We start from the raw sequence: 239,596 nt of genomic DNA, 5'->3' as shown, positions 1-239,596 counted from the left end.
GTACTGTTTCCATTCAAATGTAACACCTGCAGACCTGCTTTCATCCTGCTTTTTGAATTTGTATTATACTTCAGCTCATCCCATTGATTGCGTTTGCTCTGTCGTCTGCCGGTCCTTCATAGTCTCACTACACACTGCATCTATTTGTATACCAGTTATCCCATCCTTTGCCCTGCCATTCCAGTTACCATCCCTTTGCTAGATCAGAATAAACCCTGCTCAACAGCTCTGAAAACCGACACGCAAGAATATCCGTTCCCCTCAGGGTCAGGTGTAACCCATCCAGCAGAGACCAGAGAGATCAGATCTGAAACCCTACCCCTGCACCAACTTCTCAGCCACACATTCACCTGCCAAATCATCCTATTCTCACCCTCAGGGGCACATGGCACAGCGAGCAATCCAGCGATTACTACCCTGGAGGTCCTGCTTTTCAGCTTCCTACCTAACTCCCAACATCTACCACATCTTCTGGCTGCTGACGCTCCCCATTTAGAACAGTGAGGACCCAGTCCGAGACATCCCTGACCCTGGCACCTATGAGGCAAAATACCATTCGGGTTTCTTTTTATCATCAACAGAATCTCCTATCTGTTCCTCTGACTATAGAATCCATTACTAATGCATTACTCCCTTCCCTTCTGAGCCTCAGAGCGGATGCTGTGCCAGAGTCCTGGTCACTGTGGCTTCTCCCCAGTAGGTCACTCCCCCCCAGCAGTATCCAAAGTGGTATACTTGTCATTCGGGGTACTTCGCACTGGCTGCCTATTCCCTTCCCCTTTCCTGACAGTCACACAGGTACCTGCTTCCTGCAACTTAGGGGTGACTACTTCCCTGCAGATCCTATCTGTCAATGGTGCACTTTTTTAAAAAATGTGTTTTCTATGATCGTAAGACTATACTGGACTCCAGGAACAACAGATACATCAGCTGTACCACGTCAGTGATCTGTTGGTTGTTCAGAGCCGCTGGCCACGGTGTCGAAGGAGCCGGTGGATGAGTTGGAGAAGGAGAAGCCAGCACTTGGTCAGAGGAGAGACAGTGCTCGGCTGGGAGAAGGAGAAGCCGGCGCACGGCCAGGAGAAGCAGAATTGGTGGACAGGCTGGAGAAGGAGAAGCTGGCATTCAGCCAGAAGAAGGAGAAGCTGCTAGTCGGCTGAGAGAAGGTTTGGATGAACTGACTTGGGTGCAGACCATGCTGCTGCCGGCTACTCGAAGACTTCAGAGTTGGTGCACAAAAGCAGCATGGGTTGTTACTATGAGTGACTGTCTTGGGCATTTCACTTGTGATCACAGGACTCTGTTGGACATTGATAATGTGAGATGCCGCAGGCTTGTTTCCCCTTTTTCTCTCTCACTATTTGAACGTATGTTGTGCACCTTGGCCCCAGAGGAGAACTGCCTTATTCGACTGTATCCATGCATAGTCTGAATGATAATTAAACTTGATTTGATTTAACTGTTCCAAGAGTCTCTCCACATCCCTCTCAGTGAAACTTGGAGCATGCTTCAGAGGCCATTACTTCAGTGAAAGTCCTCCTATCAGGAAAATAGAGTAGACACTTCTGGATATTATTTAGCTTAATACAGCGGACATTTATCCAATGTATTTCAGACCTGTGATGGCATCATCAAGGTATACAATGCTCATTTCTTCTTTGCTGACAAAAATTGGAGAAATCATTGCAACCGAGCTTATAAATCCCAGTAAAATAAGGAGTAAACTCCTGCAGCAAATTGGCTAGGTGACGTGAATTATCAGGCCCCAAATATCATCTCATGTGATTGCCTCGGTTGTTAGTACAGTGCATATTTGTCACCTCATTGCTGGCTTATTGAAGACTTTCAGTACCTGAATAATGATGCACTTGTAGCACAAGATTCAGTCTATGAGGATGATTGCAGTAGTGGTGGGAAGCACATATCCCCTTTTCTCCTGCATTTTCTCACCTCCATGACAACCTTTTGAACTGCCAGACTGCCACATCCCATGATTCCCAGCTGCATTGCTGCAACGTCTGCTGTATCTGCAAGGCAGCTACCATTAGGAATTGACCTGTCACATTTTAACAGAGCAATCAATTGAACCAATTGTTGAAGGAACATTTTCCCAATCTTCCAAATTTGGGAGACTGTGATTAATGTTCATCACAACATTCGTTCAGAGAGCTAGATAGGGAGAAATCCAATTCCTAGGCAATAATAGAAACATAAGAACATAGAAAATAGGTGCAGGAGTAGGTCATTCGGCCCTTCGAGCCTGCACCGCCATTTATTATGATCATGGTTGATCATCCAACTCAGAACCCTGTACCAGCCTTCCCTCCATACCCCCTGATCCCTTTACCCACAAGGGCCATATCTAACTCCCTGTTAATTATAGCCAATGAACCGGCCTCAACTGTTTCCTGTGGCAGAGAATTCCACAGATTCACCACTCTCTGTGTAAAGAAGTTTTTCCTAATCTCAGTCCTAAAAGGCTTCCCCTTTATCCTCAAACTGTGACCCTTCGTTCTGGACTTCCCCAACATTGGGAACAACCTTCCTGCATCTAGCCTGTCCAATCCCTTTAGAATTTTATACGTTTCAATAAGATCCCCCCTCAATCTTCTAAATTCCAACAAGTACAAGCCTAGTTCATCCAGTCTTTCTTTATATGAAAGTCCTGCCATCCCAGGAATCAATCTGGTGAACCTTCTTTGTACTCCCTCTATGGCAAGGATGTCTTTCCTCAGATTAGGGGACCAAAACTGCACACAATACTCCAGGTGTGGTCTCACCAAGGCCTTGTACAACTGCAGTAGTACCTCCCTGCTCCTGTACTCGAATCCTCTCGCTATAAATGCCAGCATACCATTCGCCTTTTTCACCGCCTGCTGTACCTGCATGCCCACTTTCAATGACTGGTGTATAATGACACCCAGGTCTCGTTGCACCTCCCCTTTTCCTAATCGGCCACCATTCAGATAATAATCTGTTTTCCTATTTTTGCCACCAAAGTGGATAACTTCACACTTATCCACATTAAATTGCATCTGCCATGAATTTGCCCACTCACCCAACCTATCCAAGTCACCCTGCATCCTCTTAGCATCCTCCTCACAGCTAACACTGCCGCCCAGCTTCGTGTCATCCGCAAACTTGGAGATGCTGCATTTAATTCCCTCATCCAAGTCATTAATATATATTGTAAACAACTGGGGTCCCAGCACTGAGCCTTGCGGTACCCCACTAGTCACTGCCTGCCATTCTGAAAAGGTCCCGTTTATTCCCACTCTTTGCTTCCTGTCTGCCAACCAATTCTCTATCCACATCAATACCTTACCCCCAATACCGTGTGCTTTGGTTGCAGCTCATATTTTGCTGTGCCTCATTTCTGAATTTTCTGAACGTACTGGAATTTCAGCCCTTTACCTCATTCCTATATCCATTGTACTCTCAGTTTGAGAGAATTTTAATGTTCTGTGCAGCTGTGGATCAAGTTGTCCTTCACCTCAGCACAATGTCCACTTTCAAACCCAGTTGCCGTATAACACCTCAACTGGATGCAAAGAAGGGCTGCTGGTGCCACGTGATTCATTGAGACTTAAAATGCATTTGTGTAATGACTGTAGCATTGGTTCCACAGATTAGAACTCTTTCCCTTCAAAATACACTCAGCATTGTAGTCGATAAAAAACTGCTTCACTCAAAGTTTTAATGCTGCATATACTGTACTATGCAAAAGTTTTTGGCATATATATAGCAAGGGTGCTTAAGACTTCTGCACTGTACTGTAGTAATTTTATGTATTGCACTGTACTCTGCCACAAGAAAAAACAAATTTCATGTCATATGTGAGTGATGATAAACCTGATTCTGATATGGGTCTCTATTGTGGACTGAGAGTGGGAAGGAGGCAGGGAGAGGGAAATCATGGTTGGGAAAAGGGGAAGGGGAAATGGAGGGAGTGGGAAGCTTCTGAGAGACATTCTGTAATGATCAATAAACTAATTGTTTGGAATCAAATGACCTTGTCTGGTGATTCAGGGGTGGGTGTGCCTGCACCCACCCCAACCCCCCAACCCTGGCACTCTTCTCTACCACCTGTCCCTCACCCGTTCCGCGGCGCTCCACCCTCACCATTCCCAACATCCTTTGCTCCCGCCAGAGTTACAAGCTCGCTCTCCGCTCCCACACCTTATTGACAAATGCAGTATTGTGCAGAAGTCTCAGGCACCCTAGCTATAATTATGTGCCTAAGACTTTTGCACAATACTGTATCTACAGTAACTTTAAAGACTCGCCTGTAGCAAATCAAAGTTTAGGAAGTAATGATTGATGGATTTTAAAAAATGTCATTGTTGATTCCAAAAATGGACAAATGCAATGGATCGCATTTACCCTTTAAACCTTTTAACTCAATGTCCATTTATTGCAGGAGAGGGTGTCGTGGCAGCCAATGCATTTTTGGTTCATATTCTTTATAGTCAAGTAAACTCAAGTGCTAAGCTCTGCAGTACTGTCAGCATCTTCAGAATCAGAATCACGTTTATTATCACCGGCATGTGACGTGTAATTTGTTAACTTAGCAGCAGCAGTTCATAATCCATCAGATTATGAATAGATTATTAATAAATATGCAAAAACAGAAATATTGTATATTAAAAAGGTGATGTAGTGTCCAAAGCTTCAAAGTCCATTCAGGAATCAGATGGCAAATGGGAAGAAGCTGTTCCTGAATCACTGTGTGTGCCTTCAGCCTTCTGTATTTCCTACCTGATGGTGACAGTGAGAAAAGGACATGCCCTGGGTGCTGGAGGTCTTTAATAATGGACGCTGCCATTCTGAGACACCGCTCCCTAAAGATGTCCTGGGTATTTTGTAGGCTAGTGCCCAAGATGGAGCTGACTAGATTTACAACCTTCTGCAGCTTCTTTTGGTCCTGTGTAGTAGCCCCTCCATATCAGACAGTGATGCAGCCTGTCAGAATGCTCTCCACGATACAACTATAGAAGTTTTTGAGTGTATTTCTTGACATGCCAAATCTCTTCAAACTCCTAATAAAGTATAGCCATTGTCTTGCCTTCTTTATGACTATATCAATATGTTGGGACCAGGTTAGATCCTCAGAGATCTTGACACCCAGGAACTTGAAGCTGCTCACTCTCTTCACTTCTGATCCCTCTATGAGGATTGGTTATAATGTTAACGCAGACAAAGGTCCAGTATGATTGGTTGGTCCTTTTAAGTCTCTCTACTTTTTGGTGCATTGATACAAAAAAAGGTAAATTCTAAGATAAGGAAGAGGTTAAAAAGCAGGACGTCAAAATGGCAATTTCAAGCCTGCTGGTGAGTACAGGAGGACCGTACCAATGAAAATGTGGCTGGGGTGATGGTGCAGGAAACCAGGCTTTAGATTTCCAAGGCCTTGTGAACAGTTCTGCTCAAGGTAGGGCCTGTACAGTTCTGACATCAACAGAGCTGGGATCACGCTCTTGCAGAAACATTCGTGCTGCTGTTCAGGAACTTCTGATGGTGTATGCGTGTAGTTTATGAGGAGTGGTAAGGGTAAGTTCAGAAGGTGCAGAAAAAATAGGAATGCTAGGCTAAGCGTTATTTATTTATTGAGATACAGTGCAGAATAGGTCCTTCAGGCCCCTCGAACTGCGCCACCCAGCAATCCCCCGATTTAATCCGAGCCTGATCACAGAACAATTAACAATTAACAGAACAAAGACCAATTAACCTGCCATCTAGTAGATTTTTGGACTGTGGGAGGAATCCAGAGTACCCAGAGGAAACCCATGTGGTCACAGGGACAGCGTACAAACTCCTTACAGACAGCGGCTGGAATTGAACCCGGGTTGCTGGTGCTGTAAAGTGTTGTGCTAACCATTACACTACTTTATGTACAGGATGAACTTTATAAGATAGCAGTTTGCCCGTCACTGGACATATGAACATAGAAATTAGGAGAAAGAGTAAGCACTTAATTTCTTGAACCTGATTCACCCTGTAATAGGATCATTGCCATTTGGAAAGGAACCTTGACTCTGCACACCCATATTTGTAATGCTATCTTCTGCCTATCTACCTCCACCTCAAATATATTTATAACTCAGCTTTCATTGTAAATTGGGCTTTGAACATAATCCGCTGACTCCTGGGAATACCTAGATACGATTGCTCAAAGTGGGAGAAGGAATATTTGCAATGGCATTTTGAAACTTGCACCCACAGATTGGGAAGCAGTGTATCACTTCATAAGCTACCCACCTGTCCAGAGCCTGATGTTCACGTGTATACCTCACCAATCATCTCAGTACCTGCTAAACTGGGGTGGAACAGGTCCTCCCAGGTCATGAGGGACGGTGCAAGAGGAAGATACAGCTTACCTAGCAAACTTGTCTTCCACTTGTTCCATCATCACTGCACTTTTCATAATGGCTTCATAGGATTAGCCATCTGCTCTCAACTGTAATAGGCATAACTTAATCTAGGGTTTATTTACACAGTAAGAGCTATTGAATGCTCTTTTGCAATGAATGTGTCATGTTTTTTATTAGATGTGTGTTCAGAATAAAGAGAGTAAACCTTGAACTTTAGCTTTGTCTGTCTGCGGGTAAAGAAAGAACTTGCTGCACTGTGCAAGTTTCAGAAAGCTTTAGAAAATATGCCAGCAAGTGGGATTTAAGTTAAGACACTGAAGTCAATCAGTAGATATTCTATTGGGAAATGATACAGATTTATATTCAGGAAGGATGAGTTTGAGAGAGAACAAAATGAACTTCATTTCAATCATGCATTTAATCTTTCCTAGCAGTCTTATAATGAAGAAATTTGTATCAGATCATATTCAGTCATGGTATAATGGATAGTGGTTAGTAGACTTCCAAAGCTTGGTTAAGTATTCCCCTCCCTATCTCTTTTCTTTATATACCTCCCATCTTTATTTGCCTTGCTGCATCTTTTGTGTCATTTTACTTGGTGAAGTAAGTTATTAAGCTAGTTAAGAATTGCGCCCTGCATCACGTCAATAGACTGTGATATTGTCGGGTAATGTAATGGGTGGAAACATATGCATAATTCACAACCGCAGAATTATGTTGGAGTTCACTTTAAGAAGCTGGTTTGACGTGATGATGTGAAGTTTTTACTGCGCTTTATATTCTGTGCTCGGTTGACAATAAAGGAGTTGTTACAATTTCCCTTAAATATAAAATGCCCCTGCCATTTTACTTACAAAAACCTACAAAATTGGACAAATTGAAATCCAGCATTCACCCCGTTCCTATGGGGTTTCCAACCTGCAAACTAAGCTACAAGTTGTTTCAAGTGACAAGCTAAGGAGAGCTTTACTCTCAAACATACTGTACAGCAGGGTACCAATTGTGCAGGATTTGTAACACCCTGTGTTTTCAATGGATTCCTGTCAAGTGTCTGTTCTTATGACCATAGGTCAAGATTAACAACAGCAACAGCTTCCTCAAGAGTTCTCCAGTACTGAAGAGGAACTTCCATCGATCCTCTGCCAGTTATAGAGCCTAACTGAGAGAAAAATAAATTCCCGATGCATGGTTCTCACCTGGAGCTGAGTAAGCATTAGCTGCAGGATCTGCTGTGCAGGAGGAAAGGAGGAGATGATTTGAACCTTACTGTATTGAGGATGACTGAAGCATGGATACTGTCGTTATTCATCATCACCATTATGTGCTGTGTCATATGACGTAGGTGATCATGGTCTCATGACCATGATTGTTCTTGGCAAATTTTTCTACAGCAGTGGTTTGCCATTGCCTTCTCCTGGGAAGTGTCTTTACAAGACGGGTGACCCCGGCCATTATCAATACTCTTCAGAGACTGTCTGCCTGGTTGTCACATAACCAGGACTTGTGATGTGCACCAGCTGCTCACACAACCGTTCGCCACCTGCTCTCATTGTGACGAGAGGCCGAGGCGAGGATGGTAAAGACCCATTGCTGGAGTATCCGAGACCAGACGTGAGACACCTTTTCAAGACTGAGATGAGAACGGGGTTCTAAATGCTGGACAAGACTTCAAATCAGACAAAAATTTTAAACACAATTGCAGGCTGAACTAAAGTTGAGCTGCAGATTGAGCACCAAACCCATATTCAGGTGCTCTTTAAATATTAAAGTCCTGGTGCCAAGAAATAGCCGGCAATTAGCGGAGTGGGCCTGAATCTTTAAAGGAGCTGTGCCAGCTATCTGGAGAATGGAAGTGTCTAAACCTCAGAATCTGTCGCAGTCAGGTATGTACCGTAACACCCATGACTTCACATAACCCTGATCGGGGGGCTAAGCAGGTGCTACACCTAGCCCAAGGGTGATCTGCAGGCCAGCGAAGGGAAGGAGTGGATTACACCTCCTTTGGTAGAGACGTATCTCCACCCTGCCATCCATGTTGTCAATATTACCTTGTGAATATTTAACAAACCCATATCAGATTGCTTCTTTCCTTCTTGCAGCAATTTTAATTCATTTAAAGTAAACTGGTTATTTCCCCTTTAAAAGACAGAGAGAAATTTGATATGAGCCCACTAGGCACTGCTAATCACTTAGGGTCAGGGTCATAGGCAAGCGGGAGGATAAATACCCATCTCCCCCTCCCCCATTTTTCTGCATATCAAAGATATGTACCTGAATTATCTGCATTGCATATTTGGGATTAATGTTTGCCTTCAATGGCAGTCAGATTTGAATTTCTGCACACTCGCATAAAGTAATCTCAAGCCCTTACTGATGTAAATCTAGCTTTCCCACTGCACTGTTTCCCTATTCCTGCTATTCCATCTGTTTCACTAACCCTGTCCAAACAGCTTACTGCATTATTGTCTCTGCTGAAATGAGTCCTGCTCCTTCACCGTATCAAGGCGAGTAACTCTTCCTAGTTGCTACACGTCGTTACTGATCGTATCTCTATTGATGTTACTAGAGCTCTCTCTCACTATCGGTTTCAGTAATTCATCTCAGAGAACATCCAGCATTAGTAGCTATCACCCCGCTGTTGTTACTAATCCGCCTCCCTCACCCCGTCAGGGCTCGACACTAGAGTCTGGGTCAGTGATTCTTGCTCAGTTGTCATTCACTCAGTTCTTTGTACCATTAGAATTAACTCAAATACAACAAAGAAACTCATAAAATTATATAGTGCTTGCAGTGTGTACTGTGCAGTCATTTAATTGAGGGGTTCAGCTGGTATCATAAACCATAAGTGGAAAGTATGAGTGGTTTATCAGTGTGATCTGCAACCTGAGATGACATTTCTATCAATTTTATCATGTATACTGATAAAATAATACCACGGACTCTATAATACCACGGACAGCTAATAGCAACTAATATTACTCAAAACACACTGTTGAATTAACTAAGTGTCTTATGATTGACAGAATGGACTATTAAAATGATACTTACAACCAAAGGCAACATTTACCAAATACAATTATTGCCTACCTAAACAGCCTCGGTAATTTAGGGATCTGAGAGCAAGAGTCTCATCAGGACTGGATGAAGGGTCTTGGCCCGAAACGTCGACTGTTTACTGATTTCCATCCATGCTGCCTGACCTGCTGAGTCCTCCCTGTATATTGTGTGTGTTGCTCCGGATTCCCAGCATCTGAAGAATATCTTGTGTTTATCTCTCTGTAAAATGGAGACCACTGTGTTCAGCAGATTTTGAAATGCTCTCTGAGGATCAGCCAAGAGCACAGGGATTCATACAGTAAGTGGATGGAGAAGCACCCTTTGAAAAAGAACCTTGAGAATAAAATCTTTAGCTATTTAAGACATCCTGTCAGTAAGGGTTCACTTTAACATGAACCTCCTGGCAAACTTTTGTTACAGAGATCTTCCATTTGCTTACTTTAGGTTAGGGGATTAGTTTATGGTTTAACATAGAACAATATAACACAGTACAGGCCCTTCCCACAATGCTTTGGCAACCCTTTAATCTACTCTAAGATCAATCTAACCCTTCCCTTCTTTTGCTGGTTTTAATTGTAGAAATGATCTGACAAAACTGACCTCCATAGCAGAGTGAGAACACACTACTCTGTTCCATGCACCAATGTTAAGCCATTTTCTGTCAATGTCACTTTTTGAGGGAATGCCCTCCCCCCACCACCTAAACACCCAACACCACATGGCATGACAGGGTTTGTCACTCTCCACAAGGGTGGGTTGGGGAAAATGTTTTGTGCTTTGGATGCCTAATTTATTTTGTTCTATCTTTTCTATTGTCTCTGAAGAAAGTAACAGTTGGACCAAGTTACTGTGCTAAGCCCCACGTAATTCATGTAGATCTGTGCTGTTGTCAGGTGTGGTCACAGTATTTCCCCTTAAATTCCTCCTCAGCATAACCATAAAAATGGTTATATAATGCTTTGAGGAAAGAAAAGGACATTGCAAGGGGGAAAACTTAATAGTAATTAGAATTGGGTTGGATGTGTGCCCAACAATGGGTTGAGAACCTACTGGCTTTGGACCAGTTCAGTAGCATATTTCCAAAAGCAGTTAGGGAAGGGCAATAAAGGGAATGAAACCACGTGCGATTAAGATGGGTCATTATTGAAGCCCTTAGCTGAAAACTATGCTTTCTCTGCCACTGAGATTTTGACCACATCTACAGGATTCCATGGGACAATCACTTGATAGCATATGTAAAGGAGAGAAATTGTGCAGTCCATCTGAACCATCAGACTCCCCTTCCCCCCAATCAAGAGCTCTACCCTCTCTGCCTCACACCAGGCAAATCCAACAAATCGAATGGTCTTTAATCCCCAGTCATCTTCCACAACTGATATTGATCCTGTTCCTCTACAAGAGTATGAATAGATCCAGAATTAAAGAAGCTTTCTGGTAACCTGCTCTATATGCCAAGGCCAGTGAATTAGTAACCACATTCACTCTGCAGGACAAGGATACTGTCAGACAATTGCTGATCTCCTTGCTGCACTCTCAGCATTAGCAACATTCTCCCATGCTCCTTCCGTGATAACTTGTGTCCCATTGAATGTCTGTTTTGTTTTCCAGTCTTATCCATAGTTTTAACTTGTTTTTTAACCTTGTCCATAGTCATGATCATCTAAGTTTAAAGTACATTTATTTTAAAAATATTTATACTTTATACAACCTTGAGATTCGTCACCTTACAGGTAGCCGTGAAACAAAGAACCCCAATAGAACCCATTAAAAACAAAAGGAGTTTGTCGAACACCCAATGTGCAGAGAGAGGGAAAAAACAAATCGTATGTGGTAAACCATATATATGTTGTAACTGGGTTAACTGTCTGGACACGCCCCTCTGCTGACTGCCCCTGTGGCTCCTCCCACAGATTCCTGTATAAAGGTGTTCGCCTTGCCCCTCCCCCTCAGTCCGGGGGCAGACACTCACCATGGAGGTCGTATTGCACAGCCAATAAAAACCTTTCAGTATTTTATCAAACCTCAGTCTTTTGGAGTTATTGAAGGTGCTTCAATTTTATTCGCTGTACATTTTAAAGCATGGAACACGCACTGACACCCGACAAATTAGACCTCAATCCGCAAACGCCAGAAGCTGGAAACGCTTTCGAACTCTGGCTGGCCTGCTTCGAAGCGTATCTAGAGGGGATTAAAGCGATCGACCCCGTAGCGAAGCGCAGAGTTCTACTCTCCAGGGTCAGTCCACGGGTCTATTCGCTGATCAGAGACCAGCCGAGCTATGACGGCATGATGAGCGCCCTCAAAAGACAATACCTGCGGCCGATAAACAGCGTCTATGCTCGGCACTCTTTAGCGACATGGCAACAACGCCCTGGGGAATCAAATGCTGAGTTTGTCCAGGCCCTACGGACACTCATGTGAGCCTGCAATTGCCAGGAGCTGACGGCGGCACAGCATGCAGAACTCCTAGTGAGAGACGCCTTCATCACGGGGACCAGGTCAGTGTATGTGCTCCAGCGGCTGTTGGAAAAAGCTGCTTACCTTAAGTTCGGCGATCGAGCTGGCCGACATGCTGGAGGCCGCTCTGCATAACTCCGAGGCTCTTCAGGCACGCGATCCCCCGATTTCCTCGTGGGCGCTGCAGACCCCGCAACCCGCCAGCGAATTGACCTCGGCTGCCGCCAGTCGCAAGTCTCCGCAACCTGCCGGCGAATCGACCTCAGCTGCCGCCAGTCGCAAGTCCGTGAAGTGCTACTTCTGTGGACTGGAGAAGAACCCCCGGAAACGCTGCCCGGCCCAAGAAGCTACCTGCTCCAGCTGCGGAAAGAAGGGCCACTTCGCGAAGCTTCTGTAAGTCCAAATCGTGAGCGGAATCGAGGAGCGCTGCATGCGAAACATGAGGGTCGCCATCTTGCCTGCCGCCATCTTCCCTGCACGCCGCCACAACGTACGAGACATGGGGGCGGCCATCTTGGTCGGCGCCACCTCCCACCACCTACGACCAACAGGTGCTCACGGGGCACCCTACCACTCCGGACCAAGACAGCGACCCCACCCTGGCTTCCGTGACCCTCGACCAAAGCGCTCCCCACCAGCTCGCAAGGTCAATGATGGACATCCTGGTGGAGGGGCGCAGGACAAGCTGCCTGTTTGACACAGGCAGCACGGTGAGTTTTATCCACCCGGACACGGTGCGGCATTGCGGACCCATGATACAGCTGGTAAGTCAGAGGGTCACCATGGCTTCCGGGTCGCATACAACAGACATCCGGGGGGGGATTGTGTAGCGACACTAGTGGTGCAGGGCACAGAATATCAAGACTTTACGTTACTGGTTATGCCTCATTTGTGTGCCCCTGTGCTATTGGGGCTCAACTTCCAGAGCCACCTGAAAAGCGTGACAATGAAGTATGATGGGCCCCTCCCGCCAATTACTGTCGTAAATCCCCAGTTTTGTAGGGATACGTCACGTACCCCGCTACTGAGCACACACACACACTGACCCGCACATCCCACCCAACATCATGCCAACTGTCACACTACCGACGCCACTTGTGGCCTCTCCACCCTCAAGATCCCTCCCCCACCGCTGTTCGCCAACCTGACCCCCGACTGTAAACCTGTGGCAACTAAAAGCAGGAGGTACAGCGCGGGGGACAGAGCCTTCATTAAGTCGGAGGTGCAGCGGCTGCTCAGGGAGGGGGTCATTGAGGCAAGTACAAGTCCTTGGAGGGCGCAGGTGGTCGTTGTTCAGAACGGGGAGAAGAATAAGATGGTCGTGGACTATAGCCAGACCATCAATAGGTTCAGGCAGCTCGACACGTACCCTCTACCCCGCATCGCGGATATGGTCAATCAGGTAGCACAGTACAAGGTGTACTCGACCATAGACCTAAAATCTGCTTACCATCAGCTCCCCATCCGCCGGGAGGACCGCCCTTACACTGCCTTCGAGGCGGACGGCAGGCTTTATCACTTCCTGCACATCCCCTTCGGAGTCACGAATGGCGTATCTGTATTCCAGAGGGAAATGGACCGGATGGTGGACCAGTGCCAACTGAAGGCCATGTTCCCATATCTGGATAACATCACCATCTGCGGTCACGACCGGCAGGATCACGACAACAACCTCCAAGAATTTCTCCAAGCGGCCAAAGCTTTCAATCTCACTTATAACAAGGACAAGTGTGTATTTGGGACCACCCAACTTGCTATCCTTGGGTGTGTCATGGAGAATGGAGTCATTGGCCCTGACCCTGACCGTATGCGCCCCCTGTTGGAACTCCCTCTTCCCAACACCCTCAGAGCCCTCAAAAGGTGCCTGGGCTTCTTTTCATATTACCCCCAATGGGTCTCCAACTACGCAGGCAAGGCCCGCCCCCTGGTCAAGTCCACCACATTCCCCCTCTCAGCCGAGGCCCGCGCGGCCTTCAGCCGCATAAAAGAGGACATTGCCAAAGCAGCAATGCACGTGGTGGATGTGTCCTTTCCCTTCCAGGTACAGAGTGATGCCTCTGAATTTGCGCTGACTGCTACCCTCAACCAGGCGGGAAGACTGGTGGCGTTCTTCTCCCGTACCCTTCAAGGCCCTGAATTTCGGGACTCCGCAGTGGAGAAAGAGACCCAGGCCATGGTGGAAGCTATTAGGCACTGGAGGCACTGTCTCGCCGGCAAAATGTTCACCCTGCTCAGGAAGGGGTCAATAACTCTACTGGGTGTTTTTTATAGACCACCCAATAGTAACAGGGACATCGAGGAGCAGATAGGGAGACAGATTCTGTAAAGAAGTAATAATGACAGGGTTGTTGTGGTGGGAGATTTTAATTTCCTAAATATTGATTGGCACCTCCCTAGACTGAGGAAAACCCCAAGGCATTCTGCAAGTATGTGAAGAGCAAGAGGATAAGACGTAAGAGAATAGGACCAATCAAGTATGACAGTGGAAAAGTGTGTATGGAACCAGAGGAAATAGTGGAGGTACTTAATGAATGCTTTGCTTCAGTATTCACTACAGAAAAAGATCTTGGCGATTGTAGGGATGACTTACAGTGGACTGAAAAGCTTGAGAATGTAGATATTAAGAAAGAGGATGTGCTGGAGCTTTTGGAAAGCATCAAGTTGGATAAGTCACCGTTAGCGGATGGGATGTACCCCAGGCTACTGTGGGAAGCGAGGGAGGAGATTGCTGATCCTCCAGCAATGATCTTTGCATCATCAATGAGGAGGGGAAAGGTTCTGGAGGATTGGACGGTTGCGGATGTTGTAGGGATAGCTCAGGAAGTTATAGGCCAGTTAGTCTTACTTCAGTGGTTGGTAAGTTGATGGAGAAGATCCTGAGAGGCAGGATTTATGAACATTTGGAAAGGCATAATATGATTAGGAATAGTCAGCCAGGCTTTGTGAAAGGCAGGTTGTGCCTTACAAGTCTGATTGAATTTTCTGCGGATGTGACTAAACAGATTGGTGAAGGTAGAGTTGTAGATGTAGTGTATACGGATTTTAGCAAGGCATTTGATAAGGTACCCCATGCAAGGCTTGAGAAAGTAAGGAGGTATAGGATCCAAGGGGACATTGCTTCATGGATCCAAAACTGGCTTGCCCACAGAAGGCAAAGAGTGGTTGTAGATGAGTCATATTCTGCATGGAGGCCAGTGACCAGTGGTGTACCTCAGGGATCTGTTCTGGGACCCCTACTCTTTGTGATGAGGAAGTGGAGGGATGGGTTAGTAAATTTGCTGATGACACGAAGGTTGGGGGTGTTGTGGATAGTGTGGAGGGCTGTCAGAGGTTACAACGGGACATTGATAGGATGCAAAACTGGGCTGAGAAGTGGCAGATGGAGTTCAACCCAGATAAGTGTAAGGTGGTTCATTTTGGTAGGTCAAATATGATGGCAGAATATAGCATTAATAGTTAAGTCTCTTGGCAGTGTAGAGGATCAGAGGGATCTTGGGGTCCGAGTCCATAGAACACTCAAAACTTCTGCGCAGGTTGACAGTGTGGTTAAGAAGGCATACGGTGCATTGGCCTTCACGAATCGTGGGATTGAGTTTAAGAGCCGCGAGAAAATGTTGCAGATATATAGGACCCTGGTCAGACCTCACTTGGAGTACTGTGTTCAATTCTGGTCGTCTCACTACAGGAAGGATGTGGAAGCCATAGAAAGGGTGCAGAGGAGATTTACAAAGATGTTGCCTGGATTGGAGAGCATGCCTTATGAGAATAGGTTGAGTGAACTCGACCTTTTCTCCTTGGAGCAATGGAGGATGAGAGGTGACTTGACAGAGATGTACAAGATAGTGAGAAGCATTGATCGTGGTGATAGTCAGAGGCTTTTTCCCAGGGCTGAAATGGCTATCATGAGAGGGCATAGTTTTAAGAAGCTTGGAAGTAGGTACAGAGGAGATGTCAGGGGTAAGTTTTTTACGCAGAGAGTGGTGAGTGTGTGGAATGGGCTGCCGGTGGCGGTGGTGGAGGCAGAAACGATAGGGTCTTTTAAGAGTCTCCTGGATGGCTACATGGAGCTTAGAAAAATAGAGTGCTATGGGAAAAGCCTAGGTAGTTCTAAGGTAGGGACATGTTCGGCACAGCTTTGAGGGCCAAAGGGCCTGTATTGTACTGTATGTTTTCTATGTTTCTATGTTTGTAATTTACCAACCACTGAAGTAAGACTCACTGCTCTATATTTTCCTTGGTTATCTCTACTCCCTTTCTTACATAAGGGAACAACATCTGCAATCCTCCAATTCTCCAGAACCCCTCCCATCCCTACTGATGATGCAAAGATCATTACCAGAGTATAGATGTCCTTGGTCTCTTCATAGGAATGTTAACAAGTAGTTCTTCATCAAGTTATGTAAGGGGAGTCAAAAGGTAGACAGCAAGTTAGTGTTAAGAGACAAATGTTATGTTGGTTAGAGAGCCAGAGGGGTTTGAGGGTTTGGAAGGTTAGTGGAGGGAGGAGTTATTCCAGAACTTACAGCATAGGCAGATAGTAGTTGGGCTGCCAGCAATGTAGTAATGAAAACCTGGATGTGTAAAGTCCAGAATTGAAGGAATGCAAAGATCTCATAGGATAGTGGAGCTTGAGGAAGTTGTGGACATCGAGAGAGGCAAAAGCATGGAACTTTTATTTGATGTGACGCCACTACTCTCCACAGATGTCCCTTGATCAGCTGAGTATTTCCATGTTTCGTGCTTTTAGTTCAAACCTCCATTGCAATCATCAATGATTTCAGTTCTAAATGTGCTTACATTACTATCACAATATCAGCTGGATTGGTTGAAGCAGTTAAATTTCTAATCAAACTGTATGCCTTCAACCCCAATGCATTCAGCAAAACTGCTTTTTGTTTTTCATTGGCTATTCCATTTGCTTCTAACTATCTGATCAATTAGCTCTGTACATGAAAGCCAGTTATCTGTTGAGTAATCAAATGCATCTATCTTTTGATGTAGTAAGCAATTTCTGCTTTTTTAATATTAATGATCATTATCACTCCAGTAGTCATTGTTTATGAACCCATGAATTCTTCCGTATTCTGCCTTTTTTAAAACTCAGTGGTCTTTCTCTTCCCCCTCCAAAGAGACAAGTGTTACACTGCTCTTTTTTACTCAAATATCTTGTAGTGCTTTTTTAAAAACTCTGGCATCTTGCTGCACTTCAACAAGTAGGTAGTTCATTGCTACTGTTACGTTTTGTAACTTAAAAACATAAAACCAATTGAAAGGGAAACAGGGGAGCCAAGAGATGCATGTAAAGTTCAGTTTTACTTTAAGAGAGGCATGCATATATGACTTGGTGTGATGATGTATGCCATTTATGTACTTTTACATATAACCCATAATGAAGTATTTAAATGAACAAGAATTCTGAAATCAAACAATATATTTACAATACTACTGAAGTATTAAATCCACAACACACTCCTCCACCTACACACCATCGACCACATCTCCTTCTCCACATATTTGGTGGGAGTTTATGGAAAAAAATCTTTGTGATTATACCATCCACACATAATGCCTTGATCATAGTGTATGGCATGATGATATTTAGTGTAACCTATTCTAAAGTCCTAAATGTAAGCTAAGACCTTAAGTCTAATAATTATCGGTGTCTACGAGTACCTTCTGTTTAGGCAGATTACACTGTATCAGCCTATAGTTCAAAGATTGATTTACTTAATTACTTTAGTCTCTTTTCTGAAAGAGTTTGCTGTCAATAATTACCATTTCAAGCGATGAGACCCCTTCCTAAACAAGGAGCAGATTTTTACAGCTAACAAAACATTTGTTATTTTATTTTGTTTTATTTTAAATGAACACATTTATTTTAAGGAATAATTCTAACAGAGATTATAATCCTAGGAAGGATTTCCAACCACAAGTACAGTTCATACAGATGAGAAAACCATACAAGTGAGTTGCAGATGAACAGCTTGTCTGTTGCAAAAAGAAGGCTCTGGGAAGAAATCCTTCTTAGATCAAAGCTAAGGAGTGGACTCTCTGTCACTCATCCCCACCCTTACTGCCTTCTAATATTTGCACTCAGGGGCCACTTTCTTACAGGCTCATTTATGCAAATATCTGATCAGCCAATCATGTGGCAGCAACTCGATGCACAATAGCATGCAGACATGGTCAATAGGTTCACTTGTTCAGACCAAACATCAGAATGGGGAAGAGATCTGATCGAAGTGACTTTGACCGTGGAATGATTGTCGATGCCAGATGGAGTGGGTTTGAGTATCTCAGAAACTGCTGATCTCCTGGGATTTTCAAGCACAACTGTCTTTAGAATTAACAGAGAGTGGTGCAAAAAACAAAAAAAAAGCATTCAGTGAGCAACGGTTCAGTGGGCGAAAATGCTTCAGTGACAGAGATCGGAGGAGAATGGCCAGACTGGTTCAAGGTGACAGGAAAGCAACAGTATCTCAACCCCTTGAAGTGGATAGACTACAGCAGTAGAAGGCCATTAACATACACTATACACTCACTGGCCACTTGTTCAGGTATGAGGTACCTAATAAAGTGGTGATTGAGTGTATATATTATCTTTTGTCCCTCATCTGAATGTGATGTTTCCACAACTGCATTAATCAGTCAGGTGGTAGGAGCCTTAGTTTAACAGGCGTTTCTTCTGAGCATAATGCAATCACATTTAAATTAACCATAGGCTTCCTGAGCCTGGACAGTTTTGTACCTCAGTAATACTAGTTAAAAAATAACATTAAACATCTTGTTATGGCCATAACCACATAACCCAAGATGTGGTCAGGTTATATCTTCTCCACATCGTGGGATCTACCAGGAAGCAAAGGAGCATCAGACTGGAAAGTGGTCCCAATGAAGGCCTTTCACATCCAGGTATTCTGTTTCTCCACGTTTCTCCACGCAGTCCAGAAGTTGTCAGACATGCTTTACAAAGAACCATTGTTTACCTCAAGACGTGCAGAATCACTGGAGAAATTTGAAATATAGTCACTCGTTTCGTTTAGGGGAATGTAGCGCAATTTAGTGTTCAGCAAATTTGCAATAGACATAAGCAGCAAGGTAATATCTGTGTGCAGCTGACTTTAAAAGAAGGTTAAATGTTGACAGGAGGGTTATGAAAGGGGAAGAGAAATGGGCTGAGGTGGAGGAGTGTAGAGCTCTAAGAAGTTTAGAGTACTGAAGTAAACTATTAATATAGGACTGAGTGAGAGTATTCAAGGATCTTAAAACAAAAATAAAAAAAATTAATTTGAAGCATAGTGCATGAGAGGCAATATGCACTAGTGGACACAAATCTACAAAGCATGAGCATTAAGAGTAGGAGTAGGCCATCTGGTCCTTCAGTATTGCTCCACCATCCAGTAAAATCTTGGCTGATATTCCGCCTCAGCACAATTTCCCTTGACTATCTTCATATGCTGTGATTGCTTTAATATCCAAAAATTGAACGGAATCAGAATCAGGTTTATTATCACCGGCACGTGCCCTGAAATTTGTTAGCTTTGCAGCAGCAGTACAATGCAATACATAATAACAGAGAAAAAAAATCCTGTGAGTTACTGTAAGTGTATACATATTAAATAGTTAAACTAAATAATTTTTTTTACCAAAATATACTTTATTCAAAAATTAAATTATGTACAATAAACCATTCAATGTCTGTCAATCCTTTACATACATTTCCATTATGGTCTCTAGATATTCACACTTTTGGCCATCCATGTGGCACTCTGTTGGTTCACCTTACCATATCATTATTGAGGGGTATACTCCCCGCCACCCAACCCCTCCCACTCCCGCGAGAGAAGAACCCTAAACTGTGGTCCTTCCCCACCGGGCCCTTGCAGTGGCTGCACCAAGTTTCAGTGCGTCCATCAGCACGTACTCCTGCAGCCGAGAATGTGCCAGTTGGCAGCATTCACCCACGGACATCTCCATGTGCTGGTAGATCATCATGTTTTGGGCCGACCAAAGAGCGGTAAACTAAATAAGTAGTCTAACAATAGAAATAAACACAGTGAGTGAGGATTCACAGCCCTCTGGGATAGGCAACGCCAAAGATTCATTGCCCTAAGTGTTGAGATTTCTCCTCAGTGCTCTGTATTCTGAACCTGACTGCTGGTTCTATACTCCTCGGCTGCAGGGAAAGTATCCTTCCCACATCCAGAATGCCAAGGACTGTAAGAATTTTAGGCAAGGAATGCAAATATAAATAATACACCAGGTGCAGCCTCATCAAGGCCCTATATAACTGCAGCAGGACATCCTTTCTCCCAGTGGATGAAAGGGATTTGATAGAATTTTCAAGCTGGACAATAGAACTGTGAGGAAATGAATAAAAAGCATCAATATTGATTGCATTCCATGTAAGAAAACCGTTACCCCATTCCTTGTTCATCTCCAATGTCACAACTGAGTTTGGGAATACATAAAATACAAATCATTTGATCTCTTTTGCTCTAAGTTTCAATGTCTACCTCAATGTGTCATTATGCTAAACTTGCACAATCACTTCAAAACCTCAGTTATAATGCAGAGTGAAGACCATCAGTTAAGACACTTAGATGTTTACAGAGATCACAAAACTAATGCTCACTAGCTCTTATTCCCAGATTTCAAGAATTTGTTGACAAAATGTTCTCTGGTCTAAATGTGAACTCTGTAGTTGTAGCTCCTTAATGATCGGGCTGTTTAAGGACTATTTATTACACTGAGCTCTGCAGTTTAATGTGCTGCATCAAGGCTACAATTGGTGCATTTGTAGTCTGTAATAAGTCTTGGCTCCCAATTCCCGTATGTTCTGAAGGTTAAAATACTCACCTCCCAGTGCTCAGTGTTTTAACATTGGCTACTGTTTGGAATGTGGTCATGCAAGCTGATGAGCTCAAGACAAGCTCTGCACCGTAGCCATGTACTTCATCGCTCAATCTGGAAACTATGTATGACCGAAACAGGACATTTACAGAGTCATAGAGAACTACAGCACAGAGACTGGCCCTTCGGCCCATCTAGTCCATGCCAAAACCATTTAAGCTGCCCACTGCCATCGACCACAGCCCTCCATATCCCATTTTGTCAGTGTACTTGGTTTCTAAACATGAACTAACTCGCTGTCTCCTATTGGAATGGACAGTGACGCCAGACGTAGCTGTGTTTAAAGCTCCAGTGTAAACCTCAAATATATTTACAACCGTAGCAAAAGGCAAAAGCAAAGTACGGGAGAATATTTCTGTCTGCTCCAACATACAGCAGGAGAGCCTAGATTCTAATGTCATTCCTCATCCTCATTTCTATATTACTCAGCAAGGAGCCACACTGCTGTGCTTAACCACAATCCCTTCCCAATGACATTGATTAAAAAGGCTAGGGATCTATTGGACCCTAACCATAGTTAGTATGATGGATAATGGCCCTTGCTTAAACAAAAAGTTGCAGACTGAGGGACAGCACCTTAATTATGGTCTAACTTAATACAATTGTGGATTGGTTTGGGTCACCTAAAGGCATCACAGTGGAGTGCTCCTGATTCTAGCGCCAAGTGAAGCCTGGCTTTATCTATATTTAACAGGTTGTGTAGAGGTGGTGTGCCCCTTGTGATTTCCCAGTCTTCCCACCTCCTATCAAATTATCTGTCTGATAAGGAAACACTGAATGCTGATGGCAGTATTAAGCATATTTGCAGAGAATGTATGTCGTGTGTGCGTGTGTGTGTGTGTGTGTGTGTGTGTGTGTGTGTGTGTGTGTGTGGATGTGTGTGTGTGGTGTGTGGGTGTGTGTGGGGTGGGTGTGTATATGTGTCTGTGTGTGTGTGTGGGAGTGTGTGTGCGGTGGATGTGTGTGTGTGTTTGTGTGTGTGTGGTGGGTGGGGGTGTGTGTATATGTGTGTGTGTGTGTGTGTGTGTATGGTGTGTGTGTGGGGGGGGTGTATATGTGTCTGTGTGTGTGTGGATGTGTGTGTGTGTGTGTGTGTGTGTGTGTGTGGGGTGGGTGTGTATATGTGTCTGTGTGTGTGTGTGGGAGTGTGTGTGCGGTGGATGTGTGTGTGTGTGTGTGTGTGTGTGTGTGTGGTGGATGTGTATGTGTGTGTGTGGGGGGTGTGGGGGAGGTTGCGTGTGGGGTGTGTGTGTGGTGTGTGTGTGTGTGGTGGGTGTGTATATGTGTGTGTGTGGGGGGGGTTGTGTGTGTGGTGTGTGTGTGTGTGTGTGTGTGTGTGTGTGGGTGTGTTTGTGTGGTGTGTGTGTGTTTGGGTGTGTGTGTTTGTGTGGTGTATGTGTGTGTGTGTGTTTGGGGGTGTGTGTGTGTGTGTGGGTGTGTTTGTGTGGTGTGTTTGTGTGTGTGTGTGTGGGTGTGTTTGCGTAGTGTGTGTGTGTGTGTGTGTGTTTGTGTGGTGTGTGTGTGTGTGTTTGGGTGTGTGTGTTTGTGTGTGTGGGTGTGTTTGTGTGGTGTGTGTGTGTGTGTGTGTGTGTGTGTGTGTGTTTGGGGGTGTGTGTGTGCGTGTGTGTGTGTGTGGGTGTGTGTGTGGTGGGTGGGGGTGTGTGTATGTGTGTGTGTGTGTGTGTGGGTGTGTTTGTGTGGTGTGTGTGTGTGTGTGTGTGTGTGTGTTTGGGTGTGTGTGTTTGTGTGGTGTGTGTGTGTGTGTTTGGGTGTGTGTGTGTGTGTGTGTGTGTGTGTGTGTTTGGGGGTGTGTGTGTGTGTGTGGGTGTGTTTGTGTGGTGTGTTTGTGTGTATGTGTGTGTGTGTTTGGGTGTGTGTGTGTGTGTGGGTGTGTGTGTGGTGGGTGTGTGTGTGGTGGGTGTGTGTGTGTGTGTGTGTGTGTGTGTGTGTGTGTGTGTGGGGGGGGGGGGGCGGTGATGGTGGTGGTGGATAAAACCAGCAATAGCAAGCTGGAAGCTCCATTTTAAACCTCTTGATTTCCCTTTCTGATGACCTCTAGCACTTTTCAGTACGGGTTCTGTTGTGTGTTTTCTTTTACAAATCTGACTAACTGTATATGGCAAGTTGGGCAAAAGAATCTTCTCCACACAATCTTAGATGGGGAGCAACAAAGTTAGAACTACAGTATAGTGTGCAGGTTGGTTTTCCCTAACTCCTATGTTGTCTGAAAATCATACGTGTAAGGGGTAAGAGTTTTTATTTAAAAAGGGATGGAAATGGTCGGAGGCGAGAGACAGACTGGTTTGGCTCAGTGCTCCATGGGGTTTGCTGAACTCTGTGCTGGACTGAGGCCTTCTGAATCGGCTTCTGTTGACTTCTAAATCAGCTGCAGTGATGCCTGGCATTGTGAACTTCAGTTCTGAATGCTGTTTGCTTGATTTATTGTTTGTACGATGAAGCATCTTCAACGACTCCAAAAGACTGAGATTGGGTAAAATACTGAAAGGCTTTTATTTGCTGTACAATACGACCTCCACGGTGAGTGTCTGCCCCCAGACTGAGGGGGAGGGGCAAGGCGAAACACCTTTATTCAGGGGTCTGTGGGAGGAGCCACAGGGGCAGTCAGCAGAGGGGTGTGTCCAGACAGGTAACCCAGTTACAACATATATATGGTTTATCACATTCACCCCTCCGTTTTTTAAAAAGAGTCCCGCGGGGTGAAGTGACTGACAATATTTACAAGAAGTATATTTACAGGTCAAGTCTATCAGGTGGTCGAGTCCGTCACTGTGATCTACGTAGCACCGGTAGTGATTGCACCGGCGATGGCGGTTGTGCTGGCTCCGGCCTGACTTGAGGTGTCAGCACGTTAGGCGTTGTTAATCCCTCGTGCGTGTGCGTCGCGCCCAGTATAGGAGTGTCGTGTGGTGTCTGTGTACGGCTGGGAGTGCGCGGTGTCTCGTAGGTACATACATTGGTGGGTACGGGGTTAATAGTCACCACGGAGTGTTCAGGGTAGGGGCCCAGTGCTCCTGTGGGCGCCAGGTCGCGGATGGAGACCGTGTCCTCTCACCCATCAGGTAAAACCACGTAGGAATACTGAGGGTTCGCATGAAGTAAGTGAAACCTCTCGACCATCGGGGCGTGTTTATTGCTCCTTGCATGTTTCCGGAGCAGCACTGGCCCCGGGGACATCAGCCAAGTTGGTAGGGTGGTTCCAGTGGTCGATTTTCTGGGAAAAGAAAAGAGCCGCTCATGAGGGGTGGCATTGGTGGCTGTGCATAACAGGGAGCGGATGGAGTGGAGTGCCTCAGGAAGGACCTCCTGCCAGCGGGAGACCGGCAGTCCCTTTGACCTGAGGGCTAAGAGTGTGGCTTTCCACACTGTGGCATTCTCCTTCTCTACCTGTCCATTCCCCCGGGGATTATAGCTCGTGGCCTTACTGGTTGCAATTCCCCTAGCCAGTAGATATTGGCGCAGCTCGTCACTCATAAACGAGGACCCCCTGTCACTGTGGATATAGCATGGGTATCTGAACAGAGTGAAGAGCTTGCGCAGGGCTTTTATAACTGACGTGGTAGTGGTGTCGGGGCAGGGGATGGCGAAGGGGAACTGCGAGTACTCGTCGATAACGTTAAGAAATTACACATTGCGGTCGGTGGAGGGAAGGGGGCCCTTAAAGTCGACACTCAGTCGCTCAAAGGGGCGGGTGGCCTTGATGAGTTGTGCCTTTTCGGGTCGGTAGAAGTGCGGTTTGCACTCTGCACAGATCTGGCAGTCCCTGGTCATCGTCCTGATCTCAAGGGAGTAAGGCAGGTTCCGGGCTTTCACGAAGTGGAAAAGCCGGGTGACCCCCAGGTGGCAAAGGTCTACATGTAGGGCGTATAGCCGGTCGATCTGCATGCTGGCACATGTTCCCCGGGATAGGGCATCGGAGGGCTCGTTGAGCTTCCCAGGCCTGTACATGATGTCATAGTTGTAGGTGGAGAGTTCGATTCTCCACCTCAGAATTTTATCATTTTTGATTTTTCCCCTGCTGTTGGTTATTAAACATGAATGCGACTGAGCGCTGGTCAGTCTTCCACCCACAGAGACTCCGTAGACAACTCTTCCATGACTTCCTCCTTTTCTGCAGCCACGTCACTATCTCTGATCAACAGCGCCATGCCCCCACCTCTTTTGCCTCCCTCTCTGGCCTTTCTGAAACATCTAAAGCCTGGTACTTGAAGTAGCCATTCCTGCCCCTGCACCATCCAAGTCTCTGTAATGGCCACAACATCATAGCTCTAAGTGCTGATCCATGCTCTAAGCTCATCCACTTTATTCACAATACTCCTCGCATTAAAATAGACACATCTCAAACCATCGGTCTGAGCGCGTCCCTTCTCTATCATCTACCTATCCTCCCTCTCGCACTGTCTCCAAGCTTTCTCTATTTGTGAGCCAACCTCCCTTTCCTCCATCACTTCGCAGTTCAGTTCCCGCCCCCAGCAATTCCAGTTTAAACTCTCCCCAATAGCCATAGCAAAGTTTTGTGCCAGGATATTGGTCCCCCTCTAATTCAAGTACAGGTCACACCTGCCCCAGAAGAGGTCCCAATGTTCCAGAAATCTGAATCCCTGCCCCCTGCTTCAATCCCTCAGCCACACATTTATCCTCCACCTCACTCTATTCCTATACTCACTGTCAAGTGACACAGGCAGTAATCCCGAGATTACTACCTTTGAGGTCCTGCTTCTCAACTTCTTTCCTAACTCCCTGTAGTCTGTTTTCAGGACCTCCTCCCTTTTCCTACCTATGTCATTGGTACCAACATGTACCACGACCTCTGGCTGTTCTCCTTCCCACTTCAAGACATCGTGGACGTGATCAGAAACATCCCGGACCCTGGCACCTGGGAGACAAACTACCATCCGCATTTCTTTCCTGCATCTACAGAATCACCTATCTGACCCCCTAACTATAGTCCCTTATCACTGCTGCCATCCTCTTCCTTTCCCTACCCTTCTGAGCCACAGGGCCAGACTCTGTGCCAGAGGCCACTGTTGCTTCCCTCAGGTAGGCCATCTCCCCCAACAGTGTCTCCTATGGTCCTGTGCCTATAGCTCCTCTCTATCACCTCCTCAAGAGGCCTATAAGAGGAGGAGAAGATGGCAGCGTAACGCAGCGCGCGCGGCCTCTCCGGTGATGAGTATCTGTAATCTGTCAAGTAGGAGGCCGTGCACAATTCTGATTTGATGGAGACAGACATGAGAGCACGGAGGAACATCAGGTGAAACTTCTGAAATGCCTGTTTTGCTGCCGCTGCTACTGTGTGATCCAGAATCTCCGGAAGAGAAGGCCCCGAGTCCTCGGCTTTGCTTGTTGCTTAGCGGTCAGGGCGGGGTCGAAGCGCTCGGCAGAGATGGTGCTCGGTGCTTGGTGTTGGAGAGCTGGTTGGAGGCTCGAAGTTTTCGGACGGACTCAGAGTCGGACTGTGGTCGGGTGCTTCCAGGATGCTGCATCAGCAAGTTTGCGGAGCTGGAAGCTCATGGAAGGGAGAGTTTCTCCTTTCTACTGTCTGCGTGAGATGTTGGGGCGAGCGGGACTCTGAGACTTTTTTTTACCATGCCCATGGTCTGCTCTTATCAAATTACGGTATTGCTTTGCACTGTTGTAACTATATGTTATAATTATGTAGTTTTTGTCAGTTTTAGTCTTGGTCTGTCTTGTGTTTCTGTGATATCATACCGGAGGAACATTGTATCATTTTTTAATGCATGCATTTCTAAATGACAATAAACGAGGACTGAGTGTCCTCATAATCTAATCTAATCTAATCTTCTTGATCAGACAAAGGTCATTGAGCTGCATCTCCAGTTCCCTAACGCAGTCTCTAAGGAGCTGCAGCTCGAATCACCTGGTGCTGGTGTGGTCATCCGGGAGGCTGGGAGTCTCCATGTCCTCCCACATCTGACACTGAGCACAGAAAAACCGCTCTGTTGATGGAGATGATCCTGAGAGGCAGAATTTATGAATATTTGGAGAGGCATAATTGTCATGGTCCGGTCCATGAAGTCCGTATTCCGGTTCACAGTCCGGTCCATCGACCCTTGCTCCAGGTTTTCCTATCTACCCTGTTTCTGTCCTTGTTGAGCTAATTGAGGCAGCTGATGCTCGTTGGGGCTGGCTGCATAAATACTTCCAGAGACCAGGGCTTGGATGCTGGATTGTTCTTGTCCTTACTCCTTGTATCCCTTCCCCTGCATTCTGTTTCCTGGCCTGAAGCCTCGCTTTGCCTCGATTTTCCTGAAGCCCTGCCATGTCTTACCGGTAATGCTCGCCCCGCCTGAAGTTCTGTCTCGCCTTGCTTTGCCTGAAGCCCTGCCATGTCTTGCCGGTAACTCTCACCGCACCTGAAGTTCTTGTCTTGCCTTGCTTTGCCAGTAGCCTTACCTTGTCTTGCTGTCTGGTCCTGGAGCCACCCCGTATCTAGCTCCTTTCCTGTCCCTTGCCTCCGCCCAGGTAAGCCAGGCCATCTTGCCATTACTTGGGGTTGGTTCTGTCCCTTCCTGTCCCTTGCTTCTGTTGGGTGGTGAACCACACCCTGCCCAGGTGAACTGCGCCCTTCCTAGGAGGAGCCGAGCCTCGCTTCAAGTCTCAAGTCTCCTGCCTCCGGCCTCGGCCTCGCCTCAAGTCTCCTGCCTCCGGCCTCGGCCTCGCCTCAAGTCTCCTGCCTCCGGCCTCGGCCTCGCCTCGAGCCTGTAGGCTCTAGCCTCGTGCTTGCTTAGTTCTGGGGTCTGAGCCAGAGGCAAGACCCAGGTACTAGGTCCTTGTCCAGTCTCTGGCTCGGAGTCCAAGCCCGGGCTCCAGCTCTCTTGTTCAGTCCCATTCCAGGTTCCTGGTTTTCCTGTCCATGTCCTTGCCATCGCCCTGTATCTTAGTCCTGTCCCTAGTACTTCAGTGTCTGTGTCTTGCACTTGGGTCCATTCCCAGCCACCCACCTTATGACAATAATATGATTAGGAATAGTCATCATGGCTTTGTCAAAGGCAGGTCTTGCCTTATGAGCCTGATTGAATTTTTAAAGGATGTGACTAAACACATTGATGAAGGTAGAGCCATAGACGTAGTGTATATGGATTTCAGCAAGGCATTTGATAAGGTACCTCATGCATGGCTTATTGAGAAAGTAAGGAGGCATGGGATCCAAGGGAACATTGCTTTGTGGATCCAGAACTGGCTTGCCCACAGAAGGCAAAGAGTGGTTGTAGATGGGTCATATACTGCATGGAGATTGGTGACCAGTGGTATGCCTCAGGGATCTGTTCTGGGACCCTTTCTCTTTGTGATTTTTATAAATGACCTAAATAAGGAAGGGGAGGGATGGGTTAGTAAATTTGCTGATGATATGAAGGTTGGGGGTGTTGCCGATAGTGTGGAGGGCTGTTGGAGGTTACAATGGGACATTGATAGGATGCAAAACTGGGCTGAGAAGTGGCAGATGGAGTTCAACCCAGATAAGTGTAAGGTGGTTCATTTTGGTAGGTCAAATATGATGGCAGAATATAGCATTAATGGTAAGTCTCTTGGCAGTGTAGCGATCAGAGGGATCTTGGGGACCAAGTCCATAGGACACTCAAAGCTTCTGCGCAGGTTGACAGTGTGGTTAAGAAGGCCTTCAATGACCATGGGATTGAGTTTAAGAGCCAAGAGGTAATTTTACAGCTGTAAAGGACCCTGGTCAGACCCCACTTGGAGTACTGTGCTCAGTTCTGGTCACCTCACTACAGGAAGGATATGGAAACTATAGAGGGTGCAGAGGAGATTTACAAGGATGTTGCCTGGATTGGGGAGCATGCCTTTCAAGAATAGGTTGAGTGAACTTGGCCTTTTCTCCTTGGAGGGACAGAGGATGAGAGGTGACCTGATAGAGGTGTATAAGATGATGAGAGGCATTGATCGTGTGGATAGTCAGAGGCTTTTTCCCAGGGCTGAAATGGCTAACAAGCAAGGGCAGTTTTGAAGTACTTGGAAGTAGGTACAGAGGAGATGTCAGGGGTAAGTTTTTTACACAGAGTGGTGAGTGCGTGGACTGGGCTGCCAGCAACGGTGGTGAAGGCAGATACAATAGGGTCTTTTTAGAGACTCCTGGACAGGTACATGGAGCTTAGGAAAATAGAGGGCTATGGGTAACCCTTGGTAATTTATTAAGTAGGTACATGTTCAGCACAGCATTGTGGGCCAAAAGGCCTGTATTGTGCTGTAGGTTTTCTATGTTTCTACGTTTCTAAATTAAAATTGTAGTAGTAGGTCCACTCAGCATAAAGTTGTGATTTATTTGGATAACTAAAATAAAATGATACTCTGTAAAGTTTCAGAGAATAATCTAAAAATTATAAGAATAAATATTAATTGTGGTGTGCAAAAGTTTGGGTTAGGATTAGAGGAGAGAGATCTCCAGACTACAGGGTATCCAACATCCTATTCCGCAGAACAATTTTCATTTCAATGTAGTTCCTTCAAATAGCAATGTGAAAGTGATCAGATAATCTGTTCCTTAATGATGTGTGAGAAATAGACTAGCCAAGACACAAGGGAGAACATCTCATAACATATTTCAAAATAATGATCGGGGAGTTCATTTTATACCTGGGAGAATATAAGGACTTTGTGTTAGCATCTCAATTGGAAGAGGACACTTAAATTTGCAACAGTGTTACACTAGTGTTAGGCTGGATGTTCAATTCTCGGAGTAATGGCTGAGATGAGTTATTCTTGGCAATTTACATGCAAACATTGTCTCACCATATGAGAAGACATCATCAATATGCTGTTGATTATGATGTGTCCTCTGAATGCTTGGCCTTTATTCAGCTGATTGGACACCATTTCAGAAACTCAGTTGTGACGTGGGGAAGAAATCTCATCGCTAATTAGCAGTGTGGCAAATTTCATGCCCTGTGATCAGGAATTTTGCCCATATTGACTCAAAAGTAGGATTGAGGTCTACGTGTTTGTTTGCAGAACTGTTTGTGGAAAACCACGCTCCCAGAAACACTCTTGCATGCTGAGTGTTTGCTTGCACCCTGACTTTCATTGGTGCCCAGTCGAGTTTGTGCCCCTCTCGATCTTCATGGGTAGAGACGAGGGAGAGTTGGTCATGCTGCTTCACAGCTAGTTGATGTTTGTGAATCCTTGTGGATAGTTTTCTCCTAGTTTAGCTGATGTAATATTTGCTGCAGTCCCTGCATTGGTTTTTATAGACCACATTGGTCTTGTCTAATAGCTCTTAGCTAATTACTCGGAGTAATGTTTGAACTTCAAAATGACAGTCAAGAATTGCAGACTTTAAGTTATAATGGAAGCCTGCAGGAGTATAAAGGATGAGAAGAAAACTAATTAGGGCAGTATCTTAAACTTTCCAAACCCAGTGTCTTCTGTTTGAAGGAACCTATCTTGGAATAATGATTTTTTGTGGAGATGAATTTGGAGGAAAGAAGATTTGGAGAGCAAAGTAAATACCAGAGATACTTGTCTGATTTAAGCATTATTCGGGTAATAGTTTGAACTGATAGGAGATTGTTATCCATGAAAACATGGGCAGATTGTGCAAAACATGTTGAAACATGTTGAAAACATGGTGGAGATGCTGTTAAATGCTGTTGCTGTTTGCTTATTTTTGAAGGACCAAGAAAAAATTATGAAGCATTTGGTTTTAAGATTTAATAGCAAGTGCTCTTTGAGTATGGTGTGTGAAGAGAAAGATGCCAGTGAGTAGATTGTCCATTTCCAATCTGTGTTCACTTTAAAATCTGCTGAACAGAATTTTTTTTACATCATCAGAGTGAGATAGTCTCTTTAGGAGAATTTTTTGGCAAACACCAGGGGCTGGATTGAAACTGCACTGCTCATTAAATAGTGAACCTTTGTAGCTCACAGAGACATTTCTATTCTCAGTTTATCATGACCGAGGTCTGCAATAAAAAAAAAGGTACGTAGCATATTGAACCATTTGGCTCTTATCCAAAGTTTTTAAATTATCCACCATTCTGAACTGTTTCATCCAGAATTGCTGCTACTTTTCAAATATTTTGATTGCCTTGGTGTTTCTCAGCATTTCCCATGGCATCTCCTCAATCCATTGAGGACTGAGGTATTCCACTGCGGCTCTCCATGCTCCCTGTCCATATGCCTTGTTTGCTAAGAGGCCATCAGGAAACTTCTCCAATTATCCTGTGATGACACATGGATGTTGACAGATAACTACACTGGCTTGTTCAAATGCACTAAAAAAAGATCCGGGGTTGTAATTTGTATGTTATGGAATTTGATTCAAAATAAGGAACGTCATAAGTTGGTCAAAATTCCTAACGCATGGCCTGAATAGTAAATGCAGTGTATATGTGCACAAAGGTGAATTTCTAGGCTTCTTGTAAGGAGGATAGCCCCAGGTTAGAAAGTCCCTGCTGTCTTGTCACCAGCAAGATTTTGATTCAAATTAAACCAAACTCTCACTGTGTTAAGTGGCATTGTATTGAAAACTGGTAAAATATACAATCTTGAGCTGTCAGAGAGGAGCTTGGTCTGAAGGCAGCCCAGTGTGCTGAAGTATTAAAGGCCTATTTCTGAAACACATTAACCTCACATGTTGACTTTTGACTAACTTTGCTGAATTTATTCATGTTGATTGAGTTTAGACAGTCAAACAAACACTGAGAGGATGGACAGAGCACTACCCCACCCCTTCTTTATTTCCCACCAAGTAACAGGGTGGCACTGTAGTGTAGTGGTTAGCACAATGCTTTACAATAACAGCAACACGGGTTCAATTCTCGCCACTGCCTATATGTTCTCCCCTTGACCATGTGGGTTTCCTCCGGGTGCTCCTGTTTCCTCCCACAGTTCAAAGATGTACCAGTTGGTAGGTTAATTGGTCATTGTAAATTTCCCAGTGATTAGGCTAGGGTTAAATCAGAGGATTACTGGGCAGCACGGCTTGAAGGGTGAAAGGGGCTATTCAGTGCTGTATTAAATAAAATAAGTAAATACGTCATAAATAATCCCTAATTTACACTAATTTGTGGTCCAAATATAAATTGGCAATGTCCTGAGAAAGAGCAACAGGGTGATCGCCAGAAAGGGATGTTGTCTGAGATGGGACAGGAGGCACATTGCAAGCTGTTCGTTAACAGCAAAACCAGCATTCATATCCCAGTCTCCTGATTGTCCTTGAGAAAGTGATAGTGAACTGCCTACTTGAACTGCTGCAGTCTAGGAGTGAAATGTATGTAGTCTGGTGATGTATTTCATTACACGAGCCCATCACCTTTAGGCAAGCTTTCTGCGTGCTTTGCTAGAGTTTTGCTCAGGCTTGATGGTAATAGAATGAGAGTTAAGTTGTACTGCGGTGCAGTGAGGGTTATGCTCTCTGTCTATTGCTGATGGCCCAGACTGCCTTATGAACGGTCAGTTGTGAGCGGGTTCACCTATTGTTGATCAAGCTCATTTTGTGGGCCTCTAGTTCCACAATGTCAGCGTGAAAGTAAGACTTGAGCGAACACCACAGGGGTGAGACAGAGGGTATAGCGGTCCCAATACTGCCACAGGCTGATTAAGTGCAGAGTACAGTAAGATTTCCCTTGTACAGATACTCATATTTGGCACAAGCTCCTCCTAGAAGCTAATGTAATGTTTTGTAACTTCAAAACATTCAACTAATTCAAAGAATACATGGGAGACAGAAGAATGCTGGTGTAATTCTGTCTTTAAGCGAGATGCACACTTATCATTTGGTAGTGTGATGATGTATGCAATTAATGTAATTAAATGACCAAAAATGCTTAATCTATATATGTACATACACACACATATACAAACACACACATACATACACACAAATACACATAGTCATAGTCACTAGTCATACTTTATTGATCCCAGGGGAAATTGGTTTTCGTGACGTTGCACCATAAATAATGAATAGTAATAAAACCATAAATAGTTAAATAGTAATATGTAAATTATGCCAGGAAATAAGTCCAGGACCAGCCTATTGGCTCAGGGTGTCTGACCCTCCAAGGGAGGAGTTGTAAAGTTTGATGGCCACAGGCAGGAATGACTTCCTATGACCCTCTGGGTTGCATCTCGGTGGAATGAGTCTCTGGCTGAATGCACTCCTGTGCCCACCCAGTACATTATGTAGTGGATGGGAGACATTGACCAAGATGGCATACAACTTAGACAGGATCCTCTTTTCAGACACCACCGTGAGAGTCCAGTTCCATCCCCACAACATCACTGGCCTTACGAATGAGTTTGTTGATTCTGTTGGTGTCGCTACCCTCAGCCTGCTGCCCCAGAACAGCAAACATGATCGCACTGGCCACCACAGACTCGTAGAACATCCTCAGCATCGTCTGGCAGATGTTAAAGGACCTCAGTCTCCTCAGGAAATAGGGACGGCTCTGACCCTTCTTGTAGACTGCCTCAGTGTTCTTTGACCAGTCCAGTTTATTGTCAATTCGTATCCCCAGGTATTTGTAATCCTCCACCATGTCCACACTGACCCCCTGGATGGAAACAGGGGTCACCGGTACCTTAGCTCTCCTCAGGTCTACCACCAGCTCCTTAGTCTTTTTCACATTAAGCTGCAGATAATTCTGCTCACACCATGTGACAAATTTTCCTACTGTAGCCCTGTACTCAGCCTCATCTCCCTTGCTGATGAATCCAACTATGGCAGAGCCATCAGAAAACTTCTGAAGATGACAAGACTCTGTGCAGTAGTTGAAGTCCGAGGTGTAAATGGTGAAGAGAAAGAGAGACAAGACAGTCCCCTGTGGAGCCCCAGTGCTGCTGATCACTCTGTCGGACACACAGTGTTGCAAGCACACGTACTGTGGTCTGCCAGTCAGGTAATCAAGAATCCATGACACCAGGAAAGCATCCACCTGCATCTCTGTCAGCTTCTCCCCCAGCAGAGCAGGGCGGATGGTGTTGAACGCACTGGAGAAGTTAAAAAACATGACCCTCACAGTGCTCGCTGGCTTGTCCAGGTGGGCGTAGACACGGTTCAGCAGGTAGATGATGACATGCACATGTACACATATACACATACTGTATACACATACTGTACACACACACGCACAAAAATACGCATTTACACATATACACATACACACACATACAAAAAAATTACTCGAACGAGGAGGAGGAGAAGATGGCGACGCGACGGCAGCACGCACGGCCACTTTGGTGGTGACGTCAGTAATCTGTCAAGTAGGGGACCGTGCACAATTCTGATTTGATGGAGACGGACGTGAGAGTATAGAGGAACATCTGGAAAACTTCTGAAATGCCCGCTTTGCTGCTGCTGCTGCTACTGTGTGATAACCGGAATCTCCAGAGCTGAAGGCCCCGAAATCCTCGGCTTTGCGTGTTTCAGGTGCCGGGGAGATGTCAAAGGCACTCGGCAGAGGATGGCATTTGGGAGGCTGTATTGGAGAGACTGGTCAGAAGCTCGAAGTTTTTGGATGGACGGACTCAGTGTCGGCTGTGCTCGGCTGCTTCCAAGGCATCGACAAGTTGACAGTGCCTGGAGGTTTATAGCAGGGAGTTTCTCCCTTTTGCCGCCTGTTATCGGGGGCTCAGGAGTCGATTGACTCGGGGACTTTTGAGACTTTATTTAGCGTGTCCATGGTTTGTTTTTCATCAAATTATGGTATTACTTTGCACTGCTGTAACTATATGTTATAATAACGTGGTTCTGTCAGTGTTGGTCTTTGGTCTGTCCTGTTTTCTGTGATATCACTGCCGAGAAACATTGTATCATTTCTTAATGCATGTATGCATTTCTAAATGACAATAAAAGAGGACTGAGTGTTTTCATAATCTAAATATTAAATACACACAGCTACAACGTTCTGGATTCCAGCAGCATAGTCAGTAGTGCCTCCAGCAGGCACTCTTAGGGATGGTTGCTGAAGTCCCATGTTTCTCCTGAGTGGTCAGTGTGGAAAGATACTGGTTTATCTGCCAGAGGGATGAGTTGAGGACTAGCTGAAATGAATAATTCTATGAGAATGACTACGCTCAGATGTGGCTAACTCCGACCCCTGCTAACTTTTTGAGAGGATATGAAATATTAGCGGGATTTACACATTCTCCCCGCAACCATGTTGGGACTTGCCTGGGTTCTCCAGTTTTTCCCATGTCTCAAAAAGGTGCTAGTTGGTACCTGTTTTAGTTCTTGTAAATTGCCCCAGGTGTGTAAATGGGTGGCAAAAATCTCATCTGGGAGTTAATGGGCATATCCAAGGCACGAGGCTAAGTTTAAAGTAAGTTCGTTATCAAAGTACACATATGTCACCATATACAACCCTGCAGGCATTCCTTTGGGGTGATGTGTAGCATGGATGAGGATTGGTTAATCAATAGAAAGCAGAGAGTTGGGATACATGAGCACTTCTCTGGCTGGCAATCAGTAGTGAGCGGTGTGCCACAGGGGTCGGTGTTGGGCCCGCAACTGTTCACGATATACATTAGCAAAGAGGGGACCAAGTGTAGTGTGTCTAAGCTTGCTGATGATACTAAATTGAGTGAGAAGCAAATTGTGCAGAGGATACAGAGTCTGTAGAGAGATATAGATAGGTTAAGTGAGTGGGCAAGGGTCTGGCAAGTGGTACAATATTGGAAAATGCAAGGTCATCCACTTTGGAAGGCAAAATGGAAGATCACATTATTATTTAAATGGTAAAAGGTTGCAGCATGTGCAAAGGGACTTGAGGGTGCTTGTGCATGAATCACAAAAGATTGGATTCCAGGTGTAGCAGGTTATCAAGAAGGTACATGGAATGTTGGCCTTCATTGCTAGAGGGATTGAATTTGGTTGTGGTTCTGTGGAATGCTCTGCCTCAGAAGGCAGTGAAAGTCAATTCTCTGGACTCTTTCAAGAAAGAGTTAGATAGAGCTCTTAAAGATAGCAGAGTAAAGGGATATGGGGAGAAGGCAGGAAAAAGGTACTGATTGTGGATGATCAGCCATGATCATAGTGAATGGCCATGCTGGCTCGAAGGGCTGAATGGCCTAATCCTGCACCTATTGTCTATTAACTACCTAGGCTTTACCTATAGCCCTCTATTTTGCTAAACTCTATGTAGCCATCCAGGAATCTCTTAAAATAACCTATTGTAATCTCCTTGAAAAACCCTCATGTCACCAGCCCTGACTTCGTCCCTAATAAGAGATCTAGTATTGCACTTTCTCTAGCTGGGACCTCTATACATTGGAAAGTTTCTTGAATACATTTGACAAACTTTATTCCATATGGTCCTTTTATGGTATGGGAATCCTAGTCACTATGTGGCAAGTTAAATTCCCTAATATCACAACTTATTTTTCTTGCAACTGTCTGCTATCTCTCTACAAATCTGTTCCTCTAAATCTTGCTGACTATTGGGAGGTCTGTAATATAATCCCATTAACATCCCTTCCTTATTCCACAGTTCCACCCAAATATGTAGCTTCAGTAGATGAACCCTCCAGTCTGACTGTGATAGGCACATGGAGGAGGGAAGAGTGGAAATAGCAACAAAGGCTGGGAGGTGAGAGGTGGAGGTAACATAGGCTTGCAGATGATGGAATGAATTTGCTTACTTAAATGAAGTTCGTTAGGATCACGTATCAGGTATTTGAGTCATAGCACTGACAATCTCCTAACCACGCGATAAAATTTAATGAATGCACAACAACTATATCTCTGCAGCACTCTGACGCAAACAGCAAGCTCACTGGATCTCTGAAGCAGTTATTTAATTGCCATATTAATCTGATTTAATTGAAGTGATCTTTAGTAGGCAATTGGGCAATTGGAACCCCCCCCCCTTTGGCGCTGGTATGTTTTCCAATTATAACAAATCACTCGGTAAGTCATGATAGATGCAACAACTTGCCTTTAATTGAAGCGTCAAAACACAGAAGGTGAGAAAATAAATGGGTGACCTCCTATGGCAGCTGGGAAGTCTGGCTTTGATCACAAGGTAAATTGTTTCCCTTCTGGTGGACTGCACTGGCTGTGGTGACTGGTTGGATTAGAACTTTCAATGTAGAACAGTACAGCTCAGGAAAAGGCCATTCAGCCCACAATGGCATGCCAAACCATCTAAAGAGCAAATCGAAAACACCCACACACAAACCCCTCCTACCTACACCATGTCCATAATCCCTCCATTTTCCTTGCATCCATGTGCCTATCCAAATATCTCTTAAGACCCTCCAATGTATTTGCCTCTACCACCATAGCAGGCAGCACGTTCCAGGCATCCACCACTCTCTGAGTAAAATGCCTACTCCTCACATCCCCTCTCACCTTCCATGCATGTCCTATGGCATTAGACATTCAACCCTGGGAAACAGATACTCTCTGTCCACTTTTTCTATGCTCCTCATAATCTTGTAAATCTCAGTCAGATACACTTTTGGCCTCCGGTGCTCCGGAGAAAACAAACAGTTTATCCAGCCTCTCATGATTACACATGCTCTCTAAACCAGGCAGCATCCTGGTAAACCTCTCCTGCACCCTCTCCAAAGTCTCAATGTTCTTCCAATAGTGGGGCAACCAGAACTGTATGCAATACTCCAGATGTGTTCTAAGCAGAGTTTTATAAAGTTGTGACATAACCTCTTGACTTTTGAACTCAATGCTTCAACTACTAATAGCAAGTATTCCATAAGCCTTCTTAACCACCTTATTGACTGTGTAGTCACTTTCAAGGACTATGAACTTGGACCCCAAGATCTCTCTATTCAGCAACACTGTTACACTGTCTTGCCCTGAACAGTGTACTGTCTTCTTGCATTTGCCCTGTCAAGGTGCAAAACTTCACATTTATCTGGGTTAAACTCCATCTGCCATTTCTCAGCCCATACCTGCAACAGAGCTGTACGTGCTGTATTCTTTGCCGGTCTTCTACACTATCCACAATTCCACTAATCTTGGTATCATCTGCAGACTTACTAACCCACCCATCTACATTTTCATCCAGGTCATTTATATAGAAACAGCAAAGGCCCAAGAGCAGATCCCTGTGGAACACCACGAATTACAGACCTCTATATTGAAAAGTCACTTCAACTACTACTCTCTATCTTCCAAACAGCCAATTCGCTGCGGACTCCATGCACCTCAATCTTCTGGATTAGTCTCCCATGAGGGACTTTGTCAAATGCCTTAATAAAATCCATGTAGGCAACATCCTTACTCTGTGCAATTGATCTTTAAACACCCTCCACATGTCTGAAGCAAACTTGCCAGAGAAAAGGTGTTCGCAATTAACGTTTCTCAGTTGCTGGCTAATGCGCTCATAATTTGCCCTGCAACAATTTAAATCTCTCCCACAAGGACTATACCTATCTTTATCCATAGTCATCCTGAAATTCCTTGGGAGAGTTCAGATAGGTACTATTAACAAGGTAAAATCTGCAGGACTATTGTCCTTGAGAATCTAGCCAGTAATAAAAATCTTTCTCGGCTATTAAACACACTAACGTACAATATCCTTACAAAGGCCCCTAAGTTTGCCAAAAGCTCAAGAAAGCAAGCGTCCTAATGTTCTGCCATTTTGTGTAAAACATTGTGCTAACCTAACTTTGTATGGTGCCATGGTAAAGGTTTCCAAACCATGGCCCAGGCTATCCTCCGCCTGCCAATCCTGCAGTTCCTAAGAAATCGATAACACTGTGCCCCTCAATGGAAGGATCCATGACTTTGGTAAATGGCCATGAGGAAAGCCATTGTTGACACAGTTAATAGAACCGTTGTCTCACACCTGACCTTGGATTTTGCTTGTACTCCCTGGGACCATGAGACATACGGATTTCATCTCGGTGCTGCATTTTCCTCCCACATCCCAAAGACGTGCAAACAGTAGATTAACTGGTCACTGTAAAATTCCCCTCCTGCATAAAGGAGTAGTTGAATTTGGCAGGGGTTAATGAGAATGTGGAGGATAGAAAATAGGATTAATGTAAAATTGGTGTGAATAGGTGATTGTGAATGTGATAGGCCATGTCTCCATGTTAATATCTTGCACGTAACTAACACCTTTTAACAAATATAAACGTGTACTTCTGTCCTGTTTCCCCAAGATAGAACCACTTACACTTAAATTGATGTTTAACTTTCTGTCAGAATAAATTAATTTCCCATCTTTTCTCATTCGTGTTGAGGAATTATTGGGCCATATTTTAACTTTTTCAATTTTTATAATTGCTTATAATTTATAAAACAAAAAAGAGTAGTGGAAATAGGTAGTCTCGCTATAGCTAAAACCATCTAGACCAGCACTTGAATTGTTAAGGTATAATTGGGATAAATAGTATAGATAAGTGCAAGGGTTAGCATGCATATAATGGGCTGATGGGTCTGCATCTGTTTTGTATGACTCTATAACTCTAAAAAAAGTAGAGGTATAATTGGGATAAATAATACAGATAAGTGCAAGGATTAGCATGCATATGATGGGCTGATGGGTCTGCTTCTGTTTTGTATGACTCCATAAAAAGCAACAATTTGGAATAAAGTATTGATGTGGATACAAAGTATCTGCTGCTGACATATGGATGATCCCTGCCTGAAAATGTTTGACAAGCATTTTAATAATAATTTACTCTGAACCTTGGCAGTTTAGGTAGTGTTTCAGATTAATTAGACAGACGAACTTTGGCTTCGTGGAAGATGTAGGATTTAAGGATAGCCATCTTGGAGAAGGCAGAGAGAATTCCAAAGGTTATCTCCTTGGTAGCTGGAGGACTGTTAATTAAACTCACTGTTGAATTGATGCCAAGGCCTTCGCCTTGTCATTTACATTTCTCCATAGCACTGTCTTTCCAGACCTTCTATATCTGCTTATGTCTCATTTCTGTGCGCTGTCATAGTTCAGTTGTCTCTGAGGTAGAAAGCTGGATGGTTGTCCTTGTTCCACTTCTCGTGTGCAAATAGCTAGAGTTATGGCATATGCTTATCCTCTAATTGGCATCATTAAAGCAGAGAACCTTGCCATTAATACATTGCAGTTCATGGGAGATTGCTGTACTTGTATTGGCTGACGCATTTCCTATATTACAACATGACCACACTTCAAACATAATCCATTAGTTGCATATAAATGAACTCTTTCATTCCCAGTGTCCTATGTTCCATTATCAACATCCAACATATTCCAACCTATTGAACTGACCCTCCTTTCACAAACTACCTTACCTTTGGAAATGCAAGAGCTCGCAAAAGCTGGAATCCAGAGCAAAATTAAACCACTCAAGGAACTCAGCCGGTCAAGGAGTTAATGTTTAACGGCAACACACACAAATTGCTGGAAGAACTCAGCAAGTCTGGCAGCATCTATGGAAGTGAATAGATTGTAGACATTTTGGGCCTAAACCCTTCTTCAGGACTGGAAAGGAAGGGGGAAGATGCCAGAATAAACGGGTGTGGGGTGGGAGGGAGGCTAGCTAGAAGGTGATTGGTGAAGCCAGGTGGGTGGGGAAGGTAAAGGGCTGGAGGAGAAGGAATCTGATAGTCCCCTGACCTTTTGTGAATATTTCTTCAAAATATGATAGAAGAGAAGAGTGGAGCATAGGAGAGAGGGAAAGAGGAGGGGACCCAGGGGGAAGTGATAGGCAGGTGAGAAGAGATAAAAGCTCAGAGTGGGGAATTGAGGAAGGAGAGGATTGTTTTATCTGAAGGAGAAATCGATATTCATGCCATCAGGTTGGAGGCTACCCGGATGGAATATAAGGTGCTGCTCCTCCACCCTGAGGGTGGCCTCATCTTGGCACATTGTCTCCAGACCAATGAAGTCACGATCTGAAACATTAACCATTCCTCTGCACCTGCAGGTGCTGACTAACCCACGGAGTCCCTCCAGCAGTTTGCTTTTTGTTATGTCTTCGGAAACCGGGAGGAGAAGAGAAGCAGTGCGCCACGCGTGCGCAGCCCTCCGTCGAAAAATAATATCGTATCCATTAAGTAGGGGCCGTGGACAATTCTGATTTGATGTAGATGGACATGAAAGCACAGAGAAACATCTGGAAGAATTTCTGAAATGCTCGTTTGCTACTGTTGTTACTGCGCGGTCGGGAATCTTTCGGAGGGAAGGCCTCAAAATCCCTGGCTTTGCCTGCTGTTGGCAACCGAGAAGGAGGTCGAATCATTCGGATAGTGATGGTGCTCAGTACTCGGTGTCGGAGAGCTGATCAGCTCAAAGTTTTCGGATGACTCAAAGTCGGACCGTTGTCGGGTATGGCAGGGAGAGTTTTTCTTCCTTCTCCCGTCTGCGTGAGATGTGGGACATTTGAGAGACTTTGGACTTTTATTGTGCTCCTGGACTTCTTCATCAAGTTATGGTATTGTTGCACTGTTGTAACTATATGTTATAATTATGTGGTTTTGTTAGTTTTTTTTCAGTCTTGGTCTGTCCTGTGTTTTGTGATATCACACCGAAGGATATTGTATCATTTCTTAATGCATGCATTACTAAATGACAATAAAAGAGGACTGCGTGTCTTCTTCATAATCTAACCTTGTGACTGAAGTTTACTCATCAGCCGTTGCCTCTGCAAAATACCTGCGACCATATACTGTAAGCTGTTCAGAGAGATGTGAAATACTGGTGTTGCAGATTCAGTGTCGTGGGCCTGTTCTGTGGGAGCAGCACTCTGCATTTACATGGATTATAAATGTTCATTAGACCACAGTCTGCATTACAAAAATATATCAAAGTACCAGCTGGCTGATGCCAAGCAGCTACCATCCCTTCATTGCTGAGGAAAGAGATTCTGGTAGCTTTGCACTGTATAAAAACACTATCATTAATCAGTATTACTATAGAAATATCTAATGCATACTGAGCTTGTTTATTAGGCAGAAATCTGTCTCATTCCTTGTCCCCTGACCTTCTGTGAATATCGCTTCAAAATATGATGTCATCAACCTAATGAAATCTCAGTGACCTACCTCTTGTGGTGAGAAAAAAACATGGGTACATTTTTAAACATCTCCTCAAACTAATAAATAATACTCCCATTGGGAGAAATTTTGCTGCTGAGCTAGAGTGGGGGGGCACTACATGAAGAGTGTTTATTCGTTTTTCAGATTAATCAAGCCCTCATAAATAACCCAGTGGGTCTCACATCAAGAGATTGTGCTATTTCAGAGAGCTTTATAATGAGGGCCTGCTGTACTTAAATAATAAGATGACCTACGTCAGCGTTCCACGGTCAGACTGGGACTACATAATCACTGAAATCAAAGACTGCGCAAGCTACAGGGGCCCTGAGAAGATGTTCTGTATTTACACTTTAATATAATAAGTCCAGAGAGGGGGAGACAGAGACAGAAAGAAAGATGTTAATTATCTGTGTGGATGGAGGTTTAGAAAAAACTGTTTTCCTCAGGTTGTAGATTTCAGCTCATGAAAACCCATGCATGTACTTTTATCTTTAACAAGTCACCGAGACTTCATTGGGTTAAGACAAACCAAGCTTTGCATTTCAGTTAAAAAAAGATTCATTCATGGGATGTGAATCTTGCTGGCAACACCAGTGTTTGTTGTCTAGCTCTTATTGCTCTTGAGCAGAGGTAGGACTGGACAATGTCGAGCTCAACTAGCTAAGTGGGGAGACAATGAACTAATTAGGTTTTTATCATAATTGAGCAGTTTTGGGGTACCTGTTTCTATTCTGCTTTGTTCCACCCCCCCCCCCGTCCCCATGCTAGCACTGGGCAAGCTCTGCAGGAGCTCTGGGGTGCCATCTGCAATCTTGACGCCACTTGACCAGATGGCATCTTCATTGTTGCTGGTGATTGCAATCATGACAACTTAAAAACAGTTCTGTCAAAGTCCCACCAGCATGTTAAGCTCACAACCAGAGGAGAGAGTATTTTAGACCTGGTATTTGTGGAGCCTACAAGGCTATCCCCCACCCTCACCATGGATACTCAGTCCACATACATATCCATTGTGCTAATCCCTGCATACAGACCACTGCCTAAATGAGTCAAACCAGTTCACAGGGAGATCAGGACCTGGCCAGAAGGTGCCACCTCAATGCTGTAGGACTGTGTCGAAAGCAGACTGCAGCATATATAGGGAGGTGACTGCCTACGATGGTCACATCAACATTGATGAATATGCGGGATCGGTGACTCGTTGTGTGGGAAAGTGCACTGAGAACATTATTGTGATTAAACGCTACACAATGATGGCAAATCAGAAACCATGGCTGACTGCAGAGATTCGTGCACTGCTTCGGGATCAGGGCGCTGCCTTGGAGCTGGGGGCTTGTCGCACATGTATAACAACCTGAAAGGTCGCAGGCAAGCGGCAATAGTTTTCGGTTTTGATTTTGGATTACTTTTGCCACTACAGGACTGTTTACTACTTACTTGTGCTGCTCTTTATGACATCCATTTTGAATTATATTTTACTAACTCCTATGTAATATTTTGGTTTATATGCTGTGTGTGATATTTGTTGTGTGCCTACTCCAGAGGAACATTGCTTTGTTTGGTTGTATGTACAGTGCCCATAAAGGTATTCGCCTCTCTTGGAAGTTTTCATGTTCCATTTTTTTACAACATTGATTTCCATGTAATTTGGCTTTTTTGACACTGATCAACAGAAAAAGACTCTTTTGTGTCAAAGTGAAAACTGATCTCTACAAAGTGATCTAAATTAATTACAAATGTAAAACACAAAATAATTGATTGCATAAGTATTCACTACATTCAAGTCAGTGTTTAGTAGATCCACCTTTGGCAGCACCTGTGTGGATAGGTTTCTATCAGCTTTGCACATCTGGACACGACAACTTTTCCCAATTCTTCTTTATAAAACTGCTCAAGCTCTGTCAGATTGCATGGGGATTGAGTGAACAGCCCTTTTCAAGTCTAGCCACAAATTTGCAATTGGATTGAGATCTGGACTCTGACTTGGTCACTCCAGGTTTTTAAGCCAATCCTGTGTAGTTTTGGCTTTATGCTTGGGGTCATTGTCTTGCTGGAAAGCAAATCTTCTCGCAAACCTGATGCAGTTCTATTACAGATGGCACTAGGTTTTCATCCAGGATTTCCCTGTATTTTGCTGCATTCATTTTACCCTGTACCTTCACAAACCTTCCAGGGCTTGCTGCAGTGAAGCATCCCCACAGCATGATGCAGTCGCCACCATGCTTCACAGTAAGGATAGTGTGTTTTTGATGATATGCGGTGTTTGGTTTACGCTAAACAGAGCATTTCGTCTGATGGCCAAAGAGTTCACTTTTGGTTTCATCCGACCATAGCGCTTCTTCCAGCTGACTTTAGAGTCTCTCGCATGTGTTCTTGCAAGCTCTAGCCAAGATTTCATGTGAATTGTTTTCAACAGTGGCTTTCTCTTTGCCTGTCTCTCATAAAGCTACAACTGGTGAAGCACCCGGGCAATAGTTGTTGTCTGTGCAGTCTCTCTCATCTCAGCCACTGAAGCTTGTAACTCCTCCAGAGTTGTCATAGGTCTCTTGGTGGCCTCCCTCACTAGTCCCCTTCTTGCATGGTCATTCAGTTTTTGAGGATGGGCTGCTCTAAGCTGTGCCATATTCTTTCCACTTATTGATGATTGACTTATCTGTACTCCAAGAGATATTCAGTGACTTAGAAATTTTCTTGTATCCATCTCCTGACTTGATCTTTTCAATAACCTTTCCGTGGAGTTGCTTGTAGTGTTCTTTTGTCTTCACTGTGTAGTTTTTTTAAAAACCAGGATACTGAGTCACTGGCTGTTGGACCTTCCAGATACAGGTCTATTTTTACTGCAATCAATTGAAACACCTTGACTGCACATAAGTCTCCAAAAACAGACATCCATTTAACTAATTATGTGACTTCAAAAACCAATTGGTTGTACCAGTGATGATTTGGTGCCATATTAAAGGCGGAGGGGGGGGGGAGTGAATACTTATGCAATCAATTATTTTGTGTTTTATATTTGTAATTAATTTAGATCACTTTGTAAGGATCTGTTTTCACTTTAACACGAAAGAGTCTTTTTCTGTTGATCAGTGTCAAAAAAGCCAAATTAGATCCACTGTGATTCAATGCTGTAAGACAATAAAACATGAAAACTTCCAAGAGAGGTGAATATTTTATATAGGCACTGTATATATAGTCAGATGACATTGAATTTGAACTATCTAAGAGACTCTTAAATGCTCCAATGTATCTGCCTGTACCATCACCCTTAGCAATGCATTCAATGCACTTACTACTCCGTGCAAAATACCTATCTCTGACACCCCCGCCCGTTATACTTTCCTCCAATCATCTGACACATGCTCCTTCATATTCACTATATCCACCCTGGGAAAAAGTCTCTGGCTGTCCACTCTATCTTGTACACCTCTATCAAGTCACCTCTAATCCTCCTTTGCTCCAAAGAGAAAAGCACAGCTCATTTAACATATCCCCATAAGGCACGCACTCAAATCTAGGAAGTATCCTAGTAAATCTCCTCAGCGCCATCTCTAAAGCTTCCTCATCCTTCCTATGATGAGGTGACCGGAACGGAACACAATATTCCAAGTGTAGTCTAACCAGAATTATATGGAGCTTCGTGGCACTTGAACTCAATCGACGAATAATGAAGGGCAATGCACTATATGCATTTTGAAGGATCTATGGACTGTTCCTCCACACATCTAAGAATCCTGCCATTAACCCTGTACTCTGCTTTCAAGTTTGACCTTCCAAAGCGTATCACTTCACACTGCTCTACCCTCATCAATTCATTTTGTTACTTTCTCGAAGAATTCAGTTAGCCTCATGAGGCGTTACTTGCTCCTCACAAAGCCATGCTGATCAGATAATGCTCCTGAATATGTATTTGTAAATCATCTCTTAATCCTCTCCAATATTTTTCCCACCACTGGCATAAGATTCTAGTTCTCAGAGTTATCCCTATTACATTTCGTGAACAAATTAATAACATTTGCCAGCCTTCAGTCTTCTGGTGCCATTCCTGAGGCCAGTAAGGATGCAAAGATTATTGCCAGAGACACAATCTCTTCCATTGCTTCCCGTTGCCACCTGTGATGTATCCCATCCGACCCCACGGACTTATCTATCCCAATGTTTTTCAAAAGTTCCAGCACATCCACTTTCTTAACACTGACATGTTCCAACATATTAGTCTGTACTACACCGTGCTCACATTTGTCAATATCCTTTTCACTGGTGAATACTGAAGCAAAGTATTCATTGAGAACATCTCCTACCTTTTCCAACTCGAGGCATGTTTTCTCTTTTATCCTTGATCATTCCTACCCTCACTCTAGTCATCTTCCTATTTTTTCACATACATATAGAATGCCTTGGAGTTTTCCTTAATTCTACTGGCCAAGGCCTTTACATGTCCCCCCCCCCCCACCACCCAACTCTCCTAAATCCCTTCTTCAGATGCTTTTTCCTTCCTCTTGACTAGTTATTCCACAACACTTGGTTTCCTCGCCTTACCATCCTTTCCCAGCCTCAATGAGACAAATCTATCCAGATCTCATGCTCCCTAGACAACCTCCACAATTCCATTTTTAATTTCCTGAGTACATCGGTTCTCAGTTTACACCCTCAAGTTCCTGTCTATTGAAATCAAGATCTTTTCTCCCACAACTAAATACTCACCCACACTGACTGTTCGTCTCCCTGTCCAAGGCTGTGCAAAATGTCAAGATGTTGTATTCACAGTCTGAGAAACATTTACCCACCAAGAGATCTGTCATTGGCCAGACTTACTGCCTAGTATCAAGTCCAGTATGGCCGCTCCTCCACTCGACTTGTCTACATATTTTGTCAAGGATCCTTTCAGGGCGTACCTATTCTGTTCCCCTAAACACTAACTCTATGGAGGTGACCATCTGTGTAGCTGAGGAGGTGACCACTAGTTTAGGGAAGTTAAAGTTAACCATGTTAGTTTTGCATCTTTCCAAAATCTGCCACCTGATCTGCTCCTCTGTTGTTATTGGAGAGTCTAAAGAATACCCACATAGAGCGATTGCTTCCTTCCTGTTTCTGACTACAACCCACGCTGACTTAGTGGACAATCCCTCCACAGCATCCTCCCTGTCTGTGGCTGTGATACTATTCCTGATTTTCAATGCCACTCCACCACCTTCTTACCCTTTAACCTGTCCTTTTTGAAACATCTCAATATTTCTGGATTTCAGTGCTTTAAAAGGGATGGGGGGAGGGGGAGGGGAAGAGGGGTGGCATTACTGGTCAGGGATACTATTACAGATACAGAAAGGGTGGGTAATGTAGCAGGATCCTCTTTTGAGTCATTATGGGTGGAAGTCAGGAACAGGAAGGGAGCAGTTACTCTATTGGGGATATTCTATAGGCCCCCTGGTAGCAGCAGAGATACAGAGGAGCAGATTGGGAGGCAGATTTTGGAAATGTGCAAAAATAACAGAGTTGTTATCATGGGTGACTTTAACTTCCCTAATATTGATTGGCACCTGATTAGTTCCAAGGGTTCAGATGGGGCAGAGTTTGTTAAGTGTGTCCAGGACGGATTCCTGTCACAGTATGTGGACAGGCCGACTAGGGGGAATGACATACTAGATCTAGTACTAGGTAATGAACAGATCTCTCAGTGGGTGAGCATCTGGGGGACAGTGACCACTGCTCCCTGGCCTTTAGCATTATCATGGAAAAGGATAGAATCAGAGAGGACAGGAAAATTTTTAATTGGGGAAGGGCAAATTATGAGGCTACAAGGCAAGAACTTGCGGGAGTGAATTGGGATGATGTTTTTGCAGGGAAATGTACTATGGACATGTGGTCGATGTTTAGAGATCTCTTGCAAGATGTTAGGGATAAATTTGTCCCAGTGAGGAAGATAAAGAATGGTAGAGTGAAGGAACCATGGGAGACAAGTGAAGTGGAAAATCTAGTCAGGTGGAAGAAGGCAGCATACATGAGGTTTAGGAAGCAAGGATCAGATGGGTCTATTGAGGAATATAGGGAAGCAAGAAAGATGCTTAAGAAGGGGCTGAGAAGGGGGCATGAGAAGGCCTTGGCAAGTAGGGTAAAGGAAAACCCCAAGGCATTCTTCAATTATGGGAAGAAAAAAAGGATGACAGGAGTGAAGGTAGGGCCAATTAGAGATAAAGGTGGGAAAATGTGCCTGGAGGCTGTGGAAGTGAGCGAGGTCCTCAATGAATACTTCTCTTTGGTATTCACCAATGAGAGGGAACTTGATGATGGTGAGGACAATATGAGTGAGGTTGATGTTCTGGAGCGTGTTGATATTAAGGGAGAGGAAGTGTTGGAGTTGTTAAAATACATTAGGATGGATAAGTCCCCGGGGCCTGACGGAATATTCCCCATGCTACTCCACGAGGCGAGGGAAGAGATTGCTGAGCCTCTGGCTAGGATCTTTATGTCCTCGTTGTCCATGGGAATGGTACCGGAGGATTGGAGGGAGGTAAATGTTGTCCCCTTGTTCAAAAAAGGTAGTTGGGATAGTCCGGGTAATTATAGACCAGTGAGCCTTACGCCTGTGGTGGGAAAGCTGTTGGAAAAGATTCTTAGAGATAGAATCGATGGGCATTTAGAGAATCATGGTCTGATCAGGGACATTCAGCATGGCTTCGTGAAGGGCAGATCATGTCTAACAAGCCTGATAGAGTTCTTTGAGGAGGTGACCAGGCATATAGATGACGATAGTGCAGTGGATGTGATCTATATGGATTTTAGTAAGGCATTTGACAAGGTTCCACATGGTAGGCCTATTCAGAAAGTCAGAAGGCATGGGATCCAGGGAAGTTTGGCCAGGTGGATTCAGAATTGGCTTGCTGCAGAAGGCAGAGGGTCGTGGTGGAGGGAGTACATTCAGATTGGAGGATTGTGACTAGTGGTGTCCCACAAGGATCTGCTCTGGGACCTCTACTTTTCATGATTTTTATTAATGACCTGGATGTGGGGGTAGAAGGGTGGGTTGGCAAGTTTGCAGACGACACAAATGTTGGTGGTGTTGTAGATAGTGTAGAGGATTGTCGAAGATTGCAGAGGGACATTGACAGGATGCAGAAGTGGGGTGAGAAGTGGCAGATGGAGTTCAACCTGGAGAAGTGTGAGGTGGTACACTTTGTAAGAACAAACTCCAAGGCAGAGTACAAAGTAAATGTCAGGATACTTGGTAGTGTGGAAGAGCAGAGGGATCTCGGGGTACATGTCCACGGATCCCTGAAAGTTGCCTCACAGGTACATAGGGTAGTTCAGAAAGCTTATGGGGTGTTAGCTCTCATAAGTCGAGGGATAGAGTTTAAGAGTCGCGATGTAATGATGCAGCTCTATAAAACTCTGGTTAGGCCACACTTGGAATACTGTGTCCAGTTCTGGTCACCTCACTATAGGAAGGATGTGGAAGCATTGGAAAGGGTACAGAGGAGATTTACCAGGATGCTGCCTGGTTTAGAGAGTATGCATTATGATCAGAGATTAAGGGAACTAGGGCTTTACTCTTTGGAGAGAAGGAGGATGAGAGGAGACATGATAGAGGTGTACAAGATAATAAGAGGAATAGATAGAGTGGATAACCAGCACCTCTTCCCCAGGGCACCACTGCTCAATACAAGAGGACATGGCTTTAAGGTAGGGGGTGGGAAGTTCAAGGGGGATATTAGAGGAAGGTTTTTTACTCAGAGAGTGGTTGGTGCGTGGAATGCACTGCCTGAGTCAGTGGTGGAGGCAGATACACTAGTGAAGTTTAAGAGACTACTAGACAGGTATATGGAGGAATTTAAGGTGGGGGCTTATATGGGAGGCAGGGTTTGAGGGTCGGCACAACATTATGGGCCAAACGGCCTGTCCTGTGCTGTACTATTCTATGTTCTATGTTCTGTCTACACCCCAGAACATCCAATCCAGCAGCCATTCCTGCCCTTTGACAACCAAGTCTCTGCAATATCGTTGTTCCGTGTGCAGCTTCTTTTTTTTCCCCCCTTTGATCTTGATTGTGTTATTGATCAGCTTTTAGTGAGTTTGATGAAAGGAGGAATATTCACCTGGGAGCTAGGAGAGAAATGTTCACATGGCGACAGGTGAAGCAGAGCCAACTGTGCAACATTGCATCAATAGTTCACTGCACAGCCAGCCTAACTGATGAGTTCCCATACTACAGCTCACCCAGTGAACATCAATAGAGTTAATTAGTAATGGCGAGCCGGCTGGAAGCAGCGAGCTCGCTTGATGGTGAAGTAAAACTGAAATAACACACAGTTGATGGTTATTGACTGCGTCATTGCTTATTGCTGGGGTTGGGTAATGTCACTAAGTAACTTTCCACTCATAATGCCAAGAGAGTTTAAACATTTTCAAAGATCAACGTAGATGGAAAAGGGCAACTAAAGTACGTTAATGATACTCTGTTTCGAATTTTTTCTCTTGAAATAGAATATTGCAGCTACAAATAGAACTGGCCGTATATATAAAAAAAGGAAATTGAGCAAAACTTGATTATTTGAAGGATACTGGAGTTTTAAATTATGTTATCCAGTCAGTTATTGAAATGGACAGGGAACAGAGACAATGACTTGCTTTCAGAGAAAGAAAAGGTATGAGCTGTGACTGGGCAGTTTGATGAAAGTTGAGGAAAATTCAAGAACATGGTCTATGAAAATACATAAGCTTACTGACATGAACTACGCCTAACAATTCTCGTGAAGTTAAGAGAATCCTTGGCAAGAAATCAGGAATGTTTTGAAGAATTTGAGTGGATACTACCAATGATTGTTTTTGATTAATTAAAAGTTTACATTAGAAAGCTTCGACAGTATGACCTTGTATTTCATAATGTGGTTCTGATCAGTGAGGCTTTCTGCTAAATATGAAACAATCAGATAATAATGACGGGGGTTGGAATTACAATTTATGTCAATATTGGGCCAAGACCCTGTGAGTACGTTGGCCCCATTACTGAATTTTGGGGAAGTCTATCAGGAGATGATGCAACAGAGTTGAAACGCTGCCATTATTCCACCACCAGATATGTAGATCACAGCTTTCTAAATTAGACTTGGCTGAAAGATCAGGTACAAAATGTTCAATTTCTGTGTTATGTATTTGGAGATTTATTTTTAGGGTCACTCAGAACATTCACTGGACACTTCCTATTATGATATGTATTTGCAACTCCAATATGACTTCTGCGTAGGGCCATACATACTAATATTACTTCGCAGGAATTGTGGAGGGCCTGTTTCACTGGTTTGGCCTTCATCTGAATGACGTGCCTCCAGACCTCATCATTGCCTTCGTCTAAACATGGACAAAGAGCTGAATTCCAGTAGAAATAACTGCCCTTGATATTGAGGCACCATTTGATTGAGTGCGGTATCAAGCAGCTTGTAAAACTGATGTCAATGAACACAAAGGGGGAAATAGTTGGAGCCATTTTTCATGAAAGGGAAGGTATTTGTGACTGCTAGAGGTCAATCATTCTAATCCCACAACGTTACTATAGGAGCTCCGTAGGACTGTGTCCTAGGCCTACCATCCTCAAGTATTTCATCAATAACTTCCCTGCAATCATATGTCAGAAGTGGAGATATGCACTGATGGTTAACAATCTTCAGTTCCACCCTCAATTCCAAAACAAATGAGGAAGCCAATTACTACATGAAGCAATATTTGCAGACCATTTAGGCATTGGCTGATAAGTGCCAAGTAACATTCTTAACACAGAAGTATTGGAACTGTTGGGCAAAGACTACCTAAGAGAGAGTCTATTCAACTACAAAGACATTCAGTAATACTATTTCAAACAAGAGAAAATCTGTAGATGTTGGAAATCAAAACAACACACAAAAATGATGGAGGAACTCAGCAGGCCAGGGAGTATCTATGGAAAAGAGTATTGGCCATCTTGTTGCTTGCTTCTCCAGGTTGAACCTTTAAGGCTTCAGCATTTTTTTTTGCCCCCAGTTTCTGGCTATCCAAAGTCAAATGGTGCAATAAAGGCTGGGGAGACAGTACACCTTAGTGTCCCAATATATCCCAGTTCTTCTGCCTCCTGTAAGTCATTGCTTTCAATGACGATTTACTTCACTTTACTCTACTTTATACTTTATTGTCGCCAAACAATTGATACTAGAACGTACAATCATCACAGCGATATTTGATTCTGCGCTTCCTGCTCCCTGGATTACAAATCAATAGTAAATATTAAAAATTTAAATTATAAATCATAAATAGAAAATAGAAAATGGAAAGTAAGGTAGTGCAAAAAAACTGAGAGGGAGGTCCGGATATTTGGAGGGTACGGCCCAGATCCAGGTCAGGATCCGTTCAGCAGCCTTATCACAGTTGGAAAGAAGCTGTTCCCAAATCTGGCCGTACGAGTCTTCAAGCTCCTGAACCTTCTCCCTGAGGGAAGAGGGACGAAAAGCGTGTTGACTGGGTGGGTCGTGTCCTTGATTATCCTGGCAGCACTGCTCCGACAGCATGCGGTGTAAAGTCAGTCCAAGGACGGAAGATTAGTTTGTGTGATGTGCTGCGCCGTGTTCATGATCTTTTGCAGCTTCTTCTGGTCTTGGACAGGACAACTTCCATACCAGGTTGTGATGCACCCTAGAAGAATGCATTTTACTGTGCATCTATAAAAATTAGTGAGGGTTTTAGGGGACAGGCCAAATTTCTTTAGTTTTCTCAAGAAGTAAAGGGGCTGGTGGGCCTTCTTGGCAGTGGACTCTGCTTGGTTGGACCAAGTCAAGTCATTTGTGATATTAACCCCGAGGAACTTAAAGCTTTTGACCTGTTCCACTTGCGCACCACCGATGTAAGTTGGGTCGTGTGGTCCACTACTCCTTGTGAAGTCAATAACCAATTCCTTCGTCTTTCTGGTGTTGAGGGATAGGTTATTGTCTTCGCACCATACGACCAGGTTCTTAATTTCCTCTCTGTACTCAAACTCATCATTACCTGAGATACGGCCTACAATTGATGTGTCATCAGCAAACTTGTATATTGAGTTCGATGGAAACTTGGCTACACAATCATGGGTGTACAGTGAGTACAGCTGGGGGCTGAGTACACAGCCTTGTGGGGCACTGGTGCTCAGAGTGATTGTAGAGGAGAGCTTGTCCCCTATTTTTACAGCCTGGGTCCTGTCTGTGAGGAAGTTGAAGATCCAGCTGCAGATCTGAGTGCTAAGGCCCAGGTTCCAGAGCTTAGGAATTAGTTTATTTGGAATGAAGGTATTAAAGGCAGAGCTGTAGTCAATGAAAAGGAGCCTTACGTATGTGTCTTTATTCTCCAGGTGTTCTAAGGAGGAATGTAGGGCCAGAGAGATGGCATCTGCCGTTGACCTGTTGCTCCGGTAGGCTAATTGCAAAGTGTCGTGGTTGATCGGTAGGCTGTGGTTGATGTGTGCCATAACCAATCACTCGAAGCACCTCATAGCAATTGATGTCAGATTTCCAGCTGCATCTAAACTTAAGGGACCAACATCTTGTGACAGATCACTCCTTCTGAACAGTGAATCATTCTTTTTGGTTTGTGGCCCATTTGGAGTGCTTCATCATGGTTTTGTGGAAATATCACCATTGTCTCATCCACTCCACTAATTTCATGAAGTTGCTGCATTTGTTATTAATTCTTCATTAAACATATCACAGTCAGTAGTTTAGTAGTTACCAGAACTAATGATTATTGATTTCTAATCAATCTTTCTCGACAAAAGTTCAAAGTTCAAAGTTAAATTTATTATCAGAGTATATACTGTACATGTCACCGTATACAACCCTGAGGTTCTTTTTTCTTCAGGCATACTTAGCAAATCTATGGAACAGTAACTGTAAACAAGGTCGATGAACAACAAACTGTACAAATGTAAATGTTAATAAGTAGTAATAAATAATGAGAATGAAGTAACAAGATAAAGAGTCCTTAAAGTGAGCCCATCAGTTGTGGGAACACCAGAAATAGAATGAGTGTAGTTATCCCCTTTTGTTCAACAGCCTGATGGTTGAGGGGTTCTAACCGTTCTTGAACCTGGTGGGGCAAATCCTGAGGCACTAGTACTTTCTACCTGATGGCAGCAGCGAGAAAAGAACATGGCCTGAGTGGTGAGGATTTTTGATGATGGATATTGGGTTTCCATGACAATGTTTCATGTAGATGTGCTCAACGGTTGGGAGGGCTTTACCCATGATGTACTAGGCTGAATCCACTACTTTTTGTAGGATTTTCTGCTCAAAAGCACTAGTGTTCCCATACCAGGCTGTAATGCAGCCTGTCAGTACACTTTCCACCACACAGCTATAGGCGTTTGCCAAAGTTTTTGATGACATGCCAAATCTTCACAGACTCCTGAGGAAATAGAGGCACTGTTATGCTTTCTTTGCTGTTATATTTATATGATGGGTCCAGGACAGGTATAGTGCTCTGATATTGTGACACCCAGGAATTTAAAGTTACTGACTCTCTCCACCTCTGATCCTCTGATGAGTACTGGCTTATGGACATCTGGTTTCCCTCTCCTGAGGTTCCTTGGTCTTATTGACATTGAGTGAGAGTTTGTTGTTATTACACCATTTAGCCAAGTTTTTAATCTCCTTCCTCTATGCTAATTCATCACCACCTTTGATATGGCTTGCAACTGTGGTGTCATCAGCAATCTTGTATACGGTGTTGGAGCCACATAGTCATAGGTATAAAGTGAGTAGAGCAGGGGACTGTACACATCCCTGTGGTGCCCCTGTGCTGATGGAGATTGTGGAGGAGATGTATTTGCCAATCTGATCTGACTGGGGTCTGCAAGAGAAGAAATCCAGGATCCAATTGCACAATGGGGTATTGAGACCCAGGTCTTGGAGTTTACTGATTAGTTTTGAAGAATGATGGTATTGAATGCCGAGCTGTAATTGATAAAGAGCTTCCTGATGTATGCATCTTTGCTGTCCAGATGTTCCAGGGTTGACTGAGGAGCCAATGAGATGGCATCTGCTGTGGACCTGTTGCTTCGGTAGGCAAACTGGAGCGGATCCAAGTCGTCACTCAGACAGGAGCTGATATGCTTCAACACCAGCCTTTCAAAACATGTCATCATTGTGGAAATAAATGCCTCTGGGGGATAGTCGTTGAGACTAGGTTATCATGCTCTTCTTGGGCACCGGTATGATTGAAGCCTGCTTGAAGCAGGTGGGTACCTCATACTGCCAGAGGCAGAGGTTGAAGATATACGTGAGTACAGAAGCCAGTTAGTTAGCACAGTGCTCAGCCAAGTACTCTGCGTTTACCAGATCCTTGCTTTGGATTCATTCTCTTGCACATCATCTTCAGAAACTGAGACTGAAGAGTCATCAGGAGAAATGAGCTGCACAATAGTTCTTTCCTGGTGGTCAGAGCAAGCATAGAAGGCATTGAGTTCATCTGGAAGCGAAGCTCTGCTGCCGCCTATGTTGCAAGATTTAACTTTGTAGGAGGTTATGGTATTCAAACACTGACACAGCTGATTCCAGTCTAGTCCAGAATTTCCACTTTGCCCATGAGATGACTTTCCAGAGATCGTACCTGCACCTCTTATAGCATTCTTGATCTCCAGACTTGAATGCCTCTGATCTGGCTCTCAGTAAATTCCAGGTTTCATGGTTCATTCAGTGCTTCCGACTGGGATAGAACGATTCCATGGGGACACACTCACCGACAGCTGTTTTAACAAAGTCTGTAACGACCCTGGTGTAGTCATATGGGTCCTCAGATGAGTTCTTGAACACGGCCCAGTCCACTGACTCAAGGTAATCCTGTAACTGTCCCTCTGCCTCCCGTGACCACCTCTTGGTTGTCTTGATCTCTGGAGCTTTACTCTATAGGCTCTGTCTGTACGCAGGTAGCAGGAGTACAGCCAAATGATCCAACCTGCCAAAGTGCAGTCTCGGGAAGGAACGATAGGCATTCCTTATCGTAGTGTAGCAGTGGTCTCGTGTATTGGGGCCCCTGGTGAAACAGGTTACAGCAATTTTAAACAACTTTAAGCAAGAAATCTAATACTTATGATTGTAAATGTTTTAGAATTCTATGCTGTGCCAATCTGTGAATCCAGTTCCCTCAGCTCTCCACTCCAATTTGTCCCATTGTCTACAAGGTCTGGATGTCTGCTTCTTTCCCCGTACTTTTAGCAGCTTGCACTGCCATCATCTTCTAAGACCAAAAGACCATAAGACATGCGCTCAGAATTAGGCCATTTGGCCCATTGAGTCTGTTCCACCATTTCATCGCATCTGATCCAGTTTCCTCTCAGTCCCAATCTCCTGCCTTTTCCCCGTGTCACTTCATGCACTGACCAGTCAAGAACCTTAAATATGCATACAGACATGGCCTCCACAGCTGCCCATGGCAAAGAATTCCACAGATTGACCTATCTGGCTAAAGACGTGCCTCATCTCTGTTCTAAAAGGATGCCCCTCTGGGCTTAGACTCTCCCACCATCAGACACATCCGCTCCACATCCACTCTATCAAGGCCTTTCACCATTTGATAGGTTTCAACGTTGTCACCCCTCATTATTCAGAATTCTAGTGAATACAGGCCCAGAGCCATCAAACGCTCTTCATATGACGAGCCATTCAAACCTGGAATCATTTTTGTAAACCTCCTTTGAACCCTCTCCAGTTTCAGCACAAACTTTCTAAGATAAAGGACCCAGAGCTGCTCACAATACTCCAAGTGAGGCCTCACCAGTGCTTTATAAAGTCTCAACATTACATCCTTGTTTTTATATTCTAGTCCTCTTGAAATGAATGCTAGCATCTCAATTGGCTTCCTCACCACAGACTCAACCTGTAAGTTTACCTTTAGGGAATCCTGCATAAGGACTCCCAAGTCCCTTTGCACCTCAGTTTTTTTGTATTTTCTCCCCATTTAGAAAATAATCAACCCTTTCATTTCTTCTACCAAAGTGCATGACCATACACTTCCTGACACTGTATTCCATCTGCCATTTCTTTGCCCTTTCTTCTAATCTGTCTAAGTTCTTCTGCAGCCTTCCTACCTCTTCAAAACTCCCTGCCTATTAACCTATCCTCATATCATCCGCAAACTTTGCAACAAAGCCTTCAATTCCTTCATCCAATTCATGAATATATAACATAACAAAACTTCATATAATCTGAAACCCAAATTCCAAGATTATATAACAGCCTAGAAACATCCCTGGATTATCAAAACCTGGCCTTTCCTGATTTCTGCATATAGGGAAGGAGCGGAACAAGGAAGCTCTGTGAGCTGGTGGGCGATGAACGGGCTTGTGTTCTACAGACTCTGCTTAATAAAGCAGCATAGACAGACAGTGAGGCTGCCTACGGGGCAAGTGGTGTATGTCTGGCAGGAGGATGGAAAAGGCTAAAGGACTAAAATTCCCAAGTCTGAAGTAGTAACTGTAATTAAGAATAAAAATCAATATTTTATATCAACTATTGAGGGTGGATTGCCTGATAGAATGGGAGTCAACTGCTACTAGTAACCAGAAATAACGAATTTATTTCCAGGAACTGGGGCATAAAGTAGGATTTTTTTTCTCTCATTATTTTGTGAAAAGTTATCAGAGCTTCAAATGACAACAGTGCATTTTCTCTCTTTAAATGGAATACTCGGTCTAGGCAGCAGAGCGAAATATTGAGATGTCGGGGCTGATCCATTAGTGTAATGACCTGTTGTCATTCCACAGCATTCTCGTGCAACTCACTGTTTCAGATTACCTTACATTGTCTCCTCCCCCTCACCCCCCGAGAAGGGAGGACTTAGTTACAGTTATCACCCCACTGATCTCAAGGGACTAACCATCTGCTTCCTGTCAAGGCAAGGGGGCTGCCTTTGCCCGGCTCTGACACAAACTGCATGTATTGTCTCAGGTTCCCTCTTCTCCCAGTACTCTCTCGCTCTCTCACACACAGTGATATTCTACCCTGATTCAGAAAGAGCAGTAGGGATAAGCCAAGAACCACAGGCCGGTGGACCTTCCAACTGAAGCAGAGAAATAAATGAAATAAAAAGACTTTCTAAGAGACTGGATTTATGTTCAATTGGAAATACAGGAACTGATTAGGAAGAGTCAGCATGGTTTTGAGCAGATTAGTTTTTTTTTTAAAATTGGTGAAGGCGGCTGTGGTTGGATTTTAGCAAAGCTATTGATTGGTCAGTCTACATAGAAGATCAAGGTGTGTTGAAAACAGTGACAGATGTGAATAGGGCAGTGAAGGAGGCTGTATTCCCGTTACAGATGCACCGTGGAGAGCATTCTGACAGGCTGCTTCAGCACCTGGTATGGAGGAAGGGGCTACTGCACAGGATTGAAAGAAGCTACAGAGAGTTGTAAACTTAGTCATCTCCATCATGGGCACTAACCTCTGTCGCATCCAGGAACCTTCAAGGAACGATGCCTCAAAGAGGTGGCATCCATCAATAAGGACCCCCACCACACAGGACGTGCCTTCTTCTCAATGCTACCATCAGTAAGAGGTACAAACTCAATGTTTCACGCACAGCTTCTGCTCTTCTGCGATCCAATTTCTGAATGGCATTGAACCCATGATCACAACCTCACTTCTTTAATTTGATTATTTAATTAAATTACTTATTTAATTTCACTATTTAATATATATGGAAAGGTACGTCACATCCGGAGTTTCTCCGGTTAGCGGACGATTTCCCTCCACGCCTCTCTGACGTAGTGGGGAATCGCGTACGAGGCAAGTTACAGCAGTGGTTTGCCATTGCCTTCTGCCGGATTAGTTTTCAAAGAGATCACCAGCTCTTAACCCAGCACGGATGGAAAGCATGCAGGGGCGCTAGCTGGCTGGATTCGAACCCAGGACCTTTCGTCCGAAGTCCAACGCTGATGTCACTACACCACCAGCCGGGTCTTAATATATATACGTACTTACTGTAATTCACAGCTTTTTCTATTATTACGTATTACATTGTACTGCTGCTGCAAAGACAACAAATTCCACGACATATGTCGGTGATATTAAGCCTGATTCTGGTTCGGAAGGCATTTAACATGCTTGCCCTCCTCGGCCAAGGCATTAAGTCTAGGAGCTGGGAAGTCATGTTGCAGATATACAAATAATTAGGCAACACATACTTGGAGTATTGTGCACTGTTCTGGTTGACACACTACCAGAAGGATGAGTTAGCATTAGAAACAATACAGAAAAGGTTTACCAGGACGATACCTTGTCATGAGGCCTATGGGCCTCGGCAGCTTGCAGCTTGAATGTTGATCTTCTGTTTCACGAGCATCTATATTTGTTAACTGTTATCTTAACTAGAGCCGTTAAGCCCTTGTGCTTTTGGTTTAACCTCCTCAAGTTAATTATGATGGCACGGGTTTCGTGCATTCTATGATTATTTAAAGAGGACTCTTGTTTGGCGCCTTAGCGGAGTCACTGTGTTGGAGAAAATGATTTGTCTCACAGTGTCGCTTAGTCGTTCCTCTGCGGCTCTGTTGGTATCTCTATCGCTAACCTCTCGTTTCCTTCTCTTCGTTGGGAATCTTCCGCCCTCTGCTCCTGGTGTTGGGTCGCTGTCAGTGTTTCCTGTGACTGAGGCCGCCTTCTGCCGCACCTGGATCGAGTCGGTGCTGTGACAGAGAGAGCCTGCACAGCTCCAGTCCTGCGAGCATGCGCCATGGCATACCCAAAATGGAAGGCTGTACTTCTAAGGAGAATTTGGATACGCAGGGATCACTCTCACATGAATGGAAGAGGCTGAGGGGTAAAATCACGTCAGGGCATAGAGTGTGTAGAAAGTCAAATTCCTTTTCCTAAGGCGGTGTATCTGAAACTAGAGGGCTGAGGTTTAAGGTGAGCAGGAAGAAACGGGAAGATCTGAGGGGAAGTTTTTCCACACAGAGTGGTGGGTATGTGGAGCAAGCTGCCAGAGGAAGTGGTAGATCTGGTAGAGTTACAATATATAAAAGGCATTTGTATAACAGGCCCTTTGGCCCACTAAGCCCCTGCCACCCAATTACACCCATGAGACCAGTGAACTTCCAGCCTGTACGTCTTTGGACCGGAGAAGGAAAATGGAGCAAGCCGGTGGAAACCCGCGCGGTCATGGAGAGAGCACACAAACTGTGTACAGATTTTGGCGGGAATTGAAAGCAGGTCACTGACACTGTAAATGCATCACGGCAACTGCCATGTTACCATGCCACCCCTACATAGATGGGAACTTCAGTAGGAAAGGAGTGGAATGATGTGGGCATAATGAGATTAGGATAGAAAGGCATCAGAGTATGGACTAGTTGGGCCGAAGGCCAGTTTCTGTGCTCTCACACATTCTCTAGCTCACACTCGTACACACACATAACAACAGGAGATATAAAACCTCCAAAGCATCTTCTCCTTTACAATGAATAACAGATTTTCACCCATTTACTCATAGGGATAAATTTACTTCCCTGATATGTCTCCTAGCTAAACATTTACAATAAGGACACCCTGACCGTTCTTGGGCTTCCCAAGATTGAACAAGGGTGAATGAAAAACACAGACGCGAGCATTAATTGTTTTTCTTTTCACAGATGCCTAGTTTTTCCCAGCACTTATTGTTTCAATCTTTGGGCAAAGTTGGTGCAAATCAATACGGCCCACCACCAGAATCCAGGAGAAAAGGAAGTGGAAGAATTGAAGATACAAAGGACGCTAAATTAATGTAATGCTTTTCATAAATGGTCATCGGCTAATAGTAAAAAACTACTGAAAATGATCTACTTCTATCTTAGGTGTTACAGTCTGTCAAAATTGAAAACATCTAGCATATTTTTCAACAGATTGTTTTTTCTCATGAAACTGATGTAAATGTTTTAGTCTCATACTCGTCAGCATTTTAGTGAATCGTTGCTGCCATCAGCCATGAGAAGAGAGGCCTGAAGACACACACCTTTCCCTGCTTCCTGAGCAGAGCTGAGAAACCTTCGCACTACCCAGGATTATATTTTTCACTCTCTCAATCCTGTTCTCCTGTCAGTATGCTTATTTTTTGCACAACTGTAAGTTACAAAGAAGTTAATTTAAACCTGTCAACTTAAGTTTGTCATGCTCGTAATGAGCCGTTCTTCTGCTGCTGCAAAAAGCTAATTTTCATTGTATTTATACCTGGTATATGCATGCCAATGATGGTAATAAACTTTTGACATTTGGAACTTGAAACATTATCTCTTGTCTCCTACTCATTTTAGGCCATCTGTAATTCCAAGCAAAGGAAATGTCACGCTTCCATGAAAGGAATTCCATGCTGTCGGAGCAGTGCTGCCAGGATAATCAAGGACACGACCCACCCAGCCAACACACTTTTTGTCCCTCTTTCCTCTGGGAGAAGGCTCAGGAGCTTAAAGACTCATACAGCCAGATTTGGGAACAGTTTCTTTCCAACTGTGATAAGACTGCTGAACGGATCCTGACCCGGATCTGGGCCGAACCCTCCAAATATCCGGACCTGCCTCTCAGTTTTTTTTGCACTACCTTACTTTCCTTTTTCTATTTTCTATTTATGATTTATACTTTAAATTTTTACTATTTACTATCGATTTGTACTCCAGGGAGCACGAAGCGCAGAATCAAATATCGCTGTGATGATTGTACGCTCTAGTATCAATTGTTTGGTGACAATAAAGTAAAGTAAAGTAAATGGGGAAAAAACCCACAGATACTGGAAACCTGAAATGAAAACAGTAACTGCCTGGGATACTCTGGCAGCATCTGTGGGTGGCGATCATCATCATCATCATCATCAGGTGCCATGCCCAGTTTGAGCTTTGACTGCCATGGCCCACACACTCCTGTTTCGGGTCAAGTGGATCAATTCATTGGTATTCATTTCCAGTTCTCTGGCTGCTGTCTCCATCATCATTTGTCTTTGTCTTCCTCTTGATTTCTTCCCTTCAATCTTTCCCATAATTGTAACTCCTCTTTCCTAATCACATGTCCAATAAAGTTACGATGCCTTTTCATGATCTCATACATTAACGTTAATTCTGTTGTTCTGTCCACAAACACTGCTTGATCTGCTGACATGGTGTTGATCTTGAAATGAGGAAACAGTTGGAGCATTACAGTGCTGTGACACTGTAGTTAATGCAGCTGGCTGGGTCTCATTCCAATCTCTGCCACCGTCTGTGTAAAGCTCTCGTGTTCTCCCTGTCACAGAGTAGATTTCACCTGGGTACTCCAGCTTCATTTTACATTCCAGAGATGTTCTGGTTGCTAAGTTAATGGGAGTACTATGAACTACTCATATTGATGGCTGGTAGGAGAATCAGGGGTTATTAATATGTGAGAGCACAGGTTACAGGAGATAAATGCAATTAATGAGATTGCTGAGAACTGACATAGACTTGATGGGCTGAGTGACTTCTTCGTGTATTCTAAGGAAAAAATACACGAGGCTTTTTCCCAGGGCTGAAATGGCTAGCATGAGAGGGCACAGGTTTAAGGTGCTTGGAAGTAGGTACAGAGGAGATGTCAGGGGTAAGTTTTTTTACGCAGAGAGTGGCGAGTGTGTGGAATGGGCTGCCAGCGGCAGTGGAGGCGGAAACGATAGGGTCATTTAAGAGACTCCTGGATAGGTACATGGAGCTTAGAAAAATAGAGGGCTAGGGGTAACCCTAGATAATTTCTAAGGTAAGGACATATCCGGCACAGCTTTGTGGGATGAAGGGCCTGTATTGTGCTGTAGGTTTTCTATGTTTCTATGAAAAATAATTACAAAAAAAGAAACAAGTGTGTAATGTATTCAAGTATAAGACTATGGAGGATGTAATGACCTAGTAAGTAATGGGGTTATACTGGAGCTAAACAGAGATGGACCTGTTACATAGGTGTGATTTATATTGCCCTGAATTTAAGAGATTAAACAGTGATGTGATTTGCGATTGATTAAGGAATCTGATAGCACTGACAGAGAAAACAATTTCTTTTCTTGGAAGAGTTTAAAGTGAAGGAATACATATTGAAAATTATGTTGAGACCTTCAGAGATAATTTCACGTATTTCTTCACACCGCGAAGTAAAAATGTGAAATCCTTTCCTCTAAATCCGATTGGATTAGTTGGAGAGAATGTTGTCTGATGATCCGAGAGCAAGGCAGGTGGATAGAATTAAGATGCAGATCAGCAATAAATAGTGAAATAGACTGAAGGACCTCACTTAGTATAGTAGGAGGAGTAGAAACAGACCTCAGAGTTGGTAGATTAAAGGAACATGAATGGGAAAATGATGACGTGGTGCTATACGTTGTCAGAGATAATGAGGGCTTCCCATATTAGTAAGGGCCATCTCATCTCTCTTCTGCAAGTTAAGCTTATGCATAAATTTAGGACAAGAATATAAAAGCAAAGATGTAATGCTGAGGCTTTATAAAACACTTGTGAGCCCTCACATGGAGTATTGTGAGCAGTTTTGGGCCCCTTAGCTAAGAAGGGGTGATATGCTGACATTGGTTTAAAGGAAGTTCACAAAAATGATTTTGGGATTAAAAGGCTTGTCATTTGAAGAGTGTTTGATGGCTCTGGACTTGTACTCACTGGAATTCAAAAGAATGAAGGGTGACCCCATTGAAATCTATCAAATGATGAAAGGCCTGAATGGAGTGGATGGGGAGAGGATGTTTCCTTTGGTGGGGGAGTCAGCCTCAGAATAGAGGGACATCCTTTTAGAATGGAGATGAGGAGGAATTTCTTTAGCCAGAGAGTGGTGATTCTGTGGAATTCGTTGCCACAGGCAGCTGTGGAGGCCAGGTCATTGGGTATACTTAAGGCAGAGGTTGATAGCTTCTTGATTACTCAGGGCATGAAGAGATGCAGTGAGAAGGCAGGGAATTCTGAATCAGGTTTATTGTCACGTACATACTGTATGATGTGATATTTATTGTTTTGCAGTAGCAGTGTAGTGCTAATGAATAAAAATCTTATCAATTACAGAAATAACTAATGCAAAAAAAGAGACAGTGGACATAGGTTTGGACTGTTCATAAATCTGATGGCAGAGGGGAGAAAGCTGATTCTGACTTGTGAGTGTGGGTTCCTTGGGCTCCTGTACCTTCTCCCCAGTAGTGGTGACTAGAAGAGGGGATGTCCTGGATGGTGAGAGTCTCTAATGATGGATATCACCTTCTTGAGGCCCTGCCCCTTAAGGATACCCTCTGGCGGAGAGTGTTGTGTCTGTGACAGAGATGATGCGCCTACAACCCTCGGCAGTCACTTGTCGTCCTATGCACTGTCGACTCCATACCAGACTGCGATGCGACCCGTCAGAATACGAGTCATGTTTTTTCTTAAATATGAAGAGTGCTTTAGTTGGCTAGGTAATGTGAATCTTTCCTCTAACGTTGCTGGCCTACATTGCATTAGTATGACCCATCCTGAAAAATGTGTGGCCATTTTTCCAAAATATGGGCTTGTAACCACACGTTGTGTAATTTCACTTTCATTATTCAGAGAAGATTTATTAGAATAATCCGCAGCAGATTCAGGGGTAAGAGATCTGTATTCTAAAAAATATTCTCTTCCACCTCAACATCAGAATCTAAGAATAATGTGATTATGATGAAGAGTGAACTATTTTCAGAGGAAAAAATGAAGGTAAAGGAATCAATGCAATTGTTGAGGTTATAGAAACATAGAAACATAGAAAACCTACAACAAAATACAGGCCCTTCAGCCCACAAAGCTGTGCCGAACACGTCCTTACTTGAAAAATTACCGAGGGTTATCCATAGCCCTCTATTTTTCTGAGCTCTATGTACCTGTCCAGGAGTTTCTTAGGCTATGTCCACACTAGACCCGATAATTTTGAAAACGCCAGTTTCGCATAAATACGATAGGCGTCCACACCAGGCGTTTTTGAGAATACCTCCATCCACATTAAAACGGGTATTTGGGCGAATCTCCTCCTACTGGGCATGCGCAGGACACATCTACAGAAAACAAGCGAAGAGGAAATGGTGTACTTGGTGCGCGTTTGTCCAGTTACGACTAGAAAAACTTAAAAGGAAATTGCCAAATGACGGACAGCTGTTGGCTCTCGCGCAGGAGAATTTAAAACTAAAAAAAACAAATACTGAAGCGTATGGAGGCAACTGACGGGAAGTTCATGAACAGTATGACCCGACTGACGACGAGCATTGAAAAACTGACTAACTGTCTTGCAGAGGGATTTGCAATGATGAGGAACATGATGGCACCCCCCAGTACTTTCTACCGCCACGATACCAGCCTCATAGCCACTGCAATAGCTACACATATGGACACATAGACCCCCAGGAGGCCCCACCAACATCTTCCCCACTCCCACAGAGGAGTCACCCTGGAAATATTTCCTACAGCCATAGTCTCTTCACCGATGAAAGGGACGACAGGTTTTTTAAAACCTCCAGTTACCCCGTACACACTACAATACCCAACTGGCGTTTTCAGATTTAAACATTCTGGAGAGTGTTTTAGAAAAGCTCTGTTTTCAGGGAAGGAAAACGTCATTTCAGTGTGGACGGAGGGTCAAAACAAAGAGAAAAAGCTTCGGTTACGGATTTATCTGGTCTAGTTTGGACGTAGCCTTAAAAGATCCTACCGTATCCACCTCCACCACTGTTGCTGGCAGCCCATTCCATGCACTCACCACTCTCTGCATAAAAAACTTACCCCTGACATCTCCTCTGTACTTACTTACAAGCACCTTAAAACTGTGCCCTCTCGTGTTAGCCATTTCAGCCCTTGGAAAAAGCCTCTGACTATCATATCAATAAATTGGGTTACGAAGCAACCTTGAATGACTTGAGCCTCTAAGCAAATAGGATCAGATTGGAAAAGTTTGAAATCTTACATCTTTGTTCAAGAAGAATATGTTTGTTTCAAGTGTATAAGATTGTGAAAGGGATGGATAATATAGAGGCAAGAAAGTTGTTTCCACTGGAAAATGAGACTAGAACCAGGGGGCATAGCCTCAAGATTCAGGGGAATGGATTTAGGTCGAAGATGAGGAGAAACTGTTTTCCCCAGAGGGTAGCGAATCTGTGGAATTCTCTGCCCAGAGAAGCAACAGACGCTACCTCATTAAGTATATTTAAGACACATTTAGACAGATTTTGTATAGCAGGGGAAATTGTGGGAAAAACCAGGTAGGTGGAGAGAAGTCCATGGCCAGATCAGCCACTGTTAGAGTGATTTTTGGGTTTAGCATATTTAGCACATTTAATTTAACTGACTTCAGCCACTAGCTTTCAGATTCGGATATGCATTGGAGATTAAATTTAAAATGCAGACCAGACAGACCAGGAAACAGGCACTTAACTGCTTGTCTACATATGCGTGAATCCAATCAACATCCCATTGCATGGATACGGCAGTAATTAACAATTATTTTGGGTGTGATGGTGGGAAGATTCATTCATTTTAAACTGTTACATGTGTAGTTCAAGAGGGCATTGTAAATATGGATTTGTTTGAAGGCTGCTGAATTTTCTTTGATCTTTAGCATATAAAATGTGTGTACTGTTGGATACAGGCAGATCTTTCCACCAAAAGCATCTCAATATGTTGGCTGCTGTATCTTCTTTTGTGGAATAAATCATATCTACCTGTACTTTGCTCCGGTGACTTCATTCACGCAAGCCATGACTGTATTGAGTGGCAGAGCAGCTCCATGTGTCCGATGGTCTGCCCCGGCTCCCATTTCTTATCTTCTTATGCTCTAAGTACTGTACTAGGTAGGGTGAATATTAGAATGCTTTCTCATGTATGTTTGAAATAATGCATTCTGAACTGCTTTGGGCTTTTTTTCTATTTATAAGGCAATATATCATTGTGGTGCTTTTTATGTTTTATTTGTTACTTGATTTGGACTGAATATTGACTCATTTATGGGGATTATTGATCTCAAAATTCCAACAATCGGTGAAATGAAAACAAAAAATGTTGCACCTTATCTCAAGAGAGTGGCGCGTGGCCAAGTGGTTAGGGCATTGGGCTCACGATCTGAAGGTCGTGGGTTTGAGTCTTGGCCAAGGCAGTGTGTTGTGTCTTTGGGCAAGGCACTTAACCACACACTGCTCCAGTCCACCCAGCTGAAAATGGGTACTGGCCAATGCTGGGGGTTAACCTCGCAATAGACTGGCATCCGATCTGGTGGGGGGAGTCTCGTACTCTCAGTCACTTCACACCACAGAAACCGGCATAAACACCGGCCTGATGCCACAAGGCTTGGGACAGACTTTAACTTTAACTTATCTCAAGAGAAGGAGTAAAATTCTAAAATCCGAAGCAAAATACACAAAAAATACATTAGGATCTCAGCAGGTCAGGCAGCATCTACGGAAGAGAATAAACAGTTGTCTGTTTCGGACTAAGATCCCTCATTAGGACTGGAAACAAAGCGGGAAGATGCCAAAACATTAAGTCAGAGGGAGGGGAAGATTAGATTAGATTCAACTTTATTGTCATTGTGCTGAGTACAGATACAAAGCCAATGAAATGCAGTTAGCATCTGACCAGAAGTGCAAAAGAATAGTATTATTTACAAAATAAACTAGAGGGTGAAACAGTAGATGAAATCAAGTGGATGGGGAAGGGGGATGAAGTAAGAAGCTGGAAGCTGGTTGGTGGGAAAGGCTATTGTTCTTTATTGCTATTGTAAAGAATGACCTGGGAATTTTGTATACTTTTAACTTTCTTGTGTATTATCTGAACATATATAGAGAAGTTAGGAAACTTTTTCCTGTGGCAGAAGTATCTAAGACTGGAGGACATAGATGAGAGATTTAGAAGGAATCTGAGAATTTATGGACCCAGAGGGTGGTTTAACTCTGGAATGTCCTGCCTGAGAATGTTATTGAGGTAGTTACTCCAACATTTCAAAAGCATTTCAGATAGTACTTGAATAGCTAGGGGTTAAGTACTGATACATGGTAATAGTTCTAGGTAGCTGTCATGGATATTATGGCCAAAAGGCCTGTTTGTGTGCTGAAGGAGTCTGAATCTATAGTAGTTCTGGACTATGCAACATAGAATGGTTTAAAGAATATAACTCTGGCCATTCAGTTAACTCAGTGTATCGACACCTTTATTCAGTATCCGGCTATGCTGTAATTTACCTGAGGCTGATAAATGGAATATCACAGGGAAACTTTAATCTGATTTTAACCCACGCTGTACCTGATCTACATCTACCACCGTGGCCTGATTGATGCGCAAAACTCAAAATGTTATAGGCAAAGATTTTAACAGCATGTCTGGGTATTGAGCCAATGTTCCAGAGCACAATTCATTAGGAAATCTTTGATAGAGGTTAAAATACAAAGCAATGATACTGAGAGAGTCCAGCTGGCATGGTGTAGTTGGAATTAAATTCAAATCAGAACGTCAGAGAGATTGTGTCATGGAACTACCGTCACAGTGTTCCAGTAAAATAACCTTCTGATATATAGTTCGAATTTGGAGTCGTAATTATTTTTATCCTATGGTGGATGTTACAAATACAACCTAATTATACCTTTGCAAATTAAATTAACCTTTGATATAACGTAGGAAAGAATATCAACAGATATGGATGCTCAAAAAAAAGTCCCCTGAAGTAAAGGACATTGAGGTGAATCCCAGTGACTAAAACCTTCCATTTTCACTCTGTTTTTTTAAAAAATTTGTCTCTGTTTTTATGAGTTACAGTATGTCACTCAGCTTGATTTGAAAACCATTATACTGGGAAAATCCATTGATGCTGAAAACAATTTTAAAGCATTTGATATCTAATGGTAAAATGTAATTAAGGTACTCAAATGTGGCTTTCCACAAAAAAAAGGAAGAGACTTTTTCAGATTTTTGTCTGATGAAGGATGACTGTGCTAAGGAGTAGTGCAGTTTTCCGTGTGAATCCAGCCAGGTGAGTCACAGAGTTCATTTCAAGACCAATGGTTTCTCTAGGCTTTTCTTTCAGCCACTAAAACCATCATCGTCACTCCCTTTTTAGCCACTCTTCTCTTTTTCTCATTGGAAATATTTACAAGTAGGACTAGAGTAGGCTGTTCAAACCTTCAAATCTTTTTTGCCATTGGAGAGCTCACAGAAGGTCATCTATCTCAATAGCATGTACCTGGTCTCTCACTTATCCCTGATCTTGCTTCTTCTTTATGTTCTCTCCTGGCACTTATTTTCTGCTCCTTTTCCCTGTTTATTTCTGCATTTCTCTACTTTTTCCTTGGAATTCTCACCATGCAGTGAAGCCACTGAGCAGCATGAATGAGTGGCAGAAATAAGAACACAAAGGATTCTGCAGGAAATCTTGAACAACACACATAAACTACTCAGCAGGTCAGGCAGCATCTATGAAGGGTAATAAGCAGTTAACATTTTGGGCTGAGACCCTTCATCAGGACTGGAAGCAGAGGGGAAGAAGCAGAATAGGAAGCTGGGGGAGAGGAAAGGGTACAAACTGTTAGGAGGTAGGTGAAACCAGATGGGGGCAAAACTGAGTGGGTGGGGGTGAGGAGGATGAATTAAGAAGCTGGAAGATTCTCTAATTTCTGGAAGTTTTGCCCCCTTCCCCCTCTTCCTTTTCCATTTCCCACTCTGGATCCCCTCTCACCTCATCCCATGCCCATCTTCTCCCTCTGGTGCCCCTTCCTTCCCTATCAGTTTCCTTCTTCTTCAGCCTTTTACATCTTCCACTTATCACCGCCCAGCTTCTTACATTAGAAGTACAACTAAAGTCCTTCGACTTTAACAAAACGATATTGATTCATTATGTCAATGGGAATCAAGTTAAACCAATCAACACAACATATGACATGAATGGACAGATTCTTGAAACAGTCACCCACCACCCATATCTTGGTGTTGAGATTAGCAAGGATCTTAACCAGGCATGCCACATCAATCAGATTACAGCCAAAGCGAATAAAATGCTGGGTATCCAGAGAAGAAACCTCCACTCATGTGGTAAATCCGTCAAGGACATGGTATATAAGACACTCGTCCGTCCAAAGCTTGAGTATTGCGCAGCCATATGGGATCCCCATCAAGCTAACAATAAGAAGTCCATCGAAAAAATCCAATGCCGTGCTGCTCGTTTTGTGTTAAACGATTACAGCAGGAAATCCAGTGTCACCAACATGCTCTCTAACCTTCACTGGGAACCACTTGAAAACCAACGTATTAAACTACGGTTAATTTTCATTTTCAAAGAAGTTCACAACATCACTCCATCAAACATCCAAGTTCGTCACAGGGTCAGTTCAACTCGACAGCAAACTGGACCTCACATATTGGAAACTCCTTCATTCGATACCAGTACTCCCTCTACCCAAGATCAACAAGAGAGTGGAATCTTCTGCTGCCAGACCTGCGCAGTATTTCTGACATTAATATTTTTAAAGATAGACACAATCAAATCGATTTAGGGGATCTAGTCAAAAAAGTTTACTTTACAATTGAACTCCCACGCCGTTCACACCGACTGTGCGTTATAACAGCCGTCTGGCAGTGCTTGCGCAGTACCAAGCAGAAACAGAAACAAAGACTATACAAACTGATACACAAGACCCAAGGACTCCAACAAAAGTTTATGGGTTATTCAAGAGCTTTTCATAAACCACCTCTGCAAATTTTGGTAAATACTGTTTGTTAGGACATATTCTAGACTTAGGTTATATAGCAAAACTTCAGCAACTAACCAGCAACCAATCTTTAGCACTGGAAGTGGACTGCATATTACATTTAAATGCAGCCCTGAACAACAGATTCCTAGAGCTGTGAACAGCTGTTAATTGAAAAACCAGACAATGCTGATTAATATTTATTTTGGGTGTCTGGACAGTGGATATGTAAAAGGAGGCGTGAAAGTTGGATGTTATTCAAAGGAAACATTGTAGATACACTGTAAATTTAGAATTATCCTCTGATCTTTGTCATATAAAATGTCATGTAATATTGGGTTGAAAGGGGCTATTCCTCCGAAAGGGTGTCAATATGATGCCGGCTGCTCGTTTTTGCTGAATAGACTACTTCTGTATCCAATAACTTCATTCTCTCTCTCCGTTGACTGTTCACATTACTGGAAAGGAAGGGGGGAGATGCCAGAACGAAAAGGTGGGGAGAGGGGAGGGAAGATAGCTGGAAGGTGATAAGTGAAGTGAAGTGAATGCAGAGGATAGAGGGCTGAATAAGAAGGCGTCTGATAGGAGAGAATGGATCATAGGAGAAAGGGAACAACACTGTTAAAGCCAGGGAGTGGTTGGTCATATTAAAAATCCATCAATTCATATAATGGGCGCTATCTCTCTGTCCTTGTTAGTGAGGGACAGACTCCATGACATGTTGAACTGTCAGGTAAACAATAGTGTTTTTCGTTGTCTGCAGATGGGAGGAAGAGGTCCGATGCGAGAATTGGCAGCAAACTCTCCCCCTATCAAGAGAAAGACAGAGAAAATGCATCCGCTCAACGACCGAGATCTCCACCCATACGTCCGCTGCAGCGAAATTTTGATGTTCCTTTTCCCATGATGCCTCGGTTTGGCAACACCAGCCTGGAATCGGTTGTCCACAGGGCCGCACCCTGGAGGCACCATCTTCCAGGCCACACCTGGAGAACGTCGGCCGATGAGTTTCAAGAACGGGAGCTCATCTACCATTAAAAGAAAACACAGTTTGAGTGCCAATTGCAGGTCAGAACCTCAATAGAGCCACCTAGAAAAGGCACAAAAAGAGACATTAAAGAGAGGAATTTAAACTGCTTTCACAGATGAACTCGAAGATGAGGCTAGAGTTCAACAGGTGGTTTGATGGGTACGCTCATTGGGCTGGAAGGGCCTGATTGGTGCTATATCTATAAATAAAAAAGAATATAAAAGGAACAACATAAACCAATTTAATGTTTACAAATTTGGCGGAGTTGCTTCTTTCTCAGCATTGTGGGTACAATTTGTTATGAAGTTGCAGGTTCAATACTGATTGTTCTCCATAGACTGGGTTGCACTGTCAAATGGCTGGCAGCTCCTCAAAGAATCACTCACTAGTCAACATGGCTTAGTGCATGGTAGGTCATGTCTGACCAGTCTTAAAAAGTTTTCTGAATAGGTTATGAGAAAGTTGATGAAGCAAAGGTGGTGGACGTTGTCTAAATGGACTTTAGCAAGGATTTTGACAAAGGTTAAGTTACTCGGTTTTCCAGGTGAAGTAGTGAATTGGATTCAGCATTGGCTTAGATGGAGAAGACAGAGAGTAGTAGTAGATAGTTGTTTCTCTAACAGGAGGCCTGTGATTCAGTGTTGCATCGCAGACATCAGTGCTGGGTCCATTGTTGCTTGCTGTCTGCATTAATGATTTAGATGGTGATGTAGTAAACTGGATCACCAAATTTGCAGATGACACCATGATTGTGTACGTAGTGGAGAGTGAGGAAGGCTGTCAAACTTGCAGTGTGATCTGGACCGGCCTGGAAAATGGCAGATAGAATGTAATGCTGGCAAGTGTGAGGTGTTGCACTTGGGTAGGAGAAACCGGGGTAGGACTTACACAGTGAATGGTAGGACACTGAGATGTGTGGGAGAACAAAGGGGTTCAGGTATATAGATCCATAATTCCTTGAAAGTGTTGTCACACGTAGATAGGGTCATAAAGAGAGCTTTTGGCACATAGGTTTTCATAAATCATAGCACTGAGTACGAGAGATGGGATGTTATGTTAAACAAGATGTTGGAATATTGTGTTCAGTTCTGGTCATCTATCTACAGGAAAAATATCAATACTCTTGAAAGAGTGCAAAAAGAGATAAAATTTACAGGGATTTTGCCAGGAGTTGAGGATCTGAATTATAGGGAAAGGTTAAATAGGTTAGGACTTAATTTCCAGGAGTGAAGGAGAGTGAGGGGAGATTTGATAGTGGTATACAAAACCATGGGGGGTAAAGAAAGGGTAAATACATGCAGGCAGTTTCCTCTGAGATTAGGTGAGACCAGAACTGGAGGTCATAGGTTCAGGGTGAAAGGTTAAATATTTAAGGGGCACCCAAGACGGAAATTTTTCACTCAGTGAGTGGTGTAATTGTGTTCGGGGGTGCTATTGGTTCAAGAAATTAATGGTTGAAGGGAAGGAGCTGCTCTTGAACCTAGTGGTGTGAGACATCAGACTTGTGCGCCTCCTGCCTGATGGATTTCCCGGATGGTGGGGATCTTTGGGAATGAACGTTGCCTTCTAGATGGTGGTGGGAAGGGGGGATATGCCGCTGATGTATTGAGTTAAATCCACTACTCTCTGCAGTAAGATTGCTATACAAGACCATGATGCAGTTAGTCAGGATACTTTTGGCAGTACACTTTAGAAGTTTATCTGAGTGTCTGAAGACAAAGCTAACCTCCTAAGAAATTAAATATGCTTTCACACCTTCCTTGTGATTGTATCTAATGCCTGGGCCCAAAACAGGTCACCTTGGAATTTAAAAGCTGCCGACTCACTCTACCGCCGATTTCTCTCAGTGTAGACTGGCACTGGTTTGGCCTCCTTCACTGATCTTCACAAGGCAGTTCTTGTTCCTGTCTTTCTTTCCATTACTTCTTCACTTCCATCTCTGATCTGGTGGAATATCTCACTTCATGGACTGAAGCCCTTCTTGCACCCTGCGCTTTGATAATTACCCTTTGTCCATTCTTTACCTGTGATGGATAGTTTACAGAGCATCGCATCCTCATTGCCACTGTAGACCTCAGTGGGCTCTTCGCCTCTAACTAAGAGCACGTGGACTGTAATGCAAGAGTCACAAGAAGCTCAAACACAATATGCAGAATTTAAACCTGAGCTCTTCACAGGCTGCCCCTGAAACTTTCCATAAACATGGTTGCTGTCCAGAGAGCAGTCAGCTACGTGACAATGTGCTTACACTGATGACAGCGACACAGAAGCCACTATTGTTCATCATAAATGGCGTAAGGATTACTTCAATAAAACAAGAACCCAAAAAAAACTGTCAAGGAAGAAGCTCAGAATCTGATTAAATATCACTGGCACATGTTGTTTTGGTAGCGGGACCTTGTAATAAATATCAATAAACACTACAAATGACAGTAGGTATTTATAAACAGTAGGTAGGCAGTGCAAAACGAGAAGGAAAAGTATCGAGGAAGTGTTCATGTGTTCAGCGTCCATTCAGAAATCTGATAGAGGAGGGGGAAAAGTAGCTCCTGAAACATTGTCTGTGTCTTCAGGCTCCTGTACCTCCTCCAATGAGAAGAGGGCATGTTCTGGGTGATGGGATGGCGGCTTAATGATGGAAACCGCCTATTTGAGGCATCGACTTTCGAAGGAGTCCTGGATGCTGGGGAGGCTGGTGCCTATGATGGAGCTGGCTGAGTTTACAACTCTTTGCAGCTGGGGATCGATGAGAGAGAAAACAAAATTAGATCATAATTACGGTTGTTCAGATGATGCACAATGACACATTGTAATATGAATATCAGTATAATATAGACAGTAAGAGTGAAGTGTTTTGCTAATATGTGGTGCTGACAGTACTAAGGTGAGAAGCAAGATGCAGATCCATTTGAAGGGCCTCCTATACAACCTGAAAGGTATAGAAAATGACTGGTGAAGGAGTGGAAATGCCAGTGAAGTAATTAGTGCTGGCTTCATATGAAGTGTAACAGGTTTACTTCACATCTTAGTATTGCAATTCCTCCAAGTGGACCACAACCTTGTCACAGGGTTTGGAGGCATGCATGCTTCAATGACCCGGAGAGCTGCGTTGGCTGGGGTCAGGGCTTTATGCTTTGGCTCTTGGGAGGGTCACCCACGCCAAACAGGTCAAAGGGCAGAGGCCAGACTAAGACTGGTCCAGCATGCCTCCAGGTTCATGGGGTTCAGCTCAGGACTATCAACCCTAACTGGTAAAACACAATTGTTACGCAAACAACAATGAAGAATGTTTCTACATCTTGGTATGATGGTATTCCTCAGTCTCCAGTTGGGACTTGCAGGACTGACAATAGTGAAAACCAAAAGCAAGCTACTGACATGATGAAGGAAGCCCTGAACACTGCCAGAGATGGAGGGTATTCACTTTTGCCCTACATGCCAGCGGTGTAATGGGCAGTGAGTAAGTTAGTACCTCAGGTAAGAAAAAATCTGCAGATGCTGGAAATCCGAGCGACACACACAAAATGCTGGAGAAGTTCAACAGGCCAGGCAGCATCTATGCAAAAAAGTAGTCGATGTTTTGGGCGGAGACCCTTCGGCAGAACTGGAGAGAGGAAGCTGAGTAGTGGATTTAAAAGGTGAGGGAGGGGAGAGAGAAATACAAGGTGATAGGTGAAACCGGGAGGGGGGAAGGATGAAGTAAAGAGCTGGGAAATTGATTAGTGAAGGTGATTCAGGACTGGAGAAGGGAGAGTCTGATAGAAGGGAACAGAAGGCCATGGAAGAAAGAAAAGAGGGGGAAGGAGCACCAGAGGGAGGTGATGGGGAGGCAAGGAGATAAGGTGAGAGAGGGAAAAGGAGATGGGGAATGGTGAAGGAGAGAGTGGGAGGGGGCATTACCGGAAGTTCCAGAAATCAATATTCATGCCATCAGGTTGAAGGCTACCCATTTGGAATATAAGGTGTTCTTTCTCCAACCTGAGTGTGGTCTCGTCACAACAGTAGAGGAGGCCATTGATTGACATATCAGAATGGGAATGGGAAGTGGAATTAAAATGGGTGACCACTGGGAGATCCCACTTCTTCTGGTAGACAGAGCATAGGTGCTTGGTGAAGCAGTCTCCCAATCTACGTCAGGTCTCACCGATATACAGGAGGCCACATTGGGAGCACCGGACACAGTATATGACCACAACAGACTCACAGGTGAAGTATCATCTCACCTAGAAGGACTTTTTGGGATCCTGAATGGTAGTGAGGGTGGGGGTGAAGGGGCAAGTGTAGCACTTGTTCCATTTGCAAGGATAAGTGCCAGGAGGGAAATCAGTGGGGAGGGACGAGTGGACAAGAGAGTCGTGTAGGGAGCGACCTCTGCGGAAAGCAGAAAGTGGGGGGGGGGGGCGTGAGGATAAGATGTGCTTGGTGGTGGGATCCCGTTGGAGATGGTGGAAGTTGCAGAGAATTATGTGCTGGACACGGAAGCTGGTGGGGTGGTAGGTGAGGACAAGAGGAACCCTCTGCCTGGTAGGGTGGCGGGAGGATGGGGTAAGCATTTTGTGTGTTGCTAAGTTATTTTGGCTTTGGTTTCTCCTTTCCTACTTTTGAATCAGGAGGATACAGTACATCATTCACCAAGTGAGATATAAGGCACCTACTAATTATGGAGAGATGCTGTTACCCATTCAAGGACTAAACAGATGCCCCATCCCTTACCTTGCTCCTCTTCAGCGCTAAATGTTTGCAACAGGGAAGGGGATTGCACGTAACAGGACTGCAGGCTGTGAAAAAGGTGGTGGCCATCTGAGAAAGCAGGGTGTCTAGGGACAGAGGACAAGTGTGCAGTGATAGACAATGGTAGCAGTCTTCAAAATTTCAAAATTGTTCACTGTTTATTGATGATGTATTTATTTAATGTAATCCCATCTCTGCAGAATTGTAAGAAGGAAATTGTTTTTCACATTTAAGCAGTCAAAGTGAGTTTTTATCAGGCTGAAGAGCTCTTGACAGAATGGATCAGTTTATCAAAACAAAGCATTACTCATCCCCACTGTCTGCTTAAGCAAGTCCCTGAAGATTGAGACCTCAAACCGATTATTTTTATCTGTGTCCTTGGAGAAATGATAGATGAATTTCTGTCACGCCTTCTACCTTCTCCTCCCAACCTCCCCCAGTCCCACTCTAAGCATTTACTCCTACTTTGATGTACAGAGCCATTTATGTGGGTGATATTAAATCTAGGGCATTTACAAAGCTGAAACTGTTCCCACTATTGATTCTGAACGTTTTCCAAGTCTTTTGGAACTTGAATCTCTTTGCAAGAAGGTTCACGACTGAGAACCATCTGATTTCAATTATGGAAAGAGATCTAAATATCATAGAATTCTTGGTTCATCATGTCACTTATAATACACATGTACTCTGTGCAGAGGACGACTTCAAAAGCTGCCAAACCCTACTAAAAGCACCTGAGATTGTCCCATGCTTTGAAGCAAACTCACTGAAGTCTTGTGAAATTTTTTGCTCTTTGTCACCTTCAATTTATATTTTATATGGTTATAAGTGAGAAATCCAAGAGTTACACCAAACAAGTCAGGTGGCACAATGTTTTATTTTGATCTTTGTTTTATATTGATCTATGCAGTTGTATTATATGCATAATTGATAGTATTTTCCAAGGCTTTACAAAACAGCTACAAATGAAAATAAATGAAGAATATAAAGAATTGCAGCCTTACACTGAAAAAGGTGCCACAAAATTGGATCATGGAGCATTCTTTCCCCCAGGGTGCACGACAGAGGTTAACCTTAACTTACACAACTACTTCTAACTCAGAGGTGAGGAGCTGGCGAGCTGCGCTCTACTTCAGAATACCCTACGGTCACCTTCGGGTCCAAACTCTGCTTTGTGGAGCAGGATAAGACTTGCTTGTGCCTCATTCCAAAAAAATTCACGGGGAGGGCTCTGTGATCCACAGAAGAGAGGGTGGCCCAGTAACATCCTCACAGACCGACATGCTGAGGATCTGCAGATCCTTCCCTGCCAGTCTGCGTGGCAGAAAGAACACAGACAGCACAGCCCTGCCCTCAGCAGGAATAAATGATGGCTTGCTGTGGAGTTGTACTTGGCTCCGTGGGATTGGATGGGTCCAGTCCTACTACAAGTGTATAATGCTATGCTTCTGACTGTAGCGTGGGGAAAGGCATCAATAGCCTCATCAACCAGGAGAAGGGGGAGGTACTTGGTGTAGGTGTAGCTCACTCCCTGCTCCTCTGCCTTGGTAGTCACTGAAAAGTCTTCCAGTTTATCTGGGGTCCAAGATGGAGCGAGTCTGGCAGGTCATGAAGCCTAAGTTCCCTGATAATGGAGGCAAATGTAGGCAACGTGCCCTCGTCCTGGGGACTACCTTTGTGTGTAGCTGTATCAGGCGGTGTGTGCAACCGAAGTATGTAGGTAGCGAGTGTCACCACCTGCTGAAGTTCTACTTGCCCCTGGTGTTACAGAAGATAGGCCCGGTCCTGTTACTGTGTACTTCCCACTCAGATGGAAGTTGGCCCAATACCTGTCCATGCTGGAAGAGATCTTCCAAGTAAACACCTTTGACCACAAGTCCACCAGGCAGTGGTCAGTGCGGAATGTTCTGAAAGTACTGGGGGTGGGGGCAGGGACACTACACATGCAGTGTGGTGGTTCCCTGAGCAGACCGACCAAACAGTTTGGCAGAACGCCCTTCATGGGAACTCACCAACGAGCACCAGGTCCTCACTTGACTGGCAGCGAGGGGGTCCGTCCATGTCAGCGCCTTCCTGTACAAATGACATATTGGCCCCCAATGTATGCTGCTTTCTGGGTGACTGCAGGCTGCGTATTTGCAAAGAGGGTGTGAAGAAGGATGCAAGGATCTACGTCCTGGTCACCCCCCTGGCTCTGCGTCGGAGGACTCTCTGATCTTCAGCTCGTTCCCATGGACACAAACCGAGGTTGCTGCACTGTGTTTAGCTCAGTGAGAGACATCCTTTGGCCTTCCAGCATGGTGGGATACCTATAAGGGAATGCTGCTGAATATCACACTCCTCAGTCCCTGAAATCAATCTCTCACTCATATACTCATACCCTTAGTCCACGCTACTGCCTTAGGGAAGAGTACCTTTAAGAGCTGATGGCCTTCCGCAGTTAGCCCACAGGAGAGTGTGGGCAGCTGAGCCCATGTCCCATCAGGAACCACGCAGGTCCTGTTTTAGCATGTTTCTGGGTGTGAACCGGCCAACCGCAGTCCCAAATGTCTTTGTAGTAGAGATCACAGTTTTTATATGAGGGAAACAATGGGATGTTGGTCCTCGCACACATAGTTGGAAATACACACTTAAAACAGAACATGATCCAATTCCTAGGCTCGGGTGCCTTATCGGAGAACAGAAAGGATCTAAACAGCCACACAGGTGAGCATAATTGACTGGGAGACAAAAAGAAAATGTATAATTGTTGATATATTTCAATGCAGCGTGTTTAGAGATCATTTTCTCTTTCCTTGCTACATCAATGTGACATTTGCACATACTTTATGACTCTTGTAAATTAAACCAGAATCATCAGATGTTTTATTCAATATCACCTTTCTGCTGCTGATCTATGCCCACTCGAAAAGCCAATTAATTTAGTGCGCTTAATGAGCATCAGAGAGATGAAACTGGCCTGCTTTGCATCGGCGCGGTGTCTGATCCAGGATTCAGACTTGCTGGGTCAAGGTATTACGAACTCCTCATAGCCAGGAACACAATTGTGAGCCGGTTAAAGCTTTACTGCAACTTCGACTGAAGTGTACTGTTATGTTTGTGGTACTGGGAAGCGGAGAGGCCGTGAATAACACGCACGAGAGATGGAGAGGTGAGGGACAAACGTACTGCTGTTTACTTTACTTGTAAGTCATCTACCCAGAAAGCACTCTCACCTTGTGTTCAGAACGTAAAACGCAGTGAAGCTTGACAACTAGACAGAAGGGTCAAAATATACACGAATACATAACATATCCCTCCCTACTTATTTTAGACCATAATTATAGGAGCAGAATTTAGCCATTTGGCCCATTTTGATAAGTTTCTCCTCCTTCCCACACACAGACCAACTGCTGAACTATTAACATCCGAAGAAGTAATCATTAAATTCCAGATCTCTATGCTATGACCCAATCTAGGATATAATTATCAGAGGGATTGTAACAACTAGTCCTATGAACTTGAACTATAAATCTGATTCTGTCATGGTCCGGTCTGTGAAATCCGTATTCCGGTTCACGGTCTGGTCCTTCGACCCTTGCTCCAGGTTTTCCTGTCTACCCTGAATATGTTCTTGTTGAGCTCTAATTGAGGCAGCTGATGCTCGTTGGGGCTGGCTGCATAAATAACTTCAGAGACCAGGGCATGGCTGCTGGATTGTTCTTGTCCTTACTCCTTGTATCCATTCCCCTGTCTTCTGTGTCCTGGCCTGAAGCCCTGCCTTATCTTGCCGGTAACTCCCACCTCGCCTGAAGTTCTGTCTTGCCTTGCATTGCCTGAAGCCATGCCTTGTCTTGCTGTCTTGTCCTGGAGGCACCCCGTACCAAGCTCTCTTCCTGTCCCTTGCCTCCGCCGGGTAAGTCAGGCTGTCTTGCTATTACCCTGCGGTTGGTTCTGTCCCTTCCTCTCGCTAGCCTCCGTCGGGTAAGTCAGGCCGTATTGCTGTTACCTACGGTTGGTCCTGTCCCTTCCTGTCCCTTGCTTACGTTGGGTAAGCAAGGCCATATTGCCGATACCTACGGTTGGTTCTGTCCCTTCCTGTCCCTTGCCTCCGTCGGGTGGAGTAAAGAACCCTGCCCAGGAGAACCGCGCCCTGCCCAGGGGAACACCGCCCTGCCCAGGAGGAGCCTCCAGCCTCCAGCAGCAAGCCTCGCCTCAAGACTCCATCCTCCTGCCTAGCCACACCTCCAGTCTCCAGCCTCCTGCCTAGCGTCAATCCTGAAGACCCCAACCTCCTGCCTCCTGCCAAGCCTCGCCTCTAGTCTCTAGACTCAAGACTGAAGACTCCAGCCTCCTGCCTCCTGCCAAGCCTCGCCTCTAGTCTCTAGCCTCAAGTCTGAAGACTCCAGCCTCCTTCCTCCTGCCAAGCCTCGCCTCAAGTCTCTAGCCTCTAGCCACCTGCCAAGCCTCGCCTCAAGTCTCTAGCCTCTAGCCTCAAACCTGTAGACTCCATCCTTCTGCCAAGCCTCGCCTCCAGTCTTTATCTCAAGCCTGAAGACTCCAGCCTCCTGTCTCCCGCCAAGCCTCATCTCAGATATTTAGCCTCAAATCTGAAGACTCCAGCCTCCTGCTTCCTGCCAAGCCTCACCTTGGGTCTCTACCCTCAAGCCTGAAGACTCCAGCCTCCTGCCTCCAACCAAGCCTCGCCTTTAGTCTCTGGCCTCAAGTCTAAAGACTCCAGCCTCTAGCCTCCTGTCAAGCCTCGCCTCAAGTCTCTAGCCTCTAGCCTCAAGCCTGAAGACTCCAGCCTCCAGCCTCCTGCCAAGATTCACCTCAGGTCACTAGCCTCAACCCTGAAGACTCCAGCCTCCTGCATCCTGCCAAACCTCGCCTCTAGTCTCTAGCTTCTAGCCTCAAGCCTGTAGACTCCAGCCTCCGGCCTCCTGCCAAGCCTCACCTCAAGTCTCTAGCCTGAAGCCTGAAGACTCCAGCCTCCTGCCTCCTGCCAAGCCTCGCCTCTAGATTCAAGCCTGAAGACTCCAGCCTCCTGCCACCTACCAAGCCTCACCTCAGGTCACTAGCCTCAACCCTGAAGACTCCAGCCTCCCGCCTCCTGCGTAGCTTCGCCTCTAGTCTCTAGCCTCAAGCCAGTAGACTGCAGCCTCCTGCCAAGCCTCGCCTCTAGTCTCTAGCCGCTAGTCTCAAGCCTGAAGACTCCATCCTCCTGGCTCCTGCCAAGATTCACCTCAGGTCTCTAGCCTCAACCCTGAAGACTCCAGCCTCCTGCCTCCTGCCAAGCCTCGCCTCTAGTCTCTAGCCTCTAGTCTCAAACCTGAAGACTCCAACCTCCGGCCTCCTGCCAAGCCTCGCCTCAAGTCTCTAGCCTCTAGACTCAAGCCTGTAGACTCCAGCCTCCTGCCAAGCCTCGCCTGAAGTCTCTAGCCACCTGCCAATTCTCGCCTCAAGTCTCTAGCCTAAAGCCTGTAGACTCCAGCCTCCTGCAAAGCCTCACCTCTAGTCTATAGCCTCTAGTCTCAAGCCTGAAGACTCCAGCCTCCTGCCTCCTGCAAAGCCTCGCTTCAAGTCTCTAGCCTCAAGCCTGAAGAATCCAGCCTCCTGCCTCCTGCCAAGCCTCATCTCAGATTTCTAGCCTCAAATCTGAAGACTCCAGCCTCCTGCCTCCTGCCAATCCTTGCCTTGGGTCTCTAGCCTCAAGCCTGAAGACTCCAGCCTCCTGCCTCCAACCAAGCCTCGCCTCTAGTCTCTAGCCAAAGTCTGAAGACTCCAGCCTCATGCCTCCTGCCAAGCCTCACCTCAAGTCTCTAGCCTCTAGCCTCAATCCTGTAGACTCCTGCCTCCTGCCAAGCCTCGCCTCAATTCTCTAGCCACCTGACAAGCCTCGCCTCAAGTCTCTAGCCTCAAGCCTGAAGACTCCAGCCTCCTGCCTCCTGCCAAGCCTCGCCTCAAGTCTCTAGCCTCAAGCCTGAAGACTCCAGCCTCTAGCCTCCTGTCAAGCCTCGCCTCATGTCTCTAGCTTCTAGTCTCAAGCCTGTAGACTCCAGCCTCCTGCAAAGCCTCGCCTCTAGTCACTAGCCTATACTCTCAGGCCTGAACACTCCAGCCTCCTGCCTCCTGCCAAGCCTCGCCTCAATTCTCTAGCCACCTGCCAAGCCTCGCCTCAAGTCTTTAGCCTCAAGCCTGAAGACTCCAACCTCCTGCCTACTACCAAGGCACGCCTCAAGACTCTAGCCTCAAGCCTGAAGATTCCAGCCTCCTGCCTCCTGCCAAACCACGCCTCAAGTCTCTAGCCTCAAGCCTGAAGATTCCAACCTCCTCCCTCCATCCAAGTCTCGCCTCTAGTCTCTAGCCTCGTCTGAAGACTCCAGCCTCTAGCCTCCTGTCAAGCCTCGCCTCATGTCTCTAGCTTCTAGCCTCAAGCCTGTAGACTCCAGCCTCCTGCAAAGCCTCGCCTCTAGTCACTAGCCTATACTCTCAGGCCTGAAGACTCCAGCCTCCTGCCTCCCGCCAAGCCTCGCCTCAATTCTCTAGCCACCTGCCAAGCCTCGCCTCAAGTCTCGAGCCTCAAGCCTGAAGACTCCAACCTCCTGCCTACTACCAAGGCACGCCTCAAGACTCAAGCCTCAAGCCTGAAGATTCCAGCCTCCTGCCTCCAGCCAAGCCTCGCCTCTAGTCTCTAGCCTCTAGCCTCAAGCCTGTAGACTCCAGCCTCCTGCAAAGCCTCACCTCCAGTCTCTAGCCTCCAGTCTCAAGCTTGAAGACTCCAACCTCCTGCCTCCTGCCAAGCCTCATCTCAGATCTCTAGCCTCAAATCTGAAGACTCCAGCCTCCTGCCTCCTGCCAATCCTCGCCTTGGGTCTCTAGCCTCAAGCCTGCAGACTCCAGCCTCCTGCCTCCAACCAAGCCTCGCCTCTAGTCTCCAGCCTCAAGTCTGAAGACTCCAGCCTCTTGCCTCCTGCCAAGTCTCACCTCAAGTCTCTAGCCTCTAGCCTCAATCCTGTAGTCTCCAGCCTCCTGCAAAGCCTCGCCTCTAGTCTCTAGCCTCTAGTCTCAAGCCTGAAGACTCCAGCCTCCTGCCTCCTGCCAAGACTCGCCGCAAGTCTCTAGCCTCAACCCTGAAGACTCCAGCCTCCTGCCTACTGCCAAGCCTTGCCGCAATTCTCTAGCCACCTGACAAGCCTCACCTCAAGTCTCTAGCCTCAAGCCTGAAGACTCCAGCCTCCTGCCTCCTGCCAAGCCTCGCCTCTAGTCTCTAGCCTCAAGTCGGAAGACTCCAGTCTCTAGCCTTCTGCCAAGCCTTGCCTCATGTCTCTAGCCTCAAGCCTGTAGACTCCAGCCTCCTGCCAAGCCTCGCCTCTAGACTCAAGCCTGAAGACTCCAGCCTCCTGTCTCCTACCAAGCCTCACCTTGTCTCTAGCCTCAAGCCTGAAGACTCCAGCCTCCTGCCTCCTGCCAAGCCTCGCCTCAAGTCTCTAGCCTCATGTCTGAAGACTCCAGCCTCTAGCCTCCTGCCAAGCCTCGCCTCATGTCTCTAGCCCCTAGCCTCAAGCCTGTAGAGTCCAGCCTCCTGCAAAGCCTCGCCTCTAGTCTCAAGCCTGAAGACTCCAGCCTCCTGCCTCCTGCCAAGCATCGCCTTGGGTCTCTAGCCTCAACCCTGAAGACTCCAGCCTCCTGCCTCCTGCCAAGCCTTGCCTCCAGCCTGAAGACTCCAGCCTCCTGCCTCCTGCCAAGCATCACCTTGGGTCTCTAGCCTCAAGCCTGAAGACTCCAGCCTCCTGCCTCCTGCCAAGCCTCGCCTCTAGTCTCTAGCTTCTAGTCTCAAGCCTGAAGACTCCAGCCTCCAGCCTCCTGCCAAGATTCACCTCAGGTCACTAGCCTCAACCCTGAAGACTCCAGCCTCCTGCAACCTGCCAAGCCTCACCTCTAGTCTCTAGCTTCTAGCCTCAAGCCTGTAGACTCCAGCCTCCGGCCTCCTGCCAAGCCTCACCTCAAGTCTCTAGCCTGAAGCCTGAAGACTCCAGCCTCCTGCCTCCTGCAAAGACTCGCCTCAAGCCTCAGGACTCCAGCCTCCTGCCTCCTGCCAAGCCACGCCTTGGGTCTCTAGCCTCTAGCCTCAATCCTGTAGACTCCAGCCTCCTGCAAAGCCTCGCCTCTAGTCTCAAGCCTGAAGACTCCAGCCTCCTGCCTCCTGCCAAGACTCGCCTCAAGTCTCTAGCCTCAACCCTGAAGACTCCAACATCCTGCCTCCTGCCAAGCCACGCCTCAAGTCTCTAGCCTCAAGCCTGAAGACTCCAGCCTCCTGCCCCCTGCCAAGTCTCGCTTCTAGACTCAAGCCTGAAGACTCCAGCCTCCTGCCTCCTACCAAGCCTCACCTCAAGTCTCTAGACTCAAACCTGAAGATTCCAACCTCCTCCCTCCATCCAAGTCTCGCCTCTAGTGTCTAGCCTCGTCTGAAGACTCCAGCCTCTAGCCTCCTGTCAAGCCTCGCCTCATGTCTCTAGCTTCTAGCCTCAAGCCTGTAGACTCCAGCCTCCTGCAAAGCCTCGCCTCTAGTCACTAGCCTATACTCTCAGGCATGAAGACTCCAGCCTCCTGCCTCCTGCCAAGCCTCGCCTCAATTCTCTAGCCACCTGCCAAGCCTCGCCTCATGTCTCTAGCCTCAAGCCTGAAGACTCCAACCTCTTGCCTACTACCAAGGCACGCCTCAAGACTCTAGCCTCAAGCCTGAAGATTCCAGCCTCCTGCCTCCAGCCAAGCCTCGCCTCTAGTCTCTAGCCTCTAGCCTCAAGCCTGTAGACTCCAGCCTCCTGCAAAGCCTCACCTCCAGTCTCTAGCCTCCAGTCTCAAGCTTGAAGACTCCAACCTCCTGCCTCCTGCCAAGCCTCATCTCAGATCTCTAGCCTCAAATCTGAAGACTCCAGCCTCCTGCCTCCTGCCAATCCTCGCCTTGGGTCTCTAGCCTCAAGCCTGAAGACTCCAGCCTCCTGCCTCCAACCAAGTCTCGCCTCTAGTCTCCAGCCTCAAGTCTGAAGACTCCAGCCTCTTGCCTCCTGCCAAGTCTCACCTCAAGTCTCTAGCCTCTAGCCTCAATCCTGTAGTCACCAGCTTCCTGCAAAGCCTCGCCTCTAGTCACTAGCCTCTAGTCTCAACCCTGAAGACTCCAGCCTCCTGCCTCCTGCCAAGACTCGCCGCAAGTCTCTAGCCTCAACCCTGAAGACTCCAGCCTCCTGCCTCCTGCCAAGCCTTGCCGCAATTCTCTAGCCACCTGACAAGCCTCACCTCAAGTCTCTAGCCTCAAGCCTGAAGACTCCTGCCTCCTGCCAAGCCTCGCCTCTAGTCTCTAGCCTCAAGTCGGAAGACTCCAGTCTCTAGCCTCCTGCCAAGCCTTGCCTCGTGTCTCTAGCCTCAAGCCTGTAGACTCCAGCCTCCTGCCAAGCCTCGCCTCTAGACTCAAGCCTGAAGACTCCAGCCTCCTGCCTCCTACCAAGCCTCACCTCGTCTCTAGCCTCAAGCCTGAAGACTCCAGCCTCCTGCCTCCTGCCAAGCCTCGCCTCTAGTCTCTAGCCTCATGTCTGAAGACTCAAGCCTCTAGCCTCCTGCCAAGCCACGCCTCATGTCTCTAGCCCCTAGCCTCAAGCCTGTAGAGTCCAGCCTCCTGCAAAGCCTCGCCTCTAGTCTCAAGCCTGAAGACTCCAGCCTCCTGCCTCCTGCCAAGCATCGCCTTGGGTCTCTAGCCTCAACCCTGAAGACTCCAGCCTCCTGCCTCCTGCCAAGCCTTGCCTCCAGCCTGAAGTCTCCAGCCTCCTGTCTCCTGCCAAGCATCACCTTGGGTCTCTAGCCTCAAGCCTGAAGACTCCAGCCTCCTGCCTCCTGCCAAGCCTCGCCTCTAGTCTCTAGCCTCTAGCCTCAAGCCTGTAGACTCCAGCCTCCTGCAAAGCCTCACCTCCAGTCTCTAGCCTCCAGTCTCAAGCTTGAAGACTCCAACCTCCTGCCTCCTGCCAAGCCTCATCTCAGATCTCTAGCCTCAAATCTGAAGACTCCAGCCTCCTGCCTCCTGCCAATCCTCGCCTTGGGTCTCTAGCCTCAAGCCTGAAGACTCCAGCCTCCTGCCTCCAACCAAGTCTCGCCTCTAGTCTCCAGCCTCAAGTCTGAAGACTCCAGCCTCTTGCCTCCTGCCAAGTCTCACCTCAAGTCTCTAGCCTCTAGCCTCAATCCTGTAGTCACCAGCTTCCTGCAAAGCCTCGCCTCTAGTCACTAGCCTCTAGTCTCAACCCTGAAGACTCCAGCCTCCTGCCTCCTGCCAAGACTCGCCGCAAGTCTCTAGCCTCAACCCTGAAGACTCCAGCCTCCTGCCTCCTGCCAAGCCTTGCCGCAATTCTCTAGCCACCTGACAAGCCTCACCTCAAGTCTCTAGCCTCAAGCCTGAAGACTCCTGCCTCCTGCCAAGCCTCGCCTCTAGTCTCTAGCCTCAAGTCGGAAGACTCCAGTCTCTAGCCTCCTGCCAAGCCTTGCCTCGTGTCTCTAGCCTCAAGCCTGTAGACTCCAGCCTCCTGCCAAGCCTCGCCTCTAGACTCAAGCCTGAAGACTCCAGCCTCCTGCCTCCTACCAAGCCTCACCTCGTCTCTAGCCTCAAGCCTGAAGACTCCAGCCTCCTGCCTCCTGCCAAGCCTCGCCTCAAGTCTCTAGCCTCATGTCTGAAGACTCAAGCCTCTAGCCTCCTGCCAAGCCACGCCTCATGTCTCTAGCCCCTAGCCTCAAGCCTGTAGAGTCCAGCCTCCTGCAAAGCCTCGCCTCTAGTCTCAAGCCTGAAGACTCCAGCCTCCTGCCTCCTGCCAAGCATCGCCTTGGGTCTCTAGCCTCAACCCTGAAGACTCCAGCCTCCTGCCTCCTGCCAAGCCTTGCCTCCAGCCTGAAGTCTCCAGCCTCCTGTCTCCTGCCAAGCATCACCTTGGGTCTCTAGCCTCAAGCCTGAAGACTCCAGCCTCCTGCCTCCTGCCAAGCCTCGCCTCTAGTCTCTAGCTTCTAGTCTCAAGCCTGAAGACTCCAGCCTCCAGCCTCCTGCCAAGATTCACCTCAGGTCACTAGCCTCAACCCTGAAGACTCCAGCCTCCTGCAACCTGCCAAGCCTCACCTCTAGTCTCTAGCTTCTAGCCTCAAGCCTGTAGACTCCAGCCTCCGGCCTCCTGCCAAGCCTCACCTCAAGTCTCTAGCCTGAAGCCTGAAGACACCAGCCTCCTGCCTCCTGCAAAGACTCGCCTCAAGCCTCAGGACTCCAGCCTCCTGCCTCCTGCCAAGCCACGCCTTGGGTCTCTAGCCTCTAGCCTCAATCCTGTAGACTCCAGCCTCCTGCAAAGCCTCGCCTCTAGTCTCAAGCCTGAAGAATCCAGCCTCCTGCCTCCTGCCAAGACTCGCCTCAAGTCTCTAGCCTCAACCCTGAAGACTCCAACCTCCTGCCTCCTGCCAAGCCACGCCTCAAGTCTCTAGCCTCAAGCCTGAAGACTCCAGCCTCCTGCCCCCTGCCAAGCCTCGCCTCTAGACTCAAGCCTGAAGACTCCAGCCTCCTGCCTCCTACCAAGCCTCACCTCAAGTCTCTAGCCTCAAACCTGAAGACTCCAGCTTCCTGCCCCCGCCAAGCCTCGCCTCAAGTCTCTAGCCTCATGTCTGAAGACTCCAGCCTCTAGCCTCCTGCAAAGCCTCGCCTCATGTCTCTCGCCTCTAGCCTCAAGCCTGTAGAGTCCAGCCTCCTGCAAAGCCTCGCCTCTAGTCTCTAGCCTCTAGTCTCAAGCCTGAAGACTCCATCCTCCTGCCTCCTGCCAAGCATCGTCTTGGGTCTCTAGCCTCAACCCTGAAGACTCCATCCTCCCGCCTCCTGCCAAGATTCACCTCAGGTCTCTAGCCTCAACCCTGAAGACTCCAGCCTCCTGCCTCCTGCCTCCTGCCAAGCATTGCCTTGGGTCTCTAGCCTCAACCCTAAAGACTCCAGCCTCCTGCCTCCTGCCAAGATTCACCTCAGGTCACTAGCCTCAACCCTGAAGACTCCAGACTCCTGCATCCTGCGTAGCTTCGCCTGTAGTCTCTAGCCTCAAGCCTGTAGACTCCAGCCTCCTGCCAAGCCTCGCCTCTAGTCTCTAGCCGCTAGTCTCAAGCCTGAAGACTCCATCCTCCTGCCTCCTGCCAAGCATCGCCTTGGGTCTCTAGCCTCAACCCTGAAGACTCCAGCCTCCTGCCTCCTGCCAAGATTCACCTCAGGTCTCTAGCCTCAACCCTGAAGACTCCAGCCTCCTGCCTCCTGCCAAGCCGCGCCTCAAGCCTGAAGACTCCAGCCTCCTGCCTACTGCCTCCTGCCAAGCATCACCTTGGGTCCCTAGCCTCAAGCCTGAAGACTCCAGCCTCCTGCCTCCTGCCAAGATTCACCTCAGGTCACTAGCCTCAAACCTGAAGACTCCAGCCTCCTGCCTCCTGCCAAGCCTCGCCTCTAGTCTCTAGCCTCTAGCCTCAAGCCTGTAGACTCCAGCCTCCTGCCAAGCCTCGCCTCTAGTCTCTAGCCTCTAGTCTCAAACATGAAGACTCCAACCTCCGGCCTCCTGCCAAGCCTCACCTCAAGTCTCTAGCCTCAAAGCTGAAGACTCCAGCCTCCTGCCTCCTGCCAAGATTCACCTCAGGTCACTAGCCTCAAACCTGAAGACTCCAGCCTCCTGCCTCCTGCCAAGCCTCGCCTCTAGTCTCTAGCCTCTAGCCTCAAGCCTGTAGACTCCAGCCTCCTGCCAAGCCTCGCCTCTAGTCTCTAGCCTCTAGTCTCAAACCTGAAGACTCCAACCTCCGGCCTCCTGCCAAGCCTCACCTCAAGTCCCTAGCCTCAAGCCTGAAGACTCCAGCCTCCTGCCTCCTGCCAAGATTCACCTCAGGTCACTAGCCTCAAACCTGAAGACTCCAGCCTCCTACCTCCTGCCAAGCCTCGCCTCTAATCTCTAGCCTCTAGCCTCAAGCCTGTAGACTCCAGCCTCCTGCCAAGCCTCACCTCAAATCTCTAGCCTCAAGCCTGTAGACTCCAGCCACCTGCCAAATCTCGCCTCAAGTCTCTAGCCTCAAGCCTGAAGACTCCAGCATCCTGCCTCCTGCCAAGCCACGCCTCAAGTCTCTAGACTCATGTCTGAAGACTCCAGCCTCTAGCCTCCTGCCAAGCCTCGCCTCATGTCTCTAGCCCCTAGCCTCAATCCTGTAGAGTCCAGCCTCCTGCAAAGCCTCGCCTCTAGTCTCAAGCCTGAAGACTCCAGCCTCCTGCCTCCTGCCAAGCATCGCCTTGGGTCTCTAGCCTCAACCCTGAAGACTCCAGCCTCCTGCCTCCTGCCAAGCCTTGCCTCCAGCCTGAAGTCTCCAGCCTCCTGTCTCCTGCCAAGCATCACCTTGGGTCTCTAGCCTCAAGCCTGAAGACTCCAGCCTCCTGCCTCCTGCCAAGCCTCGCCTCTAGTCTCTAGCTTCCAGCCTCAAGCCTGTAGACTCCAGCCTCCGGCCTCCTGCCAAGCCTCACCTCAAGTCTCTAGCCTGAAGCCTGAAGACTCCAGCCTCCTGCCTCCTGCAAAGACTCGCCTCAAGCCTGAGGACTCCAGCCTCCTGCCTCCTGCCAAGCCACGCCTTGGGTCTCTAGCCTCTAGCCTCAATCCTGTAGACTCCAGCCTCCTGCAAAGCCTCGCCTCTAGTCTCAAGCCTGAAGACTCCAGCCTCCTGCCTCCTGCCAAGACTCGCCTCAAGTCTCTAGCCTCAACCCTGAAGACTCCAACCTCCTGCCTCCTGCCAAGCCACGCCTCAAGTCTCTAGCCTCAAGCCTGAAGACTCCAGCCTCCTGCCCCCGCCAAGCCTCGCCTCTAGACTCAAGCCTGAAGACTCCAGCCTCCTGCCTCCTACCAAGCCTCACCTCAAGTCTCTAGCCTCAAACCTGAAGACTCCAGCTTCCTGCCCCCGCCAAGCCTCGCCTCAAGTCTCTAGCCTCATGTCTGAAGACTCCAGCCTCTAGCCTCCTGCAAAGCCTCGCCTCATGTCTCTCGCCTCTAGCCTCAAGCCTGTAGAGTCCAGCCTCCTGCAAAGCCTCGCCTCTAGTCTCTAGCCGCTAGTCTCAAGCCTGAAGACTCCATCCTCCTGCCTCCTGCCAAGCATCGTCTTGGGTCTCTAGCCTCAACCCTGAAGACTCCATCCTCCCGCCTCCTGCCAAGATTCACCTCAGATCTCTAGCCTCAACCCTGAAGACTCCAGCCTCCTGCCTCCTGCCTCCTGCCAAGCATTGCCTTGGGTCTCTAGCCTCAACCCTAAAGACTCCAGCCTCCTGCCTCCTGCCAAGATTCACCTCAGGTCACTAGCCTCAACCCTGAAGACTCCAGCCTCCTGCCTCCTGCGTAGCTTCGCCTGTAGTCTCTAGCCTCAAGCCTGTAGACTCCAGCCTCCTGCCAAGCCTCGCCTCTAGTCTCTAGCCGCTAGTCTCAAGCCTGAAGACTCCATCCTCCAGCCTCCTGCCAAGCATCGCCTTGGGTCTCTAGCCTCAACCCTGAAGACTCCAGCCTCCTGCCTCCTGCCAAGCCTCGCCTCAAGTCTCTAGCCTCATGTCTGAAGACTCAAGCCTCTAGCCTCCTGCCAAGTCACGCCTCATGTCTCTAGCCCCTAGCCTCAAGCCTGTAGAGTCCAGCCTCCTGCAAAGCCTCGCCTCTAGTCTCAAGCCTGAAGACTCCAGCCTCCTGCCTCCTGCCAAGCATCGCCTTGGGTCTCTAGCCTCAACCCTGAAGACTCCAGCCTCCTGCCTCCTGCCAAGCCTTGCCTCCAGCCTGAAGTCTCCAGCCTCCTGTCTCCTGCCAAGCATCACCTTGGGTCTCTAGCCTCAAGCCTGAAGACTCCAGCCTCCTGCCTCCTGCCAAGCCTCGCCTCTAGTCTCTAGCTTCTAGTCTCAAGCCTGAAGACTCCAGCCTCCAGCCTCCTGCCAAGATTCACCTCAGGTCACTAGCCTCAACCCTGAAGACTCCAGCCTCCTGCAACCTGCCAAGCCTCACCTCTAGTCTCTAGCTTCTAGCCTCAAGCCTGTAGACTCCAGCCTCCGGCCTCCTGCCAAGCCTCACCTCAAGTCTCTAGCCTGAAGCCTGAAGACACCAGCCTCCTGCCTCCTGCAAAGACTCGCCTCAAGCCTCAGGACTCCAGCCTCCTGCCTCCTGCCAAGCCACGCCTTGGGTCTCTAGCCTCTAGCCTCAATCCTGTAGACTCCAGCCTCCTGCAAAGCCTCGCCTCTAGTCTCAAGCCTGAAGAATCCAGCCTCCTGCCTCCTGCCAAGACTCGCCTCAAGTCTCTAGCCTCAACCCTGAAGACTCCAACCTCCTGCCTCCTGCCAAGCCACGCCTCAAGTCTCTAGCCTCAAGCCTGAAGACTCCAGCCTCCTGCCCCCTGCCAAGCCTCGCCTCTAGCCTCAACCCTGAAGACTCCAGCCTCCTGCCTCCTGCCAAGCCTTGCCTCCAGCCTGAAGTCTCCAGCCTCCTGTCTCCTGCCAAGCATCACCTTGGGTCTCTAGCCTCAAGCCTGAAGACTCCAGCCTCCTGCCTCCTGCCAAGCCTCGCCTCTAGTCTCTAGCTTCTAGTCTCAAGCCTGAAGACTCCAGCCTCCAGCCTCCTGCCAAGCATCGTCTTGGGTCTCTAGCCTCAACCCTGAAGACTCCATCCTCCCGCCTCCTGCCAAGATTCACCTCAGGTCTCTAGCCTCAACCCTGAAGACTCCAGCCTCCTGCCTCCTGCCTCCTGCCAAGCATTGCCTTGGGTCTCTAGCCTCAACCCGAAAGACTCCAGCCTCCTGCCTCCTGCCAAGATTCACCTCAGGTCACTAGCCTCAACCCTGAAGACTCCAGACTCCTGCCTCCTGCGTAGCTTCGCCTGTAGTCTCTAGCCTCAAGCCAGTAGACTCCAGCCTCCTGCCAAGCCTCGCCTCTAGTCTCTAGCAGCTAGTCTCAAGCCTGAAGACTCCATCCTCCAGCCTCCTGCCAAGCATCGCCTTGGGTCTCTAGCCTCAACCCTGAAGACTCCAGCCTCCTGCCTCCTGCCAAGATTCACCTCAGGTCTCCAGCCTCAACCCTGAAGACTCCAGCCTCCTGCCTCCTGCCAAGCCACGCCTTGGGTCTCTAGCCTCTAGCCTCAATCCTGTAGACTCCAGCCTCCTGCAAAGCCTCGCCTCTAGTCTCAAGCCTGAAGACTCCAGCCTCCTGCCTCCTGCCAAGACTCGCCTCAAGTCTCTAGCCTCAACCCTGAAGACTCCAACCTCCTGCCTCCTGCCAAGCCACGCCTCAAGTCTCTAGCCTCAAGCCTGAAGACTCCAGCCTCCTGCCCCCTGCCAAGCCTCGCCTCTAGACTCAAGCCTGAAGACTCCAGCCTCCTGCCTCCTACCAAGCCTCACCTCAAGTCTCTAGCCTCAAACCTGAAGACTCCAGCTTCCTGCCCCCGCTAAGCCTCGCCTCAAGTCTCTAGCCTCATGTCTGAAGACTCCAGCCTCTAGCCTCCTGCAAAGCCTCGCCTCATGTCTCTCGCCTCTAGCCTCAAGCCTGTAGAGTCCAGCCTCCTGCAAAGCCTCGCCTCTAGTCTCTAGCCGCTAGTCTCAAGCCTGAAGACTCCATCCTCCTGCCTCCTGCCAAGCATCACCTTGGGTCTCTAGCCTCAACCCTGAAGACTCCAGCCTCCTGCCTCCTGCCAAGATTCACCTCAGGTCTCTAGCCTCAACCCTGAAGACTCCAGCCTCCTGCCTCCTGCCTCCTGCCAAGCATTGCCTTGGGTCTCTAGCCTCAACCCTGAAGACTCCAGCCTCCTGCCTCCTGCCAAGATGCACCTCAGGTCACTAGCATCAACCCTGAAGACTCCAGCCTCCTGCCTCCTGCGTAGCTTCGCCTGTAGTCTCTAGCCTCAAGCCTGTAGACTCCAGCCTCCTGCCAAGCCTCGCCTCTAGTCTCTAGCCGCTAGTCTCAAGCCTGAAGACTCCATCCTCCTGCCTCCTGCCAAGCATCGCCTTGGGTCTCTAGCCTCAACCCTGAAGACTCCAGCCTCCTGCCTCCTGCCAAGATTCACCTCAGGTCTCTAGCCTCAACCCTGAAGACTCCAGCCTCCTGCCTCCTGCCAAGCCGCGCCTCAAGCCTGAAGACTCCAGCCTCCTGCCTACTGCCTCCTGCCAAGCATCACCTTGGGTCCCTAGCCTCAAGCCTGAAGACTCCAGCCTCCTGCCTCCTGCCAAGATTCACCTCAGGTCACTAGCCTCAAACCTGAAGACTCCAGCCTCCTGCCTCCTGCCAAGCCTCGCCTCTAGTCTCTAGCCTCTAGCCTCAAGCCTGTAGACTCCAGCCTCCTGCCAAGCCTCGCCTCTAGTCTCTAGCCTCTAGTCTCAAACATGAAGACTCCAACCTCCGGCCTCCTGCCAAGCCTCACCTCAAGTCTCTAGCCTCAAAGCTGAAGACTCCAGCCTCCTGCCTCCTGCCAAGATTCACCTCAGGTCACTAGCCTCAAACCTGAAGACTCCAGCCTCCTGCCTCCTGCCAAGCCTCGCCTCTAGTCTCTAGCCTCTAGCCTCAAGCCTGTAGACTCCAGCCTCCTGCCAAGCCTCGCCTCTAGTCTCTAGCCTCTAGTCTCAAACCTGAAGACTCCAACCTCCGGCCTCCTGCCAAGCCTCACCTCAAGTCCCTAGCCTCAAGCCTGAAGACTCCAGCCTCCTGCCTCCTGCCAAGATTCACCTCAGGTCACTAGCCTCAAACCTGAAGACTCCAGCCTCCTACCTCCTGCCAAGCCTCGCCTCTAATCTCTAGCCTCTAGCCTCAAGCCTGTAGACTCCAGCCTCCTGCCAAGCCTCGCCTCTAGTCTCTAGCCTCTAGTCTCAAACCTGAAGACTCCAACCTCCGGCCTCCTGCCAAGCCTCACCTCAAGTCCCTAGCCTCAAGCCTGAAGACTCCAGCCTCCTGCCTCCTGCCAAGATTCACCTCAGGTCACTAGCCTCAAACCTGAAGACTCCAGCCTCCTACCTCCTGCCAAGCCTCGCCTCTAATCTCTAGCCTCTAGCCTCAAGCCTGTAGACTCCAGCCTCCTGCCAAGCCTCACCTCAAATCTCTAGCCTCAAGCCTGTAGACTCCAGCCACCTGCCAAATCTCGCCTCAAGTCTCTAGCCTCAAGCCTGAAGACTCCAGCATCCTGCCTCCTGCCAAGCCACGCCTCAAGTCTCTAGACTCATGTCTGAAGACTCCAGCCTCTAGCCTCCTGCCAAGCCTCGCCTCATGTCTCTAGCCCCTAGCCTCAATCCTGTAGAGTCCAGCCTCCTGCAAAGCCTCGCCTCTAGTCTCAAGCCTGAAGACTCCAGCCTCCTGCCTCCTGCCAAGCATCGCCTTGGGTCTCTAGCCTCAACCCTGAAGACTCCAGCCTCCTGCCTCCTGCCAAGCCTTGCCTCCAGCCTGAAGTCTCCAGCCTCCTGTCTCCTGCCAAGCATCACCTTGGGTCTCTAGCCTCAAGCCTGAAGACTCCAGCCTCCTGCCTCCTGCCAAGCCTCGCCTCTAGTCTCTAGCTTCTAGTCTCAAGCCTGAAGACTCCAGCCTCCAGCCTCCTGCCAAGATTCACCTCAGGTCACTAGCCTCAACCCTGAAGACTCCAGCCTCCTGCAACCTGCCAAGCCTCACCTCTAGTCTCTAGCTTCCAGCCTCAAGCCTGTAGACTCCAGCCTCCGGCCTCCTGCCAAGCCTCACCTCAAGTCTCTAGCCTGAAGCCTGAAGACTCCAGCCTCCTGCCTCCTGCCAACACTCGCCTCAAGCCTGAGGACTCCAGCCTCCTGCCTCCTGCCAAGCCACGCCTTGGGTCTCTAGCCTCTAGCCTCAATCCTGTAGACTCCAGCCTCCTGCAAAGCCTCGCCTCTAGTCTCAAGCCTGAAGACTCCAGCCTCCTGCCTCCTGCCAAGACTCGCCTCAAGTCTCTAGCCTCAACCCTGAAGACTCCAACCTCCTGCCTCCTGCCAAGCCACGCCTCAAGTCTCTAGCCTCAAGCCTGAAGACTCCAGCCTCCTGCCCCCGCCAAGCCTCGCCTCTAGACTCAAGCCTGAAGACTCCAGCCTCCTGCCTCCTACCAAGCCTCACCTCAAGTCTCTAGCCTCAAACCTGAAGACTCCAGCCTCCTGCCCCCTGCCAAGCCTCGCCTCTAGCCTCAACCCTGAAGACTCCAGCCTCCTGCCTCCTGCCAAGCCTTGCCTCCAGCCTGAAGTCTCCAGCCTCCTGTCTCCTGCCAAGCATCACCTTGGGTCTCTAGCCTCAAGCCTGAAGACTCCAGCCTCCTGCCTCCTGCCAAGCCTCGCCTCTAGTCTCTAGCTTCTAGTCTCAAGCCTGAAGACTCCAGCCTCCAGCCTCCTGCCAAGCATCGTCTTGGGTCTCTAGCCTCAACCCTGAAGACTCCATCCTCCCGCCTCCTGCCAAGATTCACCTCAGGTCTCTAGCCTCAACCCTGAAGACTCCAGCCTCCTGCCTCCTGCCTCCTGCCAAGCATTGCCTTGGGTCTCTAGCCTCAACCCGAAAGACTCCAGCCTCCTGCCTCCTGCCAAGATTCACCTCAGGTCACTAGCCTCAACCCTGAAGACTCCAGACTCCTGCCTCCTGCGTAGCTTCGCCTGTAGTCTCTAGCCTCAAGCCAGTAGACTCCAGCCTCCTGCCAAGCCTCGCCTCTAGTCTCTAGCCGCTAGTCTCAAGCCTGAAGACTCCATCCTCCAGCCTCCTGCCAAGCATCGCCTTGGGTCTCTAGCCTCAACCCTGAAGACTCCAGCCTCCTGCCTCCTGCCAAGATTCACCTCAGGTCTCTAGCCTCAACCCTGAAGACTCCAGCCTCCTGCCTCCTGCCAAGCCACGCCTTGGGTCTCTAGCCTCTAGCCTCAATCCTGTAGACTCCAGCCTCCTGCAAAGCCTCGCCTCTAGTCTCAAGCCTGAAGACTCCAGCCTCCTGCCTCCTGCCAAGACTCGCCTCAAGTCTCTAGCCTCAACCCTGAAGACTCCAACCTCCTGCCTCCTGCCAAGCCACGCCTCAAGTCTCTAGCCTCAAGCCTGAAGACTCCAGCCTCCTGCCCCCTGCCAAGCCTCGCCTCTAGACTCAAGCCTGAAGACTCCAGCCTCCTGCCTCCTACCAAGCCTCACCTCAAGTCTCTAGCCTCAAACCTGAAGACTCCAGCTTCCTGCCCCCGCTAAGCCTCGCCTCAAGTCTCTAGCCTCATGTCTGAAGACTCCAGCCTCTAGCCTCCTGCAAAGCCTCGCCTCATGTCTCTCGCCTCTAGCCTCAAGCCTGTAGAGTCCAGCCTCCTGCAAAGCCTCGCCTCTAGTCTCTAGCCGCTAGTCTCAAGCCTGAAGACTCCATCCTCCTGCCTCCTGCCAAGCATCACCTTGGGTCTCTAGCCTCAACCCTGAAGACTCCAGCCTCCTGCCTCCTGCCAAGATTCACCTCAGGTCTCTAGCCTCAACCCTGAAGACTCCAGCCTCCTGCCTCCTGCCTCCTGCCAAGCATTGCCTTGGGTCTCTAGCCTCAACCCTGAAGACTCCAGCCTCCTGCCTCCTGCCAAGATGCACCTCAGGTCACTAGCATCAACCCTGAAGACTCCAGCCTCCTGCCTCCTGCGTAGCTTCGCCTGTAGTCTCTAGCCTCAAGCCTGTAGACTCCAGCCTCCTGCCAAGCCTCGCCTCTAGTCTCTAGCCGCTAGTCTCAAGCCTGAAGACTCCATCCTCCTGCCTCCTGCCAAGCATCGCCTTGGGTCTCTAGCCTCAACCCTGAAGACTCCAGCCTCCTGCCTCCTGCCAAGATTCACCTCAGGTCTCTAGCCTCAACCCTGAAGACTCCAGCCTCCTGCCTCCTGCCAAGCCGCGCCTCAAGCCTGAAGACTCCAGCCTCCTGCCTACTGCCTCCTGCCAAGCATCACCTTGGGTCCCTAGCCTCAAGCCTGAAGACTCCAGCCTCCTGCCTCCTGCCAAGATTCACCTCAGGTCACTAGCCTCAAACCTGAAGACTCCAGCCTCCTGCCTCCTGCCAAGCCTCGCCTCTAGTCTCTAGCCTCTAGCCTCAAGCCTGTAGACTCCAGCCTCCTGCCAAGCCTCGCCTCTAGTCTCTAGCCTCTAGTCTCAAACATGAAGACTCCAACCTCCGGCCTCCTGCCAAGCCTCACCTCAAGTCTCTAGCCTCAAAGCTGAAGACTCCAGCCTCCTGCCTCCTGCCAAGATTCACCTCAGGTCACTAGCCTCAAACCTGAAGACTCCAGCCTCCTGCCTCCTGCCAAGCCTCGCCTCTAGTCTCTAGCCTCTAGCCTCAAGCCTGTAGACTCCAGCCTCCTGCCAAGCCTCGCCTCTAGTCTCTAGCCTCTAGTCTCAAACCTGAAGACTCCAACCTCCGGCCTCCTGCCAAGCCTCACCTCAAGTCCCTAGCCTCAAGCCTGAAGACTCCAGCCTCCTGCCTCCTGCCAAGATTCACCTCAGGTCACTAGCCTCAAACCTGAAGACTCCAGCCTCCTACCTCCTGCCAAGCCTCGCCTCTAATCTCTAGCCTCTAGCCTCAAGCCTGTAGACTCCAGCCTCCTGCCAAGCCTCGCCTCTAGTCTCTAGCCTCTAGTCTCAAACCTGAAGACTCCAACCTCCGGCCTCCTGCCAAGCCTCACCTCAAGTCCCTAGCCTCAAGCCTGAAGACTCCAGCCTCCTGCCTCCTGCCAAGATTCACCTCAGGTCACTAGCCTCAAACCTGAAGACTCCAGCCTCCTACCTCCTGCCAAGCCTCGCCTCTAATCTCTAGCCTCTAGCCTCAAGCCTGTAGACTCCAGCCTCCTGCCAAGCCTCACCTCAAATCTCTAGCCTCAAGCCTGTAGACTCCAGCCACCTGCCAAATCTCGCCTCAAGTCTCTAGCCTCAAGCCTGAAGACTCCAGCATCCTGCCTCCTGCCAAGCCACGCCTCAAGTCTCTAGCCTCATGTCTGAAGACTCCAGCCTCTAGCCTCCTGCCAAGCCTCGCCTCATGTCTCTAGCCCCTAGCCTCAATCCTGTAGAGTCCAGCCTCCTGCAAAGCCTCGCCTCTAGTCTCAAGCCTGAAGACTCCAGCCTCCTGCCTCCTGCCAAGCATCGCCTTGGGTCTCTAGCCTCAACCCTGAAGACTCCAGCCTCCTGCCTCCTGCCAAGCCTTGCCTCCAGCCTGAAGTCTCCAGCCTCCTGTCTCCTGCCAAGCATCACCTTGGGTCTCTAGCCTCAAGCCTGAAGACTCCAGCCTCCTGCCTCCTGCCAAGCCTCGCCTCTAGTCTCTAGCTTCTAGTCTCAAGCCTGAAGACTCCAGCCTCCAGCCTCCTGCCAAGATTCACCTCAGGTCACTAGCCTCAACCCTGAAGACTCCAGCCTCCTGCAACCTGCCAAGCCTCACCTCTAGTCTCTAGCTTCCAGCCTCAAGCCTGTAGACTCCAGCCTCCGGCCTCCTGCCAAGCCTCACCTCAAGTCTCTAGCCTGAAGCCTGAAGACTCCAGCCTCCTGCCTCCTGCAAAGACTCGCCTCAAGCCTGAGGACTCCAGCCTCCTGCCTCCTGCCAAGCCACGCCTTGGGTCTCTAGCCTCTAGCCTCAATCCTGTAGACTCCAGCCTCCTGCAAAGCCTCGCCTCTAGTCTCAAGCCTGAAGACTCCAGCCTCCTGCCTCCTGCCAAGACTCGCCTCAAGTCTCTAGCCTCAACCCTGAAGACTCCAACCTCCTGCCTCCTGCCAAGCCACGCCTCAAGTCTCTAGCCTCAAGCCTGAAGACTCCAGCCTCCTGCCCCCGCCAAGCCTCGCCTCTAGACTCAAGCCTGAAGACTCCAGCCTCCTGCCTCCTACCAAGCCTCACCTCAAGTCTCTAGCCTCAAACCTGAAGACTCCAGCTTCCTGCCCCCGCCAAGCCTCGCCTCAAGTCTCTAGCCTCATGTCTGAAGACTCCAGCCTCTAGCCTCCTGCAAAGCCTCGCCTCATGTCTCTCGCCTCTAGCCTCAAGCCTGTAGAGTCCAGCCTCCTGCAAAGCCTCGCCTCTAGTCTCTAGCCGCTAGTCTCAAGCCTGAAGACTCCATCCTCCTGCCTCCTGCCAAGCATCGTCTTGGGTCTCTAGCCTCAACCCTGAAGACTCCAGCCTCCTGCCTCCTGCCTCCTGCCAAGCATTGCCTTGGGTCTCTAGCCTCAACCCTAAAGACTCCAGCCTCCTGCCTCCTGCCAAGATTCACCTCAGGTCACTAGCCTCAACCCTGAAGACTCCAGCCTCCTGCCTCCTGCGTAGCTTCGCCTGTAGTCTCTAGCCTCAAGCCTGTAGACTCCAGCCTCCTGCCAAGCCTCGCCTCTAGTCTCTAGCCGCTAGTCTCAAGCCTGAAGACTCCATCCTCCAGCCTCCTGCCAAGCATCGCCTTGGGTCTCTAGCCTCAACCCTGAAGACTCCAGCCTCCTGCCTCCTGCCAAGCCTCGCCTCAAGTCTCTAGCCTCATGTCTGAAGACTCAAGCCTCTAGCCTCCTGCCAAGTCACGCCTCATGTCTCTAGCCCCTAGCCTCAAGCCTGTAGAGTCCAGCCTCCTGCAAAGCCTCGCCTCTAGTCTCAAGCCTGAAGACTCCAGCCTCCTGCCTCCTGCCAAGCATCGCCTTGGGTCTCTAGCCTCAACCCTGAAGACTCCAGCCTCCTGCCTCCTGCCAAGCCTTGCCTCCAGCCTGAAGTCTCCAGCCTCCTGTCTCCTGCCAAGCATCACCTTGGGTCTCTAGCCTCAAGCCTGAAGACTCCATCCTCCTGCCTCCTGCCAAGCCTCGCCTCTAGTCTCTAGCTTCTAGTCTCAAGCCTGAAGACTCCAGCCTCCAGCCTCCTGCCAAGATTCACCTCAGGTCACTAGCCTCAACCCTGAAGACTCCAGCCTCCTGCAACCTGCCAAGCCTCACCTCTAGTCTCTAGCTTCTAGCCTCAAGCCTGTAGACTCCAGCCTCCGGCCTCCTGCCAAGCCTCACCTCAAGTCTCTAGCCTGAAGCCTGAAGACACCAGCCTCCTGCCTCCTGCAAAGACTCGCCTCAAGCCTCAGGACTCCAGCCTCCTGCCTCCTGCCAAGCCACGCCTTGGGTCTCTAGCCTCTAGCCTCAATCCTGTAGACTCCAGCCTCCTGCAAAGCCTCGCCTCTAGTCTCAAGCCTGAAGAATCCAGCCTCCTGCCTCCTGCCAAGACTCGCCTCAAGTCTCTAGCCTCAACCCTGAAGACTCCAACCTCCTGCCTCCTGCCAAGCCACGCCTCAAGTCTCTAGCCTCAAGCCTGAAGACTCCAGCCTCCTGCCCCCTGCCAAGCCTCGCCTCTAGCCTCAACCCTGAAGACTCCAGCCTCCTGCCTCCTGCCAAGCCTTGCCTCCAGCCTGAAGTCTCCAGCCTCCTGTCTCCTGCCAAGCATCACCTTGGGTCTCTAGCCTCAAGCCTGAAGACTCCAGCCTCCTGCCTCCTGCCAAGCCTCGCCTCTAGTCTCTAGCTTCTAGTCTCAAGCCTGAAGACTCCAGCCTCCAGCCTCCTGCCAAGATTCACCTCAGGTCACTAGCCTCAACCCTGAAGACTCCAGCCTCCTGCAACCTGCCAAGCCTCACCTCTAGTCTCTAGCTTCCAGCCTCAAGCCTGTAGACTCCAGCCTCCGGCCTCCTGCCAAGCCTCACCTCAAGTCTCTAGCCTGAAGCCTGAAGACTCCAGCCTCCTGCCTCCTGCAAAGACTCGCCTCAAGCCTGAGGATTCCAGCCTCCTGCCTCCTGCCAAGCCACGCCTTGGGTCTCTAGCCTCTAGCCTCAATCCTGTAGACTCCAGCCTCCTGCAAAGCCTCGCCTCTAGTCTCAAGCCTGAAGACTCCAGCCTCCTGCCTCCTGCCAAGACTCGCCTCAAGTCTCTAGCCTCAACCCTGAAGACTCCAACCTCCTGCCTCCTGCCAAGCCACGCCTCAAGTCTCTAGCCTCAAGCCTGAAGACTCCAGCCTCCTGCCCCCGCCAAGCCTCGCCTCTAGACTCAAGCCTGAAGAGTCCAGCCTCCTGCCTCCTACCAAGCCTCACCTCAAGTCTCTAGCCTCAAACCTGAAGACTCCAGCTTCCTGCCCCCGCCAAGCCTCGCCTCAAGTCTCTAGCCTCATGTCTGAAGACTCCAGCCTCTAGCCTCCTGCAAAGCCTCGCCTCATGTCTCTCGCCTCTAGCCTCAAGCCTGTAGAGTCCAGCCTCCTGCAAAGCCTCGCCTCTAGTCTCTAGCCGCTAGTCTCAAGCCTGAAGACTCCATCCTCCTGCCTCCTGCCAAGCATCGTCTTGGGTCTCTAGCCTCAACCCTGAAGACTCCATCCTCCCGCCTCCTGCCAAGATTCACCTCAGGTCTCTAGCCTCAACCCTGAAGACTCCAGCCTCCTGCCTCCTGCCTCCTGCCAAGCATTGCCTTGGGTCTCTAGCCTCAACCCTAAAGACTCCAGCCTCCTGCGTCCTGCCAAGATTCACCTCAGGTCACTAGCCTCAACCCTGAAGACTCCAGACTCCTGCCTCCTGCGTAGCTTCGCCTGTAGTCTCTAGCCTCAAGCCTGTAGACTCCAGCCTCCTGCCAAGCCTCGCCTCTAGTCTCTAGCCGCTAGTCTCAAGCCTGAAGACTCCATCCTCCAGCCTCCTGCCAAGCATTGCCTTGGGTCTCTAGCCTCAACCCTGAAGACTCCAGCCTCCTGCCTCCTGCCAAGATTCACCTCAGGTCTCTAGCCTCAACCCTGAAGACTCCAGCCTCCTGCCTCCTGCCAAGCCACGCCTTGGGTCTCTAGCCTCTAGCCTCAATCCTGTAGACTCCAGCCTCCTGCAAAGCCTCGCCTCTAGTCTCAAGCCTGAAGACTCCAGCCTCCTGCCTCCTGCCAAGACTCGCCTCAAGTCTCTAGCCTCAAGCCTGAAGACTCCAGCCTCCTGCCCCCTGCGAAGCCTCGCCTCTAGACTCAAGCCTGAAGACTCCAGCCTCCTGCCTCCTACCAAGCCTCACCTCAAGTCTCTAGCCTCAAACCTGAAGACTCCAGCTTCCTGCCCCCGCTAAGCCTCACCTCAAGTCTCTAGCCTCATGTCTGAAGACTCCAGCCTCTAGCCTCCTGCAAAGCCTCGCCTCATGTCTCTCGCCTCTAGCCTCAAGCCTGTAGAGTCCAGCCTCCTGCAAAGCCTCGCCTCTAGTCTCTAGCCGCTAGTCTCAAGCCTGAAGACTCCATCCTCCTGCCTCCTGCCAAGCATCACCTTGGGTCTCTAGCCTCAACCCTGAAGACTCCAGCCTCCTGCCTCCTGCCAAGATTCACCGCAGGTCTCTAGCCTCAACCCTGAAGACTCCAGCCTCCTGCCTCCTGCCAAGCCACGCCTTGGGTCTCTAGCCTCTAGCCTCAAGCCTGTAGACTCCAGCCTCCTGCCAAGCCTCGCCTCTAGTCTCTAGCCTCTAGTCTCAAACCTGAAGACTCCAACCTCCGGCCTCCTGCCAAGCCTCACCTCAATTCTCTAGCCTCAAGCCTGTAGACTCCAGCCTCCTGCCAAGCCTCGCCTGAAGTCTCTAGCCACCTGCCAAATCTCGCTTCAAGTCTCTAGCCTCAAGCCTGAAGACTCCAGCATCCTGCCTCCTGCCAATCCACGCCTCAAGTCTCTAGCCTCAAGTCTGAAGACTCCAACCTCTAGCCTCCTGTCAAGCCTCGCCTCAAGTCTCTAGCCTCTAGCCTCAAGCCTGTAGACTCCAGCCTCCTGTCAAGCCTTGCCTCTAGTCTCTAATCTCTAGTCTCAAGCCTGAAGACTCCAGCCACCTGCCCCCTGCCAAGACTCGCCTAAAGTCTCTAGCCTCAAGTCTGAAGACTCCTGCGTCCTGCCAAGCCCCGCCTCTAGTCTCTAGCCTCAAGCCCGAAAACTCCAGCCTCCTGTCTCCTGCCAAGCCAAACCTTATGTCTCTAGCCTCAAGCCTGAAGACTCTAGCCTCCTGCCTCTTGCCAAGCCTCACCTCAATTCTCTAGCCTCAAAACTGAAGACTCCAGCCTCCTGCCTCCTGCCAAGCCTCACCTCAAGTCTCTAGCCTCAAGCCTGAAGACTCCAGCCTCCTGCCCCCTGCCAAGCCTCGCCTCAAGTCTCTAGCCTCTAGCCTCAAGCCTGTCGAGTCCAGCCTCCTGCAAAGCCTCGCCTCTAGTCTCTAGCCGCTGGTCTCAAGCCTGAAGAATCCATCCTCCTGCCTCCTGCCAAGCATAGCCTTGGGTCTCTAGCCTCAACCCTGAAGACTCCAGCCTCCTGTCTCCTGCCAAGATTCACCTTAGGTCTCTAGCCTCAACCCTGAAGACTCCAGCCTCCTGCAAAGCATCACCTTGGGTCTCTAGCCTCAACTCTGAAGACTCCAGCCTCCTGCCTCCTGCGAAGCTTCGCCTCTAGTCTCTAGCCTCAAGCCTGTAGACTCCAGCCTCCTGCCAAGCCTCGCCTCTAGTCTCTAGCCGCTAGTCTCAAGCCTGAAGACTCCATCCTCCTGCCTCCTGCCAAGCATCGCCTCAAGTCTCTAGCCTCAAACCTGAAGACTCCAGCCTCCTGCCTCCTGCCAAGATTCACCTCAGGTCTCTAGCCTCAACCCTGAAGACTCCAGCCTCCTGCCTCCTGCCAAGCCTCGCCTCAAGCCTGAAGACTCCAGCCTCCTGCCAAGCATCACCTTGGGGCCCGATCCTCAACCCTGAAGACTCCAGCCTCCTGCCTCCTGCCAAGCCTCGCCTCTAGTCTCTAGCCTCTAGCCTCAAGCCTGTAGACTCCAGCCTCCTGCCAAGCCTCGCCTCTAGTCTCTAGCCTCTAGTCTCAAACCTGAAGACTCCAACCTCCGGCCTCCTGCCAAGCCTCACCTCAAGTCTCTAGCCTCAAGCCTGAAGACTCCAGCCTCCTGCCTCCTGCCAAGCCTCGCCTCAAGTCTCTAGCCTCTAGCCTCAAGCCTGTAGACTCCAGCCTCCTGCCAAGCCTCGCCTGAAGTCTCTAACCTCAAGTCTGAAGACTCCTGCATCCTGCCAAGCCCCGCCTCTAGTCTCTAGCCTCAAGTCCGAAGACTCCAGCCTCCTGTCTCCTGCCAAGCCAAGCCTTGTTTCTCTAGCCTCAAGCCTGAAGACTCTAGCCTCCTGCCAAGCCTCGCCTGAAGTCTCTAGCCACCTGCCAAGTCTCTAGCCTCAAGCCTGAAGACTCCAGCATCCTGCCTCCTGCCAAGCCACGCCTCAAGTCTCTAGCCTCAAGTCTGAAGACTCCAGCCTCTAGCCTCCTGTCAAGCCTCGCCTCGTCTCTAGCCTCTAGCCTCAAGCCTGTAGACTCCAGCCTCCTGTCAAGCCTCGCCTCTAGTCTCTAATCTCTAGTCTCAAGCCTGAAGACTCCAGCCACCTGCCCCCTGCCAAGCCTCGCCTAAAGTCTCTAACCTCAAGTCTGAAGACTCCTGCGTCCTGCCAAGCCCCGCCTCTAGTCTCTAGCCTCAAGTCCGAAGACTCCAGCCTCCTGTCTCCTGCCAAGCCAAGCCTTGTGTCTCTAGCCTCAAGCCTGAAGACTCTAGCCTCCTACCAAACCTCGCTTGAAGTCTCTAGCCACCTGCTGAATCACGCCTCAAGTCTCTAGCCTCTTGCCTCAAGCCTGAAGACTCCGGCCTCATGCCACCTGCCAAACCTCACCTCAGGTCTCTAGCCTCAAGACTGAAGACTCCAGCCTCCTGCCTCCTACCAAGACTCGCCTGAAGTCTCCTGCCTCCTACCAAGACTCGCCTGAAGTCTCCAGCCTCAAGACTGAAGACTCCAGCGTCCTGCCTCCTGCCAAGCCTCGCCTCAAGTCTCTAGCCTCTAGCCACCTGCCAAGCCTCGCCTCAAGTCTCTAGCCTCTAGCCTCAAGCCTGTAGACTCCAGCATCCTGCCAAGCCTCGCCTCTAGTCTTTAGTCTCAAGCCTGAAGACTCCAGCCTCCTGTCTCCTGCAAGGACTCGCCTCAAGTCTCTAGCCTCAAGCCTGAAGACTCCAGCCTCCTGCCCCCTGCCAAGATTCACCTCAGGTCACTAGCCTCAACCCTGAAGACTCCAGCCTCCTGCAACCTGCCAAGCCTCACCTCTAGTCTCTAGCTTCCAGCCTCAAGCCTGTAGACTCCAGCCTCCGGCCTCCTGCCAAGCCTCACCTCAAGTCTCTAGCCTGAAGCCTGAAGACTCCAGCCTCCTGCCTCCTGCAAAGACTCGCCTCAAGCCTGAGGATTCCAGCCTCCTGCCTCCTGCCAAGCCACGCCTTGGGTCTCTAGCCTCTAGCCTCAATCCTGTAGACTCCAGCCTCCTGCAAAGCCTCGCCTCTAGTCTCAAGCCTGAAGACTCCAGCCTCCTGCCTCCTGCCAAGACTCGCCTCAAGTCTCTAGCCTCAACCCTGAAGACTCCAACCTCCTGCCTCCTGCCAAGCCACGCCTCAAGTCTCTAGCCTCAAGCCTGAAGACTCCAGCCTCCTGCCCCCGCCAGGCCTCGCCTCTAGACTCAAGCCTGAAGACTCCAGCCTCCTGCCTCCTACCAAGCCTCACCTCAAGTCTCTAGCCTCAAACCTGAAGACTCCAGCTTCCTGCCCCCGCCAAGCCTCGCCTCAAGTCTCTAGCCTCATGTCTGAAGACTCCAGCCTCTAGCCTCCTGCAAAGCCTCGCCTCATGTCTCTCGCCTCTAGCCTCAAGCCTGTAGAGTCCAGCCTCCTGCAAAGCCTCGCCTCTAGTCTCTAGCCGCTAGTCTCAAGCCTGAAGTCTCCATCCTCCTGCCTCCTGCCAAGCATCGTCTTGGGTCTCTAGCCTCAACCCTGAAGACTCCATCCTCCCGCCTCCTGCCAAGATTCACCTCAGGTCTCTAGCCTCAACCCTGAAGACTCCAGCCTCCTGCCTCCTGCCTCCTGCCAAGCATTGCCTTGGGTCTCTAGCCTCAACCCTAAAGACTCCAGCCTCCTGCGTCCTGCCAAGATTCACCTCAGGTCACTAGCCTCAACCCTGAAGACTCCAGACTCCTGCCTCCTGCGTAGCTTCGCCTGTAGTCTCTAGCCTCAAGCCTGTAGACTCCAGCCTCCTGCCAAGCCTCGCCTCTAGTCTCTAGCCGCTAGTCTCAAGCCTGAAGACTCCATCCTCCAGCCTCCTGCCAAGCATCGCCTTGGGTCTCTAGCCTCAACCCTGAAGACTCCAGCCTCCTGCCTCCTGCCAAGATTCACCTCAGGTCTCTAGCCTCAACCCTGAAGACTCCAGCCTCCTGCCTCCTGCCAAGCCACGCCTTGGGTCTCTAGCCTCTAGCCTCAATCCTGTAGACTCCAGCCTCCTGCAAAGCCTCGCCTCTAGTCTCAAGCCTGAAGACTCCAGCCTCCTGCCTCCTGCCAAGACTCGCCTCAAGTCTCTAGCCTCAAGCCTGAAGACTCCAGCCTCCTGCCCCCTGCGAAGCCTCGCCTCTAGACTCAAGCCTGAAGACTCCAGCCTCCTGCCTCCTACCAAGCCTCACCTCAAGTCTCTAGCCTCAAACCTGAAGACTCCAGCTTCCTGCCCCCGCTAAGCCTCACCTCAAGTCTCTAGCCTCATGTCTGAAGACTCCAGCCTCTAGCCTCCTGCAAAGCCTCGCCTCATGTCTCTCGCCTCTAGCCTCAAGCCTGTAGAGTCCAGCCTCCTGCAAAGCCTCGCCTCTAGTCTCTAGCCGCTAGTCTCAAGCCTGAAGACTCCATCCTCCTGCCTCCTGCCAAGCATCACCTTGGGTCTCTAGCCTCAACCCTGAAGACTCCAGCCTCCTGCCTCCTGCCAAGATTCACCTCAGGTCTCTAGCCTCAACCCTGAAGACTCCAGCCTCCTGCCTCCTGCCAAGCCACGCCTTGGGTCTCTAGCCTCTAGCCTCAAGCCTGTAGACTCCAGCCTCCTGCCAAGCCTCGCCTCTAGTCTCTAGCCTCTAGTCTCAAACCTGAAGACTCCAACCTCCGGCCTCCTGCCAAGCCTCACCTCAATTCTCTAGCCTCAAGCCTGTAGACTCCAGCCTCCTGCCAAGCCTCGCCTGAAGTCTCTAGCCACCTGCCAAATCTCGCTTCAAGTCTCTAGCCTCAAGCCTGAAGACTCCAGCATCCTGCCTCCTGCCAATCCACGCCTCAAGTCTCTAGCCTCAAGTCTGAAGACTCCAACCTCTAGCCTCCTGTCAAGCCTCGCCTCAAGTCTCTAGCCTCTAGCCTCAAGCCTGTAGACTCCAGCCTCCTGTCAAGCCTTGCCTCTAGTCTCTAATCTCTAGTCTCAAGCCTGAAGACTCCAGCCACCTGCCCCCTGCCAAGCCTCGCCTAAAGTCTCTAGCCTCAAGTCTGAAGACTCCTGCGTCCTGCCAAGCCCCGCCTCTAGTCTCTAGCCTCAAGCCCGAAAACTCCAGCCTCCTGTCTCCTGCCAAGCCAAACCTTATGTCTCTAGCCTCAAGCCTGAAGACTCTAGCCTCCTGCCTCTTGCCAAGCCTCACCTCAATTCTCTAGCCTCAAAACTGAAGACTCCAGCCTCCTGCCTCCTGCCAAGCCTCACCTCAAGTCTCTAGCCTCAAGCCTGAAGACTCCAGCCTCCTGCCCCCTGCCAAGCCTCGCCTCAAGTCTCTAGCCTCTAGCCTCAAGCCTGTCGAGTCCAGCCTCCTGCAAAGCCTCGCCTCTAGTCTCTAGCCGCTGGTCTCAAGCCTGAAGAATCCATCCTCCTGCCTCCTGCCAAGCATAGCCTTGGGTCTCTAGCCTCAACCCTGAAGACTCCAGCCTCCTGCAAAGCATCACCTTGGGTCTCTAGCCTCAACTCTGAAGACTCCAGCCTCCTGCCTCCTGCGAAGCTTCGCCTCTAGTCTCTAGCCTCAAGCCTGTAGACTCCAGCCTCCTGCCAAGCCTCGCCTCTAGTCTCTAGCCGCTAGTCTCAAGCCTGAAGACTCCATCCTCCTGCCTCCTGCCAAGCATCGCCTTGGGTCTCTAGCCTCAAACCTGAAGACTCCAGCCTCCTGCCTCCTGCCAAGATTCACCTCAGGTCTCTAGCCTCAACCCTGAAGACTCCAGCCTCCTGCCTCCTGCCAAGCCTCGCCTCAAGCCTGAAGACTCCAGCCTCCTGCCAAGCATCACCTTGGGGCCCGATCCTCAACCCTGAAGACTCCAGCCTCCTGCCTCCTGCCAAGCCTCACCTCTAGTCTCTAGCCTCTAGCCTCAAGCCTGTAGAGTCCAGCCTCCTGCCAAGCCTCGCCTCTAGTCTCTAGCCTCTAGTCTCAAACCTGAAGACTCCAACCTCCGGCCTCCTGCCAAGCCTCACCTCAAGTCTCTAGCCTCAAGCCTGAAGACTCCAGCCTCCTGCCTCCTGCCAAGCCTCGCCTCAAGTCTCTAGCCTCTAGCCTCAAGCCTGTAGACTCCAGCCTCCTGCCAAGCCTCGCCTGAAGTCTCTAACCTCAAGTCTGAAGACTCATGCATCCTGCCAAGCCCCGCCTCTAGTCTCTAGCCTCAAGTCCGAAGACTCCAGCCTCCTGTCTCCTGCCAAGCCAAGCCTTGTTTCTCTAGCCTCAAGCCTGAAGACTCTAGCCTCCTGCCAAGCCTCGCCTGAAGTCTCTAGCCACCTGCCAAGTCTCTAGCCTCAAGCCTGAAGACTCCAGCATCCTGCCTCCTGCCAAGCCACGCCTCAAGTCTCTAGCCTCAAGTCTGAAGACTCCAGCCTCTAGCCTCCTGTCAAGCCTCGCCTCGTCTCTAGCCTCTAGCCTCAAGCCTGTAGACTCCAGCCTCCTGTCAAGCCTCGCCTCTAGTCTCTAATCTCTAGTCTCAAGCCTGAAGACTCCAGCCACCTGCCCCCTGCCAAGCCTCGCCTAAAGTCTCTAACCTCAAGTCTGAAGACTCCTGCGTCCTGCCAAGCCCCGCCTCTAGTCTCTAGCCTCAAGTCCGAAGACTCCAGCCTCCTGTCTCCTGCCAAGCCAAGCCTTGTGTCTCTAGCCTCAAGCCTGAAGACTCTAGCCTCCTACCAAACCTCGCTTGAAGTCTCTAGCCACCTGCCGAATCACGCCTCAAGTCTCTAGCCTCTTGCCTCAAGCCTGAAGACTCCGGCCTCATGCCACCTGCCAAACCTCACCTCAGGACTCTAGCCTCAAGACTGAAGACTCCAGCCTCCTGCCTCCTACCAAGACTCGCCTGAAGTCTCCTGCCTCCTACCAAGACTCGCCTGAAGTCTCCAGCCTCAAGACTGAAGACTCCAGCGTCCTGCCTCCTGCCAAGCCTCGCCTCAAGTCTCTAGCCTCTAGCCACCTGCCAAGCCTCGCCTCAAGTCTCTAGCCTCTAGCCTCAAGCCTGTAGACTCCAGCATCCTGCCAAGCCTCGCCTCTAGTCTTTAGTCTCAAGCCTGAAGACTCCAGCCTCCTGTCTCCTGCAAGGACTCGCCTCAAGTCTCTAGCCTCAAGCCTGAAGACTCCAGCCTCCTGCCCCCTGCCAAGCCTCGCCTCTAGACTCAAGCCTGAAGACTCCAGCCTCCTGCCTCCTACCAAGCCTCACCTCAAGTCTCTAGCCTCAAGCCTGAAGACTCCAGCCACCTGCCCCCTGCCAAGCCTCGCCTAAAGTCTCTAGCCTCAAGTCTGAAGACTCCTGCGTCCTGCCAAGCCCCGCCTCTAGTCTCTAGCCTCAAGCCCGAAAACTCCAGCCTCCTGTCTCCTGCCAAGCCAAACCTTATGTCTCTAGCCTCAAGCCTGAAGACTCTAGCCTCCTGCCTCTTGCCAAGCCTCACCTCAATTCTCTAGCCTCAAAACTGAAGACTCCAGCCTCCTGCCTCCTGCCAAGCCTCACCTCAAGTCTCTAGCCTCAAGCCTGAAGACTCCAGCCTCCTGCCCCCTGCCAAGCCTCGCCTCAAGTCTCTAGCCTCTAGCCTCAAGCCTGTCGAGTCCAGGCTCCTGCAAAGCCTCGCCTCTAGTCTCTAGCCGCTGGTCTCAAGCCTGAAGAATCCATCCTCCTGCCTCCTGCCAAGCATAGCCTTGGGTCTCTAGCCTCAACCCTGAAGACTCCAGCCTCCTGTCTCCTGCCAAGATTCACCTTAGGTCTCTAGCCTCAACCCTGAAGACTCCAGCCTCCTGCAAAGCATCACCTTGGGTCTCTAGCCTCAACTCTGAAGACTCCAGCCTCCTGCCTCCTGCGAAGCTTCGCCTCTAGTCTCTAGCCTCAAGCCTGTAGACTCCAGCCTCCTGCCAAGCCTCGCCTCTAGTCTCTAGCCGCTAGTCTCAAGCCTGAAGACTCCATCCTCCTGCCTCCTGCCAAGCATCGCCTTGGGTCTCTAGCCTCAAACCTGAAGACTCCAGCCTCCTGCCTCCTGCCAAGATTCACCTCAGGTCTCTAGCCTCAACCCTGAAGACTCCAGCCTCCTGCCTCCTGCCAAGCCTCGCCTCAAGCCTGAAGACTCCAGCCTCCTGCCAAGCATCACCTTGGGGCCCGATCCTCAACCCTGAAGACTCCAGCCTCCTGCCTCCTGCCAAGCCTCGCCTCTAGTCTCTAGCCTCTAGCCTCAAGCCTGTAGACTCCAGCCTCCTGCCAAGCCTCGCCTCTAGTCTCTAGCCTCTAGTCTCAAACCTGAAGACTCCAACCTCCGGCCTCCTGCCAAGCCTCACCTCAAGTCTCTAGCCTCAAGCCTGAAGACTCCAGCCTCCTGCCTCCTGCCAAGCCTCGCCTCAAGTCTCTAGCCTCTAGCCTCAAGCCTGTAGACTCCAGCCTCCTGCCAAGCCTCGCCTGAAATCTCTAGCTACCTGCCAAATCTCGCCTCAAGTCTCTAGCCTCAAGCCTGAAGACTCCAGCATCCTGCCTCCTGCCAAGCCACGCCACAAGTCTCTAGCCTCAAGTCTGAAGACTCCCGCCTCTAGCCTCCTGTCAAGCCTCGCCTCAAGTCTCTAGCCTCTAGCCTCAAGCCTGAAGACCCCAGCCTCCTGCCTCCTGCCAAGCCTCGCCTCTAGTCTCTAGCCTCAAGCCTGTAGATTCCAGCCTCCTGCCTCCTGCCAAGCCTCGCCTCAAGTCTCTAGCCTCTAGCCACCTGCCAAGCCTCGCCTCAAGTCTCTAGCCTCTAGCCTCAAGCCTGTAGACTCCAGCCTCCTGTCAAGCCTCGCCTCTAGTCTCTAATCTCTAGTCTCAAGCCTGAAGACTCCAGCCACCTGCCCCCTGCCAAGCCTCGCCTAAAGTCTCTAGCCTCAAGTCTGAAGACTCCTGCGTCCTGCCAAGCCCCGCCTCTAGTCTCTAGCCTCAAGCCCGAAGACTCCAGCCTCCTGTCTCCTGCCAAGCCAAGCCTTGTGTCTCTAGCCTCAAGCCTGAAGACTCTAGCCTCCTGCCAAGCCTCACCTGAAGTCTCTAGCCACCTGCCAAATCACGCCTCAAGTCTCTAGCCTCAAGCCTGAAGACTCCAGCATCCTGCCTCCTGCCAAGCCACGCCTCAAGTCTCTAGCCTCAAGTCTGAAGACTCCAGCCTCTAGCCTCCTGTCAAGCCTCGCCTCAAGTCTCTAGCCTCTAGCCTCAAGCCTGTAGACTCCAGCCTCCTGTCAAGCCTCGCCTCTAGTCTCTAATCTCTAGCCTCAAGCCTGAAGACTCCAGCCACCTGCCCCCTGCCAAGCCTCGCCTAAAGTCTCTAGCCTCAAGTCTGAAAACTCCTGCGTCCTGCCAAGCCCCGCCTCTAGTCTCCAGCCTCAAGCCCGAAGACTCCAGCCTCCTGTCTCCTGCCAAGCCAAGCCTTATGTCTCTAGCCTCAAGCCTGAAGACTCTAGCCTCCTGCCTCTTGCCAAGCCTCACCTCAATTCTCTAGCCTGAAAACTGAAGACTCCAGCCTCCTGCCTCCTGCCAAGCCTCACCTCAAGTCTCTAGCCTCAAGCCTGAAGACTCCAGCCTCCTGCCCCCTGCCAAGCCTCGCCTCAAGTCTCTAGCCTCTAGCCTCAAGCCTGTCGAGTCCAGCCTCCTGCAAAGCCTCGCCTCTAGTCTCTGGCCGCTGGTCTCAAGCCTGAAGAATCCATCCTCCTGCCTCCTGCCAAGCATAGCCTTGGGTCTCTAGCCTCAACCCTGAAGACTCCAGCCTCCTGCAAAGCATCACCTTGGGTCTCTAGCCTCAACTCTGAAGACTCCAGCCTCCTGCCTCCTGCGAAGCTTCGCCTCTAGTCTCTAGCCTCAAGCCTGTAGACTCCAGCCTCCTGCCAAGCCTCGCCTCTAGTCTCTAGCCGCTAGTCTCAAGCCTGAAGACTCCATCCTCCTGCCTCCTGCCAAGCATCGCCTTGGGTCTCTAGCCTCAAACCTGAAGACTCCAGCCTCCTGCCTCCTGTCAAGATTCACCTCAGGTCTCTAGCCTCAACCCTGAAGACTCCAGCCTCCTGCCTCCTGCCAAGCCTCGCCTCAAGCCTGAAGACTCCAGCCTCCTGCCTCCTGCCTCCTGCCAAGCATCACCTTGGGTCCCTAGCCTCAACCCTGAAGACTCCAGCCTCCTGCCTCCTGCCAAGCTTCGCCTCTAGTCTCTAGCCTCTAGCCTCAAGCCTGTAGACTCCAGCCTCCTGCCAAGCCTCGCCTCTAGTCTCTAGCCTCGAGTCTCAAACCTGAAGACTCCAACCTCCGGCCTCCTGCCAAGCCTCACCTCAAGTCTCTAGCCTCAAGCCTGAAGACTCCAGCCTCCTGCCTCCTGCCAAGCCTCGCCTCAAGTCTCTAGCCTCTAGCCTCAAGCCTGTAGACTCCAGCCTCCTGCCAAGCCTCGCCTGAAATCTCTAGCCAGCTGCCAAATCTCGCCTCAAGTCTCTAGCCTCAAGCCTGAAGACTCCAGAATCCTGCCTCCTGCCAAGCCACGCCACAAGTCTCTAGCCTCAAGTCTGAAGACTCCCTCCTCTAGCCTCCTGCCAAGCCTTGCCTCAAGTCTCTAGCCTCTAGCCTCAAGCCTGTAGACTCCAGCCTCCTGCCAAGCCTCGCCTGAAATCTCTAGCCACCTGCCAAATCTCGCCTCAAGTCTCTAGCCTCAAGCCTGAAGACTCCAGAATCCTGCCTCCTGCCAAGCCACGCCACAAGTCTCTAGCCTCAAGTCTGAAGACTCCCTCCTCTAGCCTCCTGTCAAGCCTCGCCTCAAGTCTCTAGCCTCTAGCCTCAAGCCTGTAGACTCCAGCCTCCTGTCAAGCCTCGCCTCTAGTCTCTAATCTCTAGTCTCAAGCCTGAAGACTCCAGCCACCTGCCCCCTGCCAAGCCTTGCCTAAAGTCTCTAGCCTCAAGTCTGAAGACTCCTGCATCCTGCCAATCCCCGCCTCTAGTCTCTAGCCTCAAGCCCGAAGACTCCAGCCTCCTGTCTCCTGCCAAGCCAAGCCTTATGTCTCTAGCCTCAAGCCTGAAGACTCTAGCCTCCTGCCTCTTGCCAAGCCTCACCTCAATTCTCTAGCCTCAAACCTGAAGACTCCAGCCTCCTGCCTCCTGCCAAACCTCACCTCAAGTCTCTTGCCGCAAGCCTGAGGACGCCAACCTGCTGCCTCCTGCCAAGCCACGCCTCGAGTCTCTAGCCTCTTGCCTCAAGCCTGAAGACTCCGGCCTCATGCCACCTGCCAAACCTCACCTCAGGTCTCTAGCTTCAAGACTGAAGACTCCAGCCTCCTGCCTCCTACCAAGACTCGCCTCAAGTCTCCAGCCTCAAGACTGAAGACTCCAGCGTCCTGCCTCCTGCCAAGCCTCGCCTCAAGTCTCTAGCCTCTAGCCACCTGCCAAGCCTCGCCTCAAGTCTCTAGCCTCTAGCCTCAAGCCTGTAGATTCCAGCCTCCTGCCAAGCCTCGCCTCTGGTCTTTAGCCTCAAGCCTGAAGACTCCAGCCTCCTGCCCCTTGCCTAGCCTCGCCTCTAGACTCAAGCCTGAAGACTCCAGCCTCCTGCCTCCTACCAAGCCTCACCTCAAGTCTCTAGCCTCAAGCCTGAAGACTCCAGCCTCCTGCCCCCTGCCAAGCCTCGCCTCAAGTCTCAAGCCTCATGTCTGAAGACTCCAACCTCTAGCCTCCTGCAAAGCTTCGCCTCATGTCTCTCGCCTCCAGCCTCAAGCCTGTAGAGTCCAGCCTCCTGCAAAGCCTCGCCTCTAGTCTCTAGCCGCTAGTCTCAAGCCTGAAGACTGCATCATCCTGCCTCCTGCCAAGCATCGCCTTGGGTCTCTAGCCTCAACCTTGAAGACTCCAGCCTCCTGCCTCCTGCCAAGATTCACCTCAGGTCTCCAGCCTCAAGCCTGAAGACTCCAGCCTCCTGCCTCCTGCCAAGATTCACCTCAGGTCACTAGCCTCAACCCTGAAGACTCCAGCCTCCTGCCTCCTGCGAAGCTTTGCCTCTAGTCTCTAGCCTCAAGCCTGAAGACTCCGTCCTCCTGCCTCCTGCCAAGCATCGCCTTGGGTCTCTAGCCTCAACCCTGAAGACTCCAGCCTCCTGCCTCCTGCCAAGATTCACCTCAGGTCTCTAGCCTCAACCCTGAAGACTCCAGCCTCCTGCCTCCTGCCTAGCATCGCCTTGGGTCTCTAGCCTCAAGCCTGAAGACTCTAGCGTCCTGCCTCCTGCCAAGATTCACCTCAGGTCTCTAGCCTCAACCCTGAAGATTCCTGTCTCCTGCCTCCTTCCAAGCCTCGCCTCACGTCTCTAGCCTCACGTCTTACGACTCTAGCCTCCTGCCTCCTGCCAAGCCTCGCCTCAGGTCTCTAGCCTCTAGCCTCAAGCCTGTAGACTCCAGCCTCCTGCAAAGCCTCGCCTCTAGTCACTAGCCTATACTCTCAGGCCTGAAGACTCCAGCCTCCTGCCTCCTGCCAAGGCTCGCCTCAATTCTCGAGCCACCTGCCAAGCCTCGCCTCAAGTCTCTAGCCTCAAGCCTGAAGACTCCAACCTCCTGCCTACTACCAAGGCACGCCTCAAGACTCTAGCCTGAAGCCTGAAGATTCCAGCCTCCTGCCTACTACCAAGCCTCGCCTCTAGTCTCTAGCCTCTAGCCTCAAGCCTGTAGACTCCAGCCTCCTGCAAAGCCTCACCTCCAGTCTCTAGCCTCCAGTCTCAAGCCGGAAGACTCCAGCCACCTGTCTCCTGCAAAGCCTCGCATCAAGTCTCTAGCCTCAAGCTTGAAGACTCCAGCCTCCTGCCTCCTGCCAAGCCACATCTCAGATCTCTAGCCTCAAATCTGAAGACTCCAGCCTCCTGCCTCCTGCCAATCCTCGCCTTGGGTCTCTAGCCTCAAGCCTGAAGTCTCCAGCCTCCTGCCTTCTGCCAAACTTCGCCTCAATTCTCTAGCCACCTGCCAAGCCTCGCCTCAAGTCTCTAGGCTTAAGCCTGAAGACTCCAGCCTCCTGCCTCCTGCCAAGCCACGCCTCAAGTCTCTAGCCTCAAGCCTGAAGATTCCAGCCTCCTGCCTACAGCCAAGCCACGCCTCTAGTCTCTAGCCTCTAGCCTCAAGCCTGTAGACTCCAGCCTCCTGCAAAGCCTCACCTCTAGTCTATAGCCTCTAGTCTCAAGCCTGAAGAATCCAGCCTCCTGCCTCCTGCCAAGCCTCATCTCAGATCTCTAGCCTCAAATCTGAAGTCTTCAGCCTCCTGCCTCCTGCCAATCTTTGCCTTGGGTCTCTAGCCTCAAGCCTGAAGACTCCAGCCTTCTACCTCCAACCAAGCCTTGCCTCTAGTCTCTAGCCTCGTCTGAAGACTCCAGCCTCTTGCCTCCTGCCAAGCCTCACCTCAAGTCTCTAGCCTCTAACCTCAATCCTGTAGACTCCAGCCTCCTGCAAAGCCTCGCCTCTAGTCTCTTGCCTCTAGTCTCAAGCCTGAAGACTCCAGCCTCCTGCCTCCTGCCAAGCCTCACCTCAATTCTCTAGCCACCTGACAAGCCTCGCCTCAAGTCTCTAGCCTCAAGCCTGAAGACTCCAGCCTCCTGCCTCCTGCCAAGCCACGCCTCAAGTCTCTTGCCTCAAGCCTGAATATTCCAACCTCCTGCCTCCTGCCAAGCCTCATCTCAGATCTCTAGCCTCAAATCTGAAGTCTCCAGCCTCCTGCCTCCTGCCAATCTTTGCCTTGGGTCTCTAGCCTCAAGCCTGAAGACTCCAGCCTTCTGCCTCCAACCAAGCCTCGCCTCTAGTCTCTAGCCTCAAGTCTGAAGACTCCAGCCTCTTGCCTCCTGCCAAGCCTCACCTCAAGTCTCTAGCCTCTAACCTCAATCCTGTAGACTCCAGCCTCCTGCAAAGCCTCGCCTCTAGTCTCTTGCCTCTAGTCTCTTGCCTCTAGTCTCAAGCCTGAAGACTCCAGCCTCCTGCCTCCTGCCAAGCCTCACCTCAATTCTCTAGCCACCTGACAAGCCTCGCCTCAATTCTCTAGCCTCAAGCCTGAAGACTCCAGCCTCCTGCCTCCTGCCAAGCCACGCCTCAAGTCTCTAGCCTCAACCCGGAAGACTCCAGCCTCCTGCCTCCTGCCATGCCTCGCCTCAAGTCTCTAGCCTCATGTCTGAAGACTCCAGCCTCTAGCCTCCTGCCAAGCCTCACCTAATGTCTCTAGCCTCCAGCCTCAAGCCTGAAGACTCCAGCCTCCTGCCTCCTGCCAAGCATCGCCTTGGGTCTCAAGCCTCAAGCCTGAAGACTCCAGCCTCCTGCCTCCTGCCAAGATTCACCTCAGGTCTCTAGCCTCAACCCTGAAGACTCGAGCCTCCTGCCTCCTGCCAAGCCTCGCCTCAATTCTCTAGCCTCTAGCCACCTGCGAAGTCTCGCCTCAAGTCTCTAGCCTCTTGCCACAACCTGAAGACTCCGGCCTCATGCCTCCTGCCAAGCCTCACCTCAGGTCTCTAGCCTCAAGACTGAAGACTCCAGCCTCCTGCCTCCTGCCAAGACTCACCTGAGGTCTCTAGCCACAGGTCTGAAGACTCCAGCCTCTAGCCTTCTGACAAGCCTCGCCTCAAGTCTCTCACCTCCAGCATGTAGACTCCAGCCTCCTCCCAAGCCCCGCCTCTAGTCTCTAACCTCTAGCCTCAAGCCTGTAGACTCCAGCCTCCTGCCAAGCCTCGCCTCTAGTCTCTAACCTCTAGTCTCAAGCCTGAAGACTCCAGCCACCTGCCCCCTGCCAAGCCTCGCCTAAACTCTCTAGCTTCAAGTCTGAAGACTCCTGCGTCCTGCCAAGCCTCGCCTCTAGTCTCTAGCCTCTAGTTTCAAGCCTGAAGACTCCAGCCTCTAGCCTCCTGACAAGCCTCGCCTCAAGTCTCTCACCTCCAGCATGTAGACTCCAGCCTCCTGCCAAGTCCCGCCTCTAGTCTCTAGCCTGTAGTCTCAAGCCGGAAGACTCCAGCCTCCTGTCTCCTGCCAAGCATCGCCTTGGGTCTCTAGCCTCAAGACTGAAGACTCTAGCGTCCTGCCTCCTGCCAAGATTCACCTCAGGTCTCTAGCCTCAACCCTGAAGATTCCAGCCTCCTGCCTCCTGCCAAGCCTCGCCTCACGTCTCTAGCCTCACGTCTTAAGACTCTAGCCTCCTGCCTCCTGCCAAGCCTCGCCTCAGGTCTCTAGCCTCTAGCCTCAAGCCTGTAGACTCCAGCCTCCTGCAAAGCCTCGCCTCTAGTCATTAGCCTCTACTCTCAAGCCTGAAGACTCCAGCCTCCTGTCTCCTGCAAAGCCTCGCTTCAAGTCTCTAGCCTCAAGCCTCAAGCCTGTAGACTCCAGCCACCTGCCAAGCCTCGGCTCTAGTCTCTAACCTCTAGTCTCAAGCCTGAAGACCCCAGCCTCCTGCCTCCTGCCAAGCCTCGCCTCTAGTCTCTAGCCTCAAGCCTGAAGATTCCAGCCTCCTGCCTCCTGCCAAGCCTCACCTCAAGTCTCTAGCCTCTAGCCACCTGCCAAGCCTCGGCTCTAGTCTCTAACCTCTAGTCTCAAGCCTGAAGACCCCAGCCTCCTGCCTCCTGCCAAGCCTCATCTCAGATCTCTAGCCTCAAATCTGAAGACTCCAGCCTCCTGCCTCCTGCCAATCCTTCCCTTGGGTCTCTAGCCTCAAGCCTGAAGACTCCAGCCTCCTGCCTCCAACCAAGCCTCACCTCAATTCTCTAGCCACCTGACAAGCCTCGCCTCAAGTCTCTAGCCTCAAGCCTGAAGACTCCAGCCTCCTGCCTCCTGCCAAGCCGCGCCTCTAGTCTCTAGCCTCTAGTCTCAAGCCTGTAGACTCCAGCCTCCTGCAAAGCCTCACCTCTAGTCTATAGCCTCTAGTCTCAAGCCTGAAGACTCCAGCCTCCTGTCTCCTGCAAAGCCTCGCTTCAAGTCTCTAGCCTCAAGCCTGAAGAATCCAGCCTCCTGCCTCCTGCCAAGCCTCATCTCAGATCTCTAGCCTCAAATCTGAAGACTCCAGCCTCCTGCCTCCTGCCAATCCTTCCCTTGGGTCTCTAGCCTCAAGACTGAAGTCTCCAGCCTCCTGCCTCCTGCCAAGCCTCGCCTCAATTCTCTAGCCACCTGACAAGCCTCGCCTCAAGTCTCTAGCCTGTAGTCTCAAACCTGAAGACTGCAGCCTCCTGCCTCCTGCCAAGCTTCACCTCAGGTCTCTAGCCTCAGGACTGAAGACTCCAGCCTCCTGCCTCCTGCCAAACCTTGCATCAATTCACTAGCTTCAAGCCTGAAGAGTCCAGCCTCCTGTCTCCTGCCAAGCCTCGCCTCTAGTCTCTAGCCTCAAGCCTGAAGATTCCAGCCTCCTGCCTCCTGCCAAGCCTCGCCTCAAGTCTCTAGCCTCTAGTCTCAAGCCTGAAGACCCCAGCCTCCTGCCTCCTGCCAAGCCTCGCCTCTAGTCTCTAGCCTCAAGCCTGAAGATTCCAGCCTCCTGCCTCCTGCCAAGCCTCGCCTCAAGTCTCTAGCCTCTAGCCACCTGCCAAGCCTCGCCTCAAGTCTCTAGCCTCTAGCCTCAAGCCTGTAGACTCCAGCCTCCTGCCTCCTGCAAAGGCTCACCTCAGGTCTCTAGCCTCAAAACTGAAGACTCCAGCCTCCTGCCTCCTGCCAAGCCTCACCTCAAGTCTCTAGCCTCTAGCCACAAGCCTGAAGACTCCAGCTTCCAGACTCCTGTCAAGCCTTGCCTCAAGACTCTAGTCTCAAGCCTGAAGATTCCAGCCTCCTGCCTCCAGCCAAGCCTTGCCTCTAGTGTCTCGCCTCAAGTCTGAAGACTCCAGCATCTAGCCTCCTGCCAAGCCTCGCATCATCTCTCTAGCCTCTAGCCTCAAGCCTGTAGACACCAGCCTCCTGCCAAGCCTCGCCTCTAGTCTCTAACCTCTAGTCTCAAGCCTGAAGACTCCAGCCACCTGCCCCCTGCCAAGCCTCGCCTAAAGTCTCTAGCCTCAAGTCTGAAGACTCCTGCGTCCTGCCAAGCCCCACCTCTAGTCTCTAGCCTCAAGCCCGAAGACTCCAGCCTCCTGTCTCCTGCCAAGCCAAGCCTTGGGTCTCTAACCTCAAGCCTGAAGACGCCAGCCTCCTGCCTCTTGCCAAGCCTCACCTCAATTCTCCTGCCGCAAGCCTGAGGACGCCAACCTCCTGCCTCCTGCCAAGCCACGCCTCAAGTCTCTAGACTCTTGCCTCAAGCCTGAAGACTCCGGCCTCATGCCACCTGCCAAACTTCACCTCAGGTCTCTAGCCTCAAGACTGAAGACTCCAGCCTCCTGCCTCCTACCAAGACTCGCCTCAAGTCTCCAGCCTCAAGACTCAAGACTCCAGCGTCCTGCCTCCTGCCAAGCCTCACCTCAAGTCTCTAGCCTCTAGCCACCTGACAAGCCTCGCCTCAAGTCTCTAGCCTCTAGCCTCAAGCCTGTAGACTCCAGCCTCCTGCAAAGCCTCCCCTCTAGTCTCTAGCCTCTAGTCTCAAGCCTGAAGATTCCAGCCTCCTGCCTCCTGCCAAGCCTCGCCTCACGTCTCTAGCCTCACGTCTTAAGACTCTAGCCTCCTGCCTCCTTCCAAGCCTCGCCTCAGGTCTCTAGCCTCTAGCCTCAAGCCTGTAGACTCCAGCCTCCTGCAAAGCCTCACCTCTAGTCATTAGCATCTACTCTCAAGCCTGAAGACTCCAGCCTCCTGTCTCCTGCAAAGCCTCGCTTCAAGTCTCTAGCCTCAAGCCTGAAGAATCCAACCTCCTGCCTCCTGCCAAGCCTCATCTCAGATCTCTAGCCTCAAATCTGAAGACTCCAGCCTCCTCCCTCCTGCCAATCATCGCCTTGGGTCTCTAGCCTCAAGCCTGAAGATTCCAGCCTTCTGCCTCCAACCAAGCTTCGCCTCTAGTCTCTAGCCTCAAGTCTGAAGACTCCAGCCTCTTGCCTCCTGCCAAGCCTCACCGCAAGTCTCTAGCCTCTAACCTCAATCCTGTAGACTCCAGCATCCTGCAAAGCCTCGCCTCTAGTCTCTTGCCTCTAGTCCCAAGCCTGAAGACTCCAGCCTCCTGCCTCCTGCCAAGCCGCGCCTCTAGTCTCTAGCCTCTAGTCTCAAGCCTGTAGACTCCAGCCTCCTGCAAAGCCTCACCTCTAGTCTATAGCCTCTAGTCTCAAGCCTGAAGACTCCAGCCTCCTATCTCCTGCAAAGCCTCGCTTCAAGTCTCTAGCCTCAAGCCTGAAGAATCCAGCCTCCTGCCTCCTGCCAAGCCTCGCCTCACGTCTCTAGCCTCACGTCTTAAGACTCTAGCCTCCTGCCTCCTTCCAAGCCTCGCCTCAGGTCTCTAGCCTCTAGCCTCAAGCCTGTAGACTCCAGCCTCCTGCAAAGCCTCACCTCTAGTCATTAGCCTCTACTCTCAAGCCTGAAGACTCCAGCCTCCTGTCTCCTGCAAAGCCTCGCTTCAAGTCTCTAGCCTCAAGCCTGAAGAATCCAACCTCCTGCCTCCTGCCAAGCCTCATCTCAGATCTCTAGCCTCAAATCTGAAGACTCCAGCCTCCTCCCTCCTGCCAATCATCGCCTTGGGTCTCTAGCCTCAAGCCTGAAGATTCCAGCCTTCTGCCTCCAACCAAGCTTCGCCTCTAGTCTCTAGCCTCAAGTCTGAAGACTCCAGCCTCTTGCCTCCTGCCAAGCCTCACCGCAAGTCTCTAGCCTCTAACCTCAATCCTGTAGACTCCAGCATCCTGCAAAGCCTCGCCTCTAGTCTCTTGCCTCTAGTCCCAAGCCTGAAGACTCCAGCCTCCTGCCTCCTGCCAAGCCGCGCCTCTAGTCTCTAGCCTCTAGTCTCAAGCCTGTAGACTCCAGCCTCCTGCAAAGCCTCACCTCTAGTCTATAGCCTCTAGTCTCAAGCCTGAAGACTCCAGCCTCCTATCTCCTGCAAAGCCTCGCTTCAAGTCTCTAGCCTCAAGCCTGAAGAATCCAGCCTCCTGCCTCCTGCCAAGCCTCATCTCAGATCTCTAGCCTCAAATCTGAAGACTCCAGCCTCCTGCCTCCTGCCAAGCCACACCTCAAGTCTCTAGCCTCAAGCCTGAAGATTCCAACCTCCTGCCTCCAGCCAAGCCTCGCCTCTAGTCTCTAGCCTCGTCTGAAGACTCCAGCCTCTAGCCTCCTGTTAAGCCTCGCCTCATGTCTCTAGCCTCTAGCCTCAAGCCTGAAGACTCCAGCTTCCAGACTCCTGCCAAGCCTTGCCTCTAGTCTCTAGCCTCAAGTCTGAAGACTTCAGACTCCTGCCTCCTGCCAAGCTTCGCCTCTAGTCTCTAGCCTCAAGTCTGAAGACTCCAGCCTCTATCCTCCTGCCAAGCCTCACCTTGGGTCTCTAACCTCAAGCCTAAAGACTGTAGACTCCATCCTCCAGCCAAGCCTCGCCTCTAGTCTCTAGCCTCAAGTCGGAAGACTCCAGCCTCTATCCTCCTGCCAAGCCTCGCCTCATGTCCCTAGCCTCAAGCCTGTAGACTCAAGCCTCCTGCCAAGCCTCGCCTCTAGTCTCAAGCCTGAAGACTCCAGCCTCCTGCCTCCTGCCAAGCCTCGCCTCAAGTCTCTAGCCTCTAGCCTCAGGCCGGTAGACTCCATCCTCCTGCCAAGCCTCACCTCTAGTCTCTAACCTCTAGTCTCAAGCCTGAAGATTCCAGCCACCTGCCCCTGCCAAGCCTCGCCTAAAGTCTCTAGCCTCAAGTCTGAAGACTCCTGCATCCTGCCAAGCCTCGCCTCTAGTCTCTAGCCTCTAGTCTCAAGCCTGAAGACTCCAGCCTCTAGCCTCCTGACAAGCCTCGCCTCAAGTCTCTCGCCTCCAGGATGTAGACTCCAGCCTCCTGCCAAGCCCCGCCTCTAGTCTCTAGCCTGTAGTCTCAAACCTGAAGACTGCAGCCTCCTGCCTCCTGCCAAGATTCACCTCAGGTCTCCAGCCTCAACCCTGAAGACTCCAGCCTCCTGCCTCCTGCCAAGCCTTGCCTCAATTCACTAGCTTCAAGCCTGAGGACTCCAGCCTCCTGCCTCCTGCCAAGCCTCACCTGAGGTCTCGAGCCACAAGTCTGAAGAATACAGCCTCAAGCCTCCTGCCAAGCCTCGCATCAAGTCTCTAGCCTCTAGCCTCAAGCCTGTAGACTCCAGCCTCCTGCCAAGCCTCGGCTCTAGTCTCTAACCTCTAGTCTCAAGCCTGAAGACCCCAGCCTCCTGCCTCCTGCCAAGCCTCGCCTCTAGTCTCTAGCCTCAAGCCTGAAGATTTCAGCCTTCTGCCTCCTGCCAAGTCTCGCCTCAAGTCTCTAGCCTCTAGCCACCTGCCAAGCCTCGCCTCAAGTCTCTAGCCTCTAGCCTCAAGCCTGTAGACTCCAGCCTCTTGCCTCCTGCAAAGGCTCATCTCAGGTCTCTAGCCTCAAAACTGAAGACTCCAGCCTCCTGCCTCCTGCCAAGCCTCACCTCAAGTCTCTAGCCTCAAGTCTGAAGACTCCTGCGTCCTGCCAAGCCCCACCTCTAGTCTCTAGCCTCAAGCCCGAAGACTCCAGCCTCCTGTCTCCTGCCAAGCCTCGCCTCAATTCTCTAGCCACCTGAGAAGCCTCGCCTCAAGTCTCTAGCCTCAAGCCTGAAGACTTCAGACTCCTGCCTCCTGCCAAGCTTCGACTCTGGTCTCTAGCCTCAAGTCTGAAGACTCCAGCCTCTATCCTCCAGCCAAGCCTCACCTTGGGTCTCTAGCCTCAAGCCTGAAGACTGAAGACTCCAGCCTCCTGCCTCCTGCCAAGCCTCACCTGAGGTCTCGAGCCACAAGTCTGAAGAATACAGCCTCAAGCCTCCTGCCAAGCCTCGCATCAAGTCTCTAGCCTCTAGCCTCAAGCCTGTAGACTCCAGCCTCCTGCCAAGCCTCGGCTCTAGTCTCTAACCTCTAGTCTCAAGCCTGAAGACCCCAGCCTCCTGCCTCCTGCCAAGCCTCGCCTCTAGTCTCTAGCCTCAAGCCTGAAGATTTCAGCCTTCTGCCTCCTGCCAAGCCTCGCCTCAAGTCTCTAGCCTCTAGCCACCTGCCAAGCCTCGCCTCAAGTCTCTAGCCTCTAGCCTCAAGCCTGTAGACTCCAGCCTCTTGCCTCCTGCAAAGGCTCATCTCAGGTCTCTAGCCTCAAAACTGAAGACTCCAGCCTCCTGCCTCCTGCCAAGCCTCACCTCAAGTCTCTAGCCTCAAGTCTGAAGACTCCTGCGTCCTGCCAAGCCCCACCTCTAGTCTCTAGCCTCAAGCCCGAAGACTCCAGCCTCCTGTCTCCTGCCAAGCCTCGCCTCAATTCTCTAGCCACCTGAGAAGCCTCGCCTCAAGTCTCTAGCCTCAAGCCTGAAGACTTCAGACTCCTGCCTCCTGCCAAGCTTCGACTCTGGTCTCTAGCCTCAAGTCTGAAGACTCCAGCCTCTATCCTCCAGCCAAGCCTCACCTTGGGTCTCTAGCCTCAAGCCTGAAGACTGTAGACTCCAGCCTCCAGCCAAGTCTCGCCTCTAGTCTCTAGTCTCAAGCCTGAAGACTCCAGCCTCTAGCCTCCTGACAAGCCTCGCCTCAAGTTTCTTGCCTCCAGGATGTAGACTCCAGCCTCCTGCCAACCCCCGCCTCTAGTCTCTAGCCTGTAGTCTCAAACCTGAAGACTGCAGCCTCCTGCCTCCTGCCAATCATCGCCTTGGGTCTCTAGCCTCAAGCCTGAAGTCTCCAGCCTCCTGCCTCCTGCCAAGATTCACCTCAGGTCTCCAGCCTCAACCCTGAAGACTCCGGCCTCATGCCTCCTGCCAAGCTTCACCTCAGGTCTCTAGCCTCAGGACTGAAGACTCCAGCCTCCTGCCTCCTGCCAAGCCTTGCCTCAATTCACTAGCTTCAAGCCTGAAGACTCCAGCCTCCTGCCTCCTGCCAAGCCTCACCTGAGGTCTCGAGCCACAAGTCTGAAGAATACAGCCTCTAGCCTCCTGCCAAGAGTTGCATCAAGTCTCTAGCCTCTAGCCTCAAGCCTGTAGACTCCAGCCTCCTGCCAAGCCTCGCCTCTAGTCTCTAGCCTCAAGCCTGAAGATTCCAGCCTCCTGCCTCCTGCCAAGCCTCAAGTCTCTAGCCTCCAGCTTCAAGCCTGAAGACTCCAGCCTCCTGCCTCCTGCAAAGGCTCACCTCAGGTCTCTAGCCTCAAAACTGAAGACTCCAGCCTCCTGCCTCCTGCCAAGCCTCATCTCAAGTCTCTAGCCTCTAGCCACAAGCCTGAAGACTCCAGCTTCCAGACTCCTGCCAAGCCTTGCCTCAAGTTTCTAGCCTGTAGCCACCTGCCAAGCCTCGCTTCAAATCTCTAGCCTCTAGCCTCAAGCCTGAAGACCCCAGCCTCCTGCCTCCTGCCAAGCCTCACCTCAAGTCTCTAGCCTCTTGCCTCAAGCCTGACGACTCCAGCCTCCTTCCTCCTGCCAAGCCTTGCCTCAAGTCTCTAGCCTCTAGTCACAAGCCTGAAGACTCCAGCCTCCTGCCTCCTGCCAAGCCTCACCTCAGGTCTCTAGCCTCAACTCTGAAGACTCCAGCCTCCTGCCTCCTGCCAAGCGTCGCCTCTAGTCTCTAGCTTCTACTCTCAAGCCTGAAGACTCCGGCCACCTGCCTCCTACCAAGCCTCGCCTTGGGTCGCTAGCCTCAAGCCTGAAGACTCCAGCCTCCTTCCTCCTGCCACGCCTCACCTCAAGTCTCTAGCCTCAAGCCTGAAGTCTCCAGCCTCCTGCCTCCTGCCAAGATTCACCTCAGGTCTCCAGCCTCAACCCTGAAGAGTCCGGCCTCATGCCTCCTGCCAAGCTTCACCTCAGGTCTCTAGCCTCAGGACTGAAGACTCCAGCCTCCTGCCTCCTGCCGCCTTGCCTCAATTCACTAGCTTCAAGCCTGAAGACTCCAGCCTCCTGCCTCCTGCCAAGCCTCACCTGAGGTCTCGAGCCACAAGTCTGAAGAATACAGCCTCTAGCCTCCTGCCAAGCGTTGCATCAAGTCTCTAGCCTCTAGCTCAAGCCTGTAGACTCCAGCCTCCTGCCAAGCCTCGCCTTTAGTCTCTAGCCTCAAGCCTGAAGATTCCAGCCTCCTGCCTCCTGCCAAGCCTCAAGTCTCTAGCCTCCAGCTTCAAGCCTGAAGACTCCAGCCTCCTGCCTCCTGCAAAGGCTCACCTCAGGTCTCTAGCCTCTAGCCACAAGCCTGAAGACTCCAGCCTCCTGCCTCCTGCCAAGCCTTGCCTTGGGTCACTAGTCTCAAGCCTGAAGACTCCAGCTTCCTGCCTCCTGCCAAGCTTCACCTCAAGCTCCTAGCCTCAAGCCTGAAGAGTCCAGCCTCCTGCCTCCTGCCAAGCCTCACCTCAGGTCTCTATCCTCAAGCCTGAAGACTCCATCCTCCTGCCATGCCTCGCCTCTAGTCTCTAGCTTCAAGCTTTATGACTCCAGACTCCTTCCTCCTGCCAAGCCTCGCCTCTAGTGTCTAGCCCCAAGCTTGAAGACTCCAGCCTCCTGTCAAGCCTCACCTCTAGTCTCTGGCCTCAAGCCTGAAGACTCCAGCCTCCTGCCTCCTGCCAAGCCTCGCCTTGGGTCTCTAGCCTCAAGCCTGAAGACTCCAGCCTCCTGCCTCCTGCCAAGCTTCAACTCTAGTCTCTAGCCTCAAGCCTGAAGACTCCTGCCAAGCCTCACCTCAAGTTTCTAGCCTCAAGCCTGAAGTCTCCAGCCTCCTGCCTCCTGCCAAGCCTCACCTCAGGTCTCTATCCTCAAGCCTGAAGACTCCATCCTCCTGCCATGCCTCGCCTCTAGTCTCTAGCTTCAAGCTTTATGACTCCAGACTCCTGCCTCCTGCCAAGCCTCGCTTCTAGTGTCTAGCCCCAAGCTTGAAGACTCCAGCCTCCTGCCAAGCCTCACCTCTAGTCTCTGGCCTCAAGCCTGAAGACTCCAGCCTCCTGCCTCCTGCCAAGCCTCGCCTTGGGTCTGTAGCCTCAAGCCTGAAGACTCCAGCTCCTGCCTCCTGCCAAGCCTCGCCTTGGGTCTCTAGCCTCAAGCCTGAAGTCTCCAGCCTCCTGCCTCCTGCCAAGCCTTGCCTCAGGTCTCTAGCCTCTTGCCTCAAGCCTGACGACTCCAGCCTCCTTCCTCCTGTCAAGCCTTGCCTCAAGTCTCTAGCCTCTAGTCACAAGCCTGAAGACTCCAGCCTCCTGCCTCCTGCCAAGCCTCACCTCATGTCTCTAGCCTCAACCCTGAAGACTCCAGCCTGCTGCCTCCTGCCAAGCGTCTCCTCTAGTCTCTAGCTTCTAGTCTCAAGCCTGAAGACTCCATCCACCTGCCTCCTGCCAAGCCTCGCCTTGGGTCTCTAGCCTCAAGCCTGAAGACTCCAGCCTCCTGCCTCCTGCCACGCTTCACCTCAAGTCTCTAGCCTCAAGCCTGAAGTCTCCAGCCTCCTGCCCCCTGCCAAGCCTCGCCTCTAGTCTCTAGCCTCGTCTCAAGACTCCAGCCTCTAGCCTCCTGCCAAGCCTCGCCTCAAGTCTCTAGCCTCTTGCCTCAAGCCTGACGACTCCAGCCTCCTGCCTCCTGCCAAGCCGCGCCTCTAGTCTCTAGCCTCTAGTCTCAAGCCTGTAGACTCCAGCCTCCTGCAAAGCCTCACCTCTAGTCTATAGCCTCTAGTCTCAAGCCTGAAGACTCCAGCCTCCTGTCTCCTGCAAAGCCTCGCTTCAAGTCTCTAGCCTCAAGCCTGAAGAATCCAGCCTCCTGCCTCCTGCCAAGCCTCATCTCAGATCTCTAGCCTCAAATCTGAAGACTCCAGCCTCCTGCCTCCTGCCAAGCCACACCTCAAGTCTCTAGCCTCAAGCCTGAAGATTCCAACCTCCTGCCTCCAGCCAAGCCTCGCCTCTAGTCTCTAGCCTCGTCTGAAGAATCCAGCCTCTAGCCTCCAGTTAAGCCTCGCCTCATGTCTCTAGCCTCTAGCCTCAAGCCTGAAGACTCCAGCTTCCAGACTCCTGCCAAGCCTTGCCTCTAGTCTCTAGCCTCAAGCCTGAAGACTTCAGACTCCTGCCTCCTGCCAAGCTTCGCCTCTAGTCTCTAGCCTCAAGTCTGAAGACTCCAGCCTCTATCCTCCTGCCAAGCCTCACCTTGGGTCTCTAACCTCAAGCCTAAAGCCTGTAGACTCCATCCTCCAGCCAAGCCTCGCCTCTAGTCTCTAGCCTCAAGTCGGAAGACTCCAGCCTCTATCCTCCTGCCAAGCCTCGCCTCATGTCCCTAGCCTCAAGCCTGTAGACTCAAGCCTCCTGCCAAGCCTTGCCTCTAGTCTCTAGCCTCAAGCCTGAAGACTTCAGACTCCTGCCTCCTGCCAAGCTTCGCCTCTAGTCTCTAGCCTCAAGTCTGAAGACTCCAGCCTCTATCCTCCTGCCAAGCCTCACCTTGGGTCTCTAACCTCAAGCCTAAAGCCTGTAGACTCCATCCTCCAGCCAAGCCTCGCCTCTAGTCTCTAGCCTCAAGTCGGAAGACTCCAGCCTCTATCCTCCTGCCAAGCCTCGCCTCATGTCCCTAGCCTCAAGCCTGTAGACTCAAGCCTCCTGCCAAGCCTCGCCTCTAGTCTCAAGCCTGAAGACTCCAGCCTCCTGCCTCCTACCAAGCCTCACCTCAAGTCTCTAGCCTCAAGCCTGAAGACTCCAGCCTCTAGCCTGCTGCCAAGCTTCACCTCATGTCTCTAGCCTGCAGCCTCAAGACTGAAGACTCCAGCCTCCTGCCTCCTGCCAAGCCATGCCTCAAGTCTCTAGCCTCTAGCCACCTGCCAAGTCTCGCCTCAAGTCTCTAGCCTCTTGCCACAACCTGAAGACTCCGGCCTCATGCCTCCTGCCAAGCCTCACCTCAGGTCTCTAGCCTCAAGACTGAAGACTCCAGCCTCCTGCCTCCTGTCAAGCCTCGCCTCAAGTCTCTAGCCTCTAGCCTCAGGCCGGTAGACTCCATCCTCCTGCCAAGCCTCACCTCTAGTCTCTAACCTCTAGTCTCAAGCCTGAAGATTCCAGCCACCTGCCCCTGCCAAGCCTCGCCTAAAGTCTCTAGCCTCAAGTCTGAAGACTCCTGCATCCTGCCAAGCCTCGCCTCTAGTCTCTAGCCTCTAGTCTCAAGCCTGAAGACTCCAGCCTCTAGCCTCCTGACAAGCCTCGCCTCAAGTCTCTCGCCTCCAGGATGTAGACTCCAGCCTCCTGCCAAGCCCCGCCTCTAGTCTCTAGCCTGTAGTCTCAAACCTGAAGACTGCAGCCTCCTGCCTCCTGCCAAGATTCACCTCAGGTCTCCAGCCTCAACCCTGAAGACTCCAGCCTCCTGCCTCCTGCCAAGCCTTGCCTCAATTCACTAGCTTCAAGCCTGAAGACTCCAGCCTCCTGCCTCCTGCCAAGCCTCACCTGAGGTCTCGAGCCACAAGTCTGAAGAATACAGCCTCGAGCCTCCTGCCAAGGCTCGCATCAAGTCTCTAGCCTCTAGCCTCAAGCCTGTAGACTCCAGCCTCCTGCCAAGCCTCGGCTCTAGTCTCTAACCTCTAGTCTCAAGCCTGAAGACCCCAGCCTCCTGCCTCCTGCCAAGTCTCGCCTCTAGTCTCTAGCCTCAAGCCTGAAGATTTCAGCCTTCTGCCTCCTGCCAAGCCTCGCCTCAAGTCTCTAGCCTCTGGCCACCTGCCAAGCCTCGCCTCAAGTCTCTAGCCTCTAGCCTCAAGCCTGTAGACTCCAGCCTCCTGCCTCCTGCAAAGGCTCATCTCAGGTCTCTAGCCTCAAAACTGAAGACTCCAGCCTCCTGCCAAGCCTCACCTCAAGTCTCTAGCCTCTAGCCACAAGCCTGAAGACTCCAGCTTCCAGACTCCTGTCAAGCCTTGCCTCAAGACTCCAGTCTCAAGCCTGAAGATTCCAGCCTCCTGCCTCCAGCCAAGCCTCGCCTCTAGTGTCTAGCCTCAAGTCTGAAGACTCCAGCATCTAGCCTCCTGCCAAGCCTCGCATCATCTCTCTAGCCTCTAGCCTCAAGCCTGTAGACTCCAGCCTCCTGCCAAGCCTCGCCTCTAGTCTCTAACCTCTAGTCTCAAGCCTGAAGACTCCAGCCACCTGCCCCCTGCTAAGCCTCGCCTAAAGTCTCTAGCCTCAAGTCTGAAGACTCCTGCGTCCTGCCAAGCCCCACCTCTAGTCTCTAGCCTCAAGCCCGAAGACTCCAGCCTCCTGTCTCCTGCCAAGCCAAGCCTTGGGTCTCTAACCTCAAGCCTGAAGACGCCAGCCTCCTGCCTCTTGCCAAGCCTCACCTCAATTCTCTTGCCGCAAGCCTGAGGACGCCAACCTCCTGCCTCCTGCCAAGCCACGCCTCAAGTCTCTAGCCTCTTGCCTCAAGCCTGAAGACTCCGGCCTCATGCCACCTGCCAAACTTCACCTCAGGTCTCTAGCCTCAAGACTGAAGACTCCAGCCTCCTGCCTCCTACCAAGACTCGCCTCAAGTCTCCAGCCTCAAGACTCAAGACTCCAGCGTCCTGCCTCCTGCCAAGCCTCGCCTCAAGTCTCTAGCCTCTAGCCTCTAGCCACCTGACAAGCCTCGCCTCAAGTCTCTAGCCTCTAGCCTCAAGCCTGTAGACTCCAGCCACCTGACAAGCCTCGCCTCAAGTCTCTAGCCTCCAGCCTCAACCCTGAAGACTCCAGCCTCCTGCCATCTGCCAAGCCTCGCCTCAATTCTCTAGCCACCTGAGAAGCCTCGCCTCAAGTCTCTAGCCTCAAGCCTGAAGACTTCAGACTCCTGCCTCCTGCCAAGCTTCGACTCTGGTCTCTAGCCTCAAGTCTGAAGACTCCAGCCTCTATCCTCCAGCCAAGCCTCACCTTGGGTCTCTAGCCTCAAGCCTGAAGACTGTAGACTCCAGCCTCCAGCCAAGTCTCGCCTCTAGTCTCTAGTCTCAAGCCTGAAGACTCCAGCCTCTAGCCTCCTGACAAGCCTCGCCTCAAGTCTCTCGCCTCCAGGATGTAGACTCCAGCCTCCTGCCAACCCCCGCCTCTAGTCTCTAGCCTGTAGTCTCAAACCTGAAGACTGCAGCCTCCTGCCTCCTGCCAATCATCGCCTTGGGTCTCTAGCCTCAAGCCTGAAGTCTCCAGCCTCCTGCCTCCTGCCAAGATTCACCTCAGGTCTCCAGCCTCAACCCTGAAGACTCCGGCCTCATGCCTCCTGCCAAGCTTCACCTCAGGTCTCTAGCCTCAGGACTGAAGACTCCAGCCTCCTGCCTCCTGCCAAGCCTTGCCTCAATTCACTAGCTTCAAGCCTGAAGACTCCAGCCTCCTGCCTCCTGCCAAGCCTCACCTGAGGTCTCGAGCCACAAGTCTGAAGAATACAGCCTCTAGCCTCCTGCCAAGCGTTGCATCAAGTCTCTAGCCTCTAGCCTCAAGCCTGTAGACTCCAGCCTCCTGCCAAGCCTCGCCTCTAGTCTCTAGCCTCAAGCCTGAAGATTCCAGCCTCCTGCCTCCTGCCAAGCCTCAAGTCTCTAGCCTCCAGCTTCAAGCCTGAAGACTCCAGCCTCCTGCAAAGGCTCACCTCAGGTCTCTAGCCTCAAAACTGAAGACTCCAGCCTCCTGCCTCCTGCCATGCCTCACCTCAAGTCTCTATCCTCAAGCCTGAAGACTCCATCCTCCTGCCATGCCTCACCTCTAGTCTCTAGCTTCAAGCTTTATGACTCCAGACTCCTGCCTCCTGCCAAGCCTCGCCTCTAGTGTCTAGCCCCAAGCTTGAAAACTCCAGCCTCCTGCCAAGCCTCAACTCTAGTCTCTGGCCTCAAGCCTGAAGACTCCAGCCTCCTGCCTCCTGCCAAGCCTCGCCTTGGGTCTGTAGCCTCAAGCCTGAAGACTCCAGCTCCTGCCTCCTGCCAAGCCTCGCCTTGGGTCTCTAGCCTCAAGCCTGAAGTCTCCAGCCTCCTGCCTCCTGCCAAGCCTCACCTCATGTCTCTAGCCTCAAACCTGAAGACTCCAGCCTCCTGCCTCCTGCCAAGCGTCGCCTCTAGTCTCTAGCTTTTAGTCTCAATCCTGAAGATTCCAGCCACCTGCCTCCTGCCAAGCCTCACCTTGGGTCTCTAGCCTCAAGTCTGAAGACTCCAGCCTCCTGCCTCCTGCCACAACTCACCTCAAGTCTCTAGCCTCAAGCCTGAAGTCTCCAGCCTCCTGCCCCCTGCCAAGCCTCGCCTCTAGTCTCTAGCCTCGTCTGAAGACTCCAGCCTCTAGCCTCCTGCCAAGCCTCGCCTCAAGTCTCTAGCCTCTTGCCTCAAGCCTGACGACTCCAGCCTCCTGCCTCCTGCCAAGCCTCACCTCAGGTCTCTAGCCTCAAGCATGAAGACTCCAGCCTCCTGCCTCCTGCCAAGCCTTGCCTTGGGTCACTAGTCTCAGGCCTGAAGACTCCAGCTTCCTGCCTCCTGCCAAGCTTCACCTCAAGCTCCTAGCCTCAAGCCTGAAGACTCCAGCCTCCTGCCTCCTGCCAAGCCTCACCTCAGGTCTCTATCCTCAAGCCTGAAGACTCCATCCTCCTGCCATGCCTCGCCTCTAGTCTCTAGCTTCAAGCTTTATGACTCCAGACTCCTGCCTCCTGCCAAGCCTCGCTTCCTGTGTCTAGCCCCAAGCTTGAAGACTCCAGCCTCCTGCCAAGCCTCACCTCTAGTCTCTGGCCTCAAGCCTGAAGACTCCAGCCTCCTTCCTCCTGCCAAGCCTCGCCTTGGGTCTGTAGCCTCAAGCCTGAAGACTCCAGCTCCTGCCTCCTGCCAAGCCTCGCCTTGGGTCTCTAGCCTCAAGCCTGAAGTCTCCAGCCTCCTGCCTCCTGCCAAGCCTTGCCTCAGGTCTCTAGCCTCTTGCCTCAAGCCTGACGACTCCAGCCTCCTTCCTCCTGTCAAGCCTTGCCTCAAGTCTCTAGCCTCTAGTCACAAGCCTGAAGACTCCAGCCTCCTGCCTCCTGCCAAGCGTCGCCTCTAGTCTCTAGCTTCTAGTCTCAAGCCTGAAGACTCCATCCACCTGCCTCCTGCCAAGCCTCGCCTTGGGTCTCTAGCCTCAAGCCTGAAGACTCCAGCCTCCTGCCTCCTGCCACGCTTCACCTCAAGTCTCTAGCCTCAAGCCTGAAGTCTCCAGCCTCCTGCCCCCTGCCAAGCCTCGCCTCTAGTCTCTAGCCTCGTCTGAAGACTCCAGCCTCTAGCCTCCTGCCAAGCCTCGCCTCAAGTCTCTAGCCTCAAGCTTGAAGACTCCAGCCTCCTGCCTCCTGCCAAGCCTTGCCTTGGGTCACTAGTCTCAAGCCTGAAGACTCCAGCTTCCTGCCTCCTGCCAAGCTTCACCTCAAGCTCCTAGCCTCAAGCCTGAAGACTCCAGCCTCCTGCCTCCTGCCAAGCCTCACCTCAGGTCTCTATCCTCAAGCCTGAAGACTCCATCCTCCTGCCATGCCTCGCCTCTAGTCTCTAGCTTCAAGCTTTATGACTCCAGACTCCTGCCTCCTGCCACGCCTCGCCTTGGGTCTGTAGCCTCAAGCCTGAAGACTCCAGCTCCTGCCTCCTGCCAAGCCTCGCCTTGGGTCTCTGGCCTCAAGCCTGAAGTCTCCAGCCTCCTGCCTCCTTCCAAGCCTTGCCTCAGGTCTCTAGCCTCAAGCCTAAAGACTCCAGCCTCCTGCCTCCTGCCAAGCTTCACCTTGGGTCTCTAGCCTCAAGCCTGAAGACTCCAGCCTCCTGCCTCCAACCAAGCCTGGCCTCTAGTCTCTAGCCTCAAGTCTGAAGACTCCAGCCTCCTGCCTCCTGCCAAGCACCACCTTGGGTCTCTAGGCTCAACCCTGAAGACTCCAGCCTCCTGCCTCCTGCCAAGATTCACCTCAGGTCTCTAGCCTCAACCCTGAAGACTCCAGCCTCCTGCCTCCTGCCAAGCTTTGCCTCTAGTCTCTCGCTTCTAGTCTCAAGCCTGAAGACTCCAGCCTCCTGCCTCCTGCCAAGCATCGCCTAAAGTCTCTAGCCTCAAGTCTGAAGACTCCTTCCTCCTGCCAAGCCTCACCTCAGGTCTCTAGCCTCAAGCCTGAAGACTCCAGCCTCCTGCCTCCTGCCAAGCCTCGTCTCTAGTCTCTAGCCTCAAGCCTGAAGACTCCAGTCTCCTGCCTCCTGCCAATCCTCGCCTTGGGTCTCTAGCCTCAAGCCTGAAGACTCCAGCCTCCTGCCTCCTGCCAAGCTTCAACTCTAGTCTCTAGCCTCAAGCCTGAAGACTCCTGCCAAGCCTCACCTCAAGTTTCTAGCCTCAAGCCTGAAGTCTCCAGCCTCCTGCCCCCTGCCAAGCCTTGCCTCTATTCTCTAGCCTCAAGTCTGAAGACACCAGCCTCTAGCCTCCTGCCGAGCCTTGCCTCAAGTCTCTAGCTTCTAGCCACAAGCCTGTAGACTCCAGCCTCCTGCCTCCTGCCAAGCCTCGCCTCAAGTTTCTAGCCTCAAGCCTGAAGTCTCCAGCCTCCTGCCTCCTGCCAAGCCCTGCCTCAAGTCTCTCGCCTCTTGCCTCAAGCCTGAAGACTCCACCCTCCTGCCATGCCTCGCCTCCAGTCTCTAGCCTCTAGTCTCAAGCCTGAAGACTCCAGCCTCCTGCCTCCTGCCAAGCCTCACCTCAGGTCTCTAGCTTCAAGCCTGAAGACTCCAGCCTCCTGTCTCCTGCCAAGCTTTGCCTTGGGTCTCTAGCCTCAACCCTGAAGACTCCAACCTCCTGCCTCCTGCCAAGATTCACCTCAGGTCTCTAGCCTCAACCCTGAAGACTCCAGCCTCATGCCTCCTGCCAAGCTTCACCTCAGGTCTCTAGCCTCAGGACTGAAGACTCCAGCCTCCTGCCTCCTGCCAAGCCTTGCCTCAATTCACTAGCTTCAAGCCTGAAGACTCCAGCCTCCTGCCTCCTGCCAAGCCTCACCTGAGGTCTCGAGCCACAAGTCTGAAGAATACAGCCTCTAGCCTCCTGCCAAGAGTTGCATCAAGTCTCTAGCCTCTAGCCTCAAGCCTGTAGACTCCAGCCTCCTGCCAAGCCTCGCCTCTAGTCTCTAGCCTCAAGCCTGAAGATTCCAGCCTCCTGCCTCCTGCCAAGCCTCAAGTCTCTAGCCTCCAGCTTCAAGCCTGAAGACTCCAGCCTCCTGCCTCCTGCAAAGGCTCACCTCAGGTCTCTAGCCTCAAAACTGAAGACTCCAGCCTCCTGCCTCCTGCCAAGCCTCATCTCAAGTCTCTAGCCTCCAGCCACAAGCCTGAAGACTCCAGCTTCCAGACTCCTGCCAAGCCTTGCCTCAAGTTTCTAGCCTGTAGCCACCTGCCAAGCCTCACTTCAAATCTCTAGCCTCTAGCCTCAAGCCTGAAGACCCCAGCCTCCTGCCTCCTGCCAAGCCTCACCTCAAGTCTCTAGCCTCTTGCCTCAAGCCTGACGACTCCAGCCTCCTGCCTCCTGCCAAGCCTCACCTCAGGTCTCTATCCTCAAGCCTGAAGACTCCATCCTCCTGCCATGCCTCGCCTCTAGTCTCTAGCTTCAAGCTTTATGACTCCAGACTCCTGCCTCCTGCCAAGCCTCGCCTCTAGTGTCTAGCCCCAAGCTTGAAAACTCCAGCCTCCTGCCAAGCCTCACCTCTAGTCTCTGGCCTCAAGCCTGAAGACTCCAGCCTCCTGCCTCCTGCCAAGCCTCGCCTTGGGTCTGTAGCCTCAAGCCTGAAGACTCCAGCTCCTGCCTCCTGCCAAGCCTCGCCTTGGGTCTCTAGCCTCAAGCCTGAAGTCTCCAGCCTCCTGCCTCCTGTCAAGCCTTGCCTCAGGTCTCTAGCCTCTAGTCACAAGCCTGAAGACTCCAGCCTCCTGCCTCCTGCCAAGCCTCGCCTCATGTCTCTAGCCTCAAACCTGAAGACTCCAGCCTCCTGCCTCCTGCCAAGCGTCGCCTCTAGTCTCTAGCTTCTAGCCTCAATCCTGAAGATTCCAGCCACCTGCCTCCTGCCAAGCCTCGCCTTGGGTCTCTAGCCTCAAGCCTGAAGACTCCAGCCTCCTGCCTCCTGCCACGCCTCACCTCAAGTCTCTAGCCTCAAGCCTGAAGTCTCCAGCCTCCTGCCCCCTGCCAAGCCTCGCCTCTAGTCTCTAGCCTCGTCTGAAGACTCCAGCCTCTAGCCTCCTGCCAAGCCTCGCCTCAAGTCTCTAGCCTCTTGCCTCAAGCCTGACGACTCCAGCCTCCTGCCTCCTGCCAAGCCTCACCTCAGGTCTCTAGCCTCAAGCCTGAAGACTCCAGCCTCCTGCCTCCTGCCAAGCCTTGCCTTGGGTCACTAGTCTCAAGCCTGAAGACTCCAGCTTCCTGCCTCCTGCCAAGCTTCACCTCAAGCACCTAGCCTCAAGCCTGAAGACTCCAGCCTCCTGCCTCCTGCCAAGCCTCACCTCAGGTCTCTATCCTCAAGCCTGAAGACTCCATCCTCCTGCCATGCCTCGCCTCTAGTCTCTAGCTTCAAGCTTTATGACTCCAGACTCCTGCCTCCTGCCAAGCCTCGCTTCTAGTGTCTAGCCCCAAGCTTGAAGACTCCAGCCTCCTGCCAAGCCTCACCTCTAGTCTCTGGCCTCAAGCCTGAAGTCTCCAGCCTCCTGCCTCCTGCCAAGCCTCGCCTTGGGTCTGTAGCCTCAAGCCTGAAGACTCCAGCTCCTGCCTCCTGCCAAGCCTCGCCTTGGGTCTCTAGCCTCAAGCCTGAAGTCTCCAGCCTCCTGCCTCCTGCCAAGCCTTGCCTCAGGTCTCTAGCCTCTTGCCTCAAGCCTGACGACTCCAGCCTCCTTCCTCCTGTCAAGCCTTGCCTCAAGTCTCTAGCCTCTAGTCACAAGCCTGAAGACTCCAGCCTCCTGCCTCCTGCCAAGCCTCACCTCAGGTCTCTAGCCTCAACCCTGAAGACTCCAGCCTCCTGCCTCCTGCCAAGCGTCGCCTCTCGTCTCTAGCTTCTAGTCTCAAGCCTGAAGACTCCATCCACCTGCCTCCTGCCAAGCCTCGCCTTGGGTCTCTAGCCTCAAGCCTGAAGACTCCAGCCTCCTGCCTCCTGCCACGCTTCACCTCAAGTCTCTAGCCTCAAGCCTGAAGTCTCCAGCCTCCTGCCCCCTGCCAAGCCTCGCCTCTAGTCTCTAGCCTCGTCTGAAGACTCCAGCCTCTAGCCTCCTGCCAAGCCTCGCCTCAAGTCTCTAGCCTCTTGCCTCAAGCCTGACGACTCCAGTCTCCTGCCTCCTGCCAAGCCTCACCTCAGGTCTCTAGCCTCAAGCTTGAAGACTCCAGCCTCCTGCCTCCTGCCAAGCCTTGCCTTGGGTCACTAGTCTCAAGCCTGAAGACTCCGGCTTCCTGCCTCCTGCCAAGCTTCACCTCAAGCTCCTAGCCTCAAGCCTGAAGACTCCAGCCTCCTGCCTCCTGCCAAGCCTCACCTCAGGTCTCTATCCTCAAGCCTGAAGACTCCATCCTCCTGCCATGCCTCGCCTCTAGTCTCTAGCTTCAAGCTTTATGACTCCAGACTCCTGCCTCCTGCCACGCCTCGCCTCTAGTCTCTGGCCTCAAGCCTGAAGACTCCAGCCTCCTGCCTCCTGCCAAGCCTCGCCTTGGGTCTGTAGCCTCAAGCCTGAAGACTCCAGCTCCTGCCTCCTGCCAAGCCTCGCCTTGGGTCTCTAGCCTCAAGCTTGAAGTCTCCAGCCTCCTGCCTCCTGCCAAGCCTTGCCTCAGGTCTCTAGCCTCAAGCCTAAAGACTCCAGCCTCCTGCCTCCTGCCAAGCTTCACCTTGGGTCTCTAGCCTCAAGCCTGAAGACTCCAGCCTCCTGCCTCCAACCAAGCCTGGCCTCTAGTCTCTAGCCTCAAGTCTGAAGACTCCAGCCTCCTGCCTCCTGCCAAGCACCACCTTGGGTCTCTAGGCTCAACCCTAAAGACTCCAGCCTCCTGCCTCCTGCCAAGCTTTGCCTCAAGTCTCTAGCCTCTAGTCACAAGCCTGAAGACTCCAGCCTCCTGCCTCCTGCCAAGCCTCACCTCAGGTCTCTAGCCTCAACCCTGAAGACTCCAGCCTCCTGCCTCCTGCCAAGCCTTGCCTCAGGTCTCTAGCCTCTTGCCTCAAGCCTGACGACTCCAGCCTCCTTCCTCCTGTCAAGCCTTGCCTCAAGTCTCTAGCCTCTAGTCACAAGCCTGAAGACTCCAGCCTCCTGCCTCCTGCCAAGCCTCACCTCAGGTCTCTAGCCTCAACCCTGAAGACTCCAGCCTCCTGCCTCCTGCCAAGCGTCGCCTCTAGTCTCTAGCTTCTAGTCTCAAGCCTGAAGACTCCATCCACCTGCCTCCTGCCAAGCCTCGCCTTGGGTCTCTAGCCTCAAGCCTGAAGACTCCAGCCTCCTGCCTCCTGCCACGCTTCACCTCAAGTCTCTAGCCTCAAGCCTGAAGTCTCCAGCCTCCTGCCCCCTGCCAAGCCTCGCCTCTAGTCTCTAGCCTCGTCTGAAGACTCCAGCCTCTAGCCTCCTGCCAAGCCTCGCCTCAAGTCTCTAGCCTCTTGCCTCAAGCCTGACGACTCCAGCCTCCTGCCTCCTGCCAAGCCTCACCTCAGGTCTCTAGCCTCAAGCTTGAAGACTCCAGCCTCCTGCCTCCTGCCAAGCCTTGCCTTGGGTCACTAGTCTCAAGCCTGAAGACTCCAGCTTCCTGCCTCCTGCCAAGCTTCACCTCAAGCTCCTAGCCTCAAGCCTGAAGACTCCAGCCTCCTGCCTCCTGCCAAGCCTCACCTCAGGTCTCTATCCTCAAGCCTGAAGACTCCATCCTCCTGCCATGCCTCGCCTCTAGTCTCTAGCTTCAAGCTTTATGACTCCAGACTCCTGCCTCCTGCCACGCCTCGCCTCTAGTCTCTGGCCTCAAGCCTGAAGACTCCAGCCTCCTGCCTCCTGCCAAGCCTCGCCTTGGGTCTCTAGCCTCAAGCCTGAAGTCTCCAGCCTCCTGCCTCCTGCCAAGCCTTGCCTCAGGTCTCTAGCCTCAAGCCTAAAGACTCCAGCCTCCTGCCTCCTGCCAAGCTTCACCTTGGGTCTCTAGCCTCAAGCCTGAAGACTCCAGCCTCCTGCCTCCAACCAAGCCTGGCCTCTAGTCTCTAGCCTCAAGTCTGAAGACTCCAGCCTCCTGCCTCCTGCCAAGCACCACCTTGGGTCTCTAGGCTCAACCCTGAAGACTCCAGCCTCCTGCCTCCTGCCAAGATTCACCTCAGGTCTCTAGCCTCAACCCTGAAGACTCCAGCCTCCTGCCATGCCTCGCCTCTAGTCTCTAGCTTCAAGCTTTATGACTCCAGACTCCTGCCTCCTGCCAAGCCTCGCTTCCTGTGTCTAGCCCCAAGCTTGAAGACTCCAGCCTCCTGCCAAGCCTCACCTCTAGTCTCTGGCCTCAAGCCTGAAGACTCCAGCCTCCTTCCTCCTGCCAAGCCTCGCCTTGGGTCTGTAGCCTCAAGCCTGAAGACTCCAGCTCCTGCCTCCTGCCAAGCCTCGCCTTGGGTCTCTAGCCTCAAGCCTGAAGTCTCCAGCCTCCTGCCTCCTGCCAAGCCTTGCCTCAGGTCTCTAGCCTCTTGCCTCAAGCCTGACGACTCCAGCCTCCTTCCTCCTGTCAAGCCTTGCCTCAAGTCTCTAGCCTCTAGTCACAAGCCTGAAGACTCCAGCCTCCTGCCTCCTGCCAAGCCTCACCTCAGGTCTCTAGCCTCGTCTGAAGACTCCAGCCTCTAGCCTCCTGCCAAGCCTCGCCTCAAGTCTCTAGCCTCTTGCCTCAAGCCTGACGACTCCAGTCTCCTGCCCCCTGCCAAGCCTCGCCTCTAGTCTCTAGCCTCGTCTGAAGACTCCAGCCTCTAGCCTCCTGCCAAGCCTCGCCTCAAGTCTCTAGCCTCAAGCTTGAAGACTCCAGCCTCCTGCCTCCTGCCAAGCCTTGCCTTGGGTCACTAGTCTCAAGCCTGAAGACTCCAGCTTCCTGCCTCCTGCCAAGCTTCACCTCAAGCTCCTAGCCTCAAGCCTGAAGACTCCAGCCTCCTGCCTCCTGCCAAGCCTCACCTCAGGTCTCTATCCTCAAGCCTGAAGACTCCATCCTCCTGCCATGCCTCGCCTCTAGTCTCTAGCTTCAAGCTTTATGACTCCAGACTCCTGCCTCCTGCCACGCCTCGCCTTGGGTCTGTAGCCTCAAGCCTGAAGACTCCTGCTCCTGCCTCCTGCCAAGCCTCGCCTTGGGTCTCTGGCCTCAAGCCTGAAGTCTCCAGCCTCCTGCCTCCTTCCAAGCCTTGCCTCAGGTCTCTAGCCTCAAGCCTAAAGACTCCAGCCTCCTGCCTCCTGCCAAGCTTCACCTTGGGTCTCTAGCCTCAAGCCTGAAGACTCCAGCCTCCTGCCTCCAACCAAGCCTGGCCTCTAGTCTCTAGCCTCAAGTCTGAAGACTCCAGCCTCCTGCCTCCTGCCAAGCACCACCTTGGGTCTCTAGGCTCAACCCTGAAGACTCCAGCCTCCTGCCTCCTGCCAAGATTCACCTCAGGTCTCTAGCCTCAACCCTGAAGACTCCAGCCTCCTGCCTCCTGCCAAGCTTTGCCTCTAGTCTCTCGCTTCTAGTCTCAAGCCTGAAGACTCCAGCCTCCTGCCTCCTGCCAAGCATCGCCTAAAGTCTCTAGCCTCAAGTCTGAAGACTCCTTCCTCCTGCCAAGCCTCACCTCAGGTCTCTAGCCTCAAGCCTGAAGACTCCAGCCTCCTGCCTCCTGCCAAGCCTCGTCTCTAGTCTCTAGCCTCAAGCCTGAAGACTCCAGTCTCCTGCCTCCTGCCAATCCTCGCCTTGGGTCTCTAGCCTCAAGCCTGAAGACTCCAGCCTCCTGCCTCCTGCCAAGCTTCAACTCTAGTCTCTAGCCTCAAGCCTGAAGACTCCTGCCAAGCCTCACCTCAAGTTTCTAGCCTCAAGCCTGAAGTCTCCAGCCTCCTGCCCCCTGCCAAGCCTTGCCTCTATTCTCTAGCCTCAAGTCTGAAGACACCAGCCTCTAGCCTCCTGCCGAGCCTTGCCTCAAGTCTCTAGCTTCTAGCCACAAGCCTGTAGACTCCAGCCTCCTGCCTCCTGCCAAGCCTCGCCTCAAGTCTCTAGCCTCAAGCCTGAAGTCTCCAGCCTCCTGCCCCCTGCCAAGCCTCGCCTCTAGTCTCTAGCCTCGTCTGAAGACTCCAGCCTCTAGCCTCCTGCCAAGCCTCGCCTCAAGTCTCTAGCCTCTTGCCTCAAGCCTGACGACTCCAGCCTCCTGCCTCCTGCCAAGCCTCACCTCAGGTCTCTAGCCTCAAGCTTGAAGACTCCAGCCTCCTGCCTCCTGCCAAGCCTTGCCTTGGGTCACTAGTCTCAAGCCTGAAGACTCCAGCTTCCTGCCTCCTGCCAAGCTTCACCTCAAGCACCTAGCCTCAAGCCTGAAGACTCCAGCCTCCTGCCTCCTGCCAAGCCTCACCTCAGGTCTCTATCCTCAAGCCTGAAGACTCCATCCTCCTGCCATGCCTCGCCTCTAGTCTCTAGCTTCAAGCTTTATGACTCCAGACTCCTGCCTCCTGCCAAGCCTCGCTTCTAGTGTCTAGCCCCAAGCTTGAAGACTCCAGCCTCCTGCCAAGCCTCACCTCTAGTCTCTGGCCTCAAGCTTGAAGTCTCCAGCCTCCTGCCTCCTGCCAAGCCTCGCCTTGGGTCTGTAGCCTCAAGCCTGAAGACTCCAGCTCCTGCCTCCTGCCAAGCCTCGCCTTGGGTCTCTAGCCTCAAGCCTGAAGTCTCCAGCCTCCTGCCTCCTGCCAAGCCTTGCCTCAGGTCTCTAGCCTCTTGCCTCAAGCCTGACGACTCCAGCCTCCTTCCTCCTGTCAAGCCTTGCCTCAAGTCTCTAGCCTCTAGTCACAAGCCTGAAGACTCCAGCCTCCTGCCTCCTGCCAAGCCTCACCTCAGGTCTCTAGCCTCAACCCTGAAGACTCCAGCCTCCTGCCTCCTGCCAAGCGTCGCCTCTCGTCTCTAGCTTCTAGTCTCAAGCCTGAAGACTCCATCCACCTGCCTCCTGCCAAGCCTCGCCTTGGGTCTCTAGCCTCAAGCCTGAAGACTCCAGCCTCCTGCCTCCTGCCACGCTTCACCTCAAGTCTCTAGCCTCAAGCCTGAAGTCTCCAGCCTCCTGCCCCCTGCCAAGCCTCGCCTCTAGTCTCTAGCCTCGTCTGAAGACTCCAGCCTCTAGCCTCCTGCCAAGCCTCGCCTCAAGTCTCTAGCCTCTTGCCTCAAGCCTGACGACTCCAGTCTCCTGCCTCCTGCCAAGCCTCACCTCAGGTCTCTAGCCTCAAGCTTGAAGACTCCAGCCTCCTGCCTCCTGCCAAGCCTTGCCTTGGGTCACTAGTCTCAAGCCTGAAGACTCCGGCTTCCTGCCTCCTGCCAAGCTTCACCTCAAGCTCCTAGCCTCAAGCCTGAAGACTCCAGCCTCCTGCCTCCTGCCAAGCCTCACCTCAGGTCTCTATCCTCAAGCCTGAAGACTCCATCCTCCTGCCATGCCTCGCCTCTAGTCTCTAGCTTCAAGCTTTATGACTCCAGACTCCTGCCTCCTGCCACGCCTCGCCTCTAGTCTCTGGCCTCAAGCCTGAAGACTCCAGCCTCCTGCCTCCTGCCAAGCCTCGCCTTGGGTCTGTAGCCTCAAGCCTGAAGACTCCAGCTCCTGCCTCCTGCCAAGCCTCGCCTTGGGTCTCTAGCCTCAAGCTTGAAGTCTCCAGCCTCCTGCCTCCTGCCAAGCCTTGCCTCAGGTCTCTAGCCTCAAGCCTAAAGACTCCAGCCTCCTGCCTCCTGCCAAGCTTCACCTTGGGTCTCTAGCCTCAAGCCTGAAGACTCCAGCCTCCTGCCTCCAACCAAGCCTGGCCTCTAGTCTCTAGCCTCAAGTCTGAAGACTCCAGCCTCCTGCCTCCTGCCAAGCACCACCTTGGGTCTCTAGGCTCAACCCTAAAGACTCCAGCCTCCTGCCTCCTGCCAAGCTTTGCCTCAAGTCTCTAGCCTCTAGTCACAAGCCTGAAGACTCCAGCCTCCTGCCTCCTGCCAAGCCTCACCTCAGGTCTCTAGCCTCAACCCTGAAGACTCCAGCCTCCTGCCTCCTGCCAAGCCTTGCCTCAGGTCTCTAGCCTCTTGCCTCAAGCCTGACGACTCCAGCCTCCTTCCTCCTGTCAAGCCTTGCCTCAAGTCTCTAGCCTCTAGTCACAAGCCTGAAGACTCCAGCCTCCTGCCTCCTGCCAAGCCTCACCTCAGGTCTCTAGCCTCAACCCTGAAGACTCCAGCCTCCTGCCTCCTGCCAAGCGTCGCCTCTAGTCTCTAGCTTCTAGTCTCAAGCCTGAAGACTCCATCCACCTGCCTCCTGCCAAGCCTCGCCTTGGGTCTCTAGCCTCAAGCCTGAAGACTCCAGCCTCCTGCCTCCTGCCACGCTTCACCTCAAGTCTCTAGCCTCAAGCCTGAAGTCTCCAGCCTCCTGCCCCCTGCCAAGCCTCGCCTCTAGTCTCTAGCCTCGTCTGAAGACTCCAGCCTCTAGCCTCCTGCCAAGCCTCGCCTCAAGTCTCTAGCCTCTTGCCTCAAGCCTGACGACTCCAGCCTCCTGCCTCCTGCCAAGCCTCACCTCAGGTCTCTAGCCTCAAGCTTGAAGACTCCAGCCTCCTGCCTCCTGCCAAGCCTTGCCTTGGGTCACTAGTCTCAAGCCTGAAGACTCCAGCTTCCTGCCTCCTGCCAAGCTTCACCTCAAGCTCCTAGCCTCAAGCCTGAAGACTCCAGCCTCCTGCCTCCTGCCAAGCCTCACCTCAGGTCTCTATCCTCAAGCCTGAAGACTCCATCCTCCTGCCATGCCTCGCCTCTAGTCTCTAGCTTCAAGCTTTATGACTCCAGACTCCTGCCTCCTGCCACGCCTCGCCTCTAGTCTCTGGCCTCAAGCCTGAAGACTCCAGCCTCCTGCCTCCTGCCAAGCCTCGCCTTGGGTCTCTAGCCTCAAGCCTGAAGTCTCCAGCCTCCTGCCTCCTGCCAAGCCTTGCCTCAGGTCTCTAGCCTCAAGCCTAAAGACTCCAGCCTCCTGCCTCCTGCCAAGCTTCACCTTGGGTCTCTAGCCTCAAGCCTGAAGACTCCAGCCTCCTGCCTCCAACCAAGCCTGGCCTCTAGTCTCTAGCCTCAAGTCTGAAGACTCCAGCCTCCTGCCTCCTGCCAAGCACCACCTTGGGTCTCTAGGCTCAACCCTGAAGACTCCAGCCTCCTGCCTCCTGCCAAGATTCACCTCAGGTCTCTAGCCTCAACCCTGAAGACTCCAGCCTCCTGCCATGCCTCGCCTCTAGTCTCTAGCTTCAAGCTTTATGACTCCAGACTCCTGCCTCCTGCCAAGCCTCGCTTCCTGTGTCTAGCCCCAAGCTTGAAGACTCCAGCCTCCTGCCAAGCCTCACCTCTAGTCTCTGGCCTCAAGCCTGAAGACTCCAGCCTCCTTCCTCCTGCCAAGCCTCGCCTTGGGTCTGTAGCCTCAAGCCTGAAGACTCCAGCTCCTGCCTCCTGCCAAGCCTCGCCTTGGGTCTCTAGCCTCAAGCCTGAAGTCTCCAGCCTCCTGCCTCCTGCCAAGCCTTGCCTCAGGTCTCTAGCCTCTTGCCTCAAGCCTGACGACTCCAGCCTCCTTCCTCCTGTCAAGCCTTGCCTCAAGTCTCTAGCCTCTAGTCACAAGCCTGAAGACTCCAGCCTCCTGCCTCCTGCCAAGCCTCACCTCAGGTCTCTAGCCTCGTCTGAATACTCGAGCCTCTAGCCTCCTGCCAAGCCTCTCCTCTAGTCTCTAGCCTCTTGCCTCAAGCCTGACGACTCCAGTCTCCTGCCCCCTGCCAAGCCTCGCCTCTAGTCTCTAGCCTCGTCTGAAGACTCCAGCCTCTAGCCTCCTGCCAAGCCTCGCCTCAAGTCTCTAGCCTCAAGCTTGAAGACTCCAGCCTCCTGCCTCCTGCCAAGCCTTGCCTTGGGTCACTAGTCTCAAGCCTGAAGACTCCAGCTTCCTGCCTCCTGCCAAGCTTCACCTCAAGCTCCTAGCCTCAAGCCTGAAGACTCCAGCCTCCTGCCTCCTGCCAAGCCTCACCTCAGGTCTCTATCCTCAAGCCTGAAGACTCCATCCTCCTGCCATGCCTCGCCTCTAGTCTCTAGCTTCAAGCTTTATGACTCCAGACTCCTGCCTCCTGCCACGCCTCGCCTCTAGTCTCTGGCCTCAAGCCTGAAGACTCCAGCCTCCTGCCTCCTGCCAAGCCTCGCCTTGGGTCTCTAGCCTCAAGCCTGAAGTCTCCAGCCTCCTGCCTCCTGCCAAGCCTTGCCTCAGGTCTCTAGCCTCAAGCCTAAAGACTCCAGCCTCCTGCCTCCTGCCAAGCTTCACCTTGGGTCTCTAGCCTCAAGCCTGAAGACTCCAGCCTCCTGCCTCCAACCAAGCCTGGCCTCTAGTCTCTAGCCTCAAGTCTGAAGACTCCAGCCTCCTGCCTCCTGCCAAGCACCACCTTGGGTCTCTAGGCTCAACCCTAAAGACTCCAGCCTCCTGCCTCCTGCCAAGCTTTGCCTCAAGTCTCTAGCCTCTAGTCACAAGCCTGAAGACTCCAGCCTCCTGCCTCCTGCCAAGCCTCACCTCAGGTCTCTAGCCTCAACCCTGAAGACTCCAGCCTCCTGCCTCCTGCCAAGCCTTGCCTCAGGTCTCTAGCCTCTTGCCTCAAGCCTGACGACTCCAGCCTCCTTCCTCCTGTCAAGCCTTGCCTCAAGTCTCTAGCCTCTAGTCACAAGCCTGAAGACTCCAGCCTCCTGCCTCCTGCCAAGCCTCACCTCAGGTCTCTAGCCTCAACCCTGAAGACTCCAGCCTCCTGCCTCCTGCCAAGCGTCGCCTCTAGTCTCTAGCTTCTAGTCTCAAGCCTGAAGACTCCATCCACCTGCCTCCTGCCAAGCCTCGCCTTGGGTCTCTAGCCTCAAGCCTGAAGACTCCAGCCTCCTGCCTCCTGCCACGCTTCACCTCAAGTCTCTAGCCTCAAGCCTGAAGTCTCCAGCCTCCTGCCCCCTGCCAAGCCTCGCCTCTAGTCTCTAGCCTCGTCTGAAGACTCCAGCCTCTAGCCTCCTGCCAAGCCTCGCCTCAAGTCTCTAGCCTCTTGCCTCAAGCCTGACGACTCCAGCCTCCTGCCTCCTGCCAAGCCTCACCTCAGGTCTCTAGCCTCAAGCTTGAAGACTCCAGCCTCCTGCCTCCTGCCAAGCCTTGCCTTGGGTCACTAGTCTCAAGCCTGAAGACTCCAGCTTCCTGCCTCCTGCCAAGCTTCACCTCAAGCTCCTAGCCTCAAGCCTGAAGACTCCAGCCTCCTGCCTCCTGCCAAGCCTCACCTCAGGTCTCTATCCTCAAGCCTGAAGACTCCATCCTCCTGCCATGCCTCGCCTCTAGTCTCTAGCTTCAAGCTTTATGACTCCAGACTCCTGCCTCCTGCCACGCCTCGCCTCTAGTCTCTGGCCTCAAGCCTGAAGACTCCAGCCTCCTGCCTCCTGCCAAGCCTCGCCTTGGGTCTCTAGCCTCAAGCCTGAAGTCTCCAGCCTCCTGCCTCCTGCCAAGCCTTGCCTCAGGTCTCTAGCCTCAAGCCTAAAGACTCCAGCCTCCTGCCTCCTGCCAAGCTTCACCTTGGGTCTCTAGCCTCAAGCCTGAAGACTCCAGCCTCCTGCCTCCAACCAAGCCTGGCCTCTAGTCTCTAGCCTCAAGTCTGAAGACTCCAGCCTCCTGCCTCCTGCCAAGCACCACCTTGGGTCTCTAGGCTCAACCCTGAAGACTCCAGCCTCCTGCCTCCTGCCAAGATTCACCTCAGGTCTCTAGCCTCAACCCTGAAGACTCCAGCCTCCTGCCTCCTGCCAAGCTTTGCCTCTAGTCTCTCGCTTCTAGTCTCAAGCCTGAAGACTCCAGCCTCCTGCCTCCTGCCAAGCATCGCCTAAAGTCTCTAGCCTCAAGTCTGAAGACTCCTTCCTCCTGCCAAGCCTCACCTCAGGTCTCTAGCCTCAAGCCTGAAGACTCCAGCCTCCTGCCTCCTGCCAAGCCTCGTCTCTAGTCTCTAGCCTCAAGCCTGAAGACTCCAGTCTCCTGCCTCCTGCCAATCCTCGCCTTGGGTCTCTAGCCTCAAGCCTGAAGTCTCCAGCCTCCTGCCTCCTGCCAAGCTTCAACTCTAGTCTCTAGCCTCAAGCCTGAAGACTCCTGCCAAGCCTCACCTCAAGTTTCTAGCCTCAAGCCTGAAGTCTCCAGCCTCCTGCCCCCTGCCAAGCCTTGCCTCTATTCTCTAGCCTCAAGTCTGAAGACACCAGCCTCTAGCCTCCTGCCGAGCCTTGCCTCAAGTCTCTAGCTTCTAGCCACAAGCCTGTAGACTCCAGCCTCCTGCCTCCTGCCAAGCCTCGCCTCAAGTTTCTAGCCTCAAGCCTGAAGTCTCCAGCCTCCTGCCTCCTGCCAAGCCCTGCCTCAAGTCTCTCGCCTCTTGCCTCAAGCCTGAAGACTCCACCCTCCTGCCATGCCTCGCCTCCAGTCTCTAGCCTCTAGTCTCAAGCCTGAAGACTCCAGCCTCCTGCCTCCTGCCAAGCCTCACCTCAGGTCTCTAGCTTCAAGCCTGAAGACTCCAGCCTCCTGTCTCCTGCCAAGCTTTGCCTTGGGTCTCTAGCCTCAACCCTGAAGACTCCAACCTCCTGCCTCCTGCCAAGATTCACCTCAGGTCTCTAGCCTCAACCCTGAAGACTCCAGCCTCCTGCCTCCTGCCAAGCCTCGCCTTGGGTCTCTAGCCTCAAGACTGAAGACTCCAGCCTCCTGCCCCCTGCCAAGCCTCACCTCAAGTCTCTAGCCTCTTGCCTCAATCCTGACGACTCCAGCCTCCTTCCTCCTGCCAAGCTTTGCCTCAAGTCTCTAGCCTCTAGTCATAAGCCTGAAGACTCCAGCCTCCTGCCTCCTGCCAAGCCTCACCTCAGGTCTCTAGCCTCAACCCTGAAGACTCCAGCCTCCTGCCTCCTGCCAAGCGTCGCCTCTAGTCTCTAGCTTCTAGTCTCAATCCTGAAGATTCCAGCCACCTGCCTCCTGCCAAGCCTCACCTCAAGTCTCTAGCCTCAAGCCTGAAGTCTCCAGCCTCCTGCCCCCTGCCAAGCCTCGCCTCTAGTCTCTAGCCTCGTCTGAAGACTCCAGCCTCTAGCCTCCTGCCAAGCCTCGCTTCAAGTCTCTAGCCTCTTGCCTCAAGCCTGACGACTCCAGCCTCCTGCCTCCTGCCAAGCCTCACCTCAGGTCTCTAGCCTCAAGCCTGAAGACTCCAGCCTCCTGCCTCCTGCCAAGCTTCACTTCAAGCTCCTAGCCTCAAGCCTGAAGACTCCAGCCTCCTGCCTCCTGCCAAGCCTCACCTCAGGTCTCTATCCTCAAGCCTGAAGACTCCATCCTCCTGCCATGCCTCGCCTCTAGTCTCTAGCTTCAAGCTTTATGACTCCAGACTCCTGCCTCCTGCCAAGCCTCGCCTCTAGTGTCTAGCCCCAAGCTTGAAGACTCCAGCCTCCTGCCAAGCCTCACCTCTAGTCTCTGGCCTCAAGCCTGAAGACTCCAGCCTCCTGCCTCCTGCCAAGCCTCGCCTTGGATCTGTAGCCTCAAGCCTGAAGATTCCAGCTCCTGCCTCCTGCCAAGCCTCGCCTTGGGTCTCTAGCCTCAAGCCTGAAGTCTCCAGCCTCCTGCCTCCTGCCAAGCCTTGCCTCAGGTCTCTAGCCTCAAGCCTAAAGACTCCAGCCTCCTGCCTCCTGCCAAGCCTCGCCTTGGGTCTGTAGCCTCAAGCCTGAAGACTCCAGCTCCTGCCTCCTGCCAACCCTCACCTTGGGTCCCTAGCCTCAAGCCTGAAGATGCCAGCCTCCTGCCTACTGCCAAGCCTTGCCTCAAGTCTCTATCCTCTAGCCACCTGCCAAGCCTCGCCTCAAGTCTCTATCCTCAAGCCTGAAGACTCCAGCCTCCTGCCTCCTGCCAAGCCTCGCCTCAGGTCTCTAGCCTCAAGCCTAAAGACTCCAGCCTCCTGCCTCCTGCCAAGCCTCGCCTTGGGTCTCTAGCCTCAAGCCTGAAGACTCCAGTCTGCTGCTTCCTGCCAAGCCTCCTGCCTCTTGCCAAGCCTCGCTTCAAGTCTCTCGCCTCTAGCCACCTGCGAAGCCTCGCCTCAAGTCTCTAGCCTCTAGCCTCAAGCCTGAAGACTCCAGCCTTCTACCTCCTGCCAAGCCTCGCCTCAAGCCTGAGGACTCCAGCCTCATCCTGCCTGCCAGCCAAGCCTCTTCCTTGCCTTGTTCTAGGGTCTGAGCCAGAGTCAAGACCCAGGTACTGCGTCCTTGTCCAGTCTCTGGCTTGGAGTCCAAGCCCGGGTTCCTAGCTCTCTTGTCCAGTCCTGTTCCCGGTTCCTGATTTTCATGTCCATGTCCTTGCCCTCACCCTGTATCCTGGTTCTGTCCCTAGTACTTCAGTGTCTGTATCTTGCACTTGGATCCGTTCCCAGCCACACCTTATGACAGAACGATCCAGCCAACCATGGACCCAGCGACACAGACACTGTCGTTTTCCTATTACCACCTGGGGTTCCTTTCTATGAAATACCCTCCCACCAGCCTGGGTCATCCATACTCTGGATACCCTGTTTGGTCACCAGGAGCCTCCCGTGGTGGGTGGGGGCGGGGGGAAGTACTGTCATGGTCCGGTCTGTGAAATCCGTATTCTGGTTCACGGTCCGGTCCTTCGACCCTTGCTCCAGGTTTTCCTGTCTGCACTGAATCTGTTCTTGTTGAGCTCTAATTGAGGCAGCTGATGCTCGTTGGGGCTGGCTGCATAAACACCTTCAGAGACCAGGGCATGGCTGCTGGATTGTTCTTGTCCTTACTCCTTGTATCCATTCCCCTGCCTTCTGTGTCCTGGCCTGAGGCCCTGCCTTGTCTTGCCAGTAACTCTCACCTCGCCTGAAGTTCTGTCTTGCCTTGCTTTGCCTGAAGCTTTGCCTTGTCTTGCTGTCTTGTCCTGGAGACACCCCGTACCTAGCTCCCTTCCTGTCCCTTGCCTCCGCCGGGTAAGTCAGGCTGTCTTGCTATTACCCTGCGGTTGGTTCAGTCCCTTCCTGTCCCTAGCCTCCGTTGGGTAAGTCAGGCCTTATTGCCGTTACCTATGGTTGGTTCTGTCCCTTCTTAACCCTTGCCCCATCAGGTAAGCCAGGCCATCTTGCTGTTACCTACAGTTGGTTCTGTCCCTTCCTGTCCCTTGCCTCCATCAGGTGGAGTACCGCGCCCTGCCCAGGAGTACCGCACCCTGCCCAGGGGAACCACGCCCTGCCCAGGAGGAGCCTCCAGCCTCCACCCCCAAGCCTTTCCTCAAGTCTCCAGCCTCCTGCCTAGCCTCACCTCCAATCTCCAGCCTCCTGCCTAGCCTCACCTCCAGTCTCCAGCCTCCTGCCTAGCTTCACCTCCAGTCTCCAGCCTCCTGCCTAGCCTCAAGCCTGAAGGCTCCAGCCTCCTGCCTCCTGCCAAGCCTCGCCTCTAGTCTCTAGCCTCAAGCCTGAAGACTCCAGCCTCCTGCCTCCTGCCAAGCCTCGCCTCTAGTCTCTAGCCTCAAGCCTGAAGACTCCAGCCTCGTCCTGCCTGCCAGCCAAGCCTCGTCCTTGCCTAGTTCTGGGGTCCGAGCCAGAGACAAGACCCAGGTACTGGGTCCTTGTCCAGTTTCTGGCTCAGTGTCCAAGCCCGGGCTCCCAGCTCTCTTGTCCAGTCTTGTTCCGGGTTCCCGGTTTTCGTGTCCATGTCCTTGCCCTCACCCTAGTCCTGACCCTAGTACTTCAGTGTCTGGGTCTTGCACTTGGGTTCATCCCCAGCCACGTCCTTGCAACAGATTCATCAGTGACTGCTGCGAAAGAGCAGATGACAACCAGAGAAAGTCCTGCTGACATCTTGGAAAGACAGATGACAAGAGGGAAAGACCCCACTGGGGTTGCCAAGGGCTAGCTACCCATGGTAGCAGACTCCTCTTGTTTAAGCAGCATACAGGAGTCAACCATTGATGGCTACAAGAACTACAGAAAGAAAGATACTCCCACAGTCAGCAAGCAGCAAGGTGACTCAAGGATGGATATTTCGGTAACAGAACATGGCTTGACTTTGACTATGAGAAACACAGGCAGTATACTCAACTCAAACACTCACAACACGCTGGAGGAACTCAGCAGGTCGGGCAGCATCTGTGGAAAAGATCGGTCAACGTTCCGGGCCGGAACCCTTCATCAGGAATGTAGGGGGAAGGGGCAGAGGCCCTATAAAGAAGGTGGGGAGAGGGTGGGAAGGAGAAGGCTGGTAGGTTCCAGGTGAAAAACCAGTAAGGGGAAAGATAAAGGGGGCAGTATACTCGAGTCACTGACATCAGCAGGAAGCACATTCCAAAGTTGCATCTGCAGCTGATCTAAAGCAACATCAGCTAGAGGCTTGAGGGCAGGGTGAAGTGCTTGAAGGAGACAAGACTGGGACCTTACATCAACCAGTATTGCTTGAGGGAAAGGATGACTAAGTCAAATGAAGCTGAGTGGCAGGATGGAACCCAAAGCCCGCAGAGCATCAGTAACCCAGGCACTGTCTCAGAAGAGCACATCCGCACTGAAGACCACTGCTCCCAGGAAAGACAAGGCCAGCCAGTAGAAAAGAAGCTGCAGGTTCTGTGAAATAGCCAAAAACCTGCAACAAGAAAGAGTGGGCAATGGTCAACGAGGATCTATGCAGACTCCTCAGTGGTCTAAAGGGCACAGTTAAGATGAGAACTGAGAGGATGGGCGACCTCATATACAACTATGGAGCAGAAAGATTTGGAGTGGGGGAGAAAGTTAAGACAAAGCTGCCAGCACAGCTCAAATCAAGAAGACAAAAGGAGATAAAGGCCCCCATTAAGGAGAGATGGCAACTGAAGAAACAATGGAGAAAATCAACCATGGAGGAAAGAGAAGGAATCAACATCCTGCAGGCAGAACTAAAGGCATGACTATCAACTCTAAGGAGAGCCTCAGGGTTCAAAGAAAGAAGGAAGGACTCACTTGGACATGATTCTATAAGGATCCCTAAAAGTTTGTGAAAAGCATTTTCACATAGCAGAAGAATAGAACTCCTAAGATGTCAAAGGAAGAGTTGAAAGATCATCTGAAGCTGAGATACTCAGACAGCCGGAGAGCTGAGCACATCTCAATACCTTCAGATATGCCACCCATCCACCCTCTACATCAGCAGCTCGACATCAGTCCCCACAGATAGAGTGAGATAATAAAAGTAGTAAAGCGGGTGAGGGCTGCTTCAATACCAGGGCCAAATGGAATTCCGTACAAACTCTACAAAAATGTACCTAGAGTCCTGAACTTCCTATGGAAACAGATGAAGGTGGTCGGGAAGAATAAACTTATTCCTAGAGCTTGGCAGCGGGCAGGAGGAATTCTAATTCCTAAAGAAAAAGATTCCTTAGAAATTGGATAGTTGTGGCAAATAAATCTATTAAATGTTGAAGGGAAAATATTTTTCAGAGTCTTAGCACAAAGGTTGTCTACTTACCTGGAGGAAAACAACTTCATCGACACACATGTGCAGAAGGCAGGGATGCCGTGTTTCTCTGGCTGCTTGGAACACACAAGTATAATTTGGCATCAAGTACAAACTGCTAAAAGGGAAAGAAGAGACCTCCATGCCTTGCTCTTGGCCCTAGCCAATGCCTTTGGGTTAGTCTCACAGAACCTCGTGTGGTCTTCATTTGAATTCTTCCATGCACCAGAATGGGTTACAACCCTGCTCAAAGGCTACTTTCGAGATCTCCAGTTCTCATTGATAACTGCAGAGTACAACACAGCCTGGCAGCCTGTGGAGCCAGGCATTATGGCAGGTTGCACCATCTCTCCGCTGGCCTTTACCATGGCAATGGAAGTAATCATCAGAGCTTCTAAGTGGGCAGTAGGAGGAGAACGCCTGAAGTCAGGACTACACCTACCACCAGTCTGGGCATTTATGGATGATTTAACCATCCTGACAACTACCATCCCATGTACCAAATGGTTGTTTGAGAAGCTCCATTCAGACATCAAATGGGCCTGAATGACAATTAAAACCAAGAAGTCTAGGAGCATATCTGTAGTTAAGGGAAGGCTGGTCAACTATAAGTTCCACATGGATGGGAAAGTAATTCCTACTGTGTCAGAAATGCCAGTTAAAAGCTTGGGGCATTGGTATGATGTAAACCTCAGTGATACAAATCAAATGAAACTGCTAAGAGAAGAAATAATCAAAGGGCTTAAAGCCACGGATAAGACCTCGCTGCCAGGAAACCTCAAGCTCTGGTGCCTTCAGTCTGGATTGCTCCCTCAGGTGTTGTGGCCACTGACTCTGTATGAAGTCCCCATCGCTCATGTTGGAAAGCTGGAGAGGACATTTATTTCCTTCGTTTAGAAGTGGATGGGCCTACCAAGATCGCTAAGTAACATCTACCTGTTTGGTAAAGGAGATCTGGAGTTGCCTGCCACGAGGCTGACTGAAGAGTTCAGGTGTGCCAAGGTGAGGCTTGAGATGACTCTCTCAGAACCCATGACAGTGTTGTCCAGGATACTACACCCAGGACCTTAACAGGGAGAAAGTGGTGCCCAGCAGAGTCAGTATAACAGGCAAAAGCAGCACTCAGGTTTGCAGATATAGTGGGCCAGGTGCAGTCCGGAAGAGGGGGCCTTCGCACAGGCTCAAATAGGCCCATTTGGCAAAAGGTGACAACACAAGAGCAAACAACACACATCAAAGTTGCTGGTGAACGCAGCAGGCCAAGCAGCATCTGTAGGAAGAAGCGCAGTCGACGTTTCAGGCCGAGACCCTTCGTCAGGACTAACTGAAGGAAGAGTGAGTAAGGGATTTGAAAGTTGGAGGGGGAGGGGGAGATGCAAAATGATAGGAGAAGACAGGAGGGGGAGGGATAGAGCCGAGAGCTGGACAGGTGATAGGCAAAAGGGGATACGAGAGGATCATGGGACAGGAGGTCCGGGAAGAAAGACGGGGGGGGGGGGGTGACCCAGAGGATGGGCAAGAGGTATATTCAGAGGGACAGAGGGAGAAAAAGGAGAGTGAGAGAAAGAATGTGTGCATAAAAATGAGTAACAGATGGGGTACGAGGGGGAGGTGGGGCCTAGCGGAAGTTAGAGAAGTCAATGTTCATGCCATCAGGTTGGAGGCTACCCAGACGGAACACAAGAGCAAAGGCGAGCTAAGGTGGTGGAGAAAGTACAGCGACAGGAGATATGCAAGAGCAGTGTCTCAGGCAAAACAGGGACAGTGGGCAAGGTGTGAAAACATTGAGAAAAGAAAATTCAGCCGGAAAGACTAATGGGAAAAGGAAGGAAGAACGATAAGCTTCCTTAAAGGAGCTGTTTATAATGTTCTCCCAACCCCCAAAAATCTGAACCAGTGGCTTGGTGAAGACCCAGCTTGTCCACTCTGTGGAAGAACAAACCTCAAGCACATCCTCTCATCTTGCAAAGTAAGCCTCACCCAAAGAAGACACATGTGGAGGCACAACCAGGTCCTCAGATGTTTGCCATCCATTGTGGAGAGGCAAAGGCTGAATAACAACTCTAAGCCCATTTGACTGGAAAAACCACCACCCCCTTCATCCAGCAAGGACAGACAGTGCCCCCCTCAGTGACACGGTTGGTGTCAGGCATACTGGAGCCTGCTCATGACTGTTGACCTTGACAAAAGGCTAATATTTTACCCAGTAGATAGCCACTACCACCCTTAGACCAGATTTGGTCTTGAGGTTCAGCAGTCTGAAGGCTGTAGTAATCAAGAGCTCATAGTGCCCTAGGAAGATGCAGTCTGCAAGGTGTACAAGTGGAAACATGTAAGATACATTGAACTGGCCACTGATGCTAAGCAGCGTGGATGGAAGGTGCAGAGGTTCCCAGTAGAGGTTGTCTGCAGAGGGTTTGTGGTTACTTCCATAGTCAGATTGCTGAAGGGGTTCGGAGTCCAACCAGCAAACTATAAAAGAACTCTCAGAGGCAGCCGAGCGAAGCAGCCACTGGTTATGGATGAAGAGGTGTGATGGTAGCTGGGCCCTAAAATGACCCATGGGTGGCCAGGTGTGAAGGGGGGTGCGCCTGGGACGCCAGGTCCCACCGTTGAGCCCTCTAGAATGTTTGAAGGAGGGTGCCCACCTGATGACCCCTGGGAAGCATCTGCCACCCACCAAGCCGAACCTCAGATCTCTGTGCTATGACCCGAGCTAGGACCTGCTTATCAAAGGGATTGAAACATTTAGTCCCATGAGCTCAAACCAAAACCACAAAACATTTTTTTTCTATACTAGGGAAAGAGGTAGACTACTTCTATTCCCAGATATAACCCTGGGGATTATTCTGCCTCATATGCTAAGGTTTAGTCACCCAACTAGAGATTTAATCTGTCTGGAGGCTGCCTGTTTCTGTGAGGTACTGCCAACCTGAGAGGCGTTAGACAAGGGTATATTTTCAACCCTGATTTGTTCAATGTGTACAGTGAAACAATATTACAAAAAATAAAAGACATCTTGAGAATCAAAGTTGGCAGTGAAAACATCAATAATTTCAGATATGCGATGACACTGTGTTAATTGCAAGTATGGAGGAAGAACTACAAAACTTAATTGATATAGCTATTGAAGAAAGGGCAAAAATGGGTCTATCTATCAATCGCAAAAAGATATGGTGATATCCAAAAAGGAGGAGAATCCTACCTTCAGGCTGAAAATAAACAGGAAAGACGTAAAACAAGTACAGAACTTTTGCTACTTAGGAAGCTGGGTGACATCAGATGGCAGGTGCGACTTGGACATGAAAAGAAGAATAGGGATGGCAAAAGACACCTTTACGAGAATGAAGAGTATACTGACCAATACTAAACTAGGCATGACAACCCGCCTCAGAGTACTGAAATGTTACGTTTATCCAGTTATGTTATATGGCTCAGAATGTTGGACAATATCTAGTAACATGAGAAAACGAATTGAAGCAGCAGAGGTGTGGTTTTTGAGGAGGATGCAAAGAATATCATGGGGGATGAAACAAATATCTAACAAGGATGTCATGAACAGAGCAAACACAAAAAGAGAAATAATGTATGAGATCATGAAAAGGCAACGTAACTTCATTGGGCATGTGATTAGGAAAGAGGAGTTAGAATGCACGGTAATTATGGGAAAGATTGAAGGGAAGAAAGCAAGAGGAAGACAAAGACAAATGATGATGGAGACAGCAGCCAGAGAACTGGAAATGAATACCAATGAATTGATCCACTTGACCCGAAACAGGAGTGTGTGGGCCATGGCAGTCAAAACTCAATCTGGGCACGGCACCTGATGATGATGATGACTGCCAACTTGGAGATGACACCAAGATCATTTTATCTCCGAGTGGTGTATGTATAGATCTTGGCTTGAGAACTGCATTGTCAGTAGGGGGCACCTCAGAAAATACAGGTGATGGAGGAACACTGGCTGTGTCATTCGATCTTGTCTCAGAATCCTGTCCTGTTTCTACAACTGGATCAGGATTGGTCAGTTTGTGTTGGTTTACAGTAAACTCAGCAACATGCCTTCTCCAGATGTTGTGGTTACCAGTTTCTAGTGTGTACGACACAGGACCAATTTGTGACACCATCACTGCAGGTAGCCACTTTGTTCTAGTGATGTAGTTCCAGGCAAGTACTCCCCCTCCTGCTGTGAAACTTTTTGTACATTGCTTTGGATGGTCTCTCTGCTTGTATTTTCTCTTCATTTAGCACAATCTGTTTTGTGTTTGGGACTCAAAGCAGGTCGAGCCAGGTGCAAAGCGACCTTTTAATCAGTGCATTGGCTGGAGCCATTTTGGTGGTGGTGTGAGGTGTGTTGTGGTATGTCAGCAAGGAAGCGCTAAGGCTCTGCTTGAGGAATCCATTTCCCACTGAAGTCTCAAGTGCTTGTTTCACCGTTTGTACAAATTGTTCAGCAAGGCCATTAGTGGCTGAAAGATGTGGTACCGACTTGATATGCTGAATATTGTTTGCTTTCATTAATATCTTGAACTCTTCAGACAGGAGTTGTGTGTGCCATTGTCTCTTGCAACCTGATGAGAAAACCCTAAATTCCTAAAGATGGAACGTAGCTCCTCAATGCATTTTTCAGATGCAGTGATCCTCGTGCGACTTGCTGTGTGCGTCCACTACGGCCAAGAGCACATGGCCTTCTACAGATGCTGCAAACCTACGTGCATCCTCTGCCAAAGTTCTTCAGGCCATTCCCATGGATGCAAAGGAGCTAGCTGAAGAAATTTCTCACTCACTGACAACGTGGACATGCTTTGGCCTTCTCTTCAATGGTTACATCCAGAAGTAGCTGTGTGCAATTTCTTCCATGCGCACAACACCACAGTGTCCTGGGTATAGCTCGTCAAGTTCTTGCTTTCTTAATGGTAGTGGAATGACAACGTGGTAAACATCCTGCTTGGACTGTGAGCTCCTTCCAACAGCCTGGTAAGCTTTCAATTCTATGGTTGGCTCTCTTTTCCATTCCTGAGTTACCATGTCCACCACTTTAGATAGAACAGTGTCAGTACATGCGTGCTTCTGTACTTGCACCACAATTATCGGAGACATAAGTATTTCCTTCAAGTAAAAGATCTCTTCTGGAAATGGCTCTGGAGCTGTAACATCTAACAGAAATCTGGATAGTCCATCAGCATTTGAATGATGATCAGACCTCTTTGACTTTATATCGTACTGATGTGCGGATAGTAACAAAGCCCAACATTGCATTTAACTAGCATCCAGGAAAGGAAAGCCCACTTGTGGACCAAAAATTAATGTCAAAGGGCGATAATCTGTCAGTAGAGTAAATCACAATCTGTCAGTTGTGTAAATTGTCGACCAAAGAGAAATCGATGGAATTTCTCAACTCCAAAGACAATTGCAAGTGCTTCCTGCTCAATCTGGGCATAGTGGCTTTCTGCCTTGCATAATGTCCTTGATGCAAAGGTGATTGGATGCTCTTCACCCAGTGGCATTATGTGTGAGATAACTGCCCCCACACCATAGGGTCATGCATCACAGGCCAACTCTATGGGCAATGATGGGTTAAAGTGTGAATGCTTCAGATTGTGATAAAGCCATTTTGGCCTTTTTAAAAGCCTCTTCACAGTAATCGTATGTTGATTTAATTAAAAGTTCATGCAGTGGTTTCAACATCCTAGCTAGGTTAGGAACAAACTTTGCGTAGTAACTTAGAAAGATCTTAATTGACTTACATTCTGTGGTAATGGAACCTCCACTATTGCCTTCACCTTTGGTGGTGCCTTGTGAAGCCCAGAGATGTCGACCACGTGGACCAAATATTCAATCAAAAGTCGAAAGTGCTCACATTTGTCCTTCCGGACCCTTAGCCCATATTTCTTGAGGCTTTGTCGTGTAGCATCCAAGTTTTGTCAGTACTCGCGCTCATTTTTCCCAGAAATAAGTAAGTCATCCAAATAGTACTGCACTCCTGTCAACCTGCTCAGGGTCTGGTCCATTTCTCGCTGAAAACATGTGGGAGCAGAGGTGATGCCAATCAGAAGCCTTCAGTAGCAGACCATTCCTTTGTAAGGCACTATCGTCAACAGTTTCAGTGACTCTGGCTCCACCTACACCTGCAAGTATGCTTGACATAAGTCAATCGTGCTAAATGTCTGTCCTCCGGCCAATCCTGCAAAAAGGTCATCAGTGAGGGGAAGAGGGTATTGTTCAACCATAAGAATCGGGTTAATGGCTACTTTGAAGTCTCCACAAAGCCTTAAAGATCTATCCCTTTTTAGGACAGGAATCACTGGAGTTGCTCATTTACTTACACACACAGGTTCCAGTCTTTCCAGTTCAGCTTCTGGTTTGAGGGTATATGGAACAGGTCTTGCCTTCAGGTTTTTGGGTGTTGTGTTGGGCTTAACAGCCAGTTAAACAGTGACTCCTTTCATACTGTCCTGTTCTCCATTGAATACTTGGGCAGGTTTTCTCAATACCTCTTGTAAACCAGTGCTCCCACCAATCAAGGGCACTTCATGCAGATATATTTGAGCTGCTCCAACCGTGCGTGGCCCAAAAGTGCCCGGATAGCTACCTTTAACAACGTACAGTGGAAGTTTCTTTCTCAGTTCGTTAATCTCCACTGCTGCATGTACTAATACCCTCACTGGAACAACCTCACCAGTGTACGTCTTTAAAGTCAACTTTGCCCCGTCTGGGGTGAGATGCTGCAATTTCTCCTTGTAAGCTGTCTCCGAAACCAGCGATACTGCAGCACCTGTGTCCACCTCCATCCCCACTGTGGCCACATCTAACCGTAGGGTCACCCAATAGCCGACATTGTTCCTGGAACAGATAAAACATCAAAGTTTCTTCAGCCTCAGAGTGAGAGTTACACAGTCCATAGTCAGTATGCTCCAAAAGTCGTTCTTCTTTATTACAGTGTTTTTGATTGATAGTGCTTTTACAGGTGCTTTCAATATCTCCCTTTCTGCCACACCTTTGGCAATCTAAATCCTTATACAAGCATTCTTTTGCTGAATGCCTAGTTTTGCCACAATGGTAACAGTGATTAACAATAGGTGTCTTATTCTTAAAGTCAGTAGTTGGGAAGATGTGCTTAATAGCTGCCATCTCCACAGATGTACTTTTCTCAATTGCCTTCTGTAGTGTTAGCCTGTCTTCTGCAAGGAAACATTTCTGAATTGCCTCACTGCACAGACGACATACAAGTCTGTCATGTATCGTGCCATTCAGTGACTGCCCAAAAATCACAGTGCTCAGACAAGCGCTTCAGCATTGCCATGAACTGTGAAATAGACACGCCTTCCTCTTGATTCCATATATGAAATCTAAATGTCTCAGCAATAATCAAAGGTTTAGGTGAATAGTGGCCTGTAAAGGCTTTAACTATGTCCTCAAACACGAGGAAATCTGCAGATGCTGGAAATTCAAGCAACACACACAAAAAATGCTGGTGAACGCAGCAGGTCAGGAAGCATCTACAGGAAGAGGTACAGTCGACGTTTCGGGCTGAGACCCTTCGTCAGGACTGATGTCCTCATAAGGCTTATCACCAGGCTTAGCAGGTTGCACTAGACTGCATAATAAATTAAAACACCCATCACGGCCAGAAAAGTTGGAACACGAATACTGGAATTTGATTTGCTAGTGAAAAACATTCGAAGCTTCCAGTATATGAACTCCATTGCTCCGTCATTTCATCATACAACCCCACACTTCCAAACATTGTCACCGTTTTCAAACACAATGGCGTTCCAGAAAAGGGAACTAGTCTTATCTATCTCTCTCTCCCTCCGTTTTATTTAGTCATCCCATACTCATTCTCTCCCCTCAGATTCTTCACTTGCCATGCTCCTTGCAGTCGTTTTCTTTTCGCTCACCCACACTACACAACGGTACATCATCAGCATTGCACGCGGGCTTTTCTTGCCAAAGGGAACAAAACAATAAATACCGTTCAAGGACTTGTCACCTCGTCACCTGTTGTTATGTTTGTGCTGCTTGGAAGCCAAGTGGCCGAGATTAAGACGATGAAGAGAGGAACAAATGTGCAGCTGTTCATTTTGCTTGTGTCACCTACCTGAAGTGCCCTCTCACATTATGTTCAGTTCATGCCACTCAGGGAACCTTGACAGAACCCGCAAGGGTCGAAGTATACGTTAATACATAACATGCACCTACATGGCAGTGTAGAATTATTTAGCTATTTCTGCTATAAATGGTTGTAGTACAGTCTGCACAGTTAATTGAATTTACTCAGAAAATTTTTAACGATGTAATCATTATGAAGGTGGAGCTTAGGAGGGTTAATGGCACCTAACAGCGACTCCTTTGCTTTCATCTTCAGAAACAGCTCTATTTTCATCTTTAGTATCTCTATTTATCCCTTTCAGGGTTCCTTTGAAGACCCTGACCTGGAGTTACACGCTGACTACAGTTCATAGAAACATAACATAGAAACATAGAAAACCTACAGCACAATGCAGGCCCTTCAGCCCACAAAGCTGTGCCGAACATGTCCCTACCTTAGAAATTACTAGACTTCCCCATAGCCCTCTATTTTTCTAAGCTCCATGTACCTATCCAAAAGTTTCTTAAAAAACCCCATTGTATCTGCTTCCACCACCGTTGCCGGCTGCCCATTCCACACTCTGAGTAAAAAACTTACCCCTGACATCTCCTCTGTACCTACTCCCAAGCACCTTAAACCTGTGTCCTCTCGTGGCAACCATTTCAGCCCTGGGAAAAAGCCTCTGTCTATCCACACGATCAATGCCTCTCATCATCTTATACACTTTGTGGGAATGGGACCCACTCTCCGGGTTTCACAACTGGCCATTGTTTGGCACGCCAAGGGCTTGGCCTAAGAGCTCTGCTTGCCTTCAGAGGACCGAGTTTTCATGGCTCTGGAGACGGGGTGGTCAGAGGTTGGTGTCCGAGCAGAAGATCGGTGTGTCGTGGGAGTCGGAAGATCTAAGGCTGTGTGCCCAGAGACCCGAGATCCTCGGGCACAGAGCTCGGAAAAAGTGACGCAACGGACTTTTAACATTGTGAGCCAGCGAGTTGTTTGTTATGTCTCCCCTCTCGCTGTGAAATGGGGACATCTTTTTCTCCCTTATTAGGGATAGAGAGAGCCTGTGGTATGTTGAATACTGGGTGAACTAGTAGTCTTTGGAGTACTGCAAGTCTGTGTCTTTGCTGTTGCTTTGCTCACACTTGAGTGCTCAGTGGCGGGTGCTGATGTTTTTTTTTGCTGATGGAGGTGGTGGGGGGGGAAGATTGTTGCTTTGCTGCCGCTTACATGTGGGAGGGAGGGGAGCTGGGGGGGTTGCTTTGGGGTTCTTACGTTTAACTGTTGTTCATTCTTTGGGGCACTCCTTTGTTTTTGTGGATGGTTGCGAAGGAAAAGCATTTCAGGACGTATATTGTATACATTTCTCTGACATTAAAACCTTTGAAACCTTTGATTATGAGGTGTCATTAGCTGCTTTATTTCCCAATCATGTAACAGAGGACTCGGGTTTTTAATCATCAAATTCTCCATTCCTCTTTCCTTTATCGCCCTTCATTTTAACTTTAGTTTATTGTATAGTTTCACCTGTAACAGTGTTTATGAAAGCCTCATCTAAGCCCCGTGTAACATGAACACAATTGACAGTTACATTGCAGTCATATTCACCTTGGGATGAAGAGCCAAGATTCACAGATATATAATGTTAAATGTGACAGCCCTGTTTCTGATTCTGTCTGAATATTCAACTAAATAGCTTCATTTTAAAAATAGTCACAACAAGCCGGAGGAACTCAGCAGGTTGGGCAGCATCCGTGCCCACCTTCAACAGGACCCCACCACTAAGCACATTGTTCCCTCTCCACCCCTCTCCAGTTTCTGCAGGGATCATTCCCTCCACGACTCCCTGGTCCACACGTCACTCCCCACAGCTCTCCCACCTGGCACTTATCCCTGTAAGCGCAAGTGCTACACCTGTCCCTACACCTCCTCTCTTGCCACCATTCAGGGCCCCAGACTGTCCTTCCAGGTGAGGCAACACTTCACTTGTGAGTCTGTTGGGGTCATCTATTGCATCCGGTGCTCCCGGTGTGGCCTCCTCTACATCGGTGAAACCTGCCACAGATTGGGGGACCGCTTCGTCGAGCACTTCTGCTCCGTCCGCCACAACAGACAGGATCTCCTGTTTGTCACCCACTTCAACTCTGATTCACATTCCCATTCATATATGTCCATACATGGCCTCCTTTACTGTCATGATGAGGCCAAACTCAGGTTGGAGGAGCAACACCTCATATACCGTCTGGGTAGTCTACAGCCCCTTGGTATGAACATTGAATTCTCCAACTTCTGGCAATTCCCTCCCCCTCCTACCCTCTATCCCTATTTCACTCTGCCCCCTCCCCCAGCTGCCTATCACCTCCCTCATGGTTCCGCCTCCTTCTACTACCCATTGTGCTTTCCCCTATTCCTTCTTCACCTTTCCTGCCTATCCTCTCCCGCACCCCTTTATCTTTCCCCTTACTGGTTTTTCACCTGGAACCTTCCAGCCTTCTCCTTCCCACCCTCCCCCCACCTTCTTTATAGGGCCTCTGCCCCTTCCCTCTTCAGTCCCGACGAAAGGTTCCAGCCCGAAACATTGACTGATCTTTTCCACGGATGCTGCCCGACCTGCTGAATTCCTCCAGCATGTTGTGAGTGTTGCTTTGACCCCAGCATCTGCAGAATATTTTGCATTCATTTTAAAAATAGTTTTTATAGCTGTGTTTGTTACTTCCAGAAATGTCATCAGTGGGCTACATTTAGGCGCTAGGCTTTAAAATATTAGTTTGCATATATTTGAATATAAAGAATGTAAAAAGAATCTTAAGAAAGAAATTAGAAAAGCTAAAAGAAGATATGAGGCCGCTTTGGCAAGTAAGGTGAAAATAAATCCAAAGGGTTTCTACAGTTATATTAATGGCAAAGGGATAGTGAGGGATAAAATTGGACCCTTAGAGAATCAGAGTGGACGGCTATGTGCGGAGCCAAAAGAGATGGGGGAGATTTTGAACAATTTCTTTTCTTCGGTATTCACTAAGGAGAAGGATATTGAATTGTAAGGGAAACAAGAAGGGTAGTTATGGAAAGTATGATGATTAAAGAAGAGGAAGTACTGGCACTTTTAAGGAATATAAAAGTGGATAAGTCTCCAGGTCCAGACAGGATATTCCCCAGGATCTTGAGGGAAGTTAGTGTGGAAATAGCAGGGGCTCTTACAGAAATGTTTCAAATGTCATTAGAAACGGGGATGGTGCTGGAGGATTGGCGTATTGCTCATGTTGTTCCATCGTTTAAAAGGGTTCTAAGAGTAAACTTAGCAATTATCAGCCTGTGACCTTGACATCAGTGGTGGGTAAATTGATGGAAAGTATTCTTAGAGATGGTATATATAATTATCTGGATAGACAGGGTCTGATTAGGAACAGTCAACATGGATTTGTGCATGGAAGGTCATGTTTGACAAATCTTATTGAATTTTCTGAAGAGGTTACTAGGAAAGTTGACAAGGGTAAAGCGGTGGATGTTGTCTATATGGACTTCAGTAAAGCCTTTGACAAGGTTCCACACGGAAGGTTAGTTAGGAAGGTTCAATCGTTAGGTATTAATATCGAAGAAGTAAAATGGATTCAGCAGTGGCTGGGATGGGAGACGGCAGAGAGTAGAGGTGAATAACTGTTTGTCAGATTGGAGGACGCTGTCTAGTGGTGTGCCTCAGGGATCTCTATTGGGTCCAATGTTGTTTGTCATATATATTAATGATCTGGATGATGGGGTGGTAAATTGGATTAGTAAGTATGCAGATGATACTAAGATAAGTGGAGTTGTGGATAATGAAGTAGGTTTTCAAAGCTTGCAGAGAGATTTAGACCACTTAGAAGAGTGGGCTGAAAGATGGCAGATGGAGTTTAACGCTGATAAATATGAGGTGCTACATTTTGGTAAAATTAACCAAAATAGGACATACATGGTAAATGGTAGGGCATTGAAGAATGCAGTAGAACAGGGGTATCTAGGAATAATGGTGCATAGTTCCCTGAAGGTGGACTCTCATGTGGATAGGGTGGTGAAGAAAGCTTTTGGTATGCTGGCCTTTATAAATCAGAGCATTGAATATAGGAGTTGGGATGTAATGTTGAAATTGTACGAGGCATTGGTAAGGCCAAATCTGGAGTATTGTGTACAGTTGTGGTCACCAAATTGTAGGAAAGATGTCAACAAAATTGAGAGAGTACAGAGGCGATTTACTAGAATGTTGCCTGGGTTTCATCTCCTAAGTTACAGAGAAAGATTGGACAAGTTGGATCTTTATTCTTTGGAGCGTAGAAGATTGAGGGGGTATTTGATAGAGGTATTTAAAATTATGATAGAGTTGACATGGATAGGCTTTTTCCATTAAGAGTGGGAGAGATTCAAACAAGAGGACATGAGTTGAGAGTTAAGGGGCAAAAGTTTAGGGGTGACATAAGGGGGAACTTCTTTACTCAGAGAGTGGTAGCTGTGTTGAACGAGCTTCCAGCAGAAGTGGTTGAGGCAGGTTTGATGCTGTCATTTAAAGTTAAATTGGATAGATATATAGACAGGAAGGGAATGGAGGGTTATGGGCTGAGTGCAGGTCGGTGGGACTAGGTGGGAGTAAGAGTTCGGCACAGACTAGAAGGGCCAAGATGGCCTGTTTCTGTGCTGTAATTGTTATATGGTTATTTCTGAAAGAAAATATGCAGGTTTTTTGGAAATTCTGCATCAACACTAGACATAAACATAGCTAATCATTATGACTGAGAATACTGAAGAATCCTTATCTCAATACAGGGGCTCCTGCCAAATATTTATATTGTCGAGGGTTTGAACTTGCCTTAATACGCCTGGGACTGTACTCGCTGGAATTCAGAAGGATGAGAGGAGATCTGATAGAAACATATAAAATCATGAAAGGGATAAATAAGATAGAGGCAGATAGGTTTCCACTGGTAGGAGAGACTAGAATTCGAAGAGGGCCTCAAGATTCAGGGGAGTAGATTTTGGATGAAGATGAGGAAGAACTGCTTTTCCCAAAGAGTAGTGAATTTGTAGAATTCTCTGCCCAATGAAGCAGTGGAGGCTACCTCAGTAAATATATTTAAGACAAGTTTGGATAGATCTTTGCATAGTAGGGGAATTAAGGGTTATGGAGAAAGGCAGATACGTGGAGATGAGTCCATGGTCAGATCAGCCATGATCTTATTGATTAGCAGAGCAGGGTCAACGGGCCAGATGGCCGACTCCTGCTCCTATTTCTTATGTTCTATGTATATGACATTATTTTAATCTAATTTCAAGGAACGGGATGACAAGGTTTAAGGTTGGGGGAGATAATTTGCAGAGGTAGCAGTTTCGGTTCACAGCACCCTAAAAGATTGGGAGCTGAGCCAATACCTTCTGAAATGGACAAGAGAAGAATAGGTGCTGAGTTAGGCTTTCAAAGACTGCACAGAGATTTCATGAATACAAGATGCAATAAATGCTGGAAGAAGGAGATGCATGGAGCTTAATCCCTGGTCAGTAGTCCAATTGACTTCTATGTCTGAGAAGTGGATTATAGTGAGTTCTCATCCATTTCCCAAACACCGTACTACGGAAATCAATGAAGCCTAATTATAGAAGCGGAGTACAATACATTTCTGACACTGCACAATATAGCTACTGACGGGAGTTGCAGAGAAATGTGTAGGCAAGAATATCATAGCATATAAGGTAGTGAATCTGTCCTTTGTGTCTGTTCAGGCTCTTTAGAAGGTAGTTTTAATTTTCCCACCCTTCTGTACTTTCTCCACAGTCACTCTAAACATTTTATTTCAGAGATAAATCCAATTTCCTTTTCAAAGCTGTAGCCATTAATATTCCCTTTCAGCCTTGTGCGCATACAGAGTCATCAGCCTTACCATTCAATTGTATCTCAAAATTCAAAGTACATTTATTATTGAAGTATGTATACATTACACAACCTTGAGAGTCAACTCCTAACAAGCAGCCACGAAACAAAGAAACACAAAAGTACTCATTAAAAAAAAGACCATTGAACATCCAGTGTGCAGAGAGAGAAAAAAAAATCATAAAGAATAATAACCACAAGAATATAGTGTTCTTAACTGAAGTCCACAAAGAGAGTCACCTAGTTCAGCATAGTTCAGTGCAGAACCGAGCTGTGGATTAGCAATCTGAAAAAGCCCATCCCTCACTTTGGGCCCCGACACCCCAGTCTTTTCAATTTAGCCCGGCACCTAAATCAATGTCCGGACATCAGGTATAAATACCACCAGGCTAGATGTGCCCAGGCATGATGAAGATGGCAGAGTCTGTAATCAAAATGTCGGTTAAAATCGATACCTGTACCCAGCTGGAAGCCCGAGAAGAGTTTACTTGTACATAAATATTTCTCATAACTGCACGCTCTTGACCTCATGAGCTTTCAGTGTAGCAGCTTCTACTGTTTCATTAGGCCATTTCGCTTTAAAAGACAAACAAGAGAAAATCTGCAGATGCTGGAAATCCGAGCAACACACACAAAATGCTGGAGGAACTCAGCAGCCAGGCAGCATCTATGGAAAAGAGTACAGTCAACGTTTCGGGTCAAAATGTCGACTGCTTTAAATTAACTAGTAGTTCCTTTGCCCCTTTGGAATTCAACATAGTGAACCAATAATTTTTTCAATAAAAACAGTAAAAATAAGACAGTTCTAAAATCTGCAGACAAATCATCGTAAACTCCACGTTGTCAACACTGTCTGCATCAGAAACCAGAAAAGGAAATGTGGTTGTGTATTATCATGATATATATTTAACATGACAACGAGGCAGAGCGTGACAACCTTTTGTGCACAGTTTAAATTCCTTTGTGCTCCAGTAGCATAAGGTGTGTGCATGTACACAAGCACGTATCTGAAGGGGAACACTGCTTTCTTGCAACATAAGAAATAGGAGCAGGAGTAGGCTATTTGGCCTGTGGAGCCTGCTCCACCGTTCAATAAGACCATGGCTGATCTGACCATGGACTCACCTCCACCAATCTGCCTTTACCCCATAACCCTTAATTCCCCTACTATGCAAAAATCTCTCCAACCTGGTTTTGAATATATCTACGAGGTAGCCTCCACTGCTTCATTGGGCAGAGAATTCCACAGATTCACCACTCTTTGGGAAAAGCATTTCGGTCCAAAACCTACTCCCCCGAATCGTGAGGCTATGTTCCCTAGTTCTAGTCTCACCTACCAGTGGAAATAACTTTCCTGCCTCTACCTTATCTATCCCTTTCATAATTTTATATGTTTCTATAAAACCTCCTCTCATCCTTCTGAATTCCAGTGAGTACAGTCCCAGACGACTCAATCTCTCCTCATAGTCTAACCCCCTCATCTCTGCAGTCAACCTGATGAACCTCCTCTGTACCACCTCAAAAGCCAGTATATCCTTTCTCAAGTAAGGAGACCAGAACTGCACACAGTACTCCAGGAGCTGCCTCACCAGTACCCTGTACAGTTGCAGAATAACCTCCCTGCTCTTAAATTCAATCCCTCTAGCAATGAAGGCCAACATTCAATTTGCCTTCTTGACAGCCTGCTGCACCTGGAATCCAACCTTTTGTGATTCATGCACAAGCACTCCCAAGTTCCTCTACACAGCAGCGTGCTGCATTTTTTGTCATTTAAATAATAATCTGATGTTCCATTTTTCCTTCCAGAGTGAATGACCTCACATTTACCAACATTGTACTCTATCTGACGGACTGCTGCCCACTCACTTAACCTATCAATATCTCTCTGCAGACTCTCCGTATCTTCTGCACAATTTGCTTTTCCACTCAATTTGGTATCATCAGCAAACTTAGATACACTACACTAGGTTCCCTCTTCATTAATGTATATCGTGAACAGTTGTGGGCCTAGCACCGACCCCTATGGCACACCGCTCACTGCTGATTGCCAACCACAGAAACGCCCATGTATCCCAAGTCTCTGCTTTCTATTGGTTAATCAATCCTCTATCCATACTAACACATCACCCCCAACTCTATGCATCCTTATCTTATGGATAAGTCTTTTATGCGGTACCTTATCAAACGCCTTCTGGAAATCCAAGTAAACCATGTCCATCTGTTCCCCTCTATTCACTGCGCTCATTATGTCCTCAAAGAACTCCAGTAAGTTTGTCAACCAGGACCTGCCTTTGCTGAATCCATGTTGCATCTGCCTGATGGATCCATTTCTCTCCAGATGCTTCACGCTTTCTTCTTTAGTGAAAGCTTCAGGCATTTTCCCAACTCCAAAAGTTAAACTAACTGGCCTATAGTTACCTGCCTTTTGCCTACATCCTTTTTTAAACAGCGGTGTGATATTTGCCTTCTTCCAGTCCACTGGGACATGCCCAGAGTCCAGAGAATTTTGGTAAATTATCACCAAAGCCTCAATTATAACCTCTGCCATTTCTTTCAGTACCCTGGGATGCATTCCAACAGGACCAGGGAACTATCTTTAGGCCCACAAGTCTTCTCAGCGCTACCTCTTTATTGATAGCTATTGTATCGAGGTCCTCACCTCCCATCGTATCCATAACATCTCTCTTCGGCATGTTAGACATGTCCTCCACAGTGAAAACAAACACAAAATAGTCATTCAAAGCCTCGGCCATTTCCTCATTACCTAATATCAATACCCCCTTCTCGTCCTACAAGGTACCTAGTTTACTTCGGCCACCCTTTTCCGCTTTATATAATTATATAAACTTTTACTATCCGTTTTTTTATTTTGTGCTAGTTTATTTTCATAATCTATCTTCCCTTTCTTTATTGCTCGCTTAGTGGTTCTTTGTTGCTTTTTAAAGTTTTCCCAGTCTTCTATAGAAGTTTCTCAAAGTTTTAAATGTCATGCTGAATCTTGGCAAACTTCTAAGGAAGTAAAGGTGCTTTCTTTGTAATTGCACTAGTGCTGGGCCCAGAACTGATCCTCAGAAATGAGAAATCTGAGGAATTTAAATCTGCTGACCCTCTCTGATTCTAGCACTTTCTGTTTTTGTCTCATTAAAGGAAATTCAATGGCAATCTCAATCTTGCTCCATTTTTAAGAGGAGGAGGGTTCAGTTTCACACCTGAGATTAATTTAGCTGAATTTTTCATCCCAGTGGTTGGAAGAATTAATTTAAACCAGAATGATATATTGAAATGGTCCATGCTGGGTTAAACTAAACAATTGAGTTAACTTCTGGCTATGCTTTGAAAGTTTTGTACAGAGCCCACCACACTGATAACATCAATCCCGCTGTTGCAATATAATCTTATTTTCCTTTGAATAAGCAAAAAAATGTCATTACTGCACCAGGCTCACATTGAAAAGTCTTTTTAAGTCCACCTATGTTAGATAACTTGGTTTAGCACAATAGAACAACATAAGCTTGTCTTCTGCAAACATTGTACATTTTTTCACGTGATACATCAGCTGACTGCAAAATCTATTTGATAAAGGGAGACTACCTTCTTAACTTCTTCAAGTATATAGCTTTTTAATTGCCTATTTTTTAGCCTTGTAGGGTTTTTAATGTTTGACTTTAAATAATCATCCCATATAACTTTCAGTTAACTTTATGATGAACTCCCTGAGAGGCCGGATTCCCAGCACAATCAATCTCCCTGACATCAGATGAGGAGTGAAATTTCCACTAACCAGGCAAAAACTGACAGAGTGAAGAAGAGGGTGTGAATTCGTATAACATATTTTAATATGTTTCTAGGTGCCTTGCAGGCATTTGAAGTGTAGTCTCTGTTGGAACTTACCACCAAAATACAAGCAGCAGACTTCCACAAAGAGCAATGGGACAATTCTCAGGTTACCTGGATAAATAACGAATACTGTACTGGATTTAAGGATAAATACTGGCCAGGACACCTTATGACTCCCTGGCTCTTGCACAGAAAAATGACCTAGGATCTTAGTCTACATCCACCTTGGAGGGCAGATGTGCCTTGGTTTAACATCTCTCCCAAACATTAGCAGCTCTGACAGTGTAGTCACAACTCCATTGAAAGAACAGTCTGGATCTCCCTGCTCAGCTCTCTGAGGTTGAAATTAAAAGTCAGAGAAAACCTTTCATTACAGGTTTCTAGAGTAGAGCCTTCTATATAAAAAGAAACAGACTGGGTTTTAAGTAGTGTGTGGAATGCAAGAATCAGGCTTTGAAAGGAGAGAATCTAATCACATCCCCTTGACATTCTATGAGACGCTGATAAACTTCCCATCCAACACTACCATGAAACTAAAACAGCTTCCAATTTTCTTCCTTTTTTTTAACTTAACTAAGGCCAGGTCAAATATAAATGCACCAAATAGATGAGCAAAACCCAGTCCCTCTTGCATGTGGGTTTTACCAGTTTGTACCCATGTAGGCTCTATTCCTACATGTACAAACAGCATCATCACTGGTCTTTGGTCTTCGGCTTTGTGATGTTGCCATCCAGATAATGTGGTTAAATCTAACGGATTAGCTCTCTCCCACCACCTCAGTTCAGGTGCAGTTAGCGATGGGTAATGAAAGTGGCCTGCCCAGCAATGTTCACAGCCCGTAAACCAATATACAAAAATGAGAAAGAAGCACATGCGACTCAGGGAGCAAACTGAAAGGTTACACAGAGTTGGTGGTCAAAGTAACGGGCGATTTGTTAAAAACTGGTGCACATAGGAGACCAGCCAAAGCTGATCCACCTGAACATGAATTTGGTAGAAGTTTTACAGTCTCAATTGATGAGATTACCAGTAAAACAGATAACAGAATGCTGGCTACAAGAAGACGTAGTTAAGTGATAGATTCAGTCCTGATTACAGAATAGAATAATTATCCACAGGTCTAACAGTAAATCCACTTTTCTAATGGGTGCACGCTATAACATTGGGGTGACACAGTAGCATAGTGGTTAGCACAACACTTCCCAGTACAGGCGACCTGGGCTCAATTCCCCCCCGCTGACGGTAAGGAATTTGTACGTTCTCCACGTAACTGTGTGGGTTTCCTCCGAGTGCTCCGATTTCTTCCCGCAGTCCAAAGATGTACTGGTGGGTAGGTTAATTGGTCATTGTAACTTGTCCTGTGATTAAGCTACGAGTAAATCGGAGGATTGCTGGACAGCCTGCTCGAAGCGCCGGTCGCACTAAGTCCGTGCTGTATGTCAATGAATAAATAAACAATGACATTCCTGAAGTTTGGGTGTCGTTGCTGCTGCATTCCACATCTCTACTTTTGTCCACAGTTCTGTTACCACCTTGCACAATCCACGTCCCTATTTGGCCCCCACTATTCTTTCTCCTACAGTGGACGGGGAAAAGAGCATGAATGTTGAGCAAAGGAGTGAAACAACTGATGCTCCTCCCTGTTTTATACTACACTGGAATAGGGACATGAGTGCCCAGAGATGAGTATTGAATCCTAATCGGAAAAGGGAAATTAGAAATGTTCTTATTTACGTTGTAGAAATAGGTTTACACCCCTACTGCCATCCTACCCCACCACTGAGATCAGGCGATGAATTTGGACATATCACCAATTGTACTGCATCAGTTATTTTAATAAACTACATCTAATGATGTAAATGTCTAAGCTTTTTATCCCCTTGCTTGGTGACTGGTAGCTGGCCTGAATACCACTGCTCTTTGTTTCAGTAATTAAACAGATCTATTGGAAGATTAAGTCTTAAAAGCTGCTTGTCTTTCATTGGAAAAATTGCACAGACTTTACAGTAAAACGTCTTTCATTCCAGAGTCAATAATTCCACCTGCTGAGTCAGGGAAATAAAGTTTTACAGTCCTGGAAAATTGTTGCACAGCTGTAATATTTTATAATACCCAAAGCACTTCCAATCGTGACTGGATCCATTCTCACCTGTTCAGCACAGTCCCATTGATTGCCTATTCAGAGAGACATAAGAAACTGTAGACGCTGGAATCCAAAGCAAAAATAAGCCAAGCTGCCAGAGGAACTCAGTGGGTCAGGAAGCATCTGTGGAAGAAGATGGATGTTAATGTTATGAGTCAGGATCCTTCACAGATGGTTTTGAAGGCATGGACTAGATGGGCCGAAGGGCCAGTTTTGGTGATGTATTTTTCTATGACTCTGATTTGGTTTTACCCAGGCATCTCCTTCTCTCTGCGGGTTGTATCATTTACATTACTTGTTGTAACTTATTGATTTGTCTCGTTCCCCTGATTAATAGACACTCATCGTATGCCTCTCCTCTTGTCAATGTTACACCATATACTCCCCTCCATGTATTCCTTTAGTATACAATTAGGGCCACTTAACTCCTCTCATAAACACTATGTTCAGTTTAGTCAACTCTCATGTGCTTTGTTAGCTCCATCTGAGCACTTGCAGTCTTAATGTTCTGTACAATTTATATAACCAGCCTTGAAACTCACGATTTCCAACAACTACAGGGTGCCTAAAGAAAATTTCTTCACATCTTGCTTCCTGAAAGGATTCCATTTCATTCTCTGAATGTCTTAGTCACAAGTGTTCTAACAGTATCATCTTCCACAACAAAATTCCTTCCCTCTGTACTGAGGATTGCCCCCCACTGTAGCAGATAAGATCTTGGACACAATTCTTCTATTTTCCCTTAGGTCTGCCCTCCCCGCCTTCCCCTTCCTCACAGAACCACAATATGGTTTCTCTTGTCCTCATTTTCTACCTCAGCAGCCACCACATCCACCCAATCTGCATACCCACACCTGCAGACATCTACTGCATGATCCGACCACTAGATACATCCTCCTTCCTCCTACTATCAGCTTTCCAAAGGGACATTCCCTCTGGAACATCCTGGTTCATTTCTCATTCACCATTCAACCACTCAATTCCCCCTTCCCATCCCCCTTCCCATTCCACAGTCAACTCAAGAACAATGGACGTAACATCTATTCCCTCCAACCTTCCAATGCTCCAAACCTCCCTTCCAAATGAAATAGTGATTTATTAATACTTTTCAAGTTATAAGACTGTACCAGCAACTCTGTACATAGGAATATAAGTGGCTTTTGAAATTTCCAGATAATAACAATAATATTGGGTTTCGCTCTGTTTGTAGAACTCCCCTGTGTAATGTACCATCCAGTTTTTGTGGGTAGATCTCCCCTTCGTGTTAGCTTCACAACAGCCTCTAATGTCCTCTTCCCTCATCTGTTGGACATGTCAATTGATTCACTTTTATGAAGTTCAGGGACTGAGGTTCTGCAAGATTGAAGCCCTGTGACAACTCTGGTGGCTGTTTATTGGTTTAAAATTCTGCCATCCACAATACTTAACCGTACTTTGCCAGGGTTCTCAGTAGCTGTACTTTCAGACCTGGTCTATGCACAGTGGGAATGGTCATCCTTTGTTGCTTCCCTCCTCCCTTTCCTCAGAGCCTTCATTTTCCTCATTTCACCTCATCAGAAGTTAAAGTGGAAGCAAGTCCATCTCAGGCCAAAAGGACTGCCTGAGAGGACAAAGATCAACACAGCAAGAATCCAGGGGTACTTTCTGCATGTGTTGATTACTAAAGAGTGCTGGTGTAAGACACTGTAACAGATAACTATGCAACAGACCAATATTAACAGTGTCACATTTAATTATTTGTTTTTATATAGAGATAGTGTGGGCACGTGGCCAAGTAGTTAAGGCACTGGACTAGCGATCTGAAGGTCCTGAGTTCGATCCCCAGCCAGTGTGTTGTGTCCTTGAACAAGGCACTTAACCACACAGTGCTCTGCAGCGACACTGGTGCCAAGCTGTATCGGCCCTTGCCCTTCCCTTGGTCAACATCGGTGTCGTGGAGAGGCGAGACTTGCTGGTCTTCCATACAACCTTGCCCAGGCCTGCGCCCTGGAGAGTGAAGACTTTCCAGGTGCAGATTCATGGTCTCGCAAGACTAACAGATGCCTTATATTATATTTATATAGAGATACAGCACGGTAACCAGTCCTTCTGGCCCAATGAGTTCAGGCCACCCAATCACCCATGTGACCAACTAACCTAGTAACCAGCACATCTTTGGAATGTGGGAGGAAATCCACACGGTAAAGGGAAAACACACAGATTTCTCACAGACAGCAGTGGAATTGAACCCTGCTCATGGGTGCAGTGATAGCGTTATGAAAACCACTGCATTACCGTGCCGCTGGTTTGCCAGAAGATGCCTCACGGAAGCATTAACTACACAAGGAGATATTAATGCGGTGGAAAAATGCGTTTTAACGAAAGAAAATAGAGGTGGAGCAGCAGAGAAGTTTCTGAAAGGAATTCCAGAGCTTTGGTGCTTGGCATCGGAATGGGATTAGCGGTAACATTTTAGATACACAGGAGGCAGAACCGGAGGAATCCTGATTTCTCCGACAGTTTTAGGGCCGGATGATATTTCTGGGATCGAGAAGGATAAAGCGCTGGAAAGAAAACAGGAACCTGGAAGTCGAACTATTACATGACTGGGTGCTGGTGTTTGTGTCAGCAATTACAGGAGCAACCAGTGAGTGAGATTTGTTGAATGTTAGGAGGAGAGCAGCTTTTGGGTGAGTTTGCTTACAGAGAGTGGAAGGAGGAAATCTTTGTCATATCAAATCTATCGGGAGGAAAGGCAACGAGTGTTGACATGAAATGATGAGCTGATCCAGAGTTCGCCTGTGCTACAGTGTGGAGATTGTAATGGGAGGAAGATGGAGTCAGAATCCCAACACTCGGGAAAGTGTGTACAGGCATTGAGGATTTGAAGAACTGTCAGTAATTGAGAAGGATCCATTCAACCTGTTACCACGTCAATATTTACAGCCAAACAGTCCTCAACACTGGAGCAAGAGGTTAGAAATTCAAAGACTGGAGTGGGCTTCCAGTGGCACAAGGCAGAAATAGGCCACAAGGGTCTACATGCCCGGCTTTGTTTCTGGATGAAAGCAAAGGCCCCAGACTTGGTGAGCACTGCCCCTGGTCTAGAGGGGTACAAATCCATTATGTTCCCTGCTGTTGATCTCACATGAAAACAGTGCAGATGAAGGTTAGGTAAGCAGCAGAAATGAAACATTTCACTGATGATTCTGTAAGGATGTTTCTAATTGTGATTTCTAATGGTCAGCTATTATAGCCTTGAAAGCTGACTACTTGTGAATGAAGTGCAGAGACTGGTGAATGAGGAGATGGGATTGGTGGCTGAGGGATAGGGATTGGTGGATGAGGGACAGAGATTGGTGGACAAAGGGGAGGGATTGGTGGATGAAGGGGAGGGATTGACAGATGAAGGACAGGGATTGGTGAATGAAGGGCAGGGATTGGCAGATGAGGGACGGGGATTGGTGAACAAAGGGGAGGGATTGGTGAATGAAGGGCAGGGATTGGTGAATGAAGGGCAGGGTTTGGTGGATGTGGGACAGGGATTGGTGGATGGAGGTGAGGAATTGGTGAATGAGGGGCAGGAATTGGTGGATGAAGGACAGGGATTGACGAATGAAGGACAGGGATTAGTGGATGAGGGATAAAGACTGGTGAATGAGGGGCAGGGATTGCGAATAAGAACAGGGATTGGAGGATGAGGGATAGGGATTGGTGGATGAGGGACAAGGACTGGTGGATGACAGATATAAACTGATGGATGAAACTATAGGGATTGGTGGGCTTCCATAAGATTTCCATCAGGGATGGGACCTCAGAGACCTCTTCCCTTCCTGATTATGCACAGGGGCTCCTCTCCCCAGTACAACTGGGAAGGTTTTGCATGCAAACTGGAAGAACAACTGGCCAACAGCTGACTCCTGAATGAACAGGCTGATGCTGGGACTGAGGTCAAAGGCGAGACAATTCTGCGGCTACCTATCCCCTGAGAGCATGATATGAGGCCCTGCTTGGGCCTGAAATTAGGTTGGCTTTAATTTGATAATTCTCTCGTTAAGAAAGTAAAGAAAGTCTTTCTCCCAATAGATGTTTGATGACATTAGGCTGGTGCAGGGATGGAAGTAAAAGGCTGCCTCTACAGGGAGGGACCGATTACTGTTAATGCACAAGTCAGTTCATTACAGTGGAAGGGGCACTGCTGTCATTGCAATCGATGGCAATGCAATCACTGCACGGGGTTGGTGCTCTTCCATTGAACGCCCAGGGCTGTGTTTAGTGAAAATTCAATATACATCAGGCAGACAGGAGCAGAAAATCATTTGGAACTGCTCTCTGCAGCTGCAGATACAGATGTATTAATCACGCCACTTGCTGCTTTCCAACTATGCCACATCTATCAAATTCAGAGCCATCATTTTTCTTTTCACAGATAAACTGTGCTGAAGAAGGAAAAAAAGAAGTCTGTTAACCCTTTTGTCAACTCTGACCAAGCTGCAGGGTCGAATGAGAGAGGCCTCTTGCATTGAATGCTGGGCAATGCAGTTGTCAGTGCATTCTGCACATGCCCCAGGGAAGGATAGCAAGTTATTCATACCAAGGTTGGCCCTTGTTCTTAGGAGATGTTTGCATTTGACTTTGCTGGTAATCTATGAAAGTAAGCATGGGCTGGCAACTTGAGATTATTATGAATCATCATAGAGTGGGATGGCTGTTCCTTATCTCTAGCCCTACATTTACACCTACCCCTGCTTTGCATGTACACCTATGATCCTGAAGGTTCTCAGGGTCAGCCAACTGTAGAAGTCCTTAGGCCATTTTGCTCACAATTCAATGCTATTTTCTCTAAGTGTCTTCACTTCATGTTCTAATGTCGAGCACAGGGAGGAAAGACCTGCTGCACCATTGTTTTATTCTTCTGCGGCTTTTCCTACCTGTCGGTCTGAGACAACACAGAGGACTCCACTCCCTCTTTTTGGTCGAAGGAGAAGGACTCTGTATTTCCAATTTGTGCTCCCAAAAAGAGCAGTCGCTTGGAGCATGGAATTTTAAAAAGGCACTCTATGTTCAGCAGGATTTCAATGTTGAGAGGAACGAGCTATCCTTGCTTTGAATCCTGTGGGTTAATTGTGTTCCAGCATTTGTCGTGCAGGGGTGTAAAATAAGGCAGTTCACCTCATTGTTAGTGCTCTACGCATGGTACACAAGCCAGGTAAATGGGAAGAATTTGATTTGGGGTTACCATCTGATTGGTTATCTCAGTAACAGTAAGTGTACATTATTCACAACACGCTGGAGGAACTCAGCAAGTCAGGCAGCATCTGTGGAAATGATCAGTCAACGTTTCGGGCCGGAACCGAAGAGGGAGGGGGCTGAGGCCCTATAAAGAAGGTGGGGGAGGGTGGAAAGGAGTCTTTTACTGTGTGTAAAAGAAGACTGTTTGTGGCATGCTAGCATTGTGGTTAGCACAAAGCTTAAATCGGCGGACTGCTGGACTGCTGGATAGCAGAGCTCACCCATTCCATGCTGTATCTCAATCAAGCAATAAGTAAGTACATAAGGAATAAAAGAAATAACTAACTTGCATTAGGCAGCTTCCCTGTGGTTCATCTGCTTTCTAATTCCTTGTGAGTTCCCTCAGGAATCAAGCACTTATCCTGTGTCCATGCACTGGAAACCCTAGATCAAACCCGTCGGCTACGCCAAGTTAATGGACCTCAGTTGGATTCATGCTGTTGATGTGCGGGTGCATAGATGCAAGGGAACGGGGTGAAAATTGTGGTTGCTTCTGTAATTGAATAGCCTGCTAAGACTCTCAGTCAAAGCCAGGCTTGACTTGCAGTGGAGTTGTATCGGGAAGGAATCCCGTAAGCAGAATGGAGGGACCTTGGGCAAGTGGGAGTGCTGGTAGAAAGAGTTCATGGCGGGTTGTGATCATAAGATGCGAGCCCCAGCAAAGGAAATGCATTCCATAATTTTACTGGAAGCAGACAAACAAAACATATTTTTGAAAAACATGAGATGGGGAAACATTGATAACCCAGTGATGTCAAACATTGGTTCACATCCCTTGATAACTTATCTGTTATCTCATTTCTTGTAAACACAGACAACTCAATTGGCTATCAGTCTATTGTTTTTTGCATCTCTTCGTTACGCACTGTTCAATACACGCTGCCACCTCAACAGGCTGTTGTTCCCGAGGATTGTCATTCCTAGGGCACCATTGGGGAACTTGGCTGACATCAGCCAGTGTCCATGTAATCCAGACCATCACTAAATATTAATCACCTGCTTTTACAGCAGAGTCTCGCAAGATGCCTGGTGATGAGAAGGGATGTGGAGCAGTGAGTCAGCAGTCAGGGGCAAGGTCACAGAGTAATATCTTTAAGAACATTTTCTTAAAGAGGAGGTACAGCGCAGTAGTATTGTGAGAATTCCTGATGTCTGGAAGATTGCCCATCAATGGTGCAGCAGAATAATTATTATCTGGTAAATATTATTGCTGAGCATGGGATTGCTGTTAGTGAATTATGGTCTGTAATTACGACGATGGTCTCAGAATGTGTAAATCGAGTACCCACCTTCACAATTTGTATAGTCACCTGAACTCCTTGATTGGATTAATGCCTTGTAATTCACTAACAGCTGTCCAGCAGCCTCTGCAGAAAGATAATTTATTGTCTTGCCTGATCATCTGCTGGAGGTAAATACTCCCTTAACAGATGAGAACTGGAGAATGAGACAAAGGGGTTGAGAGCTATCTCACTCCAGATTAGTGTGTTTACTGTGGTTTCCGAGGGTGGGTTTTGTTTTTAAAGGGATTAGCTAATACAGCCCAAATGCTAACGACTGCACTGCTCATCACTTTTGCAACTGCAATTATCCTAATCTGATGGTTTTATGGGGCTTTGGCATTCAAAGCCTAATGCTAACCGCAGGGCAAAGGTGATTAACTGGTGCACAGGTCAAAGAATTAACTGATTTCCTCGGCTTTAGAGTGAGAGTGCCTGAAAGTGATTGTGCTACAGATATTCCATATGGACAGCTGGTGCATGCAATTGATATTCCAGCACCTCCCCAGTCGATGAATACAGGACACTGCTGCTACTTAGGAATAAGTGGAGGTATTCTGGATGCATTAAATTTCATATCTCGAGGATTTATATTTAACAGAGGCAAGGGGTGAATGTCCCCCTCCCCAAGGTAAACTGCCCAATTCAGCCCCTCAGTTCTTGTCTGCTGATCAGTTAATAACTCAATCCACCAGGCTTCTCTCTCACTGTCCTTGTTTCTTTCACTCCCGTTATGATTGCCTCTCTGAGACGTGAAAATTTCAACTGACATAACCTCAACCGCTTTATGAGGCAGAGCTCCAGATTACCTTTAACTGTTGTGAGAGCAACACATGCACACACATACACTCACTGGTCACTTTATTAGGTACACCTGTACACCTGCTCATTAATGCAAACATCTATTCAGCCAATCGTGGGACAGCAACTCAATGTATAAAAGCATGCAGATATGGTCAAGAGGTTCAGTTGTTGTTCAAACCAAAGGTCGAGGATGATGGTCTTTGTTCTGAAGAAGTGGCCCACAGAGCAAAGACGCCTGTGTGTGTATTTGTTTAACGTGTACTTGATGTTACACTCCAAGAAGCACACGATACTTCACAAATCAACCAACTAATTCCAATGGCATGGAAACCACAACAATTGGAGCTGATGGATTTGTTGCAGCCTTCATCCGCCTTCACAGCCGTTGAGTTTGAAGTGACTTCGTCTGCCTGTTCCACGTTGAGGTCTTGGATTGTTCTTTGTCAGGGACCTCACCTTCAACCTTACCGCCATGGGTGACCCTACCAGGAGCATAGCTCCAGACAGCAATGCTCTCGGAATCACAGGACCACACAAGCTTCTCCACCACGACAAGGTGACAAACCAAACATCAGAATGGGGAAGAAATGCAATCTCAGTGACTTTGACTGTGGATTGATTGTTGGTGCCAGATGGAGTGGTTTGAGTATCTCAGAAACTGCTGATCTCCTGGGATTTTCACGCACAATAGTCGCTAAAGTTTACAGAGGATGTTGGGAGAAGCAAAAGACGTCCAGTGAGCAGCAGTTCTGTGGGTGAAAACACTTTGTTAATGATCGAGTTCAGAGGAGAATGGCCAGACTGGGTCAAGCTGACAGAAAGGAGACAGTAACTCAAGTAACCATGTGTTACAACAGTGATGTGCAGAAGAGCATCTCTGAATGCACAACATGTCAAACCTTGGAGTGGATGGGCTATGGCAGCACTCAGTGGTGTTATCACTTTATTTCTGTGCGCACAGGAGGCACCTAATGAAGTGACCACTGAGTGGATATAGCACCAATAACATCCCTCAGTGTTTCACAGGTGTATTGTCAAAGCTTGGCACTCTAACAGAAGACAACTGTAGGGCAAATGAACCAGGGGATAAGTTTTAAGATGGAAGGGACTTGGGGAACTTACAAAGTTCAGGCAACTGAAGATGGTGACCATGAATGATGGAGAGGTTCAAACCATAGGGTATTGGAGGACAGTATGGTTGGAAGAGACTTCAGAGCCGGGTAGGGTAATCAGCTTCAAGAATAGTATATACAATATAGACGTTTGAAAATGAGAGTCAGTGAGCACACCAAGTGAAAGGGTTTTGTTGTGTGTCAGGATATGGGTTGCAGGACTGGAAATCTACTGAAGGGTCTCGGCCCAAATCGTCGACTGCACTCTTTTCCATAGATGCTGCCTGGCCTGCTGAGTTCCTCCAGCATTTTGTGTGTGTTGCTTGGATTTCCAGCATCTGCAGATTTTCTCTTGTCAGCAATCTACTGTAAGTTTTATTTCTACGTTGATGAAAACAGAAACATAAATCATTTAAAATAAAATAAATAAGGCAATTCAAAGAGAAATATGCAAAAGAAGATCAGGCTATATGCAGGACTTTCTGACATCCTTCCTTTGTGTTTGACACAGCCAGTGTTAAAAATACTGCCCTTTCCAAACGAAATCGCTATAGTCATAGTCATAGTCATACTTTATTGATCCTGGGGGAAATTGGTTTTCGTTACAGTTGCACCATAAATAATAAATAGTAATAAAACCATAAATAGTTAAATAGTAATATGTAAATTATGCCAGTAAATTATGAAATAAGTCCAGGACCAGCCTATTGGCTCAAGGTGTCTGACCCTCCAAGGGAGGAGTTGTAAAGTTTGATGGCCACAGGCAGGAATGACTTCCTATGACGCTCTGTGCTACATCTTGGAGGAATGAGTCTCTGGCTGAATGTACTCCTGTGCCCAACCAGTACATTATGTAGTGGATGGGAGACATTGTCCAAGATGGCATGCAACTTGGACAGCATCCTCTTTTCAGACACCACCATCAGAGAGTCCAGTTCCATCCCCACAACATCACTGGCCTTACGAATGAGTTTGTTGATTCTGTTGGTGTCTGCTACCCTCAGCCTGCTGCCCCAGCACACAACAGCAAACATGATAGCACTGGCCACCACAGACTCGTAGAACATCCTCAGCATCGTCCGGCAGATGTTAAAGGACCTCAGTCTCCTCAGGAAATAGAGACGGCTCTGACCCTTCTTGTAGACAGCCGCAGTGTTCTTTGACCAGTCCAGTTTATTGTCAATTCGTATCCCCAGGTATTTGTAATCCTCCACCATGTTCACACTGACCCCCTGGATGGAAACAGGGGTCACCGGTACCTTAGCTCTCCTCAGGTCTACCACCAGCTCCTTAGTCTTTTTCACATTAAGCTGCAGATAATTCTGCTCACACCATGTGACAAAGTTTCCTACCGTAGCCCTGGACTCAGCCTCATCTCCCTTGCTGATGAATCCAACTATGGCAGAGTCATCAGAAAACTTCTGAAGATGTCAAGACTCTGTGCAGTAGTTGAAGTCCGAGGTGTAAATGGTGAAGAGAAAGGGAGACAAGACAGTCCCCTATCTTTGTGCCTTTGCAAGCTGGAGCAGTTTATTTTGTTTCTGTCAGTTAGTTTGTATTGTGTGAATGAAACAAAACATTTTGCTACCAGTAATAAGTCAATGTTCCGTGGCAGCAGTCACGGAATTTTTGATCTCTACAATCATGTCTGAGAGCTCTGTCACATCAGACCATCACTCAATGTACTCACTCCCCACCAATGCTCAGAATTGGGTTTCATATCACTGGCATATGCCATGAAATTTCTTGTTTTGCAGTACATTGTAATCCAAGATAATCAAAATAGTATGAATTACATTATGAAATACAGATAAGAAGTAAATTGAATAGGTAGAGCAGAAAGGGAGCAACAAAGTAGTGAGGTGGTGATCACAGGTTCATTGCCAATTCAGAAATCTGATGGCAGAGGGGTCGAGGCTGCTCCTGAAGCGTTGAGTGTGTGGCTTCATGCTCCTGTACCTCCCCCCGATGGCAGCAAAGAGAAGAGGGCATGTCCTGGGAGATGGGGGCCCTTAATGATGGATGCTGCCTTTCTGAGCCATCACCTTTTGAAGGAGTCCTCGATGCCGGGGAGGCTAGTGCCCATGATGGAGCTGGTTGAGTTTACAACTCTCTGCAGCTGGAGGTCAATGGGAGAGAAAACAAACTTAGCCGGTAATTACAGCTGTACAGATGGTGCAATGCAAATGTCAATATAATACAGACAGTAAGGAGCTGGCTGAGTTTACAGCTTTCTGCAGCTTTTTCTGATGCTGTGCAGTGGCCCCTCCATACCAGACGGTGATGTAACCACTTGGAATGCTCTCCACGGTTCATCTGTAGAAACCTGTGTGTCTTTAGTGATATACCAAGTCTCCTCTAACTCCAAATGAAATATAGCCACTGTCATGCCCCTTTTGTAGTTGTATCAATATGTTGGGCCTAGGGTAGATCTTCAGAGATGTTGACACCTAGGAGCTTGAAACTGCTCGCCCTTTCCACGGCATTTGCGCTGTGCCCAGTCACACAGTTGTGGATATAGAGAGAGTAACACGGTGGGCTAAGGGCACACTTTTGAGGTGCGCCAGTGTTGATCATCAGCGAGGAAGAGATGTTAATTCCCATCCGCACAGAGCTGTGGGCTCCCAGTGAGGAAGACGAGGATCCAGTTATAGCAGGAGGTACAGAGGTCCAGGCTTTCGAGCTTGCTAACTAAAACTGAGGGTATGATGCTGTTAAATGGTGAGCTGTAATCAATAAACAGAAGCCTGATGTAGGCACTATTATTGTCCCAGTGACCCAAGACCGAGTGGAGAGCCAGTGAGATCCTATCCGCTGTGGACCTATCGTGGCAATAGGCAAATTGCAGCAGGTTCAGGACCTTGCAAGGCAGGAGTTGATTGTAGAAATGACCAAGCTCTCAAAGCACTCCATCACAGTAGAGGTGAGTGCCTCTGGGCAATAGTTGTTGAGGCAGTTCACCCAGCTTTTCTTGGGCGCTGGTACGATTGTTGCCCTTTTGGCAGAATAGGAACGTCTGACTGCAACAGTGAGAGATTGGAAATGTCCTTAAACATTCCTGCCAGTTGGTTGGCACAGGTTTTCAGACCACCACCAGGTACACCATCAGGGCTTGACATCTTGTAAGGGTTCACCCTTATCAAAGATGTTCTGATGACAGCCTCCAAGACAGAGATCATACGGTCACTATATGCCAGAGGGATTTGCACAGGTGTAGTTTTATTTTCCCTTTCAAAGCGTGCATAAAAGGCACTTAGCTCATCTGGGAGTGAATCATCATAGCAATTCATCTGGGAGCGGGGAGAAGATGGCGGCGCGACAACAGCGCGTGCGGTCACTTCGGTGATGAATATCTGTTATCTGTCAAGTAGGGGACCATACACAATCCTGATTTGATGAAGACAGATGTGAGTGCACAGCGGAACATCTGGAAAACTTCTGAAATGCCTGCTTTGCTACCGCTGCTACTGTGTGGTAACCGGCATCTCTGGAGCTGAAGGCCCCGAAATCCTCGGCTTTGCGTGTTTCAGCGGCTGGGGAGAGGTCGATGGCGCACGGGAGGCTGTATCGGAGAGGCTGCTCGGAAGCATCGAGTTTTCGGATGGATGGACTCAGTGTCGGCTGGGGTCGGCTGTTTCCAAGGTATCGGCAAGTTGACGGTGCCTGGAGGTTTATGGCAGGGAGTTTCTCCCTTTTGCCGCCTGCTATTGGGGACTCGAGAGTCGATCAACTCGGGACTTTGAGACTTTTTTTACTGTGCCCATGGTCTGTTCTTTATCAAATTATGGGATTGCTTTGCAATGCTGTAACTATATGTTATAATTATGTGGTTCTGTCAGTGTTAGTCTTTGGTCTGTCCTGTTTTCCATGATATCACTCCGGAGCAATATTTTATCATTTCTTAATCCATGTATGCATTTCTAAATGACAATACAAGAGGACCGAGTGTTCCCATAATCTAAAAATTCGTGATGTTAGGTTTTGCTTTGTAGGAAATAACAGCCTGCAAAATCTGCCACAGCTGATGTGCACCCAACTCCGTCTCTAACCTCATTTGGAATTGTTTTTTCACAGGTTGTAACAGGACTTCTTGCATAGTTCTAGATCACCAGTATTGAATGCCACAAATCTAGCCCTCAGCAGACTTCAAATCCCTTGGTTTATCCATAGCTTTTGGTTTTGGTATGTCTGCCATGTTCTCAAAGTACTCTGAACTAACACTAAACACACTAACTCCAGACCAACAATAAACAAAATCACTCCAAACCAACACTAAATAAACTCACTCCAGATCAACACCAAACTCACTCCAGACCAACACCAAACAAACTCACTCCAGACCAACAGTAAACAAACTCACTCCAGACCAACACTAAACAAACTCACTCCAGACCAACCCTAAACAAATTCACCCCAGACCAACACTAAACAAACTCACTCCAGACCAACTCTAAACAAATTCACCCCAGACCAACACTAAACAAACTCACTCCAGACCAACTCTAAACAAATTCACCCCAGACCAACGCTAAACAAACTCACTCCAGACCAACACTAAACAAACTCACTCCAGACCAACCCTAAACAAATTCACCCCAGACCAACACTAAACAAACTCACTCCAGACCAACTCTAAACAAATTCATCCCAGACCAACACTAAACAAACTCACTCCAGACCAACTCTAAACAAATTCACCCCAGACCAACGCTAAACAAACTCACTCCAGACCAACACTAAACAAACTCACTCCAGACCAACTCTTCTAAAGGTGAAACTAAACATAAACTTCTAAATATACCTCTTTTAAATAACTCTCACTTCAATCAGTCTCATGTAATTTCCCTTTAAGCAACACATTTTTGAATCATCTGTGGAATTCTCTGCCACAGGAAACAGTTGAGGCCGGTTCATTAGCTATATTTAAGAGGGAGTTAAATATGGCCCTTGTGGCTATGGGGATCAGGGGGTATGGAGGGAAGGCTGGTGCAGGGTTCTGAGTTGGATGATCAGCCACGATCATAATAAATGGCGGTGCAGGCTTGAAGGGCTGAATGGCCTACTCCTGCACCTATTTTCTATGTTTCTATGTTTCTATGTTCTCCAGATACCATGACCTTCTGAAAGATTTGGCAGACGTAACTCTCAAGCACTCAGCAGGTACAGCACCTTTAAACGGACGCAGGTTCTTTGGCATGGGCAGAAACAAGGCAGCAAGAGGGTCTCCGAGCCATGTTGAGGCACCCTCTGCCCAGCACCTTGTTAGTAGATCTAGTTGCTGAGAACAAAATTGAGGACAGAAGGTGAAGATTGTCGTATCGTAGGGAAATGAAGAATAGTTGTGTTCTGCGTTTTACAGAGACGTGGTTACTCAGAGTATGCCAGAGACCCAAAGGTTCCTCGATACACAGGATGGACTGAACTGCTGATTCGGAAAAGGCAAAAGTGGGTGTGTGCATTACACGATAAACTCTCAGTGGTGCTCCGATGTGGCATTTTTGTCGTACTTGTGTCCCCCAACTTTAAACCTCTAACAATCAAATGACAATCATTCTATTTACCAAGGGAGTTCTCCTCCCTGATCCTGACTGCAGTTTACATACCACCAGCGGCCGACTATAATCAAGCGCTTGAGCTACTGCTGTCACCAAACAAGAAACAGTCCATCCCGATGCATTTCAAATCATAATTGGAGACTTCAGTCAGGCTTGTTTGAAGAAATCCTGCCCATTTACCATCAGCATATAACCTGTAGCACCAGAGGTCCCAACATACTAGAACACTGCTGTACTAAGATAAGAAATGCCTACCCTTCCATGCCCAGACCATATGTTGGGAAATCTGATCACTTGGTTGTCCTTCTCTAACCTGCACCCAAGCAGAGGCTAAAGAGCAAGGCTCCAGAGATATGGACAACAAGGAGGTGTCTGCAGGAGGCAGCAGAGAGATCTGGGATTGATTGAAGTCGGTAGACTGGGCCATGTTTAAGGACTCATCTGTGGATCTGAATAAACACACCATGGTTGTCACAGACTTTATTAAAACAGTTGTAGATGAGTATGTTCTCACAAAATCATTCAGTCTTCCTCAACCAGAAGCCGTGGATGATGCATGAAACCCACAATCTGCTGAGGGCCAGATCAGAGGCATTCAAGTCTGGTGACCAAGAAAGTTACAAGAGGTCCAGATATGATCTCTGCAAAGTTATCACATGGGCAAGGTGGCAATTCTGGACTAAACTTGGATCAATGAAGGATGTTTGAATGCAATCATCTCTGACAAAGTGAAATCAATCGACATAGATGACATCAGGGCATTCTTTCCAGATGAGCTCAATGCCTTCTAGGCTCGCTTTGACCATCAGAACATGGTGGAACAATCACGAACTCCCACAGCCTCCAATGACCCTGTGATTTCAGTCCCTGAGGTCAATGTGAGAGCACCCTTCGGGGGGGCGAGTGCACGGAAAGCATCTGGCCCAGTTGGGGTACCTGGCTGAGTACTAAAGTCCTGTGTTGATCAACTGGCTGGAGTGTTCACTGAGATCCTTAACCTCTCACTTCAGCATTCTGAGGAACCCATCTACTTGAAACAGGCTTCAATTATTCCAGTGCTGAAGAAAAATGTGGTTACCAGCTTCAATGATTATCATCCAGTATCACTTACATCCACAGTGATGAAATGTTTTGAGAGGATGAGGATGAAACTTATTTGTATCCCCTCCTGCCTGAGAACGACTTGGATCTGTTCCAGTTTGCCTACCGGCACAACAGGTCCACAGCAGATGCCATTTCATTGGCTCTTCACTCAAACCTGGAACATCTAGACAGCAAAGATGCATACATCAGGATGCTCTTTATCGATTACAGCTCAGCATTCAATACTTTCATCCCTTCAAAACTGATCACCAAGCTTCAAGACCTTGGCCACAATCCCTCTTGTGGAATTGAATCCTCAATTGCCAACCCCAGCCAGTTCGAATTGGCAACAACATCGCCTCCACAATCTCCATCAACACAGAGGCACTACGAGGCTTAGCCTCCAGCTCTACTCTGTTTACAGATATGATGTGCGGCTAAGCACAGCTACAATGCCAAAGTTAAGTTTGCTGACAACACCGTGGTTTTAGGCCAACTCAGAAGTGGTGATAAGTCAGCTGATAGGAGGGAGATTGAAAATCAGCCTGTGTGGTGCCACAACAACTTCTTACTCAATGTCAGCAAGACCAATGAGCAGATTATTGACTTCAAGAAGAGGACACTGGGGGTCCTAGGGCCAGTCCTCATTGAGGGATCAGAGGTGGAGAGGGTCAGCAACCTGAAATTGCTTGATATTATCAATTCCAAGGACCTGTCCTGGGCCCAGCATGTAAGTGTAATTACAAAGACAGCACAGCAGCACCTCTCTTTCCTCAGAGGTTTGCAAAGATTTGGCATGACTTCTAAAACTTGGACAAACTTTTATAGATGTGCAGCGGAAAATATATCAACTGGCTGTTTCATGGCATGATATGGAAATACCATTGCCCTTGAATGGAATATACTACAAAAAGTAGTGATATCAGTCCATCACAGGGATAGCCTTCCCTGCCATTGAGCACATCTACCTGGAGTGCTGTGGCAGGACAGCAGCTGCCATTATCAAGGCCCCACCACACAGGACATGCTCTCTTCTCACTGCTGCCATCAAGAAGAAGGTACAGGAGCCCCAGAACTCACAGCACCGGGTTCAGGGACAGTTATTACTCCTCAACCATCCAAATCTTGAACCAAAGGGGATAACTTCACTCAATTTCACTTGTCCCACCAGTGAACTGTTCATACTAACTATGGACTCACTTTCAAGGACTCCTCCTCATGTCACATTCTAGGTATTTATTGCTGATATATTTATTATTATTATTTCTTTTTTTTGTATTAACACAGATTATTACGTTTTGCACATTAGTTGTTCACCCTATTTGGTGTGGTCTTTCATTGATTCTCTTATTGTTACTGGAATCAGTAAACAATCTCACTCCAGACCAACACTAAACAAACTCACTCCAACCCAAAACTAAACAAACTCACTCCAGACCAACACCAGACAAACTCACTCCAGACCAACACCAGACAAACTCACTCCAGACCAACATGAAACAAGCTCACTCCAGACCAACACCAAACAAACTCACTCCAGACCAACATGAAACAAACTCACTCCAGACCAACACTAAACAATCTCACTCCAGACCAACATGAAACAAACTCACTCCAGACCAACACCAGACAAACTCACTCCAGACCAACACTAAGCAAACTCACTCCAGACCAACACTAAACGCTAAACATACTCATTCCAGACCAACCCTAAACACTAAACATACTCATTCCAGACCAACCCTAAACACTAAACATACTCACTCTGGACCAACACTAAACATACTCTACACCAGTGCTAAACATACTCACTCTGGACCAACCCTTAGCGTACTCACTCTGGACCAACACTAGACATATTCACTCATTGGTCACTGACATCTATTTGTGAGTGTTCTGTCAGTCCTGTTGTTAAGTATCATTTCCAAAGCTTGATTAAATTCTGCACCCCCTGGAAGCAAAGGCACAACACATCAGAAATGTCTGATTTTACTTGCTGAAGTTCAGAAGGATCAGTTGGCGATCTTATTGAAACCTTGCAGATACTGAAATTTAAGTGATGAAGTGACAGTGGTGATTCTGAAGAATCTGTTGCCACAGATGGTGGTGGAAGCCAAACCTTTGGGTGTACTTTAGCCAGGAATTGGTAGGTTGTTGATTTATAAGGGGAAGGGTTGGTTAAGGATTACAGGGAGAAGGTGCGTCAACAGGGATGAAAAGATCAGCGATAATTAAATGGCGGAGAGAGTTGAAAGGGTGAAATGGCCAGGTCTGCTCTTATACTGTATCTTATGGTCTTGTTGCTGCAAGAAATCTACTAAACCAGTCAACAGAAAGGTAATTTGCAGATACAATATTTTATCATTGACATATAAAACTCCTAAGGCAATGGGCACAATTCCTACTGTCAGATGCACAAAGCCCTATCATGGTGGAATTCAAAAGTTTATGCAAAGATTTTGTGAAAGCAAGTTTTATTCTCTATCTCAAACTTTTGGCTAGGTATTTGTGAATTCCACAAGGTCAAATTTCCCAGATGCAAATTCAGATTCCAATTATTTATTTATTGTGTATGTCAAAGCATATAGTAAAATGTGTTGTATGCATTAACAAACAAAATAACCCAAGGATATGTTGGGATAGACCACAAGTTTTTCCCACATTTTAGTACCAGCATACACACACACACACACACACACACACACACACACACTTTTGCAACCTCAGGCCTTCAGCCTCCATTTGACTTGCAGACATCAGGCCTCTGACTTCCCCAGTGGAATCGCAGACCTGCAGACCAAGGGCTTCAGCCATCGTGTGCTGACTTGCGGACACTTGATTGACCTTGGGTATTGACCCCAGGGGTCACCATGACAGGACCTGAACTTGAGGCCACAAACTCCAAACTCACCGATGATGGGACCCTAAACTTCAGACCTCGAACCAGGCCAACACACATCCCTATGGAGTCACTGGCCCTCATGCCTCCATCCCGCACAGACCACCGAGCCTACGTCCTCACTGCTCTACATCCACAGCTCTTGCCATTCGTCAGTCCATGGATGTCCTTTGACCATGTCAAATCAAAATCAAATCAAATTTTATTATTATTCAAACCATACATACAGCTGCAAACACAAGGAATTCTGCAGATGCTGGAAATTCAAGCAACACACATCATAGTTGCTGGTGAACGCAACAGGTCAGGCAGCATCTCTAGGAAGAGGTACAGTCGATGTTAGTCCTGACGAAGGGTCTTGGCCTGAAACGTCGACTGTACCTCTTCCTAGAGATGCTGCCTGACCTGCTACGTTCACCAGCAACTTTGATGTGTGTTGCATAGATACAGCTGAATGACTCAGTGTTCCTCTGGGACCAAAGTGCAAAACATTCAAAATAGCAAGCAAACACACAAAAATAATGAGTAACATAATCAGAATAGCAAGCAAAGAAGCATAGTCACTCAAAAAAAAACATATATATAGTCCAAGATCCTGAGCAACAATGTCGGGCAATTGATGGGACAATCCCCAGGCAGTGTTCAGACACATAATCCAGCTCTGTACTGAACTGAGGCTGTGGCCCTACTCTGACTGCTCCGGGCTTCATCTCTGTGGACTTGCTTCTAAACACCACCTGCTTATTCTTATTGTTTGCATGATTTGTTTTTTTTCCTCTCTGCACACTGGGGTGTTTGACAGTTTTTTTATGGGTTCTTTAGGGTTTCTTTGTTTTGTGGCTGCCTGTAAGAAGACGAATCTCAAGGTTGTATAACAAATACATACTTTGGTAATAAATGTTCTTTGAACTCAACTATCCTGACTGACGTCTCAGCGGCTTCACTTGAAATCGGTTGATATAAGGAAATGGAAGTATGTTCAGTACCATGCTATTGATAAAGTTGCTGCCTGCCATACAGCTGCTGCCTGAACTCACGAGTTCCTCCAGATGTTTGTTTTTAATATTGTTAGGAATCTGTCACACCATATCTCTCTTCTGTTCAACACAATCTCAATATGTCCACACATATAGATGCACAAAAACTTCATGAGCAAAGCTTTATTTTGAAGTACGGTCGGTTTTACGTGGGCAATTTCACCACCATTATACTCAGTAGCCACTTTACTAGTTACCTGCTCTACCTAATAAAGAGGCCCCTGGGTGTATGTTGTGGTCTTCTGCTGTTGTGCCCATCTGCTTCAAGGTTCGACGTGTTGTGTGTTCAGAAATGCTCATCTGCACGTCACAGTTGTAACATGTGTTTATTTGAGTTACTGTTGCCTTCCTGTCAGCTTGAACCAGTCTGGCCGTTCTCCTCTGACCTCCCTCATTAACAAGGCGTTTTTGCCCACAGAACTGCCGCTCACTGGATTTTTTTTTTGTTTCTCGCACCATTCTCTGTAAACCCTGGAGCAGGGGTCCCCAACCTTCTTTGTGCTACAGACCCCTACCATTAACGAAGGAGTCCATGGACCCCAGTTTGGGAAACCCTGCTCAAGAGAGTATTGTGTGTAAAAATCATAGATCAGCAGGTTCAGAGATACTCAAACCACCTTTGTCTGGCATCAACGATCATTCCACAGTCAAAGTCACTTAGATCACATTCTGATGTTTGGTCTGGACAACTGAACCTCTTGACCGTGTCTGCATGCTTTCATGCTTTGAGTTGCTGCTACATGATTGGCTGATTAGATATTTGCGTTAACGAGCAGGTGTACAGGTGTACCCGTAAAGTGGCCACTGAGTGAATGTCAACCATAATGATCTGGGGTGCTAGAATTTGGTGAATCTAACTCTATGCCAGTTTTGAATTTCAAACTTTAGACCATGGTGATTCATTCTTCCAATGACTTCCAAAAGCTGATAAACTGAAATGCTGTTTAATTACAAGATACACTGTCACTTGTTCATTCCTCAGCCTGTTCTCATCTCCTCTTCTGCCACTTCTCCACCCCCACCAGCAACTGCTGTCGCAGCTGCAATTGGTGAAAAGGGACAAAACACTCATTATAACTGCTTTTTTTATTGCCGTACATTAATTTAATTAACCATTACTTTGATAAATCATGTGTTTACGCGGCAGTGACAAGATGCCTAAGCCTCCCAGATCATCAGAAATTCAATGAATTGATTCTCATTAGTCACATTTACTGGAGTTGATGCAGACAGATAGAACATCCCCAGAGACGTGTGCAAACACCACACTCTTTCCAGAATTGTTGAGTTTACGGTTGAAATTTAAAACAGCATTGCCAGGAGACATCGGAAAAATTTGTCCGATGGGATTTTTTAATAAAATATGATATGGTTATAAAGAACTGAGGATGTGGTATAAGGTAACAGTGTGGGAGCAGATTCTCTTTGAATCCTGCAGCAACTGTATCAGCTGTGGCTCAGTGATAAATCCTCTGCCTCTGCTCCAGGAGGCTCTGGGTTCAGGCCCACTGCAGAGGCTTCAGCGCAAACTCCATACCAATACTGCTGCTGAGCCTTTAGTTTCTAACGTTAGACTGAACTTACACCTGACTGCTCTTTTCTTTTCAGCCTTGGATGACTGCTCTGAGAATGGTAGGGAACTGCTCAAGGTCCAAGATTCAAGGTTGTTTAATGCCATTTCCAGCACACAAGTATGGTGGAGAACAAAATATTAGTTAAAGCCACACATACAAAATGCTGGAGGAGCTTTTTGATGTGTGTTGCTTGGATTTCCAGCATCTGCAAATTTTCACTTGTTTGCAAACAAGAGTTAATCCGGATTTGATGCTGCGCAAAAAAAAATCATAATAAGACAAAGAACACAATAATAAAAAATACAAATACGTATTGATTGTGACTGTACATAAGGTGACTCTGATAGGAATTGATAAAGAAGTTGTGGTTCAGGGTGTGGAGGAGTGGGTTAGTGGGTGGAGGTGTTGATCAGCCTCACTGCTTGGGGAAAGTAACTGTTTCTAAGTCTGGTGGTCCTGGAGTGGATGCTACGTAGCTTCCTGCCTGATGGGAGTGGGACAAACAATCCATGAGCAGGGTGGGTGGGATCCAGCACCTTTCTGTATGGCACAATCTGTACCCCTCCCCTGATGGCAGGTAGGCTGGCAGCAGTGAAGCACCGGGCAGTTTTGACTACCCATTGTAGAGCCTCCTTGCCCACTGCAGAGCAGTTTCCTCAGCATCCAGCGATGCAGCATGTTGGGATGCTCTCTACTGTGCATCCTTAGAAGGTTGAGAGTACTGAGACGCATAATCCAGCTCTCCTCAGTCTCCTCAGAAAGTAGAGGCGTTGGTGAGCTTTCTTGATTGTGTAAGGCGTGTTCTGGGACCATGAAAGGCTGTGTGAGATGTGGACCCCCAGGAGTTTGAAACTGCTCACTGTTTCCACTGCTGTGTTGCCGATGTGCGAGTGGTGCAAGGGTCTCTATTTCAACAGTGGATCCTCACCTGCAATCAGTTCAACTCGGGCTGTCCCACAGGACTGAAGCTGACTTGATTCCAGTACAGCTTAGTGGGTGCTGAGGTGACAGGTGAGACCAGAGTTAAAACCATTTAGTCTTTGGCAGATGGGCTAGGAAAATTCTGACAGGGTGGGTGAGTAGTGGTTTTGTGGAGATCCATTCCCCTATTTAAATTGATGTGGCGCTCGTGTGTGCTCCAGACAGATAGATCAGAGGTTCTCAAAGCCAACCAGAATGCTTGTTCACACAGAGTGATCGAGGGCCTGGGATTCCCAGGAGTCCCAATACTTCAAAAAAGTTTTTAAAAAATGAATGAACTTCATTTAGTACATAGTCACAAAAAGTTAGCGGGCAGGTCCAGCAAGGAATTATACAGACAAATAATGTTGGCCTTTGTTACAAAAGAATGGGAGTTTACCAACAGGGAGATTTTCTCACAAGTGTAACAGTGTTGGTGAGACTAACCTGGAATATTGTGCAAAGTCTTGGTCCTCTTACCTAAAAATGGATATAGTAACATTGGAGGCAGTCCAAAGAAGATTCACCAGGCTATATTCTTAGAATGAGAGAATTGTCCTATGAAGACAAGGAAGACAGTCTGTTTTTGAATTTCTTGAACTTTTGAAGAATGAGGGGTGACAAGATTCTAAGAGCGTTTGACAGAGTAAATGTTGAGATGCTTTCACAAGCAGAAAAAGGGGACACAGCAGCAAAATAAGGCGCTGCTCGTTTAAAGCTGAGGTGTGTCGATACTTCTCCCAAAGGATAGTGAATTTCTCTGTGTAAATAATTGAAAGATCAAAGAACTGAGGAGTATGGGGGAACTGACACAGAAGAAGAGTTGAGTCCAGTATAGACTTCAGGGCATCAGGAAGGGTAAGACGAGGGAACACAAACCAATCCTCATGGAGGAATCGGAAGTGGAGAGAGTGAGCAGTTTCAAGTCCCTGGGTGTCAAGATCTCTGAGGATCTAACCTGGTCCCAACATATCAAAGCAGCTATATTTCATGAGGAGTTTGAGGAGAATTGGTTTGTCACCTAAAACACTTGGACACTTCTACAGATGTACCATGGAGAGCATTCTGACAGGCGGCATCACTGTCTGGTATGGAAGGTTGGGGCTACTGTGTGGGATCGAAACATGTAAAGGGAAATCTTGCCTGACAAATCCGTTAGAGTTCTTTGAGGAAGTGACAAGCAGCGTGGACAAAGGAGAGGCAGTGGATGTCATTTACTTGGATTTTCAGAAGGCATTTGATAAGGTACCACACATGAGGCTGCTTAACAAGATAAAATCTTATGGCATTACAGGAAAGATACTGGCATGGATAGTGGAATGGCTGACAAGCAAGTGGGAATAAAAGCCCCCTTTTCTAGTTGGCTGCTGGTGTTTCTCAGGGGTCAGTATTGGGACCACTGCTTTTCACATTGTTTATCAATGATTTAGATAATGGGATTGATGGCTTTGTGGCAAAGTTTGCGGATGATACGAAGATAAGTGGAGGGGTAGGTAGTGCTGAGGAAGTAATGCAATTGCAGCAGGAATTACACAAATTGGAAGAATGGGCAAAAAAGGTGGCAGATGGAATACAGTGTTGGGAAACGTATGATAATGCATATTGGTAAAAGGAACAATAGTGTGGACTATTATCTAAATGGGGAGAAGGTTCAAACATCAGAGGTGCAGAGGGACTTAGGAGTCCTCATACAAGGCTCCTGGAAGGTTAATTTACAGGTTGAGTCTGTGGTAAAGAAGGCAAATGCAATATTGGCATTTATTTCAAGGGGATTAGAATATAAAAACAAGGAGATAATTCTGAGATTTATAAGACATTAGTCAGGCCACATTTAGAGTATTGTTAACAGTTTTGGGCCTCATATCTCAGAAAGGGTGTGCTGTCATTGGAGAGAGTCCAGAGAAGGCTCACAAGGATGATTCTGGGAATGAAGGGGTTAACATATGCAGAGTGTTTGGCAGCTTTGGGCCTGTACTCACTGGAATATAGAAGAATGTGGGGGTCCTCATTGAAACCTACTGAATGTTGGAAGGACTAGATAGGGTGGATGTGGAGAGGAAGTTTCCTATGGTGGGGGTATCCAGATCTAAAGGGCAGAGCCTCAAAATTGAGGGGTGACTCTTTAGAATAGAGGTAAGGAGGAATTTTTTTAGCCAGTGAGTAGTGAATCTGTGGACTGCTCTGCCACAGACTGCTGTGGAGGCCAAGTCCATGGGTATTTTTAAGGCAGAAGTCAATTGGTCAGGGCATCAAAGGATCAGGCGAGAAGGCAGGTGTATGGGGTTGAGTGGGATCTGGGATCAGCCATGATGAAATGGCGGGACAGACTCGATGGGCAGATTGGCCTAATTTTGCTGTTATGTGTTATGGTCTTAGGATCTAAGCTACAGAATGTTGTAAAATTAGTCAGCTCCATCATGGGTACTAGCTTTCATAGAGTATTCAAGACATCTTCAAGGAGCGGTACCTCAAAAAGGCGGTATCCATTATTGAGGACACCCATCACACAAGTCATGCCCTCTTCTCATTGGTATCATCAGGAAGGAGGTACAGAAGACTGAAGGCACATACTCAGCATTTCAAGAACAGCTTCTTCCTCTCCGCTATCTGATTTCTAAATGGACATTGAACCCATGAACACTACCTCACTTTTTTATTACTTCTGTTTTTGAACTACTATTTTTAATTTAGCAATTTAATATACATATATATAAAGTTGAAAAGTTCAAAGTAAAGCTTATTATCAGAGTACATACATGTCGCCACATACAACTCTGAGATTCTTTTTCTTGTGCCATTCTTAGCAAATCTAACAGTAACTGTAAACAGGATCAATGAACAACGAACTGTGCACATGTAAGTAATGAGCATGAAGTAACAAGAGTCCGTGAAGTGAGACCATCGGCTGTGAGAACACCAGAAATAGAATCAGTGTAGTTATCCTTTTCTGTTCGAGAGTCTGATGGGTGAAGGGTGGTAACTGCCCTTGAAGCTGGTGGTGCGAGTCCTGAGGCTCTTGAGTCCTGATGGCAGCAGTGAGAAATGAGCATGGCCTGGGTGGTAAAGATCCTTGATAATGGATGCTGCTCTTCTACAGCAACATCTCATGTAGATGTACTCAATAGTTGGGAGGGTTTTACCCATTGTCATGTGACTGGCAACAATGAATATAGCAATGTCAGGTTTTATAAACAAATAAACATTTATTAAACTCTGCTCAAAATTAGTAAAAAGATAAACAAACAAAACCCTTAACCAGAAGTAAACTGCTATGCGGCCATTTAACAAACCACCAAACTCAGTACTAGTTCTTAAAGTGGTAAATGCGAACACAGTTTTAAAGTGGTAAATTAGAACACAGTTCTTAGAATGGTAAATTTGAAAGTCCAAGAGATTTATACAGTCAATTAGGAGAGACTTCCCTGAAGTAAAGAATTCCTCGAAGACTCAACGTTACTGTGGATCCCAGCTGGAACCTGCCTTGTCCACAGGACTCACGACGACAGAAATAAAGTGGTTTAAAGGCACTGACCTTTTTCCTCCATAGACTAGGTACCGCACATCCTTTTCTGCTGCTTTTAGCAGAGGTTATCTCATGCAGATCACACTTACTTGAACGAATTCAATAATGGTCGATCATTTCCAAAACCACGGAACGACTCCTTCAGGTTCCCGTCTTCATTCTCCAATATGACTGAAAAAATACATCAACAAATCTGGCAGTGATTGGTGAAACTACTGGCCCAACACTTCTGTACCTTACAATAGAAAGTAAAACTCCGTTTTAAAATGAAACTGCCTCATAAAAAAATACGCAGCAATACGGAGTAACTGACGAACTAAACTTAAAACTCAACTGGGAAAACTAACTGCGTCACCAGGGGTCTACCCTTATATATACCTGTTGAGAAGAGGTCATCACGTGACCTCACATCGGCGGGAAATTTTACATCATGTGACCTCCACAAGACCATTACATCATCCTCATTAGACAGTCACAAGATATCCATGAGGTATGTAACACCCATGATGTACTAGGCTGAATCCACTACCTTTTGCAGGATTTTCCACTCAAAGGCATTGGTGTTCCCATACCAGGACATAATGCAGCCAGTCAGCAGTTTGCCAAGGTTCTGCAGACCCCTCAAGAAGTCTGCCGTGCCTCCTTTGCAATTATATTTATATGATGGGTCCAAGATAGGTACTCTGAGATAGTAACACTGAGAAATTTAAAGTTACTGACTTTCTCCAGCTCTGATCCTCCAATGAGGCCCGTGGATCTCTGGTTTCCCCCTTCAGAATTCTACAATCAGTTGTAATACTCATAATAGTTGTACACTTACTGTAATTCATTTTTTTCTATATTTATCATGTATTGCATTGTACTGCTGCCGCTGCATTAACAAATTTCACGACATATGCCGGGATATTAAACCTGAGGTCAGCCAAGTTTATATTCAACACAAGGCAAGTTTAAGGGACCTGGTGACTATTCCTTCTCCTAATTCCTTGTCTTCTATTTTGCTTGGTCTTCCTCGTAACCTTTTCCCATTACAGAGCCTGGAATAGAGTGACTGAGTTGGGAGTTTGGTTTTGATTGAAAAATGACAAGTAGAAACATTAAATAGAAATCTTTCTGCTACTTGGTTATCAAAGCTTCAGAATCTCTCTTTTTAATAAAATCTTGTAAATTTTCTACAGACTGGAGGTCAATCTAGGTTCTGCCTTTCAGAACATGTGTTCTCAGTTATGAAATTCCCCCCTTCACTATCTCCAAAATCTCAAAGTTCATTACTTTTTAATTTTGGTGAAACTAGTAATTGATATCCTTGTTTTACAGTATACTTTTGTGGAATGAACTCAGTCAGCCATTAAAAAGATGTTCATTGCAGGAGGCATTTATGCAGATGGGGTACTGGTTTAAAATTCTATCATCCAATTAATGAATGCCCTACAAAGGCCATTTTGCTGAGAAAAACACTATTTATAAATCTGACTGGTGGTGGGCATGGTGGGAAGACTTGAACTGCCAGTAAAACTCCGATAATCCAACACCCTAGAGACTTTGGTGGTGCTGGACAAGCAGATCTTTCCAGTTATTGGATGTCACCCAATACTAAAGGTTAAACATTTAACTCTTTTTACATCTCACAGTAGTGTAATAGATTTTCCAGTGAACTTCAAGGGAATAGGAAATATTGTTGGGATTCAGGCTCCAAACACAGCCTTTCTGACGCCTGGAGTTCAAACCCCAGCCCTGGCTGCAGTTACAATCTGGACGCATGACTCTGCTGCACGCTCTGCTTGTATTCTGAATTCTTGTCTGACATTCCAGGGCATTGAGTGAGCTGGACACTAAACTCTCAGTACTTCTGACCAGTCAGATGTTGGATTATTGGAACTTTACTGCACTTGGAGTTTCTACTGTTGCAAATCTGTTTGATACTATTTTTGAAGAAAGTAATTAGATTAGATTAGATTATGAGGACACTCAGTCTTTGTTTATTGTCATTTAGAAATGCATGCATTAAAAAATGATACAATGTTTCTCCAGAATGATATCACAGAAACACAGGACAAACCAAGACTAAAACTGACAAAACCGCATAATTATAGCATATAGTTACAACAGTGCAAAGCAATACCGTAATTTGATAAAGAGCAGACCACGGGCACGGTAAAAAAAAGTTTCAAGTCCCGATAGCCCCATCATCTCAGGCAGGCGGCAGAAGGGAGAAACTCTCCCTGCCATGAACTTCCAAGCACCGCAAACTTGCCGATGCATTGGAAGCACCCAACCGCAGCCGACTCTGAGTCCGTCCGAAAACTTCAAGCCTCCGACCAGCCCTCCGACACTGAGCACCGAACGCCATCCTCTGCCGAGCGCTTCGACCCCGCCCCGGCCACCGAGCAACAGGAAAAGCCGAGGACTCAGGGCCTTCCCCTCCGGAGATTCTGGACCACACAGTAGCTGTGGCAGCGAAACAGGCATTTCAGAAGTTTTAAAATTCAGAATTAAAATTGAACAATTCACTACAACTCATAGAGGTGGGATGATTCAGGAAAAAAATCTGTGCTGCCTTCTTGTGTTCATCACGGGTGAACAAAGGAGCACAAGGAAGAAATTCTGGGAAGAAGTTACTGATTAATAGGCAACCATTTTCACATCAGGACCATCAATACCAGATCAGTGCTTACATCATTCTCTTTTTGCTGAGCTCACATCAATCAGCAGGTATATGAGTCTGACTTCCAGTCTTGCAGTGCGCAGCCTGTCTGATCTTTAAATGAATTTGTGTTGGGGAGCTTGAGGGCAAAAGTCTGCTATGATATGTAGAGCACTTTATAACTCGATTAGCTTGGTAATTGAAATCGTACATCAATTTGTGTTGGAAAATGTACACTTAATTATTTATAATGGATACTCTGCAACTTTGAAGATGGGGAAATGCAAAAAGTTTATCAATAAAATAAACTTCTATCAGAATCACCAAAATAATGAAGGTCTTTCCTCAGAATATTCCATTGGCATGTTGAAGTAGCAATAATCAACTTTGTGGCTGCCTGCTGATTTGTTCTTTGTGTCCTGGAAATCCCTTATTTCTCCACTGCCAGTACATTAAGGTCTCGAACTCCTCCCTTCCTTCCCAAACCTTCCCTCCCTGAAGCACTTCTGAAATATCACCCATTCAGCCAAGCATTTGGTCATCGGTGCTACCATTTCCTTTTATGGCTTAGTGCTGAGTTTTGACAGGGGAGCATGCTGGTGCCTCTGGTAAAGTACTGCCTCACACCTCCAGCCCCTGAGTTCAATCCTGACCTCTCGTGTAATCTGCGTGCAGCTTGCAGTTTCTCCTTGTGACCATGCGAGCTTCTCCTATCAAAGCTGTTGACTAGTTAACTATTCATAATCTATATTAATGACGTTGCTGGGGAGACAGAACAAAATATTCTCAAGTGAGCTGAGACAAAATCAGGTGGTTTGTAAGTTGATATGAGGCTGTGATGTGGCTGCAAGAGAATATAGTCAAACCGAGTGAGTGAGAATTTGGCAAATGGAATATAATGAGTAGAACTATGAGGTTAAACCTTTCACTACACAAAACAGAAATGGAGACTTTTTTTTAAAAATAGTGGCAGATTATGAAATGTTAATGTTCAAAGGACCTGGGCAATCCAAATCACTGAAAACTAACGTAGGTGAGAAGGTAGAAGTAGGTGCAGAAATGGTGTTTTGGAGTCACAGAGTTACTCAGCATGGCAACAGGGCTTTCAACCCAATTCCTCCATCAAACCAAGGTGCCTGCCTGAGCTCGTCCCATTTACCTGCATTTGGCCCACATCCCTCTGGGCCTTTCCTAACCCTGAACCAATCCATTGTCTTTGACATACTTGAGGTAAACCATGTATATATGTTGTAACTGGGTTACCTGGCTGGACATGCCTGGACACACCCCTCTGCTGACTGCTCCTCCCACGGACCCCTGAATAAAGACAGTTGTGTCACTGCTCCTCCCTCAGTCCAGGACAGATACTCAGCATGGACGTTGGACCATTTACTGTTAATAAAAGCCTTTCAGTATTTACTCTACTTCCAATCTTTTGGAGTAATTGATAGTGCCTCAACACTGTAATTGTTCCTGCCTCTAGAATGACTCCCGGAAGATTATTCCACATATTCACCACCTTCCTGTGGAAGAAGTTGTTCCTCAGATCCCTTAAAATGTTTTCCCTCTCTCCTTAAACATCTGCCCTGTGGTTTTAGACTCTCCTACCCTGGGAACTTCAAATGTTTCCCCTCTCTCCTTAAACATCTGCCCTGTGGTTTTAGACTCTCCTACACTGGGAACTTTAAATGTTCCCCCTCTCTCCTTAAACATCTGCCCTGTGGTTTTAGACTCTCCTACACTGGGAACTTTAAATGTTTCCCCTCTCTCCTTAAACATCTGCCCTGTGGTTTTAGACTCTCCTACCCTGGGAACTTTAAATGTTTCCCCTCTCTCCTTAAACATCTGCCCTGTGGTTTTAGACTCTCCTACCCTGGGAACTTTAAATGTTCCCCCTCTCTCCTTAAACATCTGCCCTGTGGTTTTAGACTCTCCTACACTGGGAACTTTAAATGTTCCCCCTCTCTCCTTAAACATCTGCCCTGTGGTTTTAGACTCTCCTACACCGGGAACTTTCAAGAAAGCAAAAGGTCTCTATAAGGTCTCTCCTTAGCCTTCTTCATTCCAGGGTAAACAATCCCAGCTTGTCCATTCTATCCCTACAACTCAAGCCATCCAGTCCTAACAACGTCCTTGCAAATCTTTTCCACACCCTCCCTAGAACTCCTCCTATCACATCTTTCCCATAGTAGGAACCAGATAGATCTTGGACCTTGTGAGACCATATCTGCAGTATTGTGCTTAGCTTTAGTCTATTACAGTTATTGTTATTATTGTCACATGTGCTGAGATACAGTGAAAAGGTTTTCTTGCATATTGTTCATACAGGTCAATTTAATGCACAATGCACTGAGGTAGAACATGGTAAAACAATAACAGAATGCAGGCTAAAGTGTAACAGCTACGGAGAAAGTGCAGTGCAGGTAAGCAATAATGAGGTAGATTGTGAGGTCAAGAGTCCTTCTTATCATACGAAGGAACCATTCAATAATCTTATACAGTGAGGTAGCAGCTGTCCTTCAGCCTGGTGGTACGTGCTTTCAGGCTTTTGTATCTTCTGCCCAATGGAGGAGGGGAGAAGAGCGAATGTCTGGGGTAGGTGAGGTCCTGGTTAATTTACTGAGGGAGCAAGAAGACCATAAGACATAGGAGCAGAACTAGGCCATTCAGCCCATCAAGTGTTCTCCGATATTCCATCATGGCCGATCCCGGATCCCACTCAACCTCATACACCTGCCTTCTCGCCATATCCTTTGATGCCCTGACCAATCAGGAAACAATCAACTTCTGCCTTAAATATATTCATGGTCTTGGCCTCCATCGCAGTCTGTGGCAGAGCATTCCACAGATTTACTACTCTCTGGCTAAAAAAATTCCTCCTTACCTAAAGGGTCACCCCTTGAAGTTGAGGCTGTGTCTCTAGTTCTGAATAGCCTAACCATAGCAAACGTCCTCTCCACATCCACCCTATCTAGTCCTTTCAATATTTGGTAGATTTTAATGAGATCCTCCTGCATTCTTCTGAATTCCAGTGAGTACAGGCCCAAAGCTGCCAAACGCTTCTCATACGTTAACCCCTTCATTCCCACAATCATCTTTGTGAACTTCCTCTGGACTCTCTCCATTGAAGCACATCCTTTCTGAGATATGGAGCCCAAATCTGTTGACAATACTCCAAGTGTGGCCTGACTAATATCTAAAATGACTCTGCTTTATTTCCTTGCTTTTATATTCTATTCCACTTGAAATAAATTCCAACATTCCACTTGCCTTCTTTACCACAGACACAACCTGTAAATTAACCTTCTGGGAGTCTTGCACAAAGACTCCTAAGTCCCTCTAAACCTCTGATGTTTGAACCTTCTCCCATTTGGATAATAGTCCGCGCTATTGTTCTTTTTACCAAAATTCATTATCATACATTTCCCAACACTGTATTCCATCTGCCACTTTATTGCCCATTCTTCCAATTTGCCCAAGTCCTGCTTCAATCACATTGTTTCCTCAGCACTACCTACTGCTCCACCTATCCTCGTAACATTATAAGAAGCAAGAAGTATATTTGTAAGAATGACCCAAAGAGCCCATGGAGAGCAGACTGGTTTCAGTGATGTGCTGTTCTGTGTCCACAATGCTCTATAGTTTCTTACAGTCATGTGCAGAGCAGTTGCTATCCCAAGCAGTTATGTATCTAGCTTGGATGCTTTCTATGGTGCATTGATAAAAATTGGTAAGAGTCAACAAGGATGTGCCAAATTTCTTTAGCCTCCTGAGGAAGTAGAGACACGGATGAGTTTTTTTTGGCTGTGGTGTATACATGGTTGGAGCAGGACAGGCTTTTAGTGATGTACACTCCTAGGAGCTTGAAAGTCTCAGTACTCTTACTCTCAATGCTCTTAACCTCAACATTGTTAATGTCGACAGGAACATGCACTCTGCCCCTTCCTGAAGTTAATGACCATCTCTTTTGTTTTGCTGACATTAAGGGAAAAGTTGTTGCCATGACACCATCTCACTAGGCTTTCTATCTCCTTCCTGTACTCTGACTCAATGTTATTTGAGATATAGCCCACTCTTGTGATATCATTTGCAAACTTGTAAATGGAGTCAGAGCACATAGTCATTTGTGTACAGGGAGAGGAGTGGAGGGCTTGGGATGCAACTTTTAGGAGCACCAGTGTTTAAACTAACTTTGGCAGAAGTGTTAGTGCTATCCTTATTGATCAGGGTCTGTTGGTCAGGATTAAGTGACAGAGGGAGGCGTTGACTCCCAGGGTTTGTTGATGAGCTTGCTTGGAATAATAGTACTGAAGGTGGAATTATAGTCATTAAACAGGTGTCTTTACTGTCAAATGCTGCAAAAGATGAGTGTAGGGTCAGGAAGATGACATCCACCATGGCCCTGGTTTGGCAGTAGGTGAATTGCAGTGGGTCGAAGTTGTCTGGGAGGCAGGGATTAACACATGCCTTGACCAGCTTCTCAAAGCACTTCCTGATGGTGGATGTCAGAGCCCTGCAACATAAGGAATGTAACAGAGTCACCAGCATGGCTCAGGGAGTGGCAGGCATACCACATGAGGAGAGACAAGTAAACTGGACCTGTATCCTGCTGAGTTCAGAGGAAGGACACTAGTGTCATGAAACTTGTTGTTCTGCAGCAGCAGTACAGTACAAGATATAGAAATTACTTCAAGGTATAAAAATAGTGACAAAAAGGAATAATGCAGTAGTCTTTATGGGTTCATGCACTCTTCAGAAATCTGATGGCAGAGGGGAGGCTGCTGTAGCTCCTGGGCACCCTCCCTGATGGTAGCAATGAGAAAAGGGTATTTCCCAGATGGCATGGGTCCTTTGCAATGGACGCTGCCTTCCTAAGATACCACCTCTTGAAGATGTCCACGATGTTGAGGAAGGTTGTGCCTGAGATGCTGTTGACTGAGCCCCCCTCAACCCTCTGCCAAACCAGCATAAATCTAAATGATGTGTCAGTATTGACCAGGATTCTGAGAATCCTCTGTCAGAATCCTTTTGGGTCAAATTTCACTCCAGAGACCTTAACACACAATCCAGGCTGAAGCTTCAGTATGGGACTGAACTTTCTCTATCCATATACAATACTTATACAGTACACATCCAATAAATACACAATACATATACAATACCTATACAGTACACATCCAATACATACACAATACATATACATTACCTATACAGTACATATACAATACATATCCAAGGTGTCTTTTCAGCTTCTGAGATCTGATTCACCCTTTTCTTGCCCCATTTCTCCCCCCCCCTTCTTTCATTTTTCCTCAGCCATTTCATTGTAAGACCTTTTTGGTTATGAACAGATTTGGAGGTAGATACACAGATTACTGGAGGAACTCAGCAAATCAAGCAACATCTGTGGAGAGGAATAAACAGTCGATGTTTTGGGTCGAGACTTTTCACCAGGTGCCTCGGTGAGGATGAGTGTGCCCTGGCTGAGTACAAATCTTCTTTTAATTTATACATTGGATTGTGTGTATAGGTGAAATTGACCACACAGATCGTGTGCATTTGCTGAAAAGTTGACATGGACTGCCCCTCTCACCCAGCAACAGTGCGTACAGCAGCTCCTCTCAAGCCAACTCCTAGTTGTGTAAGACCAGTGCATCGGAATCCCACTCAAGGCAACATTAAACCTGTTCTTTAAAAATCTTTCCAAACAGGTATCCAGTATTTATTTCAGAAACATTCTGAGGCAGAACAAGAAGGATGTATCTGACAAAAAAACAGAGAACTCAGGGTTCATGGTGTCTTTGGAGCCAAATCAAAGACGATAGTCCTAGAAGGAGGAAACAGTGTGATGTCTTGCAAAAACCAGCCAGCCCCTTATGCCTGGCGTACTCTGTTGGTTGTGAGGAAAGTTCGTAGTGGAATCAATTCTTTACCACTTCCCTCTATAGCCGTTGTGACCCCTCATATTTTCCAGGTGCAAGGGTGTTAGCTGTGAGAGGGGTATACCGAGAGCAGGGCTGAGTGGGGAAGAGGCAACTTACGATCTGATGGGACATAGAATAGAACAGCACACAAACAGGCCCCTCAGCCCACAATGTTGTGCTGAACTGGTTAAAAAGTGAATCAAAAACACCCAAAACTAATCCCTATTACACAATGTCCATATCCCTCCATCTTCCTCACATTGGTGTGCCTATCTAATCATTACCAATGGCCTCCAATGGATTTGCCTTTACCGCCATACCAGGCAGCACAGTCCAGGCATCCACTAAGAAAACTTACCCCTCAAATCCTCCTTGTACCTATCCCCTCTCACCTTCAATGCATGCCCTCTGGTACTAGACGTTTCTACCCTGAGAAAAAGATACTCTCTGTCTACTCTATCTTTGCCTCTCATAATCCTATAAACCTCTATCAGATCTCCCTCCAGAGAAAACAACCCACATTTGTCCAGCCTCTCATGCTGCCCAAACCAGGCAGCATCCTGGTAAAACTACTCTGCACCGTCTCCAAAGCCTCAACGTTCTTCCTATAGTGGGGCAAACAGAACTGTATACAATACTCTAGATGAGGCTTCACCAGATGTTCTCTCTCTCTTCCTCTCACCATCCCTCAATCAACAGCACCTTTGGGCTGGGATCACATGGTTCCTCCCCTCCACTTTCCCTTCTCCAGCCGTCAGTGTCGCCATCCTCTCCTCCATCCAGCTCCTGGTTCTTCACCTTGCATCAACAGAATATCACTTTTGCTCTTTAAACCCACTGTAAACCCCACTTTTCCTGATCAGTTTTCTTTTATTCAAACATTGAGCTACACAATAGAAGTCCCAGGACAGGAGGCAACATTGCAGTCTATATTTTTCCCTTTCATTCTAGGCTTGTTCATACTTTAACTTCTGCTGTCTAAAGATCCATAACAACCTTTGCCACTGACAATTTTATTTAGATTAAACATCAAAATGTAACTATTAACAAAGGTCATTTGAGTCTGGATGATTGCTGAGTTACATATTTCATTTACATTGATATAATTTTCAACTGAATCAGTGGCTTAATTGACTATTAATGGTTAATCATTGTTTACAGGGTGGTAGTTTAATAGCTGGGAGATAATTGAGTATCTATTGCTTGTTTACCAGCCTATCATATTTCAGCTGTGAATAATATGATACTGTACACTCGTCACAATTTTCTTTGGATATAGAAGGCATTCTGTGTGCTGATAAAAATAATGTATTGTTGTTCTGCGTTTTTGATTGGAGCCCACCGTAGTGTGAGGAACTAAAGCTGTAGCTGAGTGTAAATTGTATTCCATTTATCTGATCAGATCTGAGTGGGAAAGATGGGCACTGAAACCACAATTTTCGATATTTTATTCTATGTTTTTAATTTCAGATACAGTGTGGATTAGGTTCTTCCAGTCTTTTAGGCCACATTGCCCGGAAATCCCTCTATTTAACCCGAGCTTAATCACGGTACAATTTACAATGACCAATTAACCAATACGTCGTTGGACTGTGAGAGGAAACCCACACGGTCATGGAGAGAATGTACAAACTCCTTACAGAGAGCAGCGGGAATTGAACTTGGGTCAACTGTTCTGTAAAGTCTTGTGCTAACCATATTTCAGGATTCAAGATTCAAGACTATTTAATATCATTTTCAGTACATAAGTGTAAAAGAGAATGAAATAATTGTTACTCTGGATCCGATGTAGCACACACAAAAAATAAGGTAAAGAAAACAATAATTTTTAAAAACACAATAAATATAAATATAAATATATGATTACTTATATACATAGATTGATTTTATGTCCATAAAGCGATGCTGGGCACAGGAATATCTGTACATAAGGTGACTGACAGGAAACGATAAGGTAGTGGTGGTTGGGGGTGTGGAGGGGTGTGTTAGTGGGTGGAGGTGTTGATCAGCCTTACTGCTTGGGGAAAGCAACTGGTTTTGAGCTTGATGATTCTGGCATGGATGCTACATAGCCTCCTCCTTGATGGGAGTAGGACAAACAGTCTATAAGCTGGGAAGTTACTTTCCCAGCACCTCTCTGCCTATACATCCCTGATGGCAGGTACACTGATGCTGGTGATGTGCTGGGCAGTTTTCACTACCTATCGCAGAGCCTTTTTGTCCATCACATATTTCAACGATATCCCCTTCTTCCTTCTAAACTCAAGCAAGTAGTGGCCCAGAACAACCAAATGTTCCTCATACATAAACCCTTTCACAGAACAGCATAGCACAGTAACAGATCTTTCAGCCCACAATCTGGTGCTAAACCAATTAAATTCATAATCAAACGAAACTCTTCTGTCTACACAATGTCCACATCCTTCCAATTTCCTCACATTCATGTGCCTATCTAAATGCCCTTAATATTCTTAAATGTCTCTTAAATTACCCTAAAGTATCTACATTTTCATACAGGTCAATTATAAACAAAACAAACAGCAGAGAACCCAGTACAGAACACCACTAATCACAGACCTCCAGCTAGAATAAGTCCCTTCAACCACTACCCTCTGTCTTCTATGGGCAAGCCAGTTCTGAGTCCAAATGGCCAATTCACCATACATCTTAATCATTTGGATAAGCCTCCTATGTGGGGCCTTGGCAAATACTGTTCTAAAATCTATGTAAGCAGCATCTACAGCTCTCCCTTCATCAATCTCCCTCATCACCTTCTCAAAGTGCTCAAATTAGTAAGACACGACTTACCCCACTCAAAGCGATGCTGTTGTTCCGACTGTGATCAAAGTCACCAGAGAGACTCTGAAGGTGTTGATATAGACATTCTCATTCAGCATTTCAAGCAGGCACTCTCACGGACACACTGGTGGTAGAGTCTCACAAATTCAAACATTTTTATATCCTTCACATCAAAGGTAACAGCAGGTGATACAATACAATTTCAATAGTTATATTGACATTGTTTACTTCAATATTGGGTTGACAATGCTTCCTTTGAATTACCTATCTATAGTGGGATACACCTCGGAATGTCCAAATACCCCTACAGGGACAAACTTATTGATACAGATGTCCTAAAAACTTCTGAAGATGGAGAGCCAAATGCCCAAGATTAGTGTCTGTGCAAGCTGACTCTCTTAGTACACAATAGAATAATTATTGATTGCAACTATACCTGTGTCCAGGTTTGATAATGATAAGTGATAATGTCAGTCTGGTCTGCCAGCTTGACTCAAGTCACAATGGTGAAAGTAACTTAGCCATGTTGCCTGGTTTTGATTCGAGCCAATTAACACAACCCCATTGTCTTAATCAACACACACACACACACACACACACACACACACACACACATACACACAATATGCTGGAGGAACAGTCCATGCAGTCAATATTTCAGGCCAAGACCCTTCAGCAGGACTGGATAAAAAAAAAAGATGAGGAGTCAGAGTTAGAAAGTGAGGAGAAGGGAGGAAGAAACACAAGGTGATGGGTAAAGCCAGTGGTGATGGGGGGAAGGTGAAGTAAAGAGCTGGGAAGTTGGCTGATGAAAGAGATACAGGGTTGGAGAAGGGGGAATCTGACAGGAGAGGACAGAAGGCCGTGGAAGAAAGAAAAGGGGGAGGAGCACCAGAGGGAGGTGATGGTCAGGTAAGGAGATAAGTGAGAGAGGGAAATGAGAATGGGGAATTGTCTTAATGTTTGGCTGATGCATATGGGAATGTCTTATAGTCACTATTTTGCAAACCATATCTTAGTCTGTAGGGAAGCCTGGCTTTTTAACTTCACTTTACGGTTTGCAATTTACATCAAGAACTGAAGACAGGTTCTTGCTTGAATTAATATCTGCTACATTCACATAGCTCCAGAATAATTCCTAACTCTGGCATTCCCAGATGGTTTTCCAAATGCTCATAAGTCCTGTCCCTAAGAATCCTCTGCAGTACCTGACCTACCACTGATATGAGACTCACTGGTCTGTAGTTTCCAGGTTTATCCCTGGTTCCCTTCTTGAGTAGTGGAACAACATCAGCTACTTGCCAGTCCTCTGGGATCTTGCCTGTGGCTAGGGAGGACACAGGATATTAGACAAGGTCCGAGAAATCTCCGCCCTTGCCTCTCTTAATGACCAGGGGTATATCCCATCAAGTCTTGGTTTCTTATCAACCTTAATGCTCTTTAAGAAACCCAACACTACCTCCATCCTTACCTTGAAATGCCTTAATATATAAATACCCTTGACACTGATCTCCCTATCCTCCACATCCTCCTCCTTGGTAATACTGCTGGAAAGTACTCATGAGGACCTTAGCCACAGCCACTGCATCCAAGCAAATGCTCCCCCTGGAATTATTCTCATAAACCTTCTCTGGACCTGTCAAGTGCTAGCACACCCTTTCTTAGATATGGGGCCTAAAACAACTCACAATACTACAAATGTTATCTGGCCAAGCTTCAAAAGTACATGCTTGTTTTTTTATTCTAGTTCTCTCAACATGAATGCTAACACAGCATTTGCCTTCCTTACTACCAAATCAACCTGCAAGCTAACCTTTAGAGAATCCTGCACAAGAACAGTGGTCCTCAACCACCAAGCCGCAAAGCATGTGCTACCGGGCTGCGAGGAAAAGATATGATTTGACGATATGAAACGATATGAGTCAGCTGCACCTTTCCTCATTCCCTGTCACGCACTGTTGAACTTGAAATAACCTACCAAATCATACCAAATAACACATAAAACCTAAAGTAACACTAACATATAGTAAAAGCAGGAATGATATGATAAGTATAATAAAGTAGAAATAATATATGTACAGTGTAGTTTCACTTAACAGAACAGGAAGATTAAGCCAAAACCGATTTATAGAAAAAAAAATCGGCACGTACACGCAAGGTTTCATGGTCATGGTAGTCTTTCTCGGGGTAAGCACGTGTCTGATATTTGACTGCTACTTTTGTCCCTTATTTGGGAGTGAGAAAGTTGGCAACCCTAGGTGAACACCTCAGCCTCCCCCCCGCCCTCCCAGCTCGGCCAGTCCACAGGAATATTGTCAATATTAAACCGGCCCGCGGTGCAAAAAAGGTCGGGGACCCCTGCACTAAAACACCCAAGCCCCTCAGCGTGTCCAATTTCTGAATTCACTCCCCATTTAGAAAATAGTTTCTGGTAATTTCCTTCTGCCAATGTGAATGACCATACACTTCCCTACATTGTTTTCTATCTGCCACTTCTTTGCCCATTTCCTAATCTGTCTAAGTCCTTCTGCAAACTCCCTGGTTCCTCTACACTACTGCCCCTCCACCTATCTGTATATCATCTGCCATCATGGCCACAAAGCCATAAATTCTATCATCCAGGTCATTAACATATAATGTGAAAATTCATGGACACAACACCAACCTCTGTGCAACACCACTAGTCACTGGCAAACGGATACGATAGGGTCCTTTAAGAGACATTTAGATCGGCACATGGAGCTTAGAAAAATAGAGGGCTATGGGTAAGGTAGGGACATGTTCGCAACAACTTTGTGGACCAAAGTGCCTGTATTGTGCTGTAGGTTTTCTATGTTTCTATGTTTCAAGCAACTGGAAAATGTGCCATTATTCCCACTCTGTGCCTTCTGCCAGTTAGCCAATCTCCTGTCCATGCAAGCATTTTTCCTGTAATACCATGAGCTCTTATCTGTTCAGCAGCGTTATCTAGGCCTTCTGAAATCCAAGTAAACAACATCCATTGACTCTCCCTTGCTCATCCTGCCTGCTATTTCCTTAAAGAATTCCAACAGAAAGGTCAGGGAAGGTTCCCCCAAAAGGAAACTATGCCAACATCAGCCTGTTTTATCATGTGACTCTAAGTATCCCAAAACCTCATCCTGAATAATTGCCTCTAACATTTTGCCAACCACTAAAGTCAGACTAATTAGCCTATAACTTCCTGTCTTAGGGAGTGGAATGACACTTCGATTTTTCAGTACTCTGGAACCATTCCAGAGTCTAGTGCTTCTTGAGGTTTCTTAATGTCTCAATAACCTCTTCAGCTACCTCTTTCAGATCCCTGGGGATCTCTAGACCATCTAGTCTATCTGACTTACCTAGTACCTTCAGTCCTTTCAGCTTCCCGAGCATCTTCTCCATAGTAATAGCCTTTACACTCACTCCAGCTCTCTGGCCCTCTTGAATTTCTGGCATCCTGCTGGTGTTTTGCAAAGTGCAGACTTACACAAAATACTTACTCAGTTCACTCATGATTACTTTGTTCCCATTACTCTCTAACATGTTAAGGAACTAGAGTGTAGCTGGATGACCTTCGGCTCACACGGGAAAGTGAGGAGGTGGATAGATAGAAGCTATACGGAGGTAGTCACCCCTAAGTTGCAGGAGACAAGTAGCTGGGTGACTGGAGAGGAAAGGGGAACTGACAGAAGTGTTGGTACCAATGGCATAGATAGGAAAAGGCAGGCAGTCCTAAAGAGAGAATATAGGGAGTTATGCAGAAAGCTGAATAGTGCTACCTCAAGGGCAGTAATCTCTGGATTGCTGCCAGTGCCACGTGCCAGTGAGGGTAGGAAAAGATGATATGGCAGATGAAAACATGACTGAAGAATTGGTGAAAGAGGTAGGGTCTCAAAGTTCTGGATCACTGGGATCTCTTTTGGTGAAGGTATGACTTGTACAAGAAGGGCGGGTTATACCTAAACCCGAGGAAGACCAATATCTTTGCTAGAGATGTGGGGGAGGGTTTAAACAAGTTTGGCAGGGGAATGGGAACCAGGGTGATAAGGCTAAGGATAAACAACTAGATGCAGTGTGTAGTGAGACTGTGAGGAAGGACAGGCAGTTGATAAGGCAAAGTTGCACTCAGTGGGATGAGTTAAAGAGCAACAGGAGGTCAAAATCAAAAAAAAAAGGCGCTGAATACAAGACTGAAGGTGTTATATTTGAACGCGTGCAGCATACAGAATAAGGTAGATGTTCTTGTAGCACAGTCAAAGATTGGCAGGTACGATGTTGTGGGCATCACTGAGTCGCGGCTAAAAGAAGATTATAGTTGGGAGCTTAATATTCAAGGATGCACATTGGGGTATCGAAAGGACAGGCAGGTAGGCAGAGGGGGTGGTGTTGCTCTGTTGGTAAAAAATGAAACCAAATCTTTGGATAAAGGTGACATAGGATTGGAAGATGTAGAATCCTTGTGGGTAGAGTTAAGAAACTGTAAGAGTAAAAGGACCCTGATGGAAGTTATATACAGACCCCCAAACAATAGTAAGGATGAGGGCTACAGATTACAATAGGGGAAATGATCCAGAACCCAGCATCAGCTGTCTCCTGTGCTGCAGATTTTAAAGCACACCTAGCCCACTGTTCTGTTCTACAACCCTGCATAAGCATGAAGCTTATTCCCATGTCCTTCCTGTTTTCATCTTTGGCATTGTGCAAAGCATTGTTGCTGAGTTAAATTGTCAGGGCAGGTTGCATGAGCACAAGATGTTCTGGGGATGCTGGTCTGAGTTAGGTACTCCCTCCATGGTGAGAAGGGATCATAAACCTGTGAGGGGATGGTGTGAGTAAGATCTTAAAATGGCTTGATGTGATAGTGCTCTAATACCTGCTCCCTCTCGGTGCGGGGAACAAGAATGAGGAGGTGTAACCTTACCACAGAAAATTGACTGTGCAGGATTCAAATCTGCAAGTACTTCCTCATACAAAGGTAAATCGAAATGAAATATCCTATGGGGCTTCCAAGACTGAAAATTATGAACATTTTGGAATACTGGAGACATGGAAGCAAAGAAATGAAGATGTAGATCTGCTTTTTATGTTATTAACTGGTGAAGTGAATCTAAAGAGGTTGGATCAGATAACCAGGTGCTGAGAGAGGTTACGAGAACACCCACACTTGCTAACAAGGCTCTGTTTATTGAGGCATACATTGCTAACAGGCTTCCCCAAGACAAACTCGTGTTCCTCTTCCCAAACTCGTTCTTGCCAACAATGGATGAAAGAGAAAGCTGAATGACACCCACCAGTTAACACCAATTACCAGAATTATATGGTTACCATTAACTTTAAATAGCCTGCTTCTCTTTCATGAGGGTTGTGGTGAAAGGAGGAGCTAATGTAATTGCAGATTCACTGATGCATGTTAGTGGGGCCCTCTATTTACAAAATGGGGAGACATTAGTCGAGAAAACAGTTCATTCACTGCCTGTATCTTACATGTAATGGTGCAAGGTTTAGTTTACCCCAGTATAGTGCTGGTGATCTCTCTGGATGTAATTGCAGCAACTGTGAAACTAAACCTAAAATCTCCAGATCTGATAGCCTCCCTGTAGCATGCTCCTCTCCGTATCATCGGTTATACACAGACTGATGTTCCACTCCAGATATTTCCCCCAACTCCAGTCAAGTTGGGCTCAATACTTCACATTACGTAAGAAGTCTCAATGAACCAGCAGCGTATTTTATCATTTTTCTTTTAATGAAACATTAAGATGACCAGACACCTTTGAACTGATTTTCAGTTGCTCAGACAGTTTCACCCAATTTCACAAAATATGCTTAAACTAACGGGGGTATTTTTTCCAATCATGATAGAGTTTGTATCACTCTCTTAGCTGGTACTTAGGATGGGTTGGAGACCACAGGGCAGGAGGTGCTGACATCTCCATCAAGTCTTCAGGAACAGTGTGTCCTGGTGAGCCTTGATAATGAATATCATCATGATAAGCTTAAGTTTTCCAAGGCTGTCAACCCTGAGATAGGCAACATTCTGTAGAAAGATCAGCTTATGCCTGAACTTTCTGTGGAAGTTCAGGTTGTGTTGACTCTCGAATTTATTGCCAACTAAACTTTCCAAGTACCTGCAGCAGATTCACACCCTGCCTCACAACTACTTGGCCCTGTGATGTGGAGGCCATCTGGCCCATCGTCAAGATCTTCTTGGTCTCAGTATGGAACACAGTGGTTAGCCAGTATTACAGGTGGATGAAACCGACAGACTGTCCTCTATAACCTCAAAATATCCATGAACAGAATATGTCTCCACTTCCTCACCGAGCATGAGAATAATTTGGATCATGAGAATAATTTTCCCATCGGGGAAGTTATATTCCAGGGAAGCTTTCACAGAAAGGGAGCTGGTACTTCATATTCTCAATGGCCCGCACTTTCTGGAAGAATGGATCCCAGGAGAAAATAGCTACCCACTGCTTCTCTGGCTCCTGACACCAGCACACTCTCCAGTTATAGTGGTGGAGCAGAGATATATGGGTCGTGCAAGTGAGAAGATGGAGGTGAGAAATGGCACAGGCCTCTTCAGGATGTGAGCAGACTGCCCGATCAGCCCAAGAGCCTCAAATGGGTGTAGAGACTTCATCCAGATGTTATCCACGTTGCATAATCTTGCAAAAAATACTACAGCTGAAACCAAAAGCAGAGCAACTGGAGATCTGAGGTCAAGGACAGTCAGACAGAGACTGGAGAACACATGAAACAGGAGTAGGAACATGGGTGACTTGAATGTAGCACCCACCTACTCACAGGAACCTTTCTCTTCCTTGTCTATCAGCAATCTCTTTCCCTCTCCCTTAAAAATATTCTGATTCCGCTGCCATTTGAGGAAGAAATTTCAGTACAGCCATGATCTTTTCAGAGGAAATATTTTGTTTCATCTCTAAATTAACAGGGAATTAAAAACAATGATCTTTTAATTTTGGATTCTCCCAGATGAGGAAACCTTTCTTCATAGCCAACCTATCAAGATTCCTCTTCATCTTGTACGTTGAAATCAAGTCACCACTCACTCTTCTAAAGCAAGCCAGGCAGTCCAGCCCCTCCTTTAAAGGCTGCCTGACTATTCCAGCTATGTCCAGTCAGGATGTCCAGATGAAGGATCTCACCATGAAACATTGTCTGTCCATTTGCCTCCACAGATGCTGCCTACAACATCCTGTTTTTCTTTGCTCCTGGCTTCAGCATCGACAAAACCTTCCACCTCTATTAGCCTAGTCAACCTTCTCTGAACGTCTCCAATAACCTTGTTTAAATAAGGAGATCAGTCCTGTACATAGTACTCCAGTTGTGAACTTGGCCCACAGATCGTAGGGTTGACTTCCTTATTTCCTGTTTAATTAGCTCTGTATTAAACAGCTTCATTCTGTTAACATTCCTGATTCCTCACTGTACTCATATATACGACAGCGCCTCTAGTTTCTGTGCAGATTCAGCATGTTATTGAAATCTTTGACAAATTTCTATAGATGCACAGTAGAGAGCACCCTGACTGGTTTCATCATAGCCAGGTATAGAAGCGCCAATGCCCAACAATGGAAAAGCCTGAGAAAAGTGGTGGACATAAGACCATAAGTCACAGGAGCAGAATTAGGCCATTCAGCCCATCGAGTCTGTTCCACCATTCTATCGTGGCTGATCCTGGATCCCGCTCAACCCCATACACCTGCCTTCTCGCCATATCCTTCGATGTCCTGACCAATCAGGAAACTATCGACTTCTGCCTTAAATATACCCACAGACTTGGCCTCCACTGCAGTCTGTGGCTGAGCATTCCACAGATTCACCACTCATTGGCTAAAATATTCCTCCTTACCCCCATTCTAAAAGGTCGCCCCTCAGTATGGAGGCTGAGCCTTCTAGTGCTGGGTACCTCGACCATAGGAAAGTTCCTCTCCCCTTCCACCCTATCTAGCCCTTAAACATTCAGTAGGTATCAATGAGATTCTCTCACATTCTTCTAAATTCCAGTGAGTACAGGCCCAAAGCTGACGAACACTCCTCATATGTTAACCCCTTCACTCCGAGAATCGTCCTCGTGAATCTCCTCTGGACTCTCTCCAATGATGGACATGGCCCAGTCCATCACAGGCAAAGTCATCTCCGCCACTGAGCACATCTACAAGGTGTGCTGTCACAAGAAAGCAGCAACCATCATCAAGGTCCCCCAAAATCCAGGCCATGCTCTCTTCTTGCTGCTGCCAACAGGAGGGAGGTAATAGAGCCTTAGCTCCCACATCACCAGGATCAGGAACAGTTATTACCCTTCAACCATCAGGCCCCTGAACCAGTGTGGCTAACTTAGACAATAGACAATAGACAATAGGTACAGGAGTAGGCCATTTGGCCCTTCGAGCCAGCACCGCCATTCACTGTGATCATGGCTAATCATCCCCAATCTGTTCCTGCCTTCTCCCCATATCCCTTGACTCCACTATCTTTAAGAGCTCTATCTAACTCTTTCTTGAAAGCATCCAGAGAATTGGCCTCCACTGCCTTCTGAGGCAGAGCATTCCACAGATCCACAACTCTGGGTGAAAAAGCTTTTCCTCAACTCCGTTCGAAATAGCCTACCCCTTATTCTTAAACTCTGAAATGGGTCCACAACATACGGACACACTTTCAAGCACTCTTCTCAGTATTAATTATTTAGTTAGTTGGTTATTATTTATTTATTTTTGAAATTGCTCGTTTTGCCTTCTTTTGCACATTGGTTGTTTGTCAGTCTTTGCGTATGGTTTTTCATTGATCCTCTTGTACTTCTTCGTTCTACTGTGAATGTCTGCAAGAAAATGGATCTCAAGGTAGAATATGATGACATATGTATACTTTGATAGTAAATTTACTTTGAACTTTGATATTATTAACCTGCTGTGAATTATGCACTGGACTCCCAGCTCCCTCTGCACCTCAGAGCTCTACAATTACTCATCATTCACAGTAAATGTTTATCTTCTGTTTTCCCTGCCAAAATAGATAATTTCCCTTATTCCATATTATTAAACTCCATTGAACTTATTTAAACATATCCATGTTCCGTTCTAGGCTCCTAATATTCTCTTCATGATTTCATTTCTTAGTTATCTTTGTGTCAATAGCACACTTATCAATCACATCTCCACTGGCTTCATCCAGGTTATTTATATAAACTGTAAGAAGCTGATGGGTGGATGGTGGAGATACGTCTCCACCAAAGTGGGTGTAAGACCTTCCTTCCCTCCACTAGCCTGCAGGTCACCCTTGGGCAAGGTGTGGCACCTGCTTAGCCCCACAGCCAGGGTCACATGGAGCCTTGGGAGCAGGTGGTGGAAGATCGTATGAGCAGCCGGTACACATCACAAGTCCACTGAATTCAATCTCTGAAGAGTATTGATAATGGCTGGGATCACCCGTCTTGCCCAGATGAAGGAAATGGCAAACCCCTTCTGTAGAATTTGCCAAGAGCAATCATGGTGATAGACCATGATCACCTAAGTCCCTTGGCACAGCACAGAATGATGATGATGATGAAGAAGCTGAGGCCCCTGTGGCACATCCCTCATTATATCTTACCATTTATCCCTGCTTGCTGCTTCCTAAGATTAATTAATTTAAGATAAGCTAGGTAATCTTCCATTCTTTTGCTATCTCTTTTGTCATGATTTTTTTTTATTTTCTGCAAGATTTTGATTCAGCATTTTATCAAAAGCCTTCTAGAAATCTAAGTACATCTACTGGACTCCCTATATAGCAGCACAAATTGCTTCTTCAAATGGCTCAAATAAGTTGGTAAAGCCCGATTTCCCCCTTCATCAAACCACATGGATGTTGCCCAATGGCTCTATATTTTTTAACTGCCCGGCTTATATAGGGTGAGGATTGACCATCCCAGGGAGACAAGTGTAACCAGTTCCTGCCGGGCTCTTCTTTTCCTGGGCCTGGTGGTTTTCTTGACACCTGGTACACAGGACATTGATTTTGGTATGCATTTTGGGAACCAGGACATGCACTGGCTCTTTGAGTGAATGTGGAAGCTGCTTCCCACCCCCTTCTCTGGCAGACACGCTGTGCTCCTGCCCTGAAGAGTGCGGCTTTAACTGCTGACACCTAAATTGAGTGATGTCCTGTCTGGAATTGCACAGACAGAGGTTAATAGATTTTTTTAATTTCAAGGGAATTAAGGATAACGGACTTGGTACAGGAAGGTGGTGCTAATATGCCTTGACCTTATTAACTGTTGAAGTGGGTATGAGAAGCTGAGTGACTTTTATTTCTTATGTTTCTTTGTCAGGTAACTATTGCCACTTGCTTGAAGGCCCTGGAGTGAGGGGAAAATATATTCCTGGGAAATAAAGAATGCAACTTTAATTCACCCGCAACTGAAAGCAATCCTATTGTTGTAGAACATGAGGGGTGACAATTTTGATTTTCTTTCTTTAACAGGGGTGGGGGGGGGTCGTGAGGTTGATGCATCGTTAAAAGTACCAGCTTTTGGATCAAATATTAATCTGAGGTCCCATCCCCCCCCCCCAGGGGGAAAACTCACATTATCTTGGTGGCTGAACAGAAATTAGTTCGTCATCATTCACCCGTCAACGTCTGAAGCAGATTATCTGGCCTTTGTCTCATTGCTGTTGGGTGCACACAAATTGGTTGTCTTTAGTCCAACATTACAACAATGCCCTCTCCAAAGGTAGCTCATTGGCTGTAAACTGATTTGGGTCTTCATCGGCCATTGAAAGATACTTCAGAAGATAAAAGAAAAATCCTCCCACTGTTTTCTCCTGCTTAAGTTAATATACAAGTTCCACTAATACTGATTAGGCAGACAGTCTTGGCAGGGGGACAAGTAATTGTTGGATCTCTTCCATTTAGTTGTAGACAGCTTCAGGTGGTTGGACTACTAAATTATTCATTTAAGTGTGTTATGAATTCCATCATTCACTGTCATGAATATCTCTCTGCCAGCAGGGAACAAACCAATCAGTCCCCTTACATATTATGGTTATTAGAATCATTAAACCCTCATAATACCGTCTGCCTCCCAGCTTGCTCTACACTGGATTTAATTACTGTGGAATCAATAGCAACGTTGTGATCATTATCATAAAATACTTGGTAGGATCACTCAGCATTCTGGGCTTGGGAAACTTGTGCATCAAACATCTCAGCCCACAACATTGTGCACCAGTGGCACGACTCAATATTAGAATTCCCATCAATAGCATTCATGCTCAAAGCAAAATCAGAGAATCATTAAAGTTTCTCTTTCCAAATGATAATTGATTTATAGTGGCAATAACCCGCATTTATAAGACTATACTTAACACTGAAAATGTCCCAAGATTCTTCATCAAAGTCATCTGAAAAATACTTGGCCCAAAGGAAGGGAGGTGATGACAGACGACCACGCATTTTACCAGAGTTAGGGACTGAAGTGGTATTTAAGGAAAATGATGGAGAGCTTGGGAAAGAGAATTCCAGAACGTGGGAAGCAGGAGAATGAAGGGCACAGCCACCAGTTGTTGGGAAGAGTTAGGCTGGGATTATTGCACTCCTTTATCGTTTCCCCACACATTTACGTTTGGAGATGTCACAACAGAGTTGTGCAATACCAAAAAGCTGCTTAATTCCAAAAGGGAATTTCAGAATCACAGATGGTTACAGCTTGGAAAGAGGCCACTCGACCCTTTGATCCAGTACTGTCTGTGTGAAATCATTTCCCTAATTCCACTACCCCATTCTTTAGCATTGCCTTGTAAATTCTTCCTTTCCTCTGACTTCCTTGCTTCCACTACTATGCCTAGCGTTCCACTCCAGACCTAAAATTACAAACTGACAAACCAAAGCCCCTCATCCCTGGCATCATTCTGCACCCTTTCTGAAGGTGTGGTGCCCAGAACTGGAAACAGTATTCCAGCTGTGGCAAGGGCAATATTTTAAAAAGGTTCAGATTAACTTGCTCCTGTATTCTATGTCTGTATAGCTCAGGATCTGAATAACATTTTAACCATTTTCTCAACCTGCCTGGTTATTTGCCATGTGAACTCACGTACTGTACTCCCCACAGACCTTTTGGATCCTTTGCCTCTTTCAGAATTTTGCACTCTAGTTTACATCACCTTTTCTTTTTCTTCCTATCACTATGTAGCCCTTGACATCTCTCATTCATTTCTGTCTGCCAGCTAACTGCCCATTCTATTGCCATGTTTATATTTCCTTTCAACCTCTCCCATCTCCCCATCATTCACTACAACGCCAAGCTTTGTAGATTCTGCAGATTTGGAAATCATTTCATCTCCAAGTTCAGGTCATTAATATATATTGAGAAAAGCAGCTTTCCCAGTACCTGAACTCTAGGGGTCTCCACCCGACACTTCCCTCCAGTCTGTAAAGTAACCCTTCAGTATTACGTTCTTTCATATTTATAAAGCTTCTATCTGTACAGCCAGACTCCCTTTTATTTCATGGATTTCAAACTTAAAATATGCAATTTTACAGAAGTCTCTTGGAAGAACATACACATGTCAACAACGGTTCTCCAACCACCCTCCAACAACTAGTCCATCAGTGGGAGGTCATGTCATGCATGTTCAAAAGCAATATGGCAGAAGGAAATCCAGTGGGTTTAAGAGGATTATGGAAAATAAAATCCCAGTGAGTTTAAAAGGAATGTGGAGGCAGAGCCCTAATAAGTTCAAAGGTAGTTCTAGGCTTAATTAGAGCTGAGTAACTTGAAGTTTATTGTGGGTGAGTAAAATATCTGCAAAAGTATTTTAAGTAGATTATTTGCCAAGGCATCAGTCAAAACTGTCAGGGCACCTACCCAAGATACAGATAAAAGCTAAACTCATAACTGCTTCCTTCATCAGGACATCAATTTTACCATCAGCTTTGAAAACGCTGAAGTTTCTTCATGCCTGGTTTTGCGTGACTTGTGCTTCTTGTTCTGTTTCCCACTGAGTTCCACTTAGCTTTACCGTCAATTGCCATTATTTGCAGTGCCATTTAATATCAATCCCTCTTGCTTGCGACCTGAAGTAAGTGAGTTTTATCTGCAGATTATAGAAAAGCAATGGTTCCTCACTGGAATGTTAGTTACTAAGTTTAGAGATTCCCATTAGGTCCTCTTACTAGAGAGCATGCATTTAAGATGTGAGGGTAATTTCAAAGGAGATGTGCAGGACAAGTTTTCACCACAGAGCTCTTAGACACTGTGAATGTGCAGAGAATGGAAGAATGTGCACAAATGCAGGCAGAAGGGATGACTTTAGTTAATTTGGGACAACATCAAAGGCTGAAGGACCTGTTGCTGTGCTGTACTGTTCTATTTTGAATGGAAAACCAATTGTCTCTGTTTTTCCGGTAGTCTCAAAGAAACCAGTCATCAGGTGTTTGAGAGTTACAGTGTCACACGCACAAGACTGACATGCATTTCTATGATATGATAATGGGGGGAAATGCTGTTCTTTGTGTGTGCTGATGGAATAAGTACCAGAAGCTCCAGATAATAGGAAGTAACGTGAAGAATCATCGAAGGTCCTTCACCTCTACAGATCAGGCAGTCTGGTATAAGTAGGAGGAGCAGTGCTTGAATATATTTTTAAGGAAGCGGTAACAGGACATTTTGAGAATAACAATTAGGCAGTCTCAACAAGGATATTTGAAACAGAAATAATGTTTGACAAATATCATTTTTATGAGGTTGTAACTAGCAGAATAAAGGGGAAAGTGGTGGATGTAGCATTTTTGAATGTTCAGGCCTTTGATAAAGCGCAGCACAAATCATTTTGTTGAAGTATTCAAAACATTCATATCAGCTTAAGACAGAAAGCTGTTGGTTGTACAAGTCACCAGGGGATGTAGACAGCTTTCAGAGATGTAGACTGGTGCAGTGAATTGGTGAGGACATGGTAGATGGAATGAAACATGAAAGGGTTCGGTGTTCTGAGAGACCTTAAATTCCTCATACCACAGATCACTCAAAGATTTTTAAAAGCTCTTTTATGATTGGTTAAGTGTGTGGCAGCTCTGCCAATATACACAAGATAGGGTCAAGTGGAGTAGCCACTGTGAGATTGGGCCAATGTAAGATGGAGAGCTGAGGCTTTGTCTCAAGAGACTTGAGTCACAAGTAAGGCCAGGTAAGAACTTTACTTTCCTGTTGACCCATGAACTTTGACGTCAGACAAAATGGCAGTCAGGACAGTGAAATGCTCCTCCTGCAAGATGTGGGAAGCCTGGGAAACACATGGTCTCTCTGATGACCACATCTGTAGGAAATGTACCCAGCTGTACCTCCTGACAGATAGGTCAAAGAATTGGAGATGCAGCTAGATATTCTCAGGATCGTTCAGGATGCTGAGGGTATTACAGGTGAGAGTTTTAGTGAGGTGGTCACATCTAAGGTGCAGGCTACAGAGAGATGGGTGACCACCAGGAAAAGAAAGGGGAGTAGGCAGAAAGCCCAGGGTTCCCCTGTGGCTATTCCTATCTGTAATGGGTCACTGTTGTGGTGGGAGGAGGAATGACCTTTCAGAGGCTTTTCGGGTCAATGGGTCAATGGCTCTGAGGCAAAGGAGGGAAGGGTGGTCAGGCAGAGTGATAGTGATAGGGGACTCGATAGTGAGGGGCACAGACAGGTGATGCTGTGGCTGCAGTCAAGACTCCAGGATGGTCTCAAGGTCAAAGATGTGTAGTATTGGGTATAGGACATTCTGTGAGCAGACAGAGGTACCGATGACATAGGCAGTAACAAGGTTGAGGTCCTGCAAAGGGATTTTAGGGAGCTAGAAAGAAAATTAAAAAGTAGAACTTCCTGAGTTGTGTCTTGGGATTACTACGCATGTCAAGTGCCAATGAGATAAAAAGTAGATACATGGTGCAGTTCAGTAAGTGGCAAAGGAACTGGAGCAGAGAGGAGGGCTCCAGGTCATTGATCGTGAATCATTGAGCTCTCTTCCAGGGCAGGTAGGACCTGCGTTACAAGACGGTTTGCATCTGAAATGGAGGAGAACCAGTATCCTCACTGGAAGGTTTTCCAGCGCTACTCAATGGGCTTAAATTTGAGAGGCAGACCGATAGAATGGAGCCAGAATGAGAGCAAGAGAGATGGCATGACAAGTAAGACTGAAAGAAAGGTCAGCAACAGGCAGGCTAGTAAATGTGGTGGAATTATTTGCTAAAATATGTTTATTCCAATGGTTGATGTACTATGGGTAAGGAGGATGAAATTAGAGTGTGATTCAGTACATGAAGTAATGGTGCTGTTACCATGACAGAGACCTGGTTGCGTGAGGAATAGGACTGGCTGATCACCATTCCTGGGTCTTGCTGTTTTAGATGTGATATGGGGAGGGTGCGGTAAAAGGGGTGGAGGGGTTGTTCTACTGCCAAGGGAGAGGGCCACAGCAGTACCCAGAGAGGACATGCTGGAGGCCTCATTAAAGAGGCAATTTGGGTGGAGTAAGAAATAAGAGAAGTGTCATTACAGTCATGGGATTTTACTATTGATGCCCCAATAGTCACCAAGAGATGGAGGAACAGATATGTAGATAGGTTAGTACAGGAACAACAGGGTTGACATAGCAGGGAACTTTAACTTCCCCAGAATTGAATGGAATTTCCTTAATACTTAGATGGGACAAGATTTCTTCAGTGCATCCTAGAGAAGTTCTTGGAACAGTGTGGGCAGTCAACTAGAGGAGAGAACATACTGGACCTAGTTTTGAGAAATGAGCCAGGTCAGTTGACAAGCCTGATAGTGGGTGAACACTTTGGGACAGTGATCGCAACTCCTGTTTTAAGATATTTACGAGTACAGATATAATTGGATCTTGAGGGAGGTACTAATGGGGTGAGGGCAAATTTCAACAGGAGAAGACAGGAGCTAGGGGCCATTGTTTGAGACCAGCTGCTGTCAGACATGTCCGCATCCGATATATGGGAACTGTTTAAAGATGATTGATCAGAGTTCAGGATAGACCCCTTAATATCGTTGAGGTACAGGAGGATCTTGGGGTCCAGTTCTGTAATTCACTGAAACTGGTACACAAGTAGGTAAGGTGGTAACGAAGGCATTTGACATTCTTGCTTCCATTCTTAGGGGTTTAACAGCAAGGAAGTGCTGCAGCTATGTACAACTTCAGTTGTACAGTATTTGAAGTATTATGTGCTTTAGAGGAAGGACGTGGAAAGGGTGCAGAAGAGGTTTACCAGAATGCTGCCTGGATTAGAGAGTTTAAGTATAATGTGAGGCGTAATTTTTATGCAGGGAGTAGCAGGTTCCTGGAATGGGTTACTGCGGTAGTCGTGGAGTCAGGAATATAGTGGAGTTTCAGAGGCTTTTAGATAAACGCGTGAATATGAAAGCAATGGGGCAATATGGACGATATGCAGGAGGAGGACATCTAATCTACATTCGCTTCCTAGGCACAGTAAATGGCCAGGAAAGCAAACTCTATGTTCGCCCTCACAGCAAGAGGATTTTGAGTACAATTCACTGGAATTACAGAGGGCCCAAATGTGAATTCACCTGAAATATTATGTACAAGTCTGATCTCCCTACGAGAGTGCTGGGGTGTCTTTCATCTGATGAGGAAAGATGAAACAGTCCAGTTCTATATTTTGTATATTTTAAAACAATGAGAAGTGATCTCACTGAAACATACAAAATTCCTATGGGCCTCGATACCATTGATGTGTCCCTTAATGGGAGTTTCTAGAACTGGGAGCATAGTCTCAAAGCCATGCAGGGCTGAGATGAGAAGGCATTCCTTCAGGAAGGTGGTAGAAAATCTTTGAAATTCTCTGCTCAAGAAGAATGCACTCTGTTCAAGTTCTATTCAAATCCTGAGTATATTTTTGAGTGAGACATGAATCAATATACTTTTGGATAACACGAGAATGAGGGTATCTAGAGTTGGTACAGGAAAAGGGAACCATGGTAAGCGATCAGTCAATATCTTATTGAATGGTGGAACAGTCACAAAGTGCTAAATAGCTTATTCCTTATCCCAAATCTGCAGGATGCTTCTGTGCAATACATTTGCAATGGCCTGTGTTTGTTAGGGATATTAATTACATCCTGTGCACTCTACTCCTCTGCGTGCCAGACTGTAGGGGTTGCAGCATGGCTTGGGTCTCTTTCAGCATGGATCTTTGTGCTCAGAAGCCCTTGGATTCCCAGCTTCGATTCTCCATCTTCTTCAAAAGCTTGCAGCTGGTGTCATCTTCTCATTCTGGGAGAGGTGTTAAAGCAAGGCCACCAAACTTCAGGAACCATACACACCATCGCCTGTCATACACCAACCATCAACCAAAAGACCCTTCTCTGAGGGATTAGTAATTGCCTCAGGATGATATCCAGCTGTGCTCAGGTCACCTCTCCACGTTTCATTTGAATAACTCCCACTAATGCAGGCCTTTATTATCTCTTTATCTGGACAGACAACAACCCAGGGTTCACTATTGTTCCAACCATTCCACTGTGCCCACTTTGCAAAAGAATGTATCTGACCTTGGCGACTGCAAGCCAGGTCATGAGTTTCAGTCAGGGAAACACCAAAACCTTCTATGGTAGAATCACTTTAGAGATAAAAACATTTTCTTCTTACCCTTTCCCTTGCATTAACGTCGAGCTTTCATGATCTATAAAGGTGTTGTGAGCTTATCGATATCAATACACAGAAATTAAGTCTTCTGTTTATAAACAAACAAGAGAAAACCTGCAGAAGCCAGGCTGGTCTCACTGCTGAAGAGCCTCGGTCTGAAACATCAACTGTTTAGGCTTTTCCATAGATGCTGCCTGGCCTGCTGAGCTCCTCCAGCATTTTGTGTGTGTTGTTTGGATTATAAACTTTGATTACCTTGTAATCTAATTTCCTGCTAGTAAATGATTAATGATCTGGTAATTAAAATCACACAATTCTGCATGTCTGTGTGATTTAGATACTTCCACAAAGTCTTCCTTTACAGCAATTTAACTCAATAAAGTGTTTTGCTAAGCCTCTCAGCAGTTGTAGTTAAAAATCAAGCCACATTAGTCTGGGCAATATAGGTAAGGCAGCTTGTCTCCCTAAATCCCACCTGGCTTCCTCTCAGTTAACCTTTACGGTGTCTGTCTGGTCACAGACGTATCACACTCATTTTTGGTCACAGCATTTTATTACAAGGATGTAAAAGTCTCAGGGAAGATTCAGAAAAGGTAAGACCATTAGATACAGGAGCAGAATTATGCCATTCAGCCCACTGAGTCTGCTCCACCATTCAATCATAGCTGATTTCTTTTCCTTCTCAACCCCATTCTCCTGCCTTCTCCACAGAACCTTTGATGCCCCGACTAATCAAAAATCTATCAGACTCCACTTTAAGTATACCCAATGGCTTGGCCTCCACAGCTGTCTGTGGCAATGAATCCCACAGATTCACTGCTGTCTGCCTAAAGAAACTCCTCTTTATCTCTGTTCTAGAGGAATGTTCTGCTATTCTGAAGCTGTGCCCTCTGGTCCTAGACTCCCCCAATATAGGAAACATCCTCTCACGTCCACTCTATCTAGATCTTTCAATATTTGATAAGTTTCAATGAGATCCCCCATCACTCTTCAAAACTCCAGTGAGTACATGGCCAGAGCCGTCAAGTCAAGTTTATTGTCATTTAACTATATACGCGTATCTAACATATATAATCATTTAATGTATATGGAAACAAGACAATGTTTCTCCATACCAGAGCGTAAAGCACAGTAATGCACATAACATACGATAACCTATGAAGGTAAAGAAAATCTACAGATAATTCACACATAAATAACAAACTAAAGAGCATTAACATTAAATATCGTAAGGAATGGAACAGATTAATCAGTGACACTTCAAATACGATGCGGCTGGGGGTTCAGAAGCCTAATGGCCTGGGGGAAGGAACAATTGCTCATCCTAACTGTTCTTGTTTTTTATGCATTGGAGTCTCCTGCCTGATGGTAGAAAGTCAAAGAGGATGCTGGATGGATGGGTGGGATCCGTAATAACACTAAGGGCCCTGTGTACACCTCGCTCCTGATAAATGTCCCTGATGGATGGAAGGGAGACCCCTATGATCCTCTCGGCTGTTCTCACAGTCCTTTGTAGGGATTTCCAGTCCGATGCTCGACTGCTCCTGTACCAGATGGAGATGTAACTTGTCAGGACATTCTCAATGCTCCCTCTATAAAATTCAGTTAAGATGGTGGGGGGGGGGAGCGGGGATGTGGAGAGAGCCTCGTCTGCCTCAATCTCCTTAGGAAGTGGAGGTGCTGCTGTGCCTTCTTGTTCAGGAAGGTGATACTAAGGGACCAGGTGAGGTCATCCATGATGTGAACTCCCAGGAACACTTAATTCTCTCTGTGAAGGAGCCATGTATTCACAGAGGGGGAAAGTCCTTCTGCACCTTCCTAAAGTCCACAATGATTTCCTTAGTCTTCTCCCTATACATTAACTCTTTCATTCCTGTGATCATTCTCGTGAACTTTCCCTGGACCCTCTCCAACGCCAGCACATCCCTTGTTAGATAAGGGACCTAAAAATTGCTCACAATACTCCAAGTGCCATTTGAGAAATGCCTTATAAAGCCTCAGCACTACATCCTTGCTTTTTATATTCTAACCCTCTCGAAATGATTGCTAACGTTACATGCACCATCACACATCAACGTATACAAGAATTAGTTCCACCGACAAGGTATTTCAGCCAGAAGGTTAGACTGGTTGTTCTCCGTGAGACGTAGAAAATTGAGAGAAGGTTTGATAGATGTGTTTGTGAGGTGAATAGAAAGAAAGTGGTCTTGTTAATAAATGGTTTAATTGAAGTGCTGGTGAAACAATTTGAAGTTGATCTGACAAATATCTGTCACTACTTGGAACCCACTAGGTATAAGAAGCTGGTGGAAACAGAATTAATTGGGGTTCTCAGAAGGAGTTGGAAAAATACTTGATGGATAATCACTAGCAGCATTTTGCAGATAAGCGGGATTGAGTGGGTTGATCTTTCAACCACCAGCATGGCTGGGATGGACCAATTAGTCTCCTGTTCTGATTCCCCTAAAAATACATTCAAATGTAAAATCAGAGCCAGGTCACTTTGCAATGAAATTAGGAAGGTTGTTGTCACACAAAAAAATTAAGGGAAACATCTAACTCTCTTCAGAAAGGTTATGAATGCTGGATCATTTCACAGGTTCAATACTGAATACAACAGACTTTCATTTGAATTTGAAATCTGTCAGTCAAAGAAAAGCAAGTGCAGTCAGGTGAAAGGATATGGATCAAAGATAAGTAAATCGTACCTTAGATTAAGGTAGAACAGGCTTGTGGGTGGATATCAGAAACTGTTCCTGTAAGCTTTGCAACACCTTTCTCTATATATTGCAACGTTTTCATAGCTAGTTACAATGGGAAAATGCATGGAGTCCTTTCATATTATGTAAATTACTAACCCTAGTAGTTATCACAACACCCTACAACAGCAGCAACCCAGGATCAAATCCCACCGCTGCCTGTAAGGAACTTGTACATTCTTCCCATGGCCCCACTGGTTTCCTCACCGTGCTCTGGTTTCCTTCCACGGTTCAGGGACGTACCAGTTGGTCGGGTAATTGGTCATTGCAAGTTGTCCCATCGTTAGGCCAGGGTTAAATTGGGAGTTGCTGGGCGGTGCGGGAGGGCCTACTCTTAACAAATAAATAAAATTTTAAAAACCTTTTTAAGTTGCCACTATAATGATATGATTACATCCAAGTACTTGGACCACTTTTATTATCCTTGTGGTCTTCTTTCACCGATAGATCTCTCACAACATTGTCTGCATGCGCCATTGTTATTAATGATCTGTGTACAAGCCATTACAGAGAAAGATGTGTGGACCTCTACACAGAGATATTGTCTTCTCTTTACAAATTAGATCTTAGACTACCCACGGGCAAAATCTACTAACAGATTACCTATTGTGTGCCTGTGTCATACACGTGGGATCCATAGGTATGAGACAAACACACACACACACACACACACACACACACACACACACACACATACACGCACACACATACACGCACACACACACACGCACACACACACACGCACACACACGCACACACACATATATATATATACACACCCATGCATACATAAAATGCATACACACATATATCACATACACAATTGTATACAAACATATTCTCTTTTTGTGGGATCTAATATTCTGCACATACTATTATTAAATTGCACTTTACAGGGTGCAATACCTCTGCATGTTATTAATAATGTTACTGGATATAATGTTTCTTTGTGCTGCCTGAGCTGTTTGTGTCTCTGTAGCTGATACTCTATTTGTGTTGGATAACAGCAAACAATACCTCACAATTCTGTGCTTTCTCAATTTCAGTCAGATGTTATGTATTGCTGTAAAGCTAATGCTTTCATTCTAAATGTGTAAATCTCATTTGTGAATCATTTTCATTTATCAACATTAAGCTTTATTGTTTTCATATTTTGTATTATGTGGTTTAGTATCGAATGTCAAACCAGTTGCCTGACAGTGGGTCAGTGCTGTAATGCAATCACAGGTTTCTGGTTCAGCTGTAAACAAGGTGATTGTGGCTGATCTAGTTGATTTATAAGAATCAGGATATCACTCGTGGGATCTGCCTTAAACTCAGTGCTGGCTATTGTCTGCAGTACTAACAGAACATAAGGTTGCAGAAAGATTTGTATTGTTGAGTTACCACACTTCCTTGCCATGTGCTCTTCATTCTTTTTATTTGGAGGACCTGCATACGGTGAGCTGACTGAACCATCACGAGTACGGTTCTGTCCTGATGGATACGTACGAGAGATAACTGAAAATGAGTAACAAGAGAATACTCCATAGGGAAGTATCAATTCTGCTTGGTGTAATTTGAGAGGTCTGTGGTGAGTTTGTGGGGAGGGAAATAGTAAATTGGTTTATCATTGTCACATGTGCTGAGGTAGAGTGAAAATCTTGGTTTTGCATGCCTGCCGTACAGATCATTTCATCCCTACACCAAGGTAGTACAAGGAAAAAGCAATAACAGAATGCAGAATATGGTGTTACTGAGAAAGTGTATGCAAACAGACAACAGGGTGCAAGGCTATAATGAGGTGGATGGGAAGGGCAAGTGACCATCTTATCTCACAAGAGGTTCATTCAATAAGCTTGTAACAATGGGATAGAAGCTGTCTTTGAGCATGGCAGTACGTGCTTTCAGGCTTTTGTATCTTCTGCACAGTGGGAGGGGAAGGAGAGTGAACTTCTGAGGTAGGAGGGGTCTTTGATTATGCTAGCTGCTTTACCGGGGCGGTTTAGCGTAGATGGAGTCTTTCGGAGGAGAGGTTGGTTTCCATGATGTGCTGAGCTGTCCACAACTCTCTGCAGTTTCTTGCAGTCTCAGGCAGAGCAGTTGCCGTAACAAACCATGACGTGCTGCTTTCAATGGTACATCGATAAAAATTGATGAACGTCAACGAGGATATACTAAATTTCTTTAGCCTCATGAGGAGGCTATATGAGTAGAGAAAATATTATCTCCTTGACAACATTTGTAAGAGATTTAGTGGCTTCAGCACAGATACAAAGGGCAGAAATAGCCATCCATTGATATGACATGGGCAAACATTAATCCTCCTATATTTCCAAAAGTTTGTTCAAGTTCAGTTGTCATTCAACCATACATGAATACCCATGAGCACAGCCAAATGAAACAGTGTCACTCTGGGAACACACACAAAAAATGCTGGTGAACGCAGCAGGCCAGGCAGCATATATAGGAAGAGGTACAGTCGACTGTTAAGGCTCGTATCCCTTTTGCCAATCAACTTTCCAGCTCTTAGCTCCATCCCTCCCTGTCTTCTCCTATCATTTCGGATCTCCCCCTCCCCCTTCCACTTTCAAATCTCTGACTGTCTCTTCTTTCAGTTAGTCCTGACGAAGGGTCTCAGCCTGAAACATCGACTGTACCTCTTCCTATAGATGCTGCCTGGCCTGCTATGTTCACCAGCAATTTTTGTGTGTGTTGCTTGAATTTCCAGTATCTGCAGATTTCCTCGTGTCACTCTGCGGTCAAGGTGCAAAACACAATACCAACATTCATACACAGCACAAGGCACATAAAAGACAGCACTAAAATGCGAAGAATATACATAGTCCAAGTCCCTGACCCCGTGAGCAATCTGCAGTCGAATATACTACATATTGTCTACAGGGGAACACCAGGAGGCCGCACTGACTCCAACATGTGTGCCGTGCCACTCCAGTGGAGTGCACCAACTCCTACACTTCCCCGATGGGCAGCCACAAACAGGCAACGCTGTGGCTTGATGCCAAGCCCTCACCATGACCACAGCCACGCAGCTCCCCCACCACCGGCCCCTGCCACTCGCCAACAAATCAGTGAATACTGCCACTCGCTGTTAGACTGTGCACTGCCTTCGCACACCGGCTCCAACTCTCCAATGCAGATAGCCGCACGATCCACACATAATCCAGCTCCTTCAGTCTCCCCAGCAACGAACAACTGGGGTTGGCCTGCAGTACTCTAAGTTCTTAATGTCCAGCGGGGTCTTGTGATCATGAAAAATACATTTAAAAAAGACAATAAGACTGTAAGAGCTAGGAGCAGAATTAGGCCACTCAGCCCATCGAGTCTGCTCTTCCATTCCATCTTGGCTGATCCCGGATCCCACTCCTGACTGATCAGGAAACGATCGACACCTTTGGTTGGCCCCATAGAAGCCACTGTGTCCAAACATGCTGGAAGCAATACATGTTGGAGGAAATTGGACAGCCCTCACTATTGGTGCTCTTCAGTGGTTTTATATGGAGGATTTGTTCCAACTTTAAAAAATGCCTCTTTCCTTAGTGAATCACCACCCTCTCCAGGTCTCTAAACTCTCTGTTACTGGAGAAAAAGGCCTGGGAGTTCTTTTATTAAATTCCGAGACCTTATTGATTTTAATCTCTCTAATACATTGCAGCCCTGTAGCTAAACAAGTTATGTGCACTCCTCTTACATCGGACTCTTTCTCATTCCCAGACTGAATCGTTCCACCACTGCTGGCTCTGCCACCAGCTACTATTAAGGTCATAGGCTCTGGAATTCACTTCCTAAAACTCCACCCACACTGGTTTTTTTTCTCCTTTTAAGACCTTCCTTAAACTTTACTACTTTAACCAAGCTTTTAGGCACCTATTCTAAAAGTACCACATCTACTGCAATATCAGTTCATGTTGCTGTGACATTTTGCCTGAGTTATATATAGTCCTGAGTTCACTCTGTTAAACCCGTGAAGTAACTTTGAACCCCTTCTGATTAATTGCAGCATAGTTTAGTGACCACTTAATAACTTTAACAAGTAAAAAATAGACAACCTAGAAAATAATTAACATAAAGATGATGCACATTCGCCAGCTTATCTGAATTGGTGCTAACCTCAGTGCTTATCCAGAATAGTGTGGGAATAAATCTCACCACATGATTTGAACTTGGCACTTCAGAAAGATATTGAGGGTATGAGGTGTTGTCGGTGGATCAGCTTCTGGATGAAGTTTTAATTCTATTTATAAATGTTAAATCAACATTGGCTTTTCAGTTGAACATGAAAAATTGACAGTACAACTTGGGGAAAGAATATAAAGTCCTTCAAGTGTCCTAACCATTATGTCTTCCTCAGACAACACCAGTAAAACCAGTTAACTGGTGAGCTGCTGTTTGTGGGACTCCACCATTCCCATATTTACCTGAACTGAAACAGGAACTGTGCTTATTAGCTATAATGCATATGGAGATATCCGAACGCCATGATAAATCAATGTAGCTTCCTTCTCATGTGACCACCTAATGGACCACAGTGATTTTGCACAGGCACAGATTTCTACGAGAAATAGAATTAATCTGCCAATAATGCTCTTGTCTGTAGGCTGCTTGCAACCTGCCTTCCCAAAGGGAAGCTTTAACGTTGCTACCATCACTCATTTTAACAAGCATTAAAAAAAAATATCTTCTGCCTCATCATCAGTCACCCAGGGACTTTAATAAACAACTCCAACATTAGATTATTGAGTTGTTTACACCACATAAATTACTTACCGAAGGATTATTTAAACTAAGCCCAGTGCCTGCAGTTTGTAGTGTTCCCAGGGGAGAGGACTAGTGCTGATGGGCACTCTGTGTTCATTCTGTTCTTGGGCATCTACTCCGCAGTCTGTCCACCTTTCCACAATCATACATCATTACCTTCTCCCACGTATGGTCTATTTCTGCCTCACACACCCAGCTCCTGAATTCTTTCCGTCCCAAGTCATTCACAGTCCTCTAGTTAATAATAGACTGTCACAACAGTCACCCATCAAAAGTCATAAAAAACTCCCTTCAGTCCAACATATTGATTCCAGTCACCTGGTACTTATCAACACTATTCCTACAGTATTCTGTGACTTGGTAATTTAAGTACCTATTGACATGCTGATGTAAGGTTGCAACCTTCACAGCAGGAGTTGAATGATAAACCAGGAACTACTCAGGCTGACCACACAAAGTGCTGGAGGAACTCAGCAGGTCAGGCAGCATCTATGGAAATGAATAAACAGTTGATGTTTTGACTTCATCAGGACTTCAGGTTGAGTTTCTTAAAATGTGTTTCTTAAGCTTTTGATGTTGACTGGTCATTCTGTGGAATGCTCTGCCTCAGAAGGCAGTGGAGGTCAATTCTCTGGATTCTTTCAAGGAATTTAGATAGAGCTCTTAATGATCGCGGAGTGAAGGAATATGGGGATAAGGCAGGAAAAGAGTACTGATTGTGGATGATCAGCCATGATCACAGTGAATGGTGGTGCTGGCTCGAAGGGCTGAGTGGCCTACTCCTGCACCTATTGTCTATTTTCTATTGATCAAATTTTTAATTAAAAGTAAAAATAACAATTTTTTGTCTGACCTGAAATAGTGGCCTTTATTTATTTGTTTGTTTGTTTCTTTGTTTACTTATTTATTTATTGGTTTACAGTGTGGAACAGGCCCTTCTGGCCACACTGCCCAGCAACCCCCAATTTAATCACCGCCTAATCACGGGACAATTTACAATGACCAATTAGCCTACCAACCGAGACGTCTTTGGACTGTGGGAGGAAACCGGAGCACCCAGAGGAAACCCATGCAGTCACGGCGAGAACGTACAATCTCCTTACAGGGAGCAGCGGAAATGCACGTTCTGTCAACAACACCCAAATTATTTAGATTTTCAACTTGTCCAGTGCCTCTTTTTTGTATGATGTCAAATCTGGTCAGTCAATTGCATTCTTACCTCTAAATCTTCATTCTGGAATTCCAGCATCTGCAGTTTCTTTTTACTTTTACACACCCCAGTGACTTGACTACACCATTTATAGAGGAACTTCTAATGAGGCAAAAATTCAAGAACCACTGATGTTGCAAACACTCAGCAAGTCTGGCAGAGAACCGAAGGTAAGATTTCTGGTTGGTGGCTGTTTACCAGTTAGGAGTACGTGCTACATTTTATAGGTATAATCTTTCTGATGAGGCGTTCACCTTGTACCCTGAGTTCAATTCCTGTGCATAATCCTCTTAAAACAAAACAGTGCCAATAATGTTGAAAGTAACATGGAATCAAAGAATTTCAGACATACTTCTGCATGTATTAGGGACTATCAAGAAATCTGACTCCTGACTTTGAGGGATTTTCATTTGATCCAGGCGTTTCTATCTAGTGTAAAATGATCAGTACTGAAAAATACTGGAAAAATCATCTCTTTATTGATTTTCAATCTTATTGGTCTAATTTATATTATTGATTATTTATTCATTAAACTACTAGGTTTACAAACTTTGTTTTCCCAAGACTACTTCAAACTTTACTATTTACCCTCACTTAAATCTGTGAACTTCTAGGATTTCAGATGTTCTTGTGCCAGGAGGGCTGTAGCTGGGAGCCAGGCCATGGTCACTCTCAGCTCCTACCTTCCTGCTCATTCTAAGCTGCTGAATTCTTCCACATTTCACAGTTCGCTGCTCACTGCTGCATCAGGGAGGTCACAGAGCTCCAGTGTACGGTGAGAGAAGAGTCCAGTCATTTATTCTTCAACCCACAAGAGTAGGCAAAGTGACATGGAGATTTAATCCCATTGTAGACTTCCCTGAAGTTCAAGCATTGCAGACTGAAGCCATCCTTGCAGCCCCGCCTCTCCTCCGATAACTCTCAGTAGGAGTCCCATGCTGTAGTTCTGTGGCAGGGTTGGGAGGTGCAGGTTCTCCATAACCCTTCGCAGAAGGACCCTTCCTCTGGCTACTGCTCTCCACCAATTTGTTTAGGTCCATCTGACCACACACACAGTCCCCTTCCTACCTTTCCCCATCTTTTCTCCCCCTCCCCCTCTACTTCCTTCACCCCCGCCTTCCCCCTTCCATCCCGCACTCCCCCCTTCTCCCTGCCTCTCCCCCTCCTCTTCCTGTTTCTAAGCCCCCTTCTCAATTTTTAGGCCTAGGTCTCTCATCTCCAATGGAAGTAAAAAATCTGATTTGAAAACCTACAAAAATTAAACAGGAGAATGTTCTTTATTTCTAAGCAAATATAGAGCACTACAGAACAAAATCAGCCCTTTGACCCATCTAGTCCATGTCAAACTGTTATACTGCCTAGTCCCATTGATCTGCTCCTGGACAACCGCGCCCCGCCATACCCCTTCCATCATGTACTTATCCAAACTTCTCTTAAGTGTTGAAATTGAACTCACATCCACCATTTCTGCTGGCAGCTCATTCCACCTTCTCACCACCCTCTAAGTGAAGAAGTTACCCCTCATGTTCCCCTTAAACATTTCACCCTTCACTCTTCACCCATGACCTCCAGTTCTAGTCTTACCTAAGCTCAGTGGAGAAAGTCTGCTTATATTTACCCTATCTACACGTCATGATTTTATAAATCTTTATCAAATCTCCCCCCACTCTTGTGCACTCCAGGGAATAAAGCCTTTCCCCATAATGTCTCAGCAACATCCTTGTAAATTTCCTCTGTACTCTTTCAGTCTTATTGATAACTTTCCTGTAAGTAAGCTATGTGCTCAGAACTGCACACAATATTCCAAGTTAGGCCACATCAATGCCTTATACAACTTCAACATAACATCCCAATTCCTGAACTCAATACTATGAGGGCAAATATGCCAAAAGCTTCCTTTATGACCTTATCTACTTGTGACATCACTTTCAAGAAATTATCCCAGAATCCCTCTGTCTATACAGCACTCTTCAGTGCCCCTACTATTCATCGTGTAAGTTCTACTCTGGTTTGGACTCCCAAAGTGCATCACCTCGCACTTGTCTGCATTAAACTCCATCTGCCATTTTTCCAACAAGCACGTTTGATAGCCTCACTCGCTGTCCACTACGCTCTCTGTATCATCTGCAAATCTGCTGATCCAGATTCATCCATATCAATGATACAGGCTGTGGGGGAGTTTTACCGTATTTCAACCCCTCAAGACCTCAGACACCCAATTTCTCTGTTTGTACTTTAGAAAGTCATTGAATACGCAGGCAGTTTGGTAGTCAGAAAGCCCGCTAACAGTTGCTCTCAATCATAAGCAGCCTTTTAGAGAGTAGGGTTGCTAATAAGACTATCTGTGATCAGAATATCCGGATTATTAAGTACATTTTAGAAATGGCCCCTTTTGTAACTAAATTATCTTCCTTGGCAGTGTTGTAAGACAACATTTGCAGATCTCAATCAGCCACTTACAGTAAACATTTTCCTTCATGCTGTGCATTGGGACCTGAAGATCAGTGATTTGCTCTTTACTCCTTAAAGACAAATCCACACAGGGGCAAGACCTGGATGTTCAGCATTCCAAGCCTGAACTGCCATCTGCAGATATCATGGCGGATTTGTACATTACCTGTTCTGTCTCCATTAATACACTGCACTGATGTAAGTGTTCAGATCTCAGATGTGACTCACTGAGTAACATCTGCACACTTTCAGCCACTCCGGATGTGATTAGACTTCTCTTGACTTCTTTACTGAGTGACTAGAATCTAGCTTTACATTTAAACCTTGAGTTCTCCCCACTTGCAGAGAGAGGGTCTCTGTAATAACCAGTCCTGATGAAACACTGACCATTTATTTCCCTCCATAGATGCCGCCTGAACTGCACATCTCCCGCAGCCTTTTGTGTGTGTGGCTCTATAATTACCACCCTGCAATTCCACTTCAAATTTATAGAAACTTCAATTAAATCACCCACTCTGTGTAATGCCATGTTCTAGGGAATTCTGGCTGAACTGTATTTCCTCCAATGGGTCCTTTCTAATGGGGCCTGCAGTCCTCAGTCAGGGCACTCTGCAGACCCCTGCCACACCTGGACCCCAGTCTAAGGGTCCTTAGTATCATTCAGGACCCACAGAGCTAGGGTGGAAGGAAAACCTCTTAACCCAGAGGGGCTGCCTGAAAAGAAAATATAACCACAGTACAATTTACTCCCCTTTACATTACAGCTTTCCAAGCACGAAGAATGACATCCCATGTATTTTTATTACCTTTTGTACCTGATTCCTGGACCAATAATCTGTGACCCTGAATTCCTCATTTTCTTTGAGCTTCCACTGTTCTTATCTTTTCATCCATTGGAGGATATTTGGATTTGTCCTTAGTTGGTCCATCTGAGGTAACCTCACATACATATGTTGATCTCCTCCTGTCAACGCAATGAATCTAATAAGTGCTGTTTTGTAATGCCCTGTTCTCACTGTTGCCACCAGGAAGGAGGTACAGGAGCCTGAAGGCACACACTCAATGAATCAGGAACAGCTTCTTCCCCTCTGCCATCCATTTTCTGAATGGACATTGAACCCATGAACACTACCCCACTATTTTTTAATTCCTATTTTTGCACTACTTGTTTAATTATTTCATATATATATATATATATATATATATATATACACACACACACACACACACACATGTGTTGGTGCGTGGCCGAGTGGTTAAGGCGTTCGTCTAGTGATCTGAAGGTCATTAGTTTGAGCCTTGGCTGAGGCAGTGTGTTGTGTCCTTGAGCAAGGCACTTAATCACACATTGCTCTGCAACGACACTGGTGCCAAGCTGTATGGGTCCTAATGCCCTTCCCTTGGACAACATCAGTGGCATGGAGAAGGGAGACTTACAGCATGGGTAACTGCTGGTCTTCCATACAACCTTGCCCACGCCTACGCCCTGGAAACCTTCCAAGGTGCAAATCCATGGTCTCACGAGACTAACAGATGCCTATTATTATTATTATTATTATTATTATTATTATTATTATTATATACACACACTTAATACAATACACATTTTTCTATTATTATGTATTGCAGTGTACTGCTGCTGCAAAGACAACTAGTTTCACGACATACGCTGGTAATATTAAACCTGATTCTGATTCTGATCCACACCACTTAACCCAACATGGGAACGTGGTGTTATCTAAATCACTAATAAACATGGGGAAAAGTCAAGGGCTGAGTTGAATTAATTAGTTTTTCTTGTGAATGCTGTTTGTGTAATGGTATCTGCCAATGATACTTCTGCAAGTAATTTTTTGTTGCAACTGTGTACACATAGAATTTTGCAAAAGACAGTAACTCAGCATTTGACTTTGACTGTGACTGCTCAGTGTTTCGCTTGCAAGCCTATTCGAACCCTCCACAGCCATTCTATCAGACAAATGCTTGGCATGAATATTCCATCACCTCACCAGTCTGCTTCACCATTCTGCCTGTGGAAAAAAAACTCCTCTCAGGCTGTTTCAGCTATGACCCAGTCAGTGGCATGCTTGCCTTTATTCCAGAAGGTTCCGAATTTAAATCCAACCTTTGCAGCACTGAGGGAACATTACTTGGTTCAAACTTCCTTTGGTCTAACACTGAACAACTTAAGGAAATGCCTGACTAGTGAAGTATTTTGGGACAACCTGAGGTTGTGAGACACAAATCTTTTCTCTTCCTTCATCTGCTGATTTTGAAACATGATCTGCTACACCTTCTGCATTACAATAGACTTGGAAAGTACTTTATTACCTGTAAAGTGGTTTGAGATGACCTAAGATTATGAAATGCACTGTAT

General features: G+C 48.0%; 1 long non-coding RNA gene across 2 annotated transcripts; it reads right to left on the bottom strand.

The window, feature by feature from the left end:
- Positions 1 to 70,195: 70,195 nt before the first annotated feature.
- Positions 70,196 to 233,672, bottom strand: LOC134348960 (uncharacterized). 2 transcript variants are annotated; one of them, XR_010018538.1, is made up of 4 exons: positions 233,568 to 233,672; positions 197,116 to 197,197; positions 171,935 to 172,051; positions 70,196 to 71,474 (listed from the first exon to the last, which is right to left on the bottom strand). It is a non-coding gene; the product is annotated as an uncharacterized LOC134348960 (long non-coding RNA). The 2 variants fall into 2 exon arrangements; XR_010018539.1 differs by lacking the exon at positions 171,935 to 172,051.
- Between the last annotated feature and the right edge of the window lie 5,924 nt (positions 233,673 to 239,596).

Source organism: Mobula hypostoma, chromosome 7 (genome assembly GCF_963921235.1).
Source record: "Mobula hypostoma chromosome 7, sMobHyp1.1, whole genome shotgun sequence".
Lineage (NCBI taxonomy): Eukaryota > Metazoa > Chordata > Chondrichthyes > Myliobatiformes > Myliobatidae > Mobula > Mobula hypostoma.
The sequence above is the reverse complement of the archived record's forward strand: the minus strand, read 5'-3'. Positions and strand labels throughout refer to the sequence as shown.